The sequence below is a fragment of the Lepus europaeus genome, chromosome 12 (assembly GCF_033115175.1).
Source record: "Lepus europaeus isolate LE1 chromosome 12, mLepTim1.pri, whole genome shotgun sequence".
Taxonomy (NCBI): Eukaryota; Metazoa; Chordata; class Mammalia; order Lagomorpha; family Leporidae; genus Lepus; species Lepus europaeus.
Window position 1 is genome coordinate 3369350 of NC_084838.1, and position 280860 is coordinate 3650209.

At 55.6% G+C, this 280860-nt stretch overlaps 1 protein-coding gene across 1 annotated transcript; it reads left to right on the forward strand.

Annotated features, from left to right (window-relative positions):
* The first annotated feature begins 6381 nt into the window (after positions 1 to 6381).
* Positions 6382 to 213767, forward strand: MED27 (mediator complex subunit 27). Its single transcript, XM_062207327.1, has 8 exons — positions 6382 to 6604; positions 8335 to 8479; positions 80026 to 80156; positions 158866 to 158959; positions 192956 to 193063; positions 199983 to 200024; positions 212339 to 212416; positions 213366 to 213767. The coding sequence occupies exons 1-8, from the start codon at positions 6402 to 6404 to the stop codon at positions 213498 to 213500; spliced, it is 936 nt and encodes a 311-aa protein (XP_062063311.1). The 5' UTR covers positions 6382 to 6401; the 3' UTR covers positions 213501 to 213767.
* Positions 213768 to 280860: the final 67093 nt, after the last annotated feature.

Genomic DNA, 280860 nt, shown 5'->3' on the forward strand with positions numbered 1-280860 from the left:
GTGGGCTAAGCCCCCGCCTGCGGTGCTGCCATCTCATATGGATGCTGGTGTGAGTCCAGCTGCTCCACTTCTGATCCAGCTCTCTGCCGTGGCCTGGGAAAGCAGTAGAAGATGGCCCAAGTGCCTGGGCCCCTGCACCTGTGTGGGAGACCCAGAGGAAGCTCCTGGCTCCTGGCTTTGGATCGGCCTAGCCCCAGCCTTTGCAGTCATCTGGGGAGTGAACCAGCCGATGGAAGACCTGTCTCTCCCTCTCTCTGTAACTTTGCAACTCTGCCTCTCAAACAAATAAAATCTTTATATAAAAAAAAAAAAAAAACACCAAAGTGGACTACACAGCTTCAAAATCCTCATCAGCACGGCCTGGCAGGCCGCAAGAGTGTTCTTATCCTCTGGTCTGTGCTCATCTTTCCCCGGCCTCCTAGGTTTGACCAGGATAAAGCCCCGGACTCATGCAGTTGGTTAAATCCCAAAGACAAACACGGATGGTAGCAGGTAACATCAGTTATGGTGTCCAGGAGGCGGGTGGGCCGAGTGGGAGGTCCTTAGGTCGAGGGGCTTCCGGAGAGGGCCAGTCAGAAGAGCTGTCCCACCCACTCCCTCCACTTCCTGCCCCACCGTGGGAGCCTGGGCTGTCGTGCAGGCCACTGCCATCAGCCTCCTTCCCCAGACGGCCACTGGATCTTGGACTGGGACCCTCCAAAGCTGGGAGTCAAAGCCAATCTCCTTCCGTCGTTAACTGGCTTGTCTTGAGTAGTTCCTCGTAGTTGTGAGAAGCTGACGGACACACTGTCTGTTACTCGGGGATTATAAATAAACATTGAAAGCATCTTGTCAGAATTTCAAACTTACAGTTGTAAGAATAGTGAAAAGAATTCCTGCATTGTCTCCGTCCAGATCCCACAGCTGTCAACATTTTACCACGTCTGCTTTCTCCTTCTCTCTTGAAATGAACATACCCATATTTTATTTTATTTTTCATGCAGACACAAGAATGCTCTTTTTTTTAAAAAAAAAAAAAAGATTCATTTTACTTACTTGAAAGGCAGAGTTACAGAGAGAGGGGGGGAGAGACAGAGAGATTGTCCATCCGCTAGTTCACTTTCCAATTGGCTACAAAGGCTGGAGCTGGGCCAGGCCAAAGCCAGGAGCTTCGTCCAGGTCTCCCACATAGGTACAGAGGCCCACCTACAGCCACCTCCTGCTGCTTTCCCAGGTACATTAGCAGGGAGCTGGATCAGAAGTAGAGCAGCTGGGACTCCAACCAGTGTCCATATTGGATGGTGGCTCTGCAGGTAGCAGCTTTACCCACTAAGCCACAGTGCCGGTCCCACAAGAATACTCTTTTATTGCCATAACCACAATACAATGAAAAAAACCATGACATAATAAAGTACTTTAACAATTTTATTGGGGCTGGCATTGTGGTGTAGCAGGTTAAGCTGCCTGAAATGTCAGCATCCCATATGGGTGCCAGCTGCGCCACTTCTGATCTAGCTACTTGCTAATGCACCTGGGAAAGCAGCAGAGGATGGCCCAAGTGCTTGGGCCCCTGCACTCATATGGGAGACCTGGATGAACTCCTGGCTTTGGACTGGCCCAGCCCCAGCCCTGGCCATTGACACCAACTGGGGAGTGAACCAGCAGATGGAAGACCTCTCTCTCTGTCTCTCCCTCCATCTCTGTAACTCTGTCTTTCAAATAATAAAATAAATAAATCCTTAAAAATGAATCTTTTAGGCTGGCGCCATGGCTCACTAGGCTAATCCTCCTCCTGTGGTGCCAGCACCCCGGGTTCTAGTCCCAGTTGGGGCGCTGGATTCTGTCCCAGTTGCTCCTCTTCCAGTCCAGCTCTCTGCTGTGGCCCGGGAAGGCAGTGGAGGATGACCCAAGTGCTTGGGCCCTGCACCTGCATGGGAGACCAGGAGGAAGCGCCTGGCTCCTGGTTTTGGATCTGCTGGGTCTTAGTCCACCCGAACGAGGATGGACCGGGTCCGAAGGAAGCTCGCCGTTCCCCAGCCTCCCAATCCCGGAGACAGTCAGACGCAGCGGGGAGTCAAGTCAAGCAAGCAAGAACTCGGTTTATTGCACGTGTAGCAAAGCCTTTTAAAGCACAAGACCATATGATTACTGGGGCAGGGCATAAGGACCAACCAATTACTTAAAAGGTCATTTTACGGGGTGACTTTTTACAGGACCAGCCACATGTCTGTACACTCCTCATCAGTTGTCACCTCCCCTGATGCTGCGCAGCCAATCAGCTTTGGTGGTAAACGACTTTGGGTACTGCCCACCTTACTTCCTTTGGGCGCCATCTTTGAATTGCCACGTGTGCCTAATTTCCCCATAGGCGCCATCTTTGAATTGCCTCCTGTGCCTAATTTCCCCACAGGATCGGCGCAGCATGCCAGCCATAGCAACCATTTGGGGGGTGAACCAGCGGAGAGGGAAGACCTTTCTCTCTCTCTCTCTCTCACTGTCTAACTCTGCTTGTCAAAAAAAAAAATATTTTAAAAAATTTTTATTTAAATTGGGGGTGTGGAGATGGAGATTGAGGTCAGGATGGGGAGAGAGAGTTCATTCCCATCTGCTGGTTCACTCCCCACATGGCTGGGGGCTGGGCCGGAGACAGAGCCAGGAGCCAGGAGCTCCACACAGACGTCCACATGGCTGGCAGGAGCTCACTCCCTGGAGCCCTCACTGTCACCTCCTAGGGTCTGCATTGTTGAGAAGTGGGGTTAAGGAGCCAGAGGCAGGAAGGCGTCCAGTTCAGGCATTCTGATGTGAGCTACGGGCACCTTCAGCCTTACGCCAAGCACCCGCCCGTGAAAATACTGCTAGCTAAGCTACAGAACATTCCTAATCCGATCAGCAGAAGAAAAAAAATCTTCCGTCATGCATCGCATTTGGTTATCAGTTTCTATGACCTGCCTGCCTTTAACAACTCCCTAGACTGATTTTCTTTCTCTCTTTTAAAAATGTATTTTATTTATTTGAAAGGCGAGTGACAGAGAGAAGGGGAGGCAGAGAGAAAGAGGTCTTCCATCCAATGGTTCACTCCTCAAATGGCTGCAATGGCCAGGGCTGGGATGTCCACCCACACACATCTCTCGTGACACAGATGTTTTTTGAAAAAGTGTGGCTAAGTTAAAAAAAAATTATATTTATTTGAAGGGCAGTGTGTGTGTGTGTGTGTGTGTGTGTGGAGAGAGAGAGAGAGAGAGAGAGAGAGAGAGAGAGAGATTTTTCATCTTCTGATTCATCCCCAAATGCATGCCACAGCTGTGCCTGGGCCAGGCTGCAGCCAGGATCTGAGAACTAAGCCGCTCTCCCAGGCGGGTGGCAGGGTCCCGACCACTTTAGCCGTCGCCTGCTGTCTCCCAGGGTGCACGTTAGTAAGAAGCTGGAATCCGAATCTCAGCCAGGGCTTGAACCCAGGCACTCTGACATGGGATGCAGGCGCCTCAACCTGGTGTCTTTTTTTTTTTTTTTTTTTAAAAAAAAGACGTATTTATTTATTTAAAAGGCAGAGTTACAGAGAGGCAGAGGCAGAGGCAGAGAGAGAGAGAGAGAGAGGTCTTCTGTCCACTGGTTCACTCCCCAAATGGCCATGGAGCTGGGCCGATCTGAATCCAGGAGCCAGGAGCTTCTTCTGGGTCTCCCATGTGGATGCTAGGACCCAAGGACTTGGGCCATCTTCTACTGCTTTCCCAGGCCATAGGAGAGAGCTGGATCAGAAGGGGAGCAGCCAGGACTCGAACCGGCGTCCATATGGGATGCTGGCACTGCAGGCAGAGGCTTTACCCACTACACCAGAGCGGCGGCCCCAATCTGGTGTCTTAACTGCATACAAATGCCTGCCCCCGGGTCAGTCATTTTGCCGAGTGTCATTCAATGTGAGTTTCATCGACACCGATTAGACACAAGTTTTACATTTGTGGCAGGAGTGCCCCAGCCGCCGCGTCGTGCAGCCCTCTGCACGGGGGGGTGGGGGGGGTCACAGTGTGCTCTGTCACAGGAGGTGTTGGCCCCGACCTCTTGGCTAAGCTGGGCCCAGCAGGTGTCTCTTCTGTGAAGCCACAGCCCTCCCCCTCCCTTTTTTTCAAGCATTTCTGAATTATTAAGAGGTTGTGGCCAAATATACACGCCGGGTACCATTGTAGCCATCTGGACGCACTCAGTTCAGTGGCATTAAGCACTTTGAGGTTCTTGTGGAGCTGTTGCCACCATCCATCCCCAGGACTTTCCCCACTGAAGTCCTTGGAGGCTCTGGGCTGGAATCTGCCTCCTTCCAGACTCCCTGCAGCTGGCTCCGGCTGTTGTCCCTGGGGCACCCAGCAGGACCCTCCTGAAGGTCACACCGCGACCCCCTCTTTCCCTGCTCCCCGGCTCTTCCACTGTGCTCCCAGCCAGGCACAGCCGGCTCCTCTAAGGAAAGAACACGAGGACTCAGGTAATCTTTCTCCAAGAACAAAGACAACACATCTCAGAATCCCGTCCTCAGTGGACAGGATGGAGAGACAAAAAGGAATCTGTCTTGAATGTCGGTAAAGCCCGATCTGGCCAGAATTCTGCTTTTTTTTTTTTTTAAAGATGTATTTACTTGAAAGTCAGAGTTACACAGAGAGAGAAGAGGCAGAGAGAGAGAGAGGTCTTCCATCCGCTGGTTCACTCCCCAGATGGCCGCAACGGCCAGAGCTGCGCCGATCCGAAGCCAGGAGCCAGGAGCTTCTTCCAGGTCTCCCACGTGGGTGCAGGGGCCCAAGGACTTGGGCCATCTTCCACTGCTTTCCCAGGCCATAGCAGAGAGCTGGATTGGAAGAGAAGCAGCCAGGACTGGAACCAGCGCACATATGGGATGCCAGCACTGCAGGCCAGGGCATTAACCCGCTGTGCCACAGTGCCGGCCCCTCTGGGGGTTTTGTTTAAGACCCAAGCCTCCTTTGCCTTCCACAGTCTCTGAGCTATGTGTGTTGTCGTCAGAGGCACAGAGTTCACTATAGGGCAGCCCCAGCAGCCACCATCCTACGTCTGTCTCTGTGACTCTGAATATTCCAAGTAGCCCACGCAGTGGAGTTGTGCGCTATTTGTCTTTTTGTGACTGGCTTAGCTCACTTAGCATAAAGTCTTCAAGTTTCATCCACATTGTCACACGTCAGAATTTCTTTCCATTTAAAAACCGAGTAATATAGTCCGTTGTACATAGGGGCGGTGTCGTGGTACAACGGGATCCCATGTGAGTGCAGGTTTGTGTCCCGGCTGCTCCACTTCCTATCCTGTTCCCTGCTGATGGCCTGGGAAGGCAGCAGAAGATGGCCCAAACGCTTGGGTCCCTGCACCCATGTGGGAGACCCAGACAGAGTTAGTTCCTGGCTCCTGGCTTTGTGGTAGAGCAGCTCCGGCTGTGGCGGCCATCTGGGGAGTGAACCAGCGGATGGAAGACCTCTCTCTCTCTCTCTCTCTCTGCATCTCAAATAAGTAACTAAAATTTGAAAATATCTGTTGTATGTCTGTACCACCCTTCATCCATTCTATTGCTGGGCACTTGGGCTGCCTGGTGAGTGGTGCTGGTAGGAACTCCTGTACGAACCTCTCTCCCAGGGCCTGCCTTCCTTCTTCCGGGCATACAGCCTCAAGTGGATTTGCTGGATAGTTTTGTTCCCCTTCTTAACTCCCAAGCGCCTTGGGAGAGACACTCTGAGGCTGCTTAACTATGCTGTTATTCTGCTCATTGATTTATTTATTTGAGATGCAGAGTTACAGAGAGAAGGAGGGAGAGTCACAGAGAGAGAGAGAGAGAGAGAGAGAGAGAGAGAGAAGAGAAGAGAGAGAGAGAGAGGTCTTTCATTCGTTGATTCACTTCTCAGCTGCCAGGAGCTGAGCCTGTCTGGAGCCAGGAGCCAGGAGCTTCTTCCCGTCTCCCACGTGGGTGCAGGGGCCCAAGCACTTGGCCCATCTTCCACTGCTTTCCCAGGCCATAGCAGAGAGCTGGATCAGAAGTGGAGCAGCCGGGACTTGAACTGGCGCCCATATGGGGCGCCGGCACTGCAGACAGCAGCTTTACCTGCTAGGCCCCAGCCCCAGCCCCCCAATCAATCCTTCTAATGGTTCCAAATGGCGATTTTCTAATTCCATTCCCCTTTCCACATTGCTTAGTTGGCGTTGGAGAGTAGGGGAAAACGGCCCTTCTCCCCCACTTCCTGATGACCATGGGGAAGCGCAAGGCCTTTATGTCCTCTTCGCCATGGGGCAAACCCAGCCCTTGCAAGCTGTCTTCCAAGCTACCCAGGCAGCTTGCCTCGGACGAACTACATTTCCCAGCGGCCTCCGGGGGCGACGTCATCAGCGAGCGCGGCGTGCGCCTCGCAAGCCGGTTTGGGCGAGCCCGCGGTGGCGGCGGCGATATGGCGGACGTGCTGAGCGTCGGGGTGAACCTGGAGGCCTTCGCCCAAGCCATCAGTGCCATCCAGGCGCTGCGCTCCAGCGTGAGCAGGGTGTTCGACTGCCTGAAGGATGGCATGCGGAACAAGGAGACGCTCGAGGGCCGGGAGAAGGCCTTCATTGCGCACTTCCAGGACAACTTGCATTCGGTCAACCGGGACCTCAAGTAGGTACCGGTGGAAGGGGCCCGGGCCGGCACCGGCGCCGCTGCGACCCTGCTAGACCCCGCGCGGGGCTTCCCGTCCCGGGGCCGTGCAGCCTCCGCCTTGCCTGGCCGCGCGTTCCCTCCGAGCCTGGGCCCGCTTCCTCGTCTGCCCGCTCTTGGCCTTCGCTCCCGGCAGGCTCCCGCCGCCCTCCACGCCCCCGTGGTCGCCCCATTCTCTCCTGCGAGCTCGGCAGGTTCCTCACCGGTGGGCCCGGTGGGCCCCGTCGTGTCAGGCCCAGCAGGACCCAGGCAGCTGCGCGCCCCTGGAAGTCATCAGCCTCGAGCCCACCCCCGCCCCCAAGCGAACGGGTGCATCTCCTTCCCGGGCCCCGGCCCCGGCCCGGCCCAGCCACCCGCTCAGTTCTTCCCCAGCAGGGAGCTGGTCTCTGAGCCAGGTTCATCGGGACCCTCCACGCCCCCTCCCCAGCACTCTTCGTCGTGGCCTTTAGGGGCCCGGGGCGCACATTGATTCTGTCCAGCTAAAGTCGCCTCCTGAATGCACGCGAGGGTGAGGTGTGAATGCCTGGCACCTGTGGGTCGCTCGGGTGAACTGCCTTCCCTCCTTGGGAGAGTGGGTGCCCCTGTTGGCGGGGGAGGGCTTTGGTGAGCTGGTGGTCCAGCTCAGTCTCCTTAGTAACCGGTGGAAGGAGGAGGCAGAATGGAGGACAGGGTGGTGGCCAAAGGATGGTGCCTTTGGTCCCCCCACCCCCGCCCCCTAGTACGTCATACACCTGCCGGGACTCCACAAGTACCTGCTGTTCTGGCTCAGCACCCGCTCCATGCTTTGCCTGCTCAAGGGAGGCTCTGGTTGTTCCTTGCTGGCTCCCGGGGTCCTTGGAGCCCCCGCCCTTGCTCTCCAGAGTTCTCCTGCCGGACTGGGCTGTTGGACACACGCCCGTGGTGGTGTCTTCCTGTTCTGTGTGCTCTCTCTGTGTTGCTGAGTTTTGCCACCTGTGAGCATCACGCACGACTATCCCGATGCGAACGGTAAATAATCAGCGTCGACCCCGGTGCCCGCTGCTCTGCCAGACGCGGTGGTGTGCACGTGGAGCCGAGGACCCCGAGTGAGCAGTGTCGTCCGGGAGGCCGACTGGTCGGGGAGAGGTCTTGACTCCGGTGCCCTTAGCTTTTCTGCTCCTTTTTTTTTTTTTTTCAAAGATTTATTTTTATTTATTTGAAAGTCAGAGAGAGGAGAGGCAGAGAGAAAGAGAGAGAGAGTTCTTCCATCTGCTGGTTCACTCCCCAATTGGCCGCAATGACTGGAGCTGTGCCAATCTGAAGCCAGGAGCCAGGAGCTGCTTCTGGGTCTCCCACGTAGGTGCAGGGGCCCAAGCACTTGGGCCATCCTCCACTGCTTTCCCAGGCCATAGCAGGGAGCTAGATAGGGAGTGGAGCAGCAGGGACTCGAACTGGCGCCCATATGGGATGCCGGCACTTCAGGCCAGGGCATTAACCCGCTGCGCCACAGTGCCAGCCCCAGCTTTTCTGCTCCTTGGGATTGGCACCAGGGAGCTCCATGAGGTTCAGGTGCGCCCACTGAGGGGTTTCTGGGTTGTCCCTAATCTTTCTTACCTTTCAGAAAGCGCACTCGTGGTGGATGGGGTACTGGGCAGCCTCTGACTGGTGTGGCTGGCTTCTGGCGGGAGCTCACGTGGGCTCGGGCTGACGCGCTGTATCTGCTTCCTCCCCAGTGAGCTGGAGCGGCTGAGCAACTTGGTGGGCAAGCCGTCGGAGAACCATCCTCTGCACAACAGCGGGCTGCTGAGCCTGGACCCCGTGCAGGACAAGACGCCGCTCTACAGCCAGCTCCTGCAAGCCTACAAATGGTCCAACAAGGTACGGGGGCGCTGAGCGGGGCCGAGGTGTCCCGTGTTGCCCGCGGGCAGCGAGTTGGGGCGGGCGTTGGTTTCCGCTTTGTGCTTGGTCTGGCGTGAGGCCGTGAGCCGCAAGTCTGGGAATTTCCCTACACGCTGCTCAGGCCATCCTGGAAGGCTGCAGGGCGCATCGTGTCGGTGGGCCACGCGTGGGCCACTGCATCTTTAATCATTTCCGAGTCAGCTGGAGTCAGGGTGTAGGGCAGCTTTAAGAACCACTTGGAGTTGTGTAGGTTGTCCGGGAAGGCCTCCCAGCTTTCACCAGGTTCCCAGAGGGGCCGAGACCCCCAGAAGGCTCAGGACTGCCAGTGCGGGTGCTCGGCGCCCCCACGGGTTTGTATTCTCGTGCTGTCTTCCCTCATCGGTGGGACAACGTCCCTGGGATGCTGTTTGTTAGACGCCTGCTTTCTGTAGGCTCCTAGTGAGGGAGGGTGGCACTGACCCGGTCCCTGGGACCTGGTGTTCGTGGTTTCCTTTGGCAGGCAGGCCGGCCCGTGGCATAGGCCTCAGACAGCTGTGGAAGGAACCCACACGAGGCTCATGAGCTGGAAACGGCCTGTTTACCCACGAGTTCTTTGGTTCGGAACTGTGCGTGCCTGTCTGTTGATGGGGAACATGTCTGGCACACACACACTCGGGGCTGTGTGTGCCCGTCTGTTGACAGGGAACACGTCTGGCACACACACACACACCCGCGGTGGACACTTCTGTCGGGAGCTGCAGTGCCCCCTCCAGTTCTCCCTCCCCTTGCCCTGCCTTGATGGTTTTACTGGTGTGTAGAGTTTTTCCTTTGAATTTCCCTGTGGGGATCTTTTTTGTATTTGATTTTGAAGTGGAACACCAGAAGCTCAGTTCGAGATGCAGGGAGATGATTTACCATGAGGTATAAGGAACGAACTTGAACTTTGAATGTGTACGTTTGGCCCAGAAGGCTTTCCCCAAACTCTGGGCCGCTGGAGACCAAACCCCAGTTTGTTTAGATTAAACCTAAAGGTGTGGAAGTGGGGGAGGGGCCGTGTCCTGGGAGGCCCAGGGTTCTGATGGAGTGACGGGGTGGGTCACGCCCCTGCTCTCGCTAGCCTGCTTTCTGTTGGCCCCATGAGAAGTCCCACTGGTGGGAAAGATGGCCCGGCATTTCTAAGTGCGCCTGGTCCTCGTCCTTGTTGATCACGTCGTGTCCCTGGCAGGTGCTGGGGGAGGATTCTGGCCGTGCCTGGAAGATGTCCACGCATGGGATTCTGCTCGCATCACCGGAGGCGCAGGAAGTGGGGCTTCTTGGCGCTGGGGGAGGCGGTTCCCAGAGGTTCTCCTGAGGTGACAGAGGTGGTCCTCAAGGCTGGCCGGGTGCAGGACAGACAGCCTAGTTAGAGACGTCGGCCCTGCCCCCGCTGCCCCGCCCCGGGCCGTCCTGTTTCCCTTCATTGTTTGCCCGGGCGTTCTTGCTGGTGGTTGGGTGGAATCGCTCAGTAGGTGCATGGTGTGGCTTCTCTGGCCGCGCCCCTCCATGACGCTTTCTGGTGTTTGGACCCGGAGGCCACGTTGACGAATGACGGGGGTGAAGTTGCTCTGGAGATAGGCCAGAACCAGGAGGATTTGCGGTGGTGGGAGGCATCAGCTGTGAGTGACCCAGACTTTTGGCCGAAGAGACTGCTCTTTTTTTTTTTTTTTTTTTAAAGATTTATTTATTTTACTTGAAAGGTAGAGTTACAGAGACACAGAGGGAAAGACAGAGTGAGGTCTTCCATCTTCTGATTCACTCCTCTCATGGCTGCAACAGCTGATGCTGGGCTGGTCTGAAGCCAGGAGCCAGGAGCTTCCTCCAGGTCTCCCACGTGGGTGCAGGGGCCCACGCACTTGGCCATCCTTTGCTGCCTTCCCAGGTGCATTAGCAGAGAGCTGTACTGAAGTGGAGCAGGTGGGACTGGAACCAGCCCTGCAGGGATGCCAGCCCTGCAGGCCACAGCGCCAGCCCCAAGTGACTGCTCTTAAACCAAGTGATAAGATTCACCTTTGGTGAGGGTAGTTTACTTACTCGTTGAATGTATTGTTCAGCTATGGAAATAGAAGTCGTTGCCCAGTGTGGCCGAGAGGCTGTGTGGTGCTGAGCAGACACCTGCGTGTGTGACTTCCTGCCCTCCAGGTGCTGCAGGGTGACAGTGCCTGTTGAAGCGTGTCCCCGGTGCCAGGCTGGGGCCCAGGCGTCTCCCTGGCCTGGTGACGCCAGACTCTAGGAAGTGCCTGTGCTGTTTCCCGCCTCCCTGGTGTGAGCAGACAGTGAGCTGTAAGAGATTCACCCTTTATTTTAGCGCTGAGCAAACTGGCTCGGAGAACTGACTGCTCGAGGCTCCCCAGCTCCGCTGGAATTTTGAGTTTCCTAAAATACCCAGTGTTCTTTCCTCTAAAACATGATGTTTTAGTCCAGCTTCATATGATATCTTTCTTTTCTTTTTTTAAAGATTTATTTTATTTATTTGAAAGACAGAGTTGCAGAGAGAGGGAGAGACAGAGAGCGGTCTTCCATCCAGTGGTTCACTCCTCAGATGGCTGCAATGGCTGGAGCTGAGCCTCTCCAAAGCCAGGAGCCAGGAGCTGTTTCTGGGTCTCCCATGCTGGTGCAGGGACCCGAGGACTTGGGCCATCTTCTGCTGCTTTCCCAGGTGCATTAGCAGGGAGCTGGATCAGAAATGGAGCAGCTGGGACTTGAATTGGTGCCTGTATCCGGTGCTGGCACTGCAGGCGGCCACTTTACCCGCTAAGCCACAGCACCAGCCCCAGTATGCTGATCTTTATTGGTCAAAGGGGGTGGAGATGGCTGATACATAGCACACATGTCCTTAAACTATTGCTTTTTGCAGGGCAGACATCACTAATCAACTGCTGTGTTCTTTCCTGCTGAGGTGTGTGTATTGCCTTAGAATCCTGTCACTGTCCTGGGGCCGGGTGTTGCCTGCCAGTTATCCGGAGGAGGGCTGCAGGGAAAGATCTCTTCACTTGTTTACTGGATGACGTCTACATGGATATGCGTTGTTGATCCCCCCCCACCCCCACCCCCCGCCTTAGGTGGATGGTAAGAACACACAGGGGAGAGCTGGTAGGCTCCAAACACAAAAGATAAGGAAGCAGCAAGGCTGGTTGCTTGGTTCCATCAGTTTTTGCTGTGCATATGTGTTACACTGTTACACTCTACCCTGTACATAGCATATGTATTACATGCTTTTTAAAATAATTTCTTTTTTAAAAAAATGTATTTATTTGAGAGGCAGAGAGAGAGAGAGGGCTCCCGTCTGTGGGGTCACTCCCACGGTGGCTGGGGATGTTCCCAGCCGAAGTCAGGAGCCAGGAGCTCAATGCAGGTGACAGGGCTCTAAGTACAGGAGCCGGTACCTGCAGGAAGCTGGAGTCGGGGCAGAGCCGGGACTGAAATGCGAGCACTGCAGGGTGGGACGTGGCCGTCCTCACCACTGGACGCGATGCCCGGCTCAGGTGGGACATGCTAATCAAGAAATTCATTAAAAAAAATAAACCTTGAAAGAATAGAGAGAAACAAGGGTAAGGGTGCCTGTGCAGAGTTACGTTTAGTAAACTCAAGAAACAGCCTCAAGGAATCCGCTCGTATTCCAGTTTCTGGCTGGTGACATGGAAGAAGCAAACAATTAATTCTGTGTGTTTATCTTGCCTCTTCAACAAATGAAAAGAGCTTTTTAATTGCCGAAGCTTTCATCATTCATCCTTTTACCCTCAAAGAGTCGGAACCAGCGAGTGCATCACTGTGCTGAGTGAGGTCTGGGCTAACTTGCCAGTGTCAGCTTTACGCGCTGTTGGCTAAGAATGGAAGGAAGTGTGGGTGACACTTTGATGCCACCCATCATGTGATGAACTTTCTGTTTTATGTGCTCTGGCCACGGAAAAGTCTCGTTCCTGCCTAATGACTAATTATTTTCTTCAGGGGTTTTTGTAATTTTCGTACAGTCAGTCGGAATATTAATTACACGGTAGTCGGCATAATTGTTAGAATAACACATTTAAAAATTAATCTCGTCTAATGAAATGATGTTGAGTTGCTGTGAGCAGCACTTCTCTTGTGCTGAATTGGGGAAAGAATTCAGCTTTTAACTCTTCTGCACCTATAGTCAGTTGTTCTATTGGGACGACAAGGCCTCCGCACTGGACAGGAGAGAACTGGTATCCACGCTGCCCTTGCCTGGCTGCTGTGCGCGGACCTGTGGAGCCGAGGTCGAGCCGCTGCCGAAGGCCCTCCCCGAGCTCCCAGCGGCCTGGCCCAGGCTTCCGTTCTTCCGTTCCCTTTGTCCACGGCAGAAGGCTGCTTCCTCCGTTATCCCGTGCTATCCCTGGCTGAAAGTCCAGGGCAGCTACGGATGCCGGGCCTGAGGGTTTATATTGTAACATAAGCCCCGCCCCTGTCCACACCCGCCCGTGTTAGGACACCGGCCTGAGGGTTTATATTGTAACATAAGCGCCCCTGTCCACACCCGCCCGTGTACTTGACGTCGTCTTTGATGATTTATAGTAGCAGATACCATGTACTGTTTGAGGAGTCTTGGCAAGAACATAGTCTGTGCCTGCTCAGTACAGATGCGGCTTACCCCCCCCCCCCCCCCGACATTTTCCGCCCACCGTTGGTTGGATCCACACATGCAGGCCCCACGAGGAGGGGGCGCTGGATGGGCAGGCTGAGCTTTGCCTCTCCCTGGTGGTATATCTGAGCTGTTGCTTTCAAACGGGGTTGAGGAATGGGCTCAGAGCAAGGTGTCTGGCTGTCTTTTATTTTTTCAATGTTCTCATTTTTTTTATTAAAGAGGCAGCAACTTTTTTTTTTTTTTAAGGAATTATTTATTTATTTGAAAGAGTTCGAGAAGGAGAGACAGTGAGATCTTCCATCTACTGGGGCACTCCCCAGATGGCCACAATGCCCAGGGTTGGGCCAGGCTAAAGCTAGGAGCTAGGAGTTTCATCTGGGTCTTCCATGTGGGTAGCAGGAGCCCAAACACTTGGGCTATCTTCTGCTGCTTTCCCAGGCCATTAGCAGGAGCTGGATGGGAAGTGGAGCAGCCGGGACTTGAACCAGTGTCCATATGGGATGTGGTGGCACAAGCGGCAGTTTTACTGCTGCGCCATGACACCGGCCCTGAGCGGCAAGGTTTGTCCTGAGAACGTGCTGACGTAAAGTCTGAAGTTGTCGCCTCCGTGCCTCCTCCTGAACGCCTACCAGAAGCCTTAAGTGTCTGTCGCATTGGTGCCACTTGTCTGTGTGGGGCGCTCTCTGCGCTGTGTTACACTGCCTTGCCTTACGGACCCTGTCCACGTTTTAAGGGTCCCAGAGGAGAGGCCCCATGTCCCTCTTTTCTTTGCTGAGAGTCCCTGGCACCTAGCAAGGTCAGGGTGCACAATAAGCATTCGGTTAAAATTCCCTGAATGAAGGAGAGGTTGAATAAAAGCTTTTGCTCTGGCCAGCGCCGCGGCTCACTAGGCTAATCCTCCGCCTGTGGCGCCGGCACCCCGGGTTCTAGTCCTGGTTGGGGCACCGGATTTTGTCCGGTTGCTCCTCTTCCAGTCCAGCTCTCTGCTGTGGCCCGGGAAGGCAGTGGAGGATGGCCCAAGTGCTTGGGCCCTGCACCCGCATGGGAGACCAGGAGGAACCTCCTGGCTCCTGGCTTCAGATTGACGCAGCACCGGCCGTAGCAGCCATTTGGGGGGTGAACCAACGGAAGGAAGACCTTTCTCTCTCACTCACTGTCTAACTCTGCCTGTCAAAAAAAAAAAAAAACAAACAAACAACTTTTGCTCTGGACTTTCTAACTTACAACCCCTTTTGTGGTTTGCTTGCCTGTGTTCTTGATGAAGTGTGCTAAGGGCATTCCGGAGTCCGGCCGTGCTGCTGCTGGGTGGGAGCTGGGTGGGAGCTCCTGCAGGAGGCCAGGCTGCCCTCCGGAAGGGTGACTCGGAAGGGCCGGGCCGGATCAGTTGGTAAACTGGCGACGCTCCGAGGGCTGAAGTTAGCAGTTTTATCTACGCCATCTGTTGCTGGCGCACCCTTCTTAGTGCGCCCACTCCATGGCCAGTCCGGGGAGAGGGGTCCAGCGGTGACCCGTGGGTGTGAACTGAGTGCAACTGGTCTGAGCACCCACACCTGGCGCAGCACTGAGAGGGCGGCTTTACCAGCTGTGCCACAGCACCGACCCCCTCGTGTGTAGTTTTGAGCAAGGGTCCAGGCGCCACGCTCGCAGGTTTTTTCCCCTGACTCTGGCCTTCGTTGCAGCCAGCCACTGCGAGGGGGCTTCTGGCAGCGTGGTTCTGACTAGCATAGACGGCCCCCGGTAGCCTTGAACCCTACCCTCCTCTTCTCCCTCCCGCTCCCAGGCCCCGATCCCATGTGGGCCATTAAGGAGAGAACAGAGGGTAATGCAACCAAGCAGAAAAAACAACCACATATGAGCACGTGGCTGGATTTCTCGGTCCTGTGGGGTTCAGAAACGTCAGGGCTGTGCGTGAGTTCAAGTTTCAGATGCCCGGGGTTCTGGGCCACCTCTGCACAGAATAGCACAAGTGAAGAAGCTCTGAGCTGTTGCCTGGCGTGTGAAATAGGGACAGTTCCATCTGTGTCACGTTCAGCGAGCCCATGCACGGGAACGGCCTTGGGGCTGCTCCCACACATCGGGACTGAGCTGTGGCGAGCTGGTGGTGTGCTCCCACACATTGGGACTGAGCTGTGGCGAGCTGGTGGTGAGCAGCCAAGGGCAGGTGTCCGGCGGGGGTGCGCAGCGGTCACGAGCACTGCCCCGGCTCACGTCCCAGTTCCGCCTGCGTGTCTGTGAGTCGCCTCAGTCTTCCGATCTCTGGAATGGGGACGATAGTTATAGCTCCTTCAGAAGGCTGGGGCTGAAAGAGGTGATAGGAGCCAGTGCTGCCCAGGGGCTGGGTTACTGTCTGACCAGACAGCGCTGAGGACAGGCACGGGACAGCTGGGGCCACTCCTCCAGTGACTTCTGCTCCATCCCCAGGCCCCGACACTTCGGCGTGTTCTCAAGTCCTCTAGGCACGCAGGCTTAGATGGTAACAGCGCACGTGAGTGTGAGTGTGAGTGTGCACACACACTTTCCTCCTGAAGTCTGGGCGTGGAGGCGAGGGGTGGGGAGGTCAGGGAGGGCTGTGGACTTGAGGGGCCCCAGAGAGGCAGGGGCACAGGAGGAGTGAGGAGCTCGCCGACAGGGTGGGAAGGGCGCGTCGTCCGCAGGGCTGCCCGCGGGTCCAGGCCGAGGAGGGCCCTTCCCACTCCACGTTCACTCAGGGCCGTCTTCCAGAGCTCGCACTTCGCGGCAGCTCTGTGTCCTCTGCTGCATGGGAAAGCTGCGGGTGGCTGGTGTCGGTGTTCAGTGTTGTGTTCAGGACTGGGCCAGCTCAGAAGCCAGCGTCTGGTCGTACCTGGTCCGCGGCTCGGGGGTTTGTGCCCCAGGACTTCCCAGCAGCTTTCGGACTGGGGGACCCTGCTGCGCCTCAGCTTCTCACCAAGCCGGTGCCCGGCGGGCAGTGGCAGCTCCTGCCCTGGGGGCTTGCTGATGGCCATGGCTTTGTCACACCTGGTGCCCAGGACCCTGCCCGGGGTCTGGTAAGTGGGCGTCTGCAGTGGCTGTTCTTTTCCTTAGTGCCAACGGCAAAGCTGTCGTCCAGCTGCTTTAGCCGGACAGAATGTTTTGTCTCAGCTGCTTCGTGTCCAGCGCTGGGACCCCATGCCAGTGGCTTTCCCCTGAGTCCTGCTCCCTCGTCGTGGGGACGGAGGGTGGCCCGTTCAGCTCCAGCGAGGGAAGCGCCTGTGGTGTTACAGGTGCATCCGTGTGGGTTTGGAATTGAAAGCCTGAGCTGGGCCTGGGGACTTGTCCTCCCCTGCTGCTGTCCCGGGACGTTTCTGGGGCCCACAGCCATTGCGGATGCTCCTGACGCCTTGGACTGCCCCAGAGCAGCGCTGCAGGCCTGGAGGTCTCGCGTGGAGAATGACCGTACGGAGGTCCTCCGCACAGCGGTGGCTCCTGGGGAAATGTTAGCGCAGTTCAGGCCGTGTCCCTAGGCTGGCTCACTCCCACCTCCGGACGCCCCACTTCTAGTTGTGCAGCTTTCTCGCCGCTGGACTCGGGCTTGTGACTCTCGTTCTTCCTCTGGAAAGCGCGCGGGGCTCTGTTTTGGACATCACGGGCCTGCCCTGGGCTGCCGCCAGCAGCCACCCGTGCGTGGGGACTCACGCCTTTTTCCTTGTTGGCGCGCTGACTTAGCCTCTTCTGGACCCGTGAGGCTGCGGTGTGCAGCCAGAGCCCAGGTGGAGGGAAGCTGTGCGTCGCTTTTCTGCTCGCTGAGCCGCAGGGTGGTGGTGGGAGCATCCCGGGACTGGGCAGAGGATCTTGCTACGCCTCTCACTCTCTTGTCTTTTTCCTGCTGGTTCGGGCCAGGGCTCGACTGGTAGTTTCTCTCCCATTGAACACACTCCCCCTCCTTGCCACACAGTGACACCTGAGTCTTCAGCCTGAGATCCAGGGCCAGGTGTCTGAGGACCCGCCGGACACCTGCCCTTGGCTTCTCACCAGCCTCTCAGACTGAAGCAGGCTGGAACTGAAGCCCTGCCTCCTGCCTCCCACAGGCCTCACCAGACCTGCTGCCCGTGGTGGGGGCCTTCTCCAGCCGCGTGCCCGGACCCCTGGGTGTCCGCTGAGGCTGCTGCTGGCCCTCACACCCATTGGCCCGACTGTTGATTCCACCTCTTCACAACCTCTCGGCTCTCCATGTTGACCATTGCTGCCTGAGCCCTGGCCCGCACTGTTGCCTGGGGCGCAGCCGTCCCGTGTCCTGCCCATTCTAATCTGTTTTCGGGGCATCTGTGTGGAGTTCTGCCTTTGTTGCTGTTGTTCATGATTTTCTCCTCCAGAAACCCGAGTCTGGAAGCAGGCGGACCTGTGGCCAGGCAGCCCTGCCTCAGTTTCCTCATCTCTGCAGTGCCAGCCTAGCCCCGCCTGTTGGTGGTTGAGGGTGGCGTGAGTGGGTCTCTGCACGCCGCCAGCTTAGCGTCGGCACTGCACGGTCTGGCCACAGTCCGCTCCTGTGGCCCCTCCCTCTCTGCCTTCCTGGGTGGGGTGGACGGTCACAGCTTTTTATTGTGGAAAATTTCAGCTACACACAACTGGAAGAGGATGGTGTAGTGACCTCCTATGTCACTACATAGGCTTCCGCAAATGGGGACGTTTTGCCTTGTCTCATTTCTTTCCCCATTTTCCCTCCCTCCCTCTTTTTCTTTTTTCTTCATTCTGTTTTTTTTTTTTCCCCTAAGATTTATTTATTAGCTTGAAAGTCAGAGTTAGAGAAAGGGACGGAGAGAGCGAACTCTTCTGTCTGCTGGGTCACTCCCCGAGTGGCTGTAGTGGCCACCACCGAGCCAGGCCTCCTACATGGGTGGCAGGGTCCCAGACAACGCCTGGGCCATCTTCTGCTGCTTTCCCCAGGCTGTTAGCAGGGAGCTGGGTTGGAAGCTGGGCGCTAGGACCTGAACCGGTGCCCCGTGGGATGTGGGCGTTGCGTCAGCGCTTTAGCTGCTGTGCCACAACGCTGGCCCGGTGTTCTTTTTCAGTAGGGATGAGGGAGTGGAGGGGTCGGGGTGGGAGCTGGAGCGTTTGGAAGCAGATTCCTGACCTCGTGTCTCGTTTGCTGTGAACGCTTCAGTTCCGAGCTGCTCTCCTCCCGCCTTCTGCTCCTTCTGCCGGTTCATCTGGGGTTCATTGCAGGTCCCCCAGGGAACGGGACTTCTGTCTCGGGCCTCTGCACGTGTTCTTCCTTCTGCTTTCTTTGGAAAACTCCTGTTCATTTGGCTCTCAACTCAGCGCTGTCTGCCCTGGAAGCCTCCCGGGGCGCTGTGGAGCCGGGTGGCCCGTGTGTGCCCCCTTTGTTGCTCTTACCCACGCGCCTGTTTGCTAGTCTCTGTCCCCCTAAGTTTAAGCTTTCTCCTATGTTGGGACTGAGACTTTGGGCCAGTTACCTAGCACCTCAGGCCTCAGCCTGCTGGACCGTGCAGTGGCCGTAACCCTAGCGTCCCGGGGTCTGAGGGTGGATGCGGAGATGTGTATGAAGTTTCTAATTCAGGGCAGGGCACAGGTGAACAGCGGTTCTTATCTCTAAGTGTGTGAGAAAACCATGTTTGGAGTTCAGTTGAAGCCTCTGAGTTCTTGGTTTTTCCCTTTTATATACATATATTTTTAAAGAGGCTTTTTTTTTTTTTTTAGATTCATTTTATTTACTTGAAAGGCAGAGTTCCGGGGGGGGGGGGTTTCCATCTGGTCTGCTGGCTCACTCTCCACATGGCCAGGAGCTTCTTCTGTGTCTTCCATGTGGGTGCAGGGGCCCAAGCCCTTGGGCGCTCCTCTGCTGCTTTCCCTTGCACATTAGCAGGGAGCTGGATGGGAAGCGGAGCAGCTGGGACTTGAACTGGTGCCCACATGTGCTGCTGGTGCCGCAGGGGGCGGCCTAACCACTAGATTTCCCTGGCTTTCCCTTCTGAACCTGTGCCTATTGCCTTCACCTTGACTTTCAGACTCTTGTTGTGGTTGCCTGGGAGTGGCAGCGGGCTGTATCCTGACATCTCCGACCAGCGTAGGCGTCACTGGTCAGGGGCTGTGCGTCAGCGCTGCCTGCTGCTCACGGAGCTGTCCTTTGGCTTTGAGACATGCGCTCTGCGCTCCCCTGGGGGGGGGGGGGGGCGGCGTTCCCTGCTCAACCGCTTGTTTTGGGAGGCACAGCTTGCTGCAACATCTCGGGCACAGTTCCTGCAGGTTGGGGCCTTGGCTCTGCCTCTGTTTTCCTCGCTGACTTGACAGAGCGCATGGAACTCCCCAAGACCCTCGCTCCACTCTGGGGACGTCTAGTGTTTGTGCCCCCAGCCCCGCCCTGCCTGTCAGTTCAGCCCTAGGAATTGGAGGCGCTTTCAGCCTCACTGAGGATGGCTCTGCCCTGCGGCCTGGGCTCAGGGGTGGGGAACCTGGAGCTGTAGGACTGACCGGGTCCTGCTGCTCGCTGGCCCCTGCCTGGAACGGCAAGCACCGTCTCTTGGGTTCTTGCCCGCTGCCTCCTCCAGCCCCGATAAAAGTGTTTCTGCGGCGAGGGCCACGCAGAGCTGATCGCATCCGCTCTGCCCCGCGGCCTCTGGGCAGCTGCGCTGGACGCAGTGTGCTGCATGCTGCCTGCCTGTCCCCTTCTGTCCCGAGCAGGAGCTGTGGACTCGCCCGCGGAGGTGAGTGAGGAGGGCCACTCCTGCCGCATTTCCACACAGGCTTTGCTTCCTGTGTCTGAGTGTTAGATCTCGGGGGACCTCAGCCCGCAGATAGGTCACTGCACCTCGCTTTACAGAGAGGGGCCGTCCAAGGCCACGCCTCAGCTGCTTCTGGGGGCGCGCGACACATGGCAGCTTGGTACCGGAGCGCCCCCGGCTGTCAGAGGAGCAGGGCGGTTTCTCCCTCTGCTGAGACTCTAAGTTCTTGCCTTGTCCCTGTCACTGAGGCAGGAGCAGTGGTCTGTCCACGTGGCCTGTCCGCTGACAGCCTCACGAGGCCCAGCCCAGCGTGGCCGTGGCTCAGGTCAGTCGCCTTGACCTTCATGAGCGAAGCAGCCTCAGGCCCCGATTCTGGAGTCAGGCACCGCGTTTGCTTTAAGCCCTGCATGCGACAAGTTGGGATCTCAGGGAGTCGCTGGCATCGTGGGAAAGAGGACGGACGAGGGGCCCCTGACCACCTTCCCTGTTGTGGGAATGGGCGCCAGCTCCTCTGCCCAGTGGGATATGTGCTCAGCCCTCTGCCGAGTCATGAGCTGCTGGGGCCTGATGTCGGCCCTGTGTGTGTCCCTGGGTTTTCAGATCACACAACTGCACTGTGCCATGGTTATTTCCTGTCAGTGGGCCTCTCTGATGGTTGCTCACTCTGGGCTGGGCGCTCTCCTTGCTGCCTGTGTTAGGGTGGAGTTGAAGGGTGGGCATTCCGGTGGGAGAGAAGGGTTGTGCTTGTGGCCAGATGTTTCTCCTTGTACCCGCCTGTCCATTCAGTACTTAGACACCGAGTACCTGTGTGCGCCTGCGCCAGGTCCTGTTCTAGACACAGAGGGCAAAGCCGGCAATTCCCACATTCCCGGGGCCCTGGCCTCCGCGCAGTTCCCTGCCCATGACTGGTGGCGGAGGAGTGTAGGGCAGCGTAGGGCGCAGAGCCCCTGCTCGGAATAGCAGTTCCTGACTCCACTGCCAGCCCCTGCTTCCTTCTCGTCTTGTTTTTTTTTTTTTTTTTTTTCTTTTTTAATATTTATTTTTTTATTTGAAAGAGTTACAGACAGAGGAAGAGACAGAGAGAGGTCTTCCATCTGCTGGTTCACTCCCCAGTGCTGGAGCTGGGCCGATCCAAAGCCAGGAGCTTCTTCTAGGTCTCCTATGTGGGTGCAGGGGCCCAAGCACTTGGGCCATCCTCCGCTGCTCTCCCAGGCCACAGCAGGGAGCTGGATCGGAAGTGGAGCAGCTGGGACTCGAACCAGCGCCCGTATGGGATGCCGGCGCCACGGGCGGAGGCTTGGCCCACTGAGTCACAGCGCTGGCCCTGCTTCCTTCCCTCCTTCCGTAGACCAGCGGCCTGGAGAGCCTCAGCCTGCTGGTCCTTAGCGTAGCTCTCAGCGCTGGCTGACTTAATTGGCATGTGTAACTTATCTAGGAAAGTTCTGAACATAAAGGCAGTTCTGTCTTGCTCTCCTGGTGTCTTAAATATCATCCTGTTTTATAGCTTGCTGCATTTTAATGCTGTCACATGCTTAATGCAAATGCAAGCTTCTTGCTAGTGACATAGAGCGTTCTGGTGTGTTTGCCCTTGGCTGTCACCAGTTTGCTCTTCTGCTCCGGCCCAGGGCTGTGCTTGTTGTGAGGGGCTCTCCTTGACTTCAGGAGAACGCTAAATGTGTGTCTTGTACTTGTGTCCAGAGGGGAGACACAGGAGAAGTAGTCACTGGATCAGCTTTGGGAACGGACTTCCTCGCTGCCGTCGACCTCAGTCCCGACCCAGCTGGCCTGCTTCGGTTAAAAGAGGACTGTCCGCGCGTCCTTTGCCACAGTGGATTGGCGACACTGTTGCCAGGGGTTACACTTCTGTTACTCCCTGTACTATAGCACCCCCCCCCCCCCCCCCGTCCGTGAGGAAGTGTTCTGAGATGAGACCTGCAGTGGATGCCAAAGCCATGGTTAGTGCTAAACCCTGTGATTTACGCCTCTTCATCTTGACTAAGCACGCGTCCTTGACCTTGGCCATAATTGTTGTAGTTTGAGGTGTGGCAGCAAAACTAGCACACATGCCATTTCTTCCTAATTTCTCAGGTAAAAGGTTTGCTCTCACCATAGATCTTAGCAAACCTCCTCATACGATTTTTTTTTTTTTTAAGTCAAAAACTGCTACCTTTTCATCTAAACAAAGCACTTGATACTTCCTTTTGGCCCATGCGAATTGCTGACCTCACTGCTCTTGTTTTTAGGGGCCGATATTAGGTGCACGAAGGTTTAATTGAACATGAGCACTGTGATACCACGATAGTTGGACTGATGACCAAGACAGCTGCTAAGGGACTGATGGGTGGGTGATGCCTCCAGCCTACCCGTGTTGGACAGCGTGATCCCCACTCTGGGCAGGAGGGAGCAAGAGGGCATGAGGTGGCATCACACAGCTCAGAATGGTGTGCACTTTAGAACTTAAGAAGTATTTCCAGAACTTTCCATCTAATATTTTTGGACCTACAACCTTGGAAAGCCGACCATAGGTATGGGGGAGCTACTATAAGTGTGGCTTGGTCTGTTCAACTTTTCTTTAAACCCCTGGAGCCCTGGAGGACAGTTGGCCCGATGCCACTGCTCTGGTGCCTCGCGTGGGGCTGCCGGGTCCTGGCTGCTCTGTTCTCTCCACGTGTCTGAGCCTGTCTGGCCCTTTATCCAGACAGCCGATCCTAGGGAGATTTATCTGTCTTGGCAATTTAAAATCTCACTTTATAACCCAGTATATCTCAGAATGGAACGCATCGATTCAAACTGGGATGTCAACAGAGGGTGTTTGTGGGAGGAATTAGAATCACCGGAGTTTCAGAGTAGACCGAGGTCCTGACCTGTTTGTGAGCAGGAAAAGAGGAAGTGACTGTAGGTGAGTGTTGTTCGGTGACAAAGTGGGGATGTATTTTCCTTCTAGAGTCACAGTGGTGGCTTCTGGAAGGCGAGTTCGTCTCCGGGCTCCACCCTCTCACCGGCAGGAAGGGTCGGCGCGTGTTCCGTCCCCGCGCCTCGCCGAGGGGGCACTCTGAAGATCTTAGTTTTCTTTTCATCGACCTGAGCTTTCATCCCCTGTGCCCTCTGCTCCCAAACACTTAACTCGAGTCAGGGGAGACATTCCTGCTCAGCTAGATGGCTAAGCTTGGCTTGGATAGCAAAAATGCCAGCTCTAAATGCCTTTAAAATGTTAAAACATTTTATTTTTGTTAAAAAAAAAAAAAGAGGATTATGGAGGCCTCTCCCCTGTTTTTTTCCAGTCTAAAGCAGAGCAGTCCGTGTTAATTTTAATTGCTTGGATGAGCTCAAACATTGCGATTTTAATGCATTTTCACGGTAGCTCAGACAGCATAACCACATTATCCTCTGGCAGGTCCCTGGAATCCTCAGCCAAAACATCGTACTTGGGGACCTCAGCTTGTGGAGCCAGAGCGCGGTCACTTCCCGGCAAGTGTCTCGTGGGGAGTGTTGCTTCCCCTGGTGAGCCTTCTTCCAGCGAGCGTTGTTCCTCTCAGTCACATCCTGGTGGGCGTGCATGGCTGTCGAGGAAGGTGTGCGAAGCTGCTGGTTAGCAGAGGGTGCCTCTGGGGGAGCGGCTTCGTTGTTGGGAGTGGCAGCGTGGAAATGGCCTCTCGTGGGCTCCCCCGTCAGCACCCCCTTTGCTTTGGTCCTAAAGGGACAGATAGCGGCTGGCCTTGGAGGGCGCTTGCCAGTGGCTGCATCTCCCATCTTGTGCGCTCACTCCTCAGATAATAATAGCAAGTGTTGCTAAATGAGTGAGCAGAATCGCCCACCCCGCTTCGGGCCATCTTCTCTCGCCGGGACATTTGCAGCCGCCCGCGAAGTGACCTCCCTGTCTCAGCACCTCCAGTCTTCTCCCACACAGTGCCAGAGTGAACTTTCGAAGTGCAAGTTTGATCACGAATCTCTGGCTTCAAATGTGTCGATGACTCCTTGTCATGCGCAGTGTGGCTTGTGACCGTCCTGGGCGGCTCCTGTTCTGCCCAGCCCGGGCCCCCAGTCACCGCAGGCACCCGACACAGCCTGCGGCCCCGCGCTCTTGCCCTGCGTACCTGGGCCCCTCTCTCTGTGCTTGGCAAATACTTCCCAATCTTTCCGATTTTGTTCCTGGTTGCATCCGTGGGGGAAAGGTCTTTGCTAGCTTCTCAAGCCAGGGAGAGACAGGGTGCTTCTGATTCACAGGACAGCTGCCGAGACCTCTGCCTTCCGTTTGTGCATTCCGCTCACGGCCTGGCTCGCGGCCTGGCTCGCGGCCTGGCTCGCTGGAGGATAATGCGCATTAAGGTTGTGTGTGCGGGTTTTAACTAGTTTGGGGATACAAGCAGAAGGCAAATTATCTTGATTATTTTGAGGCGGACAGGAAGAGGACAAAGAAAGGATAGAGTGAACGTTTTAGGAGCACCCGTGTGTCCAGCTTCAGCAGCGTGTCACGCAGTGACCCGTCCATCTTGACTCAGCTCCTGGAATTCCAGGTTGGGGGGAGTCCGTAGTTGGGGCCCCAGGGCCTCATGGCCTGGGTTCAAGCCCTGCTTCTTCCCTCCACTAGCTTTTAATCTCGGGCAGCCTGCCCCTGTCTCCTGGGCTGTAGACGAGGTGGTGGGAGGTCTGCCCAGGGTCATTGTGAAGGCCTCAGAGGAGGGGCTGGTGCCGCTTGGCCTTGTGCTCACCCTCAGCTCTGGCCTCCTGAGGCGCAGGTGGCCCTGGTGTTAGTCCCTGGGGAGGGGACGCAGTGTCATGACGGAGAGGACTGCTGGAGCAGCTGAGTCCATGCCAGGTCCTCTGAGGCCCTGTGCGGCCCAGGTGCTGCACAGCCGTCGTCTGGAGAGCCAGAGCGCGTCCCAGGGCGGTGGCGCCCCACAACCAGGGCGCTGTTCTGTGAGGTGCAACTCGCAGTGTGTCCGTGACATCATGGGTGTAAGCTTCCCGACCACTGGCAGAGATCAGGGAGACCCTTGTGGACGTTTTTATTTTAAATACGCGAATGGGCTGGTGCATGGGACTCTGGCAAAGGAGACTCTGTCCGCTCAGTCCCTGTGTCGTCCTGTCATACTTTCAGGGGCCTTTCATATGCGTTGTTAACGTGTAACTTAGCTCCCCAAACCTTAAGGGTCATAGAAATAATCTCTGGTCTTGAATATCAGTACTCATTCTTCCCACGGCCTCTGCCAGCACCTGGTAGAGATGTTGCAGAAGTCATCTTAAGCATTAGATTGGATTCTTTTTTTTTTTTTAATTTATTTATTTATTTGAAAGTCAGAGTTACACAGAGAAGGAGAGGCAGAGAGAGAGAGAGAAAGAGAGAGAGAGAGAGGTCTTCCATCTACTGGTTCACTCCTCAATTGGCCGCAACGGCCGGAGCTGCGCCGATCCGGAGCCAGGAGCTTCTTCCGGGTCTCCCACATGGGTGCAGGCCAAGCACTTAGGCCATTTTCTACTGCTTTCCCAAGGCACAGCAGAGAGCTGGACTGGAAGTGGAGCAGCCGGATTTTGAACTGGCGCCCATATGGGATGCCAATGTTTCAGGCCAGGGCGTTAACCCACTGCGCCACAGCGCCGGCCACAGATTGGATTCTGAACTTGGGTCTGTGATCAGACCTCTATTCTGTGCATATTTGTGGGGACATTTTCCCAGGCAAACAAGTCCTTGTTTTTATCAAGATTCTTTTAAGGCATCTGTGGCCCCAGCGAGTTGTAAGAAACACTACCATGGAGGAAGAAATGTTGTTAGTTTTTGTTAAATGTTTATACCCTCTTAAAATATAACCAGTCTTTTAGTGATTAACATGTTATACTCTATAAAGCTGATTATAGAATCTTCAAACCAAAACAATTAGTTTAAAAGCATGCCAAGCCACTGCATTTGCAAACTATCTACTGCTGGCATAGATATAAAAAGAAAATCTTGCAGTCAGGGTCAGAAGGTCTGGCAGTGTAGTTCCTTTTATACCACAGCGTTCCTTGTAGTCCTGACTGCTGGGCTGGACAGAGCCGCCTGTGGCCCCCAGAGCCGGCGGGGCAGGGCCGGCGGGAGCAGGCTGTGAACTGGGTGCTGTGTGTCGTCGTAGAGCTGACTTACTCAAGGTGAGAGAAATAACTTCCGAAGCTGGGGTTCAGCCTCCGCCCTCCAGTGATTCACTCGGATTCACTCGTACCCCTGGTGGCCCCCCTTCCTTCCTGAGACGTCCTCCGGTGTGGCGGGCTTGGCTATGCGCGAAGGCTCTGTCGCGTCGCGCGCTGCTGCGGGCTGACGGCTGTGGACACCTTCCTCTGGAAAACGAGGGAGATGGTTTGAAGGTGGGCGGCGCTGTGTGGCTGGTGGAGAGTGCGGAGCGCTCCTCTGGAAGCCCGGGAAGGCTGGCGCTGCAGTGAGGCTGCGCAGAAACGTGGCCACTGCCTGGGCAGCCGGTGACCCCAGCTGGGCCCAGTGACCATCACTGTCCTTGTGTGCTGGTTTTCCCAGCCATAGGAAAGACCTTTATGAGTTGGCTTATATTGAATTTGCTTAGTGGTGGGCACTGTATCTGTATCTTGTGGGTATAGGTGGAAATGGTAGCCAAAAAGATCAAGGTTGTGTGGTTGTCCAGCTTTTTTGGGCAACTCATCACTTGTCCCTGTGGCCCAGACTCTTGGTGTGTCTGCCACTGGTGATGTTTATGTCAGGGCGAGCTGTGGCAGGGACCTGCTGACTCCTGCTACCAGCCTCTGCACGTGGGGTCATATTTACATGAATCAGTTCTTCTTCTAGAAAAGAAATGGGAACTGAATTTCCATTAATTTGTTAATATTCTTTTTCTCTTGAAGCAAACCCTCCCCGTTCTGCTCCTGCCCCCAGCGCAGATAGCTAATGGAATCTAGGCATTGCGATTTGTTGCCGTGTGACCTTGGGTAGATTCCTGGCCTGCCTTGAGTCTGTTTCCACATCTGTACATGGGGATAACAGCAGTTTTTAGCTTTTAGGGGTTTTCTGACAATTCAGCGAGCTGACGCAGGTGCGGAACTTAGCCCAGGGTTTTGCGGAGGTTAGCTCCTGGGAGTATCATGACAAAATACGGGGCGGAGGGGTGGGGACATCTGGCACGGTGGTTAAGATGCTGTTTGTGGCTCTCTTGGTTTTGGCCTGGTCCAGCCTTTGGCCTGGACTTGCAGGATTTGGGGAATGAGTCCCTAGAAGCTCGACCTCTCCATCTCTCTTCCTTTCAAATACAATTACATGGTATTTGCTGGGGAGCATTGACACAAGATGGTGACGCTAACCTGAGCTGCCAGTCCTCTAACAGTACTGTGTGAGCAGGTCAGGTGGGAGAAGCCTCAGGGCCCAGTGGTGCATCTCAGCAGGCGGGGGAGCTGTGTGTTGGGCAGGGCGTGTTCATCGCTGCTCTCCCGAGGGTTTGTTTCCTGCTGCGGTGTACACGTGGCTGTGGGCGTTCAGGCTGTCATGGATCCCATGTGTAAGGCTGCCGTCATCGTCACAGCTCAGCAGAGCCCCCCTCGGCTCGCCCCTCCCAGGGCTGCCCTGGCTCCTGAATGGGGCTGCGCCTCTTCGGCCAGCCCCTGCCAGTTCCCATTTGGTGACTGCTTGGCGCTGTTGGCAGGTTGGCCGTAGGAGAAGCTCAGCACGGCAGCTTGCCAGCACGGTTTGTCCTTTGATTAATTTATTTGAGCTGACTCTCTTGTATCAACCTGCAAGGGTAATTGTGCACAAATTCCCGTGGAAGCTCGGAGCTGGTCTCCCTTCCCTCAGCCCCGCGCTGGCCCCAGGTGCTCCCGAAGTCTTTCTCAGGCCATTCTTTCCCTCTTGCGCTCCTGGAGGTACCAGATCTTCCTGGAGTGGAAGCCCCAGTTCCAGTTAGAAGCCCTTACAAAAGGAAGAGCGCTTGTTTGGATTCTGATCCCGTGTGTCACGTCGTGCGTGTGGAGAATGGCCCCTTTTATCTTGGCGTGTGAGTTGGATTTCATTGTTTCTGAGCGCTGAGGCCCTGCAGCCCGCTGCTGCTGGGTTCTCTCAAGCCCAGCAGCGTTTCAGAGTGGCGCCCATGCAGGTGCCGAGTTGCTTTCAGGGCTGGGGAGGAGGTGTGAGTAGTAGGGGTGGCACACTCCCCAGGTCGCTCCTGTCTCACTGGACGTGAGGCCATGGCATAAGGTGCGTCACTCCTTTCATACCGCCCACGATCCGTTGCAGAAACCATGATCCTCAGATGTATCTTGATTTCAGGAGGTGTGGGTCAGTGCGAGGAGATGTTAGTAAAGGGTCTGGCTATGAAAGCCTTCGCTTTCCGTAGAGTTCCGCTGATGTAGAGGTGTGAATTGGCAGAGTCCATTTTTTTCATTCAGTGACCTTCACATGACCTTCCAAGCTAGAAGAACTGCGCACTTGACCTCTCAGTGAGATAGGAAGAGGGGAACTGGTATCCCTGTGTCACCTGTGAGAAGCTTGGGACTGATGGGCAGTGCATGTTCTGTCCTGTTTTCTGTTTTGCCTTCTGGGGGTCACACTTAACATAGCCCACTCAGCTTAAGATGAAGTTTTTACTTTTAACGTGGGTGGCCGAGTCTCATGGGAGTAGCATTGTCACTTGAGAATTTTTTCCCTTGAGGACAGAATAGTCTCCTGTGTATATTACAGTCCCTGGGGGTCACAGCCACCAAGGGAGGGGAGGGAGTCACGGTCATCAAGAAGGGGCTGAGAGTGGGGGACCATTGATAATTCCGGGGTCTGGAAGAAGGGTAACTCAGGGTGTCTCCTCACCTCCATCAGTAACAGCTGGGAGCACGTGCCACCTGCTGGGAACTCCCAGGTGCAGGCTGGACTTTCTGGTTGCTCGCTCGTCTAATAGGTGGGAAATTGAAATGTTGCCCTCCCATTGGCTTGTATTATCCCAGAGCAAATGGAGTTTAATGAGGCCCCTATGTTATTCTTGATTATTTCAGGCAGAAAGACTGGCTGCAGATGGAAGAGAGTGTTTAAATGCCACACTGGGAGTGACCCATGGTCCATGCGGCCCGGGTGGCCCAGCTCTGCGTCCCCTCTGAAGGCGCACCCAGTGCTTTCACACCGTCACTGGTGCAGGCACCTGGGTGACTCCCCTTGGGGATAATCGCTCCCAACAGGCCATAGCTCGCACTCCTCCCCTTGTGTCATTTGGTCCCCGGGGATCTGTGGATCCAGTCATCTGAGGATGCGGGTTCCTGTTGGATGCTAGAGGAGGGCACTGAGGCTCAGGGCTGGCAAAGCCTTGCCCGAAACCAAGCAGCTCTGAGATGGCGGCACAGCTCCCTGCCGACCCCAGAGGCTGGGGAGGTGCAGACAGGCCTCCGTGCTCTCAGCTGTCCTGTTCCCTGGAGTCCCTGGGCATTGCCCCGGGGAGGCGGCTCCTGTTTCCTTTTGTCTGGGTTCTCTGATGACAGGCGAGGGTTCTGTGGAGTCCCTGTGAGTGCAGGGCCCTTAGCAGCAGTACAGCGAGCCTTCCAGAGCAGTGCCTCTGTGCGTCCCAGTGCCCCAGGGCCCCGTGGGCTCTCGTCCAGTCTTCACGTGTCTGCACCGGCATTGCTGTCGTGGACGGGAGCACTCAGCGGAGCAAGATGGCCTCTTGGCCTTGGCGTGTGTCTCACTGCTGCTTCAGTGGGCAGTGTGCGCCGCAGGAGGAGTGCTTTGGTTCCGTTTTCCCCGACAAGTCTGGAGCCAGCCGTGTGTCCCGGTCCACCGCACACGTCCATGCAGTCACGGTGGCAGGTCTCAGAGAGGGGGGTCTTGCTCAGCTGTCCCAGGGCTTTCTCTGCAAGGCCAAGTGCCCTCGGTCATGGTGTCTGGGAAAGTCGGAAAACGGCTCCCCTGACAGCTCTGCCAGCTTTGAAGTCGGTGTGTTCTCAGCGCAATTCTTGTTTCCTGGTTGGGAGGGGAGATGGTTACTCTGATGATTCGGTTGTGTCAGCCTATGTGTTTGCGGTTTGTGCCTCGTTTTCCCTGCTGGCCCTGGCCCAGCTTCGCGTCTGTCCGTAGGCAGTGTCTGTGGTAGAACTGGTAATGAGGTGTGGAGAGCACCAGGGGCTGCCCTGGTGAATGCGGCTACCAGATGAAGCGCGGGGTAAGGGACGCGGTGGGATGGAGCCGACGCCACGTCCGTCCTGTCTGGGGAACATTGCACGGCAGTGTGACGTGAGGATGGGAAGTGCTTGTCTGATGTCAGCTTCAAGCTCCGCCTCTACTTGTCCGGCTCCTTCTGGGTGTCCTGGGGGGCAGATGGCCTAGTCTCTTTATGCTTCCTCATCAGGTGCTTGTGGGGCCTCAAGGGAGCTGTCCACCTACTCAGCAGGTGTCTGGCGTGGAGCAGGGCTCTGGAAAAACTTTTTTTTTTTTTTAAAGATAAATTTATTTGAAAAAGCAGAGTGACAGGAGAGAGAGAGAGAGAGAGAGAGAGAGAGAGAGAGAGATATCTTCCATCTGCTGGTTCACTCTTCAAAATGGCTGTAACAGTGAGGGCTGGACCAGGCTGAAGCCAGGAGCCTGGAACTCCATTCGGATCTCCTACATGGGTGGCGGTGCCGTCTTCCACTGCTTTCCCAGGTGTATTAGCAGGAAACTGGATTGGAAGCAGAGCAGCCGGGGCTCCAACTGGCGCTCTGGTATGGGATGTTGATGTTGCAAAGGGCAACTTAACCCGCTGTGCCACGCCAGCCTCAACAGCAACTTTTCCTAGCGGTATTAATCAGCAGCTTCAGGCTGTGGGAGAATTGTGACCAAAAGGAGGTTTTTGTGTTATCTGTGGGTTTAATGGCCGTGGCTGCAGTGAAGGGAGGGCTGGGCGGGAAACGGGGAGTGTTCTCTCCGATGAGTTAATTTCTAGGTTTAAATCCTTTCTATCTGACAGCAGTCCAAATGCTTTCCCCTTCCTGCTGTTCCATCCCGGAGGAGCTTAGCAGTGCTGTGAGCCAGTGTGAGGCGTCCCAGCGGCGGATTTCATTTGTGGTTGGAGTATGAGTTGACCCACATCTAAATCCTTCTTGATCTAATCGTCTTTGCTGTCCTGTTTGATCTTGTAAATATTAATTTAGTCTGTTTGTGCATGTGGCTTCCAGTGGTCCCAAGGTTAATTACTGTATTTTGCTCATAAAGTACTCATCGGAGGCTGGGCACGTCGTGGAGGATGCCAAGCGCCCCTCCCAGCGGGGCCCGCGGCTTCCGGGACCACCCGTGAGCATTGGCGAAGGAGGGGTCTTCCCGTCCCCTCTGGGTTTGGCTTCTGGGATTCCTACTTGAGTCCTCTGTCTCAAGACATGACTGGGACCATGGCTGTTCTGTGCCAGTCCTGTCTCCTGTCTGCTCCAAGGATGCTCAGTTGGGAGCTGTGGACAAAGCCATGAGGCCCCGCCTTCCGGGTACTTCGCAGGGAGGGGCTGGTCCACGTGCAGCGGGCAGAGGCAGCCGGCAGCACTTAGGAGGTCAAGGAGAGTGCGCTGCCAGGGGGCCCCTGGGATTTGCCCCGCGGACCTGGAGGGAGGGCAGAGGTTAGGAGAACATTCCAGCGGACAGGACAGCTTGAGCAGAGGTTAGACCAGCAAGTACCAGATTCCTAAACCTCCCAATCCAAAAATTAGATTTGCAGGCACTACTTTTTTTTCTTCTATATTTCCACGTCATCTTTGTTTTTGCTAATTTTAGATATATATTTTTAAATATTTATTTATTTATTTATTTGAAGTGCAGAGTTACATAGAGGTAGAGGCAGAGAGAGAGTGAGTGAGTGAGTGAGGTCTTCTCTCTGTTGGTTCACTCCCCAGTTGGCTGCAACAGCCAGAGCTGTGCTTATCTAAACCCAGGAACCAGGAGCTTCTTCCAGGTCTCCCATGAGGGTGCAGGGGCCCAAGACTTGGGCCATCTTCCACTGCTTTCCCAGGCCAGAGCAGAGAGCTGGATCAGAAGAGGAGCAGCTGGACCTTGAACCGGTGCCCATGTGTGATGTTGGCGTTGCTTTATGCACTACGCCACAGCGCTGGCCCCTTGATCTATGTTTTAATAGGTTAACAAGTGTGGGCATTTCGTGTAGTAGTTAGGCGACTGCTTGCATCCTGTATCAGAGGGCCTGTGTTTGAGTCCACGTCCTGCTCTCCATTCCAGCTGTCTGCTCATGTGCACGCGGGGAGGCAGCAGTGATGGGGCAGATATCTGGGTCCCTGCCACCCATGTGCAGACCTTGATTGGGTTCTCAGTTCCTGGCTTTGTCCTGGCCCAGCCCCAGCTGTTGCAGGCATTCGGGGAATGAACCAGTGCATGGGAGACCTCTGTCTCTCCCTGTCTGGCTTTCTAATAAATGCAACTTTCAAGATAATTAAGGGGCTGGAGTTACGGCATAGTGGGTAAAACTGCAGTCTGTGTTGCCAGCATCCCCTATGGGCACCGGTTCGAGACCTGGCTGCTCCACTTCCAGTCCAGCTCCCTGCCCATGTGCCTGGAAAAGCAGTGGAGGATGGCTCTGGGACTGCACCCACGTGGGAGACCCCGAAGAAGCTCCTGACTCCTGGTTCAGCCTGGCCCAGCTCTGACTGTTGTGGCCATCTGGGGAGGAGCCAGTGGATGGAAGCTCTCTTTCTGTCTCTTCCTCTTTCTATATAACTCTGACTTTCAAATAAAATAAATCTTTTTTTTTTTAATAATTAGATTGGCCTTTTAAAAATGGGTTTTCTTTAAAAAGGAAACTGTCTTTGATCTATTAAGTCTTTATTTTTTTCTAGTGGATATCATAATAATGACATAGTCCCTAAAATGAAAAGCAGTGTTCACCTGGGAACCACCCAGGAGTCACCTGGTAGACGCCTTGCTGGCCCCACCTGGCTAATTAGCCCGGAACAGCAGGTCTGTGAGACACAGAGGAGATGCAGAGAGTGTGGCCCAGGTATAAACCTGGGTCTGCCTCCAGGCTGCTGGGTCCACCGCCTGCTTCTGCTTCCTCGCTGTGGTGTTTAGTATCTGCGCCTCAGTTTTCTCGTGTAAAATGGGTGAGTAATGATGTCTGCTTTATAGGGATATTGTGAGGACTGAGGTAATAAATTCTTCACTATAGGGTTTGATACAGAAGCAGCTCTGGCTGATTCTTTTTTTAAAAGTAGTCTTTTTTTCTTTTCTTTTAAGATTTATTTATTTGACAGAGAGGGAGAGAGAGAAAAGTAGAGAGGGAGGGAGAGAAGGAGAGAGGGAGGGAGGGAATCTTCCATTAGCTGATTCACTCCCCTAGTGGCTGGGGCTGGACCAGACTGAAGCCAGGATCCTGGAACTCCATGTGGGTCCCCTGTGTGGGTGCAGGGGCCCAAGCACAAGGGCCACCTTCTGCTTTCCCAGGCACATTAGCAGAATGTGGAACTGGTGCAGCCTGGTCCCGAACTGGCCTCTGTGCTGCAATGCCACCTCCTAGATTGTCCTTTTTTAAAGGGGTAGGCATTTCCCCCAGATACCCTGTGTGTGTGTGTGTGTGTGTCTCATGTGGCATTCAGATAGTGCTTTTCCTAGTGAAATGAGCACCCCATGGCCCCTTGCTCTCTTTGCCCAATGTTTTCTCTGCAGCCAGGGTGGCATCTGAAAGAGCATGCTCACAAAGATGGACCTGGCTGGGAGCTTCCCTGCAGCTGCTGGCCGGGGTGTGCAGTATCTTCCCGCACCTGTGTGGCTGGGGCTTTGCTCTGGACACAGGTTTTTGTCTCTTTGTGTTTAAGTCTTCCCTGTGAAATGTGACTCCTACAAAGAGTAATTAGGCTGGGCAGCTGTTACATACTTCAGAAAGATACACATCGCCTGACTACTCAATAGCCACTGTGTGGAATTAATCTTTTATTATGAAGCCTCAAAATAGGGACCGTTGGGGCCGGCGCCGTGGCTCACTTGGTTAATCCTCCGCCTGTGGCGCCAGCATCCCATATGGGCACCAGGTTCTAGTCCAGGCTGTTGCTCTTCCAGGCCAGCTCTCTGCTGTGGCCCGGGAAGGCAGTGGAGGATGGCCCAAGTGCTTGGGCCCCTGCACCTGCTTGGGAGACCAGGAGGAAACACCTGGCTCCTGGCTTCGGATCGGTGCAGCGCCAGCCGTAGTGGCCATTTGGGGGGTGAACCAATGGAAGGAAGACCTTTCTCTCTGTCTCTCTCTCTCTCACTGTCTAACTCTGTCAAATAAATTTAAAAAAATAAAAAAATGAGGACCGTTTCAGGTGAAATGTCAGCTCTTCTGCAAGGTGTTTTCTCTTTGCTCTTACAGCAGAAGTTTGTAGACCATAGCTGACCCCAGTTAGAGGAAAAGGAAAGGGATGGGGTTGTCTTAAGGTGACCTGCTTGGAGCCTGGCGATCCCACTTCCGCTTTCTGCAGGGTCGGCCCTCTGTGCTGTATCATGCAAAAGCCAGTGGAGAATTGGGTGGGGACTGTGCTGTGTTCTCCAGTTGATCATGAGCTCGGTGCGCTCGTAGTTCAAGTGGCAAGGGGCAGGGCGTGCCTGGCTCCCTGGTCTCCTCCAGTGGGATTCTCCTGGCCTTGCCATCCCATGTGCCACACGCATTTCCAGAATCCAGAGCAGAGCTTGCTGGGAGAACTTTCTGCACTGGAGACATGGCTGGTGGCACTGAGGAACTCTAGGTTTAACTTGTTTACATTTTAGAGTTTAATTTTAGTTAAATAAAATTGTGGACAACACATCTGAGCCTGGACAGAACCCTGGGCTACATAGACCTATGCTAACTCCTTTTACTTTACTGAGCATATTTCCACGAATTTAACAGGGGCCAGGAAAGGGATGGGACTTTGAAAGGCATTGGCTGTGATGATGGGGTGGAAAGAAAACAGGCTCTCTGGGAGAGCTGTCTCCCCACCAAAGCTGGGCTTGAGAACACAGCACGTTGGGCATTTGGGTTAATCCTCCCAGCAATCCCCAGAGCAGCCGGCTCTATTCTACCCCTGCTTTCCCACTGAAGAAAGCTTACCGAAATGCAAATGAGCAGAGGAAATCTTAGCGGAATAACCTTGGCTCTGATCTAATTTATCAGTAAATAATTGACAAGCTCGTGTGCGTAACTGTTATCGGGAACATGTTATTTAGGACGCTCCTCGCAATTGATTACTCAACCTTCTGTGTCTTGACACTTGAGCTGAAAAGATCAATTGGAGCTCTCGCAGCAGTGGAGCGTGTGTGGCTATGTGTGTGTGACGCCAGGCTTCCTGGGTGAGAGATGATTGGAGAAACTCTGATTACAGCTGTCGCCAGGTCTTTTCAGTAGTCCAGTGTTTACCCAGTGTCAGCCATGTGCGAGGTGTTGGCCGTGCCCTCCCTCATGGAGCGGGTACTCAGAGGGAAAGAATAAAGCACTTGGGTAGCCACCATAGGCAGTGATGAAATTTTTTTTTTTTTTTAAGATTTATTTTTATTTGAAAGGCACAGTTAGAGAGATCTTCCATTCACTGGTTCACTCCCCAGATGGCTACAATGGCCAGGGCTGGGTCTCCCACAGCTCTTGGGCCATCTTCCATTGCTTTCCCAGGTGCGTTAGTAGGCAGCTGGATTGGAAGTGGAGCACCCAGGGCTTGAACTGGTGCCCATAAGGGATGCCGGTGTTGAAGGTAGCAGTTATTATTTTTTTAAAAGATTTATGTATTTATTTGAAAGGCAGAGTTACAGAGAGGCACAGGCAGAGAGAGAGAGAGAGAGAGAGTCTTCCATCCACTAACTTATTCCCCAAATGGCCACAACGGCCAGAGCTGGGCACCAATCCAAAGCTGGACTAGAAGTGGAGCAGCGGGGTGTCGAACCCGTGCCCATATGGGATGCGGGCACTGCAGGTCGCTGCTTTACCTGCTACTCCACAGTGCTGGCCCCGTGATGAGTGCTCTGAAGATAAAACCGTGCAGGCTACAAGGCTGGAGAGGGGATGGGTGAGGCATCAAGGGGGTGGGGGTAGGTCTGGTTGGGGAGTAGTGGCCTGCATGTGGTGATGGGGACAGCCAGCAGCTGTCTGGGCACAAAGGATACAGTAGGAAGTCCAGCCTTGGGGTTTATGAAGGCATGCTGCTACACTGTGGCTATTGGTGTATTTTACTGTCAAACAATTGATTCTTTCTAGCTGTAATTTCCATTGATTTCTTAGTGTTCTTTTCCATGTGCGCATTACAGGACGGGGGCAGGTCTCCTATGGAGTGCCTTTGCTTGTTGGGCATTTCAGCAGAGATCGGGTGGTCAGTTGCTCCCTGCAGCTGGCCTGCTTCCTGCTGGCTGTCTTCAGTAGTGGCCCCTCCTTAGCCTCACCCTGACTGTCTCTCACTGCCTGTCTGATGGTGGTGTGGATGGAGCCTTCCCTCGTCGGACTGTTCTGCTTCCTGTCCTGGGAACACAGCTTGAACTTTCCAAATGGCGCTTTTGCTGATGTCTGGCCGCCTTCTCAGAACACCGCGCTTCCTCACTTCTTGCCCTCCTTCAGGTCCTGCTTGCCTTCCCCTCCAGGGACGCTTTCCCAGGACACTGTGGGGACCGGAACCTGTATTGGCCCGTCAGCAGTGAAGTTCATTCATATCATGTCACAGATAATGCCCTGCTGTTTGAGTTGGTAAGAAGTACGGTCAGATCCATTCTTCAGCATGAGAAATGCTTCATTTCTCCAATTTCCTGGGCTTGAACTCAGACTCTTTATGGTGTTAGGTTTAAGAGAAAAGGAGGGGCTGGCGCTGTGGTGCACCAGGTTATCTCCCTGGCTTGAAATGCTGGCATCCCATATGGGCGTCGGTTCTAGTCCCGGCTGCTCCACTTCTGATCCAGCTCTCTGCTATGGCCTGGGGAAGCAGTGGAAGATGGCCCAAGTGCTTGAGCCCATGAACCCGTGTGGGAGATCCGGAAGAAACTCCTGGCTCCTGGCTTTGGATTGGCCCAGCTCCAGCTATTGTGGCCAATTGGGGGAGTGAACCATCAGATGGAAGACCCATCTCTCTCTCTCTGCCTCTCTCTGTGTAACTCTGACTTTCAAATAAAATAAATAAATCTTAAAAAGAGAAGAGGAGGGGCCAACACTGTGGCATGGTAGACTAAGCCTCCACCTGCAGTGCCGGCATCCCATGTGGGCGCCGGTTCTAGTCCTGGCTGCTCTCTGCTGTGGCCTGGGAAAGCGATAGAAGATGGCCCAGGTCCTTGGGGCCCTGCACCAGTGTGGGAGACCCGGAAGAAGCTTGTGGCTTCAGATGTTGCAGAATGAACTAGTGGATGGAAAACCTCTCTCTCTCTCCCTCTCTTTGTAACTCTACCTCTCAAATAAACAAACAAATAAAAATCTAAAAAAAATGCACTATAAGAGAAAAGGATAACTTTATTTTGAAACAGTATACAACCCCCCCCCCCAGCCCTGAATTCAGGATTCTTTAAAAGAATGTTTACCCTTTTTTGTTCATTTGTTTTTAAAGATTCATTTAATTGAAAGGCATAGTTATATAGAGAGAGGGCAAGAAAGATCTTCCACCCACTGGTTCACTCCCTAAGTGGCTGTAATGACTAGCCGGGGCTGTGCCAGGCTGAAGCCAGGAACCTGGAACTTTAGCTGGGTCTCCCTCGTGGGTGTCAGGTGCCAAAGCCCCTGGGCCGTTGTCTGCTGCTTCAGGTGCTTTCCCAGGCGCATTAGCAGGGAGCTGGATTGGAAGCAGAGCAGCTGGACTTGAACCGGTGCTCCTGTGGCATGCCGGTGTGCAGGTGATAGCTAAACTTGCTGCGCTACAGTGCTGGCCCTGTTTACCCTTTTGTGTTCTCTTTGGATTTCCTGTGTTTCTCTCTGGCAGTGTTTTCAATTCTTTGCTTTCACTGAAGGTGTGGATGGGGGTCGTTGGGTGTCAGGAGCCAGCAGTGTTGAGTGCTGGGCCAGGGAGGCAGTTTGGCTGCGTGGAAGGTCCATGATCCTGTGTGCTCTTCTCCTCGTTGGGCCGGCCTGGTTGGCACTCCTCCTAGATGTGCAGGCCCCTGAGGAGCAGGGAGGTGGGCACCCTGGTGACCCTCCTGCTCCTCGCATGCCACCTCCCCACTCTAGGGTCACCACTCTGCAGCCCTTGCTCTCCGTGTGGCTCCAAACATGAGCTCGTGGGCAGAATCTCATCTCAGGAATGTCGAAGCTTTGCCTTGGTTTTTCCCACAGTCTGCAGAGCCCGACTTGGGGCCGCACAGGATTAAGTGGGATTACCAGCATCTTCTCATCACCTCTCTTGTGTGGTGGTGTGAATATGTCCTAATAACTGTCGATATCAAGTTCATCCCACAAGAAGCCAGGACCGACCTTTAGTGTCCTGCTGAGGCTGCAGTTTTCTCATGTTTTTCTTGCAAGTAAAATCAATGACGATAAATCTCCACAACTTTTCCCGCACAGTGAGATGGCCGGCCCCGCCGCCGTGGTGAGCGCCTCCCCCTGCACGGAGCACGCCCGTCACGTGCGAGGCCGTTCCACCAGAATTGATTGGTCGGGCCGCTGCTCTTAAAGGTCGTGCTTAATCACATTCCACGGAGATTGAAGAAGGCACGAATGGCCGGGGTCCTGTCGCCGGCTTGTGTTCTCCTTTGCTGCTCTCCGCTCTTACAGCACATCTTGAATTTACTGAGCAGTTACACCGGCTTAAAGGGCAGAGGCCCAGTGTGCATTTTTTATTCTGAAAATTAGTCACAGCTAGTTGGCTGTGGCTTGCAAATGCCATGTTTTGCTCCTGGAAGCCCGAATGTGAGTGGATGACACCTCAGCATGCTGCCGGGGCCCCGCTCGACGCCCCCGACACGGATGTCGGTGAAGGACGGCCCGCGGCCGCCGAGTGGCTCGGCTCCTGCGAGCAGTTGATGAGCCCCACTGACAGGTCCAGAGGGCTCTGCCGTTGGCCTTTCTTGTTAAGTGTGGCGCTGTGGAACAGATGGAGGGGAAGGCGCCTCCTTGACAGTTTGGGAGGGTGGGGACCTTTAAGTTACAAGGAATCAAAAGAACGGTTTAGTTATTAGTGCGTTCGGGGTGACAGCTTGACATCTGTAATTGTCCAGAGACCACGCTACTTTGGAATGGTGTTCCTGCAAGTGTGTCACATTAATTTTTCCCTAATAAGGAGGACTGATATGATCTGAGTAGCTCTGGGTAAGTTCACATCATTTATTAAGCCTCGGCTGCGGAGTGGTTTTCCCTGCCACGGTGTGGACTGAGGACTGGGAATGAGCCATTGTGATTTCTGCATTCAAGAAGCCATTTTTTCCATTCCTGAGAAAAAATTTCGTTGTAAAATCTATGATGTGACTTAGTATCCCAAGAGATAATGATGAGGGCATTCACAAGGTAGAAAAAGAATTATTTGGCGGGTGGGCGTGGGGGTGGCTAATAACTGTCTTCAAAGTAGCGTGTGCTTATTTTCCCAACTTGAAAACATGGGAAAACAGGCAGACAGCAAGTCAGCTGTAATCTTACCACTTAGACACCACTAGCTTTTTTTTTTTTTTTTTTTAAGTTTATTTATTCTAAAGGCCAAGTAAGAGAGAGAGAGAAAGAGAAAGATCGATCTTCTGTTCAGTCCAGTTCGATCTTCAGTTCTTCCAGAGCTGGTCTAGGCTGAAGCGAGAGCCAGGAACTCCGTCCAGGTCTCACCATGGGTGGCAGGGACTCAAAGACTTGAGTGGTCACTGCTGCCTCCCAGGGTGTGCTAGCAGGAAGATGGTTGGAAGTGGAGGTAGGGCTTGGTTCCAGGCATTTCCACGTGGGATGCGAACATCCAAGTGGTGCCTTGTCCACTGCACACGTGCCGCCTCCTGCGAATGTTTTTACCCCTTTCTTCCAGCTGGTCTTTTTCTCTAGGTGGATGCTTTTGTGTTTAGCTTTGTTGTTTTAATTCTTTGAGTACAATGAAAACGTCCCTCATTCCACTTCACTATATCTTTTTTTCCTTTTTTGACAGGCAGAGTTAGACAGTGAGAGAGAGAGAGAGAGACAGAGAGAAAGGTCTTCCTTTTCTGTTGGTTCACTCCCCAAATGGCTGCTACGGCTGGCGCGCTGTGGCCTATCTGAAGCCAGGAGCCAGGTGCTTCTCCTGGTCTCCCATGCAGGTGCAGGGCCCAAGCATTTGGGCCATCCTCCACTGCCCTCCTGGGCCACAGCAGAGAGCTGGACTGGAAGAGGAGCAACTGGGACGGAATCCGGCGCCCCAACCGGGACTAGAACTGGGGTGCTGGCGCCGCAGGCGGAGGATTAGCCTAGTGAGCAGCGGCGCTGGCCCACTTCACTATATTTTAAGAATTCTTTGATTACATGGTAATGTTCCTGTGTAAGTATTTTATTCAGCAGTGTGTCATTTCCCAGACTATTCTTGTTGTTGGAATTTAGCTTGACTCAGTACAAATACTGATGTAATAAACATCTTTATTTAGGTTAAGACATCTATTTCCTAAGACATAGAGTCCCAGAAGAGTTATTGGGTCAAAGGGTATGGATTTTTTTAAGTTTTATTTTCCAGGATTTGGACAAGCTTTGCTGCATGGCTGTAGACGGCTAGCTGAACACTGTAGAGGTGCCATGTGGATGGAGGTGTGTGTGTCTGTGAATTTCCGGAACATTTATACAAGAAAGCATTTTAAATTCCCAAGCAATCTGACCTTGTACTACAGCGTTAGTGTGGATGGATGTCCCTACTGCAGGGGGCACCCACCGTGTTTATCTGTCCCTTAGGGCATTTCCTCCTGCGTCTCCTGCCACGTCCCACGCTCTGCTCTCCCTGTCTGTGGAGCTGTGTGTGTGCACACGTGCCACCTGGTTGGTTTCTCCTTCTCTGCGGGGAGTACTGAGTGAGGTGCAAAGCTGTAAAGGCAGGAAGATCCTTGAAGCGAGAACCATCTTACCAATATGTACATGTGTATATTTATGCATAACTCAAATAGATATGTTCTTATTTTTTCCTGGCAAATTTAAATCCCACTACATTCAAGGAATGCTCAGGAAAGGTGCTTCGAGGAGGAGTTTGGCCTCTGGTGAAAGTCTCACACCTGCGCTGCCCTCCCCCTCCTGTTTCCAGGCCCCAGGGCTACTGTGGAAGTCCTGCAGGCAGACAGGCGGGTACTTAGAGCTCAGGAGTGAGATGCTTCTGCTCGCCTGTAGAACAGCAAACCCGGGACTTATTTATTTGAAAGGCAAAGTAACAGAGATAGTATCTGTCTTCTGGTTCACTCCCCGGATTCTCACAACAGCCCAAAGCTGAGCCAGGCTAAAGCCAGCAGCCCAGAACTCAGTCTGGGTCTCCCACATGGGTGGCAGGGACCCAGGTACTTGGGCTGGGAGAAGCTGGATTGGAAGTGGAGCAGGTGGGACTCGAACCTACCTCTGATGTGGGCTACAGGTGCCCCAAGCAGTGGCTTAATTTGCTGTTAACAATACCTGACCCTCCCCCCATTGCCTGACGTTTTGTTATCCCACAGATACCAATACCACACTGATCATTGAATGGTCACCTGTGGAGGGTTTTTGAAAAATTTCATTAAAAAGTTAACCTACAGGAAAGGTGACTTTCTCTTTCCAGGTGCAGTTCTGTGGGTTTGAACACATGTGTAGATTCGTGCGACTCCCGCCATCACCAGGATCCAGAATGTTTCTTTTACCCCAGGAAATTCTGCACACTATCCTTTGTGGTCATGCCCTCCCTCACTCCGAACCCCAAGGCCACAGTCTGTTCTTCAGAGTCACACCCAGTGCTGTGTGAGAACGCCACAGTAGTGGGATCGAACGCTGCTCCTCTGTGAACCTGGCGGCTTTCACTCAGCGTTAAGCCTTCGAGGTCATCCAAGTTGTATCTGTCGGTGGTTCATGCCTCCTCTTGTTCAGTAGCGTTCCGTCGTGTGGATGTGCTGTGGCTTATGTGGCCAGTACCCACCGAGGACATTGGGTTGTTCTGGCCACTTTAAACGGCCGGGCTGCAAATGTTTGTATGGGTTTTTGTATGATTGTGCTTTTGTGTTATGTGTAAGCAATCTCTTGCCTAAACCTTGGTGACAAAGATTTTCTCATAAATTTTCTTCTAAAAATTTTGCAGTGTACATTTCCTATGTAGATGTGGATTCCATTTTGAATTAGTTTTTGTGGGTGGTCTGCGATCAGAATCTAAACCCATCGTCTTGCGTGGATGCGGGGCCGCCCACGTGTGCCAGTGTGGTTTGTTGAGGAGACTGATCTTCCCTGCTGAGTTGTGTTGGCACTTCTGTTGAAATCAATTGACCATAAATGCAAGGGTCTATTTTTGGATTCCCAGTTTTTTTCTATCGATCCCTTCCGTTCCATATAGATCTATTCCATTGATCTACATGTCTACCGTATGCCAGTACCGTATCATCTTGATTCCTGTGGCTTTGTAGAATGTTTTGAAATTGGTAAGTGTAAGTTCTCCAAAATCGTTCCTTTACAAAAATTGTTTTTGGCTATTCTGGGTCCTCCATTTCTATAAATATTTCAGGACGATCTTTGCCAGATTTTGGGAAATTGCATCCACTATTTTATCCAAACATGTTTTGGACTTCTCATTCTCGCCTCCTTCCGGACCTTCAGAGACACAAACGTTGGCCCTTCTGACCCTGTCCTGCATACCCAGGAAGGCTCTGTTCATTTTTTTCCAACCATTTTTTCTTTTCTCTTCATAATTCAGGTTGGGTACTTTCTCCCTTCAAGTCTGTCAGCTCTCCTCTGTCCTCTCTATTCTGTAGTTGAGCTCCTCTGGTGAGTTTAGAAAACAAATGGTTGTTGCAGCCTTCACCTCTAAGCCGTTCGTTTGGCTTCTCTTTGTGGCTGTCATTTCTTTGCTGACTTTGTTGTTCCGTTCACTTCAGGGGGATTCGCCTCCACTAGCCGGAGCCTCTCTGTAATCGCCTCTTAGTGTCTTTGTCGGAGAATTCCAGCATGTCTGTCGTGTTTCGGTGGCGTCTTTTCCCAAATGAACTATGATTTCCCTGATTGTTCCTGAGCCACGTAATTCTGGATGGCATCTCGGATGTGTTTGGTTCATGTTGGAGACCTGGGCTCTGTTGAAACGCACTAGAGGATATGGATACTCCCGGTGGAACGAGCAGTCAGCCCGCGGGGTTCCGGCTGCAAGTTTAGGCCGCCCGTCTCTGGGTGCGCTTTCAGTGTCAGCTTTGTTTTCAGAGCCTTTGCCTGCCTGTCCTCTCTGTCTCAGGTGCGTGTCATCCGTTGTCCAGTCAGCAGCTGTGTGGTCATCTGACCCGTAGTTCACTTGTGATTTTTAAATTGTTTTATTTTTTAGAATTATTTTTGCTCTGTACTTTGTTGAATTCATGAAATATGGAGTCCATGGATTTGGAGGCCTTTGTTATCAAACTGCATTCTAAGAGAAAAGATTACCATAACAAACGGAAACAAAATAGAAACACTTCCATGCTTAGTTGATAGCACACCGCTGCAGGTTACTGGGTTGATTTGTTTGCTTCTTTTGTATGTATGTATGCCTTTATGTTTATTGCCGTATGTATCTCTTGTCTTCAGTTGAATTGTCAATCCTGGCTGGTTGCCTATTAATTTGCTGGATTTAGTGTCCACATTGGTATCAGGATCAGGGTTTGCTGTAAACAGCCTAGGTCTCTTAAGACGTCCCAGAACTGATATGGTTGACATGTATTGCCAGCGATCAAGACTCTGTCTGTCTTGTTGCTTTGCCATTCCTAGCTTTTATTGCCACATAATCTGCCATGGCTGCTGGAGCCCCAGCCATCACGTTCTCATTCTAGCAGCAACTTGAAGGAAACTGAGCAAAGATTTCCCGGAGTCTGCGTGGAAGGTTTTGTTTACTTCCTGTTGGTCAGAACTCAGGCGTGTGGCTATAGCTACTTGCAAGTGTTGAGGGAAGTGCAGCATGCTAACGGGGCGGCAGCAGGTCCTGTGTAGGAGCGAGAGCTCTGGTACTAAGAAAGTAAAGGAGAACGGATCCTGACGTGCAGTTTGAAGTGGCCGCAGCAGTGTCTGTCTGTGGAATTAACAGGTAATAACTGTGTCGGGAAATAAGCAAACATAATAGAGGTCTAAAGAGTCACCAGTGCATGGCTGGGATATGATCTCGCTCCTCTCCGGTAGCCTTCCCATTCTAACACCTGCCCAATCTGTGCTTCTTACTCTTAGGTGGGTGTGCACGTAGAGGTGGACTCTTGCTGGACGTGTTCTCTTGTAATTTTCTTTCAGTAATATAGCTCAGATCACACACACACCACGCGTATGGTACTTCCTTCTACGGACATACAGTAATTTACTCTTCCGCTATGGTAGGTTGCCAAGCTATTTTACACTTATAAATATGTTATAGGAACGTTTTTAACATATATCTTGGCATACTTGGTACAAATATTTATCATTGTTTTCTTTAAAATTTTAATAATATTAAAGCTTTTTTGTTTTTGCATTTATCTTCCTATTTTTTTTTTTTAAGAATTATTTTATTTATTTATTTGAAAGAGTTAGAGAGAGAAGAAGAGGCAGAGAGAGGTCCTCCATTCCGCTGGTTCACTCTCCAAATGACTGCAACGGCCAGAGCTGAGCTGATCTGAAGCCAGGAGCTTCCTCTAGGCCCCCCCATGTGAGTGCAGGGGCCCAAGGACTTGGGCCATCCTCTCCTGCCTTCCCAGGCCACAGCAGAGAGCCGGATCGGAAGAGGGGCAGCCGGCATGCAAACCAGTGCCCATATGGGGTGCCGGCACTGCAGGCTGGGGCTTTAAGCAAAGGGTCCTTGTCTTCGTGCAAGAAAGAATTCAGGTGTGAGACAGAGAGCAGTGGGAAGCAAAATAGCAAGTTTTATTAGGGTAGGGACATCTGTAAGAACGGATGGGCACCTCTCCAGACAACCTGATAGAGAGTGCTGGTCCTCTTACTCTTGTCTCTTCAGGGAGTACGTTTGATCAAGTGGTTAAGAAACCCACCTTCCAAATCAGAGTGCTTGGGAGCAACGCCTGGCCCCAGCTCCTGACTCTGGCTTCCTGCCAGCAGAGACCCCGGGTGGCAGTGGTGATGGTCGAAGTAACAGGTCCTGCCCCATAAAGGAGACCTGTGTCGAGTTCCCACCTCCCCTTGCCCAGGCCCAGCCATTTTGGCATTGGGGAGTGCACCAGGTGATAGGAACACTCTCTGTCTCTGGCTGTGCCTCTCAAATTAGAGAAATCACATCTTTTGGCCAGCACTGTGGTGCAGCAGGTTAAGCCTTTACCTGTGGCATTGGCATCCCATACAAGCACTAGTTCGAGTCCCAGCTGCTCCACCACTGGTTCAGCTCCCTGCTAATAACCATGGAACAGCAACAGAAGATGGCCAAAGTACCCGGGTCTCAGCCACCCACATGGGACACCTGGATGAAGCTCCAGGCCCCTGGCTTGGGCCCATAATTTGTTGTCTTAGATTTTGTGGTATTTTCTTTTTTGTTAGCATACACAAGTTTTGACTTTGTATTTAGTCAAATTTATTCATCTTTTTGGTGTCTTCTATCTCTTTTAAACTTAGAAAGTAGTTGTGAGATGCTCACATCTTTTTAGAAATATTTATTTGAAAGGTAGAATGAGAGAGAGATCTTGCATCTGCTGGTTAACTCCCCCAAATGGTCGCAACAACGAGGGTGAGTCAGGCTGAAGCCAAGAGCCTGGGACGTCATCTGGGTGTCCCACATGGGTGGCAGAGACCCAAGCTCTTGGGCCATCATCTTCTGCCTTCCTAGGCTCATCAGCAGGGAGCTGGATTGCGAGTGGAGCAGCCGGGACACAAACCAGCACTCTGGGATGGGATGCCAGTGTTGCAAGTGTTCTAACTCACTGGGCCATGACACTAGTCTTGAGATTTTACTTTTCTCCCGTGTTTTTTGTGACTTAATTTCATACTTTTAACTCTAATCAAATAAAGTTACTTTTGTTACATGGTGTGAGGTAGCACACCAGGTGATGACCTTTTCTGTTTTTAATGCCTTCCCACTGAATTACATGCATTTTATGTTTGCCTTGTTAATGGTAAGCTTCTCATTAAATGAGAATGGACCAGAAATTAAAAAAAACCCCTGAAACTACAGGAGCATTTTCATTTGATTGGCAGCCATGGAATTTGTGGGGGATGTGCGCTGCTTTTGGTCACTAAAGCAGATGCAGAATTGTCCTTCAGGTGTGCGGTCAGCAGGTGCAGCTGCGAGGCGGATCGTTGGAAACAAAGTTAGCCTGCGAACTCCAGGTGTGGCACGGCAAGGCGCGGCGGGCAGACCCGCCGCCGGGAGCTGCCTGTGCGGGAGGAGGCGAGGCCTGCAGCGTCCTCGCCCCTTAGCAGAGAGCATGTCGGGGTACCCTCCTTCCCCCCGGGGCTTCTGCTGCAGAAGAGACCGCTGCAGAAGAGCTGCGGGGGAGAGCAGCAAGAGGGGCAGTCCTGGAGTGCTTGTTGGTGTCTGTGCGCGCGCAGACACTGCACCAGGGGCTCTCTGCCATTTCTGAGCCAGAGGCCAGGCTGTGCTGTGTGCGACGTCCTCTCTCCCACCCCGGAGGAAGTGGGACTGGAGGAGAGGCGGCCTCCCCAGGTCCCACAGCTCTCTGCAGTGGGGCACCACACACCTGGGCTCACCCCTCCTCCTCTTCCTCTTTCTCACCCACATTTCATCTTCTGTCTTCTTTCAGTTACTTCATGAATAACATTTCAAAGGATCAAAGTGACACATTTATCACAGAAAATTTGGAGGATGTAGTGGGGGAAGGTAGCCCTGACGCTGTGGACTGCAGTGGCTGTCTCCACCCAGGGCTCAGCACCCGGAGGCGCCTTTGCCAGCAGCCCCTGTCGCCTTCTGCCCCTTGCTGGCTCCTGCTTCTGCCCTTTCTTGCTCCAGTGGTTCATCAGTTCTTACTCAGATCCACAGCCCCCCACCCCCCGGCTCCACTCTTCTGTAGAACCTTGGTTCTCTCAGCCCAGGAGTCTTTTCCTGAGTTATAAATTGTTACTGGTCATTGGAATTCCTTCTTAAATCTGTTAACGCACATTTTAATAAAAACCAATTCTTTCAGTTTAGTGTTTTCTTTTAGCATATACTTTCCTTTTTTGTTTTTTGTGTTTTTTTTGTGTGTGTGTTTTTTTGGACCGGCAGAGTTAGTGAGAGAGAGAGAGAGAGGGAGGGAGAAAGGTCTTCCTTTTTCCGTTGGTTCACCCCCCAAGTGGCCGCCATGGCTGGCGTGTTGTGGCTGGTGCGCTGCGCCAATCCGAAGGCAGGAGCCAGGTGCTTCCTCCTGGTCTCCCTTGCGAGTGCAGGGCCCAAAGACCTGGGCCATCCTCCACTGCACTTCTGGGCCACAGCAGAGAGCTGGACTGGAAGAGGAGCAACCGGGACAGGACCAGCGCCACAACCGGGACTAGAACCTGGGGTACTGGCACCACAGGTGGAGGATTAGCCTAGTGAGCCGTGGCGCTGGCCTCTTTCCTTTTTTTAAAAAAAGATTTATTTATTTATTTGAAAGACTTACAGGGAGAAGGAGAGAAGGAGGGAGGGAGAGAGTGAGATCTTCCATCTGCTCGTTCACTCCCAAAGTGATGCAATGGCCAGATCTGAGCCAGGCTGGAGTTGGGAGCTTCATCTGGGTCTTCCACGTGACTGGCAGGGGCTCAAACACTTGGGCCAGCTTCTGCTGCTTTCCCCAGGCCATTAGCAGGGAATGAGATTTTTTTTTTTTTAAGATTTATTTATTTATTTATTTCAAAGCAGAGATAGAAGTGGGAGAGAGAGATCTTCTAGCTGCTGGTTCACTGTCCAAATGGTTGCAGCAGCTGGCCAGGGCTGGGCCAGGACGAAGCCAGGAGCTTTGTCCAGGTCTCCCATATGGGCGCAGGGGCCCAGGCTCCTGGGCCGTCCTCTGCTGCTTTCCCAGGCGCATTAGCAGGGAGCTGGATTGGAAGTGGCACCCATACAGCTATCCAGCAGGTTAAGCCCCCACCACAGCCCCGGCCCCAGGGAGCTGGATTTTAAGGGGAGCAGCCGGAACAAGAGCCGGCACTCACGGGATGCCGTGTTCGCAGGCAGCGACTTTGCTTACTGTGCCACAGCGCTGGCCCCTGGATATGTTTTCATTTGCTCTCTATAAGAGGAGACTCAGAGGGTCCCCCCCCCCCCCTTAAATTATGAAAGGCTTTCTAGGAAACTCCGCATACCCCACATGTGAGATGGCGGAGAGATACAGCAGACCCGGCGTGGTGCAGGTCCTGCCCGGGAGCCCTGGAGCCCCTCCTCAGCAGCCTCCTCTCCCTGCCCTCCAGGGGCCCCACCAGAGGCATCCGAGCCTGAGTTTGTTTCCTGAGGGCTGACATCTTTATTCCTTTTTTTTTTTTTTAAGATGGGGAAATGGAAGCTGTAAAAGATAAAACGCGTTGCTTGATGCCGCTGCAGGGTCTCGCCTCCCTGTGGGAGCCCTGCACGCCCGCGCTGTGTTGGTAGTGTGATGCGCTCCTCGCCCTCCTCCCTTCTCCCCTCAGCAGCAGCGCTTTCTCAAGAACACACCTCAGTCGTTTGGAAGCCCTGCCTCTGGACGGTCGGCTACTGCAGGTGTTCCTGGAGGCTGACCTCACCCCTCGGAGGTGCAGCTGGCCCTCTGTGCGCTGTCTGGGTGGCCCCTCATTCGCTGCCGTGGCTGGGTTGGTAAAGGTAATGCACACGTGGTTGACGGGCGTGCGAGCGCTCCTCTCACACAATCAGCAGGCCCCGTTGCAGATGAATAAGCGCATCTTGGAAGGTAGCTAGCCTTTCGGAGATCAAGCGCTGGAGCCTTTCCACTGGCTGTAGTTCGCCACTTGCTAGTTTGTGTGCCCACATCCCTACCGGGATCCCGGGTGTGGGGTAAAGGCGGGTCCAGGGAAAGCAGACCTGACGTGTGCAGCAGGGTCCACGCGCGGGTCTGAGTGCGCAACCTCAGCAGTGCTGAGCGCTCGGCTTGGCGTCTGCCCCAGTGATGACTCATGCTGCGTGCTGGTCGTGGCCACCGGGTTGGGGATCCAGGGAGCAGGGGTGGCGGCGGCTGGGCAGGCCAGTTCCGGTGCCACCAGAGCAGACCCTGGAGTCGCACACATCTTGGCTCTCCTGTTCGTGGCCACGTGGCCTGGGGCAAGGGCTTCAGCACTCTGAGCCCGGCTCCTTCCTCTGCCGGGTGGGCTGATGCTAGTGTTCATGGTCCTGAGCGAGGTGGCGTACACGAGGTGTTGATCGGGATAGATGAGGTGGTTCCTGTAAAAGTCTCCTCTCATTGCCTGGTGAACGAGATGCGTTGATAGCTTAGCTGCCTGGAAAGGTTGCCATTGCCAGCGTCACTCTTTGAAAACGGAGTCCCGGCTCTTCTGGCACTCAGCGGCCGAGTTGGGGACAGGAGGCCAGTCCCTGGGCCTGGCTCACTTGCTCTTTTGCCCTGTGCCACCTGCCTGTCTCCACGCAGCTCCTGATCACACACTTTGTCACCTCCTCTGGTTCTCAGCAGAGCCTAACAACAGATGGTGCTGTTTTGAATTAAAACAATTTAACTTAAGATCCATCAACTGCCAACATCAAACACCCTTAAAGAAAGAAAGAAACTCATTATCAAGAGTATTTAAGCAAAGTAGGTGTTTAATCTGTCTTAATCATGTGCGTTCTTGGAGAAGAAGAAAGTCCGTGGCAGCTGCCACCCTCGGCCCAGCTCCGCGAATGCGCTGGCGTGGGGTTGCTTCAGACCGGCTTTTCTCCTGCTTTTCTTTGACACAGCACTGATTTGGACTTGAGTCCTAAGGAAAAAGTTTTTGAGCCACACTGAATATTTAAACATGCAGAGAGCAATCTCCGTTCTTTCTGTTCATAAGCCCTGCAGCCGTAGGTTTTTAGGAGAACTTTGTCAGAACGCTGCTGGCTCCGCCGGCCTGCTGACTGCTGCTGTGTCCTGCTCCCGTCCTCACGCAGAGCTGAGTTCCCTAAGCCCAGTGCACGTCCACTGCACGCCGTCCCTGGTTCTTTGCAGAGCTGGGTGTCCACAGAGGTGATGGCGTGAAGGAGATGGGAGACGTGAGCCCTAGTGTAGTCCCTTGCTCTGTTCCATCCTGTCTGTCGTGGCCCTGTGGGGAGGCCAGGCCCTCTCCTCTCCCGCCCTGGGCCTCGGCCCTCTGTTTACCTGCTGCCTCCATTTCTTTTGTTTTCTCTCTCCAGCCCTTCTTCCACTTTAGTTCCTGGTTTCTTCTCTTTCACCCCCGGTTGGGTCTGATGACAGCTACCATCAACGCCACCATGAGCTCTGTTTCCAGGTGCGCTGTGAGTCCCTGTGAGTGGGGCCTCTGGAGTTGTGGGGGCAGTGGCCCAGAGCCTGGCTGGGGGTACAGCTTAACCCTTTGGAGCCAGGCTGTGGGCTCCTCCCTTCCCAAAATCTCAACATGACAGAAGAAGCATCCAGTTGGGGGAGGGTTGCGGCAGACGAAACCATTTCATGTGCCTTTGTAGAAAATCCTGCAATGGGCCAGCGCTATGGCGTAGCGGGCAGTGCCGGCATCCCATATGAGCGCTGGTTCGAGTCCTGACTGCTCCACTTCCGATCTAGCTCTCTGCTATGACTTGGGAAAGCAGTAGAAGATGGCCCATGTCCTTGGCCCCTGCACCCACGTGGGAGACCTGGAAGAAGCTCCTGGCTCCTGGCTTCGGATCGGCGCAGCTCCGGCCATTGCGGCCATCTGGGGAGTGACCCAGCGGATGGAAGACTTCCCTTTCTCTCTCTGCCTCTGCCTCTCTATAACTCTGCCTTGCAAATAAAAAAATCTTTCAAAAGGAGAAGGAAAATTCTGCCGTGTGTGCTGTCATGTGTGGAGCCGAGTGCACGTGTGTAGAGTGTGCCAGCACAAAGAAATAGATGTGCTGGCTGAGTGCAAGACTTGGTCAGTTTGATGCTCCTTACAGAGACCTTCGTGCCCTCGATCCAGCTTTCTGCCTGAGCGGCTGACAGGCCTGGACGGCATTCGGCTCCCACGCTGCTCCCAGCTGACAGGCCTGCACGGCATTCGGCTCCCACGCTGCTCCCAGCTGAAAGGCCTGGACGGCATTCGGCTCCCACGCTGCTCCCAGCTGAAAGGCCTGGACGGCATTCGGCTCCCACGCTGCTCCCAGCTGAAAGAGCCTGCTGCCTTAGGACTGCTTTCTGCGCACACTTTACCCTGTGCGCAGACGCGAGGCCCGTGGCGTTCTCATGGGCGGGCTCTGTCAAAGGATGCTCGCCAGCCCCACTGCTTAGTCCCAGGCGGCTCCAGTTTTGTTTTTTAACTGGTTCTTCTTCTAACTTCCTGTTTCCTCCTCCTTCCTTCCGATTTACTTACTTATTTACAGTCAGAGAGAAGACAGATTTTCCATCTGCTGTCTCGTTTCCTGGATAGCCTCAACAGCCAGGGTTGGGCTGCCCTGAAGCCAGGAGCTTCGTCCTGATCTCCCACGTGGGTGCAGGGACCCAAACACTTGGGCCATCTTCTGCTGCTTTCCCAGGCCATCAGCAGGGAGCTGGATGAGAAGTGGAGCAGCCGGGACTTGAACCGGCGCCCATATGGGATGTCAGCATTGCAGGCGATGTTACCCGCTATGCCACAGCGCCAGCCGGCCCACTGGCTGTCCTTAAGTAACATTCCATGTAGTTTCTACCTAGTTTGCTTTCAGCTCTTCCTACAGGGAAATAAAGCAAAAAGGTGCTGGCCTTTGGTTTTCAATTGTCTAAGAATCTTTGTCCCTGTGCAGGGAAGGGTCCCGAGAGGCCTCAGCCTGTTGAGCGTTGGTTGGTCCAGTGTCATCAGATGGAGCTCACTAGTTTCTGTCTGACGACATTTTGGAAAGAGGTGTGTCCCTAGTTGATTTTGGCAAAGTGATGTGAATGAAATTTAGCATATCATAAGGTGTATGTGAAGGGGGAATAGTGTATCATTTTAAATGTCTTTGTTTTGTTGACACTTTTCTCTCTTCTGTGGTCTTAGGAAACAAAACAAATTCAAAACATGGAATCATGAAATGTCAGAGCCAGAGAAGAGATCACAGAGACCCTGACTTATCAGGGAGAGACTTGTGGTCACGGGGCTCGGGGTGTCCTCAGCGCAGGGAATCCCTTGGAGACAGGGCCCAATCTCCCTGTTCCTTTTTTTGCCAGACCCGGCACTGGCATGGCCTGGTGGCTGCAGGGAGTTGTTGGGGCGGGGTGGGAGGGGTGGTGGTTAGTACACACTGGAGGCCGCCTCCTGGCTCTTCCTCCACCCGTCCTTGGGACACGGGCGCTCATTCCCACTCCTTGTAGACTCACAGGAAACTGGGCTCCCCTCCTTGTGCGTTGGCTGTAGCACGGCCTCTGGCGTCAGACAGACTGGAGGTGAATTCAGCTCGGTAGACGCTGTGAGGCCCGGCCTCCCTGTCTTCCCTCGGTCCCATAAGGAGAGCCACGCTGATACAACTGCTAGTGACCGCGGCCAGCGCTGTGCAGCACCTGCTGTGCCAGGATCACACTGTGCTGAGCGCTCTGCAGGACGCACTTAGTCCCCTGGCAGCCTGGACGTGCGCGTCCCGTCAGTAGTTCTGTTGTGGAGGTAGGAAGCTGAGGTGCACGGGCTTCAGTGTATGTGGGTCGTGGTGGAGACCGGCCCAGGGCCTTCCTCTTCCCCAGCGCCCAGCTGAGCTGACACGCAGCAGTCCCTCGGCTGACGACAGGTGTGAGGAGTGGGAAAGTGAACACGTTGGTAGGCGGGTCTCCTGATCCTGCCCGTGGTTCCTGCTGAGCTGCCTTCCAGCCCGGGAAGTTCTTGCCCTTGCAGAGATCATGAACTACCAGGAGTCATTTTGCTGTAGGGCATTCCTTGTAATTTACAAGTCCAGCATGAAGGCAGAGACACCAAAATTAGACCAGCCTGAATCCAATTTTTTAAAAAAGAAATTTATTTGAGAGGCAGAGTTAGAGAGAGAGAGAGAGAGAGAAAGTCTTCCACTGGTTCACTCCCCAGATGGCTGCAATGGCCAGAGCTGCAGCTTGACGCCCATGTTCTTTTCCTGGCCCTGCCGTGGGCTCGCTCCTTTCCTCGCTCTGCTGCTCGTGGTAGGGCAGCCAGGATAGCCGAGTCCTGTCGCTCGCCTGCCCAGAGTGAAGCTGGCATCCCCCCCAACCTTGCACTTGTCCTCTCTTCAGTGCTCTCTGCCCTGGCTGCTGGTCTCTTGCAGATTCTAGAACATTCCAGGACAGTCCCCTTGCCCCCTCAGGGCCTCTGTGCTGACTAGCTTCCCCCAGATATCTGTGTTCTCACTTTCAGGTCTGTGCGGAAGTCATCCAGGAGCACCGCCTCTAACCCTGGTGGTGTCCTGCCTAGCTGTGACGATGTCCGCCTCCCACATCAGAGCACCCGATTGCCAGCTCTGGCTCCTGCCTCCAGCTCCGGCCAGTGCAGGCCCTGCCTGGGGGGCCGCTGTGATGGCTGATGTCCTGGGCTCTGGCCCCCGCCCAGCTCGACCAGTACGTGCAGGCTCTCCATCTCTCTGAAAATAAAATAAAAATCTGTGACACATTTCATCTCCTAATATACTGCATATTTTACTCTTAAAATAGAACTTAGTGGTTGTCAGTCTTCCTGTATGGGAAGTGTTCTTTATCTCCCAGGTGTTTCCCAGGCGCTGGAAGGGTGCCTGTGTGTTTTAGGGAGTGGGCTGCAGATATCTGTTGGCTGAAGGAATGAATGAAAGGAGTGGAGGAGAATGTGGCCCTGGTGAGGCTACTTCTCCTTGGGCCTTTTTTTTTTTTTTTTTTTTTTTTTTGGTATTGTTGAATTTTTAAATGAAATAGCAGCTTGTGCTAGATGAAATGTCACATCCTCCCAGCTGTGGCTTCTGTCAGTTCTTTGCATCGGAGTTGTGTTAATCAACACTCACTGCCCTCATGCGGCTCCAGGCTCCAGGCTCGGCGGGGCAGGTGGGGTTTAGCTGGTGCTGGGGAGACCATGACAGTGACTGCTACTGGTCTCGAGATGGACAGCTCATCTCAGGTCTGGGGAGGGCGCCCGCTCTGTGTTGGCCGAAGCTTGCGGGTGAGAAACGCGCCACCTCCGAGCCCTGCCTCGTTTGCCCATTCTCTCTTGGTTCTGTGCGGTGCTCTTGTCATGTTCCCATGTTCGCCAGCACGGCGGCTCCGGTTTCTCTCTGTGCCGCCGAAGCCCGCCTGCGCCCATTGTAGCTGTGGATGTGTTTGCGTGTTGCACGGCCATCTGTTCTCTGTACCTTCCAGGCTTTAGATTTGGAAGTATGAATTGCCAACCGCTCCAAGGATTTCAATGGCGTTCTGTTTGTTTTGTGTGCCAGTAACTAGTCTTTCAACTGTTAGAACCACCGTTTGAGACGCCGAGCTTACTCTTGTTTCGTGTGGGTGCCTTGGGCCGTCATTGTGGCTGAATGAGCTGGTACCTGGGTGTCTAACTCAACCGTGGGCTTGAAAACCTTCTCAGGCAGCTGTCACCATTCATGTTCCTTCCAGCAGGGGCCTCTCAATCCAAATGTTGTTGGAGGAGGCGACCAGGATATGGTAGCCCCAGTCCAGGAAGCTAGGAGAGCGGGATGACACTGATTGCCACCCTGCTTCCTTGTGTGGGGACTTCGGCTTTCATGCCTGTGACAAATGGAGTTGCGTGAGCATGCTGGTAGGGAGCGGATGCCGCACCCCAGCTGTCTGTCGCTGCCACCATCCTCTGCCCAGTGCTCGGCGTGTTCCCGGCACTGTTTCTCATGGCTCCAATTCCCCTTCTCGTGCCTCCTGTGGCTGCCAAGCATACCGCTCCCCATCCCTCCACCCCCCACACAGCGCACACACACACGCACACACAAACACACACAGCGCACACAGCGCACACACGCCACTCCTTCTGCTGGGACGTCCTGCTGTGTAAGCTTCCATCACCCGTGCTGGCCTTTGCAGCCTGTGTCGCACGGGTCTGTCTGTCATAGATTGGAGGCTCCATGAAGTTCAAAGCTGTATCCTGAACTCCCTCCATCTCTCTCTCAAAAGTAAAATTTTTAAAAAGCTGTATCCCTAGCACTCCGCCTGGAACTAGTGTCAACAGTGCTTCTGCAGGCAGCGATGTGTTTCACAGGTGGCCCTGTGAGGAGTGTGCACAGTGTGATTTCTGTTTTACAAGTGACGGAACTGGATTGACTTCCCGTGCCCAAGATCACCCAGGTAGGAGAGCCAAGCCTGCTTCATCGTGCCTTTCTTATAAAGCAGGGGATGGGGACTGGCACTGTGGCTCAGCAGGTTAAAGCATGGCCTGCAGTGCTGGTATCCTATGTGGGCATCAGTTCATATCCCGGCTGCTCCCCTTCTGATCCAGCTCCCTGCTAATGCTTCTGGGAAAGCGGTGGAGGATGGCCCAAGTGCTTGGGCCCCTGCACCCACGTGGGAGACCCAGAGGACGCTCCTGGCTTTGCCTTGGACCAGTCCAAGGTTTGCGGCCTTTTGGGAGTAAACCAGTGGATGGAAGACCTCTCTCTGTTCCTCTTTTTTTCTCTTTCTGTAATTCTGACTTTCATATAAATAAATTAATTTTCTTTAAAAATTTTATTTATTTATTTGAAAGTTAGAGTTACAGACAGTGAGGAGAGACAGAGAAAAAGATCTTCCATCCACTGGTTCACTCCCCAAATGGCCACAACGGCCGGAGCTGTGCTGATCCGAAGCCAGGAACCCAGAGCCCAAGAACTTTGGCCATCTTCCACTGCTTTCCCAGGCCATAGTAGAGAGCTGAATTGGAAGAGGAGCAACCAGGACTAGAACCCTGCACCTGTATGGGATGCTGGCGCTGCAGGCGGAGGATTAACCTACTACACCACAGCGCTGGCCCCCATAAATAAATAAATCTTTTAAAAAATAAAAAGCAGGCCGGCGCCGTGGCTTAACAGGCTAATCCTCTGCCTGCGGCGTTGGCACACCAGGTTCTAGTCCCGGTCGGGGCGCCGGATTCTGTCCCGGTTGCCCCTCTTCCAGGCCAGCTCTCTGCTATGGCCCGGGAAGGCAGTGGAGGATGGCCAAGTGCTTGGGCCCTGCACCCCAAGGGAGACCAGGAGAGGCACCTGGCTCCTGGCTTCGGATCAGCGCGATGAGCCGGCTGCAGCGGCCATTGGAGGGTGAACCAACGGCAAAAAGGAAGACCTTTCTCTCTGTCTCTCTCTCTCACTGTCCACTCTGCCTGTCAAAAAAAAAAAAAAAAAAAAAAAGTACTGTCAAGATGTGAAGTGGTGCTAACTTAAAAAAAAAAAAAACCAAAAAAAAAAAAACCAAAAAGCAGAGGCTGTGAGTCTGTGACGTACTTCATTACTGCCACAGTTAAGCCATAACGCACAAACCAGACGACCTGCATTCTTTGCCAAAGAATATTTGTTGTGTTCCAGCTCTTTGCGAGGTTTCTAAATGTCTGTGTCTTTGTAAGCAACCCAGCATATGAATGCAGTTTAGACTTTTGTTTTGTTTTTCTTTTCTTTTTTCTTTTAAGGAATCTGCAGCATCACTCAGAGTGCCAGCACTGGGAAGATGGGAAGCAAGGTTGGGCCCAGTGGACCCTGACCCAAGATCCACGGCAGAACTTGTTTTGTTGCTTCTCTGGCTGGTGGTGTAGGTGTGGTGGGCTGAGTTCTGGCTGACGGATGCTCTGGCCTGGTTAGTGCCCACGTACAAAGACAAGTCCTGTGCCTAGCCTGGCTGGGGTCCCCGCGTGGGATGCCAGGGCTTTCCGGTTGCCTGGGTGTGCTAGGGCTCTCCCTGCTGAGGGCTGGCCAGGCCTTCACAAGTTTGTCCAGCTGTGTATCTTGACAATATCTCCAGGTTTAGAAGAGTTGTGAGAATGGTGTGTTGACCCGTGTCTGCGCTCGCCACGCCTGCTTCGTCTTGTCTCGATCCACATGATCATTATCGTTTTTGCTAAGCCATGGGAGAGCAAGTAGCCTGTGTCCTAAGAACAAAGGCGTTCATCCTCCCCCATAGCTAGAAAGCAGGTGCCTGTCATGCTCTTTGGAAAGGCCACCACTTCCTCTTTCCTGTTCTTATCTCACTCCTTTGTGAGCAGCTGCCGACAGTCCACTAAGTGGACCAGTTCTCTGTGGAGGGAGTTTAGGTTGTTTCCAGTCTTCTGTCATTGCAGACAATGGTGCAGTCACTATCCTGTTGTAAAGTCTTGGCCCATGTCCGGGATGTGTCTTTAGAGGGAAGAGTGCCAGCAAGAGAGAAGCTGTACCTGGTGTGGTGATGGTGGTGCCTGCGTGCCCTGGGATAGTGATGTGGATGGAGTACCCTCCCCACCCAAGTGCCTCGTGCTCTGTCTTATCTAGTTTTTAGGTCTTTGCTAATCCAGTGGGTGATCAGAAATACAACACCATGTTCGTACTTCTCTGTGTAACCAAATGTAGGAGGGTGTGTGTGGAGTGAGAAGTGTCCCAAGGAGACTCCTCTTGTAGCGTGGATTTGGGCAGACTGAACTGGAGACAGAAGAGGTCGGGGTCACTCGGTGCATAGCAGCAGCGAGGCCAGAGAGCTGCCCACTCAGCCCACAGGGCCTGGAGCAAGAAAGCAATGCAGGAGTGACATGCACCTGCCCCACACAGGGGCTCCCGTCTCCGGGCTGTTGGAGTATTTGCTGTTGAGGTGTGTGAGACCATGTGGTGGTGCCAGCTTCTTCATCCGCACGTCCTCTGTCGGAAGTTTTCCTTGGTTGTCACCAGGACGTGTTTGCATCCGTCAGTGTTTGGCTCGGTCAGTGCCTTGGCAGGGACGCATGCCTGGACCCCCTGTTTCACACTGCAGCTCCCGTCATCTGCCTCCCACTTCCTGTCACCACTCGACGTGACTGAGTCCTGCGTGTTGTCTGTCCCGTCTCCCTCTGCAGTGTGCTCCACTTACTCTCAGAGCAGGGCCCGGCATGCTAGACTCACAGAACCTAGTCATTATTCATTGTGTTTAATTATTAATGTGTAATTATTAATACATATTATTATTATCATTCATTATTGAATGGATGAAATTGTACTCGGTGGGGTGAGACAGCTCTGTAATTAGACTTGCAGAGATTGGGCTCATTTGGACCCGGGATCGGCTGTGTGACTTTGGGTGCATGAGAGCCCCTCTGGGCCTCTTTGCTTACTGGAGAATCGGGGTTGTATCCCCAGGACCTGACACTGGCAGGTGGTGGTATAACTGGGAGGCTCTTGTTACTGTCGTCCGCTATGTAGACCAGGAACCTTGATTCTCTCTCCTGTGGCAGAGTGCTCATTGGAGGTATGGGTGGCAGCGTGTGCATCTGCATGTGTGTGTTCTGAATCAACTAGGCCACATTCAGCGTGTCCAGCCCCACTTTTCACCCATGGCGATTTGATGATTTGTAATAAAGACTTCTGTAACATCCTCCTACACTGAGCCTCTTTGGCTGACCTGTGCCCAGGGCCAGACAGAGGGAGGGTGAAGGCCCAGTCAGTGCAGTCAGGTGCCAGAGGAGGAGCCACCGCCAGGTCAACTCCAGCTGGAGAGGCTTTGTGGAACCATGTCCAAAGCCCAGGTGGTCATTCTGAGATTCAGTTCCCGTCAGATGTTGCTCTTGACCTGTCGTTGGGCCTGAAGGTCAGGTGTACCTGTGAGTCTTCCCTGGACATCAGAGAACATTTCCCGAGTTGCCTCTGTCCTCCGTCAGAGCCCTGCCAAAGCATCCAACAAGGCAGCCTTGTAGGAAGGAGAACTCGGGCCTCTGTGACCCTCAGAAGGCCGTGACCTTCAGCCCCTGCGTCTCCTGAGCCCAGACAAGCGTGATCCTGATTTGTCCACGACTGCTTCTAAACTCTTCTCCCTTGATGCTAATAAGGGCAATCACTCATCTTCTGCTTCAGATGTGTTTGTGTTTATGAGAGCGAATGATGTGTTCACCTTTGGGGGAGAAAGGAAACACTCCCCCTGCTCCTTTGGGTGGGGGCGCGGGACGAGCCGTGCGCCGCATCCTCTCTCCCCGTGTATTTCACTGCGATGGCATTGGCGCTCACGCTTCACCGCCGCTCATCCGGGGCTGGTGCTGGTGCTCTGCCCTGCTCTGGAGATTGGCCCTGTTACATTATTAACAGTGCTGATCACACATGCTTTGCATTTAATATAGGACATAAGAGGCTCACCTAGCATGAATGAAAACCCTCAAATTGAAAGTGTAGAAGCTATGAAATTTTTAAAGAAGGGAATGCATTATGGTTGAACGTTTGAAACGAAAATAGTGTATTTTTAATCACCAAATTATGAATGTCCTTGGATTCCTGAGCTGGACTGGGGGGTGGGAAGAGGGAAGAGTCTTTCTCTTGCCTCTATGCCCCGTAGAGTCTGCAGGCTTGCTCAGAACACGGGGAGTTTTGTCTGGGTTGCACTGACAATACCGGAAAAGAAGACAACCAACAGCGGGGTTAGGAAGGCAGCCGCTCCTTCACTGGCTCCTCCGGTTACGGCGGTGGTGGCGGGGCCTCGTTCTCCTGGAGATTCAGAGACACACGCGTCTGCGCTGAAATCCACACTCTGATGACATTCGGTGGAGGGTGACCTTTGATGATGAATTTCCTTGCCCTTTTTAGGGGAGTGGAAGGGGAGGCGCTGACACTTCACAAGACTCTAAATTTACCAAAGTTTTTCAAATTTAAATTTTCTTAGAAAAAATGTCAAATGATTGTAGATCCAAAAATGCCTTTGTTGGCATTTTCGTGGTGCTTCTTGAGCCCAGTATGGAGTGCAAATGAAAAGCAAAGCCAGTTCATTTCTCGGTAACGTGGTATTGAATCCCAAGCCCCGGAGCAGACAGCGGCTGAGGAGGGTCCATGATTTATACATCGCGTGTGATCTTTTCTTAAACATTGTTAACCTGTGCCCTTTGCAGACAATGCCGGGTCAGAGAATGTCAGGGGGACTTTAGATTGCTTTCATAATCGTGTTTAAAAAAAAAATGTCCTCCAAACCCAGGGATTCTGACAGACAGTCATAGCAGAGTGATGTTCTGGAGAGACCAGCACCGTGTCTGAGACCACTTTGGCTGGTGGGGAGTGAAAAATACTCGCGTGAATGTTTCCTCTGGTCCTGAGCAGCACGGAGGAAGCAGCCGTGGCGCTGTGCCTGTCGGGCTCTGTGGACGCCCACTTGGTTTGCTGGGAAAACTCCACGCAGGGACGCCTCTTGAAATGCTTGCTGGGACCAGCGCTGTGGCGCAGCAGGTTAACACCCTGGCCTGAAGCACTGGCATCCCATATGGGCGCCGGTTCGAGGCCCAGCCTGCTCCACTTCTGATCCAGCTCTCTGCTGTGCCTGGGATAGTAGTGGAAGATGGCACAAGTCCTTGGGCCCCTGCACCCGCATGGGAGACCTGGAAGAAGCTCCTGGCTCCTGGCTTCAGATGGGCGCAGCTCCGTCCATTGCGGGTATCTGGGGAGTGAAATAGCGGATGGAAGAATTCTCTCTCTCTGCCTCTCTTTCTCTCTGTGTAACTCTGACTTCCAAATAAATAAATAAATCTTTAAAAAAAAAAAAAAAGAAAAGAAATGCTTGCTCACACCTGAGGAGAGGGGCTCGCCCCTAGGGCTGTAGAGAGGGGACAGGGGAGGCCCCGTGGCACGTGGAGCTCTGCCTCCTGAGGCTGGGGACTCCTCCAGGATTAGGATGCACGGTTGGCAACGAGTCATGTGTGCACGGTGAAAGGCAACAGCGTCGTCTTGTTCAGCTTATCATTTAGGTCATTAAAAAAAAAAAAAGACAAGTGAAAATGAGAAAGAGACAGTTCTTTGGCAGAGCGGAAGCAGCAAAACTATTTTCAACCCCTGTGTTTTGAATCAACATTGGTTACTTCAGTTCAGCTCTTTAAAAAAAAAAAAAAAAATCAAATGTGTGGGATTCATAGGTGGTTTTGCCAAATCACAGACCAAAGTTGAATTCAATGTGCCACGTCATTTCTTTCCCAAAAGTTCACTGTCTTGGTAAACACCGGGTAAGACCATGACAAGAAAGCTGAAAGCCCTGGTTTTTCCCCCAGGATGGAAGGCCTCTCCTTGCTCCACGGCTTCCCTGCAGGTGGTCACCCTCTCTGTCTCCCTTCCTCGTGTGCAGCCCGGGGAGCTGTTCTGGCCCAGTTTAGCACCCGCCCACCCCATCCACGCGCACCAGTGGAGAAAGCTCTCGGTGCCTCATTATCTCTGCAACCTGAGGGAATTTGCAAATTAATTGCTGTGTGGGCCGGGAGGCATCTGCTGTTGTAGAAACCTTTAGCGGTGGCAGGCGGCTGGAAATCCCGCGAGTGCTACTCAGGCGCGTGAAGGGCCAGGTGAGGCAGCGTGCCGCCCTCCCGGGGCCCACGGAGCTCCCCCTCCAGAACCTCGTTCCCCTGGCTCTGTGTTCCTGCGGCCCCCGGAGCACGTCTTTCCTCAAAGGCGTACAAACACAGTTTAGTTTAAAAGGCTGGGAGTAAGGCTGCAAGATTGTGGCAGAAACTTTAGTGCCCTGCCTGGCTGTCTCCAGGCCTCTCCTTGGAGGCAACACCTTTGAACTGTTGTAGCTGTTTCTTTGGCTACTTGCCCGCATTTTCCTAAATAGCTTGATGAGACAGCTATTTTAGATGTTATCTGTTGACATCCCCCGCCATGCAGATAAAGATTTAACTTCCACACCACCCCCTTTCCATGCTCAGCTCTCATTGATGCTGTCTGAACGCTGTTGTGAGGCCCGCACGTGGTTCACAGCCGAGCCACGTAGGGGCTGGTGCTGGTGGGTGTCTCACCATTCAGTGTGCAGACTTAGCCCTCTATTGTCTGCTGTCCCTGAACCCTGCGCCTCTCCAGAGAAGACCCCTCCACCCCACCCCACCCCACCCCCCCCCGCTCTGGGAGGAAGCAGGGATCTGGACATCTGGAGAGATCTAGCCAATCCAGCTGTTTTTATTTCCCCCGTCCTCCTGGCCTTCTGTGGCACTGGGCGCCTCTGCACCCTTGCCCTGTGGAAGGTCTGCCGCGCCGTTCAGTTTGCTTGTTGTTGGATTCTTCCATCCTTCCCCCAGGCTGGGTAAGCCTTCAGGTTCCTGCTGACTGCCAGGTCAGGGCCTCCTGTCTTCTGTTGCTCCTCTCATAGTCTCCTTGTCCTTGTAGACTTGTACCCTTGTGTTTACTTGTTGGCTGTCATGTGGGTGGTTTGGGGGAGGAGTGCGGGTGAACTGGACTCTCATTGTACCAACAGGCAGGCCTCGCAATCCGGGTTTTGCTCTGCTTTGTAGGTGTGTTTATAGCATCTTGACTGTGTTTTAAGAACACGTTTTACTGTAATGGGGTACCTTTTCTGCGAGGCGGCCACCTTCTCATCCTGTGACTCTGGGAAACGTGTGCAGGTGCCTGTGGCTGATTTGAAAGCAGTGATCCTGCCTGAGTCTGCTCTGCTCTCCAGGCAGAGCTGTCTGATGCTGGTCTCTCCTCTCATCAGGTGGCGGGAGGGGGTGGCTATAGAATACTGAGCTCCTGAGGAGAAAGGACTGGCCCCCACCCCTTTACCTACAGGCAGAGAGAGACAGAGACCCACGGGAGGGGGCGGCCGCAGGGGGAAGGAGAAAGATATCAAGCTCTTTGGTTCACTCCCCAAACGCCTGGCCTGCGAGAGCCAGGCCAAAGCTGGGACCTGGGAATTCAATCCAGGTCTTCAAATGAGTAGCAGAGACCCAGCTGCTTGAACCATCACCTGCTATCCAGGATGTGTGTGGTAGCAGGAAGCTGGAATCAGGGCAGAGTAGAGACTGCAACCCAGGCATCCCAGCCGGCATCCCAGCTGGCAGGTCAACGGCCTGCTCCTACAAGCTGACTGGTTAAAGGCAAGAGTACCTGCCTCGTAATAGCAGCATTTTCTTTTCTTTTCTTTTTCTTTTTAAGATTTGTTTATTTATTTGAAAATCAGAGTTACAGAGAGGCAGAGAGAGAGGTCTTCCATCTGCTAGTTCACTCCTCAAATGACCACAACGGCCAGAGCTGGGCTGATCTGAAGCCAGGAGCCAGGAACTTCTTCCAGGTCTCCCACATGGGTGTAGGAATCCAAGGACTTGGGCCATCTTCTACTTCCACTGCATTCCCAGGCCACAGCAGAGAGCTGGATTGGAAGAGGAGCAGCCGGGACTTGAACTGGTGCCCATATGGGATGCCGGCACTGCAGGCAGCAGCTTTACCCACTGTCACACTGCTGGCCCCTTTATTTCATTTTTTTTTTAAAGATTTATTTATTTTATTTGAAAGGCAGAATTACAGAGGAGGGGGCAGGGAGGGAGAGAGGGGTAGGTCTTCCATCTGCTGGTCCACTCTCCAAATGACTGGGAGCTGGCAGTCCAAAGCCAGGAGCCAGGAGTTTCTTCCAGGTCCCCAACATGGGTGCAGGGGCCCAAGGACTTGGGCTGTCTTCCACTGCTTTCCCAGGCGCACTGGCAGGGAGCTGGATTGGAAGTGGACCAGCCGGTACTCAAATCGGCACCCCTGTGGGATGCTGTTGCTGCAGGAGGCCGTTTAACCCACTACACCATGGTGCCGGCCCTGATAGCAGTGTTGAAAGTGGGACTTTTCAAAGCAGAACAGATTCCATTAGAATTAGCCCCACTTGGCTCATGCTGGGCAGGGTATCGAGAAGGACACTCTTGAGACAAGGTGACCGGTGCCAATACAGGTGACCCCTCCTGTCGAGTGGAGAATGCCCCTGCACAGGCTAGGCTATACACCCCCAGCAGATGGACAGGGAAGCCCTGTCTTTGAAAAGAAGGCGTAAGCTACCAATTGATTGAAATTTCTGGGGGGAAATTCTTGCGTTGTTTTGTGGGGGAAACGCCACAGCCTGATTCCAGCCACCTTTCTCTGCCTGGCTGCTATGGTTAGCGGCACTGCACCCAGCCGAGCCTGTGCACCTTGAGTCAACGTTCCAGCCGTGTTTCCCCCGCCCCTCCCCCCTGTTTTTGCAAGGGTAATGCAAAATGCAGCTCACAAGTCTATTTCAGACCTTATTAAAACATCATTCCCCTGCCTGGGTCCCGGATTTCTGTGCTTAATCACAGCAAGGCAGCTTGTTCAAATATACATTAGTCTTTGTTGGGCAACTCGCTGGGCTCGTCTTCCTCCCCGCCCCCTCCATATTTTGTAACCCCACTTCACCAAGGCCCTTCTTATTAAATATCATAATTTGCTCATTGGAGAGTTATTTGTAAACTTAATTAACTCTCTGTCGTGTTTGAGTTAATTTTCTCCCTTTAATTTCAGCCTCCCTGGTCATAGTTTTCCATACTGTGTCCTGTGTCTGTTAAAGACTTGGTAAATAGTTTTGAAATGCCAGTTGGTGATATATGGGCCTCCTTAACATTTCTTTGATTTATGTGCAGTGCTGTGGAAAAAGGCAAAGAAAGCAAATTATATGGTGAAAATGTTGCCAATCTTCACTTTTTTACCCTTAGTTTTAAAAAGTACACTTATCAATCAAATCTGATGGATTTTCTTTTTTATACAGATTGAAAATTTAACTGTTTAAAGACTCACGCAGGGCCTGTGCTGGGTGCGCGTAGTCCAGCGCAGCCTCGCACGTGCGTGGGATCAGGGCTCTGCCGTGGGGCTCGCGTCTGCCTGTCCGTGGCTCTTCAGCAGCGGGAGGGGCCTCACAAGGTCACAGAAAGCGTGTCACGAGGCAGCTGCATCGTTCCAGGAAGCTTCGCACCAAAACGAGCCTGTCTTTGAATCCCGTCTTCCATCAGGTGTTGCAGCACCTGCGTGCTCGTGAAGTGACCAGTCAGACTTCTGATCGGGTTGGAATGCTGGAAGCCTGTCAGTGCCGGAAGCATTCACGTTGGGAACCTCGAGGCCCTGGGGAGGCCGGCCAGCGTGGGTGCTGCAGTTTGCCAAGGTGCCTTGTCCGGGGTTGCCTGACAGAGCGTTTCTGATCCCTGCCAGCTGGATGCTGGCTCCCCCAGGCAGGCAGTGAGTCAGCAGCTGTTGCGAGGCTGCCGTTGACGGTGCTGACCTCAGCGAGTCTGAGGACACTCGGGTGTTGGGGTGGGCGCTCTTTAGGTGATTGTGGGGCAGGTGACCCTGGTTGAGTTTTGAGAATGATTTGGAGACTGTGGCCCCCTTTGGGCCACAGTCCTGGGTGGTTTCTTCGGCGGCACCCCTCCTGCAGTCGCCTACCACATGAAGTCTAAGACGGTGTGAAAGAGTCATACTCCTCGGGAGTCTCATGCATTTTTGATTTGTGTTGATGGGTGCATGGGCACAGTTCTGCAATGCCCACAGCTCTATTCTGAGTGCTTGCTTATTACTCATTCAGCAAGTATTTATTGAGCTACAACTATGTGCCAAGCACTGTTGTCAGTATTGAAGCTACAGTAGTGACCGAGATAGGTGTTCTTGGGGAGGCTGTCACTCAGTGTGTAGGGCAGGGAGGGGGTGAGGTGGGGGAAGTGACACACTCCACAGAGAGACCGGCAGTCGGGGTGTGTGTCTGATGCCACCCGGCTCTGTTACTGTGAGGAAGGCGCAGGCGCCTTTAGATTAGGTGGCCAGCAGAAGCTGAAGTGCACGTTGAGACCTGCGTGATAAGAAGTTAGGCACACAAAGATCCAGGTGAGTGTTCCGGGCAAAGGGGACAGCTGCGGAAAAGAGGCCCAGGACACACGTGAGCTTGGGACTTCTAGGAACGCAAAAGAAGCTGGCTAGAGTGTCTGGCGCAGAGTAGCTGGGGGCAGAATGGTGGGTGGGTGGGCTGGAGGCAGGGCGGTGGAATGCCAGTGAGGAGGAAGAAGGGGTCAGACCAAGACACAGAGGTTGCCTTTGGACACTCGCCTGACTGTGGCCTCTTGGATCAGAGATGGGTGCTGAGACAGAGGCAGTGGACAAGGTCCTGGCTAGCCTGTGCACCGTGCCCAGCACAGCCACTCTCGACTGCGTGGCAGAGTATATATTATATATATTAATTATATATATTATATTAATATGTATATAATATATACTGTGCCACATTATATATAATATATAGTATATTATAGCTCTCTTTGTTTTTAATAGTTAAAACGAATTTTTCAAACATTTATTTGAGAGAAAGAGAGACACAGAAGTCCCACTGGTTGACCCAGGCAAAGAGAGATCTCCCACTTACTGGTTCACTGCTCAAATACCTGTAATGGTCTGGGCAGGGCCAGGCTGCAGCCTGGAGCCTGGAACTCCATCCAGGTCTCCTACGTGGGCGGCAGAGATGCAAGTGTTTGAGCCGTCATCACCTGCCACCTTCCAGGGCACGCATCCGGCAGGAAGTGCAGTCGGGAGGGGAGTTGCAGGCGGCCCAAGTGGTGTCTTGGCTGCTAGAATAGACATGTATCTCAGGTTCACAGCTCTGCAGTGTTGGGGGTCTGAATGTGCTTTGAATATTAGAATGTGTCATAGAAAGTAGCATGGTTCATAGGCCACGTTATACCTATGACATTAACTTCTCCATTGTGGTCTAGGGCAGTACCCCCATAATCAAATATTGGGCAGCAAAATGTATGATTCTTCACATTAAGTGAGATCATTTAAGACTTTAAGAATAGACTCACATCAGCTCATGTCAGACTTGCTGCCACATGAGTTCTGGCGCCTACAGTGATGAGAAAGCTTTTGACTTTCATAACTTGATGCATTTTTATGTTGCGAACAGGAACTCTGGCTCAGTACTGGCAGATTCTGGTCCCCTTCTCTGTTCCGGGTGTGAGACACCAGCAGGCAGTGCGCGGGTGGAAAGGTGATGTGCACTGGGAGGGAGCAAAGAGGAGTAGGCACGCCTGGTGCTGTCGGATCGGAAGAGGTGCCCGTGCAGCTGGAGTCCGAAGCAAGGCTCTGAGGAGGACAGCGGCTGTGAGCTGTTGGAGCTCTGCTGGCCCGTGCAGAGCTGCGTTCCCCTTTCCACGGGCCTGGCTAGGGACATCTCTCCAGTTTTTGCCACTTCCCCATGGAGCCTCACAATGAATCCTTGCTAACCATGTAACCCAGTGAGGCCGTGTACATTGTGGCATGAAAAGTCCTAGGTAGGTGACAAGGGAGCCAGTGGATCGCCACCACTGTCACCTCCCACTGGGACCTTACGCATGAAGCTGGCTCTACTTGGATGTTTACTTCCCATCCCCGGCTGTCTCCTGCTAGCTGAGCGTGCACTTCCTCATTCATTTTAAAAGTGCTTGCTTAGAGCGCGCCAGGTTCTGGAGGGACGGCTGGCGCTGTGATCACAGAGCAAGGACCCTGGAGCCAGGCTGTCCAGGTTGCAATCCTGGAATCCTGGAACCCTGACTGCCGCCTCTGTGCCTCAGCCTCCTCACCTGGGAAACAGAAGGGAACGGGACTCGTGCCTGCCATACAGCGGGCGTGAGTTCCTAGTGAGCCTGCTCGCACACTGCCAGGTGTGAAGCCAGCACAGTTCTAGCACGGGACGTTTCGTTGTCACGTCTAGCGGTATGCTGCACATCGGGCAAGCTGTCCCGGCCTCAGCAAACAGCGTAGCTAGCGGACGCCGTGTAGGCCCTGTGCTAAGCCCGTGGGCTCTTGGGGCATACCATTTAGAGAGTAGAGAATAAACGACACAGAAACTAAAAACCCAGACTCTAATGGGTTCTAATGTCAGCTCTCTGAAAGGTTTGTCAGAAAAGCCTGAGCAAGTTTCAGTTCCACCTCCTTCACGCCCAGTCCTCCGATGGAGATGGGCGCCGTCTGTCCGAGTGTGGCGGACATGGTCGTGGCCCAGGCCTGTCCTTCTGGTCTCATGTTTGCCTTCGAAGGACGACTACCCCCCATCGGGACTCTTCCTCTGGGTGGGTGCCGTGGGTGACAGCCCTGTTGTTAATATTCCTGGCTGCTGCTGACCCTCAGTTTGGTCACTTGGCTTGTTCATCTCCACAGGTTCTGGAAGGTTTGTGTGGGCTGTGCCCTCAGAGTGAGTAACTTGCACTTCAGAGCATCGCGTCTGTCAGGGGCTCGACCCTGTAACAGTCTCGCTTTGCCTCTGCACTTCCCCAGAGGGACCAAGAGCAGACCTGTTTTATCCATTTCCACTCGGGTTTGTCATCAGAGGCAAAGCTTTCCGGTGTTGGCTCTGTCTGATTGCTCCTGGCTCGGCGGCCTCAGCCTGTTGGTAATCCTGGTCAACATTTTTGAGTGCGTACTGGGTGCCAGCTCTTTGCTTGGCATTTTTCACGTATCCATCCCTCACTAATGCCCAGAGCCTGAGTGTGAAGCCCCGGCTACTTCTGAGGGTAAGCCAGTAGTATTGAGTAGCAGCATTAGCCCAGTATTAGAAATGAGGCTTTGCCAAGTTGAGACTTGCCCAGGGCACACGTGGGCGAAGCAGAGGCCTCTGATGGCAGGACAGACAGGTAACCGCACGCCCACACCCGTAGACCACCAGCAGTGCAGATCTCTCTGCCTCCGTCTGTGCATCACATACTACACGTACCATGTGTGACGTTGGTTTTTTTTTTTTCTTCCAAGGAGAATATCCTACCATGTAGGCTGCCACCTGCTTTCCTTTCTCATCCTCCCTGTGTAGGCAACCTCAACGAGAACTTAGGGCAGCCAGCGGAAATCCTTCTGCGGCCCTGCACAGGCAGAAGAAGCGCTGTGGGAGACGGACTGGAGAGACTCTGCGAGTACTGAGCACTTTGTTAGACGGTTACTTAAAGCATCGAGTTGGAGCCAACTTTCTGGACACTTAGGCTGCATGTAAATGTAAACAGAGCAGTCCCCGCAGCGTGTTAGGAGGGGCAGAGCAGTCCACACAGCGTGTTAGGAGGGGCAGAGCAGTCCACGCAGCGTGTTAGGGGCAGAGCAGTCCACACAGCGTGTTAGGGGCAGAGCAGTCCACACAGCGTGTTGGGGGCAGAGCAGTCCACGCAGCGTGTTAGGAGGGGCAGAGCAGTCCCCGCAGCGTGTTAGGAGAGGCAGAGCAGTCCACACAGCGTGTTAGGAGGGCATCCCTGTTGACGTGCCCACAGTGTTTCTGCAGGCCTGCCACAGCCGTCCTGTGTCCCCTGGAGGTGGCACGGGCAGTGTGGCTGCCAGCTGCTGGGTGTGGCTGTGCCCTCAGCAGTTTGCTGTGTGGCCTGTTGCAGGTGGTGGTGTTTGGTTAGAAGGTAAAGATTCCGATCGCTTTATTGGAGGAGGTGAACTTCTGGCTATGGTCCCTTGTGAAAACCACGGAAGCAGTTCTCAGCATTTCCCTCTGGGCATTGTGCTTAGCTTTTCTATGCTTTCTGTAAAAAAAAAAAAAAAAAGTTTTTTTTAGAAGTTTGTGCATTTGTTTGTTTGTTCATTTGAAAGGTAGAGTGACAGAAAGAGAGGGAGAAACAGAGATCGTCCATCCACTGAATTACTCCCCAGATGCCTGTAGCAGCCAGGGCTGAGCCAGCAGCTCTATCCGGGTCTCCCCCGTGGGCGCAGGGGCCCCAGCACTTGGGCCATCTTCTGCTGCTTTCCCAGGCCACAGCAGGGAGCTGGCTGGGACATGGAGGCTGAACTTGATCCCAGGCATTCTGATGTGGGATGCAGGCAGTCCAAGCTTCAGCTAACCCTCTGCGCCGCCACACCCTCCCTCTGTACCCGCCCTGTTCCTTCATCCCAGCAAGCAGCCCTCTGCGCTTCATCCGTGGAGGGAGGCTGGCCGCCCCGGCTCGGGTTGGTGTGAGGTGAGGGAAAGGCGCTGTTCATCCTGTGCAGGGTTGGCCGGAGCGTGGTCACAGGCAGGAGCACACCTGCACCCCTGCCAGTCCACCTGTCTGTCTTCCTGGGCTGGTGAGGAAACAGGCTCACGAGGGAGGAGAGGCGCCCAGAATCGCTCCCGTGGAGCTCTGCCTCCTGCCCACGAGGCCGTGCTGCCTTGGCGGCTTCGCCTCTGCAGCTTCGTGGCAGAGTGTGAAGGAAAGCAGGGACCCCTCACTCCCTTTGCTTCCAGCGGACCTGAGCCATTAGGCCTTCATCTCCCCTGCTCCCAAAGGGGAAGGCACTTGTTAACCACGGGTGATGAAAAGTGTGCCTTCCTCCGCCTCTCCTGGTTCCCAAGTCCTGTTCTCGCGTGCACCAGACCAATAGCTGTCTCCTCACGTCGCTCCTGCTACTGTGGATTTCTCTGGTGTGATTGTCACGGGACCTTGCAAGTCGCTGATGTGCGGCTCCCGCTTCCGGGTGCGTTCCCACTTTGCGGCCTTTCCCTCTTCCTGGCCTCCTGTGTGTCACAGCCCCAGCCAGGCCAGGCAGGTGTCACATCCCTGGTTGACAGAGGGCCGCCGAGGAGGCGAATGGGGCTGCATCAAATGGTCAAGGAAGCGGTGCTCAGAGCAGAGCCAGGCATCTCGAGGGATCAAGTTCTGCCTAGAGCCGCCTTGTCGGGAGGTGCATTGGCCTTGCTTTTCTTTCCCAAGCAGACATTTTCTTTCTCACTCTCCCTGTAAAAGAAGCTTAAAAATAATATAATCATAAACTCACTGGGGTTTTTTTTTGGGTCAGATTGGGAATTTTGGAACGCAATCCCGTTTACTGGTCTCTTCAGTGGGATCTTTGCAGCGGCCACTCGGCAGACGTTAGCACTCCGAGTCTAGGATGGAGACGCAGAGCTGGCAGAGCTTCTCGTTCGGCCTCGTTCTCAGTTGACAAATCTCTGTGTTCTTGGGGAAAAGAAAGAGGAGTTCCGGAAGAGGTTGATTATTTGAGAATCTCTAGTTTTCCCTTCATGCGTCACTGTGACTGTTTAGGAAGATGACGAGCCAAGTTTTGTACTTCTGTGAACTCCGCACTGGATTCTGGTCACACCAGGCACCAGACGTCACAGAGAGCCTTTTCCAGCCCCCCTGCGGCCAGCCTCAGGTGCAGACTCCTGGTGACACTAGGTGGCATTTCATCAGTGTATTTAAATTTCACCATTGTTGGTTTTTCTACTAGGAATCAAGCTCAGCTGCATTTCCATAGGGAAATATTTTTAATATAGGATTTCAGTGTTAGAAGGGACCTTGGACATAATTCTAGGCTTCCTTTGTAGGCTTTTGCTTCAGGCCTTAAGTATTCATTTAAAAATGAATATTCTACACTTTTAGTGAAAGTGTAAAGGTAACTCCAGAATGTCATTCTCCTTGCCTCTTTTGTCTTTGGTCAGTCATAGACCGGAACATTCTGTTGGTGTGTAAATGAATGCTTTTCTGGGGTGGCTCAGGCTTAGTGGGCCTCTTCCCAGTAGGCCAAGGAGACAGCCCGCTGTGGTCCCTCCTCCCCACCCGGGGCTGACTTGTTGTGGTGCCCTCCTGCCTGCTTTGTCAGATTTAACCTTGATCCTATCAGTGTTTCCTGCTTGTGTCTTTATATTGGCCCGCATGTCTTAGCTTGGGCTGCTGTCACCGAGCACAGAAGCCTGGGTGGCTTCAGCATCCGCCATTTATTTATTTCTCACAGTTCTGGGGCCAGCGGGTTGGGTGTCTGGTGAGGGTGCTCTTGCTTCCTTCTCGCTGTATCGTCACATGATGGAAGGGGGGGGGGGAGAATGAATGAACTCTGGTCCTCTTACTCCTCTTCATTTAAATTGCTGTTTGAAAGGCAGAGTGACACACACAGGGAAAAGCACAGACACACAGAAAGATAGGGTCCGTCTGCTGGTTTACTCTTCAGATGCCTGCAAGAGCCATGGCGGGGCCAGGCAAAGCTAGGAGTCAGGAACTCCATCCAGGTCTCTCACATGGGCGGCAAGGACTTGAGCCGTCCTCTGTTGCCTCCCAGAATGCACAGCAGGAAACTGGATCAGAAAGTCAGAGTAGCTCGGTGTCCGGAACTGCACCAGGTTTTCTGATATGGTATTTGGGTGTCCCACCCCACCATGTCTTCCTCTTATAGGGGCACTAACCCCTCATGGATGTTTCCCCTTCAAAACCCCCTCAAGGCCGGCGCCGTGGCTCAACAGGCTAATCCTCCGCCTAGCGGCGCCGGCACACTGGGTTCTAGTCCCGGTCGGGGCGCCGGATTCTGTCCCGGTTGCCCCTCTTCCAGGCCAGCTCTGCTGTGGCCAGGGAGTGCAGTGGAGGATGGCCCAAGTGCTTGGGCCCTGCACCCGCATGGGAGACCAGGAAAGGCACCTGGCTCCTGGCTTCGGATCAGCACAGTGCGCCGGCCGCAGCGGCCATTGGAGGGTGAACCAACGGCAAAGGAAGACCTTTCTCTCTGTCTCTCTCACTATCCACTCTGCCTGTCAAAAAATTAAAAACAAAAACAAAAAACCCTCAAACCTAGTTACCTCCCAAAGGTCCCGCCTCCTGATAACAGCACATCGGTGCCTCCGCCTGAAGTTAGGGGGAGAAAACACCCAGCCCGTGGCTCTCGGTGCCTGCGCCCTTCTCCTTCCTTCGTGACCCTGTGCGTTGCTCTCGGAGACCGAGTGGGGCGCGTCTGAGCGCGGAGGGTGAATGCCGAGGCCGTCAGCAGGAGACACGCTGGGCCACGCCGTTGGTCCTTCCTCCGCTGCCCGCTGCCCGCTGGTCCTTTGTTGCTCTCCTGTCTCCCTTCCTTTCAGTTGGCCCCTGTGGCGGCTGGATCCTCCATTTTTAGCCACAGTCACAGTTTGCTGTCTTAGCGGATCTGTTCCGGGGTGAGTGGCGTCTCTGCCAGCTGATTGGCATTTCTGAAGCATGCTAACGTGCCCACAGCTGTGGTGTCAGGAGCAGGCCTATTAATAAAGGTGTGAGTCTGGGAGGGCCCAGAGAACCGTCCTGACGGACCCCAGCCACTGTGCGGAGAAGGGAGAGGCTGCCGTATCTGGCTTATTTCTTTGGTAGCTTTTGAAGTGTGGAGGGAGCGTGCAGGGGAGGACGCCCACGCGGCAGTTACCGTGGGACGGCACAGCGGAGCAGCCAGACTGACCCTGGCTTGGTATCCTGCTCCCACGGTAATTGAAGGGCCTGAAACCTGGCTCCCAGCAGAGAACAAATAGGCAAATAAATTGGAGGCTTCCTTCTTATGGTTTATTGATGCTGTTTTGACCAAGTAAAAAGATTATTTACCCATAAAAGCTCAAATCTAAGAGTTGTTTTTGTTTTTTTTAAACTATTGGCTATTTGAAAAAAAGCATTAGGAGATAAAAGGATGGAAGAAGCTAATATCATTATCTGATATTTAGATTAAAACCCAAGCAAAACAGTTAGATTTATGGTATTTTTATGTGGCTGTTTTTCTTGGCACAGATAATAGCGGGAGGACTTGCCTGTTGTTTGCTTGGAGTTATGTTCAAAAGAAGAACCGGGGCACCGTCACGATACATGGTTCCCTCTCATTAGCTGGAAACAAAACATATTAAAATAATGAGGAGCAGAGGTCTCTGCGACTCAGCGTGGCGGCAGGGTGTTTCTGGTTTTGCACTGATCTTAGTTTTAGTTGGAGGTTTAATGGGATCGAGAGATGTGACTGCACACGAGCCCCCCATTAGCCCCCTGCCACCCCTACGGCGCACGCGCACACCACAGCTGTGTGGGTGTGATCTGACCCAGGTGTACGGGAACGTGGCTCACAGGGACGTGGGTTTGGTGCGCTGCACCCTGGAGGCAGGTTCAGTGCCCTTGCTCCAGCCACCACCTATGGCTGTTTTGGTCAGTGCTCTGCAGGGGAGGTGGCACTGATGTCCTCGCTTGTCATTATGTGTCACACCGATCTCCGTGAGAATTCTTCAGTAAGGACAGACTGCACATGGGTTCTCCTGAACACGAGATCAGGCAGAACCACAGCTTCCCCATGGTAGGACAACAAACAGCTAGGAGGCAGCCTCAGAGCTGGTAGGAAGGTTAACTGTATCACTACCCCAAGTCTAGGGTTTAGGTTTTTTTAAGTTTCTGTCGTTTTTAAAATTTCTGTAAGGCATTTAACTTTGAATATTAAAACCTTAAGGCAAAGGGTTTAAAACTTACCCAAACTCACCACCCTACACATGGCTGGAGTCAGTGGGAGGGGAAAGTGTGCAGCCTCCCCACAGCTGGGAGAGTCGGGTGAACGGGGTGAGCAAGAGGCCCAGGGGCTGGGGCACTAGCCAGTGTTGTGGCTTCCTCGGTCTCCGTCCCCATCCCAAAAGAATCCGTTTCATTGCGGAAGCACAGGGAACAGATGTCAAAGATGCAGCCTCCGTGTCTGTGCAGGAACGGTCTGTGAGGTGAGCCCTGGGAGGCTCCCCTCTTCCCGTCCATGTGACCTCTGGAAGGCTGGAGTCTCCTTTCTCGCAAAATGGGGGCCCCTCTCTGATGTCAGAATGCAGTGGTTTGAAGAAATCCCAGTAAAACCAGACCCTGGGTTCTTTCCCCTGAACTCCAGCTGCACAAGAGTTCAGACGCGGCTTTTTGAGCAGTTGGAGTAAGAGAAAAGGTCCCCTCTGTGGCTCTGTGCTGACAGCAAGCACCTTTGAAGCCGTGTGTCTGCTTTTGTCGGAGGCCAGCCAAGAGAGCACCATAGGATGTAGCTCTGGAGCCAGGCCTCAGCGCTCTCACTCACCTGATGGGTTGCAGGTTCATGAGTGCCCCCTGTGTTTGGTGCACTAACCTAGGCATTGTGGGGAACATGGGCAATAGCACCTCTGCACCCTCCAGATGAGTCTGTGTGGGTGGCGAGCTTCCCTCCTGGACCAGGAAATCCCACTGGGTGCCCTGTCCCAGTTTGGACAGGAGCTGTGTGCCTGAGAGGGGCACTGGTCAAGAGCGGCTAGCAGAGGGGAGGTTCCTGTCCACGTGATCTCTTCCCATGAGTCCTCTGGTCTAAGCCGGCCAGAAGTGGTTATAACTCAGTTCTATCCCATTCTTTGCCCAAAGGGTTTAGTTCTTGGAACGTGACTTGCCAATGTCTTAGAAACATAAGTAATTATATGTAAAGTGCTTTTTAAAAATACAGTGAGTCATGTCTTAGAGTTAGGAGAGCTGTTTCCCCCTCACCTCGAAAGAAGCTCTTGGTGAATCCTTGAGAAGGAAGTAAGGATTTTCATAGTGGGAAGAATCCTATATTGTGTGATTTGGCTTATTATAAGTTTTGAGATTTTTGAAGCCAGGTTCTCTTAGTGCAGGACTCGGGCTCCTGGCATGGGTCGAGTGAGGCTGTGTGTGGTGAGGTGCTACAGCGTGCACCAGGGACGCCACGTCGGTTCCAGCATGCACGGCAGCTTTGAAGTACTAGGCCTTGTTGAACCGCACTGGCTTCATTAGGATATCAGACACAGCCACCATGATTTCCTTCCATTTGCTTCTCCAACTTTGTTCTGTTGTGAAACATTGCCTTCATCTGTTTGGGGCTGGTGGAAGCATCCAGAACAACGTAAAAGACACCAGGCATTGGAAGATCATGATCATCTAATTTGGGGAACGCAAGATTTAAGTTGGAAATGTTACATTTCAGTCCTGCCTTTTATGCTTTCCTTTCCTGTAAGTTCCTTCCAATATGTGTTCGTGTTTGTAATTTGAAGCATATTAAAGCCAGTTGAAGTTTTATATTTACGCTTAGATTTTTTACATATTTATGGGATACCGTGTGATAGTTCCATAAATCTAATTTCATATTGACCCCAACAGTTTGGACTCGTTAGCCTTAAGCTACCCAAGGGAAGACGGTTTGCTAAGCCTGCTTTGTGAACACTGTGGACATGATTCCACCACTCTGGGGAAGCCACATGCCTTTCTGGCTCCTTCAGAAACACCCAGCGCTCAACTTTTAGAGCTTGCCGGGTCCTTGGAGCAAAGTGTAGTTTTCTAGAGAGGACGGGGAGATGTGTCAGCTCACACACCTACGGAGCACACAGGACCCCGCCTGAGAACGCGTGGAGCTGCTTATGTGGTCAGTGTTAGGATGCCAGTGCACGCTGGGGAACAGGTGGAGGCGTTCCTGATTCTAAGTGAGCTTGTCCTCAGGTCATTCTGAGTTGCTGGGACTTTCCCAGGTGTGGAAAGAATTGATCAGAAAGGCTTTTAGGTTGAGAACTGATAGAACAATCCTAAATCATTCTTGGAAATAGAAGGTTGAGATTAATAGATAGCAAAATTGTAACTGAGAACTCCAGAGAACGCTGAAGTACCAAATCGTTATTCTCGTGGAGTGGGACAGTAAGTAAAGGCCCTCCCCAATATGCCACACAAATGCCCCCCATCCCCACAGATGTGAGATGTAGGAGTTAAAAGAGTAGATGGTTTTATTTCTCTCCATCTTTCATTTTATTGCTGGCGAGTGGAGAAATGATCTTGGGTATAAAAATCATGTTAGAACTTTGATAAGTTACTCTTTGAAATAGAGTTTTTTCCATGCCACAGACATTTGGAAGGAAGTATGTTTATTGAAATATATTTTTGTAGAAAATATTACAGAACCTGTAATTGAAAACTTATGGCAGTATTTTGAGGAGTGATATGTTCTTAATGCTAATTTGTAGATTCGCTCTGAACTCCCTTCTGCTGTTTTAGAACCATTGGCTGAGTGAACATTTTCCAAGAGTCTTTTCAGATCTGAACTGTTTCATGGAATGGAGTAGTTGATGCTTAAATAATGTATAAACCCAGTTGAACAGGAGCTGCCTGTCAGTTTTATTAACTTTGACCTTTTCTCCCATTATAGAGGTGGTTCCGTTAATATTTAATGGGCCCCTTATAGATCTCGACAGTTGGAGCTGTGTTCCTGGAAACTGGGATCTGTACATATGATGAACAAATGTCGCCTGATCATTGTGAGTCAGCTTCCAAGGGGGGTTTTGTTTTGGGGGAGGAACACTCCTTCCACCTACATACCCTTCCAAGTGCCTTGTATTTTGAGAGCATCCAGGATGGGTAGAGGTTTCAAAGGAACCCTTTAAAAGACAGACAGCAGTTAGCATGCATTTCTGCTGTTTTGGGGTTTTTTGTTTGTTTGTTTGTTTGAGCAAATGATCCAAATGATGCCAGGTGGGCAAAATCGCACTGCCACTCTGCATAGTTAGCAGGGCTCTTCCACTCCGAGAGTCAGCAAGGCTGGAATGGCTGAGCTTGCATGGACCCTAATAAGACACAAAGAAGAAGGCGAGCCAAGAGGAGAGACGATTCCTTGAGCCAGGAGGGGGCCCTGCCAAGCTGTCTTTCCCTTTAATTCCATAAAGCCCTATGCATATTGCACTCATTGCAAATTCTGGTGGGGAAGATCGAAGCCCGAGCAGCTGACATTTTGAAACATTGTCTTTCAAACTTGTACTGTTCCTGGCTTCCATCGATTCCCCATTTAAGAAATCTGTAGGAGAAAACCAAATTTGAGCAAAATTCATGGGTCTAAGATGAGCTGTTAGAGCCAGATTATTCCTCCCTTCTTCACCCTGGAAAGAGCTCCGTTTCTGCTGTGAGCGGGATAGATCTCTGTCTTGTATGGGGCAGCCATAGGCTCCTTCAGCAAGCCGACCAAGTCAAGCAGGAGCACAGGTGTTCCAAACACAGACCTTGGATCCTGCTGGGCACGGGCGTCTCCACCTGGATTACCTCTCCAAGGGCAGGCCTTTCCCCTGGCCTTGTTTCTTCCCTCTCTGTCTGCATGCAGCCCGCTGGCTTTTTGGGTGAGGCCATTTACTTTTCAGGACATCGTTACCCTTTGCATTGAGGGCCCAGCCCCTCATACGTGGTAGCACCAGTTTCATTTCCATGCGCTGTGGTGTAGCTGACTTAGCAAAGGGAATCCATGCCTAGGAAGAGGGTTTGGAGGCATTGATTCAGAGCTTCAGAATGAATTACTATTTGTATGTTTAACTTAGTTCTAAATATGTGTTTGAGAGACCTTGCTTAGTTTGAGAAGAGAGGAAGAAACATATTGGATGTTATAAATGATTTCAATCCCAATTCTTAGCTTGGCATTTTCACATTTGAATGTTTTATTTACATCTGTTCAAAACTGGGATACCTTTCAAGGATCACTTTATTATAGAAAGGTTGTTGACAGCTCTCAGGATCTGAAATACAAAAGCACAGGGCTTTAAAAAAAGGACAGTAAACGTCATTGTCGTGCCAGATTGGATGTATATGTCTTATATGACAATGGGTGAGAATGGTGTGTTGTATTTTAAGTCAGAAGATCCTGATGGTAGGAGCTGGGATTGACTGGGCACAAGGGAACTTTCTACAGTGGTGGGAAATTTCGGTCTTGATTGGGATCTCGGTCTCAAGGCTGTTTACAGTTGGTCGCTATTCACAAACTGTACACCTAAAATGTGTAAGATTTTACCTAAACAACTCCATAAGGTATATTTTTTAAAGATTTATTTATTTCTTTGAAAAGCAGAGTTACAGAGAGGCAGAGGCAGAGAGAGAGAGAGGTCTTCCATTCACTGTTCACTCCCCAGATGACTACAACGGCCGGGGCTGTGCCGATCCAAAGCCAGGAGCCAGGAGCTTCTAGGTCTCTCATGTGGGTGCAGGGGCCCAAGCACTTTGGCCATCTTTTATTGCTTTCCCAGGCCACAGCAGAGAGCTGGATTAGAAGTGGAGCAGCCGGGACTTGAACTGGCACCCATGTGAGATGCTGGCACCACGGGCGGCAGCTTCACCCGCTACACCACAGCGCCAGCTCCCTATAAGGTGTATTTTTCAGAAGTCTTGTTTGGTTTGGAACTAGGCAATACCATTTCTCTTTTCCAATAGGGACATTGAAATACTGTAGATAAGTAAAATGATCTGTCCTAAGCAACCTCGAAGCTCAGCAGTTTGTCCAGGAATAAAGCAAAGCCTGCTGGCTGGGAGCCCATGTAAAGTCGCTGCTTTCTGCCCTGGTTACATTGTTCATTGCCCTTAAGTGGAAAGGAAATGGACTCCCCCACCCCTTTCCCTTCAGCGAGCAGGAGGCCATTCCTGTACCTTGTTGGCGGATATGTTCAGGTGCTTGTTCTTTGATGGATACCTGGACCTTCCCCATTGAAAACAGTAGCCCTGGGGTTCTGAAAGCCAATTCCTACATTACATTTGTGTGTGATAAACTGAGTTGTGGTCATGGTTTTTTGTAGTCATGGTTTGCTGCAGCAGACTACAAGTTAGGTAGTTTTTTGTTACAAAGTGAGACCTGACAGTAGTGAGTTTCTAAAACTAACTTTGTCTCTAAGGAAACCTGAGTCCTCTTATTAAAAAGTGACTGATACAAGCTTTAAAGCTGTTTGCATAAGCGTATATGAACAGTAGTAAACAATAAAAAGGAAAGAGCAGGCTTTTAGCCCAACAGCTGAGACATTACATGCCTGTGTCCCACACTGGGTGCAGTAAGTGGTGGCTCCGCTGGCTGGGTTCCTGCCACCCTTGTGGGAGACCTCAGTTGTGCTCCTGGCTCCTGGCTCCCGCCACAGCTCAGCCCTAGTTGTTGTGCACCTATGAGAAGTGAACCAGCAGATAGGCGCTATCTCGCTTTCTCTGTCTCTGTTTCTATACCTCTGAAATAAATCAAAAGAATTTAAAGAAGAAAGAATTAACAAATTCTCCTAGTACTTAGAAATACATTTTTTTTAAATTATTTATTTGCAAGCTAGAGAGGGAGAGGTAGAGAGGAAGATCTTCTATCTGCGGTTCCCTCCCCAGATGGCCTCAACAGCCAGGGCTGGGCCAGGTGAACCCAAGGGCTTCATTCAGGTCTCCCACGTGGGAGGCAGGGGCTCAAACACTTGGATCGTCATCCACTGCTTTTCCTAGGCCATTAGCCAGGAGCTGGATCAGAAATGGAGTAGCCAGGACACAAACTGGCACCCATATGGGATGTTGGCATCACAGGTGGTGGCTTTACCTGCTGAGCCACAATGCTGGCCCCACATTATTGGTATTTTAGAGACCATCTCTTTAAGTGGTTCTCTGTTTATAGCGTAGCTTTTTTTTTTTTTTGATTGAACAAAATGATGTTGTAAGGTCTTTCCATATTTAACTGATCTCCCGATTCACTGTTGAACATTTTGATTGCTTCCTGTTATTCATCATTGTGTAATGCTGTGATGAGCACCTTATTCATGGTTCTTTTCCTATTTGTCTGATTTTCTCCATATGAATATGTTTCTTGACACAGAATGTTAGTAGATATATTTGAAATTACTTAAAATGTTCTAAGGGGCTAAAATTGTCAGTATTGATCATCTTGTGCCCTTTGTCCTGCCTTTACAAAATGTTATTTTCTTCCCCTTTTTTCTTTTTTCTCCACAGTTGCAGTACCATGCAGGTCTAGCATCTGGCCTTCTGAATCAACAGTCTTTGAAGCGCTCTGCCAATCAGATGGGCGTGTCCGCCAAGCGCAGACCGAAGGCTCAGCCCACGACCCTGGTCTTGCCGCCTCAGTGAGTGATGGCTTTGCAAAAGCACTGTTTTTTCTCAAGTAGGGACTACTTTGTGCTTGCTTTTGGAGAATGGAATGGCTTTTTTCTTCTTTAAAATTTTCTTTTTCTAATATTTATTTATTTGAAAGATGGAATTACAGAGAGAGTGGGAGAGACAGAGGTCTTCCATCTGCTGATTCACTCCCCAGATGGATGCAGCTACCAGAACTGGGCTGGGCTGAAGCCACAAGCCTGTGACTCTGTCCTGGTCTCCCGTATGGATGTAGGGACCCAAGGACTGGGTCGTCTTTTGCTGCTTTCCCAGGTGCATTTGCAGGGAGCTGGATCAGAAGTAGTGTGGCCAGGGCCGGCGCCGTGGCTCAACAGGCTAATCCTCCGCCTTGTGGCGCCGGCACACCGGGTTCTAGTCCCGGTCGGGGCACCGATCCTGTCCCGGTTGCCCCTCTTCCAGGCCAGCTCTCTGCTGTGGCTAGGGAGTGCAGTGGAGGATGGCCCAAGTGTTTGGGCTCTGCACCCCATGGGAGACCAGGAGAAGCACCTGGCTCCTGCCATCGGAACAGCGCGGTGCGCCGGCTGCAGCGCGCTACCGCGGCGGCCATTGGAGGGTGAACCAACGGCAAAAAGGAAGACCTTTCTCTCTGTCTCTCTCTCTCACTGTCCACTCTGCCTGTCAAAAAAAAAAAAAAAAACAAAAAAACAAAAAAACAAAACTAGTGTGGCCAGGATTTGAACCGGCCCCCATGTGGGAAGCTGGCATTGCAGGTAGCAGCTTAACCCGTTGAGCCACAACACTGGTCCCTAAAAGTTTGTTTCCTTAAAAAGGTGACTTCTAGGCTTTGAAGTGATGCATGATGGTAGCATAATTTGCCTAGAGTCCTGTGAGGTGGCTGTGTGTAACACAGCTCACATTCTGCCTAGGGTTTTGGGATACCTCACAGCTCGTTCTTTGTTTCCTTATCATCCTCCCAGCGTGGGCAGCACGTGGGCGAGTGCCCCGGTCTGGTTTTCCAGGTGACACCACGGCAGACCACCTGGAGAAGCGGCTAGCACTGAGATGAGCAGGGCCAGGCCCGTTTGTCCGTCTGAGTAGCAGCACACGTGCTCTGCTGTTTCCCAGGGGAGGGACAGCAGATACAGGTCAGGCCCATGGGACCCCCAGCTGGGTGATTTGTTCACATGTGTGTTTGCACATGTAGCCTGCACTTCCGTCACATGTGTGTTCGCACATGTAGCCTGCATGTCCAGAATCCAGAAGAGCTCGTCCTCACATTCCCTGTCTCCGCCTGATTTCTTTACCAGTTCATCTCGCTTGTCCTGGAACTTTATATAAATGAAGACACCCAGTCTGTCTTCTGCAGCTGCTTCCCCCAGCCCTGTGCGTTGAACCGAGTACCTGTTGGACTCATGCAGGCCATTCCTGTTTCTTGGGATACTGTATTCTTTGAGCATGCCACAATCGACATACTGTGTGCCAGGCCTGAGTTAGTGATGTGGGATCAGGGCGTGGGCTGTCAGTCCTTGGTGGCAGCTCCCCGGGGGGCCTGTACCCCCAAAGGCTGGGCCTGGGCTTGGCACACGTCCCCTCTTCCTCACAGCCTCAGTCACAGGCTGCGTTTACATTGCCGGTCCAACAGAGCGTTTCCTGGGAGGCTCAGCCGTTTACCTTTGCCCAGGGTCTCATCTTGTGTGGTGAGCAAATGTCTGTGGTGCCTGCTACGAGCCAGGCACAGTTCCAGGCCCTAGGGCCATCATCGTGCCTTCCTGGAAGTGTTCATTTAGGAGGGGAGGGAGGTGCAGTGGGGAAGAAGAAGAGGAAAGGCATCCTGAACAAACTGTCAGACATGATCTCCCGTCGTCGTTAATTCTGGGACTGGAGTAAGCAGCATGAGAAGGGATGGGTGTGGGGAAACCTGCCTGAATCCAGTGGTCAAAGAGGGCCTCTCCGAGGAGGTGATGATGTAGAGACTGGAATGAGGAGGAGAAAGGGCCCATGAGGGGCTGGGAGGCCCTTTCTGTAGCCGGTGGACACCCCTGTGTCACCAGCTGTGCGAGTGTTCAGGGCCTCTTCACAAAGACCGTTTGCTTCCAGGACAGGAGGAGGGTGACCGACCAGCCCCCCTCCCCCCCAGCAGGCTGTTTTTCACGCTGTGCACACCCACAGGTGCCGTCCTCTTTACAAAGAAGCCTGCTGCACGCCCGCGTCTTCAGCGCTGCCAGCCAGAGCGCCCTGTGCGGCAGAGAAGCTGCTCCAGGCACCTGCGCCGGGTGTTGTTTGCAGCCTGTTGACTTTGTGATTCTACAACCTCAGCTCTCAGCCCTCTTGAGTGTGATGGGCCTTGTAACTTGTCATTTTCCCTGCATGGATTGTCTACCGAGGCAAGATGTTTGGCGAGGAGTGAAAGGGTTTCCAACGGTCCCGTAAGACTGGAGCCACAAAGTGTTTGTTGCTAACTCTCTCTTGACAAAAGTCAGCTCTGGGTCCATCTGTTCACCATTTGTTAATTTGCATTGGCTTGAAACCTGTTTACAGGTGACATGCTATTATGAGGACACTCAAACTATTTTAAGCGCCGAGGCAATCAACAGACTCTGTTCTGATGCCAGAGGAAAGGAAGGGAGAGAGAGAGAGGTGTTCACAGCTGTCGTTATAAATTTATAATAAATCACTCAAAATACTTAGTTTCAAAGAGAAAAAGCGGTAACTGTTTCTTAAGAATATAATGGTGAAATGATTTCCTATAATCATTAGCGTGTTTCCTGGGATAATTGACCACTGCCTTTTTTTTTAAAAAAAGATTTTTATTTATTTATTTGAGAGGTGGGGTTACCGACAGTGAGAGGGAGAGACAGAGAGAGAGGTCTTCCGTCCATTGGTTCACTCCCCAGATGGCCGCAACTGCCAGAGCTGGGCCAATCTGAAGCCAAGAGCCAGGAGCTCATTCTAGGTCTCCCACGTGGGTGCAGGGGCCCAAGGACTTGGGCCATCTTCCACTGCTTTCCCAGGCCATAGCAGAGAGCTGGATGGGAAGAGGAGCACCCAGGACTAGAATCAGTGCCCATATGGGATGCTGGCACTGCAGGTGGAGGATTAACCCACTGTGCCACTGCGCCGGCCCCAGCCACAGCAGTTTCACATCACAGGGCTCTCTGGGCTCGCCTTGTCCCAGAATCCCTCTGTAGAACGATCTCCTGCTGGCAGGCACTGGTTCTAGCCATCCTCACACTTGTGAGCACCTACTGTGTGCCGCTCCTTGTGTGCACTGTTGGCTAGAAACGTGGCACAGCTGTCGGCCAAACTGGGTCATACAGTGTTTCTAAAGTTAAAAAATAGAACACCAGAGATTTATACATAATGTAGATTGAAAAAAAAATAGAATAAAGACTACAAACAAGAAAAAGTAATGCTGTCACCCTGAGCAAGTTATTAAGGTTTTGACGGATACTGCCCTGGGCTTTTTCCTATGCATATGTAATATATAAGTTTTAAAACAAAAATTTCCAAAAAGGGTTGTAATCTTGTTCTGTGTTATGTCCCAACATTTTAGTGACTGTAGTTGTTAAATCAAAGGTGATATGATTTGATCTGTGGAATATTTGTATTTGCATATTAATAGCCATGGTCTCTACAGGACTCTGAAATACACTTTTTTGTTTTCGTAAGCACAACATGACCGTAAGTTAACTGTGTCATTAAGGAGAGTCCCGAAATCTGGGCCAGCAGGTGGTCCGCTGTTTCCTGTCTGTCTCTGTCTCTCAAACACACAAAAAAGTCCATTTTCTTATTTATTTATTTGAGAAGTAGAGTTACAGACAGTGATAGGGAGAGACAGAGAGGTCTTCCATCCGCTGGTTCACTCCCTAAATGACTGCAACGATCAGAGCTGTGCCGATCTGAAGCCAGGATTCAGGAGCTTCTTCCGGGTCTCCCACGTGGGTGCAGGGGCCCAAGGACTCGGGCCATCTTCTACTGCTTTCCCAGGCCACAGCAGAGAGCTGGATCGGAAGAGGAGCAGCTGGGACTAGAATGGCGGAGGGTACACCTGCGCCACAGCGCTCCAGTTTCTAAGTGGCTCACTCAGGTGGCAGGCAGTTAAGTTGGAACTTGGTTCCTCGTGGCAGGTCTGCTTGAGTATCCTCATGACATGGCCTCTGGCCTCCCAGGAACCAGCGACCTGAGAGAATGAGGGCCAGCAGAGGCTGTCCGTTGTAGGACTTTGCCTGAGAAGACAGTGGGGCAGTTTCACCCCATTCTGTTCCTTGGAAATGAGTCACTGAGTATGAGTGACCTTCGGGGGGCGGGGGGGGGGGGGGGGGGGCGGGATGAGGCTCTTCTTTTGGAAGGAGGGAAGTGTCGAGACTTGTGGGAAGGAAGAGTCCTCAGAGGGGGGGAAGGCCAGGCCTGGAAGCCACACCCACTTATTCAGTGAATATTTAGGCAAGGCCCCAGCTGCTTGGTTCTTCTTCTTCTTTTTAAAAAAGACGTGTTTATTTGAAAGGCAGAGTTACAGAGAGAAAGAAAGTAAGTCTTCCATCCATTGGCCCACTCCCCAAATGGCCACCATGGTCCGAGCTGAGCACATCTGGAGCCAGGAGCTTCTTCCAGGTCTCCCATGCAGGTGCAGGGGCCCAAGCACTTGGGCCATCTTCCACTGCTTTCCCAGGCCATGCAGAGAGCTGGATCGGAAGTGGCGCAGCCGGGAATCAAACCAGCACCCATATGGGATGCAGACGGCAGCTTTACCTGCTATGCCACAGCCCCGGCCCGGTTCTGTGCACTGTGTGCTCCAGAGCTGATGAGAATGTTGGCTGGCAGGAAGCTGGGAGCAGAGAAGAGAATAAACAAGAAGCGTGGCATCAGATCCTTGGGCCAGATCCCTGTGACAGAGGTGGCCCTGCCCTGCCCGCCGGGGCCCCCGGGCTGGGTGCTCCTCCAGATTTCTCCGCTGCTGGCTGTGTAGAAGGGCTTGACCTCAAGAGCAGACAGGTGCCTTCTTGTTTAGGTTACAGGGTCTGAAGACGAGATTCTGCCTCTAAACCGTGGAGGGAACCAACTTAGGGCGAGTGGCCGGTTCCTCACCTGCCCTCTTGCGTTACTGTGTGTCTGTCAATGTGGCGATGGGGCTTCCTTGGTGGGCCGGTGTTGACTGTTGGGTGGCACTAAGGCCCTAGGACAAATCCACGGGCTCTGCACTGTGCCCAGCCCTCAGACCTGGTGGGAACAGCAGGCTTGGGGCGAGCTTGCTTCAAGAGGCAGCTGGCTTCCTCCACAGCAGTCTCTGAACGCTGATTGCCGCCGAGTTCCCCGAGGATGAGTGACCCGGAGCTGTTCTGCCCTGCAAAGCTGGTGACAGGAGCAAGGGGGCGCCTGTCGTGCAGGGCTCTCCCCAACACTCTGAGGAAGCCGCCTCGCTCCCGGTTCCCATGGTCCTGTGCGGGGAAGTCTCCTGCTGGACAGACATGCTCTCTCCCACTCGGAGGCCACCTGCCCTGTGGCGGGGCACGCTGCTAGCACTGAGGTCAGCCAGGGCTGACTCTCCACCTGCCTGACCTGTGTGTGGGCGCTGAGAGCTCTGTGTTTCTGGTCTGTCAGATGGAGCTGTGCTGACGTGCGCGCTCTCCCAGAAAGCAGTGTGGCTTTCGCTGTGCTTTGTGTCCCCTTGGCTTGGTGGCTTTAATCCGTGGCTGAGCCGAACGGCTGGTGACTCCTGGTTCAACAGCTCAGTCTGGCTTTCTGTGGCAGCCGGGGGGCCAGAGACCACACCTGGCTCCCATTTAGGTTTGGGGAACAAGACAGCTTTTTCGAAAGGTTGTGTGTGTGAATACCACTGCCACCCCCTGCGAGTTGTGGACACTGGGTTGCTCTTGGGTGGTCTTCTGTGTGAAGAGATGCCCCACTGAGTCAAGACCACCTCCCTTCATAGGCTTCCTCCTCTGTGGCTGCTGGGGACGAGTCCTCGTGTCCCCAACAGAGAACAGCTCTTCCACCCGCCCGCGGCCCCACCGCTGCCACCCACTCCAGGCCCACTCCCCACTCAGCTTCTCTTTCTCCCACTCCAGTATTTTCCTTTCTCCTGAATCATTCCTGTAGGAATAGCCGTGTCTTAAATTCACTCCCCCTCCAGCTCCTGCTCACAGCTCTGCTCTGCGGCCCAGCTCCGTTGTTTCTGAGCTCGGTCATGCTGGGCGGCCACAGTCCTGGGCTCCACCCATAGGCCCTCGCTCTGCCACTTCTGGAACTCTGTGTAAAAGGAAATAGTTACATGGAACGTAACGCTTGCTGTCTGGTTTATTTCACTCAGCAGGATTCCTGTCTGAGGTCAGTGGTTAGTGCCATTTGATTGCTGAGTGGAGTTATCTGACATTATTATTATTATTTTTTAAAGATTTATTTATTTGAAAGAGTTACACAGAGAGAGGAGAGGCAGAGAGAGATGGAGAGAGGTCTTCCATCCGATGGTTCACTCCCCAGTTGGCTGCAGTGGCCAGAGCTATGTCGATCCGAGGCCAGGAGCCAGGGGCTTCTTCCGGGTCTCCCACACAGGTGCAGGGGCCCAAGGACTTGGGCCATCCTCCACTGCCTTCCCAGGCCATTGCAGAGAGCTGGATCGGAAGTGGAGCAGCCGGGACTAGAACTGGCGCCCATACGGGATGCTGGCGCTTCAGGCCTGGGCGCTAACCCTGTGCGCCACAGCCCCGGCCCTGGAGTTCTCTGACATTCTTTGGAGCCCAGCAGTGCGGCAGGCTCAGCATTTGCGTCTGTTTCACTCTTGCCTCTCCCAGTTGAGAGTGCAGTCTTCACACACTGGTTCCTCGGTGACCTGGCTCAGGCGTGAGCACCGCCAGCACCACTGGCACTGTGCGCGGAGACAGGTGTTGCTGGAAAAAGCGCCAGCTCCGTGGGAGGCCGCAGGGCCGCCGCGGCGACGATGGCAGCTCTGTGCTGGTGCTGGTGCATGCTGGAGCACCAGGTTGCCGTGCGCACGGCCACTAACCTGGCCCTGAGAGCTGAGCCGAAAGAGCCGCTTCTCTGTCACTGCCCGCACACTCATTACCGGGACCCTGGCTCGAGGCTGCACACGGTGCCGGACAGGCGACTGCACGCGTTCACACGGGGGAGTGCTGCTCTGTTCTCGAAGGCAGAGGTGAAACCACCAGGCGTCACCGAGAGCAGCGCAGGGCCTCAGCCTGCCCTCGGCGAGTGCTGGACGGCGGGGGCCGGCGGGGGCCGGCGCGGGGTGCTGGGCGCTCCCTCCGAGCCAGGCAGGCTCTTGACGCCAGGAAGCACAGGGAACCAGGTGTCCTCCGTGGTCGCTGGCTGTGACTTCCTGCTCTCTTCTGCTGACGTTGAGATCTTCCTTAAGTGTCCTGTTCTCCCGTACCCTCCAGGTGTGGAGCGCCAAGCTTCTGCAGTTCCAGACACCTTGGTGCCGAGGCCGCTGGCGTGTGAGCGCTGCCGCGTGTCCTTGCAGGACCCCCTTTTCCTCTGGTTCTCTAGGGCGTTGTTTGAAAGTCTTGCTGTTTTGTTGAGGGTGGAACTTGGTTCTATAGTCATTAATTGATGCGAAAGTCTCCAACTCTGAGCGAGACAGGAACCTCTAACCGGAGTATCTGGCATCTCTTTAAAGGAGTTGAGTTTGCCTCGGGCCGAGTCACAGCACCTGAGCCGTGAATGAGGAGCGCTCTGGGCCGGCGCCGTGGGCCTCGGACGCACAGAACATCACTCCTCTCAGGGCCGTCCTCCTGGGTGCTTTACGGGGCCGCTCACTTACGGAGCTTGGGCTGGGGAGCAGAGCACGCGTGGGCCCCTGCTGCTGTCCCACCCAGCAAGCAGAGAACGTTGCAGCTCTGAAGTTGCTTGAGTTGTGGAAAAAGTTATCAGAACTTGGGTGGAAATTCACTAAATCAATCTTTTCCCCTACTGGCAAGTATTAAGTAACAATATTCATTAAATACCACAGAGAGGCTGTGTAATAAAGAAATAATCCTAGGCTTGGTGGCTGGAACTCTCCAGAAGAGCTGAAATTGAGAATATAATTAAAGATTAAAACATTGTTTGCATTCTCGAACATGGAGAAATCTTTTCTCTCCATTGCGGGACCCTGTTAATAAGGAAGAGATCAGTTTCCAATAACCGCCAGCAGCTAAGCTCGCTTGCCAACAGCAGTCGTGTGTGAGCTGTCTGGGCCTTTCTCTTGCAAGGCTGGAGCTGACTGCAGGAACAGGGGAGGGGTGTCAGTCAGTCCTGCCTCGGAGCAGTGCGGCCCTGTCTGTCGGGCATCCTGAGAGTGAATGGCGCTGCTCCGACAGCAGCTTAGCCGTGTAGCATTCTGGAGCCCGTGGTTCATTGTATGCCTCGCTTTGGGCAGCAGAGTCCTTTCCAGTGGATTAGTTTCACCCCGTGTTGGGGACAAAAGTCAATTATTGGTGAGAACCAGCCTACCTGGCTCCTTGAGGGTTCTCCTCTCGCAGCAGGGGAAAGGGTGGGAGAACTGTCATGCCCTCCGGCCATCTTGACTCGGGACAGAGAGAAAACCTTGACAGCCCAGCCCGGGTGTCCAGAGCTCCCTGAAGCCGCCTGCACCCTCAGCCCCAAGTGGGAACAGGGAGTGCCACGGCCTTGCCCGAGTGGCTTGTTGGGTTCACCGCCCGGAGCCATCGGTCACCGTTTACCCTTTTTAGTTTTCCGTTTGCCCTGAAATGACTTGGCAAAGCGCTCTGAGCTGAGAGTCCGGAGTGCGCCCCTCTCTGTGCAGCCTCCAGTGTTGCTCTGTGCTCTGCGCTCTGGGGGCTTCTCATCCGTGGGTCTGGAGTGGCGGCTGACAGGTCCTGGTCCGTGTGTCCCTGTGCCGTGTCCTTGGTGCCTGGAGGAGCGAAGGGTCTGCAGGGAAGGAACGAGGGGGTCGGCGTGGCCCAGGAGCCCCTTCCTTGCCTGCTGCGTGGCGCTGCTTGGCATCTCCACCGGGGCATCTGGCCCTTCCTGCCTGATGTGACGGTTTAGCTGAAGCTCCCGAGGCCCAGGGCCCTCTGCGCCGCTCTTCCTGCCCGGTCTTGACTTGGTACCGGTGGCTCGGTGAGGGTGGTTCCGCTCTGTGCTGCTCTCTGCTGAGGAGGCCGGAACGTCTTTCAGAAGAGTTCTGGACAGGCGTTTGTAGGGCTCGAGGCTCGTTGTGAATTGGAAGTACGCGCGCTGGGAACCAGGTGCCGTGTGGACAAATAGAAGCGTGTAGGAGCGAGGCCCTGGAGTCGGCCGTGCCTCGTGGTGGTCCTTCCTGCTCAGCGAGGCTGGGTAGGGTCAGATCTGTGGGGTCCGGAAGCCGGCGGAGGCCTGGTGTGCTGGGGAGAGCAGGCGGGGCTGGTGAGCAGGGCTGCTGTGTGGGGAGTGCTGCCTTAGCAAGATGAATCCAGCGGCAGGATGCAGATCAATACGTGGCCCTGCCTGCCTGTTTAAAAGATAGTTGGTTCGCGTTACGTGTCTTTTATCCCTTCTCCTTGGGCAGGAGAAGAATCTCTGGGAGGGATAAACGAGGGATTCCTCATAAATATTAATGCAGAAATCTGTCTATGGAGAATAAATATAGGGACATTTTGTTTTAAATGCTCTATGTCGTTGCGCCTCATTAGCATACATGTTGTAAAAGCTACTTTTCCCCTGGAGAGACACATGTTCAGTTCAACTAATAGCCCCAGCCTCAACTCTGTAGCTCCCAGGGCTGTGCTGCTGTGGACGGACACCAGAGCTGCCCCGCTGCTCCGGGCAGCCCCCCGGGGGGGATGCTGCGTGGCCGTCCCCACAGGGATGCTGCGTGGCCGCCCCCCAGGGGAGGATGCTGTATGGCCGCCCCCCACGGGAATGCTGCGTGGCCGCCCCCCAGGGGAGGATGCTGTGTGGCCGCCCCCCAGGGGAGGATGCTGTGTGGCCGCCCCCCACGGGGATGCTGTGTGGCCGTCCCCACGGGGATGCTGCGTGGCCGCCCCCCAGGGGGATGCTGCGTGGCCGTCCCCACGGGGATGCTGCGTGGCCGTCCGCGGAGGTGCTGGCTCTGCCCTACACCAGGCCCTCTGGCTGCACCTCTGATTGCTGTTGCCTGGTGCCCCTCTGTGTGCGCGTGTGGACGCACTTTTCACTCTGACAGCATTGATGACGCGCGGCCTGCAGGCTGGGTGTACGCTGACCAGCCTGCGAACCTACGGATGTAGAAAGTGGTACGCCACGTAAACGCACAGCAAGGCAGTGAGCTCCGCGTGAATCCTGTGAAGTTCTCCGTGCTCTGAGCTTCGGTGGAATGATGGGAGAGCTTGGGTTTCCTTTCACATACCCAGTCCCCCGAGGGTCAGGGGAGGGGGTAGTGAGACTGGTACTGTTGACGCAGTCGCTGGACCACACGCCTGCCTCCGTGTGTGCGGTCATCCCTCGCCTCCCTGAGCGCAGGGTAGCACCGGCCCCTGTGTGTGGCACGTGTATCTCTACACTTGCCGCTCTGCGATCAGAGTCAGCTTCTGAATCAGGCATGGCCCGAGATTCACAACAAAGTAACAGCCAGACAGACCGGCCGGATTTCTTTCTCTCCTTCACAGTTCCACAGATTGAAGATTTCTTCTTAACCCAGATCTTAGCAACCTCGGCACAGTTTTTTCCCTGAGAGTGAGCATCTACCTTTTCATGTAAAGGAAGCAGTTGGCTGTTTCTCTCGGCGTCTCCAGGTTGCCAGCGTCACTACTTCTGCTCGCTGGGGCCACCGTTCACTCACGCAAGGGTCGCTGGAGCCCAGGCCGTGCAGCAGGGGCCCTGAGAGCACTTTCTGACTTGGCGGACCGCAGCCAGCCAAGGCCTGGGAAACGGAACTGCGGATCCGGGAAGGCCACTGTGTTTGAAGTTCTTCCTGATCAGGTGCTCTAAAAATCCTGGCTGCGGAGCTCGGATTGTGATGGAAGAAATAGAGTTCAGGTGATCAGCCGAGTAGGGGTGGCGGGACACGGTCAGGAGAGGGAGACTTGAAGAGGAATGGGTGACAGCCCCCGCCCCGCAGGCCCGCCCGTCACGTGGCAGTGTCTGCCGCTCCTCTCTGGTCTTGGACCTGGCCTCACTCTCAGCTACCCTGTCCTGCTCGTCTCCGATCCGTTGTGACACAGTCCGAAGTGTAAAGCTCAGTGTCTTCCATAGATACTGACTCGAAGAGGAATTGCATAAGATAGGAAACTGTAATAAAGAACCTGGCCATTGAGCACGAAGTCGAACGTGGCAGCCTGCAGAATCAGTTTAAAATGATATTTCATTCCATCCTCTAATTGCATTTCTCCTTTACAAGGTGATTTTATACAGGAAGACAGCTGTCTGGTGTGGTTATTACATCACTCTGGCCATTATTGGGCAAAGGAAGAAAAGAAATGGGTGGTTGTGTAGTTCAGCTCATCAGACAGAAGCTGGGTCCTTTTTTAAAATCCCTGTTTGCATAACAAAGAGTCGGAGCTTCAGGACTGTTAATATTTCATGCCATGCTGTTCCCAACTAACACTGGTTGTAAGTGAAACTCTGGTTTTAATCTTTGCTGGAATGGAAGGTAATTGTGGTGGTTCCTTGATGTTTCTTTTGCTTTCTCTTTCTCTGCTGTGTAGGCCATTAGTAACCTGTAGATTGCAGCCTACGCCGTCTTCATTCCGGGTCACGGGTGATCAAAAGCCCGGAGCTTGTTTCTCTGTTTACCTCTGCAGAGGATTCTGCAAACTCCTGTGGGCGTGGTGACCTCAGTAACACAGGAGCAGGCAGGAGCAGGAAGAGGCTTTGTCTCTTAGCTTTAGCCTTTTTAGGGGGCTGGGGTTGTGGTGCAGCATCTTAAGCTGCTGTCTGCAATGCCGGCATCCTGTGCTGACACTGGTTCGAGTCCCAGCTGCTCCACTTCCGATCCAGCTTTCTACTATGTGCCTGGGAAAGCAGCAGACGATTGCTCACGTCCTTGGGCCCCTGGAACCCATGTTGGAGACTCAGGTGGGCTTCGAGGCTTGAGCTTCAGCCTGGCCAGCCCCGAGCATTGGAACCATGTGGGAGTGAACCAGCAGGTGGAAGATTTCTCTGCCTCTTCATCTCTCTGTAACTCTGCCTTTCAAATAAAAATAAATCTTTTTAAAAAGTAAAGAAAAGAAGACTTTCAAACCGAATGGATTTTGAAGTGGTGGTCCCAGTCTTTCAGAGTACTCACGGTAGATAAGAATTCTTAATAATAATAATAATAATAATAAAAACATGGTAAACCATCTTTGGCTCAGAGACTCTGCGGCTGTATTTTGTGTGGAAAGAGCCGTTTTCTTTGTCTGGAGGCAGTGGGGGTCATGGGCGTGTGTCACTAAGCCTGGAGGAGCTCCGAGCTTGGGGCCTGCTGGCCTTTGGGAGGAGTAGTTGGAGCCAGTTCTCACTTTGGGGTGGCTGACAGCTGGGTCAGAGTGGATTCATATGGGCTGCCAGGGGAAGGAACCGACCAGCCAGAGGTGGGGACCCCAGCTATGCTCTGCAAGTGAGGGAGCCTTGCGACCACGTGGTGATTGCCAGCACCACCTGCACACTGGCTCTGTAGGGGAGAGCCCCGGTCACCTCTTGTTAACCAGCTCCCAGGGCCATTCCTGCACGCAGCCAAGATCCAGACCCCTGCTCCGGAAGAAGTGCAGGGAACACCCAGGGGTGGGGGTCCCTGGGAGAGCCGTTGGCAGAACATCTGCTCACGGCCTCGGGTGGGAAGCTGCTGGAATCTACGGCCCAGAAGGCGTTGGAGCCTACCCCTGTTGCTTCCTGGTCAGTTCCCAGAGTGTGTCCAGCGTCCCGCATGCCAGGGCTTTCCTGTGTGAGCCTCGGAGCCACAGAAAGGAACAGGCTGGTGACGCTTCACTTGTTTCTTTTGAATGTATTCTTGCTCTGTGTTGGTGATTAGGTCCTTCTAGGAAAATGTGTATCTAGCTGGACATGTTGCGCTATCGTTGTCGTCTGTTATCCTTAAGTCAGTCAGAAATGCACCCTTCGGCGTGGCGCACATGTGCGGTGAATTCTTTTTTCTCTGCAGCTTTTAACAACTTTGTTGGGGGTTACAGAACGGCAGTAAATCCAGGTGTTCACAGTGTGTACGATGTTACTTGTGAGCGCGCGTGAAACCACCACCTTACTCGCCATAGTCAGGATAGTGCCACGCTCGGCATCCAGAAGTTTCCGAAGGCCTCTTTTATTAGCCCTCTCACCCCTCCCCAGACAACTGCTGACCTGCTTTTTGTCACTGTGGTTTGCTTTTCTAGAAGTTTATGTAAATAGAGTCATGCAGTGTGTATTCTTGTTTTTGAGCCCAGCGTTTTTACTCAGTGTGATCGTTTTGAGATTTGTCCGTATTGTTGCGTGTGTTAGTGGGTCACTTTTACTGTTGTGTAGCATTCCACTGAGTGACTGGACCGCAGTCTGTTTCTCCAGTCTTCTGGTAGACGTTGAGCTGCTTTGGCTGTTGCAGGTAAAGCTGGTATGGACATTGTATACGAACAAATCTTTGTAAGATTATGTCGAGTAAATGCTGGGGTTACATTGTATCTAGAACCATACCGCAGGTGTGTGTGTAAATTTTTTAAGAGATTGCTAAACGTTTTCACAGAGATCCTGTCATTGCTACATTCCTACCAGCAAAGCAGGCTAAGAAAGTTCCAGCTGCAGCCAACCCCGGGCTGGTCACATCCTTGTCACCTAGAAATCGTGCTGTTAGCCCTTCAGTGTCTACATCAAGAGCCCTCCCAGACTCGGGTCTTAGATGGGATGTGCGCTCGTCTATAAGTTTCGTGAATGTGCCACGAGGGGACAGCACAGTCCTGTGGGCCTCCCTTGTGTACCCAGCCCACAGACTGCCTTACAGGGGCTTACACTGAGCCTCCTCATGCCCCGCTGACTCCCCTGTTTGCTGTGTTTTGGGGCTCAGGAAAAGCTGTTCCCAACCCCACACATATCCTTTAAAGGACTGTAACACTTGGATGTGGGGAGTTTTTTTTTTTTTTTTTTTTTTTTTTTTTTTTTTTTAAGATTTATTCATCTGAAAGAGTTAGAGAGAGAGAGAGAGAGAGAGAGAGAGAGAGCGCGCTTCCATCCACTGATTCACTTCCCAAATGGCCGCATGGCAAGGGCTGGGCCAGGCTAAAGCCAGGAGCTCCATCTGGGTCTCCCGCGTGAGTGGCAGGGGCCCAAGCACTTGAGCCATCTCCCATTGCTTTCTCAGCTGCATTAGCGGGGAACTGAATTGGAAGTAGAGCAGCCTGGATAAGAACTGGCACCCGTATGGGATGCTGGCGTCACAGGTCGTGGCTTAACCTGCTGTGCCACAGCACGGGCCTGGGGCGGACTTTCTGTGCAGTAGCCCCAGCTGCTTACCCTGGGGTTTGACTCTCAGGGACTTTGTGTCCCCAGAGAAGAAGTCTGGGGCATCAACATGTCAAAATGCTTGTGAGCCTGTCAGGGCCTCAGCTGCTCTTCATCGGCCGTCTCACCCCGCCGGCGAGGGTGTTGAGCGCAGGGCTCCGAAGGCCGTCTCTGCTGGCGACCTACTCATCTGGCCAAGCAGACTAAGATTTTGCTTTTGCTGGACTTGGGCAAACTAAAACCATTGAAATTAAGTACATACACTAAGCAAATTAAAGCCACCAATTTCCCTCTCTTCTGTCAGTTAAAATGACCCCTCCCCCTCACGTGCTGCGAGCACACCCAGCTTCCCACGGCAAGTGTGGGCCTGCTGTCTCTTTTTCCACTTCCTTATTTTTAACAAAGGAGCGCCACAATGTAAAGGTCCCCTCTGACCAATTAGTTCAATGCGCTTGGCTCAGAAGACATTTAGACAGCGTGTGGCGTTGTCCTCCCCGGAGGGACCCATGTGTTGTTGGGGGACATCAACTGAGCCTCCTGCAATCCCAGGCCTGGGAGAGCCAGGAGGCACCCCCGTCTGCCCTCATGCCACGGCTGAGGGGCAGCTCAGTGAAGTGCTTTCTCCAGGGAGTTCCTGAGGTTTTGAGTAGTGGAGCCCTGACTGGAACCCCTTACAGCCCTCCCGTGTCCCCTCGAGCGCCCGCCGCGTTTCCCCTCCTGCCTGTCCCACGCTGGGGAGATGGAGGGAGAAGAGAGCAAAACCCTTAAGAGGCAGAAAATGTTTTCTGTTTCTGAGTTGACGTGTCGAGTGGTTTTATAGTACCCCAGCTGTCTTCCCCAAGTGCCACTCATCCCTGTCGGATTGGGGGACGTGCGCGTGGCCCCAGGAGCCGCCCGCCCACTGCTTCTGCCTCTTTGCAAGCGGGAGGGCACGGTTCAGCCTTTGTGCGCTCGGTGCTCCTGTGGCCCTGGAGCTCTGCCCTGTTAGCACTGCTATTTGGCAGGGAAGCGATACTTCAGCAGCAGCAGGAACAGGTATTTTTGTTCTACAAATGAGCCCAGATTTATACACTCGGAGTTCAAAGAGATGGGAGATCACCAACCCACGCAGTGTGCAGTGAGGGAAGCAGCACACCGGGCTGGTTAATAATGAAACGCCACCGCGCAGAGCACGCGCGTCCTTCTCAGAGGCGCTGTCACTTCACGCAGCTTCACGCAGTGACCCTGAGGCTCGCGCCTTGGCCCAGTCCCCAGCTGAAAGTGACGGGACTAGGATGTGAACGTGGCGTGGGGACCACAGAAGCCACACACCCACGCTGTGCACGGCAGAGGTGGGGTTGGGAGAGCAGTCTGTGGATGAGGGGTGAGCACGGGCCAGAAGCAGAGCCTCAGCCAGCCCAGAGATCTCCGTGAGGGTCACCCTGCATCCGCCGGGACACTGGGCCTTTGTATCCCTGACCCCTCCGTCACCAGCTGCGGCTGGCGCCAGCAAGGTCCCGACCTCGGTGTGGCAGTGCTGTGCAGCCGCGGCCGATCCTGAGTGCGTGACAGCTGGCACCGTGTGCTGACGGCACCCAGTAGCTGTGTAGCGCGCGTGCTTCCCGGACGAGGGACTCGTCAAGCGCCTCCTCGTCTCCTCGGATCTGCGTCAGCTGACACTCTTACCAGATGGCTGAGTTCCAGAGTGCTTGTACTTAATTATTTTCCCCCACAGTGCCTATTTGTACAACTTTTCAACGTGAGGAAATACAGGTTTGCAGGGGGAAGCAAGCTAGACTTGTTCTGTTCTGTTTCTGACAGTGAGTAGCAGCTGATGTTCGGTTATAGCAGCCACAGGTCGCTGGGTGTGGGACAGCTGCTGGTAACAAAATCTGCGGATGGCCAAGTGCCCTACGTAGAGCAGCTCGGCGTTTGCATGTAACCCCTGTGCCAGGCATCTCTGGATGACTATACCACAGATACAATGTAGTCGTTAGGCTGTGCGCTCCCGGAACCCCAGGAAGGAAGTCTGGGTGCACTCAGTGCAGGTGCGGCTTCCAAGACCTCGCTGCGTGTGGCTGTCGACTCCGCGGACGCAGAGGCCAGCCATGCTGCCCTGCCTGCATCACCAGTGGACGGATGCAAGGGATCGCCTCTGTGTCTCGCAGCCTACCCATTGCTCAGCCCTGCTGCCCCACGGGCGTCTGGGCAGCACTCCCCCAGAGTGCTGAGGAAGAACCTCCAGGCTGAGCGAGAGCAACCAGAGCCCCCGCCACGGGGGTTGGTCCTGGGGCCGTAGTTGGTGGTCTTCCACCCTGGGTTTGCTCACCCTCCTGCTCCAGTGGCTCATGCAGTGACCGGACCCAAAGCTCCATCCCGGCCAAGCACAAGCGCCCGATCTTCGTGCCCTTTTCTGACGGGGGGGGGGGGGGGGGCGGCCTGTCCCCGTTTACACTCACAGTGAGCAAGGGTGTCCCAGGTTACCGTGTGGATCGTCTCGACTCCACGTGTGCTCCTCTCTGCCTCTGTTGTAACAGCAGCCCTACTAGTTACTCTGCACAATGGCGATTCATCTCTGGCTACTAGTCCCTGGCCTAGGAACCCAGGTGCCTGGTGACAGCCGTTGCTTGCTGTTTTCAGAGGGACTCCTGACACAGCAGAGTGTGTCCCTTGAGGGTCCAAGATCTCTGCAGAGCCCAGAGTCCCCGTGGGACATTAGGAATAGGAGATATAGAGCACACTTCTGCCCGGAGTCCCCGTGGGACACTAGGAGTACGGGATGTAGAGCACACTTCTTTCTCCTCTTGCCCGTGTGTTGTTCTGGGAGGGGCATAGCCCCACGCAGAGCTCCCTGATCTGTGCACACACTGTGTCTTAGAGGATGGTGCCCCGTCTTTGCAGAGCACAGCCTCCGAGGGTCCTATACCACAGGTGCTGGGCGGGGATGCGATGGGACCCTTGACCCCTTCGCAGTGGGCCCAGCAGGCCAGGTGGTGTCTGATTTGATAGGATACTGTGTGGGATCCTGTGGGATCCACAGAGTCCCAGGGAGCCCTTGAATGGTGTCGCCGACTTCAGCTGCCGGAGCCAGGAGGGCAACCTGTAGCAGGGAGACATGCTGTCCCTGTGGCCTCCCAGGGTAGGGAAGTGTAGTGGCCACCGGTGGACACTGCTCTCCTGGAGGAACAGCGCCAGGTTGGGAGCTCATTCTTGGTCCGTGTCACCGGCATGTTGGGCGTTTATTGGCCTCAGTAGCTGGGTCAGTTTTAATAAGTGTGAGTCTATGCTGCTGGGCCCATTTCAGCCACTTTGCCCCTGGGTCCATCAAGCTGACGGTGGGATGGAGAGTGTTAGCTGGTCAGGTCATTTCGTCTGCCTGGTGGCTCAGCGCCTTTTCCAGGTTGAGTGAGAACCTGAGCTACAGAGCTGCCCCTTCGTGCCTGCAGTCCGTGCACATGTCCGTGCCTCACGCTTCTTGTCCTGGCCTCCCAGGCTTTCCTTCTAGGCCTGGACAGTCTGCACCACTCACCACACCACTGAGCTCACCTATTGGCCAAGCCTACAGCACTTCTTTTCCAGTGGGGGTACACGGGGAACAGGCACAAATGGACTCCAGGCCAAGGCCCAAGGTCTGGTTTACAGGCCCAGCCCATGGGCCCGCCTGGGGTGAGGGTGACGCCTGGCTGCACTGTGCGGAGCCCCCCCCCCCCCAGCCCCCCACTGCTGTGTCTCACGGCCCCGAGTGAGCCTGTAGTGCAGCTGCCGTGCGTAGTTGATGGTTTGGGATGTCCCCATAGAGCCATAGGCATGGCTGCAGAAGGGATGCTGGGACGGCCTGCGGGAGTTACGTGTTAGGACAGAGAGCAGGAGGTTTGCCCCAAGGGGAAGCTCTGGGTGTACCTTAGGGTCTGTACCCTGGGCTGTGAGCTTGTTTGGAGCCTCTTTTTGATTGGGATAAGAAAGCACGCGTGTTATTCTGCTCTATCAAAGATAACCTCCGCTGACACAGCGGCCGTGAGCAGGCTCCTGCCTGATGGAACACGCCCTGGGCCTCTGGGACCTTCTGCTTTCTGCAGGGTTGGACAGGACCAGGATGGCCCTGGCTGCTGTATCCCTGGGCTCTCTCCAGTTGGTACAGTCCATGCTGCCTCCTTGGGATGCCTGTTTGGTTTAGATGTGGTGGGGGTGGGCAGAGGCAGGGTGGTGCTGGAGTGTGGTGGTATTGGGCCTTCCCCACTCTGAGGATCTTACCCTCCAGACCAGGGACCTAGTGGGGGTGTGCAAAATGCCAAGTGTGTCAGTGCCCGTCACTTTCTGTCAGCGGTCCCCCAGTAAACCGCACCTTGGAATTTGGACTCTACTTGCTGCCATTCCCCGTGTAGCTCCACTGTTAATGGGGGAAGGGTGCACGCAGCTTTAGGTTTCTGGGAGCCCATGTCAATTCCAAGAAGTGGCTTTGCAGCAGATGTGGACCCTGGAGGTGGGTGCTGAACGTCCTCCCCAGGGACGGACCTTCCCGGAGGGGATCTGGGAGGAGCCTCTCCAGGCCACACTGCTCAGCTGCGAGCCGCCGCCGCCGCCGCTCAGCTCAGATCCAGAATGCTGCTGCTAAGTCCTGCCTTCCCCACCATCAGCTTTTTTGTTTGTTTGTTTTTAATAACCTTTCAGCGTGGTAAGTAAGGATTTGCAAGGGAAGAAAACTTGGCTTTAAAAAAAAAAAACAAACCAGGCATACCAACGGCATACCAACATGGCAACCTGCCATGATGCTTAGCACCAGCAGACTTGGGTGGACCCCGAGGCATACAGAGAACCCGTGTTCTTAGAAATTTACAGTCAAGCTGGGGATTTAGCGCACACGGGTATAAAAATAAACACAGGCGTGAGCTGGGTGAGACGCGGGGCTGGAGCCTCAGGTCTTCATTGCACACAGGCCTTTGGGGCGCGTTCTCCGGCCTCTACAGCCCTTGGGCCTCTCGGCGGCCAAGTGGGGCTAACAGCAGTGGATCGGCTATGCTTGTCCGCCATCCGCCGTGCGGTGAGCGCTGAGCAAGGGCCTGCAGCTCATGTGCCGCGGTTATGGGTGCCTGCAGTGGCTGAGGGGTGGCCCAGCTAGTATCTTGAGCGATGAGTTCCTTGGGGACTCCAGGGAGGGGCAGAAAGGAAGCTCCTTGGGGGAGGCAGGCTCGGAAGAGTTGGCTTTTCTGTGCATTCCTTCTAAAAATAAGGTACCTGAAGAGCGAGATTCCTGTTCAGGGTGAGAGACGTGGTAACGGGGCTTCCTTGTTTTTTTGTTTTTTGTTTTTTTCTGATCAGTTCTGGCTCAGATAAACAGTATATCTGATTGGAGTGTGTATCTTCTCACACACATTTAATACGTGTAGTAAGACAGCATTTCCTTTCCACATCATAGGAATTAGGCAGAAAAGATGGTAAAATGTGGTGTCAGGGTCACCAGATGAACTTAGAAACACTAACACTAACAGGTGTTTTGGCAGATGTCTTGGTAGATAATAATGATGACTCCAAGACACTGCAAAATCTGTGAGTCCCTTCCTGAAGCTTCAAAGAAAAATTTCATTTAACGTATTTTATGTGGTGTTTTACTGTATTTTAATTTAGAAAACTATCGGTGCGTGTGTGTTAGGTGTGATGCCTTGAAGCAGGGTGTTAGAGGAGGAATACCCTGCTTTTGTGAGAGGAGAGACCTGCCTGCTGCCTTCACTGCGTCTGACTCTCGTATGTGCGGGCAGGTGTAATGGTTAGAGAGGTTTTTTCTTTACTTTTACTTTTTTTTTTTTTTTTTTTTTGACAGGCAGAGTGGACAGTGAGAGAGAGACAGAGAGAAAGGTCTTCCTTTTTGCCGTTGGTTCACCCTCCAATGGCCGCCGCGGTAGGCACGCTGCGGCCGGCGCACCGCGCTGTTCTGATGGCAGGAGCCAGGTGCTTATCCTGGCCTCCCATGGGGTGCAGGGCCCAAGCACTTGGGCCATCCTCCACTGCAGTCCCTGGCCACAGCAGAGAGCTGGCCTGGAAGAGGGGCAACTGGGACAGGATCGGTGCCCCGACCGGGACTAGAACCCTGTGTGCCGGCGCCGCAAGGCGGAGGATTAGCCTAGTGAGCCGCAGCGCCGGCCTATAGAGGTTTTTTCTGCTGGCAGTTTAGAAAATAACTGCTTTGAATTTCTGCAGCAACTAGTGACAGTGAGTTGTGCCTGACTGTTTTGTAAGGGATTCCTGGCTGTTAGAGAATGCGGAAGGACACGTCTGAATGGTTTTATCTGAAGGTGCTTCTCTCTCAGCAGGTGCAGACTGAGGTCGCTCCTGGCACCTGCATTTTTTGGTAACACAGCTGTACTTTCACATAGCATCTGTTGCTTTGTATGGCTGCCTCGGAGATATTTGGGTACAAGTAGCAGTTATAAGAAGCTGTCAGAAGTTGTCTTGGAAGGGAAAACGGGTTTTCTTTCAGTGCTCTGATTTAAAAGAGGGGCCTTGGGGGTGGGCATTTGGGCATTTAGCCTAGTGTTATGATGCCCACATTGAAGTACCTGGGGTTTAATCCCTGGCTCAGGCTTCTGACTCCAATTTCCTACCAATGTAGACCCTGGGCTGCAGTGCCAATGGCTCAAGAAATTGCATTTCTTGCACCCGCAGGGGAGACCTGAATTGAGTTCCCAGCTCCTGACGTCAGCCGGACTCCTTCCTGGCCATTGTAGGCATTTGGGCAGTGAACCAGCAGGATGAGGGCATGATCTCTCTCTGTGTCCCCTTCTGCCTCTCAAATAAATAAATAAATAAAATGTTAAAATAGAACACAAAGATGGCAGTCGCTTCACTGTGCTATTTTATTTATCTATTTGAAGACAGAGTTAGAGTGATGGAGAGTCAGAGAAAGAGATCTTCCATTCACTGGTTCATTCTCCAAATGGCCACAACAGCCAGGGATAGGCTAGTCCAAAACTCAGGAGCCTGGAACTCCATCCAAGTTTCCCACGTAGGCTCAGGAGCCCAAGGACTTGGACCGTCTCCTGCTGCTTTCCCAGGCTCACTAGCAGGGAGCTGGATCGGAAGTGGAGTACCTGGGACAGTATGGGATTCCAGCATTGCAGGCAGTGGCCTTACCTGCTGCACAACACTGGTGAAATCCAGAGGAGGGAATATTTTCAGAGTGTTAGGATGTGTTCTTTTCTGCTGTTTCACCAGCTGCCTAAATAATGCTGGAATTCTGAGTTGCTTCATCCACAAAATGGGGATGATAATTCTCATACCTCATAGTTGACACGAAGTTTAAATGAGATAACGAATGCTTCCAAGTCCAGAGCCGTTTCCGTCTCCTCACACTGAGGCTTGCAGAGTAGATGGCTTCTTTAATGAACAGGTAACACTGCTCCAGTCATAACTGCTCCTGTGTAGACTGAAGAGCTGCTCGTCTTAGTAGCCAGCAAAGAACCTGGCTCCATAGTTACGTCATTTGCCAAAATTAGAACAGCTGAATAATCAGGATTTGATTTTGTGTTTCGCCTGTTACACTTACAGAAGTAATTTCCCCAGCTCCTAGTTTTCAGAACTGTAAATGTGCAAGTCCGCTCACCCAGGCCCTGACCTCAGTGCTCAGGGCCGTGGATCCTGGCCGCTTTGCAGCTGGGGACTCGGGCCCAGCAGCCCGAGGGACAGCGGCCAGGGGTCCCTGCCGGTGTTGCGATTCCTCAGGCACTGCTTGGCCCACTGGCCCAGCGGCATCGGATGAACAAGGTGTGCTCCCATCTCACATGCCGCTCGTCAGGACTGCCCGCCGCGGCCTGATTGCCTGCTGTTGTGTCAGAGTACTGTCCTCCGGACAGTTGGGGTAATGTAAACAGAAATCAAGAAAGGACAGAGAATTGAGTACATTTGCAAGAAGATGAGAATGCCTTTGCAATATCTCGAAGAAGGACTTGATATCATCAGGAAAACAGCTTCATGTCTCGTGATTGTCAGGTGTGATGTTCGAGGGAAGGGAGCGATTCTTTCAAGGCAGCGCCAGCGCAGAATGAAGTTCCTCTGAGTTGCACCGTCGTGGGCAGAGCTCAGTGTCCTTCCTGTCCAGAGCCCCTGGTCCCCGTCCCCACCTCTGCTCTGCTGCCCCCGGGACAGCATCCAGGAGAGTCGTGGCTCGTGCTCATCCCCTCTTCCTTCTGCTCACTCGCACCTCGATTCCTTTGTGTAGGCCTGTTTCCAAAAAGCTCCCTGAAGCGTTGGTTTCTGGGCCAGGCCTCTGGTTGTCCTCACGGACTGTGAAGAAATACAGATTTCTAGAGACTGGTGTCGGGAGCTCAGCCGAGACCTTGGAATCCCCCTGCTTGCACACACAGAATCACAAGGGAGTTCCAGCTGCCAGCCTTCCTCCATCACCAGAGGGGCTTGGCTCAGAGGCACCCCCTCAGGTTCATGCAGTGGATCCTGCAGGGCCGCTGGATTTGTACATGCAGGTGGGTTTTTATGAAGATGGGGTGTGTGCGCGCGCGCGACACATACATGGACTCAAGCTGTTCTGTTAAAGCTACTCAGTGACGAAATGCAGTGAGTAAAGGGATCAACTCATTCATTCATTCATTCAGCAAGCACAGCCCGCCTGCCTGTCAGGTGCCAGGTGCTGTTCTAGGCCTGGGGATGAGCAGTTCCTTGGCTGACCTTCTGGTGGGTAGCGGTGAAGCCATTGGTCTCTTCAAGGAGACGGTCAGAGCCAAGCAGCGGTCAGGAATAACATGGATGTTGTCATCAAACCTGGGAATGTAACAATAGGGAGCAAATAGAATCAGGACTTCGGGTTGGTGAGTTTTCCCCTTTGGGAGCAGGAGATATGTCTAAACATTAAGAAATAGAGGTTTGGGTTTATTATGTAAAGTAGAAAGAAAACCCCAAAAGAATCAAGAAGAAAGCAGTTGGCGTATAACCCCAAGACAACAGTAGAGTCGACCCACAGAGCAAAAGATTGAAAACAAAGGCCACTCAGCACTGAGACAGTGTAAGGTGACTGCTTGGGGCCGTGCATCTCTAACATCAGTGCCAGTGGAGTACACGCCTGGCAGGGCAGGAGCCTTGGGCAGGCAGAGGGCCAGAGGGCGGTCGGTGCTGTGCAGGCATTGGGGGCTGCACTGGGCAGGCAGCTGCAGCAGTGAACTCATGGTCTGGGGAGGCTGCCGTGAGTGCTGACAGGAGCAGAGGAGGCCGAGGGCGGAGGATTGTGGGTACTGGAGACAGGCACACAAGGGGAGGGGAGTGTTACTGGAAAGACAAGCAGGGCTAGGGCTCACTCCTGAGACGGGAGGTCAGAAACGGGTGCCGATCGGGGGGTGGAATTTGTTGGAAGTGCTCTGTGACCTTGAGCGAAGCTGCCCCAGATCAGGGGAGTTCTGCCCCGGGGTAACACCGTCAGTGGTTCTTGCCCTCTGAGTTGTTCTGAAGGGTACAATATGTGCTAATTTCAATTATTAAAATGTCCATTTAGCACATTTATTAGCTGAAATGAATTCAGTTATTTCAAGCATAGAAGCAAAATATTGTGTGGAATAAAAATATATGATGTAATTAGACCATTAATGAAAACACGTGCATACCTCTGCATGATTGAAAATGAAAGCTTAACAGTCTCAAAAGGATGGCGCTAAATATTTACATGTCTGTCTGAGATGCACATTTTTAGATGCTAAAAATATCCACTGTTAATGACTGGAAGGCAAATCTAGGTTTACTGTAGTAATAAACTCCATGTATTTGTCTCGCACCAAAGTCAAAGCCAATTTCGTGAAGTATTTTGGGCAGTCTTTGAAATAAGAACCACAGCTGAAATAAAAGGAGGCTCTTCCCGAGCAATTAGCAGTACGTGTTCTGTGAGCGAGAAGTTTGCAGAAATGGCTGAGAAATGTGCAGGCTTGCTCGGCCGGCTGGGTGTTGCTCCTCCGAGTTCCACCTGCAGGTCCTCTACAGTGCGGGGCTGGCGAGGTGTGGCCACGGAGCCAGGAAAGCCCAGCGGAGCTTCCCTTCCCGGACAGATCTGGCCGAGGTGACATCTCCGGTCCTTTTCCTCATCTGTAAACGGTGACAGAAATAAAACTTATCTCCTGTGATCATAGACAGTGAGGGTTGCTCACTAATTAGGGGAGGCACTGTGCGCCGTCATGAGCTACAGGTGGGCTTTGGGACGCCCTGAAACCCAGGACCCACAGAATGGGAAGCTGCATTGTGACAGAATCCTCAGGAGACTGACGTGCACATCTGTTGACTTTGAGCAGTGGTTGGCAAACTGGCGTGCTCCCTGTTTCGAGAAATAAAGTCTGACTTGAGCGTAGCCATTCCCATTCGCTTGTGCATTGCCTACGGCTACAGCCACACCGAGGTCAGTCACTGCATCAGAGGCCATGTCGCCAGTGAAGCTGGACCGATATGGTCTCTGGCCCCTCAGGAAGACGGTGGGTCCCTGACGCAGAGGGGCTGCCGTGGCGTCAGGTCACTGGGTTTCAGCTCCACCTCCCCATCCAGAGCCATGGGCCGAGTTACTTGCCCCTGTTCCTAGCTGTAAGATGGCGGTAGTAGGGTCAGCTTCCTGGGTGGATGTGGTCTGAAAGACAAGGATGTGTGGAGTCACTTGCCTCTTCTTAGCAAACCACACCAAAACTTAGTGATGTGAAGCAACGCCGTGTTCGCTCCAGTTCTGCAGTCTGGTTTGGCCCAGCTGGGCGATTCCTCTGCCTTTTTCGCCAGTGGTCCCTTCTGGAGCTGTCCTCGTCCAGCTGGTTGGTGGGGACCTGAGAGACTCCCTGTGGCGTCAGATCCCTCCCCCCTCCCACTCAGCGTGGCCTGTGCACGTGACCTCTTCAGCAAAGGGCGGGGCTGCTCGTGAGTGTGCAGAAGCAAACACTGCCACGCTTCATAAAGCCCAGACCCGGGCACCGTGCCAGTTCTGCCACGTTTTCCTGGTAAATGCAACTCGCGGGACCCAAGAGGAGGCGACTGGACAGGGCGTGAGTGCTGGGCCGCTTCCTGCCTTCCCACCCTCCCACCCGTGGACACCAGCCTGCCCCTAGTGGAAGGTCGCAGGAAGTGCGTGGCAGTCAGCAGCTGCTGCTGTGTGTGCATGTTTGTGTGGGGCCTGGGGGTCTGGGTGCAGGAAGTACCTTTTCCTATGTGCTTTTTTTTTTTTTTCGGGACAGTGAGAGAGAGACAGAGAGAAAGGTCTTCCTTTTTGCCGTTGGTTCACCCTCCAATGCTCCATTGGCCGCACACTGCGCTGATCCGAAGGCAAGAGCCAGGTGCTTCTCCTGGTCTCTCATGGGGTGCAGGGCCCAAGCATTTGGGCCATCCTCCACTGCCTTCCCGGGCCATAGCAGAGAGCTGGCCTGGAAGAGGGGCAACCGGGACAGAATCCGGCGCCCCAACTGGGACTAGAACCTGGGGTGCTGGTGCCGCAAGGCGGAGGATTAGCCTATTGAGCTGTGGCGCCGGCTATGTGCTTTCCTCCTGACTGCAACCCCATTTCTTACTGCCTCTACCACCTCAAAATAAAGTGGGAAGGAAATGGGGCCACTTGTCAGATCTGTTTGCTGCTTTTCTTAGCCTGTGGACTCCAGCCCTGCATGGGCCCCTCCCTCAGCTCCTCTGCTCCTTTGGGAGGGAATGTGGTGGGCGATTCGGGCGCAGGCTGGCTAGACACCTCCTGGCCCTTTCTTGGCTTGGCGCTGTGGTTGAGTCCAGCGGCCTGTTGCCCTCCTGCTGGGTGGATACAGACCAGCTGCAGCCTCCCCGCTGGGTGGGGGGTGACTTGAGCCCTCTCATCTTCCTCTCTGGGGCCAGCAGTGCCTTCTGGGAATCACGGTGGACAAAGGAAGACCTGTGCAGCCCCGCCCAAAGGGCCACATTTTAAAATAAATGGGGAGAGAGGAGTCTGGGATGGTGTGCGCGTTTTTGTGTGTTTGCCTTCTTCGTTATCAGAGTGTATGTTGGTTTCATTTAACACACGGGCCCAGATCCCGTGGAGCGAACGCTCGTCTTAGGCTGGTCTGAAGGAGAGCGTCTTCAGCCATCAACCTGTGCGGAGATCGGGGTGTGATTTATTGTGGTTTAGCCAAGACAAATAAATAGTGCTTTCCTCAGAACTTGCAACAATTGCTGTGAATGAGCAAATGTTTATCCAAGGTGTGAAATTAAGTTTCACAGTCACAGACGTGAATCCCAGCCAAGAGCTCTGAGATCCCGTTTGTATTTTGGGTAACAATTTCAGTGGTGTTCTTTGTTGCAATTAGGAGTCCTGCTGCTTCAAGAAATGATGGCCGCATCCAGATTTAGCTCTTGATAAAGAACGCGCTGCTGATTACTCGTAAAAAACCTGGAGTGTAATCCCTGCTTTTAGAATGTGCAAACTCTGTCAAAAATTTGGGGGTGACTGAAACCCTCCAGGGTTTTATTTCCTAATCTGCTCCATTGAGCTGTTTCTTCTAACAAGGAATTCAGTCATGTCTGTGCCGGCTGCCTTCTACTGCCAGAAGTATCAGAGTTCACTGAACTAGGAAGGCCCCCAAAGTAGCAGTGAAGTGGCTAAAGCCTGACATTTTTGAGCCTTTTTTTTTTTTAATGGGACTAGGTGGGCTAATATCCCCATGCAGCGTTCCGTGCACACAGTCAAAGCACATTTTTAAGAGTCTCCAAGAAGAGCGGAATTCACAGAGTGATGGAATGTTGCACTTCTGTTTGAGAACTAATTGGGAAGCCTGGCCGTCGAACGGCAGGCTCTTCCTGGTGAGTGAAGAGTGAGATGAGATTTGTACCCCTCACCTTTCTGCCCCAGGGCGCATTTGTACTCTGGAGAAACAAAGTGCGGCCACGTGAAACAGCTCTCGGTGGCCATGAGCCAGGCCTGCCCTCTGGTCCCAGCTCTCCTGAATCCTGGGGTCTCTTCATCCTCAAAGCCCTCTGCTGATTGCAGTAGTCCATGTTTGGGGTCAAAAATCAGGTGTGGTTTGAATCAGGAAAGATTCTGCCCGGTCCAGCATTTGATATTTAATGAACTGGGTGGCTGGTTTATCTCTGAAGCAGAGTGCCTAAAGCCACTGCTCTCACTAAACCAAGCTCACCCTCTGCCCCCCTCCACTCCTGTGTGTACGTGTGTGTGTGTGTACCCCTCCTGCCAAGAAACAGCAGTTTTCTGGTTAGTGAGGTCTTTTGTACTTTGGGCAATTCACAGACCACAGCCATTTAAAGAAACAGTTAAGATTTGAGCTGAAATTCTGAATTGGGAATGCACAGATTTATGTATTTGAAGTGAAAAGCTAGTGTTACCATGGGCAGAGATGTTGAGAAGTAGAGGGGCGTGGTTGGTTGCAGGCGGGTTGTCTCCTTCTCTACCAGGAGCTGTTACCGGTGAATGGCAGGGCTCTTGTCTTCCGAGCAAGAAGGAATTCAGGTGTGAGACAGAGTAGTGGAAAGTAAAAGTAGCAAAGTTTATTAGGGAAGGGACATCCGCAAGAACGGATGGGCACCTCTCCAGACAGGACCTGGGAGACTGGGGGCGGGGGGAAGCGAGGTTACAAGGTTGAGTGGAGAGATTACACCTGGCCAGGCAGGTGGGCGACTCAGCAGAGAGGCAGAGGGCTGAGTGTGCAGTCTGGTTGAGGCTGGGGGTTTTTAAGGAGATGGGTCTTGTTTCCCCACCTCTGCTCCTCTTGGAACAAAGGGCTTTTTGGATGTAAATAGAAAAACTTCTCTCTTGAAGGTCTGAAACAAAGGACTTTATGGATGCAAATGTTATCAGACTGGAGGAAGGGAGCAGGGTGTTTGAGATGCAGACACTGGGCTGCACTGGGAGATTGTGGAAGATTGTCAGGCAGAAGGGGTGGGGACCTCCACCAGGCAGGTTATCAGGTAGAAGGGGGCAGGGCAGGGCAGGATGTGAAGGCCGGGCTGCCCCTGAAGCACCATCGGGATGACCTTGAGATGCAGCATGTGCTGGACATAGATGTCTTCTCTTTAGGCCTTTATGTCGCACACACGTAAGCTCATAACTGACTTCCTACCTAACAGAGCCAGCACCATGCAGTGGGAAGATTCCTGTCCCAGCATAGGTGGTCTGCCGGAGTGGGAGTGTTGGGGGGGGGGGGGGAGTCTCCATTCCTAGGGTGGGGGAGCAGCCAATGAAGAGAGCGCCCTTCGCTTGGCGATTGTGCTTGGCGATTGTGCAGACGCTGGTCAGCTTCCAGGCAGGGAAGCCTGCCGACGCCAGGAAGGCCGGAGTGCCTCAGTGCACTGGCTTCGGGACAAAGACTTTTTAAAGAAAATTTTTTTTTTCTTTTTCTTTTTGACAGGCAGAGTGGACAGTGAGAGAGAGACAGAGAGAAAGGTCTTCCTTTGCCATTGGTTCACCCTCCAATGGCTGCCGCGGTTGGCGCGCTGCGACCGGCGCACCGCACTGATCCGATGGCAGGAGCCAGGCGCTTCTTCTGGTCTCCCATGGGGTGCAGGGCCCAAAGACTTGGGCATCCTCCACTGCACTCCCGGGCCACAGCAGAGAGCTGGCCTGGAAGAGGGGCAACCGGGACAGAATCTGGTGTGCCGGCGCCGCAAGGCGGAGGATTAGCCTAGTGAGCTACGGTGCTGGCCCAAGAAATGTTTTAAGAGCAACTGTTACTATCTAGTAACAAGTAAGTTGGGAAAACAGAATGTCTGTGTGCTTATCATATGCTTCTAATACAGCAAGGAAGGTCTGTAACTGTTGATGAATTTCCCTATCTGCTTTAAAGTGAGATTGTGAAGATACGCTGGATTTACCTGTCTTAATTCATTGATGGGCGTGGTGGCAAAACAGAAGGTGCCAGGTCCCACATTTGGGCTATGTTGGGCGGCCACCACCCCCAGCCCTGGGTCTCCAGAGAGCCAGGCAATGCCCATGGGATCCCGTGGCCCCGGGGAGGCAGGCGCCAGCCTTCTGCCCTGCGGGGCCAGCCGGAGCCCGCGCAGCCCTGAAACGGCTCCCCCTCCAGTTGGGGCTCTGTAGTGTGAAGAAAGCGTAAGGGTTGTGGGAGAGGGGGAAGAGATGATCCTGCCCTACCACAGAGACAGAGGAAGCTGTGGTTGAAGGTCTTCCTGTGTGAGATGGAGAACTAGAATACTGGGCCTGCTGGAGATGCTTCCTCCCGCTCCGCTGTTGTTCCGGAGGGCCATGCGGGGCAGGATGGCAGTCACGTGTCGGGGCAGAGCGGAGCTGTGCGTGGGGCAGTCCCTCTTCTTAAGTGTTGTCTTTTTTAATTCTGTCACTAAAGTACACTGAAGTGGACAGAACACCACTGTGATGCCAGGCAGATGCCCCAACCCCGCTCAGCCTTTGCTGTTATTTGAAGCACATTGGGACCCTGGGCGTTTCCCCAGAGCGCTGTAAAGACGTGTAAATGTGGGGCATCTTATAGAAGCTTAGCTAGTGCTAGTACCCTACCCCAAATAAAACCATAAAGACGAGTAAATGTGGGGCATCTTACAGAAGCTTAGCTAGTCCTAGTACCCTACCCCAAATAAAACCATAAAGACGAGTAAATGTGGGGCATCTTACAGAAGCTTAGCTAGTCCTGGTACCCTACCCAAAATAAAACTAGTAACAGCTCCACAGCATCAGCTGTCCAGTTTCAGATTTCTGGTTGTTTCCTAGGCGACACAAGTTCTTTCTTTTTGGGGTCCAGTTGGAATGGAGATTCCAGTAGAGTCTGCGTGCAATGGTCGGTGTGTCTCGTGTGTGTCCCTTAGTCTGTGGTTTTCCCTTTCCTAACTCTCTCTGCAGCTTGGCTTCTAGGATCTTGCTCTTGAAGAAACCAAGTTGTTCTTCATCTGGACTCTGGGCTGTGCGTCCCTGTCCTCTGTGGGCCCTGTGGCTGGGCAAAGGTGCTCCATCCGAGCCGTGTGGGGTTTGCATGGCTTGCTTTCCCAGGGCTGCCCCCTTGCAGGTGTTGTGTTCTGTGGGGAGCGTGGGGTGTGTGCTTGCTCAGTATCAGAGTTCCTTAGGCTGCGTTCACCTCTTGGAGGGGAATGCCCCCACCCTGCATCACTGTTGGGTTGCCCTAATGTGAGGAGTCAGGTGGGTTGATAGGCAGTCAGTGTGGTCCCAGTGGAAATTGAGGGTGCAAATCCTTAGCAAGGTCAAAGATGCCTGCCTGCCCACTCCTTGAACGCTTCCGGTCTCACCTTGAGCATAGCAAGGGAGCGGCTCCCAGTGTGCTGTAAAGCAGATTAGGAGCCCACCCTCTGATGGCTCTTTGTTTTACCATGAGCAAGCCAGCCAGGGCAAAAGATGGCAGATCAGATCTATGATGGCTTTGTCCCCGCCTTGTAACTGAACGTCAGATTTTTTCCTTCCCCAAAATTGTGCTTAAAAATCCAGGTATGCACTGTGGTACGCTCTGCGCCATAGCAGGTGAAGCCACTGCCTGCAGTGCCGGCATCCCATATGGGCGCCGGTTCTAGTCCTGGCTGCTCCACTTCTGATCCAGCTCTCTGCTATGGCCTGGGAAAGCACTGGAAGATGACCCAAATGCCTGGGCCCCTGCACCCGCGTGGGAGACTCGGAAGAAGCTCTTGTCTTCAGATTGGCCACTGCGGCCAACTGGGGAGTAAACCAGCAGATGGAAGGCACCTGTCTCTCTCTCTCTCTTCCCCTCTCTCTCTCTCCCCCCTGCCTCTCTGTAACTCTGCCTTTCAAGTAAATTTAAAAACAAAACAAAAAAAAAAAAACAGGTTTTGCCTGTCTTGGAGATCCCCTCCATGCCACTTTGGCTGGAGGTCTCTGACTAATAAATCTTGCTTTTCTCTTTGCCTTGTCCACTCTTCCACGTGGAACAGAGAGCCGAGGTAGTAATGTTCCCTCCGCCACTGTTCCACCTGTGACACTGATGGGGGGGGAGGGCTCGCAGGACCGGCAGAGGCAGTGGCTGAGTCTGAAGGACCCCAAGCTTGGGAATCCAATGCGCTCGGGTGGTCGCCCAAAGACCCAAACTCCAGACCGGAAGATGCAAGAGCAAGAGGATTTTTATTAGACGTTTGCACAAACGGGCTCCCTATCACCAGAGGCGAAGAGAAGCTCCGAACAGCAGTTACAAGCAACTTTTAAAGGCAAAAACCACAAGATTAACATATTTCGCGGGCTTTGGCTTGATTGGCTAGTTTAAAGGTTACCATGAGTACTCATTGGGTCCTTCATATGGGGAGTGGCTGCCCCGGGCGGGAGTTACAATTAGTTTCTTTTCTGGGGAAACCGAAACTCTCGGGAAATTCAAACTTACAGAGTGTCAGCTAATCTTGGGAGAGGGACATCTGGTGCTGGTTCCTTGTTCTGGCGCACGGGTTCTTCAAACCCTAGTTTCTAGTTTTACAAGATTCATCCTTAGGCATTAGCAAGCAAAGCTAATGAGTACAGAAGCAAGAAATCTGCAATTAGCTCTTAGCCACATTTGTCACAAAGCACACCAAACACCGGAGTAAGGGTCCCTTGGGTTTTTCAAGTCTTTCCTCGTGTCCCAGGTCTCAGCACCCCTCAGTGATGACCAGTTCATTCGTTTCTAATTACTGTAAAAACAAAGCACGTGTGTTGTTGCAGGGCGCTTTCACTCTGTGTAAAGACGGAGGCCCTCCCCATGGACCCAGGCAGCCCAGGCTGGTGGGGGACTGGCATCCGCCAACGTTCCAGAACCTCCTCCAGAGAGACTGGGGCACAGCTCTCAGGAAGAGGCAAGGCCCCTGCACTGGCCACCTGGCAGAGTGGGAGTGGGGGCTGCCCGTGTTGGGGAAACACTTAGCAAGCATCTAGAGGAGCTGAGGTTGACAGAAGAGGAAGGCGAGGCCTCAGGACTGGCAGGCAGCAGCTGGAACCCAGGTTCTCTTGTTTCCAGCATTGCTGCTCTGTACCGCACCCCGGCAGAGTGTGTGCCACGTGTGGCATGCTCTCGAGGAACCAGCCTGTGAATGACGTTCCCGAGCCCCTGCCTGGCAGCGCAGCGGCTGAAGGGTTAACCGTGCTGATGGGCTGGCTGGCAGGGCCATAAAGAATTCTGCTGCAGTTCATCCTTGTAACTGACATCAAAGTGGTGCAGCTGCTACTAGAGGCCCAATTAGTGCCTTTCCTGTGTGAATGGGGCTCCTGCAAGTTGAATCTTGAATTAACTGTGTTGTGATCAGGGTTCGGGAGAGCAGACAGGGGAAGAAGAAGTGTTCTTAAAGCATAATGATCTGTTTTTGCCTCTCTCCTGATTAGATAATAGCATTGTAGATTAGAGACAAGCCAGCTTCGGCTAGTGTTGTGCTCATTTGGTTTTGGTCGGCTGTCATTTGGTAGCTGTTTCCGTAATCGCTGTAACCAGTTTATATTTACAGATATTTTGGAGGCAAGTGACAAAGCAAGTTGATCAAAAGTTTAGTTGAGGAAGAAGAGACCTTGGAGATATTTCTTTGGGAACTTCCCTAAATTGCCTATCTTTTGGGTTTTAATTCATTGGCGCTGCCTACTTGTGGTAGAAGAGTGGCTTGGTGAGAACAGTTTGTTTTTTCACTTGGGGACCTGGGAATCAGTGATAGGAGGACCTGATGCACCCACCCTGCCCAATTCTGCCTTTGTGGATTTTTTTCCCCTTTTGTTCTTGGCCTTTGATCTTCAGGGCATAGCTTAGCATCAACAGATTAGGATAATGGAGAGGATGATTGACTCTCCAGAGCTGGAGAGTGCTTAGACTCCTGTGGTGAGGGAGAGGCCGGGGCTGGCTCTCAGCTCAGCTGGGTGACCCTAGGCTCACCGACTCCAGCTCACCTCAGTTTCCTCTTTTTAATTATGAGCAGTTGGGCTGATAGAGTACTGAAGTCTCTGAACTCCTCGCTAGCTCTGGCCCATCTGGAACCTTCTCTCTCTTGGAACTGACAATTATTGCCTCCATCAGTCATTTTCTTTCTGCCCACACAGCCCTGTAGGGTCGGAATGACCATTGGCACTAGATCTGAGAGAGAGAGACAGAGAGGGAGAGGGAGAAGGAATGAGAGAGGGTGTGTTAGTGGTTTTCTGCTCCTACAGTGATCCCGCCAGGCTCGCGGTGCCCGTGTGCTTCTCGGCCTTTGTCCTTGCTGTGCGCTCCTCTCAGCTGTGATCTCATGTTTGCACTGTGACGGTGCAGGCGTGTGGTAACGAGGGGCCAGAGAGTACATGACTCGGCAGCTGCTGCTTTTTTTTTTTTTTTTTTTGGTTGATTTTAAAAGTTGGATTTGCTTAAATTTTATGCAGCATGGGTTTTTGTCAGCAGAAACTGGATCAGAACTCAGAACTTTCATGAATTGTCCTTCCTGATAACTGTTGGTTTTATTTTCTTCCCTGGCATTTCTATGCTTATTTTTTGAAGTTTATTTATTTTCATCTATTTTATTGGCAGAGAAAGAGAGAGGGAGAGAGAGATCAGTCTTCCATTCCTACTCCCCAAATCCCCACAGCAGCCAGGGTTGGGCTAGGCTGAAGTCAGGAGCAAGGAGCTCCACCCAGGTCTCCCACATGGGTACAGGGACCCAAGCACTTGAGCCATTATCTGCTGCATGCCAAGATGTACCAGCAGGAAACTGAATTGGAAGTGGAATAACTGGGGCTTGAACCAGCACCCTCATATAGGATGCAGGTGTCATAAGCAGTAGCCTGGCCCACCATGCTACAAGGCCTACCCCTTTCCTTGGTTTTCTAGCATGTAGCAAGACCACTGTCTTTGCTTCTGCCCACTGCCTGCAGGAGGTTTTAGTAAGCAGTGAGTTTCTTCAGCAATATTAAAGGAAAGGGGGCCAGCGCCGTGGTTCATTTGGTTGATCCTCCGCCTGCGGCGCCAGCATCCCATATGGGAGCCAGTTCTAGTCCCGGTTGCTCCTCTTCCAGGCCAGCTCTCTGCTGTGGCCAGGGAAGGCAGTGGAGGATGGCCCAAGTGCTTGGGCCCCTGCACCCCATGGGAGATCAAGAGGAAGCACCTGGCTCCTGGCTTTGGATTGGCACAGCGCCGGCCATATCAGCCATTTGGGGGTGAACCAACGGAAGGAAGACCTTTCTCTCTGTCTCTCTTTCTCTCATTGTCTGTAACTCTACCTGTCAAATAAAAAATATATATATATATTAAAGAAAGGTATTCAGTCTAGATGGTCCACTAACCAAATTCCAACATTTTCTTTGTAGCGGAGAGTTGACTACGATATCTAATCTCATACTAGGGAGACAAAACAGTGCTAAACCGCCATTTATTTGGTAAAAATATTTGGAGGTATAATCCTTTTGAAAAAAGATTTACTCCAAGAGATCATGAAAATTTTAGTATTCTGCAGCCTACTTCTGAATCACATATTTAAAGGAAAAATAAATAAATCACTGTAACCCAAACAAGTTTCACAAATGCCTGCAAAGTAATTAAGTTTCTTTTTATGGCTTTTCACATTGGCTTAAAGGTCAGTGTGAAAATAGATGTGAGTTAAACTTAGCACCAAGCCTATCAGATAGAAAATCACTTAGGTTCTCTTGAACTCCCACGGCCACCCGAGTTTCTACTCCTGAATCCGGTTCTCCCCGTACCCTTTGGGCTTGCTGGCCGTCAGAAGGGTGTGTGCCCTCTGGTCCGCTGGGGAAGGGGAGCGGTCTGGGCAGACCCCGTCAGGGCAGTCACTCCCAAGGGGCAAAGAGGGTGTTCAAGTGGGCAGGAAGCATCCAGTGTGAAATAACGCCTCAGAGATGCACTGGGAGAGAATTCACCGTGGCCGTGGGTCACGTGCGACCCTCATTAGCCGCTCTTCTCTGCACCTGCAGTTTCCAGGCAGGTGGGCCGATGAGGCTCCCGTAGGTGCGATGGACAGCCCAGATACGGAAGTCCAGACCCCTAAATCCTGTTCCTAGTTGTCACAGATCCACGCTTCATCTTTGGGCAGAGTCTTCTCTCTGGACCCACGTTTCCTCGTTTTTTAAACAGGAAACTTAAACCCTGCAATCTTCAAGTCCCCTCCTCACCCTAAGAATCCCATCTACCGGTTTAGGTGTAATGACACATCCGGACTGTGCCAAGGCCACTAGAAGCGCAGCCTAGCAGAAGTACCCATGGTGAGAATGGCGATCAGGATGCTGGTGTGACCCAGTAGCCCTAAGTTATACCTGCTTGATCTCTATGGCAGTTGGGCTTGGTACATCCTCTAAGTGTCAGAAGCCATGTAACTGCCCAGGTTAAACTAATTTAACCAAAATGCACAGCGTGACGGTTCACTTAATGGACAGCTTATTACAGCAGGAAGTCCCGAGGTGAGGCTGTGCTATGGGTCATTAACTGTAAGATGTGCCCCTACTCTGCATTCCACCAAGAAAGAGAGGTCTCTGGGGCCAGTGGCACAGTGGGCTAACGTGCACCTGTGATCCAGGATCCCATGTGAGCACTGGTTCTAGTCCCAGCTCTGTCCACCCACTTCCTATCCACCTCCCTGCTAATGCTCCTGGGAAAGCAGTGGAAGATGGCCCAAATGTCTGGGTCCCTGCACCCATGTCGGAGACCCAGATGGAGTTGCAGGCTCCTGGCTTTGGCCTGGTGCAGCCCTGGCAGTTGCAGCCATTTGGGGAATGAACCAGCAGATGGAATATCTATCTCCACCCCCACCCCTATACCTCTGCCTTTCAAATAAACAAATCTTAAAAGAAAAATCTCCGTTAACTAAACTTAGCTGACTAATGCCGATTATGGAACACAGTTGATTTTAATTTTTTTAAAGTTTCTTTTAAAAAATGTATTTATTTATTTGAAAGGCAGAGTTACAGAGAGAGAGAGAGAGAGAGAGAGAGATCTTCCATCCGCTGGTTCACTCCCCAAATGGCCACAATGGCTGAAGCTGGGCTGATCCAAAGCCAGGAGCTTCTTCAAAGTCTACCATGTGGGTGCAGGGGTCCTAGCACGTGGGCCGTCTTCTACTGCTTTCCCAGAGAGCTGGATTGGAAAGGAGTGGCCGGGACTTGAACCGGTGCCCATATGGGATGCCGGCACTGCAGGCGGCGGCTTCTCCTACTACACCACAGTGCTGGCCCCAACACACTTGATTTTAGAGATGAGTAAATGTGGGGGAAATGTGCCTTAGAATCAGGGAAACAGAGCAACTCAGGAGCTCACAGACGTCGTGTTTCCAAACTGCAGCCCCACCTCGGGCTCCGCTCCCCGCCTGGCTGCAGGAAGGAAACAGCCCCTCTGGGCAGGTCTAGACAGCCCGCGTGAGGTGGCCCTCTCTTCTGGTCACTCCCTTAAGAACAAGGAACCATTTTCCAGAAGCCAGCAGCTGCTTTCCCCACATTTCATTGGCTGCAGTGTCCCCACATCACACGCGCGTCAGCATCCCGCTCATCGCCGAGGGAGTCAGGATCGTGCATGTGGGGCTGAATCCGGAGGGGACAGGGCCTCCTCTGTGCAGCATGAAGCCTGCCAGGAGGAAAGGGGGATGGGCTGCTGCCTTTAAGAGCTTTAGTTTTGGGGCCAGTGCTGTGATATAGCAGGTAAACAGTGCCCATCCCGTATGGACGCCGGTTTGAGTCCCGGCTGCTCCACTTCCGATCCAGCTCTCTGCTATGGTCTGGGGAAGCAGTAGAAGATGACCCAAGTCCTTGGGCCCCTGCACCTGTATGGGAAGACCCAGAGGAGGCTCCTGGGTCCTGGCTTCGAATCGGTGCAGTTCCGGCCAATTGGGGAGTGAACCTGCGGATGGAAGATCTCTCTCTCTCTCTCTCTCTCTCTGCCTCTTCTCTCTCTGTGTAACTTTGACTTTCAAATAAATAAATAAATCTTCAACAACAAAGAAAAGAGCTTAGGTTTTTCCAGGGTGGGAGTAGTGACAGGAAGATGGTATGTGACTACTGTTGGCTATTTTCCTGCTGTGAGCATTTGAGGGTTTGAAACTCCATTGCCACATTCGTTTGCCTTGTTTACAGATTCTCTGGTAGTGAGTGCCTTCCACACCTGGCACTGTAGAAAGGTGCGTATTCCATTCTGGAAAGAAGGTCTCCATTTTGTTCTGGCCGTGCAGTTTCTGCACGTGTCTGCAGGTTGATGATATGTGCCGCCATGGTGCTCGTAAAGTCCTGGAACGGTGGCTCCCACGTTGGTGGTGCTGGACCAGCCCTTGTCCTCCTCCCTGCGTACATTCAGGCGGAACCTGATGGTTTCTAATGCAGAGGAATCGGTGTTGTCCACATCGCCGCTTCCTGGGAGCCTTCTCCAGCCGCTGGCCCCTTCCCCAGCGAGGTCTGGGACAGCGTGGCCGGGGGAGCCCCGCTGAGACGGGCGGAGGAAGTTCCTGCCTCATGCACTCTCAGTCCCGGCCCTCATCCCACAATGCCCGTGTGTCCTCACCGTGCAGGGGAGGTGACCCGTGTCGCCGATCCTCCTCCGTGCACTGTGCCTCCTGGTTCGCCCCTTTGAAGGCTGGGGCCTCATCTATTTGTGATTTTCTGCCGAGGCTGATGGAGCAAACTGGGCTGCTCCAGGTTCACAGAGCAGCTGTGGTGATGCCAACAGTTCGTTTCCTGAGCATCGCCTGGGTCCCCTTGCCCTGGGCCCCCCCGCTCGAAGCTCTCTCTCTCTCCAGCCAGGGACCGGGGAGGTCCGGGAAGAGTCACGCTCGGCCGTGCGTTCGGCGCATGTTCCTGAGGCCCTGTCCGTGCAGGCTCCAGGGCACGATGCCGGGTGACAGGACACGCTGCCACAGCGCTGTGGCCATCAGGGGTGCATGCTCTGCCCAGCACCTACCAGCGTTCCTCCTTGACTCTGTTCACAGTGCGGAAGCCGCCCACGGACGCTGTCCTTGGTGGCGGAGGGGGCGGGGCTCGAGGGAGCTGTTTTCCATTAAAGACTTGCTCAGCTGTAAACTGAACCTCACTTTCCATGGAGGCGGGAGGAGCAAATAGCTGAGGTTCAGACCTCGTGTCCTTGAAGCTGTGATGGAACAAACCCAGTAAGAAGATGCCTGTATTAGAATTAAGAGGCAGGGCCAGCGCTGTGGTGTAGTGGGTAAAGCCGCCGCCTGCAGTGCCAGCATCCCATATGGGCACCAGTTCTAGTCCCGGCTGCTCCTCTTCTGATCCAGCTCTCTGCTGTGGCCTGGGAAAGCAGTAGAAGATGGCCCATGTCCTTAGGCTCCTGCACGCACGTGGGAGACCCAGAATAGACTCCTGGCTCCTGGCTTCAGATTAGTGTAGCTCTGGCCGTTGCAACCATCTGGGGGGTGAACCAGCAGATGGAAGACCTCTCTCTCTCTCTCTCTCTCTCTCTCTCTCTCTCTCTGTAACTCTGCCTTTCGAATAAATAAATAAATCTTTGAAAAAAGAAATAAGAGGCTTGGGAGGGAGGAGATTGCCAACATTGTTGGTCTCTTTTTTTTTTTTTAAATAAGAGAGAGGTGTTTAGTTAACATTGCAGTGAAACCTCTTCTGACACTCTGGGTACTATGGCTTTGTCATTTGAGTGTTGGACATGGCCCTAGCGTGGGCCCATGCAAATCGGACTTCTGGTGGTCATTTCTGTGATAGTGCTTTAGAACTGCCTCCCGCATAGAGTGCTTTTTAGAGATTAGCCTTGTGTTTCTGGGAAGACAGGTGATTACAGGACGATCAGAGTCAAAGTGTAGATGTCTGTCCCTCACCTCCACCCCCAGCCTGTCCATCAGCAGTAGCTGAGTTACTGCTGAAGTCCCGCCCCTTTCTCTGTCGCCAGGATGTGGCCTCCACCTGGGGTCTGCACCTGCTCGGCGCTTCGCAGCACAGATTTGATTTTGTCCAGGAAGACGACGTCTTCCAGCAGCTTCCCGTTGCATTCAGCATAAGGTCCTCTCCTGGTGAACAAGGGCTTCCTAATCTGGCCCCACCTGGGCCTCGGGCTGCATCTCGGTGTGCCCCTCCCCCAGCAAGGCCGTTCTGGTCCTTCCTGCCTCCTGCCCTGCCCGCCCCGTCTCCCCCTCCAAACACAGCGCTTTTGTCGTTAAAGCCTCAGGCATTCACAGAGATAGAAGAGTGAACGAATCCCCCGGGACGGCCCCCAAATCCCAACTCATCCGACGTGACGGTGTTTCTTTTCTTCCCGCGCTGTGCGATGTTCGGAAGCACAGCCCGATGGCACTGGGCTCCTTGTAACTGTTTCAGCACAGGGGGCCGTCCGCTTCAGGATTGCCCTGGGGACACTGCACCGCGCGCTCCGCCGAGACGCAGCCTTTGTCTTTGTCAGGATCCGGAGTCCCTGTGACACATCTGGTCTCTGTGCTGCACCCTCCACCTCCCTCCCTGTGCCACTGGGGTGTTTGGTGTGCTGTCTTCTCATTTGTTCCTGGTTTCTCACACTTCACCACTCCTGGTGCCCAGCCGTCTCACTTCTGAGAGCATTCCTTTGTGCCCAGTGCTGGTTTTGCAAAGCATCAGTCGACTGTTGCCCGCGTTTCTTTTAGCTCGGTTTGACTTCCTTGGCTCAAGTTGTATCTGTGGTCGCTTTGCCATGGTGTGCACTGCTAACCTGTTTACGCTCCCGTTTGCTCTCAGAGCGCTGGGTGGGCTGGGATCATACTGCTGCATTGGCCCCCTGTGGAGAGGACCTGCCTGGTTAGGGAGGGAGCCTGGTGCCGGGCAGCCTCCCCCGCTCCCTGTGCACTGGGGCACTCACGGAGCTCCGCAACCCCCGGGCCTTCAGGTACTGTGTGCACCCCTCCTGCTCCGCGCTCTGCTCCAGCGGAGCGGCTCCCAGCCACCCCTCAGGGAGCATCTGCCCTTCCGAGAGCGGGGCTTGCCACGTGGTTCTGCGGCCCCTTGGGAGGGTCTTGCCTGGGTGCTGCCACCTGTTCTCAGACCTGCTTGTCATGCCCTCTTTGGAGGGGAACTGGCTGCTTGTTTTGGAGTCTCGTAGGTCTAGGGACAGTCACTCGTCTGTCCTTGTGCACCTCCCACCAGCCGTGATGCCACCTGTGGTCCGTGGTTCATGGGAATTTTTAAAAACAAGCCTTACTGAAGTGTTTGTCAGTCTCTCACTACTGTGGTGACTTTGCCTGGTTTCCAGGAGGTTTTCAAGGAGGAGGTGTGAAGCTGGCTCCATCCCATTCAGTGCCACCTCTGAGGTCTTTGTGGCTGCCCTGACACAGTGCTGCACACATCACCTTCATTCTCCAGCTGTGTGTCAGGGCCGCTGCAGCAGGGACGGGCCTGTGGTGGTAGATGAGTCGCAGGCGCCAAGCGTGTTCCCGCCTTCCCTTCTCCCAGCAGCCTAGCCTTCACTGTGATGGAATCACCCTGAGATAAGCGAGAGAGCTTTTTCTAGAACGTGGTGAGGTTACTCAGCTATAAAATGTAAGGAGAAAGCTCCGCTGGGATATTAGATAGCAGCAAACTCTACACTGAATTAAATGTCCCTGAAGAAGTCCGGCCTTACCTTGTGCCAGCAGGGAGGACAGATGTTTGGTCTCGTTCTTTCTCGTAGGGATACCTTACCTCCCTGCCACGGTGTGCGGTGTGCGTGTGCGTGAGTGCTCACACCCCGCGGCTCCCACAGAGCCGTGCCTGGGGTCACCGTCACGTTCACAGTGGGAAGCTGCATGGCTCCACCCCATGCTTCCCCTGAGAGCCCTGAATGCCGAGGGAGGAACATGGACCTGGGACCAGAGCAGAGCAAGCTTCCAGTGCCGCCTCTGCCCTGAGGAGTTACGTGGCCTTGGGTCTGCCGCTTCCTGTCGCCAGGCGTCTTCAGTCACTACAATAACCGCGTCGTCCCTTGAGTTCTGAGTGCTGGGATTCTGGACACAAATGGATCTGTGAGCTCAAGCTGGAGCCTGAGCCCCCAGTGCTGGGGTCGTGAGACAGAAGCGTTTTCCTGAGTTGGAATCTCTGCTCCAACTGCAACCTGATAATGAAAGGAGAAGTGATACCTTCACAAATCTTGCGCTTCGCTTTAATTTTACAGTTACCCATCTGCAAGTGGCCGGTGAGTGTGCCTGCGCTGGTTCACAGTGGTGGTGTCATGGGGGTGTGTTTACCAGTGCCGGAAACAGCGCCTGCGTTTCCGCAAGCTTTGAATTAACACCCACAAATTGGAACGGCCCAGGGTTTGTACGTCTGAATGAGCTTACAGCACGTTGCTTATTCCAGCATGAAGATTGCACGGAGGCAAGAACCATACAAGAACTCTCCTTGGTTGCTGGTGCAGTCACGGTGGTTTCACCGCCCAGCAGGCACGTCGTAGGTGCCGCAGCCGGTCCCACACACGTTACATGTTGTTGTTGAGCCCTGCTGTGAAGAAAACACCATTATTGCTGTCTTACAGTAAGGAGCGAGTCGACCGGCACACCCGGCTGGTAAAGAGCAGAGCTGGCCGCGCGCGGCTCTGGCAAGCATTCACAGTCGTTGCTGGGTGCTTGTGTCTCAGCACTCTGCATTTGTACATTCTTTCCCAGAAACCTTTTATTTAACATATACACACTTCATGCGTTTCACAAATACAACTTAGGAACATCGTGTTTCCTCCACCGGACTCCTACCCTACTTCCCCTTCCTTCTCCTGTTCCCATCCTTATTTTTACTGAGATCTATTTTCAATTAACTTTATACACATATGTCTAACTGTTTACCAAGTAAAGAGTTCAACAAATAGTGTGGAAAGAAAAACTGTTCTCCAGCAGTCGAGACAAGGGCTGCTCAAAGTCACTGCATCTCAAAGTGTCCGTGTCACTTCTGTTGATGACCTTCTAGTGCTGTTAGCTACCACGGGTCAGGGAGGACCTGTGGTGTTTGGCCTTTTCATTAAGTGTGATGTTTTCCAGTTTCATCCATTTTGTGGCAAATGACAGGATTGGGGGCTTTTTTCCTCTCTGTTTTTTAGCTGCTGTGTAGTTTTCCATGGTGTGCATATCCCATACTTTCTTAATCCAGTCTTCAGTTGACAGGCATTTGGATTGATGCCATATCATAGCTGTAATAAACATGGGGGTACAGGTAACTCTTCCATATGCTGATTTCATTTTCCCTTGGGTAAATTCCCAGGAGTGGGATGGCTAGGTCATATGGTAGGTCTATATTCAGATTTCTGAGGGATCTCCATATTGTTGTTACACAGTGACTGTACCAGTTTACATTCCTACCAACAGTGGATTAGGGGACCTTTTACCCACATCCTTGCCAGCATTGACTGTTGATTTCTGTATGAAAGCCATTCTAACCGGGGTGAGGTGAAACCTCATTGTGGTTTTGATTTTCATTTCCCTGATGGCTAGTGGTCCTGAACATTTTTTATGTGTCTGTTGGCCATTTGGATTTCCTCTTTTGAAAATGCCTGTTTTAAGTCCTTTACCCATTTCTTAGCTGGATTGTTTGTTTTGTTGTTGTTGTTGAGGTCCTTGAGCTCTGTATAGATTCTGATTATTAATCCTTTATCAGTAGCATAGTTTACAAATAATTTTTCCAATTCTGTTCGTTTCCCCTTTGCTTCTGCTGTGCGGAAACTTCTCAAGTTGGTGTAATCCCATTTATCAATTTTGGCTTTAATTGCCTGTGCCTCTTGTGTCTTTTCCAAGAACTCTTTGCCTACACCAATGTCTTGCAGGGCTTCCCCAGTGTTCTCTGATAATTTGATGGTATCGGGTCTTGGACTTTGTGTAAGGTGTAAGGTAGGGGTCTTGTTTCCTGCTTCTGCATGTGGAGCTCCAGTTTTCCCAGCACCATTTGTTGAAGAGACTGCCCTTGCTCCAAGGATTGATTTTAACTCCTTTGTCAAAGATAAGTGGATTGTAGATGCATGGCTTGATTTCTGGTGTTTCTATTCTGTTCCATTGGTCTGTCCATCTTTTTTGTACCAGTACCAACCAGGTTGTATGAATTACAAGTGCCCTATAGTATGTCTTGAAATCTGGTATTGCAATGCCTCTGGCTTTGTTTTTGTTGTATAAGATTGCTTTAATTATTTGGGGTCTCCCTTGTTTCCATATGAATTTCAACATTTTCTCTATATATATGAGGAAAATGTCCTTGATATTTTGATTGGTATCACATTGAATCTGCAAATTGCTTTTGGTTGTATGGACATTTTGATGATATTGATTCTTCCAATTCATGAACATGGAAGATTCTTCCATTTTTTGGTCTCTTCTGTTTCTTTCCTTAATGTTTTATGATTCTCATTGTAGAGATCTTTGACATCCTTGGCTAAATTTATTCTAAGGTTACTGATTTTTTGGTAGCTATTGTGAGTGGGGTTGATCTTAGAAATTCTTTATCACCACGGCATTGTCTGTGTATTCAAAGGCTGCTGATTGTTGTGTGTTCGTTTTATATCCTGCCGTTCTACCAAACTCTTTATGAGTTCCAGTTAGTTCTTAGTGGGGTCTTGTGGATCTCCTATGTGTAGAACCAGGTAAACTGCAAATAGGGATAGTTTGGCTTCTTCTATCCCAATTTATATCCCCGTGATTTCTTTTTCTTGTCTAATATCTCTGGCTAAAACTTCCAGGACTATACTGAATAGCAGTGGTGAGAATGGGTATCCTTATCTGGTTCTAGATCTTAGTGGGAATGTTTCCAAATTTTCCGCATTCAATAGGGTGCTAGCCGTGGGTTTATCATAAATCGCCTTGACTGTGTTGAGGACTGTTCCTTCTATACTCACTGACTTAAAGTTTTCATCATGAAAGGATGTTGTATTTTATCAAATGCTTTCTCTGCATCTATTGAGATAATAATATGGTTTTTGTTCTTCAGTTTGTTAATGTGATGTATCACATTGATTGATTTGCAAATATTGAACCATCCCTGCATACCAGGAATAAATCCAGCTCAGTCATGGTGAATGATCTTTCTAATGTGTTGTTGGATTCGATTGGCTAGTATTTTGTTAAGGATTTTTGCATCTATGTTCATCAGGGATATTGGTCTGTAGTTCTCTTTTTATGTTATACCTTTTTCAAATTTAAGAATTAAAGTGATACTGGCGTCATAGAAGGAATTTGGGAGGATTCCCTCCCTTTCAATAGTTTTGAATAGCTTGAGAAGAATTGGAGTTAGTTCTTCCTTAACTGTCTGGTAGAATTTCAGCAGTGAAGCCATCTGGTCCTGGGCTTTTCTTTTTTGGGAGGGACTTTTTTACTGATTCAGTTTCTGTCTTGGTTATTGGTCTATTTAGGTTTTCTATGTCTTCATGGCTGAACTTAGGTAGGTTGCATGTGTCCAGAAATCTATCCATTTCTTCTAGGTTTCCCAATTTGTTGGCATACAGCTCTTTGTAGTAATTTCTGATTATTTTTGTTTCTCTGGCATCTATTGTTACCTTTCCTTTTTCATCTGTAATTTTATTTTTGAGCCTTCTCCCTCTTTTTTTTTTTTTTTTGGTTGGGCCAATTGTGTGTCAATTTGTTTATTTTTTTCAAAAAAAATCAACTCTTAATTTTGCTGATCTCTAGTATTTTTTTGTTTCAATTTTATTTCTCCTCTAATTTTCATTTCTTTTCCCCTACTAATTTTGAGTTTGGTTTGCTGTTATTTATGTAAGTCCTTGAGATGTATTGATAGCTTATTTTATTTGGTGCCTTTCCAATTTCTTGATGTAAGCACCAATTGCTACAAAATTCACTCTTACCACTGCTTTTGCTGTATCCCATAAATCTTGATATGTTGTATTGTCATCTTCATTCATTTTCATAAGTTTTTTTATTTCTCTTTTGATTTCTTCAATGACCCACTGTCCATTTGGGAACATGTTGTTCAGTCTCCATGTCCTTGCATATGCTCTAGACATTCTTGGGTTGTTGGTTTCCAGCTTCATTCCATTGTGGTCAAGGAAGATTCATGATATGACTTCAGTTTTTTTATTTTTTATATTTGCTGAAACTTGCTTTATGGCCTAGCATGTAGTCTGTCCTAGAGAGAGTTCCATGCACTGGTGAGAAGAATGTGTATTCTGCATCTGTAGGATGAACAGTTCTGTAGATATCCATTAGGTCCATTTGGTCTGTAGTGTCAGTTAACTGTTGTTGGCTTGCTGATTTTCTGTCTGGTTGATCTACCCATTGCTGAAAGTAGGGTATTGAAGTCCCCCATTACTATTGTATTGGAGTCTGTGTTTCTCTTTAGACTCATTAGCATGTCTTTTTAAATCCTCAGGTGCCCTGTAATTAGGCACATATACGTTTATTATAGTGACATCTTCCTGTTGAGTCGATCCTTTAATCATTACATAGTGCCCTTCTTTGTCTCTTTTAACAGTTTTTGTGTTAAAGTCTTACTTTTTCTGATATTAGGATGGATACACCAGCTCTTTTTTTGGTTTCTGTTAGCATGGAATGTCTTTTTCCATCCTTTTACTTTCAGTCTGTGTGTATCTTTGTTAGTGAGATGTGTTTCTCGTAGAGAGCAAATAGATGGGTTTTGTTTTTAAATCCATTCAGCCAGTCTGTATCTTTCTAACTGTAGAGTTGAGGCCATTTACATTTAAAGTGACTATTGATAAGTAATGACTTGGCCCTGCCATTTTCCCATAAATACTCCCATTGTTTACTTTGGATCTCCTTTGTACTGGGAGATTGCCTTCTTTCATAGTGATGACCATGTTTATGTGTGCAGCACATCCTTAAGCATCTTTTGTAAGTCTGGATGGGTGGTGACAAATTCTTTCAATTTTTGTTTGTTAAAGGTCTTTATTTCACCTTCATTCATAAATGAGAGCTTTGCAGGGTACAGTATTCTGGGTTGATAGTATTTTTCTCTTAAGACTTGGAATATGTCTCACCATCCTCTCCTAGCCTATAGGGTTCCTGATAAGTCAGCTGTGAGTCTAACTGGAGATCCCCTGAAAGTAATCTGGATTTTGTGCACATTTTAGAATCTTCTCTTTTTGCTTTACTGTGGAGAGTTTGACTACAATGTGTCATGGTGAAGATCTTTTCTGATTAGGAGTTCTGTGTGCTTCCTGTATTTGGATGTCTCTTTCGTTCTCCAAATTAGGGAAATTTTCTGTAATTATTTCACCAAAAAGACCTTCTAATCCATTTTTTCCACACCTTCGGGAACTCCTAAGACCCAAATGTTGGGCTGTTTGGTGGTATCCCATAAACCTCTGACACTGTGTGTTAGTGTGCTGATTTCTTCTTCTTTTGGTCTGACTAAATTTTCCAGAGATTGGTCTTCTGACTTGGATATTCTTTCTTCTGCCACATTTTTTATTTGATCTGTTGAAGTCTTCAAGTCTTCATTTCCAGTTTTTCATTTTGATTTCTTTTTCTTTTTTTTTCTTTCTTTCTTTTTCTTTTTTTTTTTTTTTTTTTTTTTTTTTTTTTGACAGGCAGAATTAGAGAGAGAGACAGAGAAAGATCTTCCTTCCATTGGTTCACCCCCAAAATGGCTGCCACAGCCGGTGCGCTGCGGCCGGCGCGCTGTGCCAATCCGAAGCCAGAAGCCAGGTGCTTCCTCCTGGTCTCCCATGCAGGCGCAGGGCCCAAGGAGTTGGGCCATCCTCCACTGCCTTCCCAGGCCACAGCAGAGAGCTGGACTGGAAGAGGAGCAACCGGGACAGAACTGGCACCCCAACCAGGACTTGAACCCAGAGTGCCAGTGCCGCAGGTGGAGGATTAGCCTAGTGAGCCACTGTGCCGGCCTTGATTGCTCTTTAAACTCTCAATTCTGTGGGAAAATTTTTCATTCATTGTTGCAGTTGATTTCTCAACAATGTTGCAGTGGATTCATTTCTGAGAGGAGGAGTGTAGTGGGGGCAAGAGGCGCAGAGTCACCACACAGACCCCGGGAGTTGGGTGAAAGCGGGCTTGAAGCAAGCAGCCCACAGACTCGTTTATTTCAGTTGGTACAGCAGCTTGTATAGCCAAGACCAGCCAATCCAGTCAAGGGGCGGTCTATGCCCCAACCAATCACAGCCTGTTGCCAGGCAGTTTCCAAAGCCATCCAATCACAGCCTGTTGCCAGGCAGGCTCTGTTTGCCATGTGGGTTTCAAAGCCATTCCTGAGTAACTGACGTTTGCTTGCCAGCGGCCGTCTTGCCATGACCTTCTCATTCCACCACAATTCATGTCATACATGCATGTCTTTAATTTGTGAATTTGCTTCTAATTACTTCTGAGTAATCCTATGATCAATTTTTTGAATTCTGTTTTTGGCATTTCTTCAATCTCTTCATCTTCACATTCTAGTATTGCATTCCTTTGGAGGCATCATATTGTCTTCCTTATTGTTTCTTGAATTGCTGCATTTATTAATATGTATTTGTGGAGATACTTGTTGATTTGTTTTGTTTTGTTTTGTTTTCACCTGTGATGGCTTTTATCTTTGGACTGTGCCTCTGTGGCTTAGTGGAGTGTCTGCTGTCTCAGTGAATACCCAGAGGTGTGTGCTGGGAGCTCTGTTTAGTACTCCAAGATGAGGGGAGTGTCCAGGGTGACACCCAAGTTTGGCATGGTAAATCTTTTTTTTTTTTTTTTTTTTTTTTTTAATCAGTAGGGGAGGGTGATCAGCTCTGTTGGTGCAGTCTCACACTCACCTCCTCTCCTCCAAGGCGACCAGAGCCTGGACGCTAGCCCAGTGGGTAGAATATTCATCCGTGCTGCCACAATAACCACACAAAGGATCTGTGCGGTCGTCAGTGTAAGCACGGATCCCACAGCAATGACCTTATCCAGGAATCAGGGAGCCCCAAGTGTGTGGAGCCGCCCACAGTGCCTGCCCAAAGTCCCAGCCACACCCTGAGCCCTCCCATGCAGCCACAGTGTTTTCCCAGTCCCAGCACACACGGCTCCCACAGTCACAAGCACCCAGCCCCCGTGAGTTCTCCTGGCCAGACTGGAATCTCCCCTCGAGAGTGTGGACATGAGCTGGCACGGCTGTTAGGTATGTGCAAAATGGCGCCCACCCCTCTCAGCTAGTTACAGAATGCCAGTGCCAGGTGGCAGGGAGAGAGGTTTGCAGGTACACTGTCCCCCACAGGGCTCCAAGCTGGACTCACCCCAGGATTTTCCCACAGCTTTATTTCCAGCGTCTTGGGCTGCTGCAGTGTGGTCTCGGCAGACTCTCCAAAGCTGGTGCGGAGGCTCTGAGCTGCTGGGGTGCTGAGTGGTGCCCGTCACGCCGTGCGTGCAGACCCACAGCGTCTCTGACTTGCATGGGGTTTCCTCTGCAGCTTTCTCCCTGACTCTTCCCTGAGGTTGCACTCTCTCCACATTGTTTTAGCTATCTTCCCTAGACCAGAGCAGTAAGCGCCCTCCCTATTCCTCCATCCTGGAATCCTCCTCTGAGCACTCTGCGTTTATTAAGATTATATTTAAAAATTTGTGAGGTTGACTGTGTCAGGTGTCTGTCACAGAAGAGGAAGCTATGGCACAGAGGGGTTAAGCGACTTGGCCAAAGTCACACAGAATTCAGATCCTATCAGAGCAGGCATCTGAATCCAAGCAGTCGACATCCAGGGTCCACGTTCCTCTCTGCTGTGTGCTGCTGCTCATCGGCACCATGGTGACTGCAGAGTTCATACCTGCAGCCGTTTCATTAGGAGTGAAAATACAGGTGGGCGTTTGGCGCAGCGCCACCTGGGGTACCACTCCCAGTCCGACTCCCTGAGTCCAGTCCTGGCTCTGCTTCCAACCCAGCTTCCTTCTGGTGTGTACCCCGGGAGGCAGCAGGTGGCGACTCCAGCAGCTGGGCTCCTGGCTTTGGCCCGGCCCATCCCCGGCTGTGTGGGCATCCAGGCAATGAAGCAGTGGATGGAAGCGCGCTCTCGCACTCCCCCCTGTGTGTGTGTGTGCGCGCGCGTGTGTATACCTTTCAAATAAATAAATTAATTCTTAAGAAGTGACAGTAGGGTGGAAAATGATCCTAAGTGAAGCATTTTAAAGAAGTTCTCTCCGTTAGACAGCGTGGAGCAGTCTGAATTTCTGCAGAGGCGGGTCTCCCCTGCTGCTCCCTGAGCGCCTGGGTGGGGGTGCCATTAGCAGGCCTGCACTCTTTCTTTTTGCTTTTTCTAAGATTCATTTATTTATTTGAAAGGCAGAGTTGTGGAGAGAGAGGGAGAGGCAGAAAGAGAGATCTTCCATCCTCTGGTTCACTCCCCAGATGGCCACAACGGCCAGCACTGGACCAGACTGGAGTCCGGAACTGACGCAGAGGCCCAAACATTCGGGCTGTGCTCCACTGCTTTTCCCATACCATCAACAGGGAGCTGAATCAGAAGTGGAGCAGCTGGGACACGAACCTGCACCAAATGGGATGCCGGCATTGTGGGTGGCAGCTTTGTCCACTGTGCCACACTGCCAGCCCCGGGGTGCACCAACCGTATTGCCAGGTGGATCTCCTGTGGCGTGCCTGTGGTCCTCTGAGAGCTTGGACAGCTCCTGAGTCTCTGATGTCACCTGTCTTGTCCACACCGGGTTACTTGTGCCGAGGCCTTTGTTTGCAAAACTGTACCGCGGACAGGTATTAACGTAAGAGACTTTCCAGTGTGCAGCGGCGGTAGCACGGGTCTGTTTGAAATAATAGTGAGAAATGGCTGTGCCTAGGGCTTTTTGTCTAAATGGATTCCTTTTTCTTTTTTCTTTTCTTTTTTTAATTTAAACTGTTAACTTGGGGTTTGTAATTAAGAGAAAGTGGAGTGATGGTCTGAACGCAAGGTGGCCACCGGCTCCAGGGAGGTTTGGCTTAGCTGCTGTGCTGCCTGCGAGCGCTGGCCCTGCCTGACACAGGGCAGCGCTGGCCGGGAAGGACCAGCGTCCTGCGCTCCTTGTGCTGACTAAACTCATTGCCCAGGCGTCTTCAGTGGTTTTCAGCTTGAACAGAACAAATTAGGGATAAATAGATCGACCGCTAAGCGGTGGCAGGGAGGTTCCCACTGTGCTTAGCACCCCACGTCCTCCTAGGTAAGGTTCGCCTAGCCACACTCCCACAGGTGTTCAGGCTCCTGTGCGGACCATAAACGACCACGAACACACTTGCTCTGTTTATGGGAGGCCGGCACCTCTGCCCCTGGCCTGGTGCTGGGAGCGCCGTCCACTGTGGTGTGCTCAGCACTGGGAAGCCATCGATCGGAGGAAAATGACCAGCGAGCAAGTCAGTGTTGCCAGGGCTGTGGGCTTTATGAATAATGCGTTCTTCAGTTAAAAACAGCACTTTAAGCAATTGTTTAAACCTACCCATTTGGGAATGAAGGAGAGAGCTTCATGAATAATGTATTCTTAAAAGAAAGATTAAGGGATCTGAACTCTTTCCCCTTCCGAAACCTTTTCAATGTGAGTGAAAATACCTGCAGATGCTATAGGACTAGATAATGAAAGTCACGCTGCGTGGATGGTGGGCGTGAGTTCACACGCCGTCCCTTTAAACCGCCTCTGCTGAGAAAGGTGGAGGCATGTAAATAGGAGTTTCCAACAAGAGCTGGCTACGGGATTGCTGGAGGGTTGCGGGCTTCAGATGTAACATTGAACGTGCATTAGCATAGAGCCAAGGGAAAGCTGGAAATGTGGGCGCTGCGTCCTTGTACCGGAAAGGACTCCATCAAAGCAGAGCGGCCTGATCCCTCGTGCTGCCACATCGCGCTTCTGCTTTCTGAGAGAGACCACCGTCTTCCAAGAACCACGCGTCCTTGCTCCAAGGTTTAAACAAGGGGGGGGGGGGGTAGTATCACCATCACAGCATCCAAACTCTTCCCCTTGCACCCTTCTTCCTCTTGTTCTCATGTCATTGAAAACTCCCCGCGCTGTCTCTGGGGCCCTGTCTGATACGTGGCCGCAGCAGTTTGCCCAGCAGATGAAGTTTTCATTGACCATCTTGGCACTGAAGGAGTTAGCAGAGGCACAGGTGAGCCTGGATTCTGCCTCACACTCACAGTAGCACCACCTCGGCCACTGGCACTGCCTCCATCGCTGCCGTCAGTGTGGTCGCCGCTGCCACTGCCACTGCCCCAGCAGCTGTCACTTCCTGAGTGACGGCTCTGTGTCAGCACGGTTAGCACTTCGCACTGAGTTCCTTACTCACCCCAACAACCCTCCAGACTAGGGAGGAAACCAGGTAGATAGTGTTTAAGTTCTCACCCAGGGACACAGGGACCCATGTTTTAACCCCTTCAGCTCCGTCATGCCCCCTCGGTTAGCCTCCCCGTCAGATCTCAGCCCGAAGCCACATCCTCCAAGGGTACGCTCGCTCGCTCACTGTCCACTCTGGCCCCATAACAGACTGGCATGCAGTCAAGAACCAGGAGGAGAGCAGGCCAGAGACCCTCTCCCGCAGCCCATCCTCTCTGGGTTGCCAGGGCAACGCCTTTGGAAACATGCAGCCCGCAGCCTGGCAGTCGCTGGGGGCCAGTGCTTATGTAATGGGAGAGGAGACAGGGGAAGGAGCTATAAATACAAAGCCCAGGGCCTGCGCTGGTGCTCATAACATCAACAGAAAATGTAATTGTTTTCTTGTTAGGAGAAGTGCAAGTACATCTTTGTTTTTAAAAAGATATTTATTAACATGAATAAAATGAAGTGGAGGCGTCCAGAGAGCAGGCAGGAGGTAGCTGAGGCCTTGCTACTGAGACGGCTGGGCGCACGAGGAGTGCAGGGACAGCGTCCTGCTCGCGACAGCCCGTGGCGTCCTGACGGCTCTGCCTCGATGGAGGACTCTCGCTGGTTCGCGTCTTCTGCTGCGCTGGCTACTTCGGGGGCTCTCGACAGCTCCGTGTGACGGAGTGGGCCAGTCACACTTGAAAAGTCTCCCCAGAAATTATCTGGACTTAATTTCTAGCCATTTTGTTCCAGAAGTTCTAACCTCAGGGGGTCTTTGTTCTCCACCCTGAAACCTAATCTAGTTGGAAAAATTCCATTTACTCTGTAGAAATGGACTGGCCGCGGCTCCTGTGAATGACACGGTTGCTGTTATCCCTGCGTACTGTGGAAATGAACTTGGAAGCAGTTGGGTAGCACCCGAAGCAGAAAATGATGTATGGCTCGGAAATGGTTTCGCTGGCCGCTGTGCTTCAGCACCGCACTGGGCATCGCGGCACAGGGTTAGAACTACACATTCGATTTTACAGAGTTTTATTTTTGGACTGGACCAAACCAAAATAGACGAGGCCGGTGTGTTTGACTCCAAGCTAAAATGTCATCCCCAGCTGCAGAAGGAAGCTCATGAGCTGCTTTCTTGCGATCAGATCAGATCAAACCGTCTCACCGTGAACTTCGCCCAGGCTTTCCCTTTCTCTGAGGGAAGAACGCTGAGAATGTCAGCAAAGACTCATTGGCCATGCTTGCTGTTTTCTTCCAAAAGTTTCTCAGGACGGCAAGGCAGATACTAAGGGTTTGCTTAGTACTGAATCCTGAAGGAGCACCCAGCCTGGGTTGATTGAATTGTGTGCACGCACACGTGAACCCCGGACTCGTTATGTCCCCCAGAGGCCGTGCTCGAGAGGAGATCGAGGTCTCTCAAACCTTGTGGCATAATCTCAGTCGCACTTTAACTGTGACCAGGAGTTACTGTTGGAAAAGTGAGAGTGCAGCATTGGCATTGTGGCTGCGCCACTTCTGGTCCAGCTCCCTGCTGACGCACCTGGAAGAATCAGAGGATGGCCAAGTGCTTGGGCTCCTGCCACCTACTTGGGAGACCTGGACAAAGCTCCTGGATTCAGCCTGTCCTAGCTGGCCGTCAGAGCCTTTGGGGAGTGAACCAGCAGATGGAAAATCTCTATATATGTAGTTCTGCCTTTCTAATAAACAAGTAAATCTTAAAAAAAAAAAAAAAGGGGGGGGTGAGTAAGGATATAGTACGTCTATTAAAAAACTACATTGGAAATTTTTTTACATGTAGCTGTCAGGGGCCTCTTCAGCCTCTCTTTGGAAAGTGTACTGGTTTGGTGCCGGCGCTGCGGCCTAGCAGGTAAAGCCGCAACTTGCACTGCCGGCATCCTATATGGGTGCCAGTTCGAGTCCTGGCTGCTCTACTTCCAATCCAGCTCTCTGCTATGGCCTGGGAAAGCAGTGGAAGATGGCCCAAGTCCTTGGACTCCTGCACTCACATGTGAGACCCGGAAGAAGCTCCTGGCTTCGGATTGGCGCAGCTCCAGCTGTTGCAGCCATCTGGGGAGCGAACCAGCAGATGGAAGACCCCTCTCTCTGCCTCTCCTTCTCTCTCTGTGTAACTCCAGCTTTCAAGTAAATAAATCTTTAAAAAAAAAAAGTGGGATGCCAAAATGTAGCATGTGGCAGCTTGACACACGGTGCCACAGTGTGACCACTTATTTTAGAAAAAAAAGTACTGGGGCACATTGCGGGTCTGTATCAGACTGGTGAGTGAGGAGGAAACTCGAAGGGGCCGAGTCTAATCCCAGCTTTGCCTCCAGCCAGCGAGGAGGCTCTCGTCAGGGCCCCAGCACTCGGGCCACAGCACTCGGGCCAGGTGCGCCTCCAGGACGACCGGATTCCTTCAGGGACGATGATCCTGATTCTTACAGCTGTCAACTCTGGGCATGTGTTTTCAAACACGAGCTGATCGGCTAAGGCCTTCCACCTCCTGGAGGGAGCAGAACGCCTGTGAGCCTGAGTGCGGTCAGGGCCCCGGGGACGTGCAGGGGCTCTGCGCCCCTCGCTGTGGGGGGATGTGAGAAGCGGGGCGTTCCCAGCCCGAGACACCACAGCGGGCTAATGAGGGCAGACGTTCTGTCCCGGACCCTGCCGCCTTCATTAGGCCTTGCAACGCGGAGGCCAGCGGTCGATCGTTATTTACTGTGGAAATCTGGGAGAAGCCCGGTTTCCCAGAGCTGTGGGCAGGCCCTTAGAACCTCCGTGGAAATGATGAAAAGTCTGAGTCATGCTAATCAAGCCTGCATGCTTCACATTGTTGAACGACAGATACTGCGCGACACCATTTTGAACTCAACAAAGAGAGAAGCCTTTGAATTATGGCTAAGACTGCGCGAGTGTTTCAGCCAGGGCTGCGGCTGCTGCTCCGAGCAGTGGCCGTCACGCTGACGGGTGCCCGCTGCCCCCCGGGCGGGCCGTCTCGGCAGGCCGTGGAGGGTTTGAGTGGCGTGGCAGGAGCGGGCCTGCTGGGCAGAGCCCTCACTCATTCTGGAGCTTGAAGGTGTGGCTGGGCAGGCTGGGCCTCGCTGCTTCACTCACCCCCACCCCTGCGCTGCGGAGGGAGTTGTGACCCGGAGTGCCTGCACGGGCGCTCATCCTGCGGCCTCTCCTGGAAGGCTCTCTGCCCGCTATCTCTGCAGTGGTAAAGGTTTGCCTGATACTTCACCCCGGTGCTCCCTGCTGTCGCCGGGTCCTGCGCCATCGACAGAGTGATTGATCGCGCTGCACGCGCAGCTGCCGTTGCGTGTTGGAGAGCAGCCGTCGTCAGCTTCCTCCTCGTTCCTGTCCGGGGAGGCCTTGCCTTCCACAGGGAGCACTTACTGGTGTTCCTCCTCCTCCCGTGCCTGCAGTCTGTCAGCCTGCCTTCGCGGTCACGTTGGCGCCGTTCCTGTTTCCCCTGAAACGGGGTGGTTATCTCATGTTACGCGTGATCCTCCGGATCAGCACGCGCTAGCGGTTGACTGACGCCGTGGCCTTGTTGACTCACGTGCAGCCTGAGTCACTGCAGTCCTCCTTGTCAGGGCCGCTGTGGGGCCGCGCGGGAGGGCCCTGTGCTGTCTGTGTGAGTGCGCCCACCGAGGCGCTAGTTCACGTGTGCGTGTGCACGGCAGGGCTCACGTGGCAGCCTTGGAGCAGGTGCGCGTGGTGGTATTCGGAGCATGGTGTTTAGTGATTGGTACAGCCACCGAATCTGACTTACGGCTGCGTCTGCTAGTTGTCTGAGAGTCAGGATCGGAGCTCTGGATGTTTCTCCTCCTGGCTTCTATTCCTGAAGCCACTGACATGTAAGTAAATAGTTGTTTCTCTCCCTTCTATTCTGAGGTCCTCAAGTGCAAGCCGCACCAGGCCGTGCCCTTCAATTACACTTGCCCCGGAGCGGCCCACTCAGCCGCAGTAGGCGCCGTCGTGAGCTCCGGCGGGCAGGGCCCTGCCTGGCGATTTCCTGGGGTACACCGTTCCTGGTTCCTGGGGTGCCTGTTCCCATGCTCATCTTCAGGCCTCGGGCGAGGCTGCAGGAGTTCTGTGATGTCCTCCGACATTTCCAGTAATTTCTAGGAATGAGCCCCTCAACAGTGGCAAAACCCATGTGTTCATGCCAGAGCTGTCCTGGGAGTAGTTCTGCCAGGAAAAACACTGCTTGGAGCAGGCAGTTAGCCTAGTGGTTACGCCGCCCCCGTTCTACATCAGAGGTTCGGTTCCTGGGCTGGCCCCGGATGCCAGCTTCCTGATAGTCAGGCCTGGAAGGCGACGGTGATGGCTCCATGAGTGGGTCCCTGCCACGCGTGTGGGAGACCTGGAAGCAGACAGTGATGGCTCCCGTGACTGGGTCCCTGCCACGCGTGCAGGAGACCTGGAAGGTGACGGTGTTGGCTCCATGACTGGGTCCCTGCCACGCGTGTGGGAGACCTGGAACCAGACAGTGATGGCTCCGTGACTGGGTCCCTGCCACGCGTGCGGGAGACCTGGAAGGTGACGGTGTTGGCTCCATGACTGGGTCCCTGCCACGTGTGTGGGAGACCTGGAAGGAGACAGTGTTGGCTCCTGTGACTGGGTCCCTGCCACGCGTGTGGGAGACCTGGAAGGTGACGGTGTTGGCTCCATGACTGGGTCCCTGCCACGCGTGTGGGAGACCTGGAAGGAGACAGTGATGGCTCCCGTGACTAGGTCCCTGCCATGCGTGTGGGACACCTGGAAGGAGACAGTGATGGCTCCCGTGACTGGGTTCCTGCCACGCGTGTGGGAGACCTGGAAGGAGACAGTGATGGCTCCCGTGACTGGGTCCCTGCCACGCGTGTGGGAGACCTGGAAGGTGACGGTGTTGGCTCCATGACTGGGTCCCTGCCTCGCGTGTGGGAGACCTGGAAGGTGACGGTGATGGCTCCGTGAGTGTGTCCCTGCCACGTGTGTGGGACACCTGGAAGGAGACAGTGATGGCTCCCGTGACTGGGTCCCTGCCACGCGTGTGGGACACCTGGAAGGAGACAGTGATGGCTCCGTGAGTGTGTCCCTGCCACGTGTGTGGGACACCTGGAAGGAGACAGTGATGGCTCCCGTGACTGGGTCCCTGCCACGCGTGTGGGAGACCTGGAACCAGACAGTGATGGCTCCCGTGACTGGGTCCCTGCCACGCGTGTGGGAGACCTGGAAGGTGACGGTGTTGGCTCCATGACTGGGTCCCTGCCACGCGTGTGGGAGACCTGGAAGGAGACAGTGATGGCTCCCGTGACTAGGTCCCTGCCACGCGTGTGGGAGACCTGGAAGCAGACGGTGATGGCTCCCGTGACTGGGTCCCTGCCACGCGTGTGGGAGACCTGGAAGGTGACGGTGTTGGCTCCATGACTGGGTCCCTGCCACGCGTGTGGGAGACCTGGAAGGAGACAGTGATGGCTCCCGTGACTAGGTCCCTGCCACGCGTGTGGGAGACCTGGAAGCAGACAGTGATGGCTCCCGTGACTGGGTCCCTGCCACGTGTGTGGGAGACCTGGAAGGAGACAGTGATGGCTCCCATGACTGGGTCCCTGCCACGTGTGTGGGAGACCTGGAAGGCGACAGTGTTGGCTCCATGACTGGGTCCCTGCCACACGTGTGGGAGACCTGGAAGGCGATGGTGACGGCTCCTGTGAGTGGGTCCCTGCCTCGCGTGTGGGAGACCTGGAGTGAGTTTCCAGCTCCCTCCTCAAGCCCGTCCCAGTCCTGACCATTTCTGACAGTTGGTAAGTGGCAGAAAGGAGCTTCCTCTGTCTCTCTTCTCATTCGCTCTCGCTCTCAAATAAATTCAGATTCAAACAATAGTACTGAAAACTTCTACTTAAGTCTGTCCAATATAATAAATTTCAGTTATTCCAAAAAGTTAAGGAGTGACGTGTTCCGATTGAGTTTTCTAGGATAGGTACTCTGTGTGCTCTTCAAAGATGGACAGTCTGAAGTTACGTAGCTGCTTCACGGTGCACATACTTCAGAAAGTTCATGGAAAATGAAATTAAAGATTAGGTTTATTTTGGCACAAAAAATTCTAATCGCATAGTTTTTTTCATAATGCATATTCTGTGTAAAATTTTTGAAGTCCCCTTAGCGTCTTAAGACCTTTACGCTCTTAAGACATGCGTATGGAATTGACATAGAGCTGCGAGCTCTGGGTTGAGATAGAAGAAACAGTTGCAAAAGGACACCGTCACCGTCACCTGGACTCAGGTGAGGGGTGAACTGCTGACTTCTCACCTCCGCCGCCACTTCTAGGAGTGTGTGTGCAGGAACTGTGCTGAAATCCCTACGTGCACGTGGTCGCCACCGCCGCTCTCCAAGATCCGAGGTTGTCGCTGTCCCCATTCCGACAAGAGTTGAAGCTCAGTAACTCGCCTCGCTCTGTAGAGTGCGGGCCCAGCCCTGGCCAGCAGGACGCCCGAAGCATGATCTAAGCCACAGCTCCGCCTTCCTGATGCGTTCATTGTCCTCTCTCAACGTGGGAAGGGCTTTTGTCCAAACACTGTTTTCAGGAAAATTTTTCTTACTCCGCTGGTAGTGTACAGATCTAAACGTATCAGAAATGTTTTCCCATTCAAATGCATGGGGAGCTCGGCTACTCTTCCAGGTGGGCAAAGAGGCCGAGGGGGCATCGCGTGGGCGGATGTCCTGCTGAAACCCTGCCGTAGGCTGTCCGGGCTCTGCATGTGCAGACTCCTCTCCTCTCCAGCCAGCACAAACAGATGTGTGCCAGTCGCAGCTCAGGCGGGAAGACAGGATTACAAAGCCAGGCTTTGGGGCTGAGCCTGTCGGGACTAGCTCTGCAGGACCGTGTTGCAGCACTGCTGCGGCTGCCACTGGCCCCTGGCCCCCGGCCAGGCCAGAGCTGCGGTGGGACCATGGTCTCCCCAACACTCCCAGAGCAGTGCAGGGGGTGGGTCTCAGCACCTGGACTACCTAAGAGTATCCTGTGTCTTGCCTTGTGTCACCAAAACTTTTATTGACCTATTTGTAAATATTTGACAGGCAGAGAGGGAGAGGCACAGAGAGAGCATGTGCGTACACTGGGTTGGCTGGTGCACAGCCCAGAAGCCTACAGCGGCTGCAAGTCAGGAGCCCGGTCCAGGTCTTTGACATGATGGCCAGGATCGAGAACTCCATCATCACTGCTGCCTCCCAGAGGGCGCATTAGGGAGCTGGAGTGGGGAACAGAGCCAGGATTCCACCCAGGTACTCCAGTATGGGCCGCAGTTCATGTAGCTCTCACCCCATTAATATCTGAGATGAGTGAGAACGTTACCACATGTTCCAGGCACTGTGTAAACATCAGCTTTATTGAGGTGTAATTACACCCAGTTAGGAGCCTTCACAAGTGCGCACATCTGTGGGAACCCACCCCAGTACGAGAGCACTGTGTCTCCCCGGAGCTTGCCTTATGCTGCTCCCCAGGCCTCCGGGCAGGCCCTGGTCTGCTCTGTCCCTGGATGGGTGAGTCTTCCGGAGTTTCTTGTCCCGGCCATGGAAGTCTGTTTTGAGCCTCGCCGCTTTGCTCAGCAAAGATTTGCAAGCTTCATTCGCGTTGTTCCTCCACGGCTTCTTTTCTTTTGGAGTAGTATTGCGTTGTGTGGCTGTACCACAGCGTGTTCTGTCTGTGGACCTGTCCTGGCCACGTGGGTTCTTTCTGGTTGGGCGTGTTAAGACTGGAAGTGCAGGGAGCATTTATGTACCACCGTTTGTGTAGCCATGGATTTTTTTTTAAAGATTTTATTTATTTGAAAGGTAGAGTTACAGATACAGAGAGGGAGAGACAGAAAGGTCCTCCATTCACTGGTTCATTCCCCAGATGACCACAATGGCCGATCTGAAGCCAGGAGCCTGGAGCTTCTTCTGGGTCTCCCATGCAGGTGCAGTGATCCAAGCACTTGGGCCATCTAACGCTGCTTTCCCAGGCCATTAGCAGGGAGCTGGATTGGAAGCGGAGCAACCGGGACTAGAGCCAGCGCCCAGGTGGAGGCTTAGCCTACCTCGCCACAGCGCCAGCCCCAGGAATTTTATTTTTCTTAGGGAAGCCCCTGCGGTAGAGTTGTGGCATCCTGGCTAGTGTGCGTATGCGGACCTTACACACATTGCCGGCCATTTTCCCACAGTGGTTTGCCGAGCTGTGCTCCCACTGGCGTCATGTGACGGTGACCTGCTGTGTGTCCTCACCAGCATTTGATGTTATCTGTCTCTTTCTGTCCCGGTGAGTGGCGTGGGAGCCGCGTGCTCCGTGGTTTCCCTTGGGCTGGCTGTTGACGATGAGCCTCTCAGGTGCTTATCAGCCCAGCAGTGGGCGTGTTCTCCTCAGTGAGCTGCGGCCCATGTCTTCTGCCCTCCTCTCGTTCCAGTCTGCGCTAGTTTTTAAAAGTCACGAACGGAGCGTGGAAACTCCTCGGAGGCTTTTTCTGCATCTGTTGAGATGAAGATTGTGTTGTTTTCCCCTGTGTTTTGTGAACATGCTTTGTTGCGTGGGTTGATTTTCTTTTAAAGTCTTTTTCTGGTAAAATACACGTAACAAAGATGCGCCCTCCTGGCTGTCGGCAGCCCAGGCCGTGGCAGCAAGGAGCCCTCGCCACCACCTGTTTTCAGAACCCTCCTTGTGCCCGCGGAACTCCCGCTCCCCAGTAACCACCCGTCTCCCTCTGTCTGTGTGGGGCGAGCACTGCGGGTGCCCTGTGTGGGCGGAGTCGTCAGGGTTTGTCTTTTTGGGACTGGCCGACTTCCTGCTGTGCTCACGGCTCATGCACGTTGGGCAGGTGTCGGAACCGCCCTGCTGTCGTCCAGGTCACACATGGGTTCATTTTTGAATGTTAATCCTACTTTACGTTTCTGGAATCCACTCCATCATGAATATTAACTTTGTTGTATGCTCCTGCATTCTGTTTGCCAGTATTTCATTTCTTCATGAGGAAGGCAGCCTGTGGTTTCCCCGTAATGCCTTTCCTAGTCTCAGTGCTAGGATGGCACCTGCCCTGTTAAATGACTGGGGAAATCTCGCTCTTCCTCTGTTTTCCGAATTCCCTTAAGATCTGTGTTATTCCTTCCCTGGTAGAATTGATAGATGAATCCATGTGGGCCTGGAGTTTTGGTTTTTTTTTTTTAAGATTTATTTTTATTTATTGGAAATGCAGAGGTAGAGAGAAGGGGAGAGAGAGATCTCCCATCCACTGGTTCACTTCCCAGATGGCAGCAACAGCTGGAGCTGGGCTGATCTGAAGCCAGGAGCCAGGAGCTTCTTCTGGGTCTCCCTTGTGGGTGCAGGGGCCCAAGGGCTTGGACCATCTTCCACTGCTTTCCTAGGCCTAGCATGGAGCTGGATTGGAAGTGGTGTAGCTGGGACTCAAACTGGTACCCATGTGGGATGCCGGCGCTTCAGGCAGAGGCTTACCATCTACACCACAGCACTGGCCCTTGGAGTTTTCTTTATGAGAATATTTTTGCTAAGAAATTAACTTTTTAAAAAGTAAACATAAATCTGATCAGATTTTGATTCTGACGAGATCGGGCGTGTTCAGAGTGATGTGGCTGTAGACGAGATTTTTATTTCTTATATCAGTAGTATAATCTGTGTCTTTCAGAAGTAGCCATTTCATCTGAGTTGTTGAATGGATTGGCATAAGGCTGTTCATGATATTCCCTTATTCATTCGATCTCTCTAGAAACTGAATGATGTCATCTCGTTGATTCCTGGTATTGGTAAATCGTGTTGTCTCTTTTCCTTTGATCTGTCTAGGTAGTGATTTCTCAATTTTATTTCAGTAACCTCCTGTCAGCTTCAGTGATTTTCCTGTTTTTATCCATTTTCTATTTCACTGATTTACATACACTATTATTTCCTCCTACTTCATTTGAATTTAGTTTGAATTTTTTTTTTAAGATTTATTTATTTGAAAGGCAGAGTTAGGAGAGGCAGAGGGCCAGCGCCGCGGCTTGATAGGCTAATCTTCCGCCTGCGGTGCCGGCACACCGGGTTCTAGTCCTGGTCGGGGCACTAGATTCTGTCCCAGTTGCTCCTCTTCCACTCCAGCTCTCTGCTGTGGCCTGGGAGTGCAGTGGAGGATGGCCCAAGTGCTTGGGCCCTGCACCCGCATGGGAGACCAGGAGAAGCACCTGGCTCCTGGCTTCAGATCAGCCACAGCGGCCATTGAGAGGTGAACCAATGGCAAAGGAAGACCTTTCTCTCTGTCTCTCTCTCTCACTGTCCACTCTGCCTATCAAAAAGAGAGAGAGAGAGAGAGAGGCAGAGAGAGAGAGAGAGAGAGGTCTTCCATCTGCTGGTTCACTCCCCAGATGGCCTGAGCTAGGCCAATCCAAAGCCAGGAGCTTCTTCCGGGTCTCCCATGTGGGTGCAGGGCCCCAAGGACTTGGGCCATCTTCTACTGCTTTCCCAGGCCATAGCAGAGAGCTGGATCGGAAGTGGAGCAGCCAGGACTCAAACCAGCTCCAATATGGGATGCCGGCACTACAGGCGCTATGCCACAGCGCTGGCTCCTATAAGCTTTTTTTAAACTATCCATTTCCCTCTAAGTGAGGCTTTAGGTGCATCCACAAATTCCGATGTATTTTTATTGTCATTTAGTTCAGGATGCTGTCTAATTTCCTTTGTGATTTCCTCTTTGACCCGCGAGTTACTTAGAAGTCTATTGTGTGATTTCCAAATAGCTGTGGAGATGTGCATGATTTATTTTTGCTGCTGACTTGTAACCTCAGTGCGACCAGAGAACATATTCTGTGTGTTCCGAGACTTATTTTAAGACCCGGTTCATAGTCTGCCCTGGTGGGTGTTCCCTGTGTGGTTGAAAAGGACACACACACACGCACACACAGAGTCCGAGGTGTAGGCGATGTATGTCAGTAGGTGAGTAGGCGGAGCCTCCCCGGTTCTTGCTGGCTTCCCATCTGCTGCTGTGTCGGCCGCCGAGCAGGGCTTGTCGGTGAGCGCATTAGGAGCACGCACTGAGGTTGCCGAGCTCACGTCCTTAGCTGTGTACCCGCTAGCCTTGCTCCTGTCCTGGCAAAGCAGCTTCTCTGGGTTAGGGTTCGGTGCGGGCGGGACAAGTAGCAGGGCCCGGAGCGGGGTGGTGGTCACGTGGTGAGCAGAGTGTCGTGCCGATTACCTTTGTTTCTCCTCTCAGCACAGCACAGCAGAGTTGATGCGCAGATTGGAACAACTGCCCAGGGCTCAGCTCAGGGAGCTGTGGTGCGTGTCGCTAGTGCGTGGGGTGGCGAGGCCACCCTGAACCTAGCGGGGGCGCCCTCCGGGGGTGACGGCAGGCACTGTACACGTCATTTACCTGTCTGGCTGGAATCCTGGATTTGGCTCCATGGAAAGAAATGGGTGTTGGTCCAGTTGTGACCTCCTTTGAAAGTGGCAGGAGGGACTGGGAGCCGGTGGCCAGGCGTGCTGTAGGCGGTATGCAGGCTGCGTCATTTCCTACACAGGAGGCCCGGCCCTCGTGCTCACGCTGCACACCCCCAGACATTCTGGTGTGGTCAGCGCGGGGTGATTGATTGCCTCACGGTGCTGCTGACCTGGACACCCTGACCCGCTTATCCATTTCTCCTCCTTCAATACCTGCAAACGTGGCATGAAACTCCCCCCGCCCTGCTTATAAGGCATGAAAGGGAAGATTTATTTAGAATAAAAAAACACAACAGTTTACAAATACAGGCAAACCCCTTTGAATTCAGCTGTTTCATTAGTTACCTGGCTTTAGAAGGTGTTTCTAAACTCAGCTATTTGGCAGCTGCCTGATTTTGAGAATAACCTTTTTTTTTTGAAGATTTATTTATTTATTTGAAAGAGTTAAACAGAGAAGGAGAGAGAGAGAGCAAGCATGCATGCGCTTCCATCTGCTGGTTCATCCCCAGGTGGCCACAGTGGCCAGAGCTGTGCCGATCCAAAACCAGCAGCCAAGAGCTTCCTCCGGGTCTCCCATGCAGGTGCAGGGGCCCAAGGACTTGGGCCATCTTCTGCTGCTGTCCCAGGCCACAGCAGAGAGCTGGATCAGAAGTGGAGCAGCCGGGACTCGAATCTGCGCCCGTATGGGATGCCGGCACGGCAGACAGCTGCTTTACCCACTACGCCACAGCGCTGGCCCTGTGGCCATAACCTTTGTACTTAAGCAGCTCTGATATTTTCATGATACTTTTCCTTAATTTTTTTTTTAAATTTATGTTATTTATTTAAGAGAGTTAGAGATAGAGAGAAAGGGAGGTCTTCCATCTGCTGGTTCACTCCCCAAATGGCTACAATGGCCAGAGTTCAACCAGTCCAAAGCCAGGAGCCAGGAAGCTTCCTCCAGGTCCCCTACGTGGATACAGGGGCCCAAGGAATTAGCCCACCCTCTGCTGCTTTCGCAGGCACATCAGCAGCGAGTTGGATCGGAAGTGAAGCAGCCAGGACTCAAACTGGCACCCAGAGGGGATGCCGGCACTGCTGGCCGGGGCTTTAACCCGCTGTGCCCCAGTGCTGGCCCCTGTGAATTCTGAAACGTAACCTCTGTGATGGTGTGGCTGAGCAGTGGTGTGTGAAGTCACAGGTTGACAGATTTTTCTGTCCGCGTACATGTTGACATGGTTACCTAACATCACTGACACACCACGTGGCCTGAGCATGTGTGTCGCGTTCTAGAAGGTCAGCCTGGGGCAAATGGGAGCCTGGCAGCGAATGTGGAGGGAAAGCGAGCTAGCCCGTGGCCGCGGTCTGAGAGGGGCTGCTCTGTGGCTGGACAGGGGATGCCAGCGCTCTAAGAAGGAAGAGGAGGTGGGAGAGCAACAGAAACGCAGACAGGACCTGTCAGCCCTACGATCCTGTTACTCTGTGTGTGTGGATTTCAGAGCTGGCGGCCTCCCGGGTGAGGCTGCGGGGAGAGCGGGGCCAGCAGAGCGCGTGTGGAGTTTCATCACCACAATCCAGAGCGCGTCTCACGCTCACCTTCCGTTCACGTAAATGCCCTCCAACACACGTTCCTTGTAGGGTCGGTGCTAACGTCGTGTTTCACTTGGGACAGCCTTTCCTTGTCTGGGAGAGACGGCCGCCAGGAGGCTGGGTGGAGGGAGACCAGCAGGGACGAGGGCAGTGCCCTTGGCAGACACCAGCGGACAGAACTGTCCCTCCTTCCCTGGGCCTGGTCACGAGAACCCAGGGCACGAGAGAGAGAGCTGCAGGGGGGGATCCTGACGGGCCGTGGTGAGGGTGCGGCCAGTTCCTGGTGACCCTCCTAGAGCGGGCCTGACCCTCAGAGCGGCCCTGACCCTCCTAGAGCAGCCCTGACCCTCCGAGAGCGGCCCTGACCTCCTCCCCTTCCACCTGTCAGCGCTGCCCTCTGTCCAGATCCAGCCAGGAACCCAAGGGCAGAGGAGCCGCCGGTGCTGGCCACATGGCCCAGGCTGTCGGACCCAGTGCTGCAGGTCCGTTTGCTGGGGAGTGGGATGATACAAACCTCTGGCTGTGGCCTGCAGTCGTTAATGTTGCAGCGTTGCTACGTCGTCACAGCCAGCCCTCCATGGTGGGTGACCTCACGCTTCTCCCCCGAACCTCTGGCCGGTGTGCCCACCAGAGGCCAGAAACAATTGTAGATGGCACCTGTGGAGGCCAGCTACCCGCATGGAGCAGGGTGGAGGGGACAAGTGGAGGTGTCCAGCCAGGTCAACCTGCTGCAGCCCACCTGCATCCCGAGTCACATTTCAGGAAAACGAGGCAGAGGACTCCTTCCTGGAACAGTGTCCTGGGCGGGAACCCTCTGAGCGGCTCTGACCCCTCCTAGAGCGGGCCCTGACCCTCCAAGAGTGGCCCTGACCCTCCGAGAGCGGCCCTGACCCTCCTAGAGCGGGCCTGACCCTCCAAGAGCAGCTCTGACCCCTCCTAGAGAGGGCCTGACCCTCCAAGAGCGGCCCTGACCCTCCGAGAGCGGCCCTGACCCTCCGAGAGCGGCCCTGACCCTCCGAGAGCGGCCCTGACCCTCCTAGAGCGGGCCCTGACCCTCCGAGAGCGGCCCTGACCCTCCGAGAGCGGGCCTGACCCTCCGAGAGCAGCTCTGACCCCTCCTAGAGAGGGCCTGACCCTCCAAGAGCGGCCCTGAACCTCCAAGAGCGGCCCTGACCCTCCGAGAGCGGGCCTGACCCTCCTAGAGCGGGCCCTGACCCTCCGAGAGCGGCCCTGACCCTCCGAGAGTGGCTCTGACCCCTCCTAGAGAGGGCCTGACCCTCCTAGAGTGGCCCTGACCCTCCGAGAGCGGCCCTGACCCTCCTAGAGCGGGCCCTGACCCTCCAAGAGTGGCCCTGACCCTCCGAGAGCGGCCCTGACCCTCCTAGAGCGGGCCTGACCCTCCGAGAGCAGCTCTGACCCCTCCTAGAGAGGGCCTGACCCTCCAAGAGCGGCCCTGACCCTCCGAGAGCGGCCCTGACCCTCCGAGAGCGGCCCTGACCCTCCTAGAGCGGCCCTGACCCTCCTAGAGCGGGCCCTGACCCTCCGAGAGCGGCCCTGACCCTCCGAGAGCGGGCCCTGACCCTCCGAGAGCGGGCCCTGACCCTCCGAGAGCGGCCCTGACCCTCCGAGAGCGGGCCTGACCCTCCGAGAGCGGGCCTGACCCTCCTAGAGCGGGCCCTGACCCTCCGAGAGCGGGCCCTGACCCTCCGAGAGCGGGCCCTGACCCTCCGAGAGCGGCCCTGACCCTCCGAGAGCGGGCCCTGACCCTCCGAGAGCGGCCCTGACCCTCCGAGAGTGGCCCTGACCCTCCGAGAGCGGGCCCTGACCCTCCGAGAGCGGCCCTGACCCTCAGAGCGGGCCTGACCCTCCTAGAGTGGGCCCTGACCCCTCCTAGAGTGGGCCCTGACCCTCCGAGAGCGGCCCTGACCCTCCGAGAGCGGCCCTGACCCTCCTAGAGTGGGCCCTGACCCTCCGAGAGTGGGCCCTGACCCTCCGAGAGCGGCCCTGACCCTCCGAGAGCGGCCCTGACCCCTCCTAGAGTGGGCCCTGACCCTCAGAGCGGCCCTGACCCTCCGAGAGCGGCCCTGACCCTCCGAGAGCGGGCCCTGCTGTTCATGCATGTTCTTCCCGTGGCGTCTTGCGCACTCGGAAGCTCCCAGCCGCTGCAGGAAAGGGCGGTGTGCGCACCAGAGGAGGATCCGCCGCTGCGGCGTGGCTTGTCCTGTGCTCGGTGCCTGTGTGCTGCCCTTTCTCCCTGAATTCCCATCAGCCCTGTGAAGAAGACGGTGCCTTCAGCCTCACCTGACGGATGGAGGAAGCCAGAGCCGAGCGAGGCTAAAGCAGCTGAGGGCAGGGCCAGAGCTTGAGCGTCGGTCCTCACGAGGCTCTTGGCTGCGCACGCTGGCAGGTCCTGTACCCAGTGTCCCCGGAGAGCCTGCCCTGTGGTGGAGGGTGCTGGGTGCTTGCAGGAGCAGGGTGGCCCATGGAGCTCTCCTCTGGAGGGCAGGCCGACACCAGGCAGTCAGCCCACAGACGCACAGGACAGGTGCTCTGGGCTCTCCGAGGGCGGGCGCTGGGTTTTTACTCAGGGGCCTTGGTTCTGTACACAGAGCCCTGAGGTGGGACGGGCCCCTGAGGCTGCAGCCGGGAGGCCCCCAGGCAGGGGGCGGGGGGCAGGGGCAGCCTCGCTGGCTCTACTCGCTCTGCTTGACGGCATCTTCTGGTTGGTTTATTTATTTATTTATTTTTCCTTATTTTAGAAGAAACAGTTACAAAACAGGTTCTGTTTACTCCGTGGTACCTTGATTCAATCTGCTCGAGTCAACTCAGTTCACCAAATGTTCCTCTTGTGTTCTGTGCGAATTCATCGCGGGACCTGGAGGTGGGGCCTCCGACTCTCCCCTCGGCCTGGGCTGTCTGATGGGAGAAACTAAAGCTTCAAATGACTGTCACAAGCAGCATGTTCCCCGGGAGGGGCTCAGTGGTTCCCTGAGAGGCGTCCGCTACTTCTGCCGACGGGTGTGCGTTTGCCTGACGTACTGTTGTGACTAGAACAAGTTGTGTGTGAGCACTTCTGCTGGTGGACTAGACCGTGTGCACTCCCAGAGAGCGGAACGCTGTGTGGGGGTGATCTGTTCTACACGCCCGCAGCCCTCCAAGCTCCTGGGCTGGTCGCCACCTTCAAGCACAGCCCGAGCAGGCGGTCCGCACGAAGAGCCGGCCGGAAAGAAGGCTGGTGGCATTTGGGCCAGCGGGGCCTTGTCTGCCCCAGCTGGCCCCCGGTTGAAAGACCCCAAGGGTTGCCTTCTCCCAGGGTGACTTGCGCTGATTGCCCAGCTGGGCTCTGTCACCTCCCCAGAGCTCACAGAGGTACCTGACTTAAGAGCTGGAGTTACTGGTGTTTCTGGGAGGTTCAGTGGGGATGTTCGGGGTTTTGGAGTTTTTCCTGGTGAAGGCTCGCAGGAGAGGTAGGTGTCGAGTGAAATTAGAATTCTTTCCCAAGCTTAGTACATTGCTTAAATAGTTTAGGGGAAACAGTGACCCACAGATAACTGACCGGATTTGTAATGCAAGAAAAACAGAAATTTAGAAGAATGAATCCTTTGGTTATAAATGTAAAATCAAACGCAAAGCAAGGATTCACTCTTTGTCCCGTGCTGCTGCCTGCCAGCCTTGCACACTGAGAGTCATAGAAGCATAAAGCTGAACGGGGGGCCGGCGCTGGCATAGCGGCTTGAGCTGCTGCCTGCGACACCAGCGTCCCATGTGACTGCCGGTTCAATTTCCAGCTGCTCCTCTTCCAATGCAGCTCCCTGCTGTGGCCTGGGAAAGCAGCCGAGGATGGCCAAGTGCTTGGGCCCTGCACCCGTGTAGGAGACTTGGAGGAAGCTCCTGGCTTCAGCCTGGCCCAGCTCTGGCTTTTGCAGCCTTCTGGGGAGTGAACCAGCAAATAGATCTCTCTTTCTCTCTTTCTCTCACTCTCGCTCTGTAACTCTGACTTTCAAATAAATAAGTTAATCTTAAAAAAAAAAAAAAAAAAAAAAAAAAAAAACCACAGAAAAGATCCTTCTCAGGCGAATGTACTAAGTACTAAGCAGCTTTTCCATGGTGGTCTGTTTCCCCGGAGCCTGGGAGGGACAGGCTTGAGGACGGAGGCCCCTTATCACCGTGGTGCCCCTGGCTGCCCCTACATGCTCACCCCGCGGTGTCTGCGCCCAACTGGAAGGGAGCAAGCCATCCGTTCATTCCGCCCTGTGACTCCACCACTGAGGATTTCTCAGTTGTTTTTTAAGAAGTGTGTGGGATGACAAAAGGGAAGTCTGCTTCCCTGGAATTCTTACGGCCTATCGGAAGCCTAGGAAAGCCTCGGAGCAGGGAATTCGGTGACGGTTATGGCTTCCGCCCCACCAGCCAGCAGTGCTATCGCCTTGGGAAGCCACGCAGCCTCTGTTTCTGTCTTCTACAAAGTGGGAGTTTTACACTCGCCCTGCCCCTCCCAGCACAGGAGAAGGGAGGTGCAGAGATGCCGCTGTCCTGCTCAGTGCTCGCTGGCTCTCCTTGGATGCGCTGGTGTTTGTGGAGGATGGGGGGCACTCAATAAATATCGATGGCTACGACTGCGGTCATTGACAAACTCGCTGCTCTGCCTCTCCCTCTAAATCATGCCCGGCGGTGTGTAGGAAGAACTCTTTTGTCGAGGTGACATTTGTCACACATTCTAGCTCACGGCAGGCCTGTGAACTTGCTGGGCCCTCGGCAGCCGGCAGCGGGCAGCTTGTGTCCGTGCGTGTGTGCAGGGCCCCTGTGTGTGTGGCTCCGCTCTGGCAAATGGAGGAAGAGTGTTGGTTGCTTGCCCAGTGTTCTCCTAACTCTGTTCAGGTAACTTACTTGGGGAGTCTAAAGTGCACGGGCAGCTAAGGAGAGTAGAGTAAGGCAGAGCGCCGCCGAGGCCTCCGGGGGAGCAGCCCCGCTGCAGACTGGCCGCGTGGCCCAGTGAGGTCCGAAGGCTGTGAGCAGCCAGGTGTGCAGGGATGGGAAGGGAGCCGGGTGAGAGACTGCCGAAACCCAAGCAGGTGCTGCCGATTCTGGAAGACATCTGAGCTCGCTTTTTTCTTTCCTTTGTAGGATTATTTTATTTGAAAAGCAGAATTACAGGCCGGCGCCGCAGCTCACTTGGCTAATCCTCCGCCTGCGGCACCGGCACCCCAGGTTCTAGTGCCGGTCGGGGCGCCGGATTCTGTCCCGGTTGCCCCTCTTCCAGGCCAGCTCTCTGCTGTAGCCCGGGAGGGCAGTGGAGGATGGCCCAGGTGCTTGGGCCCTGCACCCACATGGGAGACCAGGAGGAAGCACCTGGCTCCTGGCTTTGGATTGGTGCAGCGCTGGCCGTGGCGACCATTTGGGGGGTGAACCAATGGAAGGAAGACCTTTCTCTCTCTCTCTCTCTCTTTCTCTCTCTCTCTCACTGTCTAACTCTGCCTGTCCAAAGGGGGGGGGGGGGGGAGGAAAAAGAAAAGCAGAATTACAAACAGGGAGGGAGAGTCAGAAAGATTTTCCTTCTGCTGGTTCACTCCCCAAATGGCTGCAACGGCCAGGGCTGAGCCAGGCCGAAGCCAGGAGCTTCTTGCAGGTCTCCCACGTGGGTGGCAAAGGCCCAAGTATTTGGGCCATCCTCTGCTGCTTTCCCAGGCCATTACCAGGGATCTGGGTCAGAAGTGGAGCAGCCGGGACTCGAACCGGTGCCCATAAAGGATGCCAGCACCACAGGCAGCATCTTTACCCACTATGCCAGAGCGCCAACCCCCACACTTGCTTTTTGACAGGCACTGTTGAGAACACTTTGATTTTCCTGAGAGAATAACAAGGAATCTCTCGCAGACACGATACAAGCATCTAACAGACGTGAGAGGCGAGCGCGTTCGACCTGAGTTTCCAGCCTCTCTGTTCAGCGTCTCGAGATTGACAGCTGTGAGTTCACCTCCTCCTCACGGAGCGAGTCAGCAGCCCCCGCGTGCCTCCCCCGCTAGCCAAGGCCTCTGCGTCTCATCGCTGTGGACAGGGACGGAGGAGAATCTTGCCCCATTTTCACATCATGCGAATGCATCCCTGTCGCTGTCTCCTGGGCACCCCCTCTTCCCTGGGAAGGTGGATTAACCTCCTCATCCCAGCTTGGAGAGTGTGTATGGGTGGGGAAAGTGAACAGCATGGCGCGTGCACACTGTGTGGGGTAAGTGCTATTTAAATCCGGCTTGAGCCGCTAAACATCGCGCTCACAGGGGACCAGGGCCGCGGGCCAGATTGGTTGTGGTTTTGTTCTTCTTTTGAGGAGGGGTCAGACTTTTAGAGAGCTAAGCCATCTGCCCAGTAAATTATTGTAAGGCTTTAATAACAAAGAGTTTGCAATGTAGTTTAACGTGTGGAGTAGAAAATGAATGTTTTTGCAAACTGTTATCTTTAGAAATGTCTTCCACATTCTGTTTTGTTATCATTTCGGTATTGTAATCCCAATTTGGTAGCACACATCTTTGTACCACTGTTTTTCAGAATTAATTAGTTCATTAAAAGCACCCTTTTAAAGCCGGCGTGTCGCCAGCAGCTCACCTCTTTAGAAGGGTGTTGCTTCTGAGAGGCGTTGAGCTTCCACCGACAGATGCCAGGGTGCTGCAGACGCGCATTAAGCTCGCGACTTGAAAGAGCCTGCTGCTTGCTTTGAGCTCTGCTTTGTGCAGCTTTCCGGTTGCTATTGTTAGTGACTTTTGACGGCTGATGTAATGGACTCTCTAGTGTCTCAAATCTTCCTCTGCTTAAGGGTACTTTGCATTTCAGTCCTCTCAGAATGGCTTGATTTGGGTCTACACATTTCCATTCTGCTCTGTTAATTCGTACTGAGAGGCAGCCAGTCAAGGGTTGTTCCCATCTGCTGGTTCGCTCCCTAAATAAATGCCTGCAAGTGCTGGAGCTGGGCCAGGCTGAAGCCAGGAGCTGGAAATGCAATCCAGGTCTCCCCTGAGGGTAGCCGGGTCCTGATATTTGAGCCATCACCTGCTGTTTCCAACGTGTGCACCAGCAGGGAGCTGGGGCCTGAACCCGGCCTTCCAGATGCGGCTGCAGGCGTCCCAGCCCGCAGGTTAGCCGCTAGGCCAAATGCCCACCCGACGTGGCTGACTTGCCTGCAGTGCCTGTCCGTTCAGCAGATACTTGAGGAGTGGTAAAGGGTGCCAGTCCCCATGGCAGGGTGCTGGGACGCTGCCCTGGAGAAGCAGTCGTGCGATCCCAGGGAGTCCCGTAGCAGAGCAAGGCGTTGAACGGACAGCCACCTGAAAAGTTGTTTAGTGACAGATGGACAGGAGCCACGAGAGCATTAAAGGGACCATAGAGGAGGCACAGGGTGCACCGGCCGAGAGCTCCATGGGGTCAGAGGGCTCCTGTGCGGAAGCGTCCTTTAAGCTCAAACCCAAAGACTTGCTGCGTGAGTAGGGATGGAGGTGGGGGTCCAGCAGAGAATACAGAATGTGCACAGCGCACAGGGTATGCCTGGGCCTGCTCAGGGGTGTGGGAGAAGAAGGCCAAATGAAGCTGGACTGCAGGGTCTCCTTGGCCATGCCAGGACTTCAGACACTAGCTCACCTCCAGGCTGAGCCTTAACCATGGCGCACGAAGCGGGGAGCTCTCTTCTGTACAGCTTGGCCGCTGCGACTTCGGAGGACAGAGGTGGCTACCCGCAGTCGTGACCTCTAAGGTCGCGGAAGTGGGTCCTTGGCTTTGTTGGAAGTTTTACTTACCAGTGAGAGGCAGCTGTTTCAAAACAAACGTGGGGGCCGGCGCTGTGCTGCGGCAGGTTAAGCCGCCATCTACAGTCCCACGTCCCACTTGGGTGCCAGTTCAAAGCCCGGCTGCTCTTCCAATCCAGCTTCCTGCGAACGTGCCTGGGAAAGCAGTGGAAGATGGCCCAAGTGCTTGGACCCCTACACCCACGTGGGAGACCTGGAAGAGGCTCCTGGCTTCAGCCTGGCCCAGCCCCGGCCACTGGGGCCATTTGGGGAGTGAACCAGCAGATGAAAGATCTCTCTGTCTCTGTTTGTCTCCTTCTCCCTCTCGGCAACTCTGCCTTTCAAATAAATAAATAAATCTTCTCTAAGAAAGTAAAACATGAAAGGTCAGTGTTGCTGAGGATATAGAGAAAAGGAACCTTGCACACTTTCAGTGGGGATCTAAGTTCGTACAGCTGCTGTGGAGAACACTGTGGAGGTGTGGAGATGAAAATAGAACTGCCGCGTGACCCAGCAGTGCTGCCACTGGGCACACGTCCGGAGACACAGCCAGTGTGCTCAAGAGCTGTCCGAGTCCCCTGTTCATCGCAGCGCTGTTCTCTGTAGCCAAGATGTGGAGCCCACAGGTGAATGGACAAAGAAAACGTGGTGTAATATACAGTGGGATATTACTGAGTCCTAAAAAAATAAGGAGATGCTATCATTTGTGACAATAGGGGTGAACCTGCCGGACATCGTATAAAATGAGATAAACCAGCTGTGGATGGACACCACAGGATGTCCCTCATACGTGCAGTCTGAAAAGGCTGACTTCATGGACGCAGAGAGCAGAATGCGATTACCAGGGGCTTGAGCGGGAGGGGTGGGGGAGCGGGTGTGTTGGGTTTTTGTTCGTGTGACACAATGAGGTGAGCTGACTTGAGCGGGGCTCATGGCTGTAGAGAGGCAAGGTCCCGGGACCTCAGCTGACAGTGGCCTTGCCCTGGGAAAGTTCTAGGGCGGCTCTGAGCACAGTGCGTACCAGGGAGCACGCATGTTGGAGCGTGTGTGGGCGCTCTCTTCATAAAGCCCCGGCTAGGAGCACACACTTTGTGTGTGTGTGTGTGTGTCTTTCACCTCCTGCAGAGCTGGGGACCTTTCCACTGCCACGGGCCGTTTGGATATTTAGTCACCATCCTCAGGCAGCACAAAATTATCAGCTCGAGGATTAGCCTGCTAGAGATGTGTTGACTTTCGAGTCTCACTACTGTTCCCTTGGCTGGGCCGGCCCAAATGATGTCACGGGGCCTGTTATGGCCCATGGTTCCCACCCGCGTAGTGACCTCAACTTACCAGCACCCAAAGGCACCATCTCTGAATTTCACCATCAGGTCAGTCTACTGTCAGGACCCTGAACATACGGCTGAAACGCCTGTGCTTTGGGGAGGACGAACCTTCAGGCCGGAGCAACTGGGGACGTCTGGAGGGTGCAGAGTTCCCATTATAGGAGAAGTCAGATGCTCTGCCGTCCGTGTTGACTGTAGTTAACTGTAGTTAATAAGAATGATTCCCTTGGGGCCAGTGCTGAGGCATGCGGGTTAAAGCCCCAGCCTGCAATGCTGGCATCCCATATGGGTGCCAGTTCAAGTCCCAGCTGCTCCACTTCCCATCCAGCTCTCTCCTGTGGCCTGGGAAAGCAGTGAAAGATGGCCCAAGTGCTTGGGCCCCTGTACCCGCGTGGGAGACCCGGAGGAGACTCCTGGCTCCTGGCTTCAGATTGGCACAGCTCTGGCCGTTGCTGTTGTTTGGGGAGTTGAACCAGCGGAATGGAAGATCGATCTCTCTCTCTCTCTCTCTCTCTCTCTCCTCCTTTCTGTTCTCTCTCTCTCCTTCTTTCTCTCTGTTCTCTCTCTCTCCCTCCTTCCCTCCCTCCCTTTCTCTCTCTCTCTCTCTCTCTCTCTCTCTCTGCCTCTCCTCTCTCTGTGTAATTCTGACTTTCAAATAAATAATTCTTTTTTAAAAAATAAGAATGGGCTAGCGCCGCGGCTCACTAGGCTTATCCTCCGCCCACAGCGCCGGCACTCCAGGTTCTAGTCCTGGTTTGAAGCGCCGGATTCTGTCCCAGTTGCCCCTCTTCCAGGCCAGCTCTCTGCTATGGCCTGGGAGTGCAGTGGAGGATGGCCCAAGTGCTTGGGCCTTGCACCCACATGGGAGACCAGGAGGAAGCACCTGGCTCCTGGCTTTGGATCGGTGCAATGTGCCAGCCGTGGTGGCCATTTGGGGGATGAACCAATGGAAAAGGAAGACCTTTCTCTCTGTCTCTCTGTGTCTAACTCTGCCTATTAAAAAAAAAAAAAAAGAAGAAGAATGTATTCCCAAACATGGCCAAGACTGGCTTTCAGTGTTCCCACCACAGAAGTGCCTAAGTGGGTTAGGGAGTGTGTGTGTTAACGAACTTAATTTAGCCATTCCACAGTGTGTATGTATTTCAAAACAGCATGTTGTGTGTGATAAATACATCCAATTTTCATGTGTCAATTATAAATTATAAATAAATCAACAAACAGAACTAACCCAGGGCTGTGTCACAGGAGCAGGTTTTTTTTTTTTTTTTTTAAAGATTATTTATTTGAAAGAGTTATGGGGCAGGGTGGGGTGAGTCAGAGAGAGATTTTCCATCCACTGGTCCAGTCCCCAAATGGTCACAATGGCCAGTGCCGCACCAGGCCGACACCAGGAGCTTTCTCCAGGTCTCCCTCAAGGGTAACAGGGGTCCAAACACCTGGGTTGTCTCCCACTGCTTTCCCAGGCCACTAGCAGGGAGCCGGCCGGGAAGTGGAGCAGCCAGTGTACGAACCCATGTCCATATGGGATGCCAGTGTCGCAGGCAGCAGCTTTACCTGCCACGCCACAGCGCCAGCCCCACAGAGGCAGTTCTGAGGTTACAGGATTCGTGTGTAGTGTGTAGTGTTCACTTGTGAGCTGCAGCAAACAATACTTGTTTTCCTAAAATACAAATTGTGTCATTGAAATTAAAATGTACCATTCAGAAAGGAACAAAGAGCAGACCAGAGCCTGGCGCCAGAGCAGAGGTCTCTTGAGCTGGAGGCCCTGCATGGACCCTGCTGTGTAACCTGTGACGGGTCCACAGCCCGAGGAACGCCGAGAACAGCTGGGCAGAGAATCCCGAAACTCGCACATGGCTGCGCGGGGCACTGGGGAGAGACAGTGGGAGGATTTGAAATAAGCTGGCCGGCCAGCAGCGAGGTGGCCGAGGTCCCGACTGACGCCGTGTCGGCTGGGAGGACCTCTGAGGTCCCGGTGTTCAGTGGTCAGAGTCAGAGCTCCCAGGGGACAGGCGCACCAAGAGCGAGGGGTCCAGGGCTCCAGAACCTGCCGGAGTCCGAGCACGGCGTGGCTGATCCTGACGCAGCAGGAAGCTGCCAGAAACTTCAGCAAGAATCTCTTAGGTCCAGTGGGGGTGGGGGGGCTGGATGGGTAACCGTTGAGAGGACTCTCGTGGCCTAAACGCTGGTTTTCTGCCTGAAACCCTGACACTCCGTGCCACGCCCGCTCCGGTTTCTAGAAGCGTCTCTGGCCGGGCTCCGGGAGCGCCACGCCAGCTCTCGGGCCGGGCGCCTCCAGAAGGGAGCTGAGCAGCTCTGCGTTGTCGACAGGCTCTGGGCCGCGGACGGGAACAGCGATCTTTCCAAGTTATTACCCTGTGAACAGGTTGACAGATATGTGCAAATTGTGACTCACTGCTCAATTTGGCACCAAATTAATGTCTTTCCGCGCGGCGGGCGTCTGCTCGAGTGTGAGCGAGCCACCGCCGCTGGGTTGCTGCCTGTTTGCCTGTACGCCAAAGGTAAAAAGCAAAGTAATTTGCTTCTGCCACGGAGCGGAGGGGACCATATGGTGGGAGCGTAGGAGGAGAGCGCGCTGTTCGTACCTGTCCTCGACCCTGCGCCCCGGCAGGCGCCGCCACAGACCACCTTCCGTGCCAGCCCCCCTCGGCTAAAGGAGGGCCGTGTCTGTCTCCAGATTTGCAGTCTGACGTTCCGAGCTCTCCTTATTTCCGGCGAGTCGTTAGTGTTTGGTTTGTTTCCCAGGTTGAGTCTATTTGAAAATGATGCGTTTTGATTTTTGCTTCTAGAGTTTAGACATTGTTTTCCCCGCCTCGAGGTGCAGACTCTCTCTGTCTTCTTGGCAGATCCATAATGTCACCTGTAACAAAGAAATCCACATCTCCTTCCTGGTAGGCATGTGAACGAGCCAGTCTCCGTACAGTCCCGTTCTGCTTATTAGCATCTTTGAGTAGAGCTCGCTGAGCTGGATTGGGGATCACGGGGTCCCCAGGCTGGGAAGGACCAACGGGGAAGGAAACCCTGCCAGACCTGTGTGCTGCCCGCGCTGGCTGCGGGTGTTTTCCTAGCAACCCTTTCCCACCCAGGATCGTTCTCACGGAGAAAGGAATCTGGGAATGGCAGGGACTTGGGTGTTTGCCCATTTAGGGTTGGTCCCTTACTCAAAGCAAGCAGTCTGGTGCTTGGCGTGGAATTCTGGAGATTGGCTCAGTGAGCCCGGTTTCTTGGGCTGCTGTGTCACCCGGCGTCATCCCGTATCCTACCCACCCCACCCCTATCCTCTTAGCCTCTGCCCAAGAAGTGGTCGTGGAGCGGAGGGTGGAGCCTTCAAGGGGAACGGCAGGAGGAAGTGCAGGTGGTACCGCCTTTGTCCTGGCTTGTGCACGCTCTGCTCTCCGCTGTCCCGAGCTATGACGCCTATTGATTGAGGATCTGTGCAGAAGACACTGCCCACCCCTCCCCAGGAGCATATGCTTAGCAGTGACCTCCATCACACAGGACACGGCGCTCTGCTTCCTGCTGAGTCTAAAGAAACTGGATTCAGCCCGTGCCCGTGAACACTGAAAAGAAGTGTGTAAATGAGAGCGCTTTCCGGTGACCTCGGGTGCACTCTCGGCATAGGATGTTGGTCCTGTGTCTTCCACCTGCGAGGAAATTAAGTTAAAGCAGAGATCCAGGGTGGCTGTCGTGGAACCGCAAGTCCAGAGGGGACGTCAGGAGGCGGTGCAAGGCGGCGTCTCAGCCCACAGAGGCAGCAGCAGAGTCGGCCGGTTTGTCCTGAGCAGGTTCACCGTTTGATGCAAACCTCAGACGTTAGTCCTTGCTCGAGGTGGGAGATGGTTCTTCGGTGCTGTCTCTCAGAAGCCACTCGTGCACTTGAAGAATCAAACAGTCTCCCTTAGTCTTGTTTTCCCCAGGAGCAAATACCCTTCAGTGCACCTCTCCTCTCCTCTCCTCCCATCTTCTCAGCCGTCACTGGGAGTCACGCCGGCCCCCTGAAGAAAACCTGATGGGTCGATCCGTAGGGTCACTCTGCGACTTTCACAGTAGTCCGTATCGATGTCCACTTCTTAACAGCCAGCGCTAAGTTGGCTGTCAGCTCCCACGAGTCCCAGGTTTGGAATTAAATCTTTGGTGCTTGTGGTTGGAGAGCTGGTCCTGCTTAATTTCCATCTCCATAGATGTGAAGTCCTGTGCACCAGCCTTCGCAGATAGCTTTGCATCTCAGTTATTATATTGCACGTCTCCTGTGTGTCTAGTGTGATTGGATGGTGAGCACAGACACTTGCTTTATTTTGTTCTCCAAGGACCAGAGCCAGATCCAGCCCTGTGTACGCTGGGGCTGGCGTCTTTGCTCTGAGCCTCCGCTGCATCAGCCATCTCCATTACTGTTCAGCTGCGAGAGAGGCAGGCACCATTTGGGCCTTCACAGAGGACTCCTTTTTGGAGGGGCATCTCCAAGAAAAGCACTGGAGCTCATGGCCCACCTGACATGTTTGGCTGTGGTGAGAGAAGTCTTAGTGTCAGTCAGAGAGCTTAGGGATACAACTGTGATAGGTACACAGAAAACTGATCAAATGAAAGTCAAGGCAAAACTGAAATCTGGGCAGATAAAAGCTGTAGATGTGAGTAAATGTCCCGCGCGCCGCAGTGTGGCCCAGCTAGCAAAGCACAGAGATGTGGAAGGGAAACACGGAGTACTGATTTCAGCAAAAACTGTGCTGTGATCTGAATTAGAGTCCAGCCAGGAAAACAAGAACAGCATTGGGTCTTTAGAGCACAAGGACTTTAATCCAAGGGACTGGTCACTCAGGTGTATAAGGGGCAGGGAGGCCCTGCCAGGGCCTGGACTGGACCGACAGAGAGCAGGCTGTGTTGTTGGAGCCCCCGGCTAGGGAGATGACAGCTCAATTCTGTTCTGCAGAAGGAAGTAAATAGTGACGCCTTAAAAATGAAAAACCAAGAAGTAGCATTAAAAATGCTGTTGGTAGAAATACCGAGGTAAATACCAAAAGAAATCACGTAAAAGTGCTCAGCTCAGGAAGGCAGGGGAAGGACCAGGGGAGTAATATTTTTTATAAAAAGCCTTGTAATCTTGTTTGCTTCCTAAACATGTATTACACTAATAAAAAATTAAATTGAAGTGAAGTCTTTAGTGCACTGTAGATTTAGTGCTCTTTGATAGGGCCGTATCTCATGTGTCTGTATTTGTTTTTCCCGTTAGATATGTCGATGACGTGATCAGCCGCATTGACAGGATGTTTCCTGAGATGTCCATCCACTTATCCAGACCCAATGGGACGTCAGCAATGCTTCTGGTAAGATCTGTGTGACCTATTTGTAGGGACGAAAAACTGACTTAAACTCACTCTGGTCCTGTGTCATAGGATCCGTACAACAGAGATTAAATCCGAGTTTGATGGCAGATAGCCTATTTCCTTTGCTGGCGTTCTGTAGATTAAAGGTTCTGTGCTTTCAGGCCTTGCTTTTAGACCGAAATACAGACCCCACGGAGGAGTGAGCCAAAGAGGAAGGAGCTGGAAGGTGTTTGACCCTCAGTCAGCCGAGGGTGCAAACCTCCCACGTGGGGGTCTGGATTTTCCCAAAGAAGTACGCGAGGAGTGCCCGGCTGCAGAGCGCAGCGTCTGGGAATCGCTGAGAAAACCCGCGATGTGTTTCCCTCCGTACCGGGGACCTCGCTGCCGGCGGCCTCAGGGTGTGTGGCGTCTGCTCGCCGGGGGCTGCCTGCGGTTGGCCTCACGGGCTCAGCACGGAGTCTGCGTCTGCGGTGGTCCAGCAGAGCCTGGTGGCTTTGGCTGCAAGGCCAGCTCGTCCTGCTGAGAAGGACGTGGACCGCAGCGCGGAGGCGCGTCCCAGGGTCTGCTGCTGACGTGGCTTGCGAACGCTTCCTGAACGCGGCTTCCGGGGGGCACCTCCTCCGACGGGAAGCAGCGCTCGTGGAAAGGGGCGATGGTTTGGCCGGGCGTCAGGGAGGTGAGGGCCAGGACCGAGAGGCTGTACCTCTCGTCAGTCGCCGCTGCTTTGGCTCCGTGTGAATGCCCTCCGTCTCAGCGTTGACTCATGGAAGAGCCCGTAAGTGACAGTGCCCCAGGTGGGTCGCCGTGCGCTCGGCCATTCCGCTTTAGGGAGCAGGCTTCTTGGGTGTGTGCGGTGTGTTTTTCTCTTAAGCAAGGAAGTCGTATGGGCTTCTCAAATTGCATTATTTAGTTTGTGAGAAAAAAATCAGTGAAGTATATGCAGGCAGCATTGCTGCTTTTCTTTAAAATTCAGTTAAGAATGAGAGGGAGCCGGCACTGTGGGGCAGTGGGCTGCAAAGCCTCCGGCCTGCAGTGCTGGCATCCCATTTGGGTGCTGGTTTGAGTCCCAGCTGCTCCTCTTCCAATCCAGCTCCCTGCTGTGGCCTGGGAAAGCAGCAGAAGTTGGCCCAAGTGCTTGGGCCCCTGCACCCACCTGGGAGATCTGAAAGAAACTCCCGGTTCCTGGTTTTGGATTGGCCCAGCTCTGGCCTTTGTGGTCATTTGGGGAATGAACCAACAGATGGAAGACCTCTCTCTCTGTCTCTCCCTCTCTCAATAGCTCTGCCTCTCAAATAAATAATCTCCAAAAAAAAAAAAACTCTTTGAAAAATGAGATAGTAGTGTTCTTTTAATAGGAAAAAATCCATCTTCTTCCTGTAAGATGTGCTGTGTACACAGCACGCAGCAGATTCTGCCTCTGTCAAGTGCGCACACTGTGGCAGCGTCGAGGCCCCCGAGGCCCAGTCTCCAGGACATGAATCCTGCACGCAGCCCACCCGGCAGGGACCACAGACTTAACCCAGACAGGCACTGGAAGCGTCCTCAGTGAAGTGGGTTTGTTGGGATGATTTCTGGGTCATCGCGCTCCCATTTCGTGATGGAGACTGGAATTTGGCATTGAGGGGAATGAGCAGAGTGTGTGTCCCAGAGACCTGCCAGCCTCGTCTGCCCACTCGAGAGCTGCTGCTCAGATCCACTGGTGAGCGTGCGCCGGCTCAGTTCACGGGAAGCCTCCCATTTCGCTGAACTAAACAGCTAGCGCAGGCCTCTGTGTCTCGCTGGCTGGTTGTTACCTTTCTTTGATGACACAGGGATTCACAGAAGGTGGTGTTTATTTATAGGAATAGTGGAGGGGGATCCAGTTCAGGATCAGATTGCCAGGTGGGTAGTCATGCTCTCAGCGTTATTGCTTCAGTTGGCTTTTTATTCGAAAAGATGGTTTTGGAGTAGAGGGGGAGGCAAAGAAGCAGAGCGCCCATCTGCCGGTTTACTCCCCAGAGATCTGCACTAGCCGGGGCTGGGCCGGCTGAAGCCAAGAGCTGGACACTCCATCCCAGTCTCCCACGTGGGTGGCAGGGACCCAGCCACTTGGGCCACCGCCTGCTCCCTCTCAGGGCGCGTAGCAGCAGGAAGCTGGAATCAGGAGCAGAGTCGGGCCCCAGACCTGACCGTTCCCGGATGAGATGCCTCTGTCCCAACCAGCGGCCCGGCCACTGGGCCAACCCCGCCCCTAAGAGATGGGGTTCTCTTGGGTTGCAGATCTCTAGGCTGTTGCCGCACCCTTCTTCTTTGAGGCTGAAGGCATCCTCACCTGGGAAGGGAGCGGGACCAACAGATGCCACCTCCCCTGCTGCCTCTGTAGCCCCAGTGCCCTGGGCTGAGGTGGGAACGACTTGGACCTGTACAGGAGGCAGTAGGGCCCCCCTGCAGGAGGCCCGGGGAGAGGTGAAAGTGTTGTCCGTGTGTCATGCAGAATACAGAATACCCTGGAAGGCCTGGAGAGGCCAGTGGAGCAGGCACAGCTGAGCGGACCCCGCCCTCCCTCCCTTGGCGCAAACCTGACTTGCACCTGTGCTCTTCTAAGAAGCCAGCGAAGCTTCCCGGACAGCAGGAAACAGACCCTGCTCCGGCTGACCTAAGGGGCCTGGCGGCCTTCGGTTTTGGCTTTGCTGTTTAGTGATGCCAAGTGCTCAGCTGCCAGGAGGGACAAAGGCTGGCCCAAGGAGTGTAAGGACCAGGCACAGGACTGTCCTTTGGGTCCCCTGGCGCTGACGGCCTTCCATCCCTGGGTCATCCAGCCGGAGGCTGCTTCTCCCCCGCCATGGTGGTGCTGGCGGTAGAGGGCAGGAGTCGGGCTCCGGCAGCCCCCCAGAAACGGGTGGAGTGGGGGGAATGATATCCTCAGAGGAGGAGGGGCAGGGCCAGGAAGCAGCCCCCGGCTCCCATCTCCCCACCCTCGGGCTAGGTAGCACCAGCAGTAAACCGAGGCCATTGTTTCTACCGCCTGTGCAGCCAGGAGCCTCCCAGCTCCAAGCTCTACCGCACCTCCAGAGCCCAGATCCCCCTCAGAGGGTCTCCAAGGACAGCCTGTGCAGGGGTAAAGAAGGCTTGGAGTACATTGATTCTTAAAGTGTTCATTATGGAATTTGATAGAAGTATGAATATGTGACAAGCACGTAAGTTACAAAGCACAGATAAACCCTGGACACCCCTGGCCGTGTGCTGCACCCGAGCCTGCCTCTCACCTGGGAACCCCCGGTGTGCGCGGATCCTCAAGGGTGCTCCGCCGCGGCGTGTGCCGGTGTGAGAGGGGCCCCGGCTCGGACGTGTTGGGAGTCGCGTCATCTTCATCGCTCTCTAACAGCCCGTTCTGTGGCTGCCCACACTTTCCTTGTCAAGGCCTGTCGAGGTTGTTTCTAATTTTGCTTCTTAAATAATCTCAGCCTGAGCCTTCTTGTGCACAAGTCCCAGAGCCAGCACAGACCTGTGGCGGAGCGAGGGGGTTGTTGGGAGCAGTAGGGCTGGTGGCCTTTCCCGCAGAGTTACCTGAGTCCTGGTGCCACCCTGGTGGAGAAGGGGGCCCTGAAATGTCCCCTGAGAAGTGACCTTGCTGTCCCACTTCCCACCGACCCTGCAGCATCCTAACTCCTCTGCTTCTGTTGCCTGGGTGCAGAGGCGTTTCCCTCAGGTTGTGCACAGACAACATGCGTGGGAAGACAGCACAAAGCCATCGTCTTCCCAGATGATGGGAGCCTGGCTGGTCCTCAGGAAATCCATGCCAAGCAAGTGCAGGGCACCTGGGCCACACACGGACTGCACTTGGAGCCCCCGGCTGCCCTGTTTCTGCGCAGTAGGAGGGAGGGGGCAGAGAGCCACCAAACTGACACCTGTGTGCGTTTTCCTAAGTGTGTTAAAGACACAGAGACAACACGCTCCCATCCACTGGTTCACTCCGCAGATGCCCTAATCCAGCAGGGCTGGGCTGGGGCTGAAGGAGCCAGGAACTCCACGACTGGCAGGAACCCAACTGCTGGAGTCAGGAGCCAGAGCCAAGAATCGAACCAGGTGCTCTGACGTGGAACCGAGTGCACAGCCCCAAACAGCTTCTGTTTTAGACGACGGAGGCTGCCTTGGCCCCTCTGAAGCTGCACTGCTGTGTGTGCCTGACCTGGGAGCAGACTCGGTCCTGGGCACAGGAGGTGAGAGGGAGGGCCAGCAGGCGTGGCACCGGCTTCCAGTGGATCAGCAGGTGCGCAGAGGAGCTGGGAGGAGGAGTGCTGGACTCTGAAACCGACAGCACGGGTGCCGGCCCAACTTCTGGCGTCTTTGTGAGCCTCTGGCCCAGCTCCTGTGAAATCCCGACTTCCAGCCTCTTACATAATCTTTAAATACATCGTGGCTCTCAACTCTGGGAGCTGTCTGGGCGTTGTGCAAGTTAATAACTCATGATAGAATAAATCCTGTTTCTGTTCTTTAAAGAGATGAGCTCAGTCAGCCAAAAATAAATCTAGCTATGTTGATATTTAGTTTTAGCTAATCTACCGCCTAACATCCCATTATTAATTTTCTTCAAACAGTCAAAATATTGTAAGAGCTTAACTGAGTCAGAGACTGGGACAAGCTGCTGGCTTCTCTCAGCATCTAAAATATTAATCTACAGTGTTTGATCCGCCAGGTATAAAAATGTCAGAAAAGAGAGAAGTTTCAGCCATGATGCTTCTAATACACCGTTCTGTTTTATGAATTAACCTCCCTGTAGATGCGATTTGATTTTACAGAAGATACAGGCATGCATTAGCCTTTGTGAACGCGCGTTGTAACTGACGCCGTGCCTTCGACACGTCCGGCCGTGGCTGCGGCCTGCGCATCTTGCTGCATTATTGCATCTTACGTGAGGCCGAGTTCTTGGAGGCAGGAAGGGCCGTGCCGCAGCTGCCCTACCGACCGTCTGGGCCTCTGGTTCCCCCGCTGGGTCCGGTGTTTCCCATGAATAGGCCTAAGACTCGCCGTAGCGTGTGGAAGAGGCTCACTCCTGGCAGGCTCTGGGCTGGAGGCCGGGAGCCGCACCCCGCGGGGCCAGCTGAGTGGTTCTCTGTGCGCATGTTCTGAGGATCAGAGTTCAAGTTCTGGTGAAGGCTGGCCTGAAAGCCCCAGCTCTGGGGTCACACCAGTGTGTGGGCTGTGTTGCTGGAGCCCTTGACCTTGCTCCGTGAATCCTCACGGAGCCGCAGGAGAGAGCGGCTGGTCTGGGCACGGTGTCTCGGGGCCTGCACTGGAGGGCGGGAGAGGGACAGGAGGCCAGCAGCTGCTGCAGATGTGAGGTGGGGAGGGCAGAGGGCCCTGCATCTGGCAGGGGACGGTCAGGGCAGCCCCGGAAGTGGAGACCTGAGGGAAGCGGGGCACTGGTGGCCTGCTTTTTTTTTTTTTTTTTAAGATATTTTTTAAGATTTATTTATTTGAGGCAGAGTTACAGGGAGAGGGAAAGGCAGAGAGAGAGAGAGATCTTCCATCCGCTGGTTCACTCTCCAAATGGCCACAATGGCCAGAGCTGGGCCAATCTGAAACCAGGAGCCAGGAGCTTCTTTTGGGTCTCCCATGTGGGTACAGGGGCCCAAGCACTTGGGCCATCCTCCACTGCTTTCCCAGGCCATAGCAGAGAGCTGGATCAGAGGTGGAGCGGCCAGGACTAGAACCGGAGCCCATATGGGATACCGGCACTGCGGTGTAAGCCCACTACCCCGCAGTGCCGACCCCTGGTGGTCTGCTTTTTATTCTGGAGAGTTTTGGCCAGTGCTAGAACTTCACATGCAATATACACTCTCTGTGGGGGCATTGTTCCCCTCCACCAAGGTTGGCAATGGAAGTACCAGGAATAGCTCTCTAGTTTTTCTTTTTTTCCTTTTTATTTTTGTTTCACTCATGAGTGTTTTAGAGTATGCATGTTCTTGGTCTTGTGGTTGGACCTGTGATCAGCTTTTGTACTTGTTCTTGTTTGGGGCTCTCTGGAGAGACTTTGGTGTAGGTAACTATCCATAGTGTGTCTGCTTGCCAGCATTGTCAAACATACAAGAAGAGAGATTGTTGATGCCCACAGAGATTCTAAAATGGACAAGTATTTACTGCCCTGGTTGGATCTGTCCATCCTCCCTCTGTCATTTAAAAAATACACAAGCTGTCTGCCTCTAGAAAAATACAACACTTTTATTTCATGGCTATGAGGCCATTATTAAATTCAACAAAATTACCAGCAGTTCATTGGTATCAGCTGAGTGAATGTCCTTTGCTGGACAAACAAGCAAAAAGAAGTTAAGAACCACTACCTCCAAACCAAGAAGTTCCTTCCTGGGAGTAGAGCCAAGAAAAACTGTGTCCCATGGTGAAAGTGATAAAATTATCAAATTTTCAGCCTGCATTTTTTTTTAAGGGAAAGGGTTTATTGATGGGGAAATCTGACAGGCCGGAGGGAAAGGGTCAAGGAAAAAAAAAAAGAGGGGGGTCGAGAGAGACCAGGAGAGAGAGAGTGCACGTGTGTGGGAAGCAGTGAATCTCATTAGGGTCGGGGTGGAGCTGACATCTGTGGGTGGGCCATTTGGTCACCTGACTTCTAGCAGTAGCTACAGGGACCGAAGCCTAGGATGGTGTCTGGGGCGTCGATTGTACCACAGATAATACCTATACCTGTGCCCTTTTACTAACACCCCTCCCCTTTATTCCTGGATTGTGGAAAGCTCTTGACTCTTTATTTTATATGCCCTTTGCAGCCATGGACAGAAAACAACACATTTTCCCTCACCACCTTTGAGGACAAATTCTTCATATCCCAACCTTCTTTGTCTCTTTTAACGGTTTTTGTATTAAAGTCTGTTCTGTCTGATGCTAGGATGGCTACCCCAGCTCTTTTGGTCTCTGTTAGCATGGTGTTGTGGGGCACATCAAGCAAAAGGCCACCAGAGCGAGTCAGTTAAATGAGGAGTCTATTAGCCAGCTGGCGGCTGCCCTGCTCCCAGAACAAGTCCGGAGAAGACAGCCCCGGTTTCAGTTGTGGGGCGTTTTTAAAGGCAGAAACCATATTTTGGTGGTCTTGACTGTTAGCAAGCAAGCAGAAGTACAGAAGCCAGAAATACGCCTGTTCCAGCCGGATGAGCACACCGCTATCTATAACTTGTTTGTCTCAAAGGGACAGTCCTGGCCAGCACCCTGACTCAATAGGCTAATCCTCCGCCTGCGGCACCGGCACCCCGGGTTCTAGTCCCGGTCTGGGTGCCGGGTTCTGTCCCGGTTGCCCCTCTTCCAGGCCAGCTCTCTGCTGTGGCCCGGGAGTGCAGTGGAGGATGGCCCAAGTGCTTGGGGCCTGCACTCCATGGGAGACCAGGAGAAGCACCTGGCTCCCGGCTTCGGATCAGTGCGGTGCACCGGCCGCAGTATGCTGGCCGCGGCGGCCATTGGAGGGTGAACCAACGGCAAAGGAAGACCTTTCTCTCTGTCTCTCTCTCTCACTGTCTATTCTTCCTGTCAAAAAGAAAAAAAAAATTAAAAAGGAACAGGCCTTGCTCTGAAGCAAGCAGTCAAGATCACCTATAGGCACCCGGGCGTGCTGTGTCCTGTGGGATCAGTGGGCATCCTGCCAGCCTTTCACTTTCAGTCTGTGTGCATCTCTGTTGGTGAGATGTGTGTCTTGTAGGCAGCAGATAGGTGGGTTTGTGTTCCAGTCCATTCAGCCATGCCGTGACTTTTAACTGAGTTGAGGCCATTTGCATGTCACAAAGTGACGACTGATAAGTAACGCCCTGGCCCTGCCATTTTTCCATAAATAGTCCTATTTTTTACTTTAGATTTCCTTTGTACTTTTCCTGGGAGATTTTCTTCCTTTACCTTCTTCCATAGTGACGACCATGTTTCCGTGTTTCTGTGTGCAGCACATCCTTAAGCATCTTGTGCAAGGCTGGATGGGTGGTGACAAATTCTCTCAATTTCTGTTTGTCATGGAAGGTCTTTATTTCGCCTGCATTCATAAATGAGAGCTTCGCAGGTACAGCATTCTGGGTTGACAGTTTTTTTTTTTCTCGAAAGGCTTGGAATATATTTCACCATTCTCTCCTAGCCTGTAGGGTTTCTGATGAGAAATCAGCTGTGAGATCAATTGGAAATTCTTTGAAAGTAATCTGGTGTTTCTCTCGTGCACATTTTAGAAACTTCTCTCTATGTTTTACTGTGGAGAGTTTGACTACAATGTGTCGTGGTGAAGATCTTTTCTGGTCATGTCAATTAGGAGTTCTGCGTGCTTCCTGTACTTGGATGTCCCTTTTGTTCTCCAAATTAGGGAAGTTTTCTGTTATTATTTCACTAAAAAGGCTTTCTAATCCTTTCTCTCTTTCCATGCTTCAGAAACTCCTAGAACCTATATGTGGGGTCGTTTGATACGATCCTGCAGATCCCCAACAGTGTTTTTTAGTTTTCTAATTTTCTCTTCTTGTTTTTTTATCTGTATATATTTTTTTATGTTTTTAAAGATTTTATTTATTTATTTGAGAGGTAGAGTTACAGACAGTGAGAGGGAGAGACAGAGAGAATGGTCTTCCATCCGCTGGTTCACTCCCCAGATGGCCGCAACGGCCAGAGCTGCACTGATCTGAAGCCAGGAGCTTTTTCCGGATCTCCCATGCAGGTGCAGGGGCCCAAAGATTTGGGCCATCTTCTACTGCTTTCCCAGGCCATAGCAGAGAGCAGGATTGGAAGAGGAGCAGCCGGGACTAGAACTGGCGCCCATGTGGGATGCCTGCGCCACAGGCAGAGGATTAACCTACTGCGCCATGGCGCCAGCCCCTGACTATATAATTTCCTGTGATTTGTCTTCTAAGTCAGATATTATTTCTTCTGCTTCACCAATTCTGTTGTCAAGGCTTTCCACTGCATTTTTTATTCTATTGAATTCTTCATTTCCAAGATTTCATTTTGCTTTCTCTTTAAGATCTCAATTTCATGGGAGAAATTTTCTTTCATGTCATGTACAGATTTCATTAGTTTGTGCATTTGCTTCTGATTGCTTCTATGTAATCTTTCTTTTTAAAAAAAAGATTTATTTTTTATTTATTTGAAATCAGAGTTACAGAGAGAGGTAGAAACAGAGAGGTCTTCCATCCACTGGTTCACTCCCCAGATGACCACAATGGCTGGAGCTGCACTGATCTGAAGCCAGGAGCCAGGAGCTTCTTCCAGGTCTCCCATGTGGGTGCAGGGGCCAGAGCATTTGGGCCATCTTCTACTGCTATCCCAGGCCACAGCAGAAAGCTGGATTGGAAGAAGAGCAGCCGGGACTAGAACCGGCGCCCTTATGAGAAGCCGGTGCTTCAGGCCAGGGCTTTAACCCACTGTGCCACAGCGCCACCCCACTTCTGTGTAATCTTATGATCAATTTTTTGAATTCCATTTCTTACATTTCTTCAGACTCTTCATCTTCACAGTCTAGTATTGAGGTGTTGTGTTCTTTTGGGGCATCATGTTTCCTGCTTCTTGAATTGGTGCATTTATTATTTGGCGTTTGTGGAGATACTGGTTGGTTTCTTCTTGTTGTTTTCTGTAAAGCAGGTGTTGTGTGAGATTGCATTGGCCTCGAAAAGCCAAGCGGGGTGGAGGGGCGATGGTCTATCTTCTATAGCTGCATGGGGCAGTGTCTCAAGCTGTTTCCTAGGTGGGGAGCCCAGTACACCCCTGGAGCAGCATTTGGTGGACCGCCTGGTTGGTGAAGGCTTTGGTGCATCCCACTATCACCTCCTATAAACACTTAAACAGACAAGGCAGTAGAAAAGCCAGGGTGAGAACAGCACCCAATGGTCCTAGGAGTGGCATTAACCAAGTGATGAGAGGATTTCTTTTGGAGGAGAAATGAGGAGGGTCTTTGGACCCCTGTGAAGATTGTTAGATGGGTGTGGTTAACATAATAACAACACTGGTAAGGCGCACCGGTCCCATAGTACCACACCCGTTAGGTGATTCGGCTTTGGAGACCTCGGATGGCATCAGCAGAGGTCTAATGAGGATGGACCTAATGACCTCCACTTGTAACTGTTGGGATTGTTTTGGGTTGGTTGGTCAAGATAATGTGGCCCAAAGCTGTTCCTGAGATTACTACTGAGGAGAGGGAGGCTGCGAAGCTAATCCCAACCAAGACTGGGAGAAAGGCCGCTCATCTCTTGTGGGTAGAGGGGTTTGTCTGCAGGAAAACTCTGAACAGTCATACAACGTTAAGTGGGGAGAGGACCATCAATCCACACAGGTCGGGATAGAGCCATTGATGTAAGAGTAGAGGCTATGATTACAAAGGATTGAGACCCCAAGTGGGCCAGACAGGGTCTAGAACAAGGACAGAGTCATTATTGGAGGACCTAAGAAAAACCATGAATAAGTGTTTTGATTGAGAGGCAAATGGAGACTGACAGAGAGGCTTGATGATGATCAGGTGGGCTCAGTTATGAGGCCCAGATCTGTCTGTCTCTTCATGTGGGGAACTTCCTAAGGGAGGTGTGCATCTCCTGGGGAAGGCACCCTGTTGACTTGCATTACCTGGCTGGCCTGGGAGGAGAGCTGGCCAGGTGAAGGCAGGTGGCATCTCTAACAGGAAATGTACAGTTCTGCCTGCAATGTCACTTACCCTATTTGGCCGTCCCCTCAGCAGCCGTGGTCACTTTTTAAGCTGGGCCAAGTGAAGGGCTTTTCAGCTTAGAGCCAACAAGATCTGTGGCTCTGACCTGAAATCCTTCGACTCCAGGGCAGGTCCATTTCCAGTGATCCAACTCTTGGCTGGCAGAGCAGCCAGGGCTCCTCATAGCTGACTTCTGCTGAAGCCCTGGTTTTCCACATCGAAAACCAGTGCAGTGGACTGGCCCGTTGGGTCTCCTTGAGGGCAGATCACTGCAGAGCAGCGTTAACTGGCTGCCACCTGTCTACACATTGCTGCCACTGCCTAGCTTCCTCTTCCTCCTGGTCTTGTTAAAGCAGACCAGAGGATCCAAGTCAAGGGGGTGCTCATCAGACTCAATGTTAAGATGATCAAAGAACAATAGGTTCAAGTGAAATTTAATGAAGAGAATCAAAGAAAGGCTGAAAAACTAGGGAATGACAATGATAAAAGTAGAGTAGAAAGAGTCCGAGAAAAAGTGAGTGAAATGAAACACAGCCAAAGAGAAAACAGTGCAAGTATGATTGGAGTCCAGTGAAGAAAAAACCAAAGTAATAGAAATAGTATGTAAAACCAGTCTAAGAGAAGTTTCTAGAAATTGCAGAAGGTCTGAATCTATACATTGGAAGGAACTACTGGGTAATTGGCATTATTAACCAGAAATAATCAAATCTACAATATATCCTAGTAATACAGTTATACTTAAAAGATAAAGGAAAAACACTTAAATCTTCCAAACTAAAAAAAAAAAAAATCAATTAACTTAAGTGCAAAGAATCAGACTGCTCAAAAAGATACATACAGATACAGATACCTACAGATACAGATACAGATACAGAGATCTAGATGTAGATGTAGATACAGATATAGATGTAGATATAGATGTAGATATAGATATGCCAGGCAATGATGGAGCAGCATTTTCAGACAAGTGTGAGTTATGGATCTATGGTGCTCCTCATGTGTGGGTATCTCAAGTATGCGGGCCAGCGGCAGACCGTGTTGCTAGCGAGTTCTGTGCCTGTGGGCCCGCCCTGAGGGAAGAGCTCCCCCAGCCCAGGGATGGGTGAGGAAGCCTCAGCGGCAAGGCGGGAGGTGAGCGCGTCGTGCAGGACCTGTAGCTGCGTGAGGGGCTCCAAAACACACAGGGCCTTTTTTCTTGTTCCAAAGACAGACAGACAGAGAGTGCCTGTCCTCTGATTCACTCCCCAGCTGTCCACAAGGACTGACTGAGCTGGACTGGAGCTGGGAGCCAGGAATGCAGGCCAGGCCTCCCATGAGGGTGGCAGCCATGGCCGCTCACTCCCAGGGTCTGCACTAGCAGGAATCTGGGGTCCGGGCCCAGCGCTGGGTGTCGAGCCGGGGCGCTCCAGTATGGGGCGCATGCATCTCACCCAGTGTCTGGACTGCTAGGCCAAACGCCCACCCTGCATCGTCGTTTAATTCTGCTTTCCACACGCTTTGTGAAACCCATGTATAGTTTTTGAAGACCGCTTGTATGCATGGATTTCAAATGTCTTTGTAACACAATCAACTTACCTTAAATTCCATTTTCCATGAAGTCCCCACGTATATGAGAATAAGGATACCAATAAATACTGAGCAACAAGATGCTCAAATGGCCAAATGAGAAAATGAGAGTCTCAGAGCATTAAAATGTACAGACACAAAGGTAAGCATGAAAACAAAATATCGACCTAAAAAATAAGTAAGCAAAGAAAATATCACGTAGAGAAACTCTGAAAATATAACACACACACAGTAAGATTGGGTTATCAAGTTGAGACCACACATACCAGTCATGTCAATAAATATTATTCACAATGGAGCCACACTGCCTTCTGCATCTTTAAAAGAGAAGAGACAGCCCTCTGACTCATGAAGTGATTTCCAGGATACGTTGTTGGAAGAAAGAAGCGAACTGCAAGAGTAACTCACCCGGCTTCCCTTTATTGGTGAGAGAGAAGATAGGAAACATCCAGTAGTTGCCCATGTGTAAGGGGAAAGCTCACGGGAAAGGTGAGCTTGAAGACATCAGTTCTAGGTGGGTCGATAGGAGAGGCAGGTCCCAGGTGCGGAGCTGGAGGGTGGGCGGCCAGGTGTGCGCTGGGGGCGACCCTGAGCGTATTGGTGTGGAGTTCTGACTCAGATGTTTCACGTGCTCAGAAAGGAGGATAAACCAGTAAGGACCGAGCTGTTCTTGTGTAATGTGCCCACAGCTTGGGAGGAGGCAGGGAGGGAGAGCTCACCCTAACCATCGAACCTGGCCTTGGGACTCTAGACCCATAGGCTCAGAAATGATAACTGAGCGAATAGTAAACTTCCGTTACTTGGCTGGTTTTTCACAGTGGTTTGGGTTGGTAATTCTGGAGCTCCTTTATAGGAATCTGGGATTGAACAAACATGGGAAGAGTAGGAACTGAGATTCTTCCTTTGGAAGGGGGAGGTACAGATACAGGACAGGAGAATGACAAGTCAGCCCTTGGTGTTGACCACAGTCGGAGGTGTCAGCCTGAGCGACCTGTTGGTAGTGTTTGCGGACAGACCTGGAAGTAGACATGTCCATGCAGTCGTGTGCACGGGTGTCTGGCCGCTGTCTGCCGATACACACTTGCAGCAGTGAGGCCCCAGGGGCAGTGGGCACGTGTCATCCACGTGGCAGTCTGAGTATCCTCCTGCCAGACTCCCTGGAGAAGCAGCACGTTCTAGAACTGCTGGCGAGCCGGGAGCATCAGGCTGTGCCGGCAAGTGAGGGCGGTGCTCAGAGGGGCCCAGCCAGGGACACGGAGGTGTGATTGAAGGGGCACCCTGGGCAGACCCGGGGCCATGGGGCACCAAAGTAAACAGTGTAGTGATGGTAGCAGATTGTAGCCCAGAGTCCAGTAACAATGACTAGTTCACCCTACTGTCAGTAAGTCGATGAATCAAGAATTGGGCACAGTAGGAGGACTGTAAGTGTATTGTGTATTTCTCTTTTAAAAAAAAGATTTATTTATTTGAAAGGCAGAGTTAGGCAGAGGTCTTCCATCCACTTGCAGGGACCCAAGGATTTGGGCCGTCTTCTGCTGTGGCCCCAGACCTCCACTCGCCTTCAGGGCCCAGCCCTGCACTTCCTGTTACCTGCTGAGCGCACCTGGCCCTGCCCTCTTGTTTTGTGTCCGGTCGGTTTGAACGTGGGCACTGTGTCCCCCGGTGACTCTCTGGGGGCTTCCAGGTTGCAGCCCCGTGAGCCCCACCCTTAGAGGCGATGGCCATGTCGGGAAACAGATACACCGATGCTCTGATACCGCAGTGGGGAAGCTTAACCAAATGCCTGTCAGTTTTGTGACAGCTGAAGAAAAATAAACATTTTGAGCTAAATAGTTTTTATGAGTATTTTCTGAAAAAACCACACGAAGTCAAATTGAGGGGTTTTTCTTATCAGAAATAATTTAAAGGAATAATTTATGCTTTTAAAATAAAAACCAGAAATGCTGCTTACTAGTTGTATGTTGTTTCTTTTCTTTTTTGTTTGAAAGACAGTTACAGAGAGAGAGAGAGGCAGAGAGAGAGAGAGAGAGAGAGAGAGAGAAATCTTCCATCCACTGGTTCACTCCCCCAAATAGCTGCAACAGCCAGGGTTGGGCCAGGCTGGAGCCAGGAGCTTCATCCAGGTCTCCCACACGGGTGCAGGGGCCCAAGGACTTTCCAAGGGCATAGCAGAGAGCTGGTTTGGAAATGGAGCAGCAAGGACTCGAACCGGTGCCCGTGTGAGACGCCAGCATGGCAGGCAGCAGCTTTGCTCGCAATACCAGAACACCAGCCCCTGTTGTTTCTTTTAGCTTCTTAAGTTATTAGTGCCACACACTCACTCCCAGAAGCCATGGTACACGTGATCCGTTGAATGAATGTATTCTGGGACTTAATGGTAATGGGGTGGGCACCAGTTGGGCTGCCCATACCCCCTCGCGGTGCCTGGGTTCAACACCCAGCTCCAGCTTCCTACTGTTGTTCCCAGGGAGGCAGCAGGAGATGACTCAATTGGGTGAGTCCCTGCCACCCACATGGGAGACCCCGATTGAGTTCCGGCCCCTTGGCCTTGCTCTGGCCCCACCCCAGCCATTGCAGGCATTTAGGGGTGAGCCAGGAGATGAGACCTCTGTCTGCCCCACCCCCTTCATTAACTAGTTAACTAAAAGTTTAAAATAAACTAATGATGGCTTAGTTAGGTGCCCTAGATTGCTCCCCTGCTCCAGCATGCTAATGTCAGTAATTAGCAGTCTCTTCCATTTCCAGTGATAGCCTTTTAACTCCGTAATTAAGACCTCCAGGGAGTTGGGAAACACATTCCACCAGCCCCGTCTGTATCTGTTAGATGTCCCAGTAGGTATTAGATAGATGGCATTTATAATAGTGCAGATACGTGTTGGAGAAGATGGGTCCAGCTCCAAAGGAGTTAATTTGAATTTTACTTATAAATGTTTTGAATGTTGGGGCCTACGCGGTGACGCAGCTGGTTAAAGCCACCGCCTGCCATGCCGGCATCCCATATGGGCACCAGTTCTAGTCCCAGCTGCTCCAGTCCTGATCCAGCTCTCTGCTATGGCCTGGGAAAGCAGTAGAAGATGGCCCAAGTCCTTGGGCCCTGCACCAACATGGAGACCCTGAAGAAGCTCCTGACTTCGGACCCGTGCAGCTCCGGCCATTGCGGCCATCTGGGGAGTGAACCAGCGGATGGAAGACCTATGGGGGTTAAACTTTGTATTTTCAAAGTTTGAAAAAGTGTGTTGAGCGAATGAACGCAGTACCACCACTGCCTTAACTTTTTTTTTAAGACTATCTGATTCAGTTTTGTTCAGTGAGAGTGCGGGGCCTGTTTTCAGGCTACACCACTCGCCTTACATTGGCCTCCACTTGGACACCTTTCTGTTTCCTTCCTTACCTTCCTTGTGGTAGCAAATGCTTCCTGATCAGATACGTGTGAAAGAGCCCCCCCCCCCCCCTGTAATCCCAGCGGTGGCGGCCCCAGCCGCTGTCCCCACTCCTCCTGCCGTGCTGTCCTGTCCACTTCTGTCGCCTGCTGTCTGACCCCTTGCCCTGGCCTCCTCCTTGGTTTCCTGGTCTCCCTGTTGATAGATACTCTGCTCACTGTCCATCTTCCACACGAGAGTGGTCACCCCGAAGACACCAGTCTGCTGCTCTGCTGGCTCCCTGTTGCCCGTAGGACAAAGGCCCCTCCTTGGGGCAGCTCACTTGGTCTTTATCGCTCGGCCTTGGTTTACCTTTCCCACCTCATCCCCTCCCCTGCTTGGTATCTCAGTGCTCTGCGGTGTTTCCCAGGGGAGGCACGGCTGGCATTTTGGATGGGACAGTTTGTAGCATGGAACTGGCCAGTGCATGGCAGCAGGCTCCAGCTACCCATTTGTTTTTGTTTGTTTGTTTGTTTAAAGATTTGTTTATTTATTTGAGAGGTAGAGTTACAGACAATGAGAGGGAGAGACAGAGAGAAAGGTCTTCCTTCCGTTGGTTCACTCCCCAAATGGCCACTACGGCTGGAGCCGTGCCAATCCGAAGCCAGGAGCTTCTTCTGGTCTCCCACATGGGTGCAGGGGCCCAAGGACTTGACCCATCTTCTACTAGCCGGCACTAGAACCAGCACCCGTATGGGATGCCGGCGCTGCAGGCGGAGGATTAACCTACCGCACCACCGCGCCAGCCCCTCCGGCTGCCCACTTGCGACAGTCAGCAGAACCTCCTGGTTCCCAGAGGCTGCTTAGGAACCACGGAGTCCACAAACACCTGGTACCCACTCGCATGGTGTTTGGTGCACGGTGTTCTCTGCCTCTGGCAGCCATCTCCGTCTGCTGCCTTTCCTAGCAAAACTGCTCTGCATTCTTTTCTTTAAAAAAATCCTTTTATTTGAAAGGCAGAGAGTCAGAGATCTTCTGTCGCTGGTTCTCTCCCCCCAAATGCCTGCCACAGCCAGGGCTGGACCAGGCAGAAGCCAAGAGCCAGAACTCAATCTGGGTCTCCCCTATTGCTGGCAGGAGCCCGACTACTTGGGCCATCACTTGCTGCCTCTCAGGGAGCTGCAACCAGAAGCAGAGGCAGAACTGAACCCAGACACTCAGAGAGAGGAGGCCCAGTGGCTGCCCTTGCCGTCACATTCTCTGAGATTGGGTTCTGACATTCAAAATACCTACCCGAACTGGCCCAGACAGTCAGCTCCACCCCGTCCACGTCCCTAGAGCCTTGAGCCCTGCACGCCTCTGTTGAAGAAGTGTGCTGTGTACTGAGGCGTCCTGCGTGGCTCCTCCATGGATTCCTTTGCTTTACGGTGCCCTTTGACACTGCCTGTGCCACCACGTACTGCTGTGCACAAAGCCGTCGTGAGAACCCGAAGGCGAAGAGCTGGGGTCCGGCCAGCGGCCCGTTAACATCTGTTTCATGCACTTCATTACATAGCATTGCATGGCCCTAGGTAGCAGGCACAGCAAACTTCACAAAGAGGAATGGTTCTCTTGGGGCTTAATAATTTCCATAGGACAAAGAGGCGATGTAAGTTATGGTGGTCGGGCTCCTTACCGAACAGCGGTGTTGATCAATAGACTCTTTGGATCCCATGCAACTTGTCTCAAAGTTTGTATTTGACCAAATGGAGCCATTTCTCTCAGGAGCCAGTGCAGTCGATAACGCGCAGCGAGCCGCTGTCACTGGCCTGACGCATCGTCTTTGTTCCGCAGAGTTACAGCGCAGGGGTCCACGCGGCTGTTTTCTGTGGACAGTCGGCGTCCTGCTCCATTTACACAGCAGCGGAATCTCATTAGCCCAGATATACATTGTGTGGACCAAGCGTGGAAAAAATTAAGACTTCCAGAGCTACATTAAATCTTCAGCTGATTTCAGAAGCAGTTTGTCTTGGTATTTTACTTTATTCCTTAATCCCAATCTACACAGTTGATTTCTCCTGCAGTTAACTTTTCATTGTGTCTGTGCACTGAGATAAAACTGTCACTCCAGTTTAATAAAAGCAGCGTGCATAATCCATTTCTCTTGGCGATTGAATTGAAAGATCAGTGTGAGTTTACACTGGTATGGACTGATATTATTAATTATATCAATTTATTAAATTTTAATTAAAATTAATTTAGCTAATTGTGCCATCCGTAGTTATGGGAATAGTCGTCCTTCTCATCACCATCATAATTAACCCAACTGGTAAGCAGACAGTAATGAGGGTGCAGGCTCTGGAGAGCAGGCAGCGTGGATTCAGATTCTTGGATGGCCGTTGCTGCCCGCGTGACCTTGAGTCGCCGCTTCCTCTCTGCCTCATTGCCTCCCTGAGACAGGATGGCAGCCGTCCCTCGTGAGCCCGTGCAGACGGCAGGCCTGTGGCTGCCAACTCGGGCATGCCGGCGGCCGGGGAGGGCAGTGGGGGTGGGCCGCAGCAGGCACTTGTTGAAGATACGACTGCTCTAACACTTGTGGCGCTTGGTCACCATGTCGACTGCTGACCCTAAGGGCTGGGAGAATAGCAGACCTCCTCTGTTTCTGTTCAGAAATCCCTTGTGCGCCGTGTGGGGCCCCTGACCACACTGAGGGGCAACACCTGTGTTCTTCCCCGTGTTCGAGTTTCGTTCTCAGGCTGCGTCGTGATGGTTCCTGTGGGCCCTGCTCTCCCCGCAGCACTCTGTGTTTCTGCATTTCTGTCCATCAGAGGCGTGGGAGGCTCACCAGGATTCTGGAGCCGTGGCTTTGCTAGGGTTTGCCCACGTTGTAGTCCCTGGTGACACCCTCAGCCAGGTCCCCAGGCTTCAGCCTCAGACCCCTCAGCCTGCTGGTGTCGGCACTTGACCTCCACACCTGCCGCTCGGCATTCTTCCCACGCCGAATTCTTGGAGGTGCCCTGGCCTCTTGTTAGTCTCATACTTCCCAGTCAGTCCACCAGCAGGTTCCATGGTTCTTCTGCTAGAGATGTGTCTGGAATCCATTTGCTTCTCACCCCCAGTTCAGGCGCAGCAGGATCCCCCGAGGCTGCCCCCTGCCTCGACCTGCCCAGGAGACTCCACTGCGCTGAGAGGCCCTCTCCCCGATCCAGCCCTCCCCTGTGTCCTCAGCCTCCCCACGCTGGCACGCGAGCTCTGTGAGTGCAGACTCTGGTTCCTGGCTGTGTCCCCGGTGGCTAAGGCAGGGCCTGGCACACGCTGAGTGCCCACTGGGTGTTCAGCAAGCGAGGGAAGGTGCCGGTCTGCAGGGTGATCTCTCACCAACCCTCCGGGTGGGCCCTGGAGAGAGGCAGGAGGTCGTGCCCAAGCACCTGGCAGGGAAGCTGAGATGTCACCTCGGCCAGCCTAAGAGGGTGTGTGCTCCGGCTCAGCCACACGGCCTCCCATGGAGAGGGCAGGGGCTCCCGGCTCAGCCACACGGCCTCCCATGGAGAGGGCAGGGGCTCCCGGCTCAGCCACACGGCCTCCCATGGAGAGGGCAGGGGCTCCCGGCTCAGCCACACGGCCTCCCATGGAGAGGGTGTGTGCTCCAGCTCAGCCACACCACCTCCCATGGAGAGGGCGGGGCTCCCACCTGCCACACGGCCTCCCATGGAGAGGGCAGGGGCTCCCACCTGCCACACGGCCTCCCATGGAGAGGGCAGGTGCTCCCCGCCTGCCACACGGCCTCCCATGGAGAGGGCGGGCGCTCCCACCTGCCACACGGCCTCCCATGGAGAGGGCAGGGGCTCCAGCTCAGCCACACGGCCTCCCATGGAGAGGGTGTGTGCTCCTGGCTCAGCCACACGGCCTCCCATGGAGAGGGCAGGGGCTCCAGCTCAGCCACACGGCCTCCCATGGAGAGGGCGGGGCTCCCACCTGCCACACGGCCTCCCGCGCCTGGGTGTTTCTGAACTACTGCCAGGGGCTTTACCGGGCCTTTGAAGCCTTAGCCTCTTGATTTGGTTGTTGCCATCAAACGCTTTCTGAGTGTCTGGACTGCACAGAGCTTGTTCCTGTCACAAAAGATGAAAGGGGGGGACCTGCGCTGTGGTGTAGCCATTAAAGCCGCCGCCTGCAACACCAGCATCCTGTGTGGGCACCGGTTCAAGTCCCAGCTGCTCCACTTCTGATCCCGCTCTCTGCTGTGGCCTGGGAAAGCAGTAGAAGATAGCCCAGGTCCTTGGGCCCCTGCACCCACGTAGGAGACCTGGAAGAAGCTGCTGGCTCCTGGCTTTGGATCGGCACAGCTCTGGCTGTTGCGACCATCTGGGGAGTGAACCAGCAGGTGGTGACTCTCTCTCCCTCTCTCTCCCTCTCTCTCTCTGCCTCTGCCTCTCTGTATCTGTCTTTCAAATAAATAAATAAATATTTTTAAAAAATGAAAGGAGAGCAAGTGCCTGGCGCTGCCCTTCTCGGCCTGGAGCACGCGCCCCGCGTGACCAGGAGTTCTAGGAAACCAGCCTGCACCCACTTTTTGGTTCCTCATCTGAAGGCGTAGAACCGAGCCTGGCACAAAGGAGACAGTGTTGGGAGCTGTGGGATGGGTGAAGACAAGTGGCTCGGTGCTGCGGGAATCAAAGCTCATGTTTGTTATTCAACTCGACAGAGCCCAGCTGGGTACTGCCCTGTGTCGGGCGCCAGTGGTTCAGGGGAGGCTCGGGCTGGCTCCGGTTAGATGTGTCCATTCCTCCCCAGAGCTGTGGGGAAGGGGCAGAGGGTCGGATGGGGTCCCCACCTTGAGAAGCCCATTGCCTCCAGGTGGGAAGCTGAGTGCCAGGAGAGGCCGCACAGCTGGGCCAGCAAACCCCAAAAGGGCCCTCTACGCAGGGAGAGACAACTGGATGATGGCTTTTGCCTTGGGTCCTAGAATGGCTCACCCCTGCCACCAGGAATATAACCTTGATAATGGGCGCAGCTGAGTGTGCCTGCTCTGTGCCCAGAACTCAGATGGGCCCGAGTCTCCCGCCGACGCCCCACAGGAAGGTGCTGTCACCGCTTTCCAGAAAAGAACCCAGCTGGGGAGGGGCAGTAACTCAGGCCAGGTAGAGGAGCTGGGATGTGAAGAGAGCGCCTCGAAACACCAGCGTCCTGGCCTCTTCTGCCACCTGTGCTCTTGGAAGAGGTCGCATGGGGCGCGGCATGTGGTACAGTGGGTGGAGCCGCTACCTGGGACACCAGCAGTCCACGTGGGCGCCAGTTCGCTTCCTGGCTGCTCCACTTCCGGTCCAGCTCCCTGCTGCTGGCCTGAGAAAGGCTGCAGACAGGGGCCCAAGTGCTTGGGTCCCTGCTCCCCACATGGGAGACCTGGATGGAGCTCCTGGCTTAGGCCTGGCCCAGCCCTGCCTGCTGCAGCCATCTGGGAAGTGAACCAGTAAGTGGAAGATTGATCTCTCTCTCTCTCTCTCTCCCCCTCTCCCTCTCCCTCTCCCTCTCCCTCTCCCTCCCCCTCCCCCTCCCTCCCTCCCTCCATCTCTTCTCTCTCCCTCTCACTCTCTCTCTCTCTCTCTGCCCCCATAACTCTATCAAATAAAATAAATATTAAAAAAAAAAAACACCTAGAAATGGCCACACAGACTCAGAACCATAACAAACTCCTAGTGTGTGCAGGGGACTGGGGAGAACGTACTGAAATGAGTTCAGCGTTGTTTTTTAATTTTTTTAAGCTTTCAAAAAAGAAAAATGATTTTGATAAAATTTAATTTTGGTGGGAAATGCTTTCTGAAAATATTCTGACTTTCCCAGTTCTATTTTCTTCCTGCACACAGCCCTCATCAAATGATTGTTTTGTTGATAAATTTAGCGTGCAGTTGGGACTTATATGTAGATTGTACCTACCCTCAAAGGGAGAGAGGATTTTATAGTTTCCATTCATTCTCATTAAAATCAGAACATTTGCATCTTAACTTTTACATCTTGTTCCAGGAATTTTAAGCAGTCTGATTGTATGGAAGTGGGTCGTATTAATTGCAAATGGGCTAGACATCTGCTCGCTAACATGGAGTGATTTTTTTTTAAGCTCTGTTTTGTTTTTATATATGATCTGCACAGTGATTAAGTCAGGGCTGTTGGTGATGGTGTTGCAAAGCTAGGTTTTTCAGACTGATAATGTAACCATAAAACCAGTTTAAGAGTGAATCTTTGAAAGTCCTGGGATGTCTTGGAGTTGATAGATCTTTGTCCCTGACACTCGGTCAGGGAGCCGTTTCTGCCCATGGCGCCCCTGCTGGTCTGCTGTTGTGCGTCCAGGCTCTGGGGTCAGGGAGGGACAGTGGCGCTCCTGTCCCCTGTCCACTTGCAGGGTGAGTGGGGTCAGGTATCCGACTGAGAATAGGACCCCGGCTGCTCTGACTTTTGACGCCCCTTTCTTCTTTCTAGAATTCTGGTGATGGACCAGTGTTTCCCAGAGTGGGTCTCTTGGGACCCTAGTTCTAAAGGAAGTGGAGAAGCGCAGAGACCCTGGGAGGTGCTCACTGCTTCAGCAAAGCCACGCGGGTTCCTTCGCCGCAGCCCCTGTCCAAGCCTCTGGCCCGGGCCCACACGCGCCGACTCTCCGAGGGGAAGGTTTTGAGTGCGCACTTCCTCCACTGCACCGGACCACCACAGACCCTTTGTCATGGAACACACGTTGGGAAGCGCCAGAGGACTTCCCAGAAGCGTGCTGTAAAATCAGGAGCTCGGGAACCGGCTGCTCTCTGAGTCACGTAGTCTATGGAGTCCCAGTTCCCCAAGGCAGCGGCCTCGGCCCTCTTGCCCCTCCAGTCTGTTGCGGACCTGGCTTTTCTCAGGGTTGCTGCTTGTAAGCCAGGTGCCGCTGGCGCAGCTGGGGCACAGGACGGAAGCTGGGCCCCTGCAGACCCATGCATGCCTGTGTGGCAGCGAGAGGAATGGTCCGTGGCTAGCAGCAGTGCTTAGGGGAGGACACGTCGTATCTGTGAGAGGCAGAGTGTCCTAGAGTGAGTGACGTTTTCCCCGCAGCGGCGCCTGCCTCCCAGGAACGCCTCTGTCAGCATTTGTTGAAGAATAAATTGTTAGGCACTCTGAGGTCTTTGCTAAAAGATTGTCACCAGTGTTTGCATACCATGCTATTCTACCTCAAGTTAGTTGCCAAGTGAATATGTTATTTCACACCTTCCAGAATCAAGGTTGAAACCTGAGAACATTCCTTTTGCTACAGATGTTGCTGGAAGTGGAAATGCATTTGAACCAGTTAACCTAAACCCTACTCTGCCCCTCCCGGAACCAGTGACAGAAAGCTGACAGGTGTAAGAGGTGCTGACGCCGCCACGGGACCCAGCAAAGCTAGTTGACCCACAGGCGCGGTGAGGCTGCAGTTTGAACCCATGCCCTTGACCTCGTTAACTTGAGCTTTCTGGTAATGGCGCAGTACGCAGCCTGTTGCCCGACTCCTTCTCCTGATGCTCAGAGGAACCAGGTCCCATTCGTCCACTGCTCCTGCAGGCTGTGGCTTGGTACCCAAAGGAAGGCTCACTCACTCCCCCTTAATATGGGAAAAATCATTTAGAGCACTTAATTTGTGTTGACTCTTTACTGGTGCACTATTGCAATTAAGTTAGATTAATGAAAGGTAAATTCCAGTCTATACATGAAAAAGGAAAGTCTCTTGTAAAGACCCTAATTAGGATGTGTGTTTATTTAGCCTCTCATGGTTTAATTGCATCCCATCTTGCTATTTACAAACAGGCATCATTAAAGAATAATGAGTGTGTGAAACACACTCGTACCAGCAGCAGATGCGGTAGCTGGAGGTTGGTGGAAGTGGGAGGGATGGATGGACAGCTGCTGCTTTATTATTTTCGGATGGAGAATGCAGGCCGGCAGGGCGGGGCACGGGCGGAGCAGAGGCTCTGCGAGGCGAGGCGGCAGGTTGTCCTCCGGCCGCGTTCGCCACTGCAGCTTGGTCTTGGTCTCTAAAAGAGAGCAAGCACGCTCACCCAGCTGTCCGCCAGCCGCAGCCAGCCGGGGTTGGTGGAAGCCTCCTTGGCGGCCCTGCAGTGCAGAACATCCGAGCCTCAGAGCCGTGAGGATTCCCCCAGAGAGCTCAGAGCCGTGCCACGGATGGGCCTCGCCTGGTGTAGCTCAGCGCCAGGCCTTCAGCAGAAGAATCCAAGTGTAAAATAAGCTGAGGAGTAGCTTTCTGGCACTTCACCGGCACCCGAAGATCCCGTTCCAGTTCTGCATACGTGCAGTAGTTCCTTGAAGTTACAGCGCCGTCTCGGCTCTTAGGCCGATGCATCATCATTTATGTTCCCTTCTAAACTCACTGAAGGGGGGGGAGAAGAGCTGAGTTTCCAGATGGGATGGCAGTGAGACGGGGGGGGGGGGGGGGGGGACCGCACCGAAGAGCCGAAGCAAGGGCGCGTTCCTCCCTCCTGGTGCGCGATGCTCTGGTTCTTGGTGTAAATCAGACGTTAGTGAGGAGTGTAGGTGCATTAACAAAGCTGTAGCGGTGTAGGCACTAAGTGTGAGAAGCAGGTGCCACGGAGCCCTGCTTGTGTGTTGCCTGCAGGAATGACGATGGCTCTTCAGGCCCAGTGCCTCAGTTTCCCCTTCTGTTCTGGCTGTCATTGCAAAGCATTCCATATAAATGCAAATGGCTGCTGCTCAAACTGCTAAAAACATAGATTTCTCTAGGGATTCCTGGGTGAGCTGAAGTCCAGGGTTTCTTTTTTTTTTTTTTTTTTTTTTAAGTTGGGTTATAGGAATTCACAGCTTTCAGTACATTTATTTTTTTTTTCAAACAAACTCAGTTTAATTTTAAGCTACCCTAAATAGAAGCAAAATATATCTATATATTTGGTATGCCAGCGACCGCGTGTGTGTTTGAGGACGCGGGTAGCTGCATTATCAAACACAGGAGAGCCCAGACGGCAGAGGGGCTGTCTCTTTGTAGGTGTTAACTTGCAGCTGTTCCATTTTCAGCTCACAGAACTGTGGGGTAGATTTTCCCATTCATATTAATTGGATTTTAAAGTGACCTTGTCCATGTATTGATTTGAATTAAAATTTTCTACACCAAGGTCAAGTTGGCATACATCCTACAGACAAAATATTAAAAAGCCACGGCTGCCTAACAGGGAATCGACAGAAGAGGTAGAGCCTTAACAGGGACAGCTCTGCCACCGAGGGCCCCACGGGGCCATTCTAATGCGAGCAGCAAGTGGCGGTTCTGTGGGGGGAGTCCGTGGGCCACCGCTTTGGGGGAGGAGCATCCCTGGGCACCTACAAGCCCTGACTACTGTGCCTCTGGCTGTGGGCCTGGGATGAGTCCCCAGGCCCCCTCGAGAAAGGACCTGTTCTGGTCGCTCACCAGACAGAGCTGTCTCAGCAGTGGCTCCCAGGCCCTGACCTGCCCCGTTAACGTCTCCTCACTCGGCTACTTCAAGAGCACCCTCAACTTCGTAAAGACGGGCTAGTCTCCCCGTCCCCGTCACCTCTCTCCTCATTCCGTCTCAGCAGCAGAACCGCAGGCCTGGCGCTCCAGCCCAAGGCCCGGGAGCTTCCTTCGAGCTGCCTCTTCCCGCATCTCCTCGCCGGCTCTCGGCACGTCACTTCAGTCCCCACAGCCATCAGCTGCCCGACTGCCACCGCCCGGTGAGGCTGCCACTGCGCCTCCTTCCTCTCCCTGTTCTCTGGACCCCTCCACGCGGCGTCCGGGCTGGGAGTGGTTTCTAAGCTCGCGTCCACCTGGTCGTTTCTCTGCCGAAAGCCCTGGGCAGCCGCCCCTGTCACCCATGCAGCGCTGAACTCCTCCACGGAGCGTCCGAGGCTCTCCCTGGTCTGCCTGCCTGTGCCCAGCGCGGGCCTCGCCTGTCCCTCAGACACCAGGCCTTGGTCCGTGCCGCTCTCTTGGCCTGGCTGCTCTGTCCTGGTGCTTGGTATGGGCCAGCTCGGTCCTGCTCTGTAGGCTTCAGCTTTGTGTCCTCAGAGCCTGGCTCAGGCTAAGCAGCCCTTGGCTCCCGCGCTGCCCGTCCACCCGAGAACGTCCAGGCTTGAGAGCAGACGTGACCTTGTTCTCTGGCCATCTCCAGTTCTTAGAAGAGGCATTGCATGTGCTGGGTGCCTCGTTAGGGTTTCAGTGAGTGAGTGACCAAATGAATGACAATGGTCTGACCTACGTGTCATTTTTAACACACAAGTGTTACCTACATAGTCTCTTTAAACCATCTCCTTGCCTTTCAAATAAAACAGGAAGCAGTCTAATTGCTCATCTGCTTCATTACTCTTGGCATGTTCTGTTTCTGCGTGGGTGTCTTTGTCACCTGTCTCCTAGACCGTCAGTGCCACCTAGGAGCGTCTCGTTCTCTTCCCCCTCCGGCACACGTGGGAACATGCAGCCAGCACAGCCTTGCTGGGAGCTGCAGGCCGCTGGCAGCCCGTGACGCTCTGGCTCTGTACCTCTGCCTGTCTGTCCCTCCTTCCTCCTCCCCTAGTCCGCCCCCTCCCATGGCAGCGCTGTTGTGTTCCCGGTGTGACCCGTGTTTTCCTGTCCGGATTCTGGCAGGGGACGGTGTAATCGGCCTAAGCATTGTGAGGCAGAACCAGGCCACTATCGGGGTCCTGCCCCTGGCCCCGCTGGCCCGCCGGGCGGCAGGCACTTGGTGTGCGGCGGCCTGCCTTGCCGTGCTCCACGGTGCGGGTGCGGGGAGGGGCCCCCAGCCGTCCAGGAGCCCAGTTCAGATCTGCTGGGAGAAACTCGCTGCTTTCAGTAGCTTCAAGAAAGCAGCTTCTCACCTTCCACGTAGCCTGTGTCCTGCTCTGTACCTGTAGCTCTATTTGGAGTCCGACGTCCTGTTTCATGCAGGCGCCGGCTTTAGTTCTGCCCTCCGTTTTCCCCAGAAGGGATGTGTGTTACATATTTGCATGTATGCTTTATGAATTAAGATGGACTACATTTTCTCTTGACAGTTTGGGGGAATTTTTCATACAGGTGCAAGGGCAGCCCGGAGGTAGTGTGAAGCCGGCCTCAGGAGGCATGGTTCTCTGGTCTCTGATCCGGTAGACTGGCTGCTGTGGAGGGGAGGCAGGCGAAGACGGCACAGGCTGGCGAAGAGCCGTAGCTGACGGGTGACGCGGATAGTCGCGGCAGAGCCCTTCCCTCTCGGAAGCCTCTCAGTGAAACCGGCTGCCCCAAGTGCTCCCTGGCCATCGCGGTCGTGAAGCTGGGCGAGGGGTGAGCTAGGGGATCGGCAGGTGCCCACGTCACCAAGTTTGGTGGCTCATTAGCAGGCGGCCCAGTCCTCTCCGCAGGGGAATGGGCCACCCAGGGAAAGTTAAACCTTGCCTTACTAGGCAGGGTGCTTAGTAATTATGAAAAGTGACGACAGCCGTGCCTTTAGCCCCTGCTGCCGTGCTGTGAGCCCAGCGCCAGCTGTCTGGTCCTCGTTGAAGGCTCCATTCGGGAGAAGAGTGAGCGAAGCTCAGCAGATCTCAGGCCCCCCAGCCCGGCTCTCCTGTCCCCTGTGACAAGGGCCGTGCAGGGAGCAGCCCCCGTGACTGCGGACAGAGCCCCTGCCGTGTCTCCGTCACAGTGCCGAGGCTGGCGCAGGCGGTGCCGTTCCCTGCTGAGTTGACCGGAGGGAAAGCAGGGCCTAGAGAGGGCCTGGAGGGGCGGAGCGGATCTGCTGTCCAGTCTGCCTCCCGCCAGCCCGTGGCCGGCTCTCAGCCCTCGCCTGAGGCTCACGGCTTCACGTCTCGAGTCCAGTCCCGGGCTCGCTTGGCCCCTCTCAGACCACATTTCACATCTGAGGCACAACTGGACCCCTGGCCCGGCGCCTGGCAGGACGCGAGTTCTGCCACGGCCCTTGGCGTGACCTCGGTTTCCCATTGCATAGGGACGTGGCCATTGTTCTGCACCCTGCAGCTCCAGGGGCTTTCACTTCCAAGGTGTGGCAGACACTTGATCTTCTCTGCCTGAGCCTTGCCACACTCACAGGCCCTGGGCTAGAAAGCAGCAGTTGGGGCCGGCGCTTTGGTGTAGCAGACAGAGCCGCCGCCTGCAGTGCCAGCATCCCATATGGGCGCTGGTTCAAGTCCTGGCTATTCCACTTCTGATCCAGCTCTCTGCCGTGGCCTGGAAAAGCAGTAGAAGATGGCCCAAGTCCTTGGGCCCCTGCACCCGCGTTTGAGACCTGGAGGAGGCTCCTGGCTCCTGGCTTTGGATCAGAGCAGCTTCAGACATTGAGGCCATTTGGGGAGTGAACCAGTGGATGGAAGACCTCTCTCTCTCTCTCTCGCTCTCTCTCTCGCTCTGCCTCTCCTTCTCTTTCTGTGTACTCTGACTTTCAAATAAATAAATAAATTTTTTTTTTCAAAAGATTTTATACAGAGAGAGGAAAGGCAGAGAGAGAGAGGTCTTCCATCCGCTGGTTCACTCCCCAGATGGCCGCAACAGCTGGAGCTGTGCTGATCTGAAGCCAGGAGCCAGGAGCTTCCTCCAGGTCTCCCACGTGGGTGCAGGGGCCCAAGCACTTGGGCCATCTTCCACTGCTTTCCCAGGCCATAGCAGAGAGCTGGATCAGAAGAGGAGCAGCCAGGACTAGAACCGGCGCCCATATGGGATGCCAGCGCTTCAGGCCAGGGCATTAACCCGTTGCGCCACAGCGCCAGCCCAATCAAATAAATCTTTAAAAAAACAAAAGCGGCAGCACCCCGCCCCCACAGTGCTCGCAGCCCCCCCAGCCTGCCCCGGGAGAGCAGCTTCTTGCTCACGTCCACCAGCGCCCCCAGCCTGCCCCGGGAGAGCAGCTTCTCGCTCACGTCCACCAGCGCCGCACTTAGCCGGCAGCCGTGCAGGTTGCAGAGCAGGGCTCCTATGAGGCGCTCAGATGAGACACAGCAAGGACTTCCTGGCGTCTTAGCAGGGCCGGCAGCATGCGTGTGAGCTCGTTGGTGAGGGAGCCCGGAGCACCGGCGGAGGCTGCTCAGTGGGGAGAGGATGAGGCGGTGTCGGGCTCCGGGGTCGCTCATGGGCCGCGCTGAAGACAGGAAAACAGCGAGAGGCAGCTCTGGCCCTGCACAAAGCAACAACCTTTGGCCTCAAAGCTTTGGAAACTTCAATTTCTTTCTGTTAAGCAGGGAAATCCAGCAGCCGCCTGGGCCGCGTGTTCGGGGCTTGTAGAGAACGCTTCAGCCCCATGTGCCCGCAGTCAGCCCTGGGTGGCAGAGGCCAAAGCTGTATCATGCAAATACCTCCGCACCCCCAGCAAAAGCCAGGTGGTGCCAGTGCTCTTCCAGGCCACGTCCAGGACGAGTCTTGGGCGAGGGTTCCTAGAAGACCTCTGGCCTCCACCATCAACTCAGCCCAGAACCAAGCGTTCCCTGATGGAGCCGGAGCCCAGGGATACAGCGCCTCCTCCCCCAGACCCCTCAACTACACTGGGCCCCGTGGGACATAGCACCCGGGTCCCTGCCATTACTCAGGCCTGCGTCAGCTCTACCTCCCTCAAGGTGGGAGGCCTTCCTTGACACTTTGGAAGCCTCAGGGCCTCAGCTCCCTCCTTTAGATGAGACAGAAGCCCCTGGTTCGAACCCCAGCTCTCCTTCCCATCCAGCTTCCTGCTAACGCACTTCCTGGCAAGCAGCCAGTGATGTTCAGGTAGCTGGGCCCTGCCGCCCACACGAGCCGATGCCCGGATGGAGTTCAGACTGCTGGCTTCGGCCTGGCCCAGGCTTAGCTGTTGAGGGAGTGAGCTAGTGGATGGAAGAGATGCCTGCCTGCCTTCCCACCTCGTCCCTCTCTCTCTGTCCCTCCCTTCCCCCTTCTCTGCCTCGAAAGTAAAGTGAAGATCAATCGATTGATTTCTAAATGGGAGAGTTGGAGAAGATGATACTGTGACTGCTTCCCAGCTCTGGTTCTGTGATTCTCCAAGGCCACGTCCTGGCCCAGTGTCTCGTCGTCCTCGTACCTACTCCTCCGTCAGGACCTCAGGCCTTATCCCGTTCCTTCCTCGGAACCGGGACAAACAGGACCCTTAGCGCTGTACTGCACCTCCTGTGAGTCTGCCTCCCCCAAACCCCACGTAAGTTACCCCTCGGGGAGACCTGGGTATCAGGCTTCTACCTTGTTTGCCCTGCAGGATAGCACCGTGGCCTGGCGGGGTTTTGTATAACACCCCTCTCCTAAGGCGGGGCAGACAGTCCTGAGGGACAGGCCCGGGGCCAGCTCCTGTTGCGAACACCCAGGCGTCAGGCCAGGTTGGGTGCCCTGGTCCTGGTCAGCCCAGCTTCCTTGAACCCTGGGCCCAGAGCCTGCTCAGCACCCAGTGCTCCCCCCTCCCCAGCGCGGGAGGAGTGGGGTTGTGAGGGATCGCCTGCCTTGGTCTGCCAGTGGAGACGACACTCCTGCCACCAGATTCCTCGGGTTTCTCTGGGGCAGAGCTGAACCAAGTATTTTTTTCTGTTATTTTCAACTTTCCTCTTCTTGTGACTTGACGTGACACTTGAACTAGATATGCTCTAAGTGCCACACAGCTTGGCAGACAACTGCTGGAAGGTCACACAGGAAAGGCCACTAACCACGGCGGAGCGCTGCCCGCGCTGACGGGGGCGGGGCTGGGCGGCCTCCCTCCCAGGTGCACAGGGGCCCCTCCTCTGCCTGTCTTTGCAGTGTGCCGCTTGGACGCTCACTGGACCGACGTGGACCGAGTAGGGAGCGAGCTCTTTGGAGCCGCGCTGCTCCACATAGAAGAGGGTTACCGTGGTAACCGCAAGCCCGCTTCATCACCAGATGGCGTGAGCTCTTATCGGTGGCGTCCGTCGCAGTTGCCAACAAGCAGCCTGGAGCCCTGGCAGTGGGTGCTTTGCTTCTGACTGTGGCCAGCGTTGGCTAGTTTGTGGAAGGATGTCCAGTGGCCCGCGTGTGGCACATTGCCCTATCGGTCCATCAGAAGTCCAGGGTCACTCCAGATGGGGTGGGAACACATAGGTGTGGGAATCTGAACCTCCGTGGGGGACGTGGGAAAAGGCGTGCTGAGCTCCGCCGTGATGGCCGAGTTGTCAGAACTCCTGGTGCCGTGACCCCTCTGGGGTGGCCGCTCCCCAGCCACGCCTCTTACGTCGCCCTCCCTTTCTGAGCTCCCCAGCTGGCCTTTCCGCTGAACAAACAGGCTTGAGCAGGTGTCTGCCTTGCCCTGGGCAGGGGCGCCGCCCTCCACCCGCACATCTGATGGCCGCCTCGGGGTCAGCGACGTGCCGGCCTCACACCCTGCCCTCACACCCTGCCCTCGGCTGTCCAACCCCGAGGCTCTCACACTTTCTGTTCCACAGTCACTCCCGGTCTTCAGGGCCCAGCGGCACCGTCACCCACGCTCAGCCGTGCTGCCAGCCAGAGTAGCAGGTCCACCGGCCCGCTGGCTGCAGCAGTTCTGGCTTGAGGTGTGACGTGGGTCTGAGCCCAGTCACGATAGCGGCCACACTGTGCTGTCGCCTTCCATGGGCACGTCCTGGCCACGTAGGGGTGGGAGAGGAGGAGACCGTGGCTAAGCTTCCCAGCCACGAGGTGAGACGCAAGTCCCAAGGCAGCTGTCTGCAAAGCCTCGGGGCTTTAGAACTGTGGCTCGCGTGTGGTCGTGACCCAGCAAAGACTGGAGAAAACCGTCGTTTCCGGCTGTCCACGCTGAGCGAGCGCCAGGGTCCTGTGGCTCTGCATTGTCAAACCTCACAGAGCTTTACCGATTTGAAAGATATTAAAAGTAAACCAGGGGCTGGTGCTGTGGTGTAGCAGCAAAGCCACTGCCTCTAACGCCGGCATCCCATGTGGGCGCTGGTTCACGTCCCGGCTGCTCCAGTTCCGATCCATCTCTCTGCTGTGGCCTGGGAAAGCAGTAGAAGATGGTGCAAGTCCTTGGGCCCCTGCACCCGCGTGGGAGACCTGAAAGAAGCTCCTGGCTCCTGGCTTTGGATCGGCGCAGCTCAGGCCATTGTAGCCTTCTGGGGAGTGAACCAGCCGATGGAAGACCTCTCTCTCTCTCTCTCTCTGCCTCTGCCTCTCTGTAACTCTGCCTTTCTTTAAATAACAAACAAACCGGAGCAAGACTTCACCACCCTGGCTATGAACTGCTACAGCCCCCAGTGTAGTCTTTCCAAAAGTGTCGAACCTGAACACCTCACATGACGAGTGTGTGAGGGGGAAGCAGGCTACCCTGCACCACGGGCGCCTGCGGCAGAGTCCAGCCTGGGGGGCTCACAGGTAGCCCGGCTCCCTGCACAGAGGAGGTAGGAGACGGCTTATGAGACCAGCCAGGCACACTGTGTGGCTCGTTTGAGTTCTGAAACAAGCAAACTTTTGTGGTACTTAGGAGACTCAGATGAGCGGGGTCTTGGTAGCGCTGCACAGGGATTGCTTGAGCGGGGGCTCTGTTTCCCAGGTCTTCATCTCAGAGATGTACCCTGCAGTGTTTACAGGTGAGGTGACCGACCCGTGCCTTCGCGCGTTCACATCACTCGGGGGTAGAGGTGCAGGTGGCCAGCTCGGCCGCAGTGGCCGGCAGGGAGGGGTCCTCGCTGCAGGTGTCTCCACCCCACCTCGCTCAGGTTTGTGTGCGGTTTTACGTCTCCGTGGTGAAAGTCTTGTTCCAAAGCCAGCTCAGTGGGCTACTTGCAGGCAGTGGGTTTTAATTTATCTTGTTTCCATCTAGCAGCTTCCATTGCTGATGGCAGAGACATCGGTGTGCTCGTGCCATCCTGGTTAGCACAACCCTATGGTTAGCAGCTTGGCAAATCCTTCCAAAAGCCTGTCCTGTCGGCGCCGTCGTTACATTTTGGAAGGTCTCTCCTAAGGAAGGAACCTCAAATGTGGTGAGAGCTTTGTGGAGACTTGGACACGCATGTGCCTGAGGCAGTGTGGGATCCGAGCGCTCAGGCACGCACAGCGGCTGACCCTGGCCTGGAAGGTGCGTGGAGGGTGGCACGGTGCTTATGTCCTAACAGGAATTACATAGACAAATGTGATCTCAGTTATAAGCTTGTTAGTTTAAAAACCGTGAATCTCTGGTAATACAAGTAATGAGGGAAACCTACCCTAAAACAGTGATGGTGATTACGTTTGGATGGGAAGACTGGGAACAAGGTAGGACCCCTGAGTGGTACGTGGTGGGACCGTATTTAAAAGTATTTCATGGAATAAGGTGCTTGTGTGAGCATCCCCTTCAATGGAAGCACGCGTGTCCTGTCCCTGGCTGGCCTGTTTATTTTCCCTGCCATTTTAGACGTACAAATAGACATCAACCGAGCAGTGCAGTTGCCAAGGGAAGAAGATGGGGGGGGGGAGTGGGCACTGGTGCCCAGAGCTAGTCCGGGGGAGGGGGTCCAGGTCAGACTGGGGGCTGGGGTTGCTGTCAGAGGCCGAGGCTCTGGTCTTATGCAGACCAGCAGGGCTCTCCCTCACCTGGTTCTGTGATGTCCACACCCTGGTGGGCCTGGGCCAGGGGCCTCCTGGGTCTCTCTTCTCTAATTTATTTGTTTATTTGAAAGTCAGAGTTACACAGAGAGGAAGAGACAGAAATATCTCCCCTCCTCTGGTTGACTCCCCAAATAGCCACAGCGGCCAGGGCTGGGCCAGACCAATGGGTCATCATCCACTAATTTCCCAGGTGCACTAACAGGGAGCTGAATTGGAAGTGCAGCAGCCAGGACTCCATCCCCTATGGGCTGACCGCTTTACCTGCTGTGCCACCACACCGGCCCCGTACCAGGCCTCTTCTCTGAAGGGAAGACAGGGCCCCATGAGCGGGGCAGGTGCCGAGTCTGTTCCAGCGAGCACAGCAGGTCCCTTTTCCTGCTGTCTGAAACTGCACTTTCTTCTCCTTTTCAATCCATAACACGTGCTCCGGTTCTGAGAGACCAGAAGCGCCTGCCTGCACACCAGGGTCGTGTTTCTTCAGTGGAGATAAAGCTCGGCCACTTCCCTTTTACCTCCAGACTTCCTCTGGTAGGACTGGCTCCGCTGTGAGGAGTGCGGCGCCCGCCTTTACTCTCTGTTGGGCTGCTCTGTACTCCGCGGCTGTGCAGGGGCCGCGGCAGGACGAAGACAAATGTGCTCCCTAACCCCTGCATCCAGAACCCCAGGACTGTGGCCTGGAAGAGGGCCGTCTCCAGTGGGCGGGTTGTGAGCACAGGAAACCTGTCCTGAGCGTCCAAGCCAAACCGGATGAAGGGCTGCAGGGCGGGGCGCTGACCTGGTGGCCGGAGGGTCTGTTCTGCAGTGCCACAGGGTGCTAGTAGTGGGCCGAGCGTCGCGAGCGTCGCGCCGGGGCTCCAAGGAGTCCTCCCAGCCCCGCCCCGTGTGATGTGCACATCCCAGTAAGCCGTGCTGTCTGTGTGTTTGCGCCCTGACAGGTGACCTTGGGGAAGGTGTTGAAGGTCGTCGTGGTCATGCGGAGCCTCTTCATCGACCGCACCATCGTGAAGGGCTACCACGAGGACGTCTACACGGAGGATGGCAAGGTACGCGCCCGCCGCTCTCTGTGTCCCGGCACGGGTGGCCCAGGGCCCCCAGTGAATGCCCTGCATATGAAGATGAGCACTGCGTGCGCCCTGCCCGGGGTTTTCCCCAAGCCGCCACCACCCTCGCTGCATCTGTCACTCAGCCCCTAGACCCCGGCCGCCTCCCTAACATCTCTTCTGAGGACGGAGCTCTTCCTCCCCCAAGGCAGCACATCCGTAGCCCAGGGGTCAGCACTTTGCTTTTCCTAGAAGCACGAGGAGGGTTGGAGTTAGGGAGACACAGCCTGGTGACGCCCGTTTTCCACGAAAGGAGCAGGTAGCCCCCAGAAAGCCGCGGTGCGTGATGGCACAGCGAATGCGACCCGCAGCCCGTGGGCGAGTAGAGATCCCGCTGGTTACAGCCGGTGTGCAGCAGGCTGAGCGATGGCCGGGCCGGTGTCCCGGGGGCGCGAGGCGGCCGCGAGCTCCGAGTGAGGACAGGAGACTCGGCACCCTGCCTTGTGCTGGCCTCCGGGTTTGTCTTATTCAACTGCCCCGTACTGAGGGTCCCAAACAATACATAGCGGGCACGCGCTTAGCGCTGTGCCGCCTGGTAAGCCCCCGCGGCAGACGGCTAGGATCTTACAATGCGCTGAAGGGAAGCGGGAAATGGCCTGCTAGGGAGCCCTCTCTTCCCTGTGTCACCCCCGCTCGGCCGTTCCCAAGTCCCCCACCCCCAGGTCCCTCGGGGCTCTCTTGTCCTCCGTCCACTCCCATGCAGCGACCACTTGCGACTGCTTCCTCGTCAGCCCCTCCCTGGGGTCCCTCCAGTCCAGCCTGGCCCCGCCCCGTCGTCCTGCTCCCGGCTGACCTTTGCTCGCCTCCCTGTACGAGCCTTCCTAGCCAGGTCTCGGCTGTCAGCAGGTGCTGGCAGGCCTCCCTCTCAGCTCTGCAGCGGGCCCAGCCGTCTCCTGGGCACTCAGTTCCTGCTGTTTCCAAACCAAGTAACCGCGTAGTAGCTCCCATAGTCCTCAGCCACACTTCCCTCCGCCGTCCGGCCCTCCTGGCTTCCAGGGCCATCTTCCTGAGAGGCACACCACGCGCCCAGGCCTCTGGCTGCGTACCCCCTCCCTGTTGCTCAAAGCTTGGGAGTAGGTGATGTAGCAAGCGTGGCGGACACGGTGTGGAGCACGGCCTGCAGGCTGCTTAGCCGCGGAGACCCTTGGAGCCCGTCGTCGCCTCTGCCGTGGAACTCCATCAGCAAGAATGCGCCCTGGGCAGGGCTTTCCCCGCCTGGCTGACCACCAGGCTCTTTTGTTTGCTCCTTTATTCTCGGGTCATGCTGTGATGCTGGTGTCTTGCGGAACATGCTTCTGAAATCCCAGCAAAACCCTGGAAAATGACCCAGACCCACAGAAGTGCCTGATGGCTGGGCCCTGCCCGCCCCCCTGGCCTCGCCTGCATCGGCCTCTCTGCGTCGCCCTCTCTGCGTCGCATCTCACGTTCCAGTCTTACGTGCAAACTGTGCCTTGCAGCTGCCTGTCGCGTGCCCTTTGCCCCCTGCCCTGGAAGGGCTACCCTCCTCGCCCTCACGACCCTCACCCTTCCCTCGACAGGGACGTCACGCCGTCCCCGTTCGCCCGGCGGCCTCACTCCGGCGCCGTGCTCACGAGTGGGTTCCTGAAGCAGCCCGCCTGGCTCTGCCTCTGCTTGTGCCGGAGCCGCCGTCGCTGCGCTCTGCAGGTCCTCCCAGTAACAGAAATGCCGGCAGTGCTGGTGGGCGTGGTCAGGGCCGTGTGCTGGGCGTTTCCTAATGGCGTCCTCCCGACAATATCATGACCTGGGTGCTGCTGTGAGTCTCATTTTACAGCTGAAGAAACTGCCCACGGCCACCGGGGCAGAGCTGTAACCTGCACTGGCCGGGAGCTCTTCGAGGGCGCGGTCCCCAGGCTGTCCCTCCGTGCCCGGAGCACAGACGAGGCCCCGTGGAGCCTGAGAGGGCGCCGGGGAAAAGCAGAGCACTGGAAGTGGAGAAGGGAGAGACGGAGAGCAGGGGAAGTGGGGGTGTTGGTGTTCTGAAGGAGTCAGAGGATAAAGGACACTCACACTCACACTCACACACACATACACACACATACACACTCACACACACACACACACTCTGCTGATGAGAAAACAGCTTGGCGTCTCCATCCGTCAGGAAGAAGGGGGTGTGTGTCGGGAGCCATGTGGCCTCAGAAGTCTGGTGGGACAGGAAGCGCTTCTCCAGCCGCAGGCCTGCCGAGCGGTGAGCAGGGACCCTGAAGCCAGAAGTAGCCAGGCTGCTGTCGGGGACTGTGTGCCCAGAACCTGGTCCACGCCAGGCTCGTTCGTTTGTTTTGCTTCAGAGCACTTTACAACGGATAAAAATAAAACCACACAGGCACAAGTGATCTATTTTGAGTGCTGATGTGGGGTGTGTGTCTGCGTGCTTACATGTACTTATCTGCATACAGGCAGGTGCACTGGTGTTGAGGTGTCTGGCACACGCCAAATGGAACTGCACGTCTGGAGGAGCCCCGGAGCCGAGGGCGTGGCCTGCGGGCGCAGATGGTTGGAGCAGCCCTGCGTCTGCCGCGTTGTCCCGGGTGGCTGCAGGGGTGTTTGCTGCAGTCTCCTGGAGAGTGGCCTCAGATGCCCCGCGTGCGGCTGGAGAGCTCCTGCGGCTGCACTCTGCCTGTGCCGCGGCTGTCCCCAGGCCCAAGGCCCGGTGCCTTCTAGCAGGCTCTGTTCCCCCTGTGGCTGCAGCCGTGGCCCAGCACCGCCCCAGCCCCCAGCCCCCAGCCCCGGCAGGATCTCTCCCCATCAGAATCCGTCACTTGCAGGGACCCCCAGCGCCATCCTGACGTGCTGTCTCCTTACCTGGGAGGCGCAGTCTTGATGCCAAGCAGTAGTGGCCCGAGTCTTCAGACTTAGCAGCGGCTGGGCAGGGCACCCGGGGCACAGCGAGTGCCGTGACTCAGCACGTTAGACAGCAGAATTTAAGATGAGCACCTGGCCATTGTCCTGATCTTATAGCAGTCAGCCTTCGCGGGAAAAAATACAAGTGTCTCGGGTGAATTTATCTTATTAGGGGATTTGGGTTATGTTAATGCCATAGCTTCATTAATTACCCCATATCAATAAGAAAGGCAGCTGTTAGCCTCCCAGTGTAAGAGAGGAATAGAAATGGTGGTATCAAAGGAAACCTTCAAAGACAGCCCGAGCTGTCTCCAGGGTAATTTCTGATCCCTGCATTCTTCCCACTTCAAAGTTGGGGTGTGAGTGTGTGTGTGTGTGGGTCGAGCGGGTTGGGGGAAGCTGGAATCTGATTTCTCTAATAAGTGTTGGCATCAGCCCCGTTTGATATTAGATGCAGGGAACATTTTGATTTGTTATAGCCTTTGAAATTGTTCAGACGACCTTCAGAAAAATGGCCTCTTGTTACTTCTGGGGAGAAGGGCAAGAGCCGGGAAGGGGAATCCGGTTTAATTCACATGCAGAGGGTGCCCTAAAATTGTGCTTTCAGCAGTTTTTTAGTAACAAATGCATGTCCTGATTGAAAGTGAAAAGTTGAAGAATAATAGACCCGTGGCCCTGCGTGGCTGGGCGAGACTTGTCCACTCCACGTCACCCGGAAGGGCGGGAGCCTGTGACTGCCTGCAGGGGTCGCAGTCAGGAAAACTTGGTGACCCCGGGGGTGACCCCTCAGCATGCTGGTTTGTAGCACCCTCGACAGCCAGGCGTGACGCACCTGTCGACCTTGCCAGCTGTCAGTAAAAGCTTTCAAAGTTGAAACCGTCACTCAGCCCGAGAGCTCCGCTTGGAAGTGTCCTCTCAGATCATCTAAAATTCATCGTGCAGTTTTTTTGAGATGAAATAAAGAATTGATAACCTTCTGATACGCTGCCAGCATTTTCACTGCTGCTAAGTGAATTTCCGTGGCGATGATTGTCGCAGCAGCAGGCCTCAAAGCAGACGGCGGTGTTGAACGCGGCAGGAGCGCCAGCGCTCGGCACCGCCCCTCCCAGCCCGGAGCCAGGCCTGGGGACCGGGACCTGTGATGCCGGACGAGTCGGGGCCCCCGCTGAGCCTCGGTTTCCTCCTCGGGGCTGGGAGATGATTGGTCTCGTGCCCGTGCCAGCGCCGACAGGATGTGAAGAGTGAGTGCCCGCCCCGTGGCTGGGCTGCAGCTGACAGCGTGGTCATCCTCAGAGTCCGAACGGCCTCGCCTGCCTGCTGGTGTCCAGACCTTCTGGTTGTTGCTTTTGGTGACTAATTTGGATTTGTCGCCATCCTCACCTGTTCCTCCTGTGCCGAGGGGTCTGGATGTTTGTCCTGAGAGCAGGCGTGTGTCTGGCCGGCACAGTGGTCCCCTGAGAGCAGACCATAGTCCCACCCTCGAATCTCATGCCGGGCCCCTCTTCTGGAAGCTTCACCGGAGACAGCAGGTGCAGCCCCACCTGCCAGGATTTCACAGCCTTCCAGGTCCCACAGCTTTCTGACGCTGCCCGCACCAGGGTGCTCCTCGCCTCCTTCCTGCACCCTGGTTCTGAATAATTTCCAGTTCATTGTGTTGAAGGTCGCAGCTTCCAGAATGTTCTTTTTTTGAGCACTGCGGTCAGTGGAAACTTGGTAGCCATGCCCACCCTTTCAGTGAATGACTGGAGGAAGTAGACACCGGCTCAGATCAGTCCTGGCTCCCTGGAATGAATTTCTAAGATCTTCTTGGCCCCGGAGTAGGGCAGGGCACCGACTCCAGACGCTCCGTTAAGTGGCTTTCTTTGGCATAAATCTAGCAGAAAAATCGAGCCTGTACCACCTGCCGTGCATTCGCAGCTAAAGGGGAGCCCATTGTTCTCAGATCCCCCTTCTTAGCAGGGACGGGCATGCCGGCAGGTAAGCGGCCGCGGCTGTCTAAGGTCCCTCCGTCCCAGATGGCAGGAGCTGTTCCCTGGGGCCCTGAACAATATATTCAAGCCTCCTTTCAAAAGGAGCAGCTCCCTCCCTCGGAATAAGCAGCGTGTGTTTTGCGAATCCACAATTAGGCTGGAGAGTCCATCTCTTAATTAAACCTGCGCCTGCTTCTCTCCAGACGATTTTTCATTAAAACATTTTGCAATACTGGGGGCTTCTTAACGTGATTCTCTCCTGCAAGTGAAAACTCAAACTTCTTAGTCCTCGGAGTCTTTGTTCTTTTTTCCCGTTTTCCGTGGATCTGTGTGTGTGTGTGTGTGTGTCAGGGTCTGCTTCTGTGTGATGTGAGAGGGCAGGAAGGAGAATCCCCAGAGAACCTCGGAGGCGGCAGCTGTGAGCCTGCACCGTGAGGACAGCTCTGTCGGTTCCAGGTTCAGACCGGATGTTACTCGCCCTAAGATTTAGAACCTTCGGCATCTCCGTGCCGTCCTGGCCGTGCGCAAAGTTGTGCTCGTGCCGTGCCTGAACGTTTTAGCAGGCGCAGAGGGAGGAGCTGGGACCCAGGAAGGAGACCATGCGAGCAGTGGGGAGGGGGGGTGTGGATGGATTTGGGCCCCGTCTTCCGTCGTGTGCCCCGGAGCCGGGCTGACTGAGCCTCCGCCAGGAGTCCTGCAGAGGCCTCCTCCCCCTGGCCTCTGTCCCGGGGTCTTCGCAGGGCGTTTCTGAGGGAGGGGTGTGAGCAGGAAGACGCCCTGGGAACCAGTTCACAGCCCAGCCTTTTCCTTTCCAAAAGCCAGGTTTGGGTGTTGTCCTCGGTCAAAGGCAGCCCCGTCCACTGGCTTCTCCGGCCCCAACAGCCACGGCTCGGCTTCAGCCCGGCCACCAGCCAACCCCAAAGCCCGGTCCCGGGAGGTTCATGGCCAGGTGTTGCAGTTCCCTCACCTCGTGACCTCTTGATTCAAGTCGACTTTTTTAGCACCTGTGGGGCTCACTGAGGGCTCCTCATTGACCCAGCACTGTGTCGGGGCTGTTCCGCTTTTTGCCACCCTCCGCTTGTTCTCAAATCTTGAAGCGGTGGGAAGACATTGATTGGGTTTGTCATGCAAACCCGTAAAAGCGTGACCAGGTTCCTCCTTGGCCTGCAGCCTCTGGGTTTGTGAAGTAGGGGCGCCTGAGACCAGGGTTTCTGACCGGTCAGACATCACGTTAGCTCTGCTAAAAGAAAGAAAAGGCTCTTGAACCCACTCCAGACACATCAGGGGTCCGTATACTAAAAAACCATAATAATAACCACAACCATCCCCCTAGGGGCTCCCGATGCCCGGCCAGTTTGGGCAGAGCCGGTGAGACCATCTGGAGGAGGCCTCTCCAGGTGACCCTGGGCCGCTGAGTGCCTCTGAACCCTGCCACACCATCCGCAAAGACAGATTGTGAACGGACCTGAGTATGGAGGGCCCAGGGCAGGGTCCGGCACGGAACAGACGCTGGGCAGACACTGGGCAGCCGGCTCCCTCCTGTCTGCAGAGGCTGCTGGGGCCCGCTGAGGACCCGGGGGCAGGCAGTGGAGGGAAGATTAGCCCCCTGTCCCAGTTGAGCTCTCCTGCCTGTGGGCAAGAGAGACAGTAAACTAAGAAACACTGTGCTGGTTTTACAAATTTTTTTTTGAAAAATGGTAGCAGTTTGGACAGTTCTTAAGTGTTACAAAAATTGAAGGTTTTGAAAGGGTGAAGACAATGGGGACAGTGGGTGTTGGGAATAACATGTTGGTAGGGTGGCTGGGTGATACTTCACTGGGAAGTGACCTTTGAACTAAGGGAAGTGCCGGAGGTGCCGTGTTCGGGAACTGGGGGGAGGAAACCAGGCCAGGGGCAGAGCCGGGCGAGAAAGCAACAGGTGCCTGCAGCCGACGCCTCTGTGTTCCCTCCTATGGTTGTCTTAAGTCACCAGCAGATGAGGCCGGCAGTCCTGAAACAGCACTCATGAGTCTTCCCTCTTCTCCCCGCAGCTTGATATATGGTCCAAGTCCAACTACCAGGTGTTCCAGAAGGTGAGTGTTCTCCCGCTGCTGCTCGGGGCCCAGCCAGGCAGTGCGTGAAGAGCTGGGGTCGCGGAGGCACAGACCAGCATGGGGCCGCTGGCTGGGGTATTCCAGCTAGACGGTGATTGGCGGCTGTGGTGTGGGGGTGGGAGCAGGGGACGGCCCTGGGGCACATGCGGAACATGCAGGGTGCATGTGTGTGTCTGTCAGAGTGCACAGTGCTGTGCCTGCAGTGCCCTGTCCCTGCACCAGAGCTTAGAAGTCAGGTTACGTCGGCCCCAGAGCCCTGTGGTCCACACAGGCACCCTGGGGATCCCGGCTGCCTGCTGAGGTCTGGTGAGGGGTTGTGAGGAAAAGTGGGAAGTGACCAGCTCCTGCTGAGGGGCCCCGCCCCTCCCACAGCGGGGCAGCAGCGGCGCCGGCTGTCCTTGTCCTCGGGCAGCGAGATCACACCAGTTTGGTTTCGCCCAGCCGCTCCTGGAGTCCCCCACACTGTACCCGAGCCCAGGGTTGCATGCGTGCCCTGTGCTCAGTGCTGGGAATACAGGGGCCGGCGGCGCAGGTGAGGCAGGTGAGGCAGCTCGCACCTGTCCTGGGGCCCCTCATGTTAGGGTGGGCAGCTTGGGTGGGGGGAGCCAGCTCCTGAGATGCCTCGGGGGCAGGGCACGCGGGCACAAGGAGGGCCCAGGCCAGGCAGCTGCCTGGACACCCGCGTATGGATTCTCTTTCAGTCCATGGGAAACCCTTGCTGGCCCTGGAGCCGAGGAGGGGTGACAGTGCGTGTCCCAGGCGAGTCCTACACTGAGTGGTAGCTGTTGCCCACCTGTGCCCGGGAGCGTGACGCCTTTTTCTTGCCAAGCTGAAATTCACTTACCACAGGACTGGCACTGGAGTAGAAACTCCCTGGCTTTTAGCACGTCCACCGCGGTGTGCCGGCACCACCTGTGTCTCTCCTGAAAGGAGACCCCGAGCCCACGAGTGCTGAGCTCCGGGTTTTCTCATCCAGGGGTGTAGTGGCCGTCCTGCTAGCGGTCCCGAGTGCAGGCCAGCTCGCTCTCGCCCTGACCGCCGCAGGACGGGGGTCCCAGCTGCCTTCCGGCCGGCATCCATGCTCACGCCGCAGCCAGCTGCCCTGGGGCGGATCCTGAGACAGAAGAGGGTGTGAATGGACAGTCCAGTGGGGCTGGGGCTAGTTACCGCTGAGTCGCGGCGTGGGCGCCCCGTGGGAACGCGGGGCTGGCAGGAGCCTAGTGAGGGGGTAACAGCTGTGTGCCACTTCTGCAGCTCTCCGGCAATCTAAAGCTTGAAAATGAAATGTGTGTTCAACAGAGAATCCTCACCTGGAGTCTCCCAACAGCCCTCTGCTACCCTGAGCGCTGGAGAGGCCGGGCGGGGCCCCCTGCCTGGGCCCTGCCCACCAGAGACTCCTGTGGCTGTGTGTGGGCAGTGTGGGCCCTGGCGTGGGGCGGCCTCACCAACCTCGGGGCTCTTATCTAAGTCCCCGGGCCCCAGGGACTTCCTCGTAGAGCACGCACGGTCTCAGCCATCAGTGCCAGCTTGTCCCCTGCCTGTCCCCTGGTCTTGTCATTTCCCCAGCAGCTGCCTTCGCCGCGCGGAGGAGAGCTAGCACGGCTCCCGGTCTGTTCGGCTCTAAGAGTGAAGTTGTATTTTTTACTTTGCCCTGGTTCTTATCTCGTGTCCTCTGTGCTACCTTCCTCTGGCTCCACAGAAGGCTGGGACCGCTGCAGCCCAGACCCTGGTGTCTAACAATGGCCCCATTGCCACTCCAGTCTCCCTTGGGGGAGGGGCCTGCACCTGCTGGCCCGCGCATATCTCTTTTTTCTTGAATGTTGTATGTGGCATTAAGTGGTCTGAATGCAAGTTAGAAATGTGCGAAGCACAGATTCGGCGAAGCCTGCACTCGGAGAGCCCGTGCTCGCGTTCGTTGTGCCCCCGCCGAACACAGCCTGTCAGACAGGCTTTGTGTTGGCTGAAAACTACAGACACACACTGAGGCCGCCTTGAAAGCTTGACATGCGCCGGGAACACCCGCCGGTTCCTGCCTCGTGGTTTATGGAGCAGGTCTGAAGCGGTGGAAATGGACGCACTCTGTGGCCAGGGAGTGGCAGGCCCTCCGTGCTGGCAGGGCTGTCCCCGAGGTGCCTTTGTCCTCTCTGCCTGGTTTTCACTGAGCGGCCTTGACCCCTGACACCGATCTGCAGTAGGTGAAAGGGCCATGACCGGGGCAGGCGACAGAGCTCTCGGATCAGAACTAAGGGCAGGGAGCACAGCCGCGCTTTTTCTCACTCCCTCCTGAAACGCCGGGGGCCTGCTGTCCCGTGGGCGGGAACGGGGAGGAATGGGCTACAGAATCCAGCCGCGCCCTCTCGGCAGAGCCCTTACCTCGTCCCGTGGCATGGGCGTGGGGTTTATCAGAAAGACCACTCCGCTTTCATCCTTGGCAGGAGCTGGTGGGGAGAGCGGGAGGGGTGTGCCGTGCGGGACCCTGAGGGCAGGGGCTGTGCTCGTGTGTTTCCCTGTGTTCAGCTCCGGCCAGCACAGTCACACAGCCCAGCTCCATACACAGCGCAGGGCTCGGGCCTGGCGTTGGGCCGTTCACACGCAACAGACCGCAGAGGAGGGCGAGACGGCAGCCAGTCTCGGCCACTTTTCGAGATCAGCCGTTCTCCAAACTTCTCTCCCTGCCTGCCTTCACAAACTTAGGGTGTCCTGACCCATGTGCTTGTAGCGTTTCCCCAAGGTGCTGTCTCACGGCACCCCCAGCCAGGGTGGGGCTGCTTACCAAGAGCAGGCAGGAGCCCCAGACACCGCAGCTGCACCCGCACGGTGTCCTGGGAGCCAGGCTCTCCCTCGCTGCTCTGGGTGACGAGTAGCAGCAGTGGCCACCGCAGAGCAGGGCCTGCTGGGAAGCGGGAAGCCCCCAGGGTGTTCCCCTGGGGGACGAGGGGCGGGCACTGCCTTGTGGAGCTGAGCCCAGCTTACCTCACCTCACTGCCAGGAAGTGACGCGAGGAGCGAAGAAAATGGAAGCAGAGCCGCCGAGGGCCCCGGAGCCCCCGCCACTGGCGGAGCTGGGCCTGCCTTTTGTCTGCGGGCGCTGGCCATGCCCGCGGGCCCTCATTAGTCCCCGGGCCTGCGGGAGGGGAAGCCGCACACGCCAGGGACAGCTTGCTGTGGGCCCACGGCTGCTCACAGGTGCCCGTCATTTGCGAGGAGCCCCGGAGGCGCCGTGCGCTCCGTCCCAGGGCGAAGCGGCTTTGTGCAGCGCCGGTCTCCAGCAGGGTGGACTCGGAGAATAGGACTTAGAAACGGGGCCCAGCTGAAAGGGCAGCCCACAGAGCCGGGGGCGGCCCAGGCCCGCGCGTGCTTCTGACATTTACACTCTGCAGGGGCAGTCGCTGTTTTGATCTTTAACCCCCTCGTTTCAAAACAGTGTGCGTTCTCATCCAGAAACGTGGGAGGGGTGAGAGCTACTGCGTGGCCGCCGGCTGTGTTGCATCTTGGCAGGAAGGGGGTGGGGGTGTGCACGGCCCCAGGTGGGCAGGGGGACCCGGGGAGCCACAGAGGGGCCAGCTGTGCCGCTCTTCACTCGGCCTTGAAGGACAAAGCATGGCAGTGGTGGCCGTGAGTGTCCAGCCCTCAGGCATAGTGCCCAGCTGAGGACGGGGGGCGGCATTGTGCGGTGGGGAGAAAGCGCCCGATGGGCTGCACGTACCCGTTCATGCCTCCCTCCTTCCCGCTGCTGTGGAAGGCGGGGCCTCTCTCCATGTGCGCTCACCCAGGGGCCTCCAGGTGCTTCCCAGTCGAAGGGGTGGAGTCAGCCCTGGAGGGCCCCACTCTGAAACGCTGGTAGCTGGGGGGCTTCACAGAGCCCCTGCCTAAGCTGAGCACCTCCACGAAAACAGCCTGTCCAGCTAATCCTGGGTCCAAGGAAAGGCAGCAAGCCAGGCCACTCCCCAGAGCAGGAGCCACCGCCCCCGGGGAACTGGCTGCGCAGCGCCTCGCCTCCCCAGGCTCAGCTTGGTTTAAATCCACAGCTTCTTCCTGCAGCCTCATCAGTGTTTCTTTCAAAACCCTCTGTGGCAACGCCGCGGAAGACGGCTGGGAAGGGGGCTGAGGTTGTGACGAGGTTCTGAGACCTTGGGCCACATCTCGCCCCTTCCCCTGCTCAGCACCCTGCACAGCTGAGGCTCCGCCCTCCAGGGACCCTGGTGTCAGGGGCAGCTTCCAAAGCCGGCGCAGGGCCGCGCGCTGTCCCGGTCCTGCGCCTCTCCCGGTCCACTTGTCTCTTGGGTGCTCATGCACCTTCTCCCACCAGGGAAAACCTAGGTGTAAAGGTGAAACGTGCGGTCGTTTGCGTCGGGTGCCGTGCGTCCTGTTGCTGCCTCTCAGATGCGTCCAGGTGGGTAGCAGTGAGGGGCAGGCGAGCGGCCAGCACAGGGAGACAGAGCCCGACCGCCTGGGCTCTGCAAGGGGCCCGGGCGGGAGCCAGCTGCTGGGCTGAGCAGGGCAGCCCCTTCCTCGGCTGCCAGTGGACTTCCTGGCCACGCCAGATAGGAGAAGCTGCAGATGGCGCGAGGGCCGCGCGCTCACCCGACGGCCACGAGGCCTTGGCCGCCACCTCCTGCAGGTGCTTGTATGAGTGCTCAGAGGCAGAGTCCACGGGCCGTTTGTCTCCCTCCTGTGATAGCCCTGCCCCTGCCCTCTGGAGTCTCCACGGCCACGGCCACGGCCACGGCGCGAGGGGAGCGGGAGAGCAGGCCTGCCCTGGAAGTGGTCTGCGGTCTCGCCGTCAGAGGTCGCGGAGCCGCCGCCCGGCATCTCCTTCGCTGGCTTCTTCCTGGAAGGTTGCCCAGGACGCAGCCTGCGCCACTCGGAGTGTGCTGACGGCTCCTGGGAGCCTGTGCGCTCCATCTGTGGGTGGGGGGACGGCAGCACCTCTCTGTTGGGGGGGGCGGGCTGTGCGGGTGCTGGAGCACTCAGAGGCCGCCCAGAGCCACGGCTCAGGACACGCCGCCATGGCCGCCACTGTCTCGGGGATCAGGGATGTAGATCTGCTAGGGGCTGTGGCACAGGCACTGCACCCCTTCGCAGGCCAACGGTGAGCTCCAGCCGGAGGAGGACGCCACATGCCGGGGCCCTTCAGGCAGCCCCGATGGCCTCTGTGGCACCTGGTTCTGGGACTCGAACGCTCCCTACAAAGCAGCAGAGGAAGAGGTGGGGCCCTGAGTCCCCGTGTCCTCCAGCAGAGCAGGGCTGGGCGGGCAGACGCTGTGGACAGAGCCGCCTGGCACCCGGGGCTGGCTCCCGGGGTTCCAGTCCTCAGCCTGCGTGAGTTTGACGGAGAAGTGGGCGGTACTGCGGTGCTTCCCCGGGAGCCCGGCTGTCTTTGGAGCCTCCAACTGCATGGCTGCCCTTGCAGGAAGTGACAGCTCACCAAGTGGGCACGCGCAGTGCAGGTGTCTGGGCCTGGACCTTCCTGGCAGCCGCTGGCAGAACTGGCGTTCTACCATCTGGAAAGCCTTGTGCTGGCCTGCTTTTCATCGCAGTGAGGAGCTTTAATTCCTTAATCCTACGAAATGGCGAGGACCCTTTGTGTGCGTCCCCTCGGCCCTGCACAAAAGCAGAAGCTGGTCGGACCCCGAGGAGGTCCCTAGCACCCACCCTGGGCTCCCTGCTGGCCAGGCCCACCTCCCCGGAAGTGCCCCCTCCCCCAGCTGGCGGAAAGTAGACGCCTGCCCGCTTCCTGTCTCGTTCACCTCCGTCCTGCCAGCTGAGAACCCCCGGGGTGGAGCCGCACCCCTCAGAGGGCCCTGCACCGCGAGGTGGGAACGAGGCAGGAGCCAGAGTCGCCCAGCCCCAAGGAGAGCGCAGCCTGGGCGCAGAGGCGTCTGGTCCCGGGTCCGGGCATCTGGAGAGTGCTGCTGGGGGCACAGGCAAGGAGCTTGCGCCCAGCCCAGGGGACGGTGACAGGTGGGACAGGGAAGACCCCTGAGCTGAGTGCTGACGGTGACAGGAGCCTCCCGGGGAGGAACACTGCGGGCAGAGGGGCCGCCAAGCACAGCCCTGAGTCAGGCGGTACGGCAGGTGGCCAGGGTCACTGCAGTGTGGCACGGGCTGACGGGAGCCGGGGCTGCGACCTGGGTTCCTGGGGCTTTACGGTGGGGTGGGGGCAGGCGTAGGGCCTAACGGGGTTAGGGCTCTGGTTAGGACGCCTGCATCCCACTTCAGAGTGACCGGGTCTGAGTCTCGGCTGCGCTCCTGATTGGAGCATCCTGACCGCGCAGACCCTGGAAACCAGCAGCAACGACTCAGGTAGCCGAGTCCACACAGAAAGACCCGGATCGAGTTCGTGGCTCCCAGCTGTGGCTGCTGTGGGCATCTGGGGAGTGAGCCAGCAGATGAGCGTTCTCTGGTTCTCTGCCTCTCAAAACAATAAATAAAAGCAGGGTGAGCACCTCCACGCCAAAACCACGCCTCCGCTCAGGCAGGGAAGTGCCCTGTACACGGGCGCGTCCCTCTGAGCCGAGCTGTACCTCACGTGCGGGCAGGGCTTTCGGGCGCAGTGGAGCAGCTCGGTCTGCCTCCTCCTCTCCGCTGCTGGTCTCGGCTGGGGCAGCGAGACGGCCCCGGGGGGCAGCTGCATCCTCCCGAGCCCTGCAGACGGCTCCTGCAGCCAGCAAGGCTGGACACCCCGAGTAGTCCCCCAGGCCCTGTGGGCGCCAGTGCTTCCTCCTGGGCCTCCAGGCCTGCTGAGCCCGTGGCCTCCAAACCAAGGTTCAGACCAGAGAGAGGGCTGCACGGTAAGAAGGAAGTCGCTGCTGCCGCTCCATCTGAGCGTCTTCCCCCACTCCCCGCCAGCAGCACTCCCAGGGCCGACCTCACAGCCTCCTGATTTGGAAGTAGCGATGGCTCCTCTTTCCAGGAAACGAGGACTTCCGGCGTCCCATGATGAAACCCATGCACGTCCCTGCGGCCGCGTGGTCCGCGTGATCGCTGCCCCCGTCTTTGACTCCAGGGGCCTTGAAGAATTGGCTGCTTCCCAGGGACCCCCAGTGCTGCGCCTCAAGGAGGGCTGCTTGGCTGGTCTCCGCGCCTGACCTTGAAGTGTGCCCCTCCCCCAGCGGAAGTCCGCGTTACTCTCCCTGAGTGCCAGGAGCAGCATGGGCAGCACCTGGCGGCTTGGCGGCCCGTGGTCTGGGAGCCACGCTACTGGTGGCACCTTGCTTCCCAGCCCATCTCACAAAGTTCCCCGACGCTGAGGACCAGGCAGCCTGGAGGGGGCAGGAACCTGGCCCCCTGAAGACTCAGACCCAGAGGGTTCCTTAGGAGCACGCGGCCCTGACCCCAGCCTCACTCTCTCTTACCGGAGGCCAGTGTAGGCGGAGCAGCCAAGGTCCTCCACGCAATAGAGACCAACCCAGGATTGGCCCCGGCCTCCCAAGGGTTCCCGCTGTGCAGACACAGGAAGTGACTGGGTGGAAGCCAAAGTCTGGTCCCCTCCTAATAAGCAACTTCGCCCTCGAGTCCTTAGCTCTCCTGTGTGTTAGGTGGGGCGGGGGCTTGGGCTCCGGGGCTGGACGCTGGTGGGTAACGCATCTCCCACTCCATGCCGACAGCCCCTGCTTCAGGACGCACGTCCGCTGGAGCTTGTTCCCACTCGGCTGCAGTCCTGGCCCTGGTGGTGGGCGGCAGGCAGAGACCACAGTGGCCTGTTCCTAGCCGGGCCGCCCCTCAGAGTCCGTCCCCTGGGGAGCTTTGCGGCAGCACCGCCCAGGTCCCCGGCCTCCATGTGCCTCTGGAAGCTGGGGAAGATTCCAGCAAGCCGCCTGCGGAGGCCGCCCTGGCCTGCGTGCGCACTGCCAGCTCTCCCCGTTCTTCGGCCCAGAAGCAAGGAGAGGTGGCGCGGTGCCGGGGGCCTCGGGGGTCCCCGGCTCACTAAGCGATGCAGGGAATCGAGTCAAGTCTGAGCCGAAGGCGCCTGGGACGTGCTGGGAAGAGAGTGCAAGGTCGTCCTGGACACAGCAGGGGTCTTGCTGTGGGCACCGGGAGCCCAGCAGACCCCCCAAAAGAGCAAGCGGCAGGGGAGTTGCGCTGCCCGGAGAGGCCCCTCCTCCTGTGTCTCCCCGACCATTCTGAGTCTGCACCGCGTGCTTCGCCCTTCCCTTCCGCTACCGTGAGACCTGGGCTCCAGGGGAGGCCTTGAGCAGACAGTAGTCTTGCTGGACCCAAGCCTGTTCTCTCCATGCCCACAGCCAGAGGAGGGCAGGGGCAAGCTGGGCGAGAGCTGGGCTCTGCACCACATCCACCTGATGGTAGGGCCTCCCCTGCAACGCCCGCCACCCCTCCCTCGCCCACTCTACTCCCCTGCTGCTGGATGAGCATGTGGCTGCCCTGTCCCCCATTCACTGTGCACTCTGGAGGGCTTCTTGGGGCCATCGGTGCCTGTCAGGCCCTTTGGGGTGCGGTTACTGCCACGTGGCCGCACCAGGAGAGGACCTGGCTATGGCACACCTCTGCAGCCCCTGCCGCCCGCAGCGGCCTGGAGTCTGGGCACCCACGCGTGGGCCCTGAGGATCTGGGCAATCTCTGCCCAGCAGGGAGCCTCCTGACCTCGCGCTCTGGCTGCAGGGATGCACGCTGGGCCTCCCCGGGGCTCAGAGCTCCCACTGAGCAGCCGAGCCCACACAGCCGCGCCTCTCCCTAAATGTGGGCTCGGCTCACTGCTGTCCCTGCAGGCAGCGCAGCAAAAATAGCTCACGGTCTCCTTTGAAGCACCCTCGGCGCCCAGACTCGGGGAGGGACGGCCGCCGGGGCCCGCGCAGTCTGCCGGGGAGCTGGGGAGAGCGAGCAGACTGGCAGGCAGCCCCTCCCGCTGGTGACTGGCAGCTCTTTCAAGGTCTCTTGAAGGAGTCCCCACCCACCCCCAGCTTAGTCCTGCGTGGGTTTGGGTGTACGAAGGCCTCCTCCTGTGCTCCAAGCTCAGGAGGAACTTGGCCCGTTGGTGCCTGGGACAGAACTAAGTACAGTTCAGAAGCCGGAGTGGGTCTGCAGCCAGCGCCAGAGGCCTTCCTGTCTGTGGTCTCCCAGCACAGCGCCCGCCCTCCGGCCTGCCCCGCTCCTGCCTTCCCCGTTACTCTGTCTCTCCCCGCCCTTGGGGTCCCCATCCCCTTTGATCTCTTTTCTAACAGCACTAGAGGCGGATGGACGGCCAGGGGCCTCCCTCTCCCTCACGGGAGGACTAGGACAGCTTTTATCTCCCAGTGGAATCTCATTAGCTCCACGGCACAATGGGGCCAACCCCAGCCGCTGCCACTCGGTTAGTTAATGGCAGGGGTTTTTCTTTCTTTCGTGGTTTTTTTTTTTTTTTTTTTTTTTTTTTTGCCCCAGGCCTGTTTTTTCCACATCTCAGATACTGAGGAAAAAACAACTTTATTGTTGAAAAGTGTAAAACAAAATACTGAAGGCGAGGGAAAGGAGGATCCTTGTAGATGAATCTCTCACGTGGCGGCCTTGTGAAAGGGGCCGGGTCTGGCCAGGCTGCCGAGCAGCCCCTGGCCTGGGAGCCAGGTGCCAGGGCAGAGCTTGGGGGCAGCTCCAGCCGAGGGCCAGCCGCGCACCAGACACAGGCTCTGTCCGTCGGAGCTCAGTCCGAGAGAAGAGGAGGCCGAGCCCCGTCCAGGAAGCCTGGCTTTCGCCCGGGCTCAGAGAGAGGGTCAGGACTGGAGCGGGAGGGAGGGAGAGGCCAGGACCAGTTCCCAGCCGGGCTCCCAGGGCCTCCTGAGCGTGGGAGGATTTAGGCTTACTGATAACCAGGATGCTCCCCGGCCTTTGTCCTCACGCTGTGGTTCGTGGCAGTTCATGATAGGGGCGGTCCTCGTCTCTGGGGAGCGCCAGAGTGGGCTCTGCTCTGCTCTTCCCGCAGGAAAAGGCGCAGCTGAGGCTGTGGCGTGGGAGTGGGAGGACTCCGGTTGAGGAACGTGGGACTCCGTGGCTGCATGTGGATAGGGACGTGGACAGGCCCAGCGCCACACAGCAGCTGTCCGTGCGTGGCCATTCATGGAGAACGTGGAAGAAGGAGCGGGACTGGGAGAGCTCTCCAGGGGCCTCATGGACACCTGGAGGAGCTGGAAGGGGTCAAGTGCAGGGGAGCCCAAGGTGGGCACAGGGCTGCGGCAGGGTCAGGGGGTCGGGACAGCCACGCCTTTGAGCAGGGGCCCTGCGGATGTCCTGATGCAGCAGCCTGGGCCGGCGGCAGGTGCACCCTCTTGGAAAGCTCCTGTCTGGGAGGGGGGAGGGGCTTATCCTCACGGCCACCTGTGAGGCTGGCCTGGCTCTGATCACAGCTTCGAGAGAAGCAGGGGCCCAAGTTCCATGAACTTCCCCAAACTGTAAATGTGGGTCATTTGAATCAAAAATCGTGAAAGAAGAGAAACGCAGTGTGCAGCGGGGCCAGCACCCGGTCCCCCTCTGAAGAAGGAGCCAGGCCCCAGGCCAGTGCTGGCCACTAGATGGGCACATCAGTCCCACCCCAGGGCCCACCTGGGGCTGGTGCAGCCAGACAGTCCCAGCTTGAGAAAAGAGATGGTAAGGACCCAGAATAGCAGGGTGCAGAGCAAACAAGGCTGGCCCGGCCTGCTCTGCCACGGCGGCCGGCCCCGTCGGGGCATTTTAAAAAATAAGCCCTAGCGTCAGGAATTCTCCAGAAGTTTCGTCCCTCTTGTAATCGGCAAGCACGGTTGCCGCGAGTGTCTTGCCACGCACAGAGCGTAGTGGGGAACTGGGTGGGCAAGAACCGAGGCCCTGAGGGCAGGTCCTGGGTGGGCCCTGCTGGCCGTGCTGTGTTTTGCAGTCGCTCGGCCCACCTGCACCCCCCTCCCCGAGCCCCCTCACGCCGCCACCCATTTGTAAAGTGATCGTTACTACTGCATCAAAAAAAAAAACCTTTGCTCATTTTAGAAAGCTGTCTGTCAAAGCTGCTTAAAATAAAAGCAGTCTTGGCACTGGAAGGCACGCGTCCCGTTTATCTCAAAGTCACTTGGGTGAGGAGAGCCGGGCCAGGCACTTCCGGCCGTGGCCTCTGGCGAGTGGACGTTGTGCGGCTTCCTCGATCCAACAAGTGACGTGCTGGCCACGCGCTGGCTGCTGTGTGGTCTTCCTGGGAACATGGCGCGGAGCCCACCCCAGGCTGACCGCTCTGTCACGTCACCAGGCAGACGGCAGAAACCCACCGAGAAAGGGAGCAGAGAAAGGGGCGGGAGGGGTGGCTGCATTGCCAGAGAGCTCGGAGTTCTGGCCTAGGCGTCTGATGACACCCTCTGTGGGGGCAGGGGGAGCCGAGGCTCAGAGCCCCGTAAGGAGCCAAAGATCACGTCTGGAAACCGGGAGCCGGGACCAGCTCGGCTGGCCGCAGAGCCTGGGTCCTCACACTCAGGCTACAGGTGTGCACAGCAGCTGGGCCCGCCACGGGCTCGTTCCCACCTGGGTGCCTCACCTGCTGCTCAGGCCCGTGGGGGAGGGGAGGGGATGGGAGGGGCGGAAATGGACAGATCCATGCAGGCAGCACCTTGTTCTCAGAGCTAATGATGTTATCGGGTTTTGGTTTTGTTTTGTAACCACAGCATTTGTAATGCCAAGAACCCCTAATGAGAACAATCAAGACAAGCATTAGTGAGCACACGACCATCAGATTAGGGGTAATCTATGAGCCTGCTGATGGGTAACGGGCATTAGCGATTCATGGGGTCATCACGTTGCAGAGTGCAGGGGGGAGGGAGCTGGACACGCAGAGCGGATGAGGAGCCGTGGCCATCGGGGTGGTGCAGGGTTTGAACCCAGTGCTCTGTCCTCGGTCACCTGGCGGCCCCCGCAGGCTCCCACTGGGGTTTGGGAAACAGAGCCCCCGGGGGAGAGCTGGTGAGAGCATCCCGCCCGAGGTCAGCTCCTGGAGGAGTTGGAGGCTCCTGAACATCAGACCTGTGCGAGGACACAGAGCAGGCATCCGAGGAAGCAGGGCGAGCAGGCGGCCACTCTCCGAGGACGCCTGCTCCTTTGCATGCGTGCCGTGTGCTCGGGGTCTGGCCCTCTCTGGCGTGTGCAGGCTTTTAACTGCTGGAATGTCCCAGTCTCCAGCAGCCTCCAGGCCCGTGTCTTTCCTGCCTGTGACCCCCTGCCCCCAGCCCTGCGTTAGAGTTTGTCTGGGGGCGGCTCTGTGTGCACACCGGGCAGAGCCAGCCAGCCGCCTCCTGGCTCTCGCTGCCGCTTGCAGTGGCCACTGGCCCCAGCGTTGTCCTTTGTCCCCAGGTGACCGACCACGCCACCACAGCCCTGCTGCACTACCAGCTGCCCCAGATGCCGGACGTCGTGGTCAGATCCTTCATGGTGAGTGGCCCCTGGGGCCAGGCCTCCCGGCGGGCTTTGAAAACTGGCAGCTCGGCTCCGTGGCTCCAGCCCCACGGCCTCCCACAGGAGGTGGGCTGAGGTAGGCTGCAGGGCGCTGGGCCCCCTCGCCCACCAGCTGCTGCTTTGTGCCACTGCCGGGCGGCGAGGTTTCAGAGGCCATCTGCACAGTCCCCGTCGCTACTTGGTCGCCAGGTGCCGCCTTGGGCTCCTGGGCTGTTCAGGGGTCACTGGCCGGGCTCCTGGCCTGCCACGTGCGGTCAGGAGTTGAACCCAGCCCAGCCGGGCCCTCAGCAGAGCTGGGCCGAGAACCGTGTAGCTCCAGTCCTTAGCAACAGAGGCGGAGAGTCGGCTCCCCGCCGGCTTCCCTTTGGAAGGAATTTGGCCTCCTGGTGTTTATGGCTTCGGGGCGTGAGCCCTGCGCTGGTTCCTGGTTCGGGAGCATGACAAGGGTCACGTGCCCCTGTGGCAGTGAGCACCGGCCTGCCTGTCACCGGGCCTGGTTTACGGGGCAGGGGAGGGGGCGTTGTCGGAGTGTTTTCTCCGCGGTCAGCGAATCTCCGTGAGGAAGAGAATCGAGTTACGTGAGCCTTGTTCTTAGAATGATGCCGGAGAGCTGCACGCTGAGCCCCTCGGTGTGTGCCCGCCACTCGTTAGGTTTGGTGGCAGCAGGGCTGTCCCCACCCGCCCCCACTATGTCAGGCCACGGAATGACAGTGAGTGAGGGCCTCAGATCAGATGCACTCCAAGGTGTGTGGCCCTCGGCGGCGGGCGGGCTCTCGTCCACGTCCCCCTTGGCCCGCAGCTGTGACCGCTGCCCCTCTCTGCACCACGGCAGATCCCCCGGGGTCCAGGCCGAGCCAGGCGCTCTGCACGCGGGCATCGGATCAGGAGGCGCCGGCCCCTCACGTCCTCCTTGCTTGCCTCACAGACCTGGCTGAGAAGCTACATCAAGCTGTTCCAGGCCCCGTGCCAGCGCTGCGGGAAGTTCCTGCAGGACGGCCTGCCCCCGACCTGGAGGGACTTCCGGACCCTCGAAGCCTTCCACGACACCTGCCGGCAGTGAGCCCCGCCCGTGCTGCCCGCACCTGTCTGCCCTGCCCCCACCAGGCATGGAGCGCAGGGCCGAGCCTCCACGAGCAGACCCATCTCTGGCCACTGCGGGGGCCAGGAGGATGCTCCAGGGACGCCGTCCGAGCGAGCCGAGCAGCGCTGGGGACCGCTCCACCCCCGTCCGTCTGTGAAGCCCTTGCCTTGACTGTTACTGGGATGAGCCATGTGGCTGTGTTGCTTTTCTGTAACTTATTTTTGTAAACAATAAACCTTTTGTACCCAGGACAAGGCGCTGTCCGCTGTTCCTTATGTCGCCTTTGGTGCTCAGGGCAGTGAACGCGCCTTTTAAAGGACAGCTTAGCGATGCCCGCTTTTTTTTTTTTTAAGATTTTTTATTTGAAAGTCAGTTACACAGAGAGAGGCAGAGAGAAAGAGGTCTTCCTTCCGCTGGTTCACTCCCCAGGTGACCACAACGACCGGAGCTGAGCTGATCCAAAGCCAGGAGCCAGGAGCTTCTTCCGGGTCTCCCACGTGGGTGCAGGGACCCAAGGACTTGGGCCATCTTCCACTGCTTTCCCAGGCCACAGCAGAGAGCTGGATGGGAAGTGGAGCAGCTGGGTCTTGAACCGGCGCCCCTATGGGATGCCGGCACTGCAGGCCAGGGCGTTAACCCGCTGCGCCACAGCGCCGGCCCCAGTGATGCCTGCTTTTAAAATCTGTGCACACTGGGTTAAGCCAGCAGCTTGAGACGCCAGCATCCCTTGGAGCACCCATTCCCGTCCCGGCTGCTCTGCTTCCAACCCAGCTCCCTGCTGATGGCCAGGGACGGCAGCAGAAAGTGGCCCAAGTGCCTGGGCCCCTGCCGCTCCTGTGGGAGACCCAGATGGACCTTCCGGGCTCCCGGCTTAAGCTCAGCCCAGCCCTGGCCCCTTGCAGCCATTTTGGCATGATGGATGCAGATGGAAGATCTCTCTGTCTCTCCCTGTCATTCTCAAAGTAAATCTTTTTGTTTTGTTTTGTTTTGTTTTGTTTTGGACAAGCAGAGTTAGTGAGAGAGAGAGACAGAGAGAAAGGTCTTCCTTCTGCTGGTTCACCCCCCAAATGGCCGCTACGGCCGGCGCTGCGCTGATCCGAAGCCAGGAGCCAGGTGCTTCTCCTGGTCTCCCATGGGGTGCAGGGCCCAAGCACTTGGGCCATCCTCCACTGCCCTCCCGGGCCACAGCAGAGAGCTGGCCTGGAAGAGGAGCAACCGGGACAGAATCCAGCGCCCCGACCGGGACAGAATCTGGTGCCCCGACCGGGACTAGAACCTGGGATGCCAGTGCCGCAGGCGGAGGATTAGCCTAGTGAGCTGCGCCAGCCCAAAGGAAATCTTTGAAAGCGTCCCCACCCCTTGCTCTCCAGGGAGCGGGCAGCGTCGGCACGACCTCCCTTGCAGGGTGGCTGGGCCCTGGGAAGCGGACCTGCAGCTGAGGGCTCAGCTGTCTGCACACACGCTCGGAGGGGGGGGACCCGACCCCCTCCAAGGAGCGCCCACTTCTGTGGAGGCGAGGAGGGGCGTGGGGCAGGACCAGGAGCACAGGCTGGCTCCCTCCTGGGATCTGGTGCTCGGTCCCTCCCTCTTCCGGGGGGGGGGGGGGGGGGCGGGTTAGTGACTGACAGGGACCTGGGAGAGCCCCTGGATCACATGCTGGGGGTGTGGCCTCTGGCTGCCCCAGCTGGGAGGCATGGTGAGAGGCAGCAGGGCAGAGGGGACGAGCAGTGGCCACAGTTCCACGGTTCCACGCAGAGCGCGAGCGCCCCTGAGCTACGCGGTCATCTCACGAACCGCTCAGAAAGACCTCGGTGCCAGCCCGAGCCCCGTGTGGCCTTGGTGGTGACCCGGACGGCGAAGCCGCCGGCCAGCCCTCCCCTGCTCCACGGTTGCTCCCACCCGTGTGCCGGCACGGCGGCTTCCCAGGGCACCCATATCTCCTCCGAGGCTGTGACGGGCGACCCCTCTGCTCGAACACCCGTCTCGGCCACATCTCCTAACCCCGTGAGATGCCAGCAGGCCACGTGGCCGGGCTGCGACGACAGCATGGACCGGTGCCAGCTGGCAGGCCGCGCTCCGCCTGGGGCTGGAGCCCCGATGGAATGACAGCAAGGGCGGGTCGCACTGTGAGGCTGCGGGTTTTCAGGGTTCTCACCGTTTGCCTCTTGCTGGTGAGGGACCCCGAGCTCGGCCCCGGCTCCCCGGCCTCCTGGGTGGAGCGAGCGAGGCCTGTGCGCTGCGGGGCTGGGCGGCCGGTGGTTTCCTCTTAGAGTTCAGGGGCAGCGTCCTGGGAGATGCCGCCTGCTTACAGGGAGCCACGCGTGTGTCCCGCCCACGGGAGCGGTGGAAAGTTTCCATTTAAACTGGATTTCCCCAGGGGGAACAGTGTGACCGTGAAGGAAAGCCAGTGGGCAAGCGACACCTGGGCGGTGGCAGGGGCGCAGAGGCCGCGGGCAGGTGACGGGGTGGGGGTGCGGACCCCTGAGCGCCTGGCTCCAACGCCACGTGAGCCATCTCAGGTGGCCGATGAGGCTTCTGTGAGATACAGCGGTGACTGCTGGGGACACAGGGGGACAAGGACTGGGCCTGCGACTATGTTGTCCCTTTTTCTAATAATTCCCTGACGAGGGGGCTGGGGGCACCGGTTACCCCTCCAAGCCTTTCTCCTCCTGCCGTGGGGGCTGTGTTTGGAGTTCAGGGAGGTGGGAGGGGCTGGGCTTGTCGCCCAGATCCCCAGGTCCCCAGACCTCGGGAGCGTCAGGCTGGGCGTGTCCACCGTGGAAATGAGCGTGTCTGTTGCCCTGGGTGTGCACCGGCGTCCATCCCAGTGGTGGGCCGTGAGGACGCTGGCCGGCTTCCAGAACCATCCTCGGTGCCTCTCCCAACAGGAGCGTGGCCGAGGTGGGGTGCTCCGTGGGCAGGGTCCAACCCTCAGCACCTGCTCTGTGCCGGGCACGTGATAGATGTGGTCTGATTTAATCCCGGGTGGCCGATGAGGAGCCCGGGAGGGGCCACGAGTTCCCCCAGCAGAGATACCGCCTCCCGAGGCCCCTCCGTCCTGCAGGTCTCCCTGGACTGCACACCCCGACCCTCCCCTCCTGCTCTGAACCACCAGACGCCCGTGGGGGTGGACAGGATGGAACCGGCAGGCCCTTGAAAGGTTGTCCATATTTCTCCCCTCCGAACTAAAATGGGAATCGGCCTTTGGGAACCGCGTGAGGCTCTCAAGACTTCACACCACTGACAGTGTGAGCGGTGATCTTTCGGCGTGAACGTGCAAGCCGCCGCTGCATCTGGAGTGCCAGTGTGTGGGCCTCGTGCTAAACCCAGAGCCTTCTCGGGTCACCCGACAGGAGCCGGGGCCCCTGCACACCTGGCCTGGCTCGGGGGACGGTGGCCTCTGCAGTGTCACCAGCCGGCTGAGGAGGGCCCCGGGGGTGACCCCAAGGGGCAGACAGTCCCGTTGCACCTGCTCATGCTGTGCTAATGCCGGCCATGCTGTTCTGCATCTGGCCCCAGGCACACAGGGGCGGGGCCTAACGGGCCTTCACTCTCCAGGACAAGCCGGCCCTTTCCTCCCACCCACATCCCTCCCCACCCCAGCTCCTTAAATCCGGGAAAGGAGCCACGGAAACCCACTTTCCAGCTGAGTGTTGACAGATCAGCCGGGAAGTTCACGGGCACATCCAGGCGCAGCCCCGTGCCAGTGGCTTGGTGAGGCCCCAGTACTCAGCCTAACATCTCAGCCAGGGACCCGCTGCCCCCGGGGACCATGGGAGCCGGGACTTGGTGCACACGGAACAGGCAGGGGAGGCCGCAGCGGACTGCACCCGTGCAAACAGTGACTGCCCCCCAGGGGAAGGGGGCGAGGGGGACAGCGCGAGCGTGGCTCTGGGGGGCAGGTGGTTGCTGCACACATGCCTCACCGCAGCCCCGGCTTCAGCCCCGCTCTCAATTACAAAAGGAACCCATGGGTGCCTTCTGCAGGGAACCGGGTGACGTGAGCGAGCAGGGGCGGGGGACAGGGCACGCCGCTTGTCCCGTCCCATGGGTGAAAGCCAAGTCACAGACGCCCCCCCAGTTGGCGGGGGAGGAGGCGCGGGGCCCATGTGCCGTGTGCGGGCCTCTGCAGCCCAGGGTTCTGCTGCCCTCTGTCCAGCGCGCGCTGCCTGCACCACTTGGCCTCGGGTGGGCGTGGCCCTGGGGCTTGTGTCACCCTGTGTTCCACCGTTTGGTGGCCGTAATTGACGGGATGAGTCTCCCCCCAGATTCTTTCTGTAGCTTTTCATCTTGGATAATTCAGATTCCCAGGAAGACACAGAAAAGTGTGCAGGGAGCCCATGGAGCTGTCCCCAGCCTCCTCCCAGGTCAGCGAACCGCATAATGGAACGCGGGGTCCACACCGGGGCTGCCCAGGTCTTGCCGGCCACACCACACTCATCTGTGTGTGTCCGCGTGTCACGGCGTGTCTGCGTGTGTCGCCATTTGTCCACGTGTGTCACTGTGTGTCACCGTGTGTGTCCACGTGTGTTGCCATGTGTGCCTGTGTCGCTGTGTGTGTGCATGTGTGTCGCTGTGTGCATGCTCTGACCATTTGTGCAGCTTTGGGAGCCACGCCCACAGTCTAGATGTTTTCCTGAACCCTCGACTCCCAGGCCAGGGCAGCAAGGGGCCGGGGAGCCGTCGGGGCAGCTGCCACGGCCCAACCTGGCACAGGTGCCACGTCAGTCCCCACAGGCCCTTAGGGCAGGACTGGCCACCCCCCTCCTCCACCTGCCCACAGGCCAGGTCCCAGGGACAAGCAGGGGTTGACCGCACAGGCTGCCGGGCACCCACAGTGTTCGGCAGCCTCCCCGTAGGCCAGAAAGGAGCAGGTCGGCTCCCAACTGGCCGTGGCCACCTCTCGGCTGCAACCCGAGCATTCCCCCTGCAAAATCGCCGCCTCCAGGGGGTCCCCCAAAGCCACAGGGGTGAGCCCACCCATGGCCTCGCTGCTCATCCCGCCGCCAGCTCCCGGGGCAGCCGTGGGCCCTCACAGACCGGCTGGAATTTGCTCAAACCGGCAGCTCCTTTAAATAGCACTCCCTGCTCCCCTTCCCCGCCGCGTCCTTTCTCGCCGTCACTAAATACCAAGATATTCCCGGCCGGCCCGGCTGCAGCTCCCCAGCCCTGAGTCACGGGCGCGAGGCGGTGGCGCTGCCCGTGAACTTGGGCACGTGGCGCCACCAACCGTCGCGCCCGGCAGGCTCTGGCATCACCAACAGGAACAGCTCAGCTTCCCAAAGGCCTCCTCCGGCCCGAGCGCGTGCCGATGCCAATGCCGCCGCCTCTGGCTTCCCACCTCTGGTTTTTCACTTCCTCCCGGTTTCGGATCCACCTGACCCTGCACTTGCGGTGGGTCAGGCTTGGCAACAACAACGACGGCAGCAGTAACAGTAACGCAGCACTGAGCCCTTGCGGGAGCCGGAAGCAGTCTGGAGACTGGGGAGCCCCGGGGAAGGCCCCCATCCTCAGCGAACCCCCTACTGCCCTCCCCTGTTTGATGATTTCGGAGGCCACGGGGAGGGGGGTTCTGACAGCGTCCGGAGAGGCCCCCTCCTCCACGCCGCCCGCTGAGCCTCTCCTGGGAGCCTCGTTCCTGCCAGCGCAGGGAACCAGGCTGGGCCAGGCTGGCAGGGCAAGGTGACCCCGGCTGCTGCCGCTGCTCCCAGCCCCGCCCTCGGGGGCCGCTTTCCCCCTCAGCTCCTCGCGGGCGACGGGCGCTGGGTGAGCTGGTCGTGGCCTCAGCGGACGAATGGACGGATTGATGAATGGAGCCTCGGGAACTGGCTGAGCCCAGCAGGTGAGACTGTTTCTCCCTTTTACTGGTGGGGAAACTGAGGCAGAGAGCAGGTGAGGGGCTTGCCCAAGGTCACAGGTGAAAAGCAGAGGGGGCAGGGTTCCACCCAGGGTGGGGGCTGCAAGGCTACGCCCCTTCCTGTGGGCCCTGCCTCCTGCCAGGGGCATCACGGGCACCCCAGGGAGGGCAGCCACAGGGAGTTCAGAAAACGGAGAGGGTCGAGGGTGCCCTGGCCAGGACATCAAGGGGGGCTTCCTGGAGGGGGTGGCATTGAAATGAGCCTGGAAGTTCAGGAAGGGTTTGACCTGAGGAGCTGGGGTGGAGAGCATCCAGAGGTCACGGCAGCTGTAAGAGAGCAGCCCCCCAATGCAAGTACTCCAGGCTCCCCGCAGCCCCCCGCACAGTCCCCACCCCCACAGCAGAGGAGCCAGAAGTCCAACTCCTCCCCAGAGGGTGGGGGCCATCTGACTCCCAGCCCATGGGCTTGAGTCTCTCGCCGCTCCCAGCATCCTTTGCAAACATGTGTGGCTCTGGAGGGCAGGTCCAGGACCCAGCAAGTCTGCACCCAGGGAACCCGGGCCGCCTGCAGCCACAGGGAAGACGCGGCTGTCCCTGGCGAGGTCTCCTCCACACTTCTGGAGCTTTGGCAAGGTGGGAGGCGGGCGCCGGGCGCCGTCCACGCCTCCCTCTCACGTCCCATCGGGTCCCCGCGGCAGCCCACGCCGGCGAGGTGGCTTCGCAAGCCTCCCCCTTTCCCAGGAGCCTGGGTCCTCCCCTGGCTGCCTCCCCCAAAGGCACTCTCTCGGGGTATCCCCCGACAAGTCCACCTCCACCCTGCGCCACGCAGAGGGCACAGGTGACGGCTTTCACCCCCGCCCGGCCTCTGGGCCCGCAGTGGTCGGTGGCAGTGCCGACCGATCAGTCCGGTGACAAGAGGCTGCAGGAAGGGCCGAGGGCAGGAGCCGGGAGCCGGGCTCTGAGCGGCGCTGCTGGGGGCTCCAGGCCCCCCGGCCCAGCTGGGCTTGGCAGCTCACCTGCCCCAGTGAGACAAGAAGGAATGGGTAAGGGACAGAAGGGCCCTGGGGGGAACCTGGCTGAGGCCTCAGCTTCCTGTCCTGCCCCCGCTGAGCCTCCTGCGAGCCCCTGGCCCCGGGGCCCCAGTGCCTGCCCCCCGCAGGGTGGCCAGACCCCTCCTGTGACCGCTCAACGCTCCCAGAGACAGAAGGGCCGGGCAATGGGCGCCGGGTCCTGGGGGCGGAGTCAGGAGCAAGCCTGCTTCCCAAAGTCGAGGGCTAATGCTTAGGGGAGTAGCAGGGCCCCTGGAGGTGACTGGGTTGCCGTGAGCCCCCGCGGTGCAGCCCCATCAGTGAATCGTGGTGGCTTTGTCCAGACAGCCGTGGGGATGGCTGGGCCCTCCCACCCCACCTTGCCTGGCCTTGTCGCACTCCGGATGAACGGGCCTGTCCGATCGTCTCCTGTGAACCTCCCAAACCGTGAGCCCAGAGGGGACTTCTTCCTTCCAAGCAGCTCTCATCACAGCCAGGACGGGTGACTCGCAGGCCGGCCGGAGCCGGTGGCCGTCTTTGCCCGGCCACACTCACAAAAGGCACAAGTAACAGCCAGGAGGGACGCGACGCCCGCAGTGACTCAGCAGCCCGGGCTCAGGGACGCTCTGCCCGCGGTGTTTCCAAGGTGACAGCAGGGACCACGCCAGGGAATTCTGTGGCCCAGGGCTGCAGGGGCCCCGATCACTTCCCTGTGCCTTCCCCAGCCTCTCCCAACTGCAAGGGAGGCTGGGAAATGTCCAGCACTGCATCTGGGGACACAGAGAGACACGGGGCCAGTCCCCCGTCCCCTGGCGTGTCGGCGCCGTGGGCCTCATGGCTCCCCCACTGGCCACGGCTCAGAAGCAAAGAGCCATGCACCCACAAAGGGAACCACCACGGGAGGGGGGCTGAAAAGACGCAGTGAGAAGCTTGGGGGGGTGCATCTGGGGAGCACGGAGGAAGCAGAAGCTGGGCGCTGGCCAGAGCGCTGTCGGGGGCAGGGCAGGGTGGGGGCAGCAGCTCCTGGCTCCTGGCTTCGGACCGGTGCAGCTCCAGCCGTGGCGGCCATCTGGGGAGTGAACCAGCGGATGGAAGACCTCTCTCTCTCTCTCTCTCTCTCTCTCTCTGCCTCTCTCTCTCTCTCTCTGCCTCTCTAGCTCTACCTTTCAAATAAATAAATCTATTTTCAAATATTCAAATATTTTCAAATATTTCAAATAAATAAATCTTGAAAATAGATTTATTTATTTACTTGAAAGGCAGAGTTAGAGAGGGAGAGACAAAGGTCTTCCAGCCACTGGTTCACTCCCCAGATGGCCGCAACAGCCAGGGCTAGGCCAGGCTGAAGCCAGGAGCCAGGAGCTTCTTCCAGGTCTCCCGTGTGAGTGCAGGGGCCCAAGCCCTTGGGCCATGGTCCACTGCTTTCCCAGGCCGTTAGTAGGGAGCTGGATGGGAAGTGGAGCAGCTTGGACACACCAGCGCCCAGATGGGATGCCGGCGCTGCAGGCTTCAGCTTAACTTTCTATGCCACAGCAGAACCATCACTCTTGACCTTGACCGGCCAGCTTTGGCAGAAAGCCCGCCGGCAGCGTTGGCGGCTGCGCAGGTCTCTGTGCACCTGCCTGGCTCCGCGTCCCTGTGCAGCAGCTGTAGACAGCAGGGAAACCCACGGCTGTGGCTGCGTGCCAATAAAACTTTATGGGCACAGAAATTGTAATGACACCAGATTGTCACCCATCTGATGACACTGTAAAAACCCCCCCAGCTCGTGGGCTGCACAGCAGCGGGCATGACTGCGCTGGCGTCGGCCTCGGTGCGTGAGGGCCACCGGGGCCTTGGGGTTTGGTCACCAAACACCCGCAGAGGCCACCGTCCACCACCAGAGCTGAGCAGGGCCCGTGTGCACGCGTGGTGAGAGGCAGGTGATGGGAGTCAGTCCTGGGGAGGGTGGCGGTGCCCTGGACGCCAGGCATGGGGACAGCGGCGGGGTGGGGCCCCCACGGCCGCCACCGCGGTTCCATGGGCTGAGGCCGTCCTGTGAGCCCCAGAGCCTGCCCGTGCTTTCCTGCCACGGTCAGCGGAGCGCCCTGCTCCCCGGCTGCGGGCAGTCCTCTCCGAGGGCTCCCCAGGGACTCCCAGGGCAGCAAAGTGCGCCGGGAAGATCTCCCCGTGAGCTTGTGTTTGAAAAATTATGACGTCAATAATACACGTTTGCTCTTCCAAGAAACTAGAAATGACGAATAATCAGAGAAGAGGTAAAATTTCTCGTCACCATAATGCCCGGGGGGGGGGCACAGTTCCTCCTCCGGGGCAGAGCCTCCCGGATGGATCCGCACACGGAAGTGCAGGGTTCTGTTCTTACAGAAGAAATGGGGGCGTCACATCACACAACATGCCCGCACATGCATGTGAGTACATGCGCAAACACATACAACATGCACACACGTGTGTACTCACATACACAGCACACCCACAGAAATCACACACATACCCTTGCAACACACATACCATACACCATGCATACATGTATACTCACACATGAAATACACCATGTGCACACAAAACCACGTATGTACTCACACACACATGGTGCACACTCAGTATTCACACACACATACCCACACACCATGCACATGTTTGCATACACACAACACACATACACACCACATACGACATACACACATGCATGCACAACATGTACACACATGTACCATACAACATGCATGTGCTCACATGCATACACAGTACACACCATGCATGCACGCACACATACAACACACACACAGAAGGAGTTGAGAAATGCACACTTGTAATTCCATTTTCCTCAAAGTTCTTGCAGTGCCCTCATACATAAACACACATGAATACAGTGCATAGCAGCCAGCTCAACATGCATGCTTGCCTCTTGTCGGACAGCTGCCTGCTCTGCCCCAGACACGCCCCCGCCCGCCGCACAGCCCCCACTGGCACAGGGGCTGCTCTCGGCGTTTCTGTACTAGGAACAGGCTTGGGTCAGTATGGGTGTGGCCTGAATTGCTGTCCCCTCGGAAGTCAGAGCTGGAGTCCCAGCCCCGGTGGGGGACCTGGAAGAAGCTCCTGGCTCCCGGCTTCCTCCTGGCCCAGCCCTGGCCATTGTGGCCACTTGGAGAGTGAACCAGCAGATGGAAGACCTCTGTCTCTCTGTAATAAAGAAATAGAGAGTGACGGATATTTCTTGCAATTTGTTGCAGTCCTGTATCGAAAGACACTGGCAGCACAGGGCTCTTCAGGGCATTGGTGGCTTCCCCCTGGTGACTGGGGCAGACTGGGAGACGCCTTCGCCGCCCCCAGCATCAGGAGACAGCCTTGGGCACATTGGGCCAGCCCACGAGAACGCCCACGCCAAAGTCAGAGCCGGGGTTTCCACTGAATGTGTGACTCTCGTGCCTGAGTGGAGTCATCTGAAGCCAGGGAGCCTCTGAGCGCGGAGATAGGATCTTTGAGGACAAAGGCAGAGTGAGGCCATTGAAGGTGGGCGACTTCCCTGGGCCGATGCTGTCTGATAAGAAAAGGCTCTTAGGATCCCGACTCCAGGGACAGAGAGCTGGCGGCATGAGGACCTCTGCAGCCAGGGCCGGAGGCCTCGGGAGAAACCAACCCTGCCCCCACCTCGGGCTTGGGCTCGCAGCCTCCAGGACCAGGAGAAAATTAATTTGGGTCGCTTAAGTCCCCCAGTTTACCAGGTTTTGCTGTGGCCACCTGGATGTGCTGCCCCTTTGTGTACATTTTCATTTTACCTTAGTCTCGTATCACAAAAATGAACTCCCTGAAATGAAGGGAATGCACTTAAAAGAAAAAAAAAAAAAAGCTTGCATTTTGAAATCATGATAGAATCAGGGGAGTCTGCAGAAATACGCAGAGAGGCGCGGTGCCTGTAACCGGCTTCCGCCATGGTAACATTTTTCCCAACTGTGGCACCAGGTAAAGGAGCATCGGGACGGTGCTGCTGTCTCCGTCCTGTTTGTTTCTGGAGGAGGAAAACGGGGTGGCCTGAACTTGTATCCAGCAGTCTCACTAAGTTCCCTTATCACTTCTGGTCACTTGTAGATTCTATTGGAGTTTCAACACACACAACTTTAGCATCGTGAGTAACGACAGCTCTGTTTCTCCTTGCAACCTTTTTTGTTTTCTCTTGCCTTACTGCATGGGCCAGCATCGCATTGTCGGTACAGGGTGACACTCCCCGGGACGCTCAGGGAAGTCCCCGTTTCCTTGTTTCACTTCCAGGTCAGACATGGGTTGTCCTCCAGTGGGTTGCGAGATGGTGGCCACCTTGGCAGGTGACCAGAGACACTGCATTAAGGAGGTGAGGGGGCGTTCAGGGGAGCACTACAACGCCTCCCACTGGCTCCACCCGGCTCCGCCATGGCGTGATGCCACCCTCACCAGAACTGAGCCAGTGCCAACACCAGGCCCTTGAACCTCCCTAAATAAACCTATTTTCTCCATAAGTAGCCTGTGTCTGGTATTTTGCAGTAGTGACAAAAGGCTGAGTAACACAGGCAGAGTTTTCTTTAATTTACCATGAAATATGCTATTCTGTGGATTTTTAGTTAAGATCACTATCAAATTAAGGAAATTTCCTTCTATTACTAGTTTTTGTTTTTGTTTTTGTTTTTGTTTTTGTTTTCATGAATGGTTTTGAGCTGCAGCAAGTAAACCTTCTTCCTCTAGGGAGGGGATTGCTTGCTGTTTCTCCTTTTGATTGATCTTTGGATGTTAAACCAACCTTGCATTCCTGAAATAAATCCTGCTTGGTTGTGATACTCTTTTATGTGGTTTGCTGATACTTTGTTAAAGACTTTTGCTTCTGTTTTACTGCAAACACTCACGCCGTCCCTGGGTTGTAATCTACCCATCAGACTTCACTGTTTCCATGGTGCCAGCCTCATGGAGCGCCTTGGGAGCCCCTCTCTGCGCTCTCCAGGAGATTGGCGTGGGCAGGGCTATTTCTTCCTTGAATGTTCGGCAGGACTTCCCAGGGATGCCAGCTGGGCCTGGCGTTTTCTTCGTCAGATACTTTCTAATTTTGGACTCAATTTCTTTAATAGACACACTCATTTCTCTTTTAAGTAAGTTGTGCTTCAAAAACCCTTGGTCTATTTCATGTACATCTTCAAATGAAGCTATTGTCTTCCTCTCTGTAACATGTGATTCGGCGTGATCACAGGAGGTCTCTGTGTCCAGACAAGGGGCAGATACCGCGGACTAGAGGCACAACCCTGCCTACCCCGCCTTCCACAATCACAGCTCTCGGCCAGTCCTGCCGTTGTCTGTGTCAGCTCCCCTAACCCCGCTGTGCTGTGAGTCCCCCAGGAATAGCTGGGCAGATGGAACTCACCGCCAGGCGGGACATCAGAAGTGAGTTGAACAGGGGTCAGCATTCCGAGGCAGCCTCCCCCTGGCTGCTGATGGCCGTGGAGGGGACTACAGTCACTTTGAAATGGAGCTTTCAAACCGTCGGCTCCAAAGCATCTAAGGGCTCCCCACGTCCGCCCAGCCGGAGAACGCCATTGATAGATTAGTTTGAATGAAGATTAATCAATAATGTATGCTGATGTTTTTCCACAAGCAACAGAGAGGCCTGTTTTGATGTGGCTTGACAGGGTCGGGCATACCTTGGTTTAATTAAACCTGATACAGAAAATTAAAAGAAAAAAAAAAAACATACCCACCAACCCACCGGCAATTGCTGACGGAACATGGCCTCCATCTGCGATCGATGGAGAGGGCCTGGGGAGCGGCCGGGGTTGTGGAAGCAAAGTCCAGATTCAGCAGATGCCCGAGCGAGGCGCACTTATTGGCATCTTCTCATAACGTGGCCTTTGGGAGGCCGGCCGGGTGCGCACGGTGATGGATGCGTGTGTCGGCGGGAGCCAACGCCGTGTCTGGGAGCCAGCAACATTGAGGCCTCCCTTGGAGGAGCCAGAACGCTACGCCGACGTCCTCGGAGCGGCCATCGGAGGCAGCGAGCGGCATGAGTGATCACCGTGTTCCTGGCAGAGGGGAGGCAGTCCCGGATCCAGGGGAGAAGGGCCGCCCGGGGCGGGCTCTGCCCAGACTGCAGGGCTCAGCAGGCTCCGTCTCCCTCCCGTCATTCCTTGCGGCCAGCTGGGCGGCCCCGCCACGGCCCCACCCCTGGGCCTGCCTCATTTGGTGCTGGATCACCCCCCTCCCCTCCGGACTCCTGAGGGGTCAGAGGTCGCTGAGCCCCCCCTCGAGAGCCCCTTCCCCGTGCACACACACTCGCATTGTGACAACCCCGTGCTGCCAGCCTCCCGATGGAGGCCCTTGCCCCAGCTTGGACAGGGCCTGGGATCTGGCTGCCAGGGAGACAGGGCTGGACGCCAGAGCCCTGGAGGCCCTGGTCGAGTGACAATGGCAGTCCCCCTGGAGCGTGTCACCCAGTGATGTCACAGCCGTCAGAGTTTGTGCAAAGTGCTTAATGAATGCCACGTTTCTCAGGACGTGGCCCCATCCTCCGTGACGTCACTGCAGTCCCCAGTCCTGCAGCCCAGTTACGTCCCCCAGACTGCCTCACTGACTCCCCGTCACGGATCCCAGCGGCTCCACCAGCCAGGGTACACATAGGTCCCAGGGCCAGCCCACCCGTGTCTTCCATGTTCCCCGATTCCCGAGTCTCCCCAGAGGTCCCACCTGGGCTCCCAGTGAGACCTGTCCCCTGTTCTGGGTCTGGTCCACCCCGGGTAGCGCCCAGACCTCGCCGGGGCTACCATGTCTGCACCTGCCGGATGCGCTGACTCCCACGGGGCTCGCTCCTGCCCCAGATCTGTCCACTGAGCCCCTTGAGAGCCGGGGGGACAGGACCCTGACACTCAGGCCAAACCCGAAGAGGGCAGGGGAGGGGTCCTCACACCTCTGCACCTGCTAACAAGGCCCCTCACTAGGAGCCTGCTCAGCAGCCACCTGTGGTCCCCGTGGCCAAGGACAGCTGTCTCACGACGACAACTTCCTTCCCCGTGGCCGGTGCGACCTGGCTCGCCAGCCTGGCGTTCCCACGCGCAGTCTCTGCTCCCCCTCGTGGTGCCCTCAGCCCAGTTTCTCGGGGCCCAGAGGAAAGGTGCCTGTCCCCAGGGTCCTCAGAGCTGTCGGCTCTGCCCTCTGTCGTCACTCAGGTCCTCTCCCTCCTCTAGATGAATCCTAACTCCTGCCTGGGCCACCAAGGTCTCTTGCTGGGTCGGGCTGCTCCCCTGAGAGAGGGCTCCTCAGTCCCACCCAGCCAACAGATCTGATGGACCGGGCCACACTCGGCTCTGAGCGGAAGGGGATAAGCCCCAGGGGGCAGACATCGCTAATCCATCCCTGCATGCTCTCCTGACGACGGAGAGGAAGTGACAAGCCAGAGGCCAGCCTTTCCTGCCCATGCAAACCAGAGGACGCTGCAGGTGGACAGGGAGTGGCGGGATGGAGGAAAGCAGGAGGCGAGCCGGGTGTCCCTCTGTCCCCTCCTCGGACTTGGACCCCAAGGGCTACCAGGCACGGGTAAAGGAGAGGAACCCCGGGCCGGGAGGTATCTGTCCAGGTCGTCCCGGGTGCCCCCCAGGCAGTCCCCGCCAAGCTGGGGGCGGCCTTGTGAGAGGACACCTGGCACATTTGTGGTGTTGGGCGGAGCTGGTGGGCTGCCCCGCCCCCTCCACCTGCTCCCCTGTGACCTCAGTGGGCTGCAGAGACCCCCACTTGCCTGTGAGTTGGTGGAACCCACACCCAGGTGGGGAGACCCTGCAGCTGAAGCTACAGGGGTGGTTGGAGGCCGGTGGCCAGGTTGGGGGCAAGGGGTGGGGGACACGGGAGAGCTGGGCAGGGGGCCGGCCTGGCCAGAGAGCACCCCCTGCCCTCCCTGTCCCTGCACCAGCTACTGGGGCACAAGATCTCAGGGCAGAGCAAAGCAGAGCCTCCTCTTGGTGGCTCCGGGTGGCCATCTGCCCACGGCCAGCTCGCCTGGTGGCCTGGATGTGATGGGCCATCCCATCGGTGCCGCTGGAAGCTTTGACGCTGTGGCTGATCCAAGGTGACCCCGCACGGCAAGCGAGGATGCCGGCGCTGGCATCCACTATTCACACTGAGCCTCCCAGGATGCGCTCGGAACACGCTGGGGGTCGTTACCCTCCCCTGACGTTCGAGACATTTGTCAAATCTGCAGAGAAACACAGAGCCGGGGCGGGGGGTCTCGCACCCACGGGCCTCGGTGGCCGCGCAGCCCCCTCGATGGGACCGGAGCCTGCGTCCCCACGGAACAAGCCACGGGCCGGCTGCCGGGCCCTTTGACTCCTGCCTGACGGGCGCTGACGGACGGATCTGGCGCCCGTGCATAATTCATGAGGCCCTGAGCAGCTGGGAGTTCTGAGCAGGTCTTTCCCACGGCACCGAAGGCGGCCCGGACAGCGAGCTGGGTGCGTCTGTCCTGTGCAGACCTGCGGCACGGGAGGTGGGGCGCCCCCGTCTGCTCCTTGCAGAGAATGGGGGTCCTGGCTTGGGGAGGGTGCCCCCCTTCAAGGCACACCCACTGCCCTGGTCTGTGGTCTTCGAGCAGGGCTCGGGGGTGCAGCCTGGGTGCAGATGGGACCCCCTGTGGCTGCAGCCCTGCATCTACCACCTGCTAGGTGACCCGGGGCAAAGCACTTGTTCTGCCTTAGCCCCTAATGACATCATGCAGGGAAAGGCACTTTCCTTCCACGGGCGTCCGTGCTGTGGACTGTCACTCTCACCAGATGTGGGTTCTCCCAACACTTCACACCCGTACCCATCTTTTCTTTTTGTTTTTTAAAAAATTTATTTGAAAGGCAGAGATACAGAGAGAGAAGAGACAGAGAGATCTTCCACACACTGGCTCACTCCCTAGATGGCCACAATGGCAGGGGCTGGGCCAGGCTGAAGCCAGGAGCCAGGAGCGTCTTCCGGATCTCCCACGTGGGTGCAGGGGCCCAAGGGCTTGGGCCATCTTCTGCTGCTTTCCCAGGCAGGGAGCTGGATCAGAACTGGAGCAGCCGGGACTTGAGCCGGTGCCCATATAGGTTGCCAGTGCTGTAGACGGCAGCTTAACCTGCTACTGCGCTCCAGCGCCAGCCCCGTGTCTCCGTCCTTTCTCTGGCACCCTGGGGGCGACAGCTCTATTTCTTCACCACAGGCTGGCCCTCGGGACTTTGTTCACAGTCAGGTTTTGAAGCCCAGGCCATGACCACACAAACCACTGTGAGCAGAGCTGGTATAGCGTTGAAGGAGGCTTCTCACACTCAGCTCCGTGCAGTCCGTGGCGTGGGTCCCAAGCCCGCATCCACCAGAACCACCTGGCGATTCGGAAGGACAGAGCTGGGGCTCCCCAGGGATTCAGGTCTGCGGGTCTGGAGAGGCCAGGAGCCATGCAGTGCTGCTGACCCTGAACCCGGCTACCGGCCCCTGCCGGGGACCGCCCACGTGCAGCGTGGCTGCACGCATTTTTGCCAAACACTTTGTCCTTTGTCCACCGCGTCTCTGGGGGATGACAGTGACTTTTTTTTTTATCCTCCCAGTGTTTCTTGTTGACACTGTTTTTTGAATTGCAGAAGTTATACTGATATAAAAGTTTCATTATTCTCTGAGCTTTTCTGTATTTAAATTGTTTCCAACATTAAAATACAATATATATCACATGCCAAAAAATGTGGAAAATAGCCGGCACCGAGGCTCACTAGGCTAATCCTCCGCCTGAGGCACCGGCACACGGGGTTCTAGTCCCGGTCGGGGCGCCAGATTCTGTCCCAGTTGCCCCTCTTCCAGGCCAGCTCTCTGCTGTGGCCTGGGAAGGCAGTGGAGGATGGCCCAGGTGCTTGGGCCCTGCACCCCATGGGAGACCAGGAGAAGCACCTGGCTCCTGCCTTCGGATCAGCGCGATGTGCCGGCCAAAGGAAGACCTTTCTCTCTGTCTCTCTCTCATTGTCCACTCCGCCTGTCAAAAAAAAAAAAAAAAAAAAAAGTGGAAAATAAAAAAACAGAAAGGAAGCCCCGCCCCACGATCCCTCCCCTGGGGCCATCGGCCGGGAGCCCTGTGTCTGCCCACCAAGGACCGTGGCCGTGGGAGCAGAGGCGTCGCCCCATTTTGTTTAATGAATCCTTTGTTGAGGTGAACTGCACACAATGCAAAGTTTACCGCTGTAATGATTCCACGGTGTCCAGTTCAGTGGGGTTGAGTGCATTCTTGTGGTTGTCTGACCATCACCACCATCCACCTCCGGGGGAGAGGGGGAGAGGGAGAGGGAGTGAGGGAGGGAGGGAGGGAGAGAGGGAGAGACAGGATATTAGCGAGCTCTTCCAACCACTGGTTCACCCCCCAAATGAACGAGAACAGCTCACAAGCATTTGTTCACTGTTAGGAGTTTGTTATAAAGGAAAGGACCCGGGGAGAGCCAAGGGGAAGAATACAGAGGGGACGACACCCTCCCAGCACCTGCAGGTGGGACCCAGGCCAGCAGTGTCTGTCACGGTCTGGGAAACCATCCGGGCGTCCCCCGCAGCCCATGTCAGAGGCCTGGTCCCCAACGTCCCCAGCCAACAGCTGCCGTTGTGGCTGACGGCGGGGCCTTGGAAAGGGATTGGGTGACTTGGGCTATTAGGGTGGAGCCCGTTTGCCCTGGACAGACATGTGGGGGAGAAGGAAGTCTGCCTCCTGGCTGGCCACACCCTCCGCCCTCTACCGCCCGCCCCAGACTGTGAACCTCCAGAGTTCACAGCGCGCCGGCATCCCTTGTGGTCACCGGTTCGAGTCCCAGCTGCTCCACTTCCGATCCAGCTCTCTGCTATGCCCTGGGGAAGCAGTGGAAGATGGCCCAAGTCCTTGGGCCCCTGCACCCACGTGGAAGACCTGGAAGAAGCTCCTGGTTCCTGGCTTCAGATTGGCCCAGCTCTGCCTGATGCAGCCATTTGGGGAGTGAACCAGCAGATGGAAGACCTCTCTCTCTCTCTCGCTCTTGCTCTCGCTCTCGCTCTCTCTCTCTCTGCCTCTGCCTCTCTGTAACTCTGCCCTCCAAATAAATAGTAAATAAATCTTAAAAAAAAAAAAAAAAGTAATGGAAAAATGCCGACCACAGCTTCTGGAGCTCGCTAAGTGCAGGTACAGACACACAGAGGATCAGATCCCTGGACGCGGCTCAGTGTCCAGTCATCCCCTCCCCAGAGATTGGGGCCTGAACCCTCACTGGTTCCCCTGGAACCAGGCCTCTCCCGCAGCTGTCCAGGGGCCCGGCCACCAGTGTCTCAGCAGCACCAAAGAGACACAGGTGTCACTCCAGAGATCCCAAGGGCATCAGAAGCTTGGTGCAGAGCTTGAATGCCTAGCTCGTGTTATGGCACAATTGTACTTAAAGGAAAGTAGACAAGGGGCCGGCGCTGTGGCAGAGCGGGCTAAACCTCCACTGCGGCACCAGCATCCCATATGGGCGCAGGTTCGTGTCCCGGCTGCGCCTCTTCCAACCCAGCTCTCTGCTGTGGCCTGGGAAAGCAGCAGAAGATGGCCCAAAACCTTGGGCCTCTGCACCCACGTGGGAGACCCGGAAGAAGCTCCTGGCTCCTGGCTCAGCCTGGCCATTGTGGCCAATTGGAGAGTGAACCAGCGATGGAAGACCACTCTCTCTCTCTCTCTCTCTCTCTCTCTCTCTGTAACTCTACTTCTCAAATAAAATCTTCAAATAATAATAATTTTAAAAAAAGGAAAGTAGACTAAAACATTTGGGTGGGGGCAGGGCATGGCTCTGGCTTACTGCACCCCACCAGGGCCTTCCTCCTCACTGGTCACTGGGACCCCGGGCCCTCCCTCCTCGCTGGTCACTGGGACCCCGGGCCCTCCCTCCTCGCTGGTCACTGGGACCCCGGGCCCTCCCTCCTCGCTGGTCACTGGGACCCCAGGCCCTCCCTCCTCGCTGGTCACTGGGACCCCGGGCCCTCCCTCCTCGCTGGTCACTGGGACCCCGGGGCCTCCCTCCTCGCTGGTCACTGGGACCCCTGGCCGGTGACTGCTAGGCCTGGGGAAGCGCACCTGTTCCCAGCCGCCACCGGAGCCGCGCCAGCAAGCCGGTCCGTACCGGGTTGCCAAAGGGTCAAAGTGCCCCGTGGCCCACCAGCTGCCAGAGCAAGGCGTCCTCAGCAGATTTCTGCGGGCAAAGCTAGAGCCTCCTGGAGGGGGAGGGGGAGAGGGCAACGCTCTCACCGGGGCCCACCCCGGCTCAGGGTCCCGCTCCCAGACAAGGGGTCCAGGAGGGGCCACAGGAAGGGGTTGGGCAGCCCTCGCCCCACCCCGACCCCCCGGGAGCCCCCCAGCCTTCTCTGCGGAGCCAGCGCAGCCCGAGCCCAGCACGGATGGGTGAAAGCGGGAGCCGCAGGAGCCACTGGGCCTCGGGCTGACTGCGGGACCTCAGGCCCCCTCGCTGCCCTGCCCATTTGTGGCACCGGACTAAGGGCGCCTGCGGGCGGGGTTGTTGTGGATGTCACCTGGGACATCTACAAAGGGTCACTTAGCTCAGAGCCTGGACAGCCCGGGCCCGCGGCGCCTGGCCCTGCCCCGTCGCCGTCACCATCCCTGTCCTCAGGCCCTGGCTCCTGCCGACGGGTACGTGAGCATGTCTGTCCTCAGACCCACAGGGGTCGTCCGGCAGGAGCAGAACACCCACGTCTGAGACGGACTCCCTGCCCCCGTGCCCAGGTACCACGTGGCGTGGCATTCACCCCTTCCGCGGCTACACGCACGACCACGGTCACCCCGGGGTGGCAGCCACAGCCGGGAGAGGGGGGACAGGGCACGCCGGCAGGTCCACAGGGGAGAACGGATGTCTGCGGCTTTGAGACACAGAAGTGGCCAAGGTCGCTCCAAGGCAGCTAGCTGGAGCTCGCGTCTCCTTTGGCTCCGAGGAAAACCGTGCGTGGGTTCCAAATGTCCCTCCTCCCCCGCTGCGGCTGGACTCAGGCCCCCGGGGGCTCTCCAGGCTAACAGAGACCGGCTGCGAACGGCGCGGTCTGGAAAGCTCAGACAGCTCCAGCACCCGCGCTGTGGCTCCTCTCAGACCCAGGGCAGGCAGGCCTGGGGCCGCACCGCCAGGAGCCAGTGCACGCCGGGCCCTCGTGGGGGCTGCCACGGCCACCAAGTCTCTGAGACCCCCAGGCCCCCCACTCGGGGATAAATGGGTCTGTAAGGCTGTCAGGGCAAAGCAAACCGACTTCCCATCAGCCCAGGGCCAGACATTGCTAATCCATCCCAGCCCACTGAGCCCTGCTGGGGCCTCTGAATCCTTCTTAGTCCAGAGCTCTGGGCAGCAGGCCAGCCGATGGGCCTCGGCTGGCGAAACGGTACCATCCTAGGGTGGTGAGCATCCAGGGGTGCTCAGTGAGGGCGGGTGTAATCCAGGAAGGCTCCCTGGAGGAGGTGGGGGCACTCTGCTTAGGACGTGGAGGAGTGTGGCAGTGGCCGCTGTTGACCAGGTACACGGTCACTTCTCCTATCAGGAGGGTGGCAAACCCCAGAGGGAAATGGTGTTGAGGGAGGGGAGAGGAGGCCGCGGCCTCTCGTGGGAAAAGATCTGTTCAGTGGCCGTGACAGTGTGACAACATCCACGGTGACACGGGACCTCTCCATCCCTCGCACCTCCCGGCCACGGCCAGGACACAGGCCTGCCTCCCTCCCCCTGCTCCCCTCCCCTGTCTCTGTGGCTCTTTCTCCTGCGGGCGGCAGAGTGGGCTCAGAGGTGCTGACCAGCCGGGTTCTCTCCTCGGGGCCTGCTCTGTGCCCTCTGCCTTGCAGAAGATCCACTCCCCCACCAATTCCCGGCCGCCCCCAGGCCAGGGAACCAGGACTCCAGGAGCCCTGCAGAGCCCGGGCTGGCTTCCCAGGGTCCCTGCCCAAGAGAAGCTGCCCCTGGGTCGGTGCCAGGCGCCTGCCGAATGCCAGGTTGGCCAGGGCCACGGCTCCCGCAGGCATGGAAAATTCCTACGCTCCCCTGGCCTTGGCCTTGAGATGCCGGGTGTCCAGTGAGCCCCCAGCCGCGGCCCTCCAACCCCACCTGGCACGTGGGGGCAGATGGGAGGGTGGGGGGAGGCAGCTCGGCTGGTGGAGAGGAGGCGGTTCAGGGACACGGTGACCTTGGCTGAGAGTCCTGGGCCTCCCTCCGGGTGCCCCAGCTACTCACAGGCCTAGCCAGCCCAAGGGCAACCAAGGAGGCGTGTCCTCCAAGAAGTGGGGCGGAGTCTGGGGCTGCCTGCCCCTCCCCAAGTGCGCCCTGGGCAGGGGAGATGGTACTTGGGGAAGAGGCACTTGTGGAAGGTGCTGCCCCGGCGACACTGGCAGGCCAGGCCCTACACTGAAGGCTGCGGTCCCTGGCTCAGCCTGTGCTGGCGGTCACCCCCTTTTCAGAGCACAGAGCAGTCAGGGGGCTGGGCCGGGGCCAAGCAGCCAGGCAGGGGGGCAGCCGCGGCTGCCCACTCTCCCTCCTCCCATGTCCCCTGCTTTGTTGGAAGCCGGTCATCTTGCCACAAGCGCCAGGACCTGAGATCTTACCTGGCTGGAGGCTCCTCCCACTGAGGGGGGAGGGGCAGGGCCCTTTCTGCAGGTCCAAGAGCAGCTTCTAGAATGGCAGTCGGGGGCAGTGGGGGGGGGGGGGGGACAGGAAGACTCCAGGGACCCGCGCAGCGCAGGTCCGCAAGGGGCCGGCATCTTCTGCCGCAGGGTCGTGGTCCCCAGGTGCAGATGGCCGGGTTGTATGTGACTGTTGGGTCTCACCAGGGTGTGGCAAGGGGGAGCCCTGGGTTCCTGGGGGACAACGTTGGGGCAGGCGCCTGCAGCCTGGGGACCAGGGAAGACAGGGCGCCCCAAAGGCTGTGCGGGCCGAGGACATGGAGTGGCCGGAGGGGGGTAGAGGCGGCTTCTCGCGGAGCTCACCGGGCTGGAGCAGAGCCACGGTTGCCCACCGTGCCTGCAGCCCGTGTCCTGAACGCCATCCAGGTCTCCGCAGGGCCTCGCTGCCCTGCCAGCGTGGGCGGCTGCTGCGTGGACGGCTCCAGGACAGCCAGAGAAAGTCGCTCACTGCATCCCCGCTGGGGATGGGGGCGCCCAGGCCTGGAGGAGTAGCAGACCAGATGGGGGGGGGGCACCTGTTCCCGCAGGGCCACTGGGAAGCAGGTGAGCGCAGGGTCTAGAAGCCCCGCCCCACAAATCATTGCATCCGCTGTTAGGGGGTCCGTCCCCGCCCGGCAGATGGCGTGGACCCTGCGATCAGCACCCCGCCCCGCTTCGGGGTCACTCCCATTTGAGACGGGTTTCTTGCGCTCCTCCCTGACCCCAGCCTCCCGTGAGGCTCAGGAGACAGCGGGGATGGCGGGAGACCACAGCCCCACTCCAGCCGAGCTCCTAGTCGGGTGGCCCAGAAGTGGGTGTGGCCGGGACGGAGTGGTCGGGGCAGGCTCAGGTGGACAAGGCTTTGCACCAACTCTTCCGACACCCTAAGACCCTTCTTTCCCAGCGCCAGTGACGGGCCTGGGACCCCCACACCCCACACCTCTCTGGGCAGGAGGCAGCGTGGGGCCTGGGGAGCCCAATCCCAGCAGCAAAGGTGGTGCCCCCAGCCCGTTGGAACACGCGTGTAACCAGGTCTGAAGACGACAGACGCCCACGCGTTTGTTCACCCTGCGGTCATGTCACTCCGTCCTCAGGGGGTCCCGGGGCCCCACGGGGAGGCACCGGGCTCACGCACCACGATGCACCAAGCACGGAAACCCAAGGCGGCAGCCCCCTCCCGGCGACCCCGGGACAGACGGCTATCTTTTATTTAGCCAGCGGCCCTCTCCTGCCTCTCCGCCTCCTGACGCCGGCTCAGACGCCAGCCAGGCTCTGGAGTCGTTGTCAAGACAAGGCAGAAGGGCAGGCAAGAGGCCCCTCTCCCCGCAGAGCGAAACCGAACCGTCACTAAAGCGAGAGAGGAGCGGAGTCGTGCGGAGCCAGCTCGGGTTCCTGCGTTGGCCGGAGGCCCGGAACTGTCTGGCGGGGACGCGTGGACAGATGGCATCCTATATGCAGCCACTGACTCACTCAACTTAGAAAGAGAAGCGCCCTTATTAGTCAGTGACTCGAAGGGCTGCCACTTCACGGGACGGCCTCTCAGGCCTGGCCAGCTGGGGAGCCTCGTCCCTGCCGCCCGCACCGCCCGGCCTTGCCTGGGCCTGCTGGAGGCTCCCATGTCGCCGGCGTCACCGCTGGGTGCCTGTCAGACCTGCTCTGTCTGTGCCTCAGAGCCACTGCTTCCTGGGGCCCAGGGACCTCTGTGGGTGCACCAGCAGCCTGCCCAGCGCTCATAATCCTACCCTTGGCCTGAGTGTGAGGTGCCCTCCCCCGGGAGGGCGGAATCTCACTGGGCCCCACCTCCCCAGGGGGGTCCATCCGCCCGGTCCCGTGGGTGCAGCTTGTCCACCATGGCAGGTCACCCCTCCTTCCCAGTCCTCTGTGGGCTTCACGACCACCCACAGGTCGGAGGCTCCCGCAGCCATGGCCACAGGAGGGTCTGCCATCCAGACAGCTTGAGGGGGGGTGTTGCAAAGACGTGCCTCTCTGTCTTCATCTCCAAGCCCTGGCCACGGCGTCCTAGCCTGCCGCACGGCACCTGCAGGATGCACCTGCTCACCTGCTCTCTCCTGCGCACCTGCTCTGCCCCAGGCTGGGATGAACAAGATTCCTTGGGTTTCGGGAGCTTCCAGGGTATTTGCTTCCAAAGAACACGTGGAGGAGACCAAAAAGCAGCCACGGCACAATTGCATGCCAGAGACACCGGCTTCCACCTCCCTTCCCCTCCTCTCAGACCCCCGAGCGACCTCACTGACGCCCCCCAGTGGTCATTCTCATCCCGTTCTAGAGGGGAGGGAGGCGGGGCTCAGGGAGCCGGGCAGCTTGCAGAAGGCGACGCAGCTGCTAAGCGCCTGGGCAGGACTCAGACTTGACCTTGAGCTTGTGGTTCAAGCCCTGCCAGGCTCCCTCTGAGGTTCCCTCCTGAGGACGCAGAGGGAGGCGAGCCCCACCCAGGGGCACCCACCGGAGGGGACTTCCCCGGCCTCGGGCTTTGGGGTCCTCCATGCAGCCCCTCCCAGAGCACACACATTTCCCAATTTTGCTTTCTATGAAAAAGCTGCCTTTTGCAGGCACCGAGCAGGCAGAGCCATGGCTTCCTCTCACGGTGAGGAGAGCTGGCTTACAGGCTGCTGGCTGCTCCCACGCCGCCTGCCTCTGCTCTGCCTCTGGAAGCCGCCAGGGGCGATGTCTGGCCTTTACCACCACCACCACCCCCAGCTCAGGGTCTGTGCAGACTCGGATGGAGTGGCTGGGATGCAATCAGGCAGCAAGGGTCCCCAGGCCCCTAGTAAGTGCCACGTGCAGTGGGGCCACCCCGCCCCCAGCAACAGCCCCCTCTCCCGGCGGGAGAGCTCAGCTTAGAAGCCCCCCTCCCCCTAAAGTTCTCAGCGGAGAGGGGTTCCAGGCTGGGGGCGGCAGGCCATGGCTCAACCCTCCCCACTGGGAAGACAGGAAAACTGGTGTCCACTGCTCCCAACCGGAGGTCCAGGCTGGGCAGGTGGGAGGCTGGGTAGTCCCTGTCCCCCAGGGGCTCACAGCCAGGCCGGGCCAGCGCCCCATCTCACGAGTTCCCATTCCAAGCTCCCGCTCCCCCACCCCGATTCAGGTCAGTCGGGTTTCAGGCCACGCAGAAGGGTCACCACTAACTCGATGCTAATGGCAGGCCTGTCAGTCTCCCCTAACCAAGCAATCAATGCACACCGCAGGTGTGTCCTGTCCTAGCTGGAGACCCAGTGAGGTCAGTGGAAGGGGGCGGGGGGGGGGGAGAGGGAGAGGAGGAGGGAGAGACAAGGAGGAGGAGGGAGCAGGTGGGGGAGGGGGAGGGGCCGCACCAGGCCCCTGCCCCCCTCTAAGTTTGGCACAGGCTGCACTGCCCCCCCACCCCCCGCCTCTCCACCCCAGGGAGAGCCAACTGCAAATTGAAATCACTGCTCCCGGAAAGAACCAGGGGAAAAGAGAAAAAAAAAAAAAAAAAAAGACGGCATCTTTTTAATCAACGCTCAGAGCCATAGCCGCTAATGAATTCAAGGTGCTCAGGAGCCCAGGGCGAGTCTGGGTGGAAAGACGCCAAAGACTGCCTCTTCCCCTCACCGCCCTGCAGCTCTCATTAGCAGGGAAGGGGCTGCAGGCCCCTCCAGGCTGGCTAGGCTGCCCCTGCAGCTCTGGGAACGGTGTCCAAGGTCACGGCCAGGGCCCGGCTTCTTCCTCAGGCACCCTGTCAGCTTAGGGGGTACTCTTTTTTAAAATTTTTATTTGAGGGATAGAGTTATAGACAGAGAGAGGGAGAGACAGACAGGGAGGTCTTCCATCCACTGGCTCACTCCCCAAATGGTGCAACCCCCAGAGCTGAACCTATCCAGAGCCAGGAGCCAGGAGCTTCCTCCAGGTCTCCCACATGGGTGCAGGGGCCCAAGGACTTGGGCCATCTTCCACTGCTTTCCCAGGCCATTAGCAGGGAGCTGGATTGGAAGTGGAGCAGCCAGGACTCGAACTGGCGCCCATATGGGATGCAGCACTGCAGGCAGAGGCTTAGCCCCCTACGCCACAGCACCAGTCCCTTTTCGGGGTGCCTTTGAAAGAGGCCTGGAGGGCTCCGGGTCTGGTCCCTTCTCTGAACAGCCCTCCTCCGCTCCTGCTGGCCCCCAGCACGCTGAGCTCTCCCACTGCCCTGTGTGAACCACCAACCATCATCACCACTAACCCTAACCCTAACCCTACCCCTACCCCTACCCATTTTACAGCTGAGAAAACCAGGGCTCAGGCACGATCCAGAAATCTGCCAACCTCTCACCCAGGCTGAGGTTGTGGGGGTGGGGAACATGACCTCTTGCCTCCCAGCCTCTTCCCAGGAGCCCCACGGCGGCTCTGGCTCAAGGTCCTGGTTCAGGCCTGGGGTCCACGCCAGGTGCCCAGGTCCTCTGTTCCCCTCCCCACCTGCTACTCTGCTTTCCCCTCTTCTGGGTCAGCTTTGGCTTCAGATCGCACTTGCTGGGGGAGCTCCTTCCTTTTCCCAGGGTCTGGCAGCCGGGCGAGCTCTGTGCCCCTCACCAGGGCTGTGGCTAGGAGCCTGCTGCCCGCCCCGTGTGGACCCAGCAGGCGTGAACGCGTGTGCTCCGTCCGCCCTTTGCCATGCTCACTTATCCCCCTCAGCTGAGACCCAGAGGTGCGCTACCTCACCCGAGGACAGGCAGCGAACCGGACTCGGCAGGCACTCGGGCCGGCGAGCCTCCGCCGTGCTCAGGTATCTCCGCTGCCGGCCGCGGTGCCGGGAGCCCTGCGGGAGCCGGGAAAAGCCTCCTCGTGCGCCTGCTCTCTGTGCCACCTCTGGAGCTGCCGGACCGGGAAGCAACACGCAAAGCTGGTCGGAGCAGGAGCAGGGCAGATGATACTGGTTAAGGAATTCATGGCCTGGGCAGCGAACTCCCCAACAGCTCCTTTTACAAGCTCCGCTGTGAGAGCTCCCTGGGGTGGGAGGTGCAAGGCCACACCCACCACGGGGAAAACCTGGGTCTCGGCTTCTCCGCTGTGCCTGCATGGCCCTCTCCCACCCCCCCTCCCACCCCACGCACACCTGCACACACATAAACACACACGAACACACGCCTGCCCACACGTATGCATGCATGTGTCTGTGTGGGTTTGCGCCTATACACGCCCACACATGTACAGTCACGTGTGTGTCTGCCCACATGTGTGTACTGCCCGTGCACCCAAATACACACCTGTACACATGTGTGCACACATGGGCGTCCACACATACAAAACCAGAGCCTCCAAGATCCCAGGAAAAACCCCACTTGGGGTAGCTTGAGTCCAACGGGGCGAGAGAGCTCCTGGTGCCCACGTGTGTACTGAGGGCCTTGTGGGAGGGGCAGGCGGCGAGACCCTGGAGCCACACAGTGCAACATGACAGCCACTTAGCACTGACGTTAATTACGTCCAATTTAAATTTATTCCAATTCAATAAAGCCTCATTTCCAGTTTCCAGTGCTCAGCAGCCCATGTTTAAGCCACGGCCGAGTGCCCGAGAGCTGTGGGTCCAGGGCTCAGCGGCCTCGCAGGAACGTGGGCCTCCTCTCCCCGGGCCTGCCTAGCACTGCTCCCCGCCGGACCCTTCTCTGTGCTCCTCCAGCACGCCACCCCCCCACGGCCACCCGCTTCGGCACTACATGGCGCCCTCTCAGCCCACCCACCGCCTCGATCCCTCGCGGGTCCTGATCTCCCAGTCTGCAGGCGAGCTCTCTGTTGTGGGGTGCAGGCAGCTGCATCGTGTCGGGCTGTGCCTGGGAGGCCAGGGCCGAGGTAGGGGCAGGTCCCAGGAAGGGCTCCGGGGCCCAGAGCATTGAGAACAAGAGCAGGCGACAGAGACAGACACTTGGCTGTTAGGACGCCACTTGGGACACCTGCATCTCACACCAGAGCGCCTGGGTTTGAGTCCCCGTCCCACTTCCACTTCCAGCTTCCTGCTAACGCGTACCCCGGGAGGGATCACGGCTCAAGTAATTGGACCTGCCACCTGCTGGGGAGACCTGGGCTGAGTTCCGGGCTTCTGACTTTGGCCCGGCCCAGCCCCAGCTGCTGCAGACGTTTGGGGAGTGAATCGATGAATGGAAGAGTTTTCTTTCTCTGCCTCTGTCTCGGCCTTTCCAATAAACGTGAAGATAAGTCATTTTTGAAAGGCGTGAGCTCTGTGTGCGGGAGTCCCCGGAGGGCAGGGAGGCAGCTCTCCGCTGAAGATTCTGCTGCCCACAGCAACTCTTGCATCCCGGCTCCCCGGGTCACATTTCACTGATAGGGAAGCGGAAGCCAGAGGGGGAAGAGACAAGCAGCTCAGCTGGGATGGCAGCGCCTGTCATCCGCCAGCCCCGGAGCTCTGGTTCCCCAAAGTGATCAGCCGGAGAGCGCGGCTGCCTTCCCGAGACCAGCGGGCTGGCACCAGCACGGACGTGGTCCCGCTCTGCTTCCCTGCCTGCCATCCTGCGGGGGTGACCTCGCCCGGACCGTAGTTCAAGGTCCCCAACTAGAGCTAAGGACTCACATCCCCTCTGCTGTTGTCTCCTCAGTGGTCCTGGAAGGCAGGTAGGGTCTAATGGAGGTGGGGGAGGACTGCAGCTCCAGCCCGGCCTGCGTCTGCACCTGCCACCATGTGACTGTCTCATTGCACCGTCACTCTGGACTCCACCAAGAGTGAGCTCGCTGGGATGTTAGCCACAAAGCAACCCGGGGCTCTCCCGTGATTCACCGAGGGGGGCTTCTCACTCTCGCACCTCTGGCATCACCAGGAGAGCCCACAGGAGCCCCTCACCCGCACCCAGGGATAGCAAAAGACAAGTCACCCAGGGCACCCCAGCCAGCCGCCAGCCGCCCCAGATGTGGGGCTGAGCCCTGCTGAGGCCTGCAAAGCTGCAGGACCCTGCCCCCCCCCCCACCAGCTGACTCCAGATGCGTGGAGTCAGATGCGGGGGTCGTTTGTTATGCAGTATTACTGTAGCAATAGCTAACTAATACAGTCTGGTCCTCTCCCATTTTGAAGATGGAAAAAGTGAGGCTAGGAGACATTGGCTAATTTGTTCACGGCCTTACAGCAGGGCTCGGATCTGCCCCGGTATCCCTCCAACCACAGCGCACCCCACCAGGTTGCAAGCTCCCTGCAGGCTGAGCTTTGCCTAAAGATTTGACAGCTGCTGCCGGCGCTCTGGCGGTGTCCGGCTGTGCACAGGTGCCAGTGCTGCTAAGTAGGTGAAAAGATCCCACCACTGAGCAGACACGGGGACTTAGCCCCTGCAGCAGGGAGCAGAGGAAGCCGCTAAGCCCGCAGCCAGAACCCCTCCAGCGGCAGGAGCCTGGGAGCGGGGCAGACGCCAGGGATGCGTTACCACTCAATCATGCGCTTTGTTCTCCGGCAGGCCCAGGGGAGACGGGGCAGAATCAAAGGACAAGGCCCCTCACAAATCATGGGGCTTTTGGACGTGATGACAGCCCCTTTGGGAAAGAGGTAGGGGCGAGGACGCAGGGTGCGGCTCGGGCGGGGGTCTCAGAGCAGGTCGGCTGCTGCACGGCGCAGGCCGAGATGGAGAAATGCCCAGGGGGGGCGGCCCAGGGGAGAGTGGCAGAAGAGGCATCAGCAGACCCCTTCTGGAAGCATCACCCCAACCTCGAGACACAAGAGCTGCCCTGGGAGCCGCTGCTCTGCCCAGCGGGAGTCCCGGGAGCTGCTGAGAGGAAGCAGCACCTTCTTGCTGGATGGAGTTGTACGCACGCACATGCACACACACGGGCACACAGAGCCGGGGGAGAATCGATTTTCACTTATCTCATTTTCCCCACCACGCACCCATGCTCCAGCAACCGTATCATTGCATCATGTCCCCACTCCTGTTCCTTGTCAGCGTGAATCTATTGCTAATCGAAAAGCAATGCAGAAGAGAGCAGGCGGGTGTGTGCACCGTCACCACACAAAGCCAGCACAGGAAAGTTCTCCCGATGGGCCGGCCGACCCGGCGAAGCAGCCACCAAGCCAAGGATGTGGAAGCCTCACTAGCTCCCGAGAACCCCAGAGCCCCAGCCTCCCCTCGACTGTTTCGCCTCTCTGGGAGTGCGTGCCTTTTGCAGAACATGCCAGGGTCTCTGAAAGCATAGAGCTGGTGCCACCTATTGGCTGTGCCCTGGGAATCGGACTGAGCCCTGGAGTATATGTCTGCTTCCCCAGACGCTTCTCTCACGGTTGATTTGCAGGCGTGTGTTGTATTTAAGAGGGTCTAATCCAGGACTCATCGCGATGCATGGGCTGCGGCATACAGTGGGTATTGAATAAGTGTTTGTAGAAACGCACGCAGCTCCTAAGTGATGGGAATGTTCGCAGAGGCGGGTGGAGGAGGCAGCCCTCTCTGCTTCGTCCCGGTAGAAACCCTCACTGTCCCCAGCTCTTTGAGCCTCTGTGTTCTGGGGGCGTGGTTTCTCCATAAGTTATCAGTGGTGCTGGGCTGGCTGCGGTGTGTCTCTGTGAGCGGCCACTACTAGGCGACAGATGGGCTGGGGAGCTAGGGATTAGGGTCAGACACGCCTTGGCTCAACCCCTGGCTCTCATGCGTGTTTGGCTTTGGGTGAGTGGCTCAATCCCTCCGAGGCCCCACATGACGGTGGTGACAGCAGGACCTGTTTGGGGAGGGAGGGGTCCTTTCACGTCTTCAGTGACACAAAGCACGGGGAGCGCCTGCCTGCGTTAGTGTTCATTCTCAGTGTGGGGGTGTGGGCTGCTGCTGCTGCTAACATCCTGCGTGTTCAGACTCGGCTCTGCCGGGAGGCACTGGAGACAGCAGGAGCCAGGTCCCCTGAGAGGTCACAGCTGGGCAGAGAGAAAAAGAAAGGTCCCAGGCGATATTTCAAAAGCTCCACTACTAACCACTGCTCCAAGGTCAGTAGGAGGTCAGGGGAGGGAGAGGCCACAGTGGGCTGCTGTGGCTAGGAAAGGCTTCCTGGAGGAGGGGGCACCGGAATGGGCCTCAAAGGACGGGTCGGATGATGGAGCGTGGGGAGATGCAAAAGGCCTGGGGCTGGGAGGAGCAGACAGTGCCCGGTGGCCAGCAAAGAGCTTCCGGACCAGACATGGAGTGTGAGCACAGAGCACGACATGGATTGGCGTGGGTGGGAGGGGGAGTGTTTTGCACCGTGTGGAGACTACAGTAAAGTCTCCAGCACCCCCTCCCAGAGCCTGGCCCACCAGCCTTCTCGGGTGACCACCCGCCACTCTGCTCCCCTGCACAGTTCCTGAAGGAAGGTGGACAGCCTCCCACTGAGCCCAGGCACAAGCAGGACGTGTGCCGGTCAGCACCACGGACAGCATCCAAGGCCCTGGGCCTCCCTGCTAGCCCAAGCTCAAAACGCGTGCCCCAGGAGCTGGTGAGCGCCCTCCCGCTGCACCCTCGCCAACCCCACCCTTGCCCTTGTTTGTTGTACCCCACGCTTCCAAGAGATCAGCTGATGGCACCTGCCGCACGTTGAGTGGCCCGGCTGTGCCAGGCTCTGTGCTTTGTCCTCCAGGAACAGGGGGCCACAGGGGGCCTCTCTGACACCAGCCAATGTGTGCCACCCCTGGGGTCTCCTGGAACTCCCTGAGCTCCCTCTCCAGAGAAGCAAATCCGAAGACGTCAAATGGGCTCCTTGAAAGCCGGCCTGTGGCTGTCCAGTGCTGGACAGCTGCTGCTGAGTGTGCAAGCCTTTGCCCACCACGGGGCAGACCCTCAGAGACCACGCCCTCCTTGCACGGCAGTGCTGGGGTAGGCCTGGAGTGTGAGGCTGCAACCCCCAGGCCATCAGCCTCCGATGGCCGCGTTGCATTGAGCTGCCTTTCTCACGTGCCCACAAACGGCTGGAGATCAGAAATGTCATGTTTCCTCTAAGAGCTTCCTCCCTGCCAGGCTCCTGGCCCCTCCCACTGGCTCTGGGCCGGCAGTGCCCTTCCCCACCCTGGGCAGGCTGGGAAGAGCTTCTGTCTGGGGGAACTGCCTGCTCCGTGTGGCCCTGCCGCACCAGCCCAGACTGTGTGACCCTCGCAGCGGCTGGTGAGCACAGGTCACAAAGAGAAAAGCACCTTTAGAAATAATCCTTGCTGCCGGAGGCTGCCCGGCGTCCTCAGAACTTTGAGGAGGGAATTATTAATCAGGAGGCTCGGTGGAGTTGCCAGCGGTGGGGAGGGCAGGGGAAAGTGGCAGGGTTTGGGGGAGGGGTTCTCTGTCTTGGTAATCAATGCTGGAAAGTTCTCTGTGAGTGCCAACAGTCTAAAGGCAGCCAGTGGGCTGAGGCGGGCCCCAGAACGCAGGAAGGCCCGGCTGAGTGACAGGCGTGCAGCCCAATAGGCATGAGCCTGTGCAGCCATGGGAAGCAGAGCCCGCCAGTGTGTGTTCACCGGGTCATTCGTTCCTGCACGCCCTCGGCAGTGGGGGCCCCCAATGGGCCAGAGCCTGGGCCGGGTGTTCGGGCCGGGGCAGTAGCAACAGCACCGCCATGACCTGCGTTCATGGGCTGCACTGCGAAGGTGTCTGGAGTCGAGCCTGGGGACTTCGAGGCTCACGACCCCCTGAATTCCCCCATCTCCCCAACCTCACATCGCCGGGAGCAGTCACTGAGCCCAGACACAGCACTCTGCCCTGATGACAGAGCTTGGAGGGGACACAGGGTTGTGACAGTGCAGAGGCGAAGGGACATTACTGTGACAGTACACAGGGGGAGGGGACACTGGCTGTGGCAGAGGGGGAGGGACTTACCCAAGGTCCTGCAGACAGCAAAGGCGATCCGGGTTTCCCTGGCAGGTCAGAGGTCAGAGCCCCTGCCTCTGCCCCTCCGACCAACACTGCTGTCTGTCTCTGAGGAGCAGGGCTCGCCGGGTTCACGGTCCCCCAGGGCAGCTGGCGCAGCCTGGAGCGAGCACCTTCTGCCCTTCACAATCGCGCCCTCTCCCTCGCTGTTCAGCCACAGGAAAGTGAGCAAATCTGAAGGAAAACCGCAATTCTTCGAAGACACGGGAAGAAGCCTCTTGGCTGAGCATGTGGGCGTGGCTCCGGCCATGGGCACCCCATTCCTGGTACCTTGGGGCCCCCCCTGCGGCCTCACTGTCCTGCCCTCAGGGCTACCTCTCCATTTCAGATTGGCAGGACTGGGCGGGGACACAGGCTAAGGGACCGGAAGAGAGAGCACAGGGCTGCAATGTGGACATGCAGTGACCTTCCACGAGGGTCTTGTCCCGAGTCTCGCTCGCCCCTGCTGTAAACACGGTGGCCAGGCCAGCTACCCCATGGGAGCCCCCGGCTCTGGATGTCTGGGAAGGGCCTGCTGGTGCCGAAAGGGGCAGCCCCAGGCCGAAGGGCCCCTCCTCCTGCCAGGCTTCCCAAGGGCCCACCAGCCCCAGCGTCCACCCTGCACTGAGCCACCACGCACAGGTGGTGGCCCTTGAAGCAGCAGATCTGCAAGTGGCCCCCGCAGCTGTGCCCACCTGGAACTCCAGAAGGTGACTCGTGTGCCATTAGGCTCTTTGCAGAAGGACCCCACGATGACATCATCCACCCCAGGCTGGGGCGGGGCGGGGCAGGCCTTGGGTTCAGTGATGGTATCTTCAAGGAGGCTGAAAAGGAGGAGCAGGCATTTGGCACAGTGGTTAAGACACTGCTTAGGGTACCCACAACCCACATGGGAGGGCCTGGGTTCAAGCCCCGGCTCCTCCACTTCCCATCCAGCTTACACCCTGGGAGGCAGCAGGTGTCGGCTCAGGTACCTGGGTCTCTGCTACCCACACCGGAAACTCAGACTGAGCTCTGGGCTCCCAGCTTCGGGCCAGCCCAGCCCTGACTCTTGTGGGCATCTGGGGAGTGAACCCATAGATAGAACTCTGACTGTCTGTCTGTCTGTCTCTGTCTCCTTCCCTCTCTCTATCTCTCTGCTTTTCAAATAAATAAGTAAATTTCTGAAAAGGAGGAGACAGACCCACTGGGTAGAAGGCGGCGTGGGAACAAAGGCAGAGATGGGGTGATGCAAAGGTCTACTACAGGCAGGGCCAGCGCTGTGGCATAGCTCGTAAGGCCTCTGCCTGCAGCGCCAGCACCCCCTATGGGCGCTGGTTCAAGTCCCAGCTGCTCCACTTCCGATCCATCTCTCTGCTAATGGCCTGGGAAAGCAGTAGAAGATGGCCCAAGTGCCTGGGCCCCTGCATCCATGGGGGAGACCTGGAAGAAGCTCCTGGCTCCTGGCTTTGGATCAGCCCAGCTCCAGCTGTTGCAGCCTTCTGGGGAGTGAACCAGCGGATGGAAGACCTCTCTCTCTCTCTCTCTCTCTCCCCCTCTCTCTGTAACTCTGCCTCTCAAATAAATAAATAAGTCTTTAAATTAGAAAAAAAGTTCAACTACAGACGCCGCCTGGAGCTGGGAGGAGGCCCAGAACCCGTTCTCTCAGAGCCTGCAGAAGGGTCCAGCTCTGTGATGCCTTGAGCGTGGAGGATCAGCGTCTGTTGCTGCGAGTAACCCAGTGTGTGGTCCTTTGTCCCAGAAGCCCTGCAACACAGGTGGCATTGGATCCCAGGGCTGAAACTGAAGGGTGTGTGGGAGCTGGCAGCAGAGGGCATTCTGGACAGGGCGACAGCTGTGCAAAGGCCCTGAGGCGGCAGAGGAGCTGAGGGACGAGGGGGTCGAGGGCCAGTGCCCTGGGGGTGGAGGAGGAGAGACCAGATGTGTCTCAGGAGTTAGGCCAGGGAAGACCCCACGGGAGCGAGCCCCTCTGGCCTCTGACCCCGCACCCTGAGAGATGCCGGATGTCATCGGTTGGTGGGCTTTGTTGTGCGTGCACTTGGGGTGCTCACTGCCTGCCGGGACAGCACGGCTCACCCTCCCTGACCCTGCGTCCGTCCTGGGTCCTTTGTTCCACAACCATCCCCCTCAAGCTCCTGTCACACACACACACACACACGCACGCGTTTCGAATTCCTGTCCCCCACGCTCTGCGTCTTAACGGGCGACTTTCTCTCCTTTGGTCACCCTCAGACTGAATTAAAATAGCATTGCCAGGGAGCTTGTCAGCTGCACCCAACGAATCCCGAGTCTCCGGTGACTTCATTAGCGCCAGTGCCTTGAGCCCCGAGCCCGCGCCCGGCTGCTTTCCTGTCCCATCCCCTGCCCGCCACGGAGGGGGCCTCATTAGCCGGGAGATGGGAACCACTTAGCCGGTCCATTAGCGCGCGGCATTCATCTCGGCCTCTCTTTCTGCTCTGGCCTTTCCCCCGTCTCTCTGCCTCTCACTCATTAGCCGGAGGTGCCTCGCACAACCACTCACTCGCCCGTGCGCCATCTCCCCCGCCTCTTCCCTTCCCAGTCCCCTCCCCGCCCCCCGTCAGCCTCAGAATCCTCCTTCAGTGACTGCAGAACGAGTCCCAGCCCAGCCTCCCCCGACAGGCTGCGGACTCACAAAGTGGGCACCACACAGCCCCCGTGGTGGTGTCAGCCACGGCCACCACACCGCCTCCTGGTCCGCTCTCTGCTGTCCGGGCTCCTGCCTGCACACCTGCCCCAGGACACTTGCACTGCAGTGTTCCTGCCCAGGTATCCTGTTTCCCAGGGAAGCTCTCTTCACGGCAGCACGGCAAGGGGGTGCAGAGGTGACCAGCTGACCCCAGCCACCCTGCCTCCCGCTGCCCTCCCTCTGAGGGACTCAGCACCTGCCCCAGGGCCACCACCCTGCTCCTTCGTGGAGCCGCGGACAGGATGTCACAGACTCCCAGGTGTGGGGAGGAGGCCATTGTCACACAGGTGTTGACAGCCAGAGGCCCTCACGGGGTGACTGGTGTTTCGGAAAACAGGCAGACAGAGCTGGAGGGTGGAGGGTTTTTTTTTTTTTTTAAGATTTATTTGTTTATTTGAAAGGCAGATTTACACAGAGAGGGAGATAGAGATCTTCCATCCTCTGGTTCACTCCCCAGATGGCGCGATGGCCGGAGCTGCACCGATCTGAAGCCAGGAGCCAGGAGCCTCTTCCAGGTCTCCCACGTGGGTGCAGGGGCCAAGCACTTGGGCCATCTTCCACTGCTTTCCCAGGTCATAGCAGGGAGCTGGATCAGACGTGGAGCAGCCGGGATTTGAACCGGCGCCCATTGGGAGAACTGGCAGGCATTGCAGGTGGCAGCTTTACCCGCTACACCACAGCAGGGGCTTCTTGGTGAGCAAAACGCTGACAGCGAGCTCACAGAGATGACAAGGGCAGACCGAGGGAAACCTCCTGCCGGGAGCCTTGGTCCCCCAACACTGCGTGGCCTCTGCTGTCGGGGAGCTGTGTGCTGAGTTCGGGAGGGCGGGGTCCAACTACCTCCTCTTCCCCAGGGAGCTCCAGAGGGACTCACGGGCACCACATCCCCCACCAGGGGCCCAGCCAGGGCCAAGGTGGGGCGGCATGTCTGCACCAGGAGGGCCCAGGCTGGCGTCTTTCTCCTGCCGCTCACCCGCTGTGGGAGGATTGCTTCTCTCCCCAGGGCCATAGCACTGTCCCTGTACATTGGGAATAATAACAGTGCCCCCACACACCCCCAGCAGCCGCCTGCACCGTGCTGGGGTGAAGATGAGCTGAAATGAATGGTTTAGGGCCCGGCTCACCGCACAGGTTCTCGGAGATAGACCCAGCACGTGGCGCCAGGGGGGATGGGGCAGCAGGCTGCCTGTGGCCCTGGGGGAGGAGTGGACGTTGTCACCAAAGCTCCAGCACTGAGCAGGCACCGGCTGGCTCTGCTGGCTTGGCAAGGTCGGGAAGTTTCCAGGGAGAGCCGGTGGAGACTTGGCAAGGCTGAGCATGGCGGCCAGGTGCTGCCGAGGTGCTGAGTCCAAGGGGTGCCACTCACGCAGAAGCTGAGGTGAAGGGAGCCCCTGGGAGCTGCCAGGCAGCACCCCTGCCTGGGCCTGGACAGGCAGGGCCCTGGGGACACCGTGAGGCACGTGGCAGCCCCTGTGCTCCCGAGCGGAAAGAAGGTGGGCGATCCACGGCCAGGGAACCCCGCTCGTGGCTCTTCAAGACCAGGTAAACCGCATGCCCAGTCACCACCACGGTCCGCGGCGCAGAGCGGAACCAGGCCCTCGGTCCGGCTCACACACACGTGCCTTCTGGAACGTTTGCTTGTCAGGAACGCGGGCGGCCGGACCTCACGCAGAGGCAGCCGAGGGCGAGTACCCATCCATCCGTTCATTGATTCACTCACTCAGCAGATGCTGAGGGAGGAGCCCCTCTGCCCCAGGTGCTGGGGACCAGCAGGGACAAGGACACCGGCCTGGGCACCGGCTCACTTCCAGAGGAAGGCAGCCGTGAGCCAAAGACAGAAAGCACTAGAAGGGAGAGGAAGAAGGCAGGGTGGTGGGCGTTGCGGTTGGAGGAGGGAGGCCCATGTGACCCCTCTGAGGAGCGAGGGCCCAGTGGCGGCATCAGGCGCGTGTCCTGGGGCTGTGGTCCCAAATCACCACAAACACGGCTCGGGAGCCGGAAGTTCGCACCCGGGGCCCTCTGTTCCGGGCCTCTCCCCGCCCCGGGTGGCTCCCGGACCTGGTAGGGGCAGCTTCTCTCCGCGTCTACTTCCGCCCCTGGCTAGCCTGCCCACGCGTCTGTGTCCCTTGTCCCCTCTTCCGTCGTAAGAACACTGGTCGTTGGATTTGGGGTCCACTCTTACCCAAGAAGACCTCGTCTTTTTCCTTTTTAATGCTGTTGTTTGTTTGAGAGGCAGGTGGAGTAAGAGAGGGAGAGTTCCAGTCTTCTCGTCCCCTCCCCAAACGCCCATAATGGCCGGGGCCGGGCCGGGGCCAGAGCCAGGTGCCAGGGACTCAGCCCGGATCTCCCCCATGAGTGGCAGGGACTCGGCCACTGCAGCCGTCGCCGTGGCCTTCTGGGCTTTGCGTTGGCAGGAAGCTGGAGTCAGGAGGTGGAGCTGGGACTGGAACCCAGGCCGCTGGGGTGAGAGGAGGGCACCTCCACCACTAAGCTAAGCGCCCACTCCCCCCACCTCATTGCCACTACAGCAGCAGAGACCCCACTTCCAAACGAGGCCCCATCCACGGGGGCGGGGTTAGGCCTGGAACTCGGCTCTGGGGGCCACAGTTCAACCTGCAGCACAGGCATTTTCTTTCTTTTGTTTTTTTAAAGATTTGTTTATTTATTTATTTGAAAGTCAGAGTTGAGAGAGAGAGAGGGAGAGAGATCTTCCATCCACTGCTTCACTCTCCAAATGGCCACAACAGCCTGGGCTGGGCCAGGCTAAAGCCAGGAGCTTCTTCCAGGTCTCCCACGTGGGTGCAGGGGCCCAAGCTCCTGGGCCATCCTCTGCTGTTTTCCCAGGCCATCAGCAGGGAGCTGGACCGGAAGTGGAGCAGCCAGGATTCAAACTGGTGCTCATATGAGACGCTGGTGCCACAGGCAGCCGAGCTACCCACCATGCCATGATGCCGGCCCCTGGATTTTCTCCAGTGTGGGCTCAGCCCAAGTCTGTCCCTGAGGGAGCTGAGCGCCCTGAGCCCCTGGTCACCGCCCAGACACGAGGGGATGGTGAGGATGAGGACCATGGCCCAAGGCCAGGCCAGGCCTGTGGGAAACTCCCCATTCCATGGGCTCGGCATTCGTGGTCATCCAGAGTGGCCGGGAGAGAGGGGTTAACCCTGTGCCCTACAACACCAGCTCCTGGGTGGGCCTATGGAAGTCACCCCCGTTAGGCCTGGGCACTGCCTTAATTACACCTCAATTATCGTGTGTACAGGTGTGTACAAGCGAGAGTGTGCGTGTGCGTAGTGACCCCGACAGGCCCCACCCCTCCCAGGAGCCCCTCCCACAGCCCCGCACTGAACCCCTGGCTCCTTTGTCGCTCTTCCCACACCTGCCCTATAGGACACGCCTGTCTGGGAGCTCAGCATGCCCGGCCCGAAGGGCGCCCCTTGCGGCCACGGTGTGTGCTGCGTGTTCTCCACCCTGGCTCCCCAGGCCTCTGAACGGACAAATGACATCTTTGTAGCTACAGTCTGGGGCGGTGCTTGTCTGAACTCCGTTCCCACATCCCCTGTGTCTGCATCTCGATTTCTAATGTGTCCCTGTCGCTGTCTCTGTAAAGTGTCCTGAGCTCCCAAGAGGTAAGCACCACCCACTCAGGGTCCCCGTGGGGTGACCCCCGCCAGCCTGGCCCATTCCCACTGTGTGTGCCTCTCAAGCAGCACAGGGCACCTGGCGGTGAGGGGAGGCCACAGCCCAGACTCTGAGCTCAGACAGACCTGCTGTGTGACCTGGGGCACCTTCGCTGTCCCACTCCAGGCCTCAGTTCATTCTTCAGTGAAATGGGCTGGCATGAGTGCCTTCCCCTAGGGGAGGTTTTGTGTGTGTGAAGCCCTGAGCCTGGTGCTTAAGGGAGACCTGCCAGCCCCACGGACCCTGTGTGCCCCTGGAGGTTTTGCAAGTTGGGGGAGGGGTCTTCAAGCCTCAGCATCAGTCCTGACTCCCCCTGCACCCTGCACCCAGGCAGCGGCCAGGGGCCTCCCAGCAGCAAAGAGCAGGGCCAGCTCAGAGGCGGGAGGGGATCCAGGGCGGACTGATCGGAGGGCAGGAGCCGGAGCTTTGACAAGAAGCGGCCAGTGCAGAGCGCGGTCCTGGGGGCACCCAGGCCAGCTCTCTCTCCCAGCACAGGCGGCAACCTGGAGCCCGTTACCTTTCCAGGGGCCCCGCCCTCAGCCTGGCCCCAGCATCCCGGCCGCCTGGCACAGAGGTGCTGTCCTCAGGCCTCTGGGCCTCACCCTCAAGGTCAAGGCTGTGACCTTGAGGAAGGCACTAAACTCTAGGGCTCAGCTCCTCCCTGGGAAAGGGCCCACCCCTCCCCCAGCTCCGAGTCCCTGAGCAGCATCCTGGGGGGTCTTCTCGCCCCTCTGACTCCCAGCGCCCCCTGCCTCCACGCACCTCTCCCTGCCTGCCTGAGACCGACATGGAAGAAACTGGGAAATCTCAGAGCAGCCAAAGAAGCGTGACAGCCCGCCTGCATCCCACCACCCAGAGACCCCAGGCAGCGAGACTAACATGCAGGCCTTCCGTCCACAGCCCCGTGAATCTGACGTAACTGGGATCACGAACCCCCAGGTCTGGACCCGGTGTCGTCCACACAGTAGCACAGTGGACGTCTACATTAATAAACCACACCCCGGGGGGCTGGCGTTCAGTCTGTGGTGGAGAAACAAGTTGGGGTGCTGGCATTATGGCGTAGCAGGTTAAGCCATCACCTGCAGTGCCGGCATCCCATGTGGGCACTGATTCAGGTCCCTGCTAAGGCACCGAGGAAAGCAGTGGAAGATGGCCCAAGTGCTTGGGTCCTTGCACCCACATGGGAGACCCGGATGGAGTTCCGGGCTCCTGGCTTCCACCTGGCCCAGCCCTGGGCATTGCAGCCATTTGGGGAGTGAAGCAGTAGATGGAAGATTCTCCCTCCCTCTCTCTCTCTCTCTCTCTCCTCTCTCCCCCCCTCTAACTCTGCCTTTCAAATAAATAAAATAAGTCTTTTTTGTATTTTTTTTTTGATAGGCAGAGTTAGATAGTGAGAGAGAGACAGAGAGAAAGGTCTTCCTTCCGCTGGTTCACCCCCCAAATGGCTGCTATGTCCAGCGCGGCACCGCTCCGAAGCCAGGAGCCAGGTGCTTCTCCTGGTCTCCCATGCGGATGCAGGGCCCAAGCACTTGGGCCATCCTCCACTGCCTTCCCGGGCCACAGCAGAGAGCTAGACTAGAAGAGGAGCAACTGGGACAGAATCTGGCGCCCTGACTGGGACTAGAACCCAGGGTGCTGGCGCCGCAGGCAGAGGATTAGCCAAGTGAGCTGCGGTGCCAGCCAATAAATCTTAAAAAAAGAAAAAAAAAAAAAAAAGAAGCAAGAAAGGGAGCTGGGCCGCTCACAGCCCATGTCGAGTGCCCGGGTTCGTATCCGGGCTCTGCAAGGCGCACCTCGGGAGGCAGCAGGTGAGGGCCCACACACCTGGGGTGCTGGCACCCACATGGGAGGTCGGGGCTGGGTTCCGGCTGCTGGTTCCAGCCTGACCCAGCCCTGGCTGCTGCAGACATTCGGGAAAGGAGCCAGCAGATGGGAACTCTACTTCCCCCTTCTCAAAGTAAACATACACGCACATCGCACATGGCTGCTTGTTGGCTGTGTGACGATCCACTGTGTGATGGATTCTCACTGGATCAATAAGCCCCCAGGTGGGGCAGAGGGCCCCTGAGTGGCGTTTTCCCACAAGGAGCAGGTGGCCCCGGCAGGCAGAGCCCGACTCCTCTGAAATGCTCCTGGTAGCAGCTGCCTACGGTGCAGGGGGCAGCGACACCCCTTCCCCGAGTGGCTTAAGGGTCAGGCAATCCTTCCCAAGGTCAAGTCCGAATCTGCCTCCCGCGAGCTGCCCCACACTGGTGTCAATCACATAGACCATCCACCCCTTGGCTCCCGTCTGCTGGTTTTCATCCCCTGGTTCGAGAGAAAGGTGCCTCTCGGGAGCTGCGAGGGGATGTGAGGTTCAAGATCTAGAAACCAAGAGCCTTGGCTTCGGGGCCACTCCGACCTGGGTTCAAATCCCAGCTCGCTGTCTCCTGGCTCAAAGGCGCTGGACGTCACTGAGCCTCAGTCTCTCGTCTGTGGAATAGGTTTGATGACAGTGCCAGCTTCGTGGGGCTGCCGCCATGAGAGTCCCTTGGTGGAGGACCAGCCCCTGGAATAGAGAAGGGCACTGCGGAGTGCAGGGAGCTGTCAGAAGCCGGCAAGCAGGAGGGAGGAGCAGTGCCGGGAGGAGGGAGAGCTAAAGACTTAGAGCGCGATCAATACATTATTTAACAGCAAGAATGCAAATGAGGAGAAATTAACGAAGGCGAGCCCTCCGCCTCCCCAGCTCCGCTCCGTGCGATTGCTGACAAATTCTCCAGAAAATATCAAAACAGCCTCGGGCAGGAACCCGCCACTGGGCTGCGCCGTTATCTATTATTGATGCAAACCTTGACAAGTCCTCCTTTTGAGGAAGGCGCGCGCGAGAAATCTGCTAATCTGTGCTAAAGGGGAAGCCTCGCTCCCTGTCCCCAGGGCTGGCGGCCGCTGGAGCCCCTTCTGCCTGCTCTGCTGTGCGGTGCAGCCGGAGGAACCGTATCCCAGCCACAAAGGGGATGGAATCCTGGAGAGAGCAACGAGGCGAGGGGCCCGTGTTTCTCATCAACTTCCCCCGCCTGGGGCGTGCCTCAGTTTCCCCCTGGGTGCACGTTCCAAGGCCACCTTGGCTTGGGCAAGGCGGGAGTCGGCAGAGTGGACAGTGAGAGAGAGAGACAGAGAGAAAGGTCTTCCTTTGCCGTTGGTTCACCCTCCAATGGCCGCCGCGGCCAGCGCACTGCAGCCAGTGCACCACGCTGATCTTAAGCGGGGAGCCAGGTGCTTCTTCTGGTCTCCCATACGGGTGCAGGGCCCAAGCACTTGGGCCATCCCCCACTGCACTCCCGGGCCACAGCAGAGAGCTGGCCTGGAAGAGGGGCAACTGGGACAGAATCTGGTGCCCCGACCAGGATTAGAACCCGGTGTGCCAGCGCCGCAAGGCGGAGGATTAGCCTATTGAGCTGCAGCGCTGGCTGGAAGCAGAGATCTTTGAGCCCTGCCCTGGTCACTGCAGGGCAGGGACACGCCCCTGGGCAGCACCAGGAGGCTGGCTGCTCGCTGCTGTGGTACACCTGGCCCCTGGTGCGTCCGGCACCCAAAAGGCACCCCAACCAGTTTGAGTGTGGGTGAGGATGAGGTGTGGGTCCTCCTGACGCACGCCCCACTCGGGCAGGAGGTGCTGATACAGAGGGGCTGAGCTGGGGAGAGCAGGTGGGAGTGGCCAGGAATCTCTGCACCTGCCACTCAGTTTTGCTGGGAACTTACAGCTGCTCCCAGAATAGTTTATTGGTGGCTTTGGGCATGGCGGCTAAGACCCCTGTGGGACTCCTGCGTCTCGTATCAGAGGGCCTGGGTTCCGGCACCTGGTTCCAACTTCCTGCTAATGTAAACCCTGGGTGGCAGCAAGTGACAGTGGCTCAAGCAGCTGGGTCCCCGCTCTCTCTGTGGGAGTCGTGGGTTGAGTCCTCACGTCAGACTTTGGCCTGGCCCAACCCTGGGCATTGTAGGCAATCGGGAGTAAACCAATAGTGGAAGACTCTCTCTCTCCCTCTCCCCCTCCCCTCTCCCTCTCCCTCTCCCCTCTCCCCTCTCTCCTCTCCCCTCTCCCCTCTCCCCCCTCCCGCCTCCCCCTTCTCTCTCCCCTCTCTGCTCTCCCCTCTCTTCTCTCATTTCAAATTTTTAAAAACTTGATTTAAAAAGTCTATTAAAATTAAGCAGCCCCCTGCAGGAGACATTTCAGCGTTGCACGTTTCCTGCACCTGGCCACGGGTCAGCTCCCCGGGGCTGTTACCCTCAGGTGCGGCTCCTTCCTGAAAAGCCTGGGTTGTTTTCTTCCAGGTTGTTTCCTCCCCTGCTGATAGCTGGGGAGGGTGAGAGGGACCCTGGGGAGACCCAGGCTCTGCAGAGGGCGTGACTAGGCAAGAGGCCACCCACCAGGGAGCAGGGCGGAGGGTGTGTGGAAGGAGCTGCCGGAACTGAAGCAGCAGGGCCCCCAGGGCCACTCGGTGTAGGGAACAACGGCCTTCTGGGATCAGACAGTATGCAAGTTGGACTTCCTTATGTTTAAGGTAATTACGGGAAGCACTCCAGAGACATGGCCTGTTGCAGGAATGCAAGATCCCCAATGCAAAGATGGAGAATCTGAGAGCACAGAACCCCACTCACAAGCTTCACCCCAAAGCAGGCAGCCCAGCTCATGCAAATAAGAGAAACAGGAGGGGTGGGTGATAGGGAGTGGTGGGGACTGTGGCAAACTGGAGGCCAGTCCCACTCTGAAAAGGCAGCTGCTCCTGAGTGCCATCTGCCTGCAGGGGAGGAACTGGGCCCACTGTGGTCCAATTCTCCCACTTGCTGAGAAAAAGGCGCAAACTGGATTTTTTTTAAAGATTTATTTTTTTTATTATTATTTTTGACAGGCAGAGTGGACAGTGAGAGAGAGACAGAGAGAAAGGTCTTCCTTTTTGCCGTTGGTTCACCCTCCAATGGCTGCCGTGGCCGGCGCACCGCGCTGTTCCGATGGCAGGAGCCAGGTGCTTCTCCTGGTCTCCCATGGGGTGCAGGGCCCAAGCACTTGGGCCATCCTCCACTGCCTTCCCGGGCCACAGCAGAGAGCTGGCCTGGAAGAGGGGCAACCGGGACAGGATCGGTGCCCCGACCGGGACTAGAACCCGGTGTGCCGGCGCCGCAGGCGGAGGATTAGCCTAGTGAGCTGTGGCACCGGCCTATTTGTTTATTTGAAAGTCAGGGTTACACAGAGAGAGGAGAGGCAGAGCAAGGTCTTCGATCCGCTGGTTCACTCCCCAATTGACTGCAATGGCCGGAGCTGCACTGATCAGAAGCCAGGAGCCAGGAGCTTCTTCTGGGTCTCCCACGTGGGTGAAGAGGCCCAAGGACTTGGGCCATCTTCCACTGCTTTCCCAGGCCACAGCAGAGAGCTGGATCAGATGTGGAGCAGCCGGGTCTCAAACCGGTGCCCATATGGGATGCCGGCACTGCAGGTGCTGGCTTTACCTGCTACACCACAGCACTGGCCCCAGGCTCGGTCCTTATAGTGAGCTAGGTGTGCCCTACACCCTCTGTGGCTCGTACAACCACAAGGGCTCCAGGTGGCCGGTGCTCTTCCCCCCAGTCGGTGAGGAAATGGGGCTTAGAGGCACGAGGCGGTGTCCCGGCGCCGGGCTGGGCTCTCCTGTGAAGGCAGGGGGATCCACGGCAGGACCCTATAAAACGTAAGTAAAGGGAAGGTAGCAAATGCAGAAAAGGTCTGACCTCTGCCCCTACCGCTACTGTGACAGAGCGGCCGCAGCTGGGGGCTTCAATCAATGCAAATGTGGAGATCAGAAGCCCCCAGGGCAAGGTATGGAGAGGGGCCTCACCTTCTCCAGCTTCTAGAACCCCCTGCATTCCTCTGCCCCCACAGACCCCAGGAAAAGCTCAAACTAGCTGGGGCAGAGGGGTGGGCACCCCAGCATCTGGGCTATGTTATCAGCTTTGTCTCCCACCAGCCCAGAGGGGGTTGCTCCCCTAGGAGTGTTGTAATGGCCGCCCTAGGTCGGAGGCCTCCCCTTGCTAGGGGGGCTCCGAGAGCTTCCGGAGCTCGGGCCCCCAGCTGCCTTCTGGGGCTGCTGTACCACCTCATCGGCTCACTCTTGAATTCAAGAGCCCCCTGCTCAAGCACCGCTTCTGGGCCAGGCCCCGGGCGGGAGAGAGGCAGACGCAGCCCATGTCCTTGTCGCACAGCTGGTGTGGCAGAAGAGATGGGTAACAAGGGCACAACCACGCCAGGGTGGGTGGGAACAGTGCCCCTGGGACAAGGGAGAGGCCTCACGGGGGGTGTGTCCCAGACAACCAGAGGCGGCTCCTGGAAGGGACGGAGACCAGGGAGTGGCAGGCAGGAAGCAGAGGAGGAGGGGGCATCCACTTGTGCCATGGCCCAGCCTTTGGCCTCCGATTCCTTCTTGTTCGAGGCTGTGAGGGGCTGACTCCTCCTTTTGTTTTGGTCTCTGTCCAGTTTTGGGGGTCCATCTCTTTTCCCATAGTCTGGCCACGGCTACTACTTTTCCCGGGGGAAGGGGCCTGGCTCTTGGAGGGTCAGCCCCACGGTTCTATGGCTGCACTGGTGCCCAGTGGGCAGGGGGCGGGGGCAGGGACTGAGCACACGATTCGTCAGGAACCCAGGCCTCAAATGGATAAGGGCAGGGTCCTGGGAGCTGTCCGTGGTCCTGCCCTGCACAGGACCTGGCGGACGGTGGAGAGTGGTCCTGGGCCACCCCATCTCAAAGGCCAGGGGTCTCCATGTGCACACGGGCAGCATGGATGGGATGGGCTCACAAGCCTCTGCTGGGCCACCTCATCAGAGCTCCCGGGTTCTAAAAGGGCCGTTGTGCGTCTTGGGCTGGATTTGCAGGCACTCCAAGGACGAGGGTCAGCACCAAAGCCTATCGGGCACAGAGTGGATGTGCCACAAGAAGACTGGCACAGAGAGCCTGCGAGGCAGCTTCAGGGAGTGCAGGCTTTGCCGACATTCTCAAATGATGCCCGCAGTGAGGCTGGCACGGGCCCAGTGGCTGAGGCCCAAGGCTGCAGGCACCCCCACAGCCGTATGCCATCTTGCTGCTCCACGGGGAACTGCGGGCACTCTCTGACCTTGTCCAGGGAGGGGAGGGAGCTGAGGCCAGCTTGGGATCCCAGGGCTGGCACCTTCGTGGATGCCGACTGGGCTCTCACACTGGGCACCTGCTTGCTCCCAGTCCAGAAGGCTGGGTAGGGCAGCCTTCAGGAATGGCTTGCCTGAATCTAACAGCCTTGGGTTCTGGTCCTGCTCTCTCTCTCTCTCTGGCTCTCACTACCCAGTGACCTTGGGAAATTGACACAACCTCTAAGAGCCTTGGTTTTCTCACCTGCACCAGGAGAGCACCCACTTTGTGGGGTCATTATGATAAGGGGGACCACAGGACCCAGTGGGATGCCTGGAGCTCAAGCACTCTGCAAGGATACAGCAGCTCAACTCTGCGACTGACGAATTAGTCCCCCGCTACCCACCCACTTGGCGGCCTTGGAGAGCCCCTTTCTCTGGGAAGTGGGGGAGACGGGGTCCTCGTGGCCCCCTGAGCCCTTGCAGGCTCACAGTCTATGACCTACATGAGCTGGCACCCCCCTTCCCATCTCCTTCCAGCACCAGACTGTGGCTTCCTGGAAGGCCAGGGACACTCTGCCCCTGGTTGCAGCAAACAGGAAGCTCCCCTAGGGACGGAGCTGCAGAGGTGAGCAGAGCGGCAGGCAGGGCAGGTGAGTGGGGCTGAGCTGGTAAGGGAGGACGGGAGCCCCACAGCCCCCAGGTCAGAGGTTGTCTGCGCCTCAAGGTCGAGGACAGAGCTCAACTTTCAATGAGCCAGGAAAGCTCCCCGGATTTAGGAGCTTAGGTGGAGTTTAATTAAAGAACCTCGTTACTTTTGAAAAAAATCCCTCTCCCTGCATTGATCCTCCTTTGAAAGGTGGTTTGCTCCAACCAAGCATCAAGGGAAGGGGTAGGGAGACAGAGGGAGAGGAGGGGGAGCAGGCAGGAGGAAAGGGGGTGATAAACGGGCTGCAACGTGACAGCCATGGACAAGAGGCCTCGCTTCCCGGTTCTCTGGCCCAGCCCTGCCATCCCAGAGAGGTTTGTCACAATGATACGGGGCCAGGGACCTCCTCAGCCTACTGCAGACCCCACCGACTGGCTGTCTTCTCCTGGCTGCCATTCTGTGGATCCCCAGTCCCAGGAGGAGCCAGGGGCGGCTGGAGTGACACAGCAAACAGCGCGAGCCCCAGGCAAGGAGCTCGGGGCAGCCGGAGCTCTCTTGCCGAGTCCCCTGAGACATCAGAATCAGTGGGAGTGCTGGCTCAGCAAGGCTGGGCTCGCAGCAACGTGCTTGCTCTCCCTTGCTCTGTGGCAGGGGTGTAGCTCCCAGTTATAGCCTCTGCCCACCTCCTTCCTGGGCACCCCTTCCTCTATAGTCCCCCTGGCCCCTCTGGGGCCCCCAAGCTCTGGGGGCAAGCATTTAACCCTCTGTGTCTCAGAGCAAGGAGCTGTCTCTAAGACGGTGACTTTTGTAAAACAGTGGGGAAAGGCAGAGACGCACCAGGAGGGGCTGTTCAGGTGAAGAGCAGGCCCCTGTGGGCAGGGGGACACTGTAGGCTACTGGGGTGTCCCCCACAACCCAGCAGCTGCAGGTAGCCGGGCCTCTGGATGGGGCAGAATCCCAGGTCTCAGAACTGGCCCCTCCCTTCACCGCCTCCCTGGGAGGGGCCTCTCCATTCCTTCTGTATTTGCAAAGTCACAGCGAAAAAAGTGAGCAGTCATCAGGCAGCCCCAAGGAAATCCTCTGTCCCTTCTCGGTCCCCCTTCTAGGTACCTGAGGGAGGCAGTCCAATTGGTCCTGCTTGGGTCTCGTGCCTGCCCCATCCAATCAGTGTGAACACTTGGCTGAGAACCCAAACCCCAGAGTGAGGAAATAAGGGGGTTCCCAGGGCCCAGGGTCCTTTATCCTCAGCCAGGAAGTCAGTCCCATGAGCACCCCATAAAGTGGCCTGTTCCCCGGGCTCTGGGAGTGTGGAAGAGCTGAGTAGGGACAGGGCCAGTGGCTTAAGCTGCTCAGCACCTTGGACAGAGTCACCCCATACGCTGTGGGTTTTTTTTTTTTTTTTTTTCTTTATAAAGATTTATGTATTTATTTGAAAATCAGAGTTACGGAGAGACAGAGACAGGTACAGAGGGAGAGGGAGAGGGAGAGGGAGAGGGAGAGGGAGAGGGAGAGGGAGAGGGATCTTCCATCTACTGGCTCACTCTTCAAGCGGTCACAACAGCCAGATTTGAGCAAGGTTAAAGCCAGGAGCCAGGAACTCCATGCAGTTCTCCCACATGAGTGACAGGCCATCGCCTGCTGCCTTCCCAGGCACGTTAGCAGGGAGCTGGATCAGAAGCAGAGCGACTTAACCAGCTACACCACAACGCTGGCATATACCCTCCCCGTTTCTAACCTACCACAGGGAGTAACGCCACCTGCCCTGAGGTGCTACCATCCTCACAATGGCAGGGAGGGGCACTGAATGGCCAATGGAGGCCCCACACCCTCACACACCTTGCCCTACCTAGGCCAGGCTTTCTCCACTGCCCCACACCCGCCAGGAGCTGGTGCTTCTCCCAGCTGTCCATCCAAAGCAGGGGTGATGCAGGCCTTCACGTATATAAGTGTTCTACAGTGTAGGCTCTATTATTGCCTGGGTGTGGTGAAGCCGACAGACAGAGGTGTCTGCCATCAAAGATGATCTGTCACACCCGAGAGGAGTGGCAGCCACACCGTGCCGGGCCACAGGGGAAGGAGGCAGAGGGAGCAAGGGAGAGATGTGGACAGAGCTCTCTGGGGGGTTGCTGCAGGAAGGAGTGGGTGAGACAGTGTGGGCACATGGAGGATATCAGCTCATTCGAGCCATCTCAGCAGCTCTCAGGTACACGAGCTGTCTGTCCCTGCTTCTCTGGCGCCGGCCCCAGACTGGTTAGGGCACGGGGAGAGTGGCCCAGAGTCTGTGAGCCCAGGGAGAGATCAGGCCCTTAGCTGGGGGTGCAGGGCAAGGCAGCTCACGGAGGTGGCTTCACACAGCCTGGCCGGGGACAGCCTGGGCTGGGGCCTCAGGCTTGGGGTGGGCACCAGCCCCTCTGCTTCACAGCAGGGAGACCTGGGCGAAAGACCAAAGCCTTTCAAACCTGGGAATCCACGTTCTGTCAACTTTTTCCTGTTTCATCTTCTGCAGCCCAGAGAGGTAGAGATACGCCCAAGGCTGCACAGTGGATCTGTGCTCAGCACAGCAGAGCTCAGAGATCCGCAGTCTGACACCTGCCCCTTTCCTGTCCCCCTGCCGGTGCCCTTGGGCTTGGCTGTGGAGCAGCGGGGAGCCGAGCCTTTGCAGCCCCTCACCCCGGCCTCCTGCTTGCTGCCGGTCTTGGGAATATTGATTGCATCCCCTGCCGGCACGCCTATTCGTCGGTCACGCCTTTGTTCGGAACAGTCCTCTCTCGAGGGAGCCTGGGGTCACCTTTGCGTACTGGCTGCCCTGCTGGTGTGTGTGGGGGGGTCTCCTGGCTATAGAGAAAGGCAGGGAAGAAAGGCAGGACCCTGGAGAGACCCCAATCGATGGGGCAGCAGTGTCCCCACTGGCTTCCAGGCAGAAGTGGGAGGGGAGGCAGGAAGGGTCCATGCGTCTTTGTGCAGTGGTGGCTCTGTAGGACAGAGGGGCTGACACCATCCCAGAGGGTTGAGCGGCAGCCCGGACAGAGCTCACCGAGGCCACCTGCCAGACTGGAGGGGGACCGGGCACAGGGCAGCAGCTGACGGCGGAGTGTGCTCCCAGAGCTGTGCACCCACAGCCCCGTGCAGACTGCAGGCTCTGGGCTGAGGCGGCCTGAGCTGAGTCTGCGTGAGCTCCACCACCTCTGGACTCCGTCTGAAAAGGGCACGGCTGTGCTTCCTCCAGGCTGCAGGATGGAGGCAGGAGACCACGGGTGCCCTGACGCGTTGTAAGGGCCTGGTGATTCAGGCAGTTACGTAACATCTCAGCGGGGGCTGACATTGGGCGTGCACGTTAAGTCACCATCTACTACACAAGCAACCCGTGTTAGAGCACCAGTTCAAGTCCCGGCAGCTCTTCTTCTGATCCAGTTCCCTGCTAATGCACCTGGGAAGGCAGCAGAAGATGCCCAGATACTTGGGCCCCCGCTACCCACACAGGAGACCCGAATGGAGCTCCTGGCTTCGGCCTGACCCAGCCCAGGCTGTTGCAGCCATTTGGGGAGTGAACCAGCCAATGGAAGACCTCTCTCTCTCTCTCTCTCTCTCTCTCCCCCCACAATTGCTCTACCTTTCAAATAAATAAATAGATGTTTTTAAAATAAAGTAACATCTGGGGTGGGCACTTGGCACAATGGCTTCCCGCCAACGCACACCTGGGCAGCAGCAGGTAGTAGTTCAAGCGCTTGCAGCCCTGCCATGCACGTGGGATATGTGGACTGAGCTCCTGGCCCCAAGTTTCAGCCTGGCTTAGCCCTTGCTACTGTGGGCGTTTGGGGGATAATTGACACATGGCATTGATCTCTCTCTCTCTCTCTCTCTCTCTCTCTCACTCCCATCCCACCTTTTAAATAATTAATTATAACATTTCCAATCTTATTTCCTGTTACTCTTTTTTAAAATATTTATTTATTTATTTATTTGAAAGAGTTACAGAAAGAGGTAGAGACGGAGAGAGAGAGAGAGAGAGGTCTTCCATCTACTGTTTCACTCCCCAAATGGCCACCACAGCCAGAGCTGCACTGATCCGAAGCCAGGAGCCAGGAGCTTCTTCCAGGTCTCCCACATGGGTGCAGGGGCCCAAGGACTTGGGCCGTCTTCCACTGATTTCCCAGACCACAGCAGAGAGCTGGATCAGAAGAGAAGCAGCCAGGACTCGAACCGGCGCCCGTATGGGATGCTGGCACCACAGAGGGCGGCTTTACCCGCTGCGCCACAGCACCGGCCCCATTTCCTGTTACTCATGCTTGCACTCCACACCCCAGCCAGATTTCCTCTCTGCTTCTGAAAGCTTCCATGCCCTCTCACTCCAGCCTGTGCCTCTGCTATGCAGTACTCTCCTGCTCCTTTGCGCCTGGCTGTATCTTATCCAGCTTTTAGGTCTCAATTTCACGTCACCTCCTCCAGGAAGCTCTCCCAGGTTAGGCTGTGTGCCCTGTGACCCCTGTGCATTGTGCATCCCCGCACTCCTCCAGGTGGGGGCTCTCTGTTTAATTGTCCTGAGCTCCCTGGGGTTGGGGCCTGCACCTCTCTCGTGCACCCTGAGTCTCCAGTACCCAGTGCCTGAATGAATGAAGTCGCACCTGACAAATGAGTGAAGTTGGCCAGGGGCAGGTCCGTCCCAGGTGTCAGGGGTTATTGTTACCACACAGGCACAGACAGGGGATGAGACAAGGAGCCCCAAAGTCCTTTGCACCTGGGCAATGACGGCTTCTCTACTTGGCGTGTCCAGGGAAGGCAAGGCTCCCACCGGGCTCCAGCAGCTGCATGGTGTATAAGAAAGACCGGGTCTCCCATCCCAACTCACCCACTTCCTCCTCCAAGCCTGCTGGGCTCCTCTTTGATAAAAAATGCATAACACAGATGACTTTTCAAAGAATTAACTGTGATGTGCTAGTACCCAGCATAGGCGCTGGCACGGAGCAGGTGATCAATTTTTTAAAAGCAACAAATGTTAATTTTTAAGAAGAGACTATAAATCAAAAGCATGTTTTACATTTTCTCCCTGATTTTTTTTAGCCAATCCCCCATGCACAGTTCATAATTCCTTCCCTGTGACACGATGCTCAAAATAATGCTTTCGATTTATAATTTATTGGATTCTGCCCCCCGAGACAGACATCTTCAAGTTTGGATCTAAAGAATACAATCAACAAAATTAATTTTTGAATCTAGGAAAATCTAACTTTGGTGCCTGGTCTCAAGGGTTTGAGTTAACAGGAAGATACTTGGGCCATCCAGGCTCTGTGGGGGCTTTGTATGTCACATCGCTCCCCCGGGCTGCACAGGGCAGGGGAAGGTACCTTATCCCACCCCCCCAACCTTGGGGCCACGGTGCCCAACAGGGAGAGGGGTACTTGTAGCGATCACACTGGGATGACGGCCCTAAGCCAGGGTAGTCCCCCGAGGGGCCCTGTCCTGCTGGCTGTCGTCACCAAGGGCTCACAGCCCCCTTCCCACGGGGCTCACCTGGCCTCAGAATCTCTCCCAGGCCGCCAGCCTCACTCCAGCTTCCTGACCAGCTATGCCGGAAGCCCCTGCGCTCAGCACTGTCCGTTCTGCTCTTGGCCCAGAGCCACGCGTGGCTCCGTGGGTGCCCAGGACGTGTGTATTGAGGGAATTGAGTTGGGGTGCGCGCAGCAGCTCCTGCCAGGCCCGCTGCAGACCGTGATGAGTGTCGCTCAGCAGTCGTCGCACCTCCAGCACTCTCTCTGCTCCTCTCTGGGCTTCCCGACTTGTACCTTTCAATATGAAAGTGGGTTTTACAAACCACTTGACAGGGGCTGGTGCTGTGGCGCAGTAGGCTAAGCCTCCGCTCGCAGTGCCGGCATCCCAGCTGCTCCACTTCCAATCCAGCTCCCTGCTAATGCACTTGGAAAGCAGTGGAAGATGGTCCAAGTCCTTGGGCTCCTGCATCCCCGTAGGAGATCCGGAAGAAGCTCCTGGCTCTTGGCTTCTGATCAGTCAAGCTCTAGCCATTTTGGCCATTTAGGGAGTGAACCAGCAAATGGAAGACCTTTCTCTTTGTCTCTGTGTAACTCTGCCTTTCAAATAAATAAAATAAATCTTTAAAAAAAAAAAAAAGCCCAGTTGATACATGAAATTTATTCCCTTTATATAATTTTTTAAAAAATTAAAAGCAAGGAGGCCAGTGCTTTTACTGCAGATAAAGATTTATTTATTTATTTATTTGAAAGTCAGAGTTACATAGAGAGAGGTCTTCCATGCGCCAGTTCATTCCCCATGGCCACAACGGTCAGAGCTGCGCCAATCCAAAGCCAAAAGCCAGATTTTTCTGCATCTTCCACAAGCACTTGGGCCATCTTCTACTGCTTTCCCAGGCCATAGCAGAGAGCTGGATTGGAAGTGGAGCAGCCGGGACCTGAACCATGCCTGTATGGAATGCCGGCACTGCAGGCGTCGGCTTTACCCGCTATGCCACAGTGCCGGCCCAAATTGCAACCTTAACATTAATCTAGGCGCAGCCTATCTGTTTCAGGCTTGAGCGATCTTGCTAGGGAGTTTCTGTGCTCTGCCGAGCGGGGTGCACTGGACTGTCACCATCTGTTTCAGGTCACGGTTTCAGCCCAGAGTCTCACGTGCTTTCTCAAGATGGAGTCTTGGGTGCCCTACAATGTCAAGGTGTTACTTCCTCAGGAGCTGGACCGCGTCCTTCCGAACATCCGGACAAGGGAGTCTGGAGCCCCAGGACCTCGGAATGTGGCCGTGTTAGGAGACACGGTCTTAGCAGAGGGCGTAAGCTTAGAGGAGGCTGGTACGGCGGCTCCAGCCCAGTGTGACCAGTGTCCCCTGAAAGAGAGGAGAGGACGCAGGTGCAGACCCACATGGAGGGGAGGCAGTGGGGGGTGCGGGGGAGGCAGTGGGGGAGGCAGTGTGGGGGGTGTGGAGGAGGCAGAGGGGGGTGCGGGGGAGGCAGTGGGGGAGGCAGTGTGGGGGGTGTGGAGGAGGCAGAGGGGGGGCATGGGGGAAGCAGTGGGGGGCACGGGGGAGGCAGTGGGGGGTGTGGGGGAGGCAGTGGGGGGTGTGGGGGAGGCAGTGGGAGGGTGCGGGGGAGGCAGTGGGGGGGCGCCGGGGAGAGCCTGTGGCTGCCGGAGAGGCCCAGAGCAGGTCCTTCCCTCCCAGCCCTGCCGATGTCTCCGCCCAGGACTGTGCGAAGCCCCGTGAGGACCCAGGCAGGCGGAGCAGCCACCGCCAGGAGAGGTCGGCTCGCAGCTTCTGGGGTTTGAGGCAATGACGTCCTGGGAGGCGCGCTCACTCCCGACCTGGCTCCCTCGCTCCGTCCGCTCCTGTGACTCGCGAAGCCACAGCCGTGGCTGCTGGGTCACTTGTTTTTCTTTTGTAAAAGCTAAAAGCCGGAGAAACCCAAGTGTCCACCCCTGGCTGAACGGATGGCTCCTTGTTTCCCGTCTTCCTCTCGGGCCTGGAGGGGGCAGGGCCTTTGTTTACAGCTGTAGCCAACGCTCCCAGGAACCAGGGCCTGGCACACAGTAGGTGCTAAATAATGCCGATGGGGGGCCCGGCGCTGTGGTGTAGTAGGTCAAGCCTCTGTCTGCGGTGGCGGAATCCCATATGGGCGCTGGTTCGTGTCCTGGCTGTTCCTCTTCTGATCCAGTTTCCTGCTAATGGCCTGGGAAAGCAGTGGAAGATGGCCCGAGTCCTTGGGCCCCTGTGTTCTCCTGGGAGACCCCAAAGAAGCTCCGAGCTCTTGGCTTTGGATTGGTTCAACTCCGGCCGTTGTGGCCATGTGGGGCATGAACCAGCAGATGGAAGACCTCTCTCTCTGTCTCTCCCTCTCTGTCTGTAGCTCTGCCTCTCAAATCAAAACATAAAACTTTTTAGAAAATAAGGCCGATGGAACAGGTCACTTACAGGCCCTTGCTGTGGAAAGGCCCCTCCCTGGCCCTCCTCTTCCTCCCTGGCCCTCCTCTTCCTCCCTGGCCCTCCTCTTCCTCCCTGGCCCGCAGCCTCCGTGGCCACCCTTGAGGTGACCGGGACACGCCCCTTCCTGCCTGCCATCACTTTTCGCTTCACTCCCGCTCTGCCCCTGTGGTCCGGCTGCTCAGGGAGACTCCTTGGCTGATGCTCTCATGTACTCAACACTCACTGGGCATCTGGTGTGGGCACCACGCTGGATGCTGGGAATACTGTGGGGTGGGCAGACACGGCGCTCAGTGAGACCAGCAGAAGGCTCGTAAGAGAACTACCCGTGGGACGGGCGCTGGGGCGTAGCAGGTAAAGCCACAGCCTGCATTGCCAGCATCCCATATGGGTGCCAGTTCGAGACCCAGCTGCTCCACTTCTGATCCAGCTCTCTGCTGTGGCCTGGGAAAGCAGTAGAAGATGGCCCAAGTCCTTGGGTCTCTACACTCATGTGGGAGACCCCAAAGAAGCTCCTGGTTCCTGGCTTTCAATCAGCCCAGCTCTGGCTGTTGTGGCCAACTGGGGAGTGAACCAGCGGATGGAAAATTTCTCTCTCTCCCTCTCTCTCTCTTTCTCTGCCTCTGCTTCTCTATAACTGTGCCTTTCCAATAAATAAATAAATCTTTTTTAAAAGAGAGAGAGAATTCCCTGCTGAGATTGCGATCCCAGTCCCCAAAGGAAAAGGGGCTGGGGCTGGGTCCTGGCTTCCACTAGGAGATCTAGGGATGACCACCAGGGAGAGGCAGGGCTGAGGGGGAGCTGAGTGGTGGTGGAACTGGGGGCAAGAGGTTGGCCAAGTGGGGAGGCAGCTGCATGTTGCAGGGGAGACACTGGGGGACAAGAGGTTGGTGAGTTCAGAGCTGAGTGCCAGCTGTGTGGCCAGAGGGTCCTGTGCACAGCCTTGAGGGGACACTCTGGGTTGTTTTTGAAGTGCAGAGAGGCAGAGAGAGAGAGAGAGAGAGAGAGAGAGAGAATACTTCCATCCACTGACTTGCTCCCTAAATGCTTGAAACAGCCAGGGCGGGGTCAGGCTAAAGCCAGGAGCCATGAACTCCATCTGGGTCTCCCACATGGGTGGCAGGAGCCCAAGTGCTTGAGCCATCACCGGGTGCCCCCAGGGTGGGCACTAGCAGGAAGCAGGAATTGGGAGTATAGTTGGGACTCAAACAGGCACTCGGATATGGGATGTGGGCGCCCCAGCAGGGTTATAACTGTGCCCACTGCCCACGGCCCAGGTGTGGCCTTGAGGCCCCAGGCTTTTTCCTGCCCCCTCCTCTTCTGCCGTTGGGCCTGTCTCAGAGCAGCGCTGGGAGCTGGGCTGACTCGCCCTCAGCTGTGCTTTGTCTTGCTTATCCAGAGCTGGAGTTAGAGGCAGGTGCTTTGTTTTCCTCCACTGAAACCTCACCAAATAGATCTTTCTTTTCCTTTTAACATTCTAATAAATAAAAGCAAACTACTGGGCTCATGACCGACTACGGAGTCTGTTCAGATGGATAAATAATGCTTGCTTGTGCATTCCAGAACCTGGCCTCGAGAAAGTCAGCTGTGGCCGCAGAGCAATCTGGCCCTCCCCAGCCAGCGCGGCTGGAGGTTTAACTCTGTCATAACAAAATGCAAAGGGGGAGGCTGGCATTGTGGCACACCAGGTTAAGCCACCATCGGCAAAGCCAGCCTCCCTTATGGGTGCCGGTTTGAATCCTGGCTGCTCCACTTCCATTCCAGCTCACTGCTAGTGTGTCTGGGAGAGCAGCAGAAGATGGCCCAAGTGCTTTGGCCCCTGCTGCCCATATGGGAGACCCAAATGAAACTCCTGGCTCCCAGCTTCTGGCTGGCCCCAGCCCTGGCCATTGTGGCCATTTAGGGGCAAAACCAGCAGATGGAAGGTCTCTCTCTCTCTCTCCCTCCCTCTCTCTCTTCTTCTCTCTAACTCTGCCTTTCAAATAAATAAATCAACAAAAACAAAACCCAGGCCATCCTCACAAACCAGGATGTGGTCTTGAGCCGCAGCAGTCTGCTACCCCCTCATCTATCAACACATTAGACCTTCTCTTCCCTTTCCCCTCAGACCCTGGGCTGGTGGCTCTGACTCAGCACCACGGACAGGGACCGAGCTTTCGGTACGCTCCGAAACACTGTGAGGTCCTGGATTGATTGATTATTGATTGGCTGACGCTGACTGATTGATTATCCCATTTGTATGCAGAGGAAGGGAGGCCATGGTGGTGAAGGTGCTGGGTCTTCCAGCAGCTGGGGACACCAGCGCAGGTTCCTGTGTTCAGGTCTGGCTCGCCTTCGGAGCTGGGCTGTGGATCAGACTGGGAGAGAGTTTATTCCGGCCCCCGTGCTTCACCCCACACCGCTTTGTCCCCCAGCAGAAGAGCATGGGGGTCAACACTCCTCCCTTCTGATGCACCTTGAAAACTGCATAAAACGGGGACTTTATTAAGATAAAATGGATTGATGTCTGCTTTCAAAAGAGGAAAGCTGGGAGCTCAGAGCAGAAGACGATGAGAAAGGGCACCTTTGTTCCTTAGGCTCTTTCTCCCATCACAGAGCAGCTCTCGCCTCTCGCATTTGTTAATGACAAAATCACTTCCGCCTGACCCCAGCGACCTGGCCCCGGGACACCCTGTGGTCTTCCAGTAGCTGCTTTCTTTGAGAAATATCACAGATCTGATCTCAGAAGCAGCAGAGAGATCGTGTTAGAGGGTGGTCGCGTGCAAAGTCCCAGAGGGAGCGGTCTGGGTGCAGCGGGGAAGGCGCCAGTGCAGGAGGAACAAGCCGGCAGCCAGCAGGGTCGTAAAAGAGTGGCAGGAGCAGGTGTGAGGGAGAATGAACAGTCCATCCGGGAGTGCCAAGGCGGGGCTGGGGGCTGGGGAGCGCCTGAAACTGGAGGGAGATGGGATTAAAAAAAGAAGAAAAATGCACCCAGCAGGAAAAAGGCAAATTGAACGCACTATCTAAAAATATAAATAGGTTCAAGAAAGGTTTTCATAAAATATTTAGGACAAGGAGGGGCCTTGGGAACTATCTAGTCTGGTGGTTTTAAACTTTTTTTGGTTGTTGTTAATTTTAGCATCGTAACTGTTTTTAGGATAACCTTGCAGTCTATGGAGCTGCTGTAGCAGCACCCCCACCCCCACCCCACTGCCCTTCTGACTCCCATGACCCCCGGGGCCCCTCCTTGGGGCATTGATTGAAAATCACCAATTGTCTCCTGGCCCTCACACCCGGAAGGAGCAGCAGAAGTTGAGGGACACAAAGGAGCTGACCCTGGGCTCACCAGACCTGGGGAGACAGCCACAAGTGAGGGGGTGCATCAGAAAGTTCACAGAGACATTCGGAGCAGAGATTAGAGTGCCACCAGGGATGCCCCACCCTGCATGAGTGTCTGTGTACCAATCCCAGCTCCGCTTTCTGCTCGTGTGCTCCTGTGGGGCAGGGTTCTGGGGCAGGCGGTCAAGCTGCTCCTTGGTGTCACTCACCCCGTATCAGAGTGCAGCTCCTCCACTTCTAATGCACCTTCCTGCTGATGCGTCCTGGGAGCTGGCAGATAACGGCTCAAGTGTTGAGCCCCTGCCATCCATGTAGGGGACCCAGATAGTGCTCCTGGCTCCTGGCTTCAGCCTGGCCAAGCTCTGGCTGTTGCGGGCATTTGGGGAGTGAATCAAATGATGGAAGATCCCTGTTCTTCTCTCTCTGACTTTCAAATAAAATTTTTTTTAAAAAATTCATGGAAAACAGAATTAAAAGATGGTTAGTTGGTGTAAGATTTTTGAAATCCAGGGGCCAGCACTGTGGCGTAGTGGGTAAAGCCACAGCCTGTGGTGCCGATATCCCATATGGGCTCCAGTTCAAGTCCTGGCTGCTCCACTTCCCATCCAGCTCTCTGCTGTGGCCTGGGGAAGCAGCAGAAGATGGCCCAAGCCCTTGAGCCCCTGCACCCGACATGGGAGACCCGGAAGAAGCTCCTGGCTCCTGGCTTGGAATTGGCCCACCACCAGCTGTTGAGGCTATTTGGGGAGTGAACCAGCAGATGGAAGACCTCTCTCTCTCTCTCTGCCACCTGTAACTCTGCCTTTCAAATAAAGAAATCTTTTTTTTTTTTTTTTTGGACAGAGTGGACAGTGAGAGAGAGACAGAGAGAAAGGTCTTCCTTTTGCCATTGGTTCACCCTCCAATGGCTGCTGCGGCCGGCGCACCCCGCTGATCTGAAGGCAGGAGCCAGGTGCTTCTCCTGGTCTCCCATGGGGTGCAGGGCCCAAGCACTTGGGCCATCCTCCACTGCCTTCCCGGGCCACAGCAGAGAGCTGGACTGGAAGAGGGGCAATGGGGACAGAATTCGGTGCCCCGACTGGGACTAGAACCCGGTGTGCCGGCGCCACAAGGTGGAGGATTAGCCTATTGAGCCACAGCACCAGCCCAAATAAATCTTAAAAAAAATTTTTTGGCCGGCGCCGTGGCTCAACAGGCTAATCCTCCGCCTTGCGGCGCCGGCACACCGGGTTCTAGTCCCGGTCGGGGCACCGATCCTGTCCCGGTTGCCCCTCTTCCAGGCCAGCTCTCTGCTGTGGCCAGGGAGTGCAGTGGAGGATGGCCCAAGTGTTTGGGCTCTGCACCCCATGGGAGACCAGGATAAGCACCTGGTTCCTGCCATCGGAAAAGCGCGGTGCGCCGGCCGCAGCGCGCTACCGCGGCGGCCATTAGAGGGTGAACCAACGGCAAAGGAAGACCTTTCTCTCTGTCTCTCTCTCTCACTGTCCACTCTGCCTGTCAAAAAAATAAAAAAAAAAAAAATTTTTTTAAATCCATGTATAGTTTTTTTTTATTTCACACATTTTCACAAACTTTATTTTGAAAATTTATTTATTTATTTTGAAAGTTAGAGTTAGAGAGAGAGGTCTTTCATCTGCTAGTTCACACCCCAGATGGCTACAATGGCCAGCACCAGTCCAGGCTGAAGCCAGGAGCCAGAGGCTTCTTCCGGGTCTCCCACACAGGTGGAGGTGCCATAGCACTTGGGCCATCCTCCACTGCTTTCCCAGGCCATAGCAGAGAGCTGGATCAGAAGTAGAGCAGCCGGGACTCAAACCAGAACTCCTACAGGAAGCAGATGTCACAGGCAGTGGCTTTACTCACTATGCCACAACACAGGCCCCTCCATGAACTTTTTGAAGAGCCCTTGGGGGTCCGCACTGGCTGATGCAAGGTGTGCCAGCACAATAGGAGTCATCGTAGCACCTGCAGGAGTGAGGTGCAGGCTGAAGGCGGGAGCAAGGAGCAGCGCCTGGGACCACGCAGGGGAGTGGGCAATGAAATCACTGACGTTAGTGTTCCCTGCGGCTCTTCAGAAGGAGGCTACGAGGGCTGAACGAGAGAACACTTGAGAAGCGGCCATCTGGTGTGCAGCATAGACACATAGGCACTCAATAGATTGGAGTTACTGTCACTACTCTTTTCTCTTAAGATTTATTTCTTTTTACTTGAAAGGCAGAGAGAGAGAGAGAGAGAAAGTCTTCCATCTGCTGGTTCACTCCCCAAATGTCCATAATGACCAGAGCTGGGCCAATCTGAAGCCAGGATCCAGGAGCTTCTTCCAGGCTTACATGCAGGTGCAGGGGCCCAAGCACCTGGGCCATCTTCTACTGCTTCCCCAGGCCACAGCAGAGAGCTGGATCAGAAGTGGAGCAACCAGGACTAGAACTGGCGCCCAAATGGGATTCCAGCCCTGCAGGCGCTGGCTTTACCCGCTACACCACAGCACTGGCCCCTATTGTCACTACTACTATTATTATTGCTAATCTTGTTACTAGCACGGAGTCTCGGCTGACGCACCAAGTGGAGCACTGTAGTTATTGCCATTGTACAGGTGCAGCAACTGAGGCATGGAGAGGCTGAATGCAAATCCCCAAAGCCAGTGAGTGGCAGAGGCCGGGTGGTCTCTGGACACCCTCCCTGGGCTCAGCTCACTGCAGCAGGCTACGAGGTCGGGGGGCCGGGGCCCTGGACAAGTAAGCTGCAAGGCCAGTGACTCCCCCCTCTGCAACTTTCCCAGTGACTGCCCAGAGGGAGCTGGGTGGGACGGTCCTTCTGTGGGACTGTGCCGCCCTCTAGTGGCCATGCCAGCAGGACAGTGGCCAGCAGCCAGGCCTGTCCAGAGGGAGCTCTCGCCCTAGACTCCAAGCCCGAAGCAGAGCTGTGGAGATTCAACGTGGCCCAGGGATGTGTGGGAAGGATGGCATGGTGATTTCCACATCTAGAACAGGTGCAGGCACTGCCGGAGCAGCCGGCAGGCTTCCCTGGGCACGTAACTGGGAACTGGCATCACACAGTGGCTGGGTCGGGGCACATGGAATGCCTCTGCTCGGGTGGGCAGGTGCGTGCGACTGTGGGTGTGTGTCTCCCTGTGCGGGGACCACGTGGAGGCGGCGTAAACAGGTGAGAAAGAAAACAAGAAGACAGAATCCTAGCACCTGCACATCAGAAGCGGCACTTACACGGGGGCCGGGGAGATACAGGGACTCTTTCCAGGTGTGAGTTTTACAACCACCTACGCCATCCCTGTGCGGGAAACAGGCAAGAGTCTGTGTTCGTGCAGCTTCTCTGGGAAAACACGTGGCGGCCCCTGCTGGAGTAGACGCTCAGATTTCTCTGTGGCCTTGGCGCCCCTTCTAATACATGTTCGCCTTCCTGTTCCGGAAGCAGAAGTTTCCAGTTCCTCAGGGTGGGCATCCGGACGTCTGCCTCACACCACTGCCTCCTGGTGACCACCTCCCTTTGGGACAGGCAGCTCCTTGCAGTCCGCTCAGCTGACCCCACCAGCCCCACACCTGCCCGGACTGTACAGGTGCACCACACTGGTCTGGCTCAACCTCCTGGACCTCGAGTCTGCTTGCTCTAAACCCAGAAATTGACTCCCACCAGAAACCTGTTAGGGAAATGCCAATAACCAGCTGGCCCATGGTTCTCTCTCTCTCTCTCTCTCTCTCTCTCTCTCTCTCTCTCTCTCCCCTCTCTCTGTCATCTCTCTCTGCCCACAAAAGTGGCATAGTGAACTGATAGGGTGTGGCTCTGGCAATTCCATTTTGTTCTTTAAGTGGAGAGCATCTCTTGCATGACTGGGGGAGATACAAGATGGAAATCAAGACTTCATTACTGGGGCTGGCACCGTGGCGGAGCAGGTAAAGCCGCCGCCTGCAGTGCCAGCATCCCATATGGACACCTGTTCAAGTCCCGGCTGCTCCACTTCCAATCCAGCTCTCTGCTATGGCCTGGGAAAGCAGAAGAAGATGGACCAACTCCTTGGCCCTGCACCCATGTGGGAGACCCAGAGGAAGCTTCTGGCTCCTGGCTTCGGATCAGCACAGCTCCAATCATTGCAGCTAATTGGAGAATGAACCAGAGGATGGAAGACCTCTCTCTCTCTCTCTGCCTCTCCTCTCTCTAACTCTGACTTTCAAATAAATAAATAGATCTTTTAAAAAAATACTTTATTACTTACAGGGCGAGGGAGCAAACAGCACACCTGGAGTCCACACACACAGAGGTCAGCACAGGCAGAGAGAGGGACAGAGAGACCCCCAGGTCTGCACCTTGTTGGTGCTATGTGAGCAGGTTTCCCACAGGAGTCGATGGGTGGGTTTAGAGCCAGCAGGTTCTAGTGTTCCAGGAGGCCACACAGAGCTGAGCAGGGTCACAGGTGCATCCATGCATCCAGGCAGGGCCAGCAGGCCTCCTGAGCAGGCTGCATGGACCTGCCTGTCCCGTAGAGAGGTGGCCACTGGGAGGCAGACATCTGAATGCCCACTCTGGGGGACTGGAGAGAGCTGGAGGACTGCAAGCTATCGAGGGTGTGTGCACTGCTTGTGTACGAGAAAGTCCAACTTTTGTTTCAAATGCACACTGAGGCCGTATAAAACTATACAGATATGGCTGGCGCTGTGGCTCAATAGGCTACTCCTCCACCTGCGGCGCCAGCACACCGGGTTCTAGTCCCGGTCGGGGCGCCGGATTCTGTCCCGGTTGCTCCTCTTCCAGGCCAGCTCTCTGCTGTGGCCCGGGAAGGCAGTGGAGGATGGCCCAAGTGCTTGGGCCCTGCACCTGCATGGGAGACCAGGAGAAGCACCTGGCTCCTGGCTTCGGATCAGCGCGGTGCGCCGGCCGCAGCGGCCATTGGAGGGTGAACCAACAGCAAAGGAAGACCTTTCTCTCTGTCTCTCTCTCTCACTGTCCACTCTGCCTGTCAAAAAAAAAAAAAAAAGCTATACAGATTCACTGCACCTGCTAAAGCTAAGTACGTGTCCCCTAAGTACGTGTGTCCCCTAAGTGTGCGTGTCCCCTAAGTACATGTCCCCTAAGTACGCGTGTCCCCTAAGTACGCGTGTCCCCTGAGTACGTGTGTCCCCTAAGTACGCGTGTCCCCTGAGTATGCGTGTCCCCTGAGTACGCGTGTCCCCTAAGTACGTGTGTCCCCTAAGTACGCGTGTCCCCTAAGTACGCGTGTCCCCTGAGTGCATGTGTCCCCTAAGTACGTGTGTCCCCTAAGTACGCGTGTCCCCTAAGTACGCGTGTCCCCTGAGTGCATGTGTCCCCTAAGTACGTGTGTCCCCTAAGTACGTGTGTCCCCTAAGTACGCGTGTCCCCTGAGTACGCGTGTCCCCTAAGTACGTGTGTCCCCTGAGTACGCGTGTCCCCTAAGTACGCGTGTCCCCTGAGTGCATGTGTCCCCTAAGTACGCGTGTCCCCTAAGTACGTGTGTCCCCTAAGTACATGTCCCTTAAGTACGCGTGTCCCCTAAGTACGCGTGTCCCCTAAGTACGTGTCCCCTAAGTACGCGTGTCCCCTAAGTACGTGTGTCCCCTAAGGCCCAACAACTTCCTACGTGGGGCAGCTGCAAGTCTGGAAGCACACACACTTACATCCCTCACGAGGCACCAGCGTCTCCGTGGCTGCTCTGTTAGGGACTGGCTGAGCGTGGAAACAAGCAGCCATCAGCAGCGTGGAGTCACAGCCGTGCACAGTGACAGCCCAAGCAGCCCTCGAAGACACGACGTCCTCTAAAGACAGCAACCCAAGCTTCCTATTTATTTGACAGGCAAAACAGGCTAAACAAATGTGGGGTAGGAGACATCAGACTATGGTTGCCTCCAGTGGAACAGGGTGGGGGTGGGGGTTCTGACTGGGAGAGACTTAAGGAAGAGTTACGGCGGAGGGGTGCAGGGAATGTTCTGGACTTTGGTTTGACTGGCAGTTCTGCAGCTGTAAAAACCTATCCAGCTGGAGCCTATCCGCTGTGGCTCAGTGGGTTAAACCTTCACCTGCGGCGCCAGCGTCCCGTATGGGCACCGGTTCTAGTCCTGGCTGCTCCTCTTCCAATCCAGCTCTCTGCTGTGGCCTGGGAAAGCCGAGTGCTTGGGAGACCAGGAGGAAGCACCAACAGAAGGCAGACCTTTCCCTCTGTTTCTCCCTCTCACTGTCTGTAATTCTACTTCTCAAATAAATAAATAAAATCTTTAAAAAAAAAAAAAAAACTATCCAGCTGTACACTTAAGAATATCTGTTTGGGGCCGGCACCGTGGCTCACTAGGTTAATCCTCCGCCTGCGGCGCCAGCATCCCATTTGTGCACCAGTTCTAGTCCTGGTTGCTCCTCTTCCAGGCCAGCTCTCTGCTGTGGCCTGGGATAGCAGTGGAGGATGGCCCAAGTGCTTGGGCCCTGCACCCACGTGAGAGACCAGGAGGAAGCACCTGGGTCCTGGCTTCGGATTGGCACATCCCCAGCCATTGCAGCCATTTGGAGAATGAACCAATGGAAGGAAGACCTTTCTCTCTCACTGTCTGTAACTCTACCTGTCAAATAAATAAATAAGTTTTTTTAAAAAAAGAATATTGTGGGTCCATTAAACCTTCAAAAATGATCTAGAAATAGGGTGCTGTGGGTTAAGCCACCACCTGCGATGCAGGCATCCCACGTTGTAGCACTGGGTCAAGTTCCTGCCGGTTCATCTCCCATCCAGCTTCCTGCTAATGCGCCTGGGAAAGCAGCAGAAGACAATCCTAGTGCTTGGGCCCCTGCCGTCCGTGTGGGAGACCTTGATGGAGCTCGTGGCTCCTGGCTTCCGTCTGGCCCAGCCCTGGCTGGTGAGGCCCTTTAGGGAGTGGATCAGCACAAGATCTCTCCATCTCTCTGTGTCACTCTGCCTTTCAAAAAATCAAATAAATACTTTTTTAAGCTGCAGAATGGGGATGTAGCTCCCCCCACCTTTTTTATTTTTGCTTATCTGTATTTTTTATATTTTTATACAATGAATGTGTTATAGCTTTTATAATAAGAAAAAAGCAGTAAAAGCTATTTTAATTAAAGGGGAAAAAGCTGCGAGTGCAGATTCTGGTTTGTGGATTCTGCAGAAAAGCAGATCTGAGTGCACGGAAGTTATTGGAGTTGGGGGAAGGGTGAGGGACTTTGAGCCTTTTTCGCCGAATCTGCCCCCGTCTGCCTCGCCTATCCAGGAGGTAGCAGCCTTTTTATCGATGCAAATGCAAAAACCCAGCACGTCTTCATAAATCATCAGACTGCACCTGCCTTAATTGCTTACTCAACTCAATGCTCCACCGACTCCCCCTCCCTCTGCTTCATACCCACTCCGAGACAGGTGCCACTATCAATCACAGGCGGAGGAGGAGGCCAGTGAAGTGAGGCATGGTGCACGCCACACGACTAGCAAGTGCCTGGCTCAGAGACACTCAGAGGTGACAGCGACTTCGATGGCCTCAGGAGGGAGTCGGGGCTCCACCCTGAGGTCCCAACCTTTGTCTTGACTAATTGCAAATTCCTTCCCTTTCCTGGAGAAGCACTTGGTCCCTGCCTTATAAGCTCGGTCACTGCTATTATCTATTCTCTTTTTACACCCAGGTTTCAGAGCATTAAAATGCCTGGCCCCAGACCACCCAACCCATAAGCGACAGCTCAGGGAATCGCAGCCAGGAGTCTCGGTCCAGGGCAGAGCTCCCCACCCCTGAGCTTGGGCCGAGCTGGACACGGCAGGTTGTGAAAATTGACTTTCTCCTCTCCGGGAAGCAAGAAGTCGCAGCGCTTATTTTACAGAACTGTAAACTGAGCACAGAAAGGATTTTAAGAAGGCTTCTGCGGAGAATCAAAGTTGGAACGGTTGATCTTTCTAAGTGCAGGGGCTGGGAACACAGGCTCTGCCCAGGAATTTGGCAAACACAAAAGGCATGCCTCCGTTTCCCCTGGCTCCTGGGATTGGGGGCAATGCAGAGACAAAATTAACGCAGGATTCTTACTGGCTGCGCCTTTTATTAGTTTCAAGTGTCCAATAGCTGGGAGAGAAGGGAGCAGCAGGAAGAGAGTGTAAATTGATACAATCTTTCTAGAGGACAAGAGGGTGACAGGTATCAACATTTCACTTGTGGGCAATTCCTCACCCAGAAGTTTCACTTCTAGCAAAGAGATGTGGAGGTATGCTCCCAGTACAGGGGAAAATTAGGAACGATGTAAACAGCCAACAATAAAAAACTCGGCCCCATAAAGTATGGCACATCCGTGTGGTGGAATACTGCACAGGCTTTGGAAATACACATGCAGCTAAGACACCTGCATCCCACGTTGGGGCGCCTGGAGTCCAGTCCTCACTCCTGCTCCCCACTTTGCTTTCCTTCTAATGCAGATCCTGGAAGGCAGCAGCGATGGCTCAAGTGAGGGATCGCTGCCACCCACTTAGGAGACCTGGATAGAATTCTCAGCTCCCAACTTTGGCCCCAGCCCAGCCCCAGCCCGGCCCCAGCCCAGCCCCAGCCCGGCCCCAGCCCGGCCCCAGCCCGGCCCCAGCCCGGCCCCAGCCCAGCCCCAGCCCAGCCCCAGCCCGGCCCCAGCCCGGCCCCAGCCCGGCCCCAGCATTGACGTTTAGGGAGTAAATCAGTGGATAAATGAGGAGTGCTCTGTGTATTTGTGTTTGCCTGCCTGTCTCTCAAACAAACAAAAATGGAGATCCAGAAACTGACAACAGTGGTTGCTCTCAGAGAGGATGGGAAATTTACGTCTAAATACTTCGGTGATTTTCAAAAGAATGCTTTATTTTGAAGAAATTGTAGATTCCCATGCAGTTTATTTATTTATTTATTTATTGACAGGCAGAGTGGAAAGTGAGAGAGAGAGACAGAGAGAAAGGTCTTCCTTTTGCCGTTGGTTCACCCTCCAATGGCCGCTGCAGCCGGCGCACCGCGCTGATCCGAAGGCAGGAGCCAGGTGCTTCTCCTGGTCTCCCATGGGGTGCAGGGCCCAAGCACTTGGGCCATCCTCCACTGCCTTCCCGGGCCACAGCAGAGAGCTGGACTGGAAGAGGGGCAACCGGGACAGAATCCGGCACCCCGACTGGGACTAGAACCCGGTGTGCCGGTGCCGCAGGCAGAGGATTAGCCTGTTGGGCCACGGCGCCGGCCCCCATGCAGTTTAAGATCTTCTAGGGAGAGATCTCCAGCACCCCATACCCAGTAGTAACATCTTGCAAGATTGTAGCACAATATTTCAAATAGGATACTGACATTGATGCAATCAATATACAAAGGGTTCCTCCCTATCAATTCCATCCTTGCTGGGTTCTCTTTATAGCCTCACCAACTTTCCCACTTCTCTCACCCCCTCTTTTTTATTCTGTATTTATCCAAGAGGTAGAGAGACAGACGACAGTGAGCCCTCATCTGCCGTTCACTCCCCAAATGCTCACATTTGCCTGGGCTGTGGCAGGAGGCAGGAACTCAGTCCAGATCTCCCAAGTGGGTGCCAGGGACCCAATTACTTGAGCCATCGCTGCTGCTCCCAGCGTCTGAATTAGCATGTGGCTGGTCTTAGAAGCTGAAGCTCGAAATCGCATCTAGGCCCTCTGACATGGGAT

Coding starts and splice junctions, on each gene's coding strand:
- MED27 (XM_062207327.1), top strand. CDS start 6,402: ATGGCGGACGTGCTGAGCGTCGGGGTGAACCTGGAGGCCTTCGCCCAA. Junction 6,605..8,334: donor TCGGTCAACCGGGACCTCAA/GTAGGTACCGGT, acceptor CTTCCTCCCCAG/TGAGCTGGAGCGGCTGAGCA. Junction 200,025..212,338: donor ACTACCAGGTGTTCCAGAAG/GTGAGTGTTCTC, acceptor CTTTGTCCCCAG/GTGACCGACCACGCCACCAC.